This window comes from Grampus griseus (genome assembly GCF_964374135.1).
Source record: "Grampus griseus genome assembly, chromosome: 11".
In the NCBI taxonomy this organism is placed as follows: Eukaryota; Metazoa; Chordata; class Mammalia; order Artiodactyla; family Delphinidae; genus Grampus; species Grampus griseus.
This window is the reverse complement of record NC_139005.1, coordinates 31365874-31654231: the sequence shown is the minus strand read 5'-3', so window position 1 is coordinate 31654231 and position 288358 is coordinate 31365874. Positions and strand designations below refer to the sequence as shown.

General features: G+C 35.8%; 1 protein-coding gene across 3 annotated transcripts; it reads right to left on the bottom strand.

Moving 5' to 3' along the window:
• Positions 1 to 114924: 114924 nt before the first annotated feature.
• On the bottom strand, positions 114925 to 270799 carry LRRK2 (leucine rich repeat kinase 2). 3 transcript variants are annotated; one of them, XM_082665511.1, is made up of 51 exons: positions 270579 to 270799; positions 270213 to 270298; positions 265693 to 265802; positions 263114 to 263202; positions 259682 to 259816; positions 256980 to 257114; positions 254432 to 254563; positions 248691 to 248810; positions 248083 to 248219; positions 247910 to 247989; positions 246461 to 246567; positions 232772 to 232901; positions 231237 to 231361; positions 226856 to 226968; positions 214348 to 214492; positions 214082 to 214221; positions 211962 to 212090; positions 211717 to 211887; positions 207060 to 207318; positions 202876 to 203064; positions 196379 to 196497; positions 195886 to 195955; positions 195164 to 195381; positions 187545 to 187795; positions 187117 to 187265; positions 182951 to 183044; positions 180468 to 180654; positions 179186 to 179367; positions 176429 to 176658; positions 175897 to 176024; positions 174330 to 174548; positions 170787 to 170988; positions 169689 to 169777; positions 163058 to 163245; positions 161992 to 162146; positions 160762 to 160908; positions 160412 to 160603; positions 159607 to 159753; positions 156344 to 156444; positions 153113 to 153303; positions 147741 to 147901; positions 138562 to 138732; positions 137235 to 137335; positions 133690 to 133884; positions 132135 to 132328; positions 130812 to 130884; positions 128609 to 128793; positions 125186 to 125338; positions 123711 to 123923; positions 121835 to 121902; positions 114925 to 117348 (listed from the first exon to the last, which is right to left on the bottom strand). In XM_082665511.1, the coding sequence occupies exons 1-51, from the start codon at positions 270730 to 270732 to the stop codon at positions 117227 to 117229; spliced, it is 7581 nt and encodes a 2526-aa protein (XP_082521637.1). In that variant the 5' UTR covers positions 270733 to 270799; the 3' UTR covers positions 114925 to 117226. The 3 variants fall into 3 exon arrangements, with proteins under 3 accessions (XP_082521637.1, XP_082521638.1, XP_082521639.1); XM_082665512.1 differs by having other exon boundaries at positions 121853 to 121902; XM_082665513.1 differs by lacking the exon at positions 265693 to 265802 and having other exon boundaries at positions 270579 to 270617.
• Between the last annotated feature and the right edge of the window lie 17559 nt (positions 270800 to 288358).

The window sequence follows — 288358 nt, the reverse complement described above, 5'->3', positions numbered from 1 at the left end:
GTTCCTGTTTCTCTGAAGCAGTAGAAAACTGTTTAAAATTTTTTCTTGCACAAAATGTTAAGCCTAGCATATTTTCCTATGCACTTTCTCATAACTGCTTGGTCAAATAAAATATAGGAGGAAAAGTCATGCTCCATAGATCTTATTTCTCTAGATCTAGAATCATCTAGAATCTGATATTAAATGAGAGAATATCTGTCCTCTATTTACATGATTTACTTCTAGTGACTTAACTCCCTGGTTTTCCAGCATCAAAAAAAAAAAAAAAAAAAAAAAAAAACCAGAAAAAAATTGTCTAAACTTGTGATCAAGGGTTAGGCATCTCAACCGAAGCCTTAATTAACAAATTTAGTTGTGTCTATTATAGTGATCTCCATTCACCTTCTTGGCTACTGGTGACTCCTACTGATTCCAGGCTATTGCCTGGCAAAACAAAAGCAGTGAAATTTCAAATAAAGAATGTGCTTAGAGAATTAAATTACATCTATAGTATGTTCTCTAGAAAAAACCAGGGAGCTAATCTAGGCTGGTCTTATGATATGCTATTAAATTAAAAGAAACCATTTTTAAGTCATGCTAATTTTCATTCACAACCTGTATGTAGTAAATTCAAATGAAAAAATCATTGAGAATCCAAAATCTGGCAAAACTCACCTGATGAAATTCCTGCTTCAGTGTTTCCAACATATTCTTTAAAAGTTGTGGCTTCTGTAAGAGCAAAGGAGGAAAAATTGAGAAGCTTGAGGGGTTGAAAATATGAAAATTATATAGCAGTGTATGATCTTCTCCCTATGACCACTTAAAGGGAATTCCTTTTACTATTTGACTTACCTGTTTTGAAACTTCCAGGTGAGGATGTCCTAGAGCCTGTCCCAGTGGTACCTGGGATGGGAGAGAATATAAAGAGGAGGAAATGTGCAGGGATGTCTTTCTTATTAGATGGAGATCATGGTTTAGGACAAATCACGTGTTTCTGTAAAAGAATGCATTCCTTCTCTAGGATTCCTTGTTCCAAAAGGTGAAATAAACATTTTTTTATTGATCTGTTTCATTTCTTGTGGTAAACTCCAGTCTTCTGGGATCCTTCTTTTCTAGAACTAGTATCATGGAGTTGGGTGCCTCTCCCATCTTCACATTTTTAACTTCCCCAACTTCACCCATTTTACTTCTAGTAGATTGGCTCCCTGAAATTATGCTAGTGACTCCTGAAGGTTAAAAAATGGAAAGGATCAAGAATCTTGAAATTTTAATTAATTATTTCAAGACAGTTCTCCCTTTTAATTTCAAAGTTTTATAATTGTAAGGCTAGGCTCTCTGAAAAACAAAATATTAAAAACACATATGTCCCCTGCAAATTCTGGTTGATCCTGTTTGATTTGACATTCTGAATCCCAAAATTAGAAGCAATCTAGTCTCCAGCACTCCAAAACTTTGCCTTATGGATTTGACTTAACCATACTGGCAATTGTTGAGCCCCAACTCCTCCCTTTTTCAGGTCCCTTTGCCTTTGCCCACCTTTGTAGCTCAAGGAATCATGTTTCTGTTTATTTGTCTTCTCTTCTCACTCTATATGCCCATCATAAGGAAACCCACCAGCATCCACAGTTTCAAATATCATTTGTAAGTGAATGACTTGACAAATCTCTATCTCCAATGCAAGCTTCTCTTCTGTGTTCTGGTCGCATTTATCACTCCTGCTGAGCATACTAACTGGACACCTCAGAGCATCTTAAACCCAAACTGTCAACATTTGACCTCACTATATCTTCTATCAGTTATAAATTTTTTCCTTCCTCCTGTATATTCCCAGGTGCGATAGTTGTGCCAGTAGTCACCCTCATGGTAACTGAAATCACAAGAGGAGAGAATCAATTTATGATTCCCTTTTACTAGGGTTTCAAAGTAGTATTTGGTTTAGCACAAATTATATCAGAAACTTTCTTGCCTTAAGTGTGGCTTCTATTATGCCATTTTATTACAAATGTACAAAAAAGGCAATTCACATGGGGTAAAATATAGGGCAGTTAACATCCTAACAATTTGTACCCAAAGAGAGATTCAGGTAGAATAGAATTCCCCCTAATTTTATTATAGCCAATGTGATATACTTTAAGATGAAGAGAAAAATAATTTTTGACTGTTATTACTCACCTATTTTAATTCTACCCTGGGTGGTTTCACCACTTCCCAAAGAAGTTGTGGCCCCTAAGTGAAACAAAGAAATACTAAATACTGAAGACTCATGTACTCAGAAAAGTTGGGTGGTATCCACTGGGTATGGTAGGGAATGTGTGTTTTTGGGTGCAAGAGTTGAAGGGAGGAGGCTATCTCATTACTGAAGTTCTTTATACTCCCCATTAGGTTATTGCTTTACCTGTGTTAGAGTTTCCAGATGCAACTGTTGTGTCAGAGACTACACTAGTGGTACCTGAAGTAGAAGAGAGAAACAGAGAATCCCAATAGTGATGCATTTAACATCCCGAGAAGAGCATGGCCAACAAGATCTCTGGGACTTGAAAGTAGAAGACTCTTCTTGGGGCTATCCTGTCAAAATGAGGTGCATTCTCCATTTTTAAATTCAGGGCAACAATAAAAACATTGGCTCATGTCCAGGCCTTGATGATTTGCTTCTTAAGGTTAAATATCAGAGGTCACTGGGCCTCTCCCATATTTACCTATTTCACTTCCAGGACTTGGCCTCTCAGATGTGCCAGTGGTGGCTCCTAATGACAAGAAATAAAAACAATATTTGTCTAAATGCATTTAATTGTATAAAGTGAATAAATTCATAACATCCAAAATCAAAAATTTAATAGAACTAAACTTCCAGAATTACTTCCATCATCTCTGCTTCCCTACTTATAATTATATGGACATATAATGCCTCCATCTCACACCCAGGTAATAGCTTGAATGTCAAAAAGGGAATCCTTTCTGGACTTCTCTCTTAAGAATTACAGTATAAGGTTTATCCCAGAAGAAATGATATAATTTTCATAAATACAAGCTTCCTCCTTTTCTTTGGTTATGCTTCCTTCTCTGAAAGTTGTAGCTTCTAAGAATGAAAAGGTAGAGAGTAGTGAAATCTAATAGAAAGTCATAAAAAGGCATCATGTGCTATTGCTCCAGAACTTGCCCCAAGAAAGAAATTACAGCACCTGTTTCCCCATTGATTCACCTGTGTTGGAACTCCAAGGTGAGATGGTACTACCACGATACACTCCAGTAGTACCTGAAAACAAAATTGAATGGTATTTGAGAGATTACTACAAGCAACTATATGCCAATAAAATGGACAACCTGGAAGAAATGGACAAATTCTTAGAAATGAACAACCTTCCAAGACTGAACCAGGAAGAAATAGAAAATATAAACAGAACAATCACAAGCACTAAAATTGAAACTGTGATTAAAAATCTTCCAACAAACAAAAGGCTATAACCAGATGGCTTCACAGGGGAATTCTATCAAACATTGAGAGAAGAGCTAAAACCTATGCTTCTCAAAGTCTTCAAAAATATAGCAGATGGAGGAACACTCCCAAATTCATTCTACGAGGCCACCATCACCCGGATACCAAAACCAGACAAAGATGTCACAAAAAAAGAAAACTACAGGCCAATATCACTGATGAACATAGACACAAAATTCCCCAACAAAATACTAGCAAGCAGAATCCAACAGCACATTAAAATGATCATACACCATGATCAAATGGGGTTTATCCCAGGAATGCAAGGATTCTCCAATATATGCAAATCAATCAATGTGATACACCATATTAACAAATTGAAGGAGAAAAACCATATGGTCATCTCAACACATGCAGAGAAAATTTTGACAAAATTCATCACCCACATATGATAAAAACCCTCCAGAAAGTAGGCATAGAGGGAACTTACCTCAACATAATAAAGCCATATATGACAAACCCACAGCCAACATCATCCTCAATGGCGAACAACTGAAACTATTTCCACTAAGATAAGGAACAAGACAAGTTTGCCCACTCTCACCACTACTATTCAACATAGTTTTGGAGGTTTTAGCCACAGCAATCAGAGAAGAAAAGGTAGTAAAAGGAATCCAAATCAGAAAAGAAGAAGTAAAACTGTCACTGTTTGCAGGTGATGTGATACTATACATACAGAATCCTAAACATGCTACCAGAAAACTACTAGAGCTAATCAATGAATTTGGTAAAGTAGCAGGATACAAAATTAATGCACAGAAATCTCTGGCATTCCTATACATTAATGATGAAAAATCTGAAAGAGAAATTAAGAAAACACTGCCATTTACCATTGCAACATAAAGAATAAAATACCTAGGAATAAGCCTACCTAAGGAGAAAAAACACCTGTATGCAGAGAACTATAAGACACTGATGAAAGAAATTAAAGATGATACAAACAGATGGAGAGATATACCATGTTCTTGGACTGGAAGAATCAACATTGTGAAAAAGACCATACTGCCCAAAACAATCTACAGATACAGTGTAATCCCTATCAAACTACCAATGCGATTTTTCACAGAACTAGAACAAAAAATTGCACAGTTTGTATGAAAACACAAAAGACCGTGAAGAACAAAAGCAATCTTGAGAAAGAAAAATGGAGGTGGAGGTATTAGGCTCCCTGACTTCAGAATATACTACAGTAATCAAAACAGTATGGTACTGGCACAAAAATAGACATATAGATCAATGGAACAGGACAGAAAGCCCAGAGATAAAGGAGTCAAGAATACAGAATTCAGAAACGACAGCCTCTTCAATAAGTGGTGCTGGGAAAACTGGACAACTACATGTAAAAGAATAAAATTGGAACACTGCCTAATACCATGCACAAAAATAAACTCAAAATGGATTAAAGACCTAAATGTAAGGCCAGAAACTATCAAACTCATAGAGGAAAACATAGGCAGAACACTCTATGACATAAATCACAGCAAGATCCTTTTTGACCCACCTCCTAGAGAAATGGAAATAAAAACAAAAATAAACAAATGAGACCTAATAAAACTTCAAAGTTTTTGCACAACAAAGGAAAGCATAAACAAGACCAAAATACAACCCTCAGAATGGGAGAAAATATTTGCAAATGAAGCAACTGACAAAGGATTAATCTCCAAAATATACAAGCAGCTCATGAAGCTCAATATCAAAAAAAAAAAAAAAAAACCCAGTCCAAAATTGGGCAAAATAACTAAATAGACGTTTCTCCAAAGAAGATATACAGATTGCCAACAAACACATGAAATGATGCTCAAAATCACTAATCATTAGAGAAATGCAAATCAAAACTGCAATGAGGTATCACCTCACACCAGTCAAAATGGCCATCATCAAAAAATCTACAAATCATAAATGCTGGAGAGGGTATGGAGAAAAGGGAACCCTCTTGCACTGTTGGTGGGAATGTTAATTTATACAGCCACTATGGAGAACAGTATGGAGGTTCCTGAAAAAACTAAAAATAGAACTACCATACAACCCAGCAATCCCACTACTGGGCATATACCCTGAGAAAACCATAATTCAAAAAGAGTCATGTACCACAATGTTCATTGCAGCTCTTTTTACAAGAGCCAGGACATGGAAGCAACCTAAGTGTCCACTGACAGATGATGGATAAAGAAGATGTGGCACATATATACAATGGAATATTACTCAGCCATAAAAAAGAAGTGAAATTGAGTTATTTGTAGTGAAGTGGATGGACCTAGAGTCTTTCATACAGAGTGAAGTAAGTCAGAAAGAAGAAAACATTTGCCATATGCTAACACATATATATGGAATATATAAACGTTCTGAAGAACCTTGGGGCAGGACAGGAATAAAGATGCAGATGTAGAGAACGGACTTGAGGACATGGGGAGGGGGAAGGGTAATCTGGGGTGAAGTGAGAGAGTGGCATGGACATATATACATTACCAAATGTAAAATACATAGCTAGTGGGAAGCAGCCGCATAGCACAGGGAGATCAGCTCAGTGCTTTGTGACCACCTAGAGGGGTGGGATAGGGAGGTTGGGAGGGAGACACAAGAGGGAGGGGATATAGGGATATATGTATACATATAGCTGATTCACTTTGTTGTACAGCAGAAACTAACACAACATTGTAAAGCAATTATACTCCAATAAAGATGTTTTTTAAAAAAATTGAATGGTATCATTATGTCAATTTTATTCCTACAATAAGAAGAGCGTATTCTAGAATAGAATGGGGAAACTACAGAATTCTTTATTACGTTAAAATGTTGTTTTCAGGGATAGCTTTTTCCAGAGTTTTTAATATTTTTTTCTAATGTAATATTTCATCCCAATAAAAATTTGGTGGGGGGAAGGTGCAATGTTGGGTGGTTGTGGGAGTCTCAATGATAACTATTCCTTTCTCTGGGATCAATGTCAGTGAAACAAATGTAGTTTCCTTTACTTATCTGTTTGAATGCCAGTGACTTCACTACTAGATCCCCCTAGAAGAATGAACAGTGAAGGGTTGATTGCCCATTGAATTTTCATCTGGGTAAAGTATTGATGTTACTGAAATTTTAATGTGCAAGAAAAGTTTAGACATGTGACAAAGAAATCTAGTGAAATAGTGTGGTAGTAGTAACAGAGAAGCATAGCTAAGTGGATGGACCTTGAAGCCAGATGGCCTGAGTTGAAATCTGCTGTTTATTTGCTGTGTGACCTTGCACACTTTAGTTAATATCTCTGAGCCATAGATTTTCTTATCTGTGAAAACAGTAGTACTTACCTCACAGTTTGGTGTGAGGGAAAAGAAATAATAATAAGTTGTAGAATAGTTCCTGGCACATAGTTAGTGTTCAAAAGAGTTAGCTATTATTGCTATTGTAAGTGAAAAGTGGAGAGGTTATGAAGCTTGTGTGCTGACATGTATATATTCCAGTTTCTGTGGTCCCACTGTCTCCAGAGGGTGTACTAGCTTCTAAGAGAGAAGAAAAGTAAAAAAAAAAAAGTAAGATGAAGAGGATTTAGCATTCTGAGAAAAGTTAAGCATTCAGGAAAGTTAAGCATTCTAAGAAAAAACTTTCTTGATAACAGCACCATGAAAGATACTTTACTAGTAGAGATTTTCCTGTGGAGAATTCTCTCCAGTTGGTTGGCTCACCTGTGTTTGAACTCCTAGGTTCAAGTGTAGTGCCAGAAGCTACCCTTGTGGTACCTGCAACAAAAAGAGAAGTGGTGACTTTTCATCCCATGGGGGACTCTGATCATCTTTTGGGCTTTTTCAAATGCTTGTGAATTATTTGTGTTCTCTTATGCATAGTTTTAATTCCCAAATCAAACAAAGATGCAAATTCCTCAGCATAGGAGACCCCTCTTCTGGAATTTAATGGTAGTAAGATAGGGGTTATTCATGCTCTGCTTTCTTGTTCTTCTGGCCCCCTTCCCACCATAGTCACCTAATGTGTTTCCAGTTTCTTCATTTATTGATACTCCAGTGGTAGCTCCTAAGAGGATGAAAATAGGAAAACTTTTGAATGTAACATAGACAGTTATTGGGATAAGCACTGCACATTTCAGCCACTTTTGTACTCAAGGAAGAATCTAATGAACAGAGGTCAATTTTCTGTGTTCATTGTAGCCTTCTGTTTACCTGAAATAGAACCCTCTGGGACTGTCTTTCCATCATTTAATTTCGTGGTGATACCTAAAATGGCAAATAGAAAAAACTTTCTAGATATTTATCGCTTCTACTTTCATTTGCAGGGATCTACATGTATGAGGCTGGACAACGGAAAGAGAGGGACTTCAAAAATCTGCCCAAATTGATTCAAAATCAAGTAAAAAAAGAAAACATTGTTGATCTGAGATGAGAGTTCCTAAAAATTTCCTCCACAAGAAACTGTCCTGCAAGAAACAAAAAGCACGGTTGACCATTGAACAAGGTGGGGGTTAGGAGTGCCGACTCTCTTCATAGTCAAAAAATCCATGCATAATTTACAGTTGGCCCTCTGTATCCACAGATACTCCATATCCATGATTCCACATCCGTGGATTCAACCAACCACAGACTATGTGGTAACAATAATATTTACTATTGAAAATAACCCACATATAAATGGACCTGTGCAGTTCAAACCCACGTTGTTCAGGGTCAACTGTAATTTATCAACCAAAATTCTCACACACACATACACAATAATTCTCATCTATTTTCCATTCCACTACAGAAGTTCTAATGACTCCAGTGGAAGTTGTGGCTTCTGTAAATAAAAAAAGAAGAAATGGATAAAAGAGGATTTAGGAAGAAGGGAAAATAGGCTATGATGTTCTTATGTGAGAAGATCAGTGTGAAAGACATTTTTGCCACCTTATTTCTAGAAAGGATGCTTTCTTTACAGCTTGTTAGCCTACCGATATTGGAACTTCCAGGTTCAACAGTGGTACCTGAGGCCATACCCTTGGTACCTGAAATGAGAAGGACATGGGATTATCATACAGAATCTTCCACATCGAGGCAATCTGAGTATCAAATCAATGTATAAAAATAAATGTATATTTCCAGGGCCATATCATTCAGTGTTACATTGTGCATGGCAGCTTCCAGAAACACTGTTCACAGAGACCGTTTTGTCCAGATGGCAGACCTGTAAGCATGCCCTTTCACTGGCCTTTCTACTCCTGGATTGAATCACGTGTGTTTTTCTCATATATCAATTACTTCATTCATTCAACAAATATTTACTGAGCTCTGTTGAATACTAGAGATTCATCACTGAATAAATGAAGACTTTTTACTCAAGAAGCCTATTTTCTAGTCGGCCTACTTAGCAAATATAACACAAAATCTTCAGCTAAAAACAGAGGAAGTTTTTCCACATCTACCTGCTTTACTTTCAGTGACTTGATTGTCTGATGTTCCAGAGAGAGTTACTAATGGTTGAAAGCAGGAAAAAGATTCTGTGTATGTTATAACCTTTAATCATTCATGGAGGCAACCAACCATTAGGCAATTTAGAATTTAAAGCTCAAGATACAAGTCAAATGGGAGGCAAAGTTTTCTAAGTTCATTTTAGTCATCCTTTTACCTGAGACAGAACCTTCTTGGACAGTGTTGACTCCTACAGTAATGCCTGTAATATCCAGTGGGTTAGTCTTCCAGGGAATTACTACTCCTACTGCCCTCTTCAGAAATCCACACCACAGTGCCAGGCGTGGGAAAAGGCTGGTCCAGAAACCAGCTGGGGGTTGTGAATCAACAGTATTTTGGGCCCTGCATATTGGCTGGAGGGCCTGCCCTTCCTGTACAATCTCTCTGATCCAGAGGCAAACTCATGATGGTTCTCAACAGCAATGCTAACATCTGGGAATCCTAGTTCTCACTAATTTCATCACAATGACTCTGAGGCTTTCTAAGGAAGTTTTAGACTCTGGAAAAAAGAAATAAGGAAAGTGGAAAGTATGTTTGGGGATACATATTTCTCCCTGAGGTTAGACAAGGGATGATTGCCTTTGTATCTATTCCATTACCAGTGCTAGAACTTCCAGATGTAATAGCTGGGCTGGAGACTACACCACTGGTACCTGAAATCACAAAGGAAAAGGGATTATATGTCATTTCCTTTACGTTCAAAGAAGAGCTAAGAAGAAAATCATTATGTTTCTTTTCAGTCATTGAGGTCCTATTCTAGGATTCCTCACATATCTTTCCACAAGTACATTTCTTTCGGAAAAAAATTAAGTAAAACTATATTTTCACAATAGAAGTCCTCCTATTCTGAGTATTGGTAAATACCAGGGAGATATTCATATTTTCTCATGTTCACCTGTTTGACTCTCAGAGACCTGGCTCCCTGGTAGAGCAGTCTGAAGAGAAGACAAGACAAAGAGATTGAGTGAGAGACAGAGAGAGATTTAGAGAGAGAGAGAGAGAGAGAGTATTCTGCTGTATATGAATTCAGGGATTTGGGACAATATTAACACTCTGGAATTTGGAAGCTCAGACAAAGATTTCCATAGGGCAGAAATCACTCTGCACTCTGTATTATTTCAGCTAGAAGGAATTGACAAAAAAAAGAGAATTCTTTTTGGATTCTGGCTAATATGCTGGTGATATTTGTAATACCAATGGAGAAATCCCATCCCTTCTTTAGACTTGAAGCAGTGAAGCTCAATTCTGTATTTAATGGATTTTCAAAAAGATTTTACCTCTAATAGCAAACCTATTTTGACTCACTTGCAGTGTCCCTAAATTACACACAAACTTTCTCAAGGAAAGCCTAGAGAGTCCTAAAACTGATGGCCTCAAATCACAGGCTCTTTGTTTTCACCTGTTTGAGCTCCAGTTCTAGTCTCTTCTGTGGAAATTGTGGCCCCTGAGGGAAGAAATAGGATAATGATGAAGTCTGGGAATTTGGAATACTGGGAAGAGATATTGGAGTATTTTTATTATAGAAGCCCTAAAAGTGAGATCATGACATCTGAGATTAAATATGGGGAATTTCCTTCTTGCTAACCTACTTGTGTTAGAAATTTCAGATGCAATGGTTGTTCCAGACAATTCTCCAGTGATACCTAAAATGCAAAAAGTAAATGTTGCAGTACAGCATTTCCTCCTCAGTTCATCTTGGAATCATCAGTGTGGCCCTAAAGCACTAGTATCCTTTTCTGAAGACTGTCTATGAAAAAAATGGAAAATAAACAATTTTACAGCATTTCATTTCTCAAGTCAGCTTTGGATGGATGTGTTGCACCTGGGGTTCCCTTTTACTATGTAGTAAGAGGAAGCAGCAGTAAAAATCACCCTTACCTGTTTTACTTCCAGGGACATATCCACCTGGTGTGCCAGAGGTGCCTAAGTGAGGGAATAAAGTATGGTTTAATCTTTGTAAGAAAGAATCTTTGATATAACTTGGAACATTTTGATAATCAGTTGCCTTCATGAACTTTTCCATTGAAGGGAGATAGAAAATAAATAATAAACATCATGCATAAGTATGGGAGAGATGATAGACAGCAGGCTATGGCAGGAAGGCAAGCTGGGTAAGGAGGATTGGAAGTACTGGGGGAAGGGGTTGGGATATATGCAATATGTATGCATACCTTTTTACAGGAAAAAAAAAATCTTTGTAAACCAGAACACTGAGGATAGCTTGATTGAGACATCTGTGGTCTTGGAATTCCCAGGAAGAATAATTACCCGGGTTCATATGGTACAGTATTGTTGAAGAAGAGGACTGTCATGGAGAGGATGTACAACTAGTTGACCCTAAAGCTAGACCCAGGCAATCAGTGACATCTCGCCCCATTCCCTGGCCTTGGAACTTACGTTCTGACCACAGTTCCCATAGTGGGAGTCATTTTCAAGGATGCAGCCTGGAGAGAGCAATGTGTCATTGAAACCTTCAGGATGGTATACGTGACTGAACCCAGTTAAGGCCTCTACATAAACTTTTAAGATTCTGACAGGCAGATGCAGAGATCTACTTGTCTTATGGCTGCCCAACACAAGCTTTGCATGTAAGTTCCCTTGTTTGTTAAACCTGCTACCCACCAACATGGAGTGGTTTGCCTCTTTCTTCAGTCTCACCTTGCCCTTTGTGGATGGAGTCAAGTTTCAGATTTCTCCCAGGAAGCTCCTGAGTTTTTGAACCAACAAATATGGCAAGTCCTTCCATCATACTCCTTACCATTCATTTGCTCATTGAAGTGATCCAAATAAAGAAATAATGAGAACCTAGGCCTTGGACTGAAAAACTCACCTCCTGGTAGTCCTCCTTGGGAGGTCTCACTGCCTCTTGTGGAACTTGTGGCTTCTGAGAGAAGAAAAGAAGAAAGGAGTAAAGATTTGGGGTGTGGACAGGATATTCTGGGCTTCCACAGTCTATATCTCCTGAAGGTCCACGTTTAGGACTCCTGACCTGTGTTGGCACTTCCAGGTCCCAGAGTTTTGCCAGAGATGCTCTCAATTGTGCCTGAAATAAAAAAAAGGAAAAAAAAAAAGGTCTGTGGTCAACTTGTTGCACATCATGAAATGGGCATAGGCTTTTAAAAAAAACTGTTTCTCCCATATACCGGTGAATCTATATTTCTCTGGACTTCTTAGTTTCAAGAGATCCTCCAGGTATTTCCTTCAAAACATATCATTCCCTTCTCAAATTTATGGAGAAAGTCCTCCAACACTGAGACCCCCTTTTAAGGTCTAGTTAAAGGAAGATAGATTTGAGGGCAAATCACCTGTATAACTATCAGGAATGGGCCCCGTGATGCCCTGATGAAGGCTCGTTAGAACACAAGCAAGAAAAGTTGAAGTGTCTGAACTGAATTTATTGACGTCAAATATTGAACATCTGCTAAAATTTTGCCCAATATGCTGAATATGGAAATTCAAAGAGTTTTGATATATTTCAGACAAGACTTTTTATTAGGAAGACATTAGAAAGTACAAGTAGTGACTCAGCAGTGCTCACCCATGATTATTCCAACTCTTGATGTTCTACTTTCTTCTACAGAAGTTGTGGCCTCTGAGAGAGGGGAAAATGAAAGAGAGATGATTAGAAACCATGCAAGGACCATGGAAAATATGTGGTAGTTCTCCTACACAGGATAGCACTGGAGTAAACTCATCATAGCTGGATCCATGGAAGATTTCCTGCCATTTTGTCGACTCACCTGTGTTGGAACTGCCAAGGGCAACAGTTGTGCCAGGAATTACCTCAGTGGTGCCTGAAACACAAAGGGTCTAAAGTCATCACAGTGACTTGTGTTTGTCTCCTAAAGACCTGCCTCTAGAAGAAATGTGCTATATCAAAGGGTCCTTTCACTGCTTCCTGATGAGGTGAGAGTCATAAACCTTTTCTATGACAAATGCCATTAAAAAAGCAATCAAAATGTTCCCAAGTTGAGGCAACTTTCTCAGACAACCCATTTATTCCAAGACAGGAAAACAAGGTGGTTTTTTCCCAGGTTCACCTGTCACACTCCCAGTTGCTTGACCTCCTGGTACTGCAGTGCTATCTACTGTGGGCCAAAAACCAGAAGAATATTTGAATGCGCCAAGGAAAATACTGAATATCATTATTGATTATTTGAGCAAGAAAACCTTTATATAGATAGGCCTGTTCACATTGCTTTCTCTTCTTCCTAGGTGTGTAATATTCCTTGGTCCCCCTGATGTGTATGCCATCCCAAGGAGAAACCCCTCACACGGATTACACACCAGCCCATCTTTAGAAAGTTACATCTGTGAGGCTAGATGTTAGTATTGAAAGTTCTTCCATAACATGTTAAATCTAAGAAAATCCTAAAAGCCAATGAAAACTACTCTGCAGGAGATCACAACTCCCAACAGGCAAACCTATGGAGAATCATAATTCATGCTAAACCCCAAACTATGAGCAACCCATTTATACTAGGTCTGAGTCCAGTTCCAGGTGTGCCACTGCCTCCTATTAATCTTGTGGCCTCTGAGGAAATAAAGTGATGAATGATGAGTTCTGAGGATTTGGAATATTAAGAAAAGAATGATGCTGATATTTTATCAGAACAGGTCTACTAACTATATTATGAGGTTAATTAGCAAGATTTCCTTCTTGTTAACCTACCTGTGTGGGAACTTCCAGATATGGTTGTCTTAGAGAATTCTCCTGAAGTACCTAAAGTGAGAAAAATAAAGGGATCAACACAGCATTAACTCCCCAGTGAATACTGAAGTAGCTATGCAGCCTTGAATCACTGGAGACCTGTCCTGCAGATCTTTGATTCTGTAGGAAATGAACCATCAATTACTCCCACAGTTTCCTTTCCTGACCCACCTATTGATCATTATTGTTATTAGAGTTCCCTTTCCATAGAGTCACTGAAAGTGAAAGGAGACCTTATGTCACCCTCACCTGTTTCACTTCCAGACCCTGGGCTCCCTAGAGTGGTGACAGAGCTGCCTGAAGGAGGAAAAAGGCAGATGAAGGGTTCGTCTTTCTAAGTTTTACTCATCAATTACTTGAGCTAATTTGATATTCAGATATTTAAAATAGATCTCCTTGACTCTAATACTCTGATAAGGTTAACTTATTTAGTCCATCTTACCTGACATGGAACTCTGTGAACTGCTGCTGGCTCCAGGTAAAACCATGGTGATACCTATTAAAGCAAATAGAGTGAAGCCTCAAAATAAGTATACATTTCATCATTCCACTAGTATGTATTAATCATCTCTTCTGTGCAATATTGTTTTAGACCCTTGCATATATCAGCAAGCAGAATATTCAAAGATCCCTACCCTAATGCAAGTTACATTCTAGCAACTGGAGACCAACAGTGAACAATAAACATAATAAATAGGTGGATGTGATAGATGTTAGTAAGTGTTATGAGAACATGGCAAACCATATAAAAGGATAGGGGACTTGGTAGGCAGGGGCTGGCTAGCAGTCACCCTCATTCATGCCATTCAACAACTAGCTCTGCAAGCCCATGCCTCTGGAAATCCAGATGGAGATATCTGAGGTCATGGAATTCTTAGGCAGACCCAGGTTTGTGACTCTGGCATATTGTGTTCCCAGAGGAAATTCAGGCCCCTTTCCTTTGCCCACTTTCACACTAATGTGTTCACTGTATTCACACAAACAGAGATTTGATGAAAGTCCCAAAGCCTCAGATTAAAAGAGCTCACCTCCTGGAAGTTCTGGTTGGGTGGTCCCACTTCTTCTCGTGGAAATGGTGACCTCTGACAGAGAAAAGAAAGAAAGGAGTAAAGACTAGGGTGTGGGAAAGTACACACTGTGCTTTTGTCAGAATATATCACCCAAGGTGCCACTGTCCAGATACCTGTGTTGTAACTTCCAGGTTCCAGAGTTTTTCCAGAGACTCTACCTGTAGTACCTAAAACAAGAAAGGGTCAGTGGTCACTAGCTCAATTGCTGTTCACCACGTGATTCAAATAGGAATCTAAAGTCTCCGTGCAATAGCAAACTATAACCCTGAGACTTTTAGTACAAGTAAGTGATCCATATATGTCCCTTGTAACATGTCTTTCTACAATTTTACTGAGAAAGTGCTCAACTATCAGGTCCCTTTTTTTGGAGGGGAGATAGGAAATTTCCCTCTACATTACCAGTTTATCTATCCTAGTTTGACTTCACAATAGTCTAGTGAAGGCACTTATAAGCTCAGGAAATAAGGAAACTGTCTTGTCTTGTTTTTCTGAATTTGCTCAATATAACATATATAAACAGTGCAGATATATTTTCATAAGATTGTTTTTGTGAAGGTATCATAAAGTTCAGGTATTAGCTTAGCAGGGCTCACCTTTGGCTATTCCAACTCTGGTTGTTTCACTTTCTCCTTCTGTGGGAGAGAAGGAGGAAAGAGTTAACTGGAGAATATTTAAGGATCATGGAAAGGATATGGCAGGAGGTCTGCAAAAGATAGTAACAGAGGAGACATCTAATTTGTGGGAGGACTGTGGAAGATTATATGTCACCTTGTTGACTCACCTGTGTTGAAATTGCCAGGGGCAACAGTTGTGCCAGGGGCTACCTCAGTGGTGCCTGAAACACATAATGAAATGTAGTCACCATGGTGCTCATGTTTCTTCCCTAAAAGCATGCTTCTAGAAAGAACCTAGGTATATCTTCATAGTATCCAACTGGACTGCTCACTGACTCTTCTCTGTTGATGAGCTCTGTGTAGTTTTTCATTAACCATTTTATTACCAAAGCAATAATAGTGACAATGTTCTCAACCAGAAATACACTTCCTGGCATTCTACATCGAGGAAACAGGGTGGGTTTCTCCCACCCTCTCCTGTCTTACTCCCTATGACTTGGCTTTCTGATGCTACATTGGTTTCAAAACAGAAGCTATGAGTGTGCTGAGAACTTGAGACACTGGGAAAATACTGTGCTCTTCATCACTTCCTTGTGAAAAGCATACATCTACGTGGGACAGACATGTTTCCTAGGTTCCTGTAACTCTTCTCAGTTTCTCAGGAATACAAAGTTTTCTCACTCTTCCCTTGTCAAAGCTTATGATATATGTAAATCCACAGGAGAAGTGTTTCATAACAATTACTACAATCCCAACTTCAGTATTACAGCTACGACTCTAGACTGTTATTAGCAACTTTTCAGAAAAAAAATTCAAAACTGAAAAATAATTAATTTGCCTAAAATGCAGTATTGGTAGAGTAAATATGAACTGTTCTCCAGAAATTCTCTCTAGGATATCCTGTGTCATAATTAGTGATAATAACAAGACAGGAGCTGCTCCTTCTCACCTGTCTGGAATCCAATTCCAGCAGTACCAGTATCTTCTCTGGATGTTGTAGCCTCTGAGGTAGAAAATAGGAGAACAGTAAATTCTGGGCATTTGGGATATGGGGAAGAGGCATTTAGTATTATTTTTTCACAGCAGCCCTACAAAAAGCTTCATGTCCTGAGTGCCTATAGTGGTGTTCTTATTATTATTTCAGCCTTACCTGTGTTGGAAATGCCTGTCTTAAAGGATCTCTCAGGTTTCTGGTAGTAGGTAATGAGTGACAACAGAGTGATGCATATTGAATGGTCCCTATTCCACAAAGGTAGAATCTAGTGGATCAGGTGGGCAAGTATCAAAATCAAACACCTTATCAGATAAGGACCAGAAAGGGATTTTATACCAGTGAACAAAATAAGAAAAAAATGTCTGTCCTCATGGAGGTTATACTCAAATGTAAATGCTAAAAGAATGCAGAGGGGGAACAATTAAGAAAAAGTGGAACATTCTAAAAAATAAATTTCTTTTGCATATCTTTTAAAACTGTTAAATTTAAAAGAGACACCAGGATGCAATAAAAGCTAAAAAATTTAATGGAAATGATAGGTGACAAATAATATGCTGAGAAATATGGAACTGCCTTTTTATTTAATAAAAAGTGTATTTCTAGAGTCATTTTTGTTTATTTGATTGATTCTGTAAGTTTGTACACAACCAGTGCAGAATTTAACAATTATATATAAGATTCAATGTCTTTGGTATGATTCAAGAAGGTATAAAAATAGAAAAAGCAAGAGCCCTATGCTACCAAAATCTAATTTGAAGTTTATGTTTTATTAATCTGATAAATTAAGACTTCTACTATCATATTTTTGATTCTAGTTACTGTAACACCATTTTTTTTCAAATCCACATTTATAATGTGACATTTTTTCATCTGTTACTTCAGGTTGCTTAAATGGCACTAAATTTAAAAATACAAATATATTTATAAATGTACATTTTTATTTAACTCAATTCATACAGATTAATTTGTATTAGGTTAAAATTTGAGAAGAATATAACAGTCCCTTAGATATTTTTCAGTGTTCAAGTAGAAAAATTAGAAATATTATTTCAAGGCACATTGTGAAAAAGCATAATTTTGTCATTTTAATATCAACTTACCTACAACAGGTTCTGGTGGAATTGCATTATTGGAGCCTAATAAAGAAAAATTAAATTCATGTTTCAATTAAATAATATATTTGAATTTTATTTTTAAAATTCACCACAATGGGGCTTCTCTGGTGGTGCAGTGGTTGACAGTCCGCCTGCCAATGCAGGGGACACGGGTTCGTGTCCCGGTCCGGGAAGATCCCACATGCCGCGGAGCGGCTGGGCTCACGAGCCATGTGCTCCACAACAGGAGAGGCCACAACAGTGAGAGGCCCGTGTACCAAAAAAAAAAAAAAATTCACCACGATGTTTCAAATGCCATGATATATAAATTTTTTTATTAAAAAACAGAAATATATTATTTCCACAAAGGCTCATCTTAGAAATTCTATTCAGGGTGAGAGATCTCTTGGGAGATAAATTGTAAAGTGCTCTTTTAAGAAATCATCTATGAGTTACAAATTATCAAACTAAAAACAAAGGCATTGCCCTTTTCCCAAATAAAATGTTTACACATATGTAATTCTTCTTTGGTTCCATTTAAAGACTAAAGTCTTGAACTTGGAAAATGCAAAAAAAAAAAAAAAAAGATAAAATACATACAGTGCCCAGGAGTCACATATTAGTAACTATGGAATTAATTTATAATTATTATGTTCAATATATAATATGAAGCATGGCAATTCATTTAGGTTAGCATAACCATAGATTAAACAGATAATATTATACATTTAGTCTGAATCAAATTATCAAATTAATTATTTTCTAGTGATTAGTTTGTAAAATAATTTTACATAAGGGGAGTTTGTAAGAGTAGTTAGAATAAACATAGGATAAATCTTTACCAGAAAAAGAAACAATAAGCAAGCTATTCTTTAAATATTGGACAATTTATTCACTAAAACCTAGGTTCTATTAGATAACCTGCAAATTGAGAAATGAAGTTTTTCCCACTATATTCGATATGAGTATATTGGGTTGGCCAAAAAGTTCATTCGGGTTTTTCCATATACGATGCTACAGAAAAACCCGAATGAACTTTTTGGCCGACCCAGTGTTACTAGTCTAGAAACTTGATAATATATTATAGGCTTGAATAAATAGTCCATTTATTGTTAAGAAAAAATTGTCTTATAAGTATTTGTGAATTTTATGTCATGTTGTAATAACTGTAAAAAGAAATAAAGAGATAAAATTTTGATTTGCAAAACAATAGTATTATAGTTTTCATAAATGCCTCAAATCTTGTGATTTCAGAATGGCAAAATGCCAAAGTTTCTCAACATATTAAAAATGTTATACTTCTTTTTATTATCTGCTGCTGTAGTTTTTATAGTTAGAAATGGGGAAAATTTAATCTATGTAAATATTAAATGCAAGCTTTTATTAATAGGTCACTAAGGATCATTGTATATTTCCTTAGTGAAGGATGCCCTTGTGGTAAAGAGCACACTGTGGAGTCAGTAAACAATGGATAAAAATATTGTCTCCACATGTAAATTGATACAGCCACTATGGGGAACAGTATGGAGGTTCCTTAAAAAACTAAAAATTGGTCTTCCCTCGTGGTGCAGTGGTTGGGAGTCCGCCTGCCGATGCAGGGGACACGGGTTCGTACCCCGGTCTGGGAGGGTCCTGCATGCTGCAGAGCAGCTGCGCCTGTGGGCCATGGCTGCTGAGCCTGCGTGTCTGGAGCCTGGGCTCCACGACGGGAGAGGCCACAGCAGTGAGAGGTCCACGTACAGCAAAAAAAAAAAAAAAAAAAAAAAAAACTAAAAATAGAACTACCATATGACCCAGCAATCCCACTACTGGGCATATACCCTGAGAGAACTATAATTCAAAAAGAGTCATGTACCACAATGTTCATTGCAGCTCTATTTACAAGAGCCAGGACATGGAAGCAACCTAAGTGTCCATCGACAGATGAATGGATAAAGAAGATGCGGCATATATATACAATGGAATATTACTCAGCCATAAAAAGAAACAAAATTGAGTTATTTGTAGTGAGGTGGATGGACATAGAGTCTGTCATACAGAATGAAGTAAGTCAGAAAGAGAAAAACAAATACCATATGCTAACACATGTATATGGAATCTAAAAAAAAAAGGTTCTGAAGAACCTAGGGGCAAGACAGAATAAAGACACAGAAGTAGAGAATGGACTTGAGGACACAGGGAGGGGGAAGGGTAAGCTGGGACGAAGTGAGAGAGTAACATTGACATATATACACTACCAAATGTAAAATAGCTAGCTAGTGGGAAGCAGCCACATAGCACAGGGAGATCAGCTCGGTGCTTTGTGACCACCTAGAGGAGTGGGATAAGGAGGGTGGGAGGGAGATGCAAGAGGAAGGAGATATGAGGATATATGTATATGTATAGCTGGTTCACTTTGTTATAAAGCAGAAGCTAACACACCATTGTAAAGCAATTATACTCCAATAAAGATGTTAAAAAATATATATTGTCTCCACTATTTGTTTTGCTGTAGAACCTGGACCAAGTTATGTAATATCTTTTCTAAGTTCTTCATGAGTAAAATGAGATAACAATATTTATTTAAATAGTTAAATAACATAATAGATTTTAGGGCATTGTATTATTTAACTGGAATTATTATTAATTATTTTGCCATGTTTAATTAGCCAGTGAGCATGAAAACAAGTCAAAAAATACATCTCACATCTCCTGCTTACTTACCAGTAGTAGTGGATCTTTCTGGTGCAATTGTTGAGCCAGGGGTGGCTCCTAAGGAATGTGAGATTAAAAGAAGAAAGTCATGAGCAATGTTCTTATTTTATTGGGACACTAACTGGACATTTAACAATTTAACTACTTTGAGTCCAGATGTTGCAGTTGCAGTACTGGTCTGAAAACACCTAACAAAATATCCAAGGTCCTCAATACCAGATAATTTGGATCAGATTTTCTGATTTCTAAACTTATAATACACTAATATCCAATAATGGATATTTATGAGATTTATCAAAAAAACTTATGTTGGGTTGTAACTGGGGCCAATAGCTTCCCTTCCCACTCGCCTGATTTTCTGGGTGTAGTTGATCTGGTCATGCTTTCACCCACTTCAGTAGTTTCTCCATATGGTTCTTTAGTTGTGTCTGGTTAAAAGGATAACTGACTATTATCTTCACATGGTTCATTTTGTAAAAATTATAAACTTACTGCCATTTAAGTAAATTTCAAATTTAGATGTTAATAAAAACCTAGAACACCTCTTAATCATTTCTCAAAAAATATGGTCCTTGCTTAAATTAACTTAAATCATTATTGTAATTTGGGCCTAAGGCATGCTCATATTGGACCACCAAAAGAGCACCCTGGTGAGTCTTGTCTGCTTTGTTCCCAGCAGAAGTGGTTCCAAAGCTTGATGCTCCAACTGGGCCTCCACTACCAGCACCTCTAGTAGCTCCTACTGATCTACTGATTCCACCTGGTCACAAAAGAAGTAATAGGGATGAAAACATAACCTTCTTAAGGGGCCTGAGGAATCAATTTAAAACAATAATATTCTACAAAGTTCCCATCTTTGAGTTCTAAATAGTATAATTCTGATAAAGTAATATAGTTCAAAATTAGATCTCTATTAAATTAAAATTATTTATATTATTGTCTAAATATAGCTAACTTGTCTTACCTTCATATGTGGTAACCTCACTTCCTGGCCCCCAAGTTGTCCTCCTGGCCCCTGTGGTTGTAAAAGTTGATGATCCAGTTGTTCCAGATCCTTCAACTGGTGTCCCAGTTGTCCATGATCTTCCAGTTGATGGTCTAGTTGTCTTCGATCCTTCAGCTGATGTATCAATTGTCTCTAATACTCCAGTTGATGATCCGGTTGTCCCTGAACCTACAATAGATGTTCGTGTTTTCCACAGCAATCCAGTTGATGGTCCAGTAGTCCCTAAACTTACAACAGAGATTTTAGTTGTTCTTGTCAATCCATCTGGTGATGCAGTTGTCCCTGATCCTTCACCTGAGGGTCCACTTGTTCCTGATTCAACAACAGTGGTCCCTGTTTCTCCAGATGATGATCCAGTTGTCCCTAAACCTACACTGGATGTTATTGTTGTCCTTGTCACTCCAGATGATAGTGCACTTGCCCCTGAACCTATACCAGATGTTCTAGTGGTTATTGTTAGTCCACCTGCTGATCCAGTTGTCCGTGATGCTTCAGCTGATGATCCCCTTGCTCTTGATTCAATAACAGTGGTCCCTCTTTCTCCAGATGGTGGCCCAGTTGTCCCTGAACCTACACCAGATATTATTTTTGTCCCTGTCACTCCAGATGACGGTCCAGTTGTCCCTGAACCTACAACAGATGTCCTAGTGGTTATAGTCAGTCCAGCTGTTGATCCAGTTGTCTCTGATCCTTCAGCTGATGATCCACTTGACCCTGATCCTATAATAGTTACCCCTGTTTCTCCAGATGACGGACTAGCTGTCTCTGAACCTACAACAGATGGTCTACTTGTCCTTGTTACTCCAGGTCTAGTTGTTCCTGAAGCACCAGCTGACAATACAATGGTTGATGAAGTTACATCTCCTGGGCTTGTTGTCCATGATTCTCTAGTTGATGCTTCCATTGTCCCTGAGCCTACGACAGAGAAGCTAGTTGTGGCAGTCAGGCCAAGTGATGATCCAGTTGTCCCTGATGCTCCAGATAATGGTGCAGTTGTCTCTGAACCTACAATGAATGTTCCAGTGGTTCTTGTCATTCCAGGTGTTGATCCACTTGTCTGTGATCCTTCAGCTGATGATCCACTTGCTCCTGATCCTATAACAGTGGTCTCTGTTTCTCCAGATGGTGGTCCTATTGTCCCTGAAACTACACCAGATGTTATTGTTGTCCTTGTCACTTCAGATGATGGTCCAGTTGTCCCTGAAACTACAACAGATGTCCTAGTGGTTATAGTCAGTCCAGCTGTTGATCCAGTTGTCCCTGATCCTTCAACTGCAGGTCTGGTTGTCTCAGATCCTATAACAGATGATCGAGTGGTCTCTGAAACTCCTGCTGTCCTTGTGACTCCGGGTGATGGTACAGTTGTCCCTGAACCTACAGCAGAAATACCACCTGACACTGATTCTCCAGGTGATGATCCAGTGGTTCCTGTTTTCCCAGTTGATGGTCCAGTTCTCCATAAATCTCCACCTGATGATCCCGTTGTCCTTGACCCTACAACACTTGTTCCAGTTGATGCTGATCCTCCTGGTGATAATACAGGAGTCCTAGTCACCCCAGATAATGGTTCAGCTGTCCCTGAAATTTCAGCATAGATTATAGTTGTTCCTGTAACTCCAGCTAATGAACCAGTTGTTCCAAATCCTTTAATTGATGTTCTAGTTGTCCTTGATCCTCCAGATGATGGTCCAGCTGTCCCTGATACTTCAACTGCTGGTCCTGTTGTTCCTGAACCTGCAATAGATGTTCGTGTTTTCCACAGCACTCCAGTTGATGGTCCAGTAGTCCCTAAACTTACAACAGAGATTTTAGTTGTTCTTGTCAATCCATCTGGTGATGCAGTTGTCCCTGATCCTTCACCTGAGGGTCCACTTGTTCCTGATTCAACAACAGTGGTCCCTGTTTCTCCAGATGATGATCCAGTTGTCCCTAAACCTACACTGGATGTTATTGTTGTCCTTGTCACTCCAGATGATAGTGTACTTGCCCCTGAACCTATACCAGATGTTCTAGTGGTTATTGTTAGTCCACCTGCTGATCCAGTTGTCCGTGACGCTTCAGCTGATGATTCCCTTGCTCTTGATTCAATAATAGTGGTCCCTCTTTCTCCAGATGGTGGCCCAGTTGTCCCTGAACTTCCAGCTGATAATCCAGTTGTCCTGGTACCTGCAAAAAAAGTTCCAGTTTTGCCTGATTCTTCAGCTGATGTTTCAGTTGTCGATGATGCTTCAGCTAATGATCCAGTTGTCCCTAAACCTACATCAGGTGATTCAGTTGATACAGATCCTCCAGGCGATGATTCAGGGGTCAGTGTTGCTCTAGATGATAGTGTAGTTATACCTGAATTTACAACAGAGATTCTATTGGTTCCTGTCACTCCAGATACTGAACTAGTTGTTCCTGATCTTTCAATTGATGTTCCAGTTGTCTCTGAGGGTCCAGATAATGATTCAATTGTCCCTGAACTTACAATAGAGGTTCTAGTTGTTCCTAACAGTACAACTGTGGATCCAGTTATCCCTGATCCTACAACTGATTGTAAACTTGTCCCTGATCCCATAACAGTCGTCCCTATTTCTCCAGATAATGGTGTAGCTGTCTCTGAACCTACAAAAGATGATCCAGCTGTTTCTGATCCTCCAGGTATTGATCTAGTGGTGACTGATCCTTCAACTGATGGTAAACTAGTTCCTCTTCCTATAACCGTGGTCCTTTTTGCTCCAGATAATGGTGCAGTTGTCTCTGAACTTACACCAGGTGGCCCAGTTGGTGCTGATCCTACAGGCAATGATCCAGGAGTCCCTGATGCTCCAGATGAGGGTACACTGGTTCCTGATCCTATAACAGTGGTACCTGTTGTTGCAGATAATGGTGCACTTGTCTCTGAACCTACAACATATGGTTGACTTGTCCCTGACTCTCCAGGTGTTGAACTAGTGGTGGCTGATGCTTCAACTGATGACAAACTGGTTCTTGACACAATAACAGTTGTCCCTATAGCTCCAGATAATGGTGCAGTTGTCTCTGAACCTACAACAGATGGTCCACTTGTCTCTGATCCTCCAAATATTGATCTAGTGGTTGCTGATCCTTCAACTAATGGTAAACTTGTTACTAATCCTATAACAGTGGTTGCTCTTGCTCCAGATGATGGTGCAGTTGTCTCTGAACTTGAACCAGGTGATCCAGAGGTTGGTGATCCACCAGGTAATGATCCAGCGTTCGCTGATGTTACTGACGAGGGTAAAATGGTCCCTAATCCATAAATAGTAGTCTTTTTTCCTACAGATAATGGTGCAGTTGTCTCTGAACCTACGCCAGGTGGTTCAGGTGCTGCTGATTCTCCAGGCAATGATCTAGGGGTCCCTGATGCTCCAGATGAGGGTAAACTAGTTCCTGATTCTATAACATTAGTCTCTGTTGCTCCAGATAAAGATGCAATTGTCTTTGAACTTACACCACGTGGTCCACTTGTCCTTGATCCTCCAGGTACTGATCTAGTGGTCCCTGACCCTTCAACTGATGGTAAACCAGTTCCTGATCCTATAGCAGTGGTCCCTGTTGCTCTAGATAATGGTGCACTTGTGTCTGAATCTACAATATATGGTCCGCTTGTCCCTGACCCTGCATGTATTGAACTACTGGTGGCAGATCTTTCAGCTGATGGCAAGCTGGCTCTTGATGCAATAACAGTGGTCCCTGTTGCTTCAAATAGAGACACAGTTGTCTCTGAACCTACAACTGATAGTCCAGTTCTCCCTGATCCTCCAGGAATTGATCTAGTAGAGGCTGTTCTTTCAAATGATATTAAACTGTCTCCAGATCCTGTAAGAGTGGTGCCTATTGCTCCAGATACTGGTCCAAATGTCTCTGAACCTACAACAGGTGGTCCAGTTGCTGCTGATCTTCCAGGTGATATTGCAGGGTTCCCTGATGCTCCAGATGAGGGTAAACTAGTTCCTGATCTTATAACATTACTCCCTGTTGTTCCAGATAATTGCTGAGTTATCTGTGAACTTAAATCAGTCAGTCCACTTGTCCCTGATCCTCCAGGTAGTGATCTAGTGGTCCCTGATCCCTCAACTGATGGTAAACTTGTTCCTGAACCTATAACTGCAGTTCCTTTTGCTCCAGATAATACCGCATCTGTCTCCCAAAAAATAACATGTGATCCAGTTACTGCTGATCTTCCAGGTGATGGTCCAGTGGTCCCTGATGCTCCAGATGAGGGTAAACTTGTTCCTGATCCTAAAGCAGCGGTCTCTGATGCTCCAGAAAATGGTGCCATTGTCTCTGAAACAACACCAGGTGATCCAGTTGCTGATGATCCTCCAGGTGATGATCCAGGGTTCACTGATGCTCCAGATGAGGGTAAACTGCTTGCTGATTCTATAACACTAGACCCTGTTGTTCCAGACAATGACACAGTTATGTCTGAACTTACGCCAGGTTGTCCATTTGTCTGTGATCCTCTAAGTAGTGATCTAGTGGTCCCTGATCCCTCAACTGATGATAAACTGGTTCCTGATCCTATAGTTGCAGCTCCTGTTGCTCCAGATAATGATTCAGTGGTCTCTGAACCAATACCAGGTGGTCCACTTGTTGCTGATCCTCCAGGAGATGATAAAGGGGTCCCTGACGTTCCAGATGAGTGTAAACCGGTTCCTGGTCTTATAGTGGCAATTCTTGTTTCTCCAGATAATGGTGCAGTTGTCTCTGAACCAAGGCCAGGTGGTCCAGCAGCTGATGACCCTCCAGGTGATGATCCAGGGGTTTCTGATACTCCAGATGAAGGTAAACTGGTTCCTAATTCTATAGCAGTAGCCCCTGCTGCTCCAGATAATAGGGCAGTTGTGTCTGAAACAATACCAGGTGATCCAGTTGCCGATCCTCCAATAGATGATCCAGGTGTCTCTGATGTTCCAGATGAGGAAAAATTGGTTCCTGATCCTATAGGAGCGGTCTCTGTTGCTCCAGAAAATGGTGCTGTTGTCTGCAAACCAATACCAGGTGGTTCACTTGCTGCTGATCCTCCAGTTGACAATCCACATGTCCCTGATGTTCTGGATGAGGTTAAAGTGGTTTCTGATCCTATAACATTAGTCCCTATTGTTCCAGATAATGGCACAGTTATCTCTGAACCTACTCCAGTTGGTCCACTTCTCTCTGATCCTCCAGGTAGTGATCTAGTGATCCCTGATACCTCAACTGATGGTAAACTGGTTGCTGATCCTATAGCTGCAGTTATTGTTTTTCCAGATAATGCTGCAGTTGTCTGTGAACTTACACGAGGTAGTGCAGTTGTCCCTGATCCTTGAGGAATTGATCTAGTGGTCCCTGTTTCTTCAGCTGAGAGTAAACTTGTTCCTGCTCCTATAGCAGCAGTCCCTGTTGCTCCAGATAGTGTTGCTGTTGTCTCCAAACCAACACCAGGTGATGAAGTTGCTGCTGATCCTCCAGTTGATGATCGAAGGGTCCCTGATGCTCTAGATACTGGTAAACTGGTTCCTGATCCTGTAACACTAGTCCCTGTTGCTCCAGATAATGGTGCAGTTATCTCTGAACTTACACTAGGTGGTCCACTTGTCCCTGATCCTCCAGGTAGTGATCTAGTGCTCCCTGATCCTTCAACTGATGGTAAACTGGGACCTGATCCTATAGTTGCAGTTCCTCTTGTTCCAGATATTGGTGCAGTTGTCTCTGAACTTACAGCAGGTGGTCCAGTTGTCCCTGATCTTCCTGGTATTGATCTAGTGGTCGCTGATTTTAAAACCGATGTTAAACCTGTTCCTGATCTTATAGCAGCGGTCCCTGTTGCTCCAGATAATGGTGCCGTTGTCTCTGAACCAACACCATGTGGTCCAGTTGCTGCTGATCCTGCAGGTGATGATCCCGGGGTCCCTGATGCTCCGGATGAGGGTAAACCTGTTCCTGATCCTATAACATTAGTTCCTGTTGTTGCAGATAATGGCACAGATATCTCTGAACTTAGACTAGTTGGTCCACTTGTCCCTGATATTCCAGGTAGTGATCTAGTGGTCCCTGATCTCTCAACTGATGATAAGCTTGTTCCTGATGATATAGCTGCAGTTCCTGTTGTTCCAGATAATGCTGCAGTTGTCTCTGGACCAATACCAGGTGGTCCAGTTGCTGCTGATCCTCCAGGTGATGATCCAGGTTTCCTTGATGCTCCAGGTAAGGGTAAACCCATTCCTGATTCTGTAACTATGTTTCCTGTTGCTCTAGATAACGGTACATTTGTCTCTGAACCTACACCAGATTGTCCTGTTGTTGCTGATCCTCCAGTTGATGGTCCTGGGGTCCAAGATGCTCCAGATGAGGGTGATCTGGTTCCCGATCTTATAACAGTGGTCTTTGTTGCTCCAGATAATGGTGCACTTGTCTCTGAACCTACAACATTTGGTCCAGTTTCTATTGAATTTCTACGTGTTGATCCAGTGATCCCTGATCCTCCAGATGACCATAAACTGGTTCCTTTTCCAATAATAGTAGTTCCTTTTGCTCCAAATAGTAGAGTGGTTGTCTCTGACCCTAAAACAGATGGTCCAATTGACCTAGATTTTCCAGTTGTCCCTGATGTTCTCATTGATGGTTCATATGTTCCTGCCACTGCATTTGATATCTCAGTGGTTCTTGATCCTCTAACCGATCGTTCACTTGTCTTTGAACCTAAAGCTGATGATGCAGTCGCCCCAGAATCACCAGTTGATGGTCCAGTAGCCCCTGATACTCCAATTGATGATCCAGTTGTTCCTGATCCTCCAGTTGATGTTTCAGTAGTCCCTGTCACTCCAGTTGATGGTATTGTTGTCTCTGATTCTTCAGCTGATGATCCAGTAGTCCCTGTAACTCCAATTGATTGCACAGTTGTCCTTGATCCTTCAGTTAATGGTACTGTTTTTCCTGAGACTTCATTTGATCGTTTAGTGGTTGCTGATTCTTCTGATGATGGTCTAGTTGTCTCTGTCACTCCAGCTGTATAAGAGAGACATGAAGACACGTAAATGAAATTACTTTCCAACCAATCAAATTCACAAACAAGAAATGCATCGAAGCACTAAGATGAAGTGAGGTGATATCCAGCATCTGGGGTTCTAATTTTAGACTCCCTGGTTAGCAAATGCCTCTCTGAAAAGATGTCATTAATTTTGAGCTCTGACAAGAAGCAGACAACTATGTGAAAATCTAGGGGAAATATCCTTACAGGCAGTGGGATCAGACAGTGCAAAAGACTGAAATGAGCTGTTTATGCTAGAGAAGCAGAACTAGATGAATGTATATGGATCATGGGAGGTTAGGAGGAGAACACTAGAAGGTGAGGACATGTACATAGGATTGGGCAAGTTATTGTGAATCAGGGGAGGGAAATTGGACATTTTTCTAAATGCAATGGAATATAATGTTATGCCTTGGAGTGATAGATTTACATATATTTAAAAATTTCTCTTTCCACTCTGTAGAGAATGTATGGTAAAGGGTGTATAATAGAAGTTGGAAGACCAGTATGAGGTTATTTCAGGAATCCAAATGATATATAAGTGCCTAGGGCTAGAGTGGTGACAAAGGAGATTGAGAACAGTGGATGGATTCAGGATATGTTCTAGAACTAGCATTAACAGGCCTTGTTTGTATTGGGAAGTGCAAAATTAAAAGAGAGGCATCAAGGAAAACTTTAAGATTTTTTCCTGAGTAAAACGAGTCAGTTATGGTACCATTTAGTGATATGGGAAAGACTGATAGAACAGGTGAGAGTATGAAAGAAAATCAAGAATTCTGTTTAGCTCATGCTAAATCTGCGATTTCTATTAGACATAAATGTGGAAATATCGAGTTATCGATTACTCAATCTAGAGATTACTCAATCTAGAGATCCAGAGAAGCCAAGACTGGGGATATATATTTGGATATCTAAATCTAAAATGTCTTCGAAAGTTTCTTATAGCTGACTTCTTATGGATTATGCAACCATGCCCACTAGGCCTGTCTTGTCTCTGATTACCAGAAGCTTCTTTCTGAGCTCAATTTAAGGGAACTTCCCACCCGCCAAGTCATGCTCTTGCATTTTTCTACAGACTAGTTTGCTATCTACCAGCTAAAACTGTGATTGCCTCTGAAAACTTAACTTTATTCTCATTCATGCAACTTTGAATTAGTATTCTGTTTGAGTTCTTGAAGCAATTAATTCCACCATACCTCATACCCTGTCATTCTTTGACACTGAGTAAAGCCTACATTTCAGTTTCCTCTATCATCTGTGGCATTCTAAAGTCATGCTGGGCTTTGTCTCTTTTATTCTAAACTCTTACTCCTTCCACAGCCTGTTCTCTATCACAATTACTTTTACCCTGTCCTCTGGAATCCACATTCAATGATTTTAAAAATTCTTCTATATGCTTAACTGTTTTACAAAATGCTTCTACTTCCTCCTGGGCTTAACCTAATGGACTTAATTCTGCAACAACCTGTCATAACTCAGAATGCTCCAAATCTTTATCTGAAGAATTCTAAAGGACCAAATGAGTATGGAGGCCTTGGATTTGTAGAGATATGGATCTACACAGTGGTGTACGTGTGTGGATGCAAAGCTCCACTACTTGAGTATAGCAACAAGTAGCCTACTCCCTCCCACATCTCCAGTTCTTCTGGAAGGTGCTCTTTCACATAACCTGTTATTTTTACTTCATTTATAAGAATAAAGCTCTTAATCCTTTACCAGACTGTGAGTTCCTATTCATCTATTTACTTATTCACCAGATATCCACCAGACACTTGTCAAGTCAGTCATTCAGGTAAGTACTGGGAATACAGCTGAAAATAAGAAAAGGCAAGTTGACAAAATCTTTCTATACTTTTGACAGAAATTCACCATGTTGGTGGCCTATGTAGTAATGGTGAATAACTGGATGAAGAATCAACAGTGTAGGCCCTGTTTTGGCCTCACAACATACTCATCCTGTGACTGAAGTAAACACATTAATTTTTTCATAAATAAAATGTAAATAATTCTGAATATACTGTCAATTGCTCAGGGCAGTTGTATAATTCAAGTAAGTAAATGTATGTGACAACACTTTGTCCATTTTACACTTAGTGCATTTTTTTCTGCTCATCATTTTTTATTTTTGCTAAAACAGATTAAGGTGACTCACAAATGATATTATACAATGGTTAATGATTGCCTCATATCTTTATTTTTATCCATTAAGTTGTATCAATATATTGGGTAAAAATCAAGGTATAAAAACAGTATTATTTTATTCTACCAATTATATTTCTCAAACACTTTTTTTTGCCTATTTCATGAGAAATATTCATCAATCCTATTTATTTGTTTGTTTTTAGTCTCTATCTTTAGTCCTTCGAAACATGTTAAGTATTATGAAGCACAAACGTTGTTTAGTATGGGTTGAGCTTTGAGCAAGTGAGGTATTGTCATGTCCCATTTGCAAATTCTAGAAAATAAGGCATTTTTAAACCAATGTGTAGAGATTTGAGGGAGCAAATTGTTTTCTGAATTTTTAGACAATTCAGAAGCCAATGTTATTTATTAAATTACTCTCAGAAATTGGGAAAGCTGTTCATCATGGTTCTAGATCACTTTTCTGTTCAATAAAGAACTTATGGAAAAATATATTAATATTTTAAACTACACTTTCTAATATTAATGAACCGTGAAATTTTTCTAATACTAAAGATAGTGGATTTTTGCAAAAGACTGCAAAATGAAAGACTCTAACTTTAAATTTGAATATCCTTGTTAATGCCTGATAACTTTTAATATCCAACAGTCTATTATTCAAGAAAGAAATGAATTTATTGAACTCAAATATTTCTGTAATGGGAAAATTATATTAACAATCAATAAAATGCAAAAATAACTAATATTGTTTTATAATTATTTAGTACTTTCAATCCATATTTATTTTTGCTTGTTGTTGAAGTGATTTTGTGTAGTGTAATGCAGATCTTAGATAAAGAAATGGAAATAACTGCATGGGAAATACATCCTAAGAAGTCCCTAACTCAAAGACAACATTTAAGGACCAAACAGAAGATGGTCACTATTACTTTTTTACTTAAATCCACTATGATTGTATCAAGTAACATTCCAGTGATTTCTAAATTGGCCATATAAGAATATCAGATTTTAAATGCCACATTAGTCTTGTTTAGTAATGGAGAACACCTGAACTGTCAGATCACTGTCACACTCTGTGACACTAGTTGTACCACCTGACGTTCCAGGTGTACCTGTTATAAAGGGAAAAAAATGGAAAAGTCTCATTCACAGAATTTCTTAAAATATGAGATAACCGATTCTGATTTAAATTAACTTCCAGCTAAAGATTACAGAAGCGTCTACTTTTCCATATCAATAATAATTATTACCCTTTATACATTTCAAAAAAAATGTGCTTTGACATACATTTATTCATTATTTCATTTGATCCTCATCACAATGCTACTCAATAGATTGCATTACTCAGTTTTTACAGATAAGAAAACTAAGGTAATAGAGGTTAAATGATTCACTCACTTAATTACATGATATTGATTCTAGGAGTAGTGTTTGCATATGGACACTGCTTGGGCAAGTTGTTTATTTATTTTTCTTTTTTCACATCAGAAATGATTATTGAATGTTTATCAAATGGCTTTTTTAGCCTCTTTGTAGAAAACTACTTGTTTTTATTTCTCTTAGAGCTATTAGTACAATGAACTATTTTAATGATTTTGTAATTTTGAAAAGCTTTCATTGAAAGTTAATAAGAATTATTATTAAACATTATTTTAATACACTTTTGGATTCTAATTTTAGCCACTTGTCTTTTGCTATGCAAACTCTTTAGATGCTCTTTTTTTTTTTTTTTTTTTTTTTTGCTTTTTGCTTTCTCTTTTGATAGTTAGAAAGGTGTTTTCTGGTTTTCTGCGGTACGCGGGCCTCTCACCGTTGTGGCCTCTCCCGTTGCACAGCACAGGCTCCGGACGCGCAGGCTCAGCGGCCATGGCTCACGGGCCCAGCCACTCCGCGGCATGTGGGATCCTCCCAGACCGGGGCACGAACCCGTGTCCCCTGCATCAGCAGGTGGACTCTCAACCACTGCGCCACCAGGGAAGCCCAGAAAGGTTATATTTTATAGTGTTTTTTTAATATAATCCCATTAGCATCCTCCCAATTTTCTTTCAGATAGTGTCTATTGGTTGTCCCCTGTGGGCAGCAATAAAATTAACTCATAATCTCTTCTTTCCTTGTTCTCTTTCTCTTCTGTAGTTTCCAATTTAAGTAAATACCATTTTCTTTCTTAATGCTCATGTTTTTACTTGGTCATTTATACTTGGACGTTTTTACTTGGTCAAATATGTAACACTTATCTTCCACCTTTCTTTCAAACTTTGTTATAGTTTTAGAGCTACAGTTAAAAATAGCGTTACAATCTTTTTGCTTGTTTTCAAGGCATCTTTTTGCTGCTTAACATTCCTCCAGTGATTTCATTATGAAGGGCTCATGGCTATCTAATTCCCTGAATTCTTTCATATTCCTATAGCTTTAATACTTGAATTACATTTAGTTAGCTATGAAAACCTTGGCCCACATTCTCTTTCCTTAAGTATCTAAATACTACTCTACTCTTGTCTAATGTTAACCTGATTTTCTTTCTCTTTTAATAGCTGCCTTTTCCCTCAACATCCAGAACATTTCTTTATCTTTCAAGCTTAACATTTTTCTAAAATAAGCCACAGAATTGACTGTTCATGAATGATTCTTCCAGGTAGGTCCTTTCAACGTGTAGATTTGAAATTTTTTTTTATTACAGGAAACTTAATCTGATTTACAATTTTAAATATTAGTTCTATTTCATTGCCTTTTCTTCTCCAGAAACTGCAATTATATATATATATATATATATATATATATATATATATATATACACACACACACATATATATATACATATATATAATATTTTTGTCTGTTTCCTATAACTATGTCCTACTCTGATCCACTTTACCTTTTTTAAAAGTGTCTGCAATTTTTTTGGGGGGGTGATATTTCCAATTCTACCCTCTAATCCCTTTCCCATACTTTCAGTCATTTATTCTCTGTTGGGTACCTTGTTATTTGGTCTTTACTTTCAAGAAAAATTTTCTTTTTTTTCAATATCTCTCCTTAGTTTTCATCAATTCCAATTTAACATCTTCCTATTATTTATCCGTTTTTACCCTGAGTTTTTTAGTTTATAATTTTGATGTCTCTTTATATTTTCAGTTGTTTCTTTATTTTAAGTTTGTGTTAATGTTATGTTTTTCAAACTGAGCAGAACCCAGATGGCTCCCCCAAGTACAAAGGCCCTTCCATGTCCCCTGCCTCTTGTTTGTAGAAAAGCTGAACTCTCCCAGGCCTCCCTGAGTCACAAAAGAACAAGTTCAAGCAGTTAATGATTAGGGAATAGAGTCACAGAATCTTTCAGTGTCCGGTGCACATTCCTGAGTTGTTTTACAGATAACTATGACTGCCACCAGAGGGAAAAAGCTAACTTCATGATGACCAGAATGTACCCATGACATAGGCTGGCCTATGTCAGCCATCTATGGCTAGCACAATTCCAAGAACTGGCCTCAGGAGAATGGGATTAACATTGTTGCTCATAATAATCTATACCTTTGAGGGTATCAAAATAATTATAACTTGCTCTGCCTGCATATGTAAGCAGGCAATTAAAACTTTCAGCAAAGAGATGCTACAGACCCATGTCAACATCTTCCACTCTAAGAATATGGTGCCATATGTCAACATGAAGAAGTTACAGAACATGGACCTTCACCCCTAATCCCAGAGAAATAGAATGATGTCTGACAGTGGGGATTTGTAAGAAGCTCCTTTGCCCCTTTCCTGTTGCCTGTTTCTGTTCCTCTCAAACCTTATAGAAATGAGATCACTCGGCAACATTTAACTTAACTCCTGACTTATGCCCTAATGAATGCACATAATACCTTGCCTAACCTGTTGATTCTTTCCCTAGATTAAAAGCAGTAGGAATGAGGGCTTCCCTGGTGGCGCAGTGGTTGAGAGTCCGCCTGCCAATGCAGGGGACATGGGTTCGTGCCCTGGTCAGGGAAGATCCTACATGCTGCAGAGCGGCTGGGCCCATGAGCCTGTGCATCCGGAGCCTGTGCTCCGCAACAGGAGAGGCCACAAGAGTGAGAGGACCACGTACCACAAAAAAAAAAAAAAAAGCAGTAGGAATGAAGAATTCTGTAGTTAAAGAGTGACTAGCTTTCTACCCCCAGACTCCCCCTTAGCAATTCTGCAGGCAGACAATGCAAGCAAGAAAACATCTGAAGAAAGATCATGAGGAGTCAGGCATTCTGCATGCAATGGAGAATGATACAGAACCTAACATTTTGCCTCAACGATTCACTGAGATTCCCTGTTTTCCCTTTAAAAACTGTCATGGCCAAGTAGAATCTTTGGAATTGGTTCTGGGACATGAGTCCACCTTCTCCTCAGATTGCTGGACTTCTGATTAAAACAACTTTTCCTTTCTACCAACACTTGCCTCTCAATATTGGCTTTCAAGCAGTGAACAGCCAAACCTGAATTTGGTAACATTTTAGTGTTCCTCTGCTTTATGACTAGATTTTTAGAATTTGCTTGCTATTGCTGAAAATTTCTGAAAATGTATACAAAAGAATAGTTTAAAATAGATATTGGAATTTAATTTTTTTCATGCCTTTTTATTTTTGCATTGTGTTTTCCTAAAACAGCAATAGCAGGAGATCCTATGCAGTGAGGGCACAGAGGCTTCTGTGAGGTTCATCAGATTTCTAAGATCAAGGGCTTCCTCTTGTTACATTGAAGGGAAGATTCTTTTATAAGTGGAGCTTTTCCTTTTTCTGTCTTCTAATTTTTAATTATTATACTGTTTTCTTGAGACCCTGAGCATTTTTTTTTCTTTTTCCATTGACATTCATTCTCCAAGGATTCCTTCACCTTCCAATATGCCTCCTTCCCCTTTACAAGCAGTTGCATGCCTTCCCAAGACTGCCAGTTCTCATTCCATGAACTCTCCAATCCTTTCTTTCAAACTCGCATTCACAAATGCTCTGACTTGCCAGATCCCAGATCTCTCAGTGTTCTCTAATCAAGGTGAGGACCTTTCCTTTTGGAGGTGAACCCAGTTGATGCTACCTACATTCTACCACTATTAAAGACCTCTCTATACTTCCCTCTGTTCTGATGCTCTGACCTGAATCTTGATTCCTCTATGAGCCCCAGAGCGCTCTTTTCCAGTCTCGAGATTTTAGTCTTCTCTAAATATTCTAGATATGGGCTCTGTGTTGATATTTCTGGTTGGTGAAAGGAGGTATGTGTAGCTTCTAATGTATGCAGCCACCATTTTCCTCTTTTTTAAAAAAATTTTTTTCACAGGTTCCTTGAGTTTAAATGCTACTCAATCCTAAGAGCATCAGTGCACATTAAGGATCAGATCCTTAGTCCAGATCAGACACTGATGAGGGAGGTGTGGTTGGGAACTGTTAAAAAATCAGGTCCAAACTTGCCTGATTTCCCGGGACTTGTGGCTCCAGTGCCTGGTTCCCCATGGGTGTTGCCACCTCCAGCTCTGGGGATTGCTCCAGGCAATACCCTAGGCAAGGCTTAATTTTATAATGGGAGAAAAAAGTTAGCTAATTAAAATATAAAATTGATCATTTTATGAAGATGGCCTGTGTAAGAACAAATAAAAATTTTGAATAAGAGGCTTAATTCTCTCTATTGAAAATAAGGGAAGAGACTTCCCCTTTCCTTTTCTTAGAGTATTTACTTTAGAATATCTGTAAATGCAAGTTCTTTTCAGTGTCTTTGAAATGTATGTAAATCTTTCAAAAAAACTAAATAAGCCTTTTGTCAGCTTAATGACCCAGAAATGTCTTTCTCAAGGGCTTGAGCACTATCTCTTTGAAATGTAAACATCTAAGAAGACAGTGGTTCTTCCCCCTCCAGATACAAAACTTCCTCCTATCATCAAGATAGAAGTTTATTTTTCTGTTGTATAAAACCAGTTATTAAATAACCAGATGGTCACCCAATTGCCAGGTGAATTTAGAATGAACTATGTGTAATAAATGGTGCTGTCAAGTTCTCTTACTTACGGACTATTTTTCTGGAGAACATGCATGTAGCAGATTGTATTGGCTTGGTGAGATTTCTTTCTGTCTTTATAGATCTTTAGTGAATTGGCTATAATTTGCATCACATTCTGGTTTAATGCTTATTCAATAATAAAACTGTTTTCTTTGTCTTCTACCTTTGTGGACAGGGTCTCTGGGTTGGGAGATTTTGTTTTCAATTCTATTTCCCCAACACCTGAAATATGATTGCTGTTTATTCCCCTGAAATTGAATACATCCCTAAAATTTCACTCAGTTTACTTATGTTTTGAGTGTATTTGCTCAAGTTAAAGTGTATAGTTATAGACAAAGAATGTCTCCTGCCATTCCAGTAAACAAAGAATGTTGCCTGCCATCACGCCATCAGCTACTGCGGCCTCCCCCACCAACAGTGCGCCCTCAGGGGAATTCAAGATGGAGAAAAAGAGGATACTGGCCCTACATAGTTAAGATGAACACCTAAGGAATAATTTCAATGAGCCTAGACTCTTGTATCTTCCCATACACAGAAGAGCACTAAAATCATTAACTTGAGATGTCTGATTTTTTTATGATTAGCTGTAATCTTTTGATGTAAGACTACATGTATTGTATTCAGCAAAAATCCTATATATCTTGGCTCCTCCCTTACCTCTTCAGAACAGCTCCTCAGAGCTATCTGAGAGGCTGTATCATGGGCTATAGTCCTCAATAAGGTCCCTAAATAAAACATAACTCACAACTTTTAGGTTGTGTGCTTTTCTTCAGTCAACACAGTCATAGTGTACTGATCATAATGTCATATTCTTTTCAAAATAGAATAATTCTTTTGCCTTTAACCCCAACAAATCAGTTCTCTTACTAGAAGGTCCTCTTGAGTTCCCACTTCAACAATTGTCACTGAACATTTCCTCGATTTAGATTATCTTCTATTGGACATGGTTTTTGCCTTTGTGTGTATATAAATATTCATTTCTCCTGATCAAAAATCAAGTTCTAAGAGAATAAGTATCTTACTCTTCTCCTCTCCTACTTTCTCTAGGGCACCCAGTGTGATGTGGGCACACATCAATAAATAACTCTTGATTTATTTCTGATCTTCATCAGTTTTGACATCACACAAATAATAATAATTAAATTTTCCAGAAAACCTTGCCTCTGACAAAATTTTAAGTAAAGAACTCACATTTCCATTGTCTGGTTTTATTCTGATTATGTTCATTCAGTACCTGCTGCTCCAGAAGTGTTTTCACCAGCAGCTCCAGTGATGGCAGCATTTTCCCCTCCAGTTGTTCCTAATTGAAAAGAACAATGGTTCTCAGTGGACTTTGGGGTTGCCAGATATAGCGTATCAAAATAGATGACACCCAGTTACACTTGAATTCTAGATAAACAACAATCACATCCCAATTATTGCATGGGGCATACTTATACCAAAAAAATTTCTTATTTATGTGAAATTCAAATTTAAATGGCATCCTGTGTTTTATCTGGCAACTCTACTCTATGTAGATGGTTGTAATGAAAATGCTCAAACTACCCATATTCATTTGTCCTAAAATTATAACTGTTAAATCCATAGCCATTGCTCAATTCACCTAAATTCCTCATGAGAACTTGGAGTCTCAGCTCCTGATGGAGCACCACCAAAGTGTCCTGGTGACCTGCACCTTGACTCTGAGCTACCAGTTGGGCTGGAACCATGGAAAGGTGGTCTAGCTGTGATGCCACTGCCAGTTCCAGTGGTAGTTCTAACAAATTCTCCTGTTACACCTCATAAACAGTATTGGGAGAGTATATATATTATTATGACAATCCAGTACTGTAGTACTTTTGAAGGGAAGATTTGGAGAAACCAGAAAAAAGACTTCTTGAAAATGTTAATCATGTTTATACTATTCTACATCCTACATCTTTTGTTGGATGGTATGTTATCAACTAATACTAAGTGCAATCAATGGTATTCTGATGAAAGACTGCCCTTTTTGACAAAAGTCGTGGCCTCAGTGAGATCCTGTACTCACCTAACTTACCTTCAGATTGTGTCACTTCACTTCTTGGTGCTCTAGTTGTTTCACCAGCTGATGATCTGGTAGTCTCTTTCAAAATAAACAATATATATCAAATTACATATATATATATATAAAGATCTTTAGTTAAGCGAACAGAATATGCTGTTCTCTGTTTTCAAAAGACTTGTCACACTTATACATTCCCAGTTCACTCTTTCCAAAAATTGATCATAAGAACCATCTGGGTTGCTTATTAAATATACAGATACACTAGCCCAGTGATTCTCAGCTCCAGCCTATACATTGGAACCAACTGTAAGGCTTTTAAAAATTACTTATGCCTGGGTCTTTCTTCCAGGAGTTCTGATTCAATTACTCTGTAAAAGCCTCTTCAGTATGTATTTTCAAAAATCTTTCTAGTCAATTCTTATTTGTAGCCAAGATTGCAAACCATGACTTTAGCCCCACTTCACATTCACAGCCTCAGAAGTCCAAAGGCAGGAGTCTTAGAATCTGAAACATAACACGCTTTGCTATAAATCACCTCTGAGTTAATGTTAGAGAAACACTGCCATTAATCCCATAAATGCAGGGATAGTGAGGTCATGAATATGTGCATTTACTAGTAACTAATAACTCAGAAGTGCTGGCTACTTCCCTAAGGTCAGTAAGAAGATGCCTCAGACTTCCCATTTCAATACCTGCTTGGCCTCCCGGGGTTGTGCCTGGGGTAAGTGAGTCTCCACTTGTGCTCTTGCTTCCATGCGTGGTTGTGAAACCCTCTGATACTCCTGGGGTCCCTGACACAACAGCAGGGAATGAGTATTACTTCCACTGTTGCCGGATTCTACATACCACTCTTCTCTAATGTGACAGAATTGAGGTTTCTCACATAAAAGACAACTTTAAATGATCCCTATGATTTCTGTGACTAGATGGTCTTATACCACATAGAGCTTAATCTTTAGTTCAACCTGCAATATGTTCAGTGCCATTTAACAGGGGTTAAGGAGCACATCCTGAACTGCCTAATTTCCCTGGGCTTATTGCTCCTGTGCTTGGTTTGCTGGGTGTGCCGTCTTCCTCATCTCCTGTTGTTGGTGCAGTAGGACCCCTGTTCCTGCTCATAAAGAATAGCAGTTTGAAAAATAACCTAGACATAAATCAACTCATGTAATCCTATAAAAATCCTCTGAGGCAGATAATATTACTATTCTCACTTAACAGATATGGTTAAGTGACTTGCTCCAGGTCACCCAGGCAATCTAGACCTAAGTTCATACTCTAACACGTGCTTCTCAGAAGATCTGTGGTAAAAGATCAATTCTGTAAAATTTTCAGTCTTCCATATTGATGCTTTGGAAAAATGCCATGAAAGGAGAGAAATAAAATTAAAAAAAAATAAATCCATACGCAACATAAGCTTTTATTCAACAAATATAAAAATTGCTGTGTCAAATTGCCATGTTTCTAAATACTTGTTTTCTGTTTCTGTTCTTATCACTTCATGGACCAGTAACAAACAGTTCTGAATTGCACTCATTGGCAGAGCAAACTTTGAGAAGCTCTGGACTGACTTGTCATTATCACCCAAATAATTCCCATTCAAATTCTAGAAAATATATACTAAATAGTCATCACCCTCAAATTTCAGTCAATTCACTGATCTAGTTGGAATTAAATAGTTTCTTAATTTGTGCTACTGTAGCTTACATCTTTCAACACATTATTTTTTATGCAAACAATATCTTATTCCAAAAAGTTTTTGACAAAGATTTTAAATTGAGAAATGTACTAAGGGAAAATAAATGTAAGAAAAATAAAGTCAGGCCATCGATTAGTTAATAAATGCATAAAGAGAAATTCCATGGAAACACTATAGAAATGGCTTTTAATGGTATATAAAGGAGTTTTGATTTATCCTAAAAGCAATCTGAAAAGTTGAAAGATTTTAAGTAGTGGAGTGGTATGATGACAGTTGAGGTTTTGTAAGTTCATTCTGGTGTGGTATCAACTAAAGTGTAAATTGGGAGGGAAGTGGGGAAGGATGGGAAAGTTCTCAACATTGACAAGCATCCATTGCCTAAAGGGCTTGTTAATACACTGTTTGCCTGGCTCCACACTAAGAGCTTCTGATTCTAGGCAGGTAGGCCCCAAAATTCTGTGCTTCTAAAAAGTTTGCAGGAGCTGTGGATGCTGTTGGTCTGGGAACTGCACTTTGAGCATCACTGTATCAGAGGAAAGTGAGCAAGGTGGGTGCATGTAAAGACTAGGTGGAAAATGTTTAACATCTGATCAAAAGCAGAGGCAAATGTGATGCACAGAGGAAATTTAAGAGTTATTCAATATTTAAAGTCACTAACTTGCAGCATAAGGGACAGGGTGAACTCAGGCTTGTTTGTTTTTAATCAAAATCATCTACACTTAAAGAAGTCAATAATATTTTATTCATGAAACCAACAGTAGTTGAAATTTAGTCAGTGATGCACAAGGGCAAGCATACTCTCACTGACTTCTCTTGGATGTTTGCTCTTAGGCACAGCTCGCAGAATTGTGGAGCTATGACAGAGGAGGCTAAGGGTCTGGGTTCTAATCCTGCCTCTGCCAGCTTTGAGAACTTTTATTATTTTCTTCCACCTGGGAAAAAAGACACATATTTCAGCATAATTCAGAAATTTCAGTGTGCCATAGAAATGTCACTAATATTTTGTTAACATATAAATATTAATTTTTGAATTTTTCCCAAAGTCATCCAGATAATATAGTGCTGACACCAGACCCCTGTTATCTAATGAACTCAGAGTACAGTTGTTCTTGACTTGAAAAGGAGGACTGCTTGTGGAAAGAAGCTATGGACTCATTTCTTTGTCTCACCTGCTCTGAAGCCTATGTCACTTGTGCTTCCATCTTCAGCGCCTGTGGTTGCACTTACTGATCCTCCAGTTGACCCTGATGAAGGTAAAGAAAAAACAAAGTTTTTTTCTGTTAAAAAAGTGCGTGCTGTCAACTCTCAAGGTAATGGGTGTATATGATTATAACATGATATTCAATAATAAAGTAACTTGTGCAAAAACTACGGAGTCTACATTTTAATTACATATAAAGAACATCCAAATCTGATTATATATAAGTCAGATACATTGATTTTGTAAAATATTGCAGTGAGCAGTATTGCCTGAAACCAGCTGCTTAGGAGTGGCTGGTATATTTGTTCTGAACTTAATTTACCTGATATGAGCCCAGGACTGGTGAAGGTGGGGCCCACTGCTCCTGTGGTGCCCACACTTCCAGCTGTGGAGGTGATAGGCACTGGAGTTCTAGTAATACCTGAGAAAAATATAAAGTGAACTTCTCATCTCAAGTTTACTTGGCCTTTAATACCAATGGGTGATTTAACTGTTCAGTCAATTCTTACTATAAAAAAGAGAATCATGAATCCAGTGACTTTCTTCAAAGAGTCCTTAAGATTTTTGTTCCGTTATTACTTTCCTACTAAGATTTTGGTTTAGTTCTTGCCATATTTTTTTTTAACAAAGTCATGTTATCTTTTCCCACAAAAGAACTTGGGAAGAGGTAGGTCTGAAATTGTTGATATAGCAATAAAAAGTATGGATAAGCCTCTACTAACAGGAATATATGAGAATCCACATCTACTTGTCTTCATGGTTTAATTACCAAAACTGATAGATAAAGCATTTCTGTTCTTATTAATTTTGACATCCATAATCATTACAATTTCAGTTGATTTTTCCATTACTTGCAGATGAACATACACACTAAAGTACTTGATGTTATGTATCAAATTCTTTGTTGCCAAGACATAAATGATAATAGAAAGAGTTGTCTTTACCAAAATATTGATAGCTCTGTGTATTACAAAGTAGTAATCCACCCTAACAATTTTCAAAGTGACTGTGTCCATTTATTTTTACCTCATGATAAAATTAATAATTTATTTTATTATTTTAACCTCATTTATTTTTCACCTCTCAATAAACTTAATAATTAAAATAAAATCTTGCAATTAATTTCCCAGCTACTGCTAAGTTTTTTGTTTACTTCTAAGAACCATTTAAATTTTTATAAAATCTTTTATAAATGATTAATTTGCCTTTTTTCTTCAATGGATTCTATTTTACTTAATATAAATTTGAAAGATAATCTTAAGGAGTATCTATAACATTTACCATAATAAACAACACATTCAGTATTGCAAGGTTTATTTTTTGCAAAATATCTTATTCCTGAAAAAAGTTAAAAATACATAAAATTGGTTTTAATTAAGGAAGCAGTATACTTGTGATTAATTATTAAAAATACTAAACTCCTCTGCTAAAATTTAAGTTTATTTACATAATGAATTATTCTTTAAAAAATTGTAAGTAGTAATAAATTTGACTTTATTGAGTATTTATTATGTATTACACAAAGCTGCACTATCACATTTACTCAAGTCCTGTAATGTAGATATTATATTTTTCATACTTAAAGAATGAGAAAACTAATCTTCAGAGTGTTTGACAGATTAAAACTAGGGTCATACAGCTAGTAAGTAGAAGAGAAGAGATTCTAGTTCTTATTTATCTGCTTCTGCTTCCCACTACACTCAACTGGCTCTCTGTAATATCCTGGTACAATTATCTTCTTTCTATGATTGATGCAATTTTAGAATAAGCACATTATACAAACAAATAAAATTTATATACAACTTATATAAATTCTGATAAAATTTAACTTTTTGAGAAAAGAAAGATGCATTTTAAGATATCAAATTGTTATGTAACAGAAACCTACATTTTAATTATATGAATTAGTATCCCATTTAGTCAATGAGCTATTTTTAGTTTTAATAGAAATGTATTAAATAAGTTATAAATTTATTAAACTTATTAAATAAGTTATAAATTTATTAGAAACTTATTAAATAAGTTATTATAAATTTTAACACAAGTCCCAATTTGAAATTGGAATCTGCAATTACATGCTACTACTTCAATAACTGATTTAAATTAAATTTAACTTTTTTTTAAATATCAAAACACAAAAGCCTTAAGACTAGAATCTAGAAAACTATGCCCTGGATTTAATCCTCTCTCTGCTACTTATTACCAAGTGACCTTCAACACATGGCTTAACCTTTTGTGCTTCCATTTCCTCATTTGTAAATTGAGGAAAATAATGGTGCCCACTTCATAGAATTCTATACCAAATGAGATAATATGTGTCAAATAATTATAATAGTGCTCAGTAAATATTAGCTCTGTGTCAAGATTTGTCAAGCTAAACAGGAAAAAAGCATAATTGAATAATTTTTCTTCTAAAAATAACATACTTATTGCAATGGTTGGCTAAGCATCTCTCAGGGCATTTTAACCCTTTGAAAGCCTTTACTGTATAGAAAATAAAATAGATATATAAGGCATGGAAAAAAACTTAAGCTTTGCATATTGCTTCCTTTAATTTCCTTTAAAGTTTTAAAGTCAAATACATCATAAATCCTCTTCTGAGCACCCAGGCCTTTCTCCTTCTATCTGGCAGGAATGCCTTTGATCCATCCGAGAAGGTCATTTAAATTTATGGAAGAAACTTTAAAATAACTTGTACAAGTTATTGTACAAGTCATTTTCAAGTTATAGGTGAGAAACAAAAACAAAAAAATAACTAATGGCCAGTGAAAAGTACTTGATACAGGGAAGTATTTGATCTATTACTTGATCAAAAGTACTTCACCCAGGGAACAAGATAAGGGAAAAAAGGTGCCCTTCTGCACAGTCTTTTTTTGAAATAAATCTTACCTATTCAAGAATCATAGGTTTTTTTTTTAAAATATCACATTGATATCTTAAGACAATGCAGAAAATAAAAATAGAAGAGTTTTGGCTAAATTAAATTAACCCATTAATCATATTGGTTCAATTCAAAAGGACAAATATATTATCCAAAATGAAAGTACATTTAGAACATTGAGACTATAAACCAAATTTCTGGGTAAAATAGGTTCTCATGTCTAAGAAAAAAATCCTTCCATCCATCGTAGACAATTCATGGAGAGGCAACACATGTTCAAAATGATGTGTCTTCCTAGCTATATTATATCTGGAAATATTACATTTCATTTTTCAGTGTCTATTTAAATATTCTTAGTTGAGGCATACTATATTTAGAAAGAAACAAGAAACTTGCTAGTAATGATGACTAAACTCTTATCTTGGGATCCATTTTTCTCATCACTGATCAAGAGAGCTTCACCACTAGAAAGCTAAAAACCAAAAATCATTATGTAGTTATGAATTCATCACAACTTGTCAAATGCTGTTCAACTTTTAAATCACTGATGTCAGTAAAAGAGATGGGATATGATTTTCAAGCCTTCACTTTGTGCAAGGCAATTTCTCCACAAAAAGGATCCTTACTTCCTTTAAAAAATGTTATAGATAATCTGATTTGCAAAGCAGAAATAGAGACAGAGAACAAACTTATGGATACCAAGGGGGAAAGGGTAGGGTGGGAGGAATTGGGAGATTGGGATTGACACATATACACAATTGATGCTATGTATAAAATAGACAACTAATGAGAACATACTGTATAGCACAGGGAACTCTACTCAATGCACTGTGGTGACCTAAATGGGAAGGAAATCCAAAAACTAGGGGATATATATATATATATATATATATATATATATATATATATATATATAGCTGATTCATTTTGCTATACAGTAGAAACTAACACAGTGTGGTAAAGTAACTATACTCCAATAAAAATTAAAAAGAAAAAAGGAAAAAAGTGTTCTAAAAGCAAACACTTTAAACTGTTTTATTTTTACTATGGCGTGATGCTTATTGGATGAATTTATAAAACAAGTTTTTTTTTAATTATGTTGATGTGCCTTAAAATGAATTGCTTTATTCTTACATGAAAAATGAAGATCAATAGAACATTAAACTTGGCTTTTTTAAGAGCTTCAAAATAAGACTATCAATAAACATACTCATCCTTCTGAGAGTCTACTGATTGCCATCCTCACTTTAAGTAGATTCTTATGATACTTCAGTCACCAGCAAATGGACATGTTATCTCTTATGACTGTTAAAATTCAAAAATGTCACATTTAATTCTCAACATTTTATACCCAGTCCAGGAAACTATAGCACATGTTGAAGTATAAAATTTATGGTTGGTGTGGTTCCAGAGGGGGGACCTTCAAGATGGCAGAGGAGTAAGACGTGGATATCACCTTCCTCCCCACAAATACGTCAGAAATACATCTACATGTGGAACAACTCCTACAGAACACCTACTGAATGCTGGCAGAAGACCTCAGACTTCCCAAAAGGCAAGAAAATCCCCACATACCGGGGTAGGGCAAAAGAAAAAAAGAAAAAAGCAGAGACAAAAGAATAGGGATGGGACCTGTACCTCAGGGAAGGAGCTGTGAAGAAGGAAAAGTTTCCACACACTAGGAAGTCCCTTCACTGGTGGAAATGGGGGCTGGGCAGGGAGAAAGCTTTGGAGCCGTGGAGGAGAGTGCAGCAACAGGGGTGCAGAGGGCAAAGAGGAGAGATTCCCTCACAGAGGATCGGTGCTGACTAGCACTCACCAGACTGAAAGGCTTGCCTGCTCACCCGCCAGGGTGGGTGGGCACTGGGAGCTGAGGCTTGGACTTCAGAGGTCAGATCCCAGGGAGAGCACTGGGGTTGGCTGCGTGAAGACCGCCTGAGGGGGCTAGTGCACCACAGCTAGCTGGGAGGGAGTCCAGAAAAAAATCTGGACCTGTCTAAGAGCCAAGAGACCATTGTTTTGGGGTGCACAGGAGAGGGGACTCCTTCCCCATCTGCCCACAGATGGTAGAGCACCGCCTAAATGAACTCCAGAGAAGGGTATGAGCTGTGTCTATCAGCTCGGACCCCAGAGACAGTCAGGAAACACTAAGGCTGCTGCTGTAGCCACCAAGAATCCTGTGTGCAAGCACAGGTCACTATCCACACCACCCACCGCCCCCCTAGGAGCCCATGCAACCTGCTACTGCCAGGGTCCCATGACCCAGGGACAACTTCCTCAGGAGAACACATGGCATCCCTCAGGCTGTTACAACATCACATCAGTCTCTGCCACTGCAGGCTCACCCCACATTCTAGTTATGACTACTCTACCCCTCACTCCCCCTGGCCTGAGTGAGCAAGAGCCCCCTACTCAGCCACTGTTTAACCCCCTCTTGTCTGGGCAGGGAACAGATGCCTGAGGGTGAACTACTTGCAGAGGTGGGGCCAAAACCAAAGCTGAACCCCAGGAGCTGTGTGAAAAAAGAAGAGAAAGGGAAATTTCTCTGTGCAGCCTCAGGAGCAGCGGATTAAATCTCCACAATCAAATTGATTTACCCGGCATCTGTGGAATACCTAAATAGACAATGAATCATCCCAAAATTGAGGCAGTGGACTTTGAGAGCAATTGTAGACTTGGGGTTTGCTGTCTGTGACTGATTTGTTTCTGATTTTTATGTTTATCTTAGCTTTTAGCACTTGTTATCATTAGTGGATTTGTTTATTGGTTTGGTTGCTCTATTCTTTTTTTTTTCATTTATTATTTTTTATTTTAATAATTAAAAATTTTTTTTCTTTCTTTTTTCTCCCTTTTCTCTTAGGCCTGGTGGCTTACAGGGTCTTGGTGCTCTGGCCTGGTGTCAGGCCTGAGCCTCTGAGGTGGGAGACATGAGTTCAGGACATTGGACCACCAGAGACCTCCCGGACCCATGTAATATCAGTTGGCGAGAGTTCTCCCAGAGATCTCCCTCTCAACACTAAGACCCAGCTCCACCCAATGGCAAGCAACGTCCAGTGCTGGATGCCCCATGCAAAACAATTAGCAAGACAGGAGCACAACCCCACCCATTAGCAGAGAGGTTGCCTAAATTCATACTAAGTTCACAGACACCAAAAAACACACCACCGGATGTGGCCTTGCTCTCCAGAAAGACAAGATCCAGCCCCACCCACCAGAACACAGGCACCAATCCCCTCCACAAGGAAGCCTACACAAGACACTGAACAAACCTCACTCACTGGGGCAGACAGCAAAAATAATGGGAACTATGAGCCTGCAGCCTGCAAAAAGACCCCAAACACAGTCAGTTAAGTAAAATGAGAAGACAGAGAAACACACAGCCAATGAAGGAACAAGGGAAAAACACACCAGACCAAACAAATGAAGAGGAAATAGGCAGTCTACCTGAAAAAGAATTCAGAATAGTGATAGTAAAGATGATCCAAATCTTGGAAATAGAATGCAGAAAAAACAAGAAATGTTTAACAAGGACCTAGAAAAACTAAAGAGTAAACAAACAATGATGAACAACAAAATAAAGGAAAATAAAAATTCTCTAGAAGGAATCAATAGCAGAATAACGGAAGCAGAAGAACGGATAAATGACCTGGAAGATAAAATAGTGGAAATAACTATCACAAAGCAAAATAAAGAAAAAAGAATGAAAAGAATGGAGGACAGTCTCAGAGACCTCTGGGATAACATTAAACGCACCAACATTCGAATTATAGGGGTCTCAGGAGAAGAAGAGAAAAAGAAAGGGATGAGAAAATATTTGAAAAAATTATAGTTGAAAACTTCCTTAACATGGGAAAGGAAATAGTCAATCAATTCCAGGAAGCACAGAGAGTCCCATACAGGATAAATCCAAGGAGAAACACATCAAGACACATATTAAACAAACTATCAAAAATTAAATACAAAGAAAAAATATTAAAAGCAGCAAGGGAAAAGCAACAAATAACATACAAGGGAATCCCCATTAGGTTAACAGCTGATCTTTCAGCAGAATCTCTGCAAGCCAGAAGGGAGCAGCAGGACATATTTAAAGGGATGAAAGGGAAAAACCTACAACAAAGATTACTCTACTGAGCAAGGATCTCATTCAGATTCGACAGAGAAATTAAAAAGTTTACAGACAAGAAAATTTAAGAGAATTCAGCCCCACCAAACCAACTTTACAAATGCTAAAGGAACTTCTCTAGGTAGGAAATACAAGAGAAAGAAAAAAACCTACAAAAACAAACCCAAAACAATTAAGAAAATGGTAACAGGAACATAAATATCGATAATTACCTTAAATGTAAATAGATTAAATGCTCCAACCAAAAAACATAGACTGGCTGAATGGATAAAAAAACAACACCCACATATATGCCGTCTACAAGAGACCCACTCAGACCTAGGGACACATATAGACTGAAACTGAGGGGATGGAAAAACATATTCCATGAAAAAGGAAATCAAAAGAAATCTGCAGTAGCAATTCTCATATCAGACAAAATAGACTTTAAAATAAAGTCTATTACAAGAGACAAAGAAGGACATATCTATTGATCAGGGATCAGTCCAAGAAGAAGATATAACAATTGTAAATATTTATGCACCCAACATAGGAGCACCTCAATACATAAGGCAAATGCTAACTACCATGAAAGGGGAAATCAACAGTAAAACAATCACAGTAGGGAACTTTAACACCCCACTTTCATCAATGGACAGCTCATCCAAATTGAAAATAAATAAGAAAACGTAAGCTTTAAATGACACATTAGACAAGATGGACTTAATTGATATTTATAGGACAGTCCATCCCAAAACAACAGTATACACTTTCTTCTCAACTGCTCATGGAACATTCTCCAGGATAGATCATAACTTGGGTCACAAATCAAGCCTTGGTAAATTTAAGAAAATTGAAATCGTATCAAGTATCTTTTCTGACCACAATGCTATGAGACTAGATATCAATTACAGGAAAATAACTGTAAAAAATACAAATGTATGGAGGCTAAACAATATACTACTAAATAACCAAGAGATCACTGAAGAAATCAAAGAGGAAATCAAAAAATACCTAGAAATAAATGACAATGAAAACATGGCGACCCAAAACCTATGGGATGCAGCAAAAGCAGTTCTAACAGGGAAGTTTATAGCAATACAATCCTACCTCAAGAAACAAGAAAAATCTCAAATAAACAACCTAACCTTACACCTAAAGCAATTAAAAAAGAGCAACAACAACAACAACAAAAAAAACCAAATTTAGCAGAAAGAAAGAAATCATAAAGATCATATGAGAAATAAATGAAAAAGAAATGAATGATATGATAGCAAAGATCAATAAAACTAAAAGCTGATTCTTTGAAAAGATAAACAAAATTGATAAACCATTAGCCAGACCCATCAAGAAAAAAATGGAGAAGTTTCAAATCAACAGAATTAGAAATGAAAAAGGAGAAGTAATAACTGACACTGCAGAAATAAAAAAGATCATGAGAAATTACTACAATCAACTATACGCCAATAAAATGGACAACCTGGAAGAAATGGACAAATTCTTAGAAAAGCACAACCTTCCAAGACTGAACCAGGAAGAAGTAGAAAATATAAACAGACCAGTCACAAGAACTGAAATTTAAACTGTGATTAAAAATCTTCCAACAAACAAAAGCCCAACACCAGATGGCTTCACAGGCGAATTCTACCAAACACTTAGAGAAGAGCTAACATCTATCCTCCTCAAAGTCTTCCAAAATATAGCAGAGGGAGGAACACTCCCAAACTCATTCTACAAGGCCACAATCACCCTGATACCAAAACCAGACAAAGGTTTCACAAAAAAAAAAGAAAACTACAAGTCAATATCACTGATGAACATAGATGAAAAAATCCTCAACAAAATACTAGCAAACAGAATCCAACAGTATATTAAAAGGGTCATACACCATGATCAAGTGGGGTTTATACCAGGAATGCAAGGATTCTTCAATATATGCAAATCAATCAATGTGATACATCATATTAACAAATTGGAGGATAAAAACCATATGATCATCTCAATGGATGCAGAAATCTTTTGACAAAATTCAACACCCATTTAGGATAAAAAAAAAATCCTACAGAAAGTAGGCAAAGAGTGAACTTACCTCAACATAATAAAGGTCATATATGACAAACCCACAGCCAACATCATTCTCAATGGTGAAAAACTGAAAACTTTTCCTCTAAGATCAGGAACAAGACAGGTTGTCCACTCTCACCATTATTGTTCAACGTATTTTGGGAAGTTTTAGGCACAGCAATCAGAGAAGAAAAAGAAATAAAAGAAATCCAAATCAGAAAAGAAGAAGTAACACTGTCACTGTTTGCAGATGATGTGATATTATACATAGAGAATCCTAAAGATGCTACCAGAAAACAACTAGAGCTAATCAATGAATTTGGTAAGGTAGCAGGATACAAAATTAATGCACAGAAATCTCTTGCATTCCTATACACTAACAAAGAAAAATCTGAAAGTGAAATTAAGGAAACACTCCCATTTACCATTGCAACAAAAAGAATAAAATACCTAGGAAAAAACGTACCTAAGGAGAGAAAACATCTATGTGCAGAAAACTATATGACAGAGATGAAAGAAATTAAAGACAATACAAACAGATAGAGAGATATACCATGTTCTTGGATTGAAAGAATCAATATTGTGAAAAAGACTATACAACCCAAAGCAATGTACAGATTCAATGCAATGCCTATCAAACTACCAGTGACATTTTTCACAGAACTAGAACAAAAAATTTCACTATTTGTATGGAAACATAAAAGACCTTGAATAGCCAAAGCAATCTTGAATAAGAAAAACAAAGCTGGATGAATCAGGTTCCCTGACTTTAGACTATACTACAAAGCTACAGTAATCAAGACAGTATGGTACTGGCACAAAAACAGAAATAAAGATAAATGGAACAGAATAGAAAGCCCAGAGCTAAACCAATGCCCATATGGTCACCTTATCTTTGATAAAGGAGGCAAGAATATACAATGGAGAAAAGACAGCCTCTTCAATGAATGGTGCTGGGAGAACTGGACAGCTACATGTAAAAGAGTGAAATTAGAACATTTCTTAACACCATACACAAAATTAAACTCAAAATGGATTAAAGACATAAATGTAAGGCAAGATACTATAAAATTCTTAGAGGAAACCCCAGGCAATACACTTTCTGACATCAATTGCAGCAAGATCGTTTTTGACCCACCTCCTAGAGAAATGGAAATAAAAACAATAATAAACAAATGGGACCTAATGAAACTTAAAAGCTTTTGCACAGCAAAGGAAACCATAAACAAGACAAAAAGACAACCTTCAGAATGGGAGAAATATTTGCAAATGAAGCAACTGACAAAGGATTAATCTTCAAAATATACAAACAGCTCATTCAGCTCAATATCAAAAAAAAACAACAACAAAAAAAACGAACAACCCAATCCAAAAATGGACAGAAGACTTAATAGACATTTCTCCAAAGAAGATACACAGATTGGCAACAAACACATGAAAGGATGTTCAACATCACTAGTCATTAGAGAAATGCAAATCAAAACTATGATGAGATATCACCTCACACTGGTCAGAATGGCCACCATCAAAAACTCTACAAACAATAAATGCTGGAGAGGGTGTGGAGAAAAGGGAACCCTTCTGCACTGTTGGTGGGAATGTAAATTGATACAGCCACTATGGAGAACAGTATGGAGGTTGCTTAGAAAGCTAAAAATAGAACTACATATGACCCAGCATTCCCACTACTGGGCAATATATCCTGAGAAAACCATAATTCAAAAAGAGTCATGTACCACAATGTTCATTGCAACACTAGTTACAATAGCCAGGACATGGAAGCAACCTAAGTGTCTATCGACAGATGAATGGATAAAGATGATGAGGCACATATATACAATGGAATATTACTCAGCCATAAAAAGAAATGAAATTGGGTTATTTGTATTGAGGTGGATGTACCTAGGGTCTGTCATACAGAGTGAAGTAAGTCAGAAAGAAAAAAACAAATACCATATGCTAACACAATATATGGAATAAAAAAGAAAAAGGTTCTGATGAACCTAGGGGCAGGGCAGGAATAAAGATGCAGACATAGAGAATAAACTTGAGGACATAGGGAGAGGGAAGGTTAAGCTGGAAAGAAGTGAGAGAGTAGCACTAACATATATATACTACCAGATGCAAAATATATAGCTAGTGGGAAGCAGCCACATAGAACAGGGAGATCAGCTCGGTTCTTTGTGACCACTTAGTGGGGTGGGATAGGGAGGGTGGGAGGAAGATGCAAGAGGGAGGGGCTATGGGGATACATGTATACATATAGCTGATTCACTTTGTTATGCAGCAGAAAGTAACACGACATTGTAAAGCAATTATACTCCAATAAAGATGTTTAAATAATAAATTAAATAAAATAGAATTTATGGTTATGCAGTTAATTGAACAAAGATAACCAAGTGGTACTATCTGAGCCCCCAAGTTACAGATTTTTGATGAAACTAAATCAATGATTATTTGAATAATTTCTAAGTTCCTACCTGTTATGTATGATATGGGAATATTCTCAGAAAAGATGTTGTGGAATAGTCGATCAGGAGCTAAACATTAAATCACTAATAATTATTTTAGAATTGAAATTTAAGTAATATACAAAATTTTATGTGCCTCAGTTCATCTGGGAAATAAGCAATTACTAATTTATTCCAGTATCAATATAAAGCTACATCTACATTATCCAAAAATTCTGGAAAGTTACTAATGACTCTATAACTTGATAATCAATGTTTTCTCTATATTAGGATTATTTGACTAAATCTACTTAAAATTTATTTGATTTGTGGCACATTTACAGAATTTTAACATGAAAAAAATAAACTTCTAAAAACTACTTTTTTCTCCTGATTTCAGATTAACGTTGGGGCAAGCCTTAATGATTCACATCTGTGAAATTATAATTTCTGATTTTATAATTTCTTGCTTTCACAAATAAAAAGGAAAAGACAACTCTTTTTTGTCTCTACATCATACCAGAAAATCCCTCTTTCTTCTGATATTTGTAATGCTGGAAAAAATATTTAAGCTCTTTGTATCTCCTCCCCTGTAAAATATGAGGGCACCTGTGTTGTGGAGGATTGTGGAATCAGGGGATTGTTGAGATTTAATGAGAAATTGAATAAAAAGTTCATGATATAATGACTAAAATATAGTAATCACTCATTAATAGTTATTATTTGCTATATATTATAATACAGTACTAAGATGATGTTTTAGTAAAATAATATTATACTAATAGCATGAAATGTCTGCTGGAATTTCAGTGAAATTAAATAAAACATTAGGATTTGGTAAGGTTAAGCATTAAAAGTCATAAATAATACCAAATGAATTCAGGAAAACATCACCTAGCTAATCTTCCCTATAATTAAACTCTACATTAGATTTATAATTTTTTTAAATGCTATGGTGGAAGCAATTGATGAGATTTTTGTAGTGTTTTAAGATTAATTTTACATCTAAAACCTTATCAGTGGCTAATGATGAAGTAACGAAAGCTCTAGGTAATCTACTCATGGCCTTCTGTTTTATGTGAAAAGTTTGCTTGCTACAATACAGAATGTTGACAAAATTAATTGCCAGAATATTATGTTCAAAACTGAATGCTTGGGGAAGAAAAGGCAATAAAAGAAAATATATGTATAAACTGGAAAAAATCAAACCAGTCTTCTTAGTTCTGATTGCCTACTTTTAATGCAAGATGCAGATATCAGCATCATATTGAAATAGTTATCCAAATTGCTTATGACTCATGCATGACTACACAATTCATCAAATCAACAGTCAAGAATACATTAAATGGCCTCAAGATTCAAAAGTTTTAGTAGCTGAGTGAATGATTTTATTTTAACTGAAAGAGACCTATATAACTGAACCAAATTACTTATCTTAGACACAGAACAAGGCTGAGAATTAGGAATTCAGTCCATTGTTTATGGCTGAGATAATACATAGATAGAATATCATTATGCAGTGTATATTAAACAACTACCGGGATGAAATTTTTACTAAGCCTTCAGAAATAAATTTACAATTATAGAATAAAGAAAAATACTTCTGAAACGTGTCAGTTCTTCTAAAATTACATTGAAAGAGCCAGACCTGCTAATGATATTCAACATAAGAGAAAGTTTGATAGAAATTAAACATGTCAGTTGGGCATTTTAATGATATTCCACACTATGATGGTGATAAAGTTACATGTTTGCCCTTTGAATATAAGCAACATGTATTAAGTACCAAATAAATCAGACAACACTAAAAATTACAAAAGTACCGCAAATTAGTCATAATTCTATATCATGATATAAAATCATAATCAAAAAGTAGTCTTGATTTTACACTATCTCTTTGTATTCTAGAGAAGAAATATTCGCTCCAATGAATGAAATGTATGAACTATAAGATTCATCAGTATAAATAATATCTAATCAATAGTATAATCTTCACTAGAAATTCTGTGCCAAAAGAAAAAAACCCGAATTAAAATTTGGGACAGGGAAAAGAAGAATCATCCATTCATTCTACAAATATTTATTGAATACTAACTATTATATAGCTTGGGACTAAGTGCAATTGGGAATACAAGGATGGCAAACCATTAACTGTGACTTCAAGGATGTTACCTAGACTTCTTGTGCTGATCATTTTGCAATATATATAAATATCAAATCATTATGTTGAACAACTGAAACTAATAAAATGTTAACATGCCAATTATACCTCAATAAAATATTATGTTTTAAAATATATATGTATATACAGAGACAGACAGATTGGAGAAAGTAATAAATAAGAGGAGAAAGAAAAATAATGTTAATTGAGGGGAATAAAAAGGTATTAAGTATAGGAGAGTGGGTCTGTTGATTCTAATATGTAAAAAACAATTTTAATATATGTAAAAGCCTATATTTGTCAGTTTATAGGCTTGTTGATTCACCTACGGATTATTTCACTGCTTGATGTAGTAATCTCTGGAATGGAAGCTGCTGAATTGGAGAACAATGGAAAAAAATGTTTCATGTGGAAGGAAAATTATGTTACTGATAACATTTATGGCAATATATAAGATGGATTAACTTGAAATTAATGTTTCAGAGAAATTTGATTAAATAGTACATAGATGTCAAAATGTAAAATTAAAGTTTAAAATCTATAGACCACAAGTAAAAGTCAAAGACTCTTATCAGTTTGTATAACATTTTTTTCCAAAGTTTTCTTCTAAAATGTTAAAAATAAACAAAACAAAAACAGAAAACAAAATCTTCCCTGAGTTTATTTTTGTGTATGGTGTTAGGGAGTGTTTTAATGTCATTCTTTTACTTGTAGCAGTTCAGTTTTCCCAGCACCACTTATTGAAGAGACTGTCTTTTCTCCATTGTATATTCTTGCCTCCTTTATCAAAGATAAGGTAACCATATGTGCATGGGTTTATCTCTGGGCTTTCTATCCTGTTCCATTGATCTATATTTCTGTTTTTGTGCCAGTACCATACTGTCTTGATTACTGTAGCTTTGTAGTATAGTCTAAAGTCCAGGCGCCTGATTCATCCAGCTTTGTTTTTCTTATTCAAGATTGCTTTGACTATTCAGGGTCTTTTGTGTTTCCATACAAATTGTGAAATTTTTTGTTCCAGTTCTGTGAAAAATGCTCAAAATGGATTAAAGACCTAAATGTAAGGCCAGACACTATCAAACTCTTAGAGGAAAACACAGGCAAAACACTCTATGACATAAATCACAGCAAGATCCTTTTTGACCCACATCTTAGAGAAATGGAAATAAAAACAAAAATAAACAAATGGGACCTAATGAAACTTAAAAGTTTTGCACAGCAAAGGAAACCATAAACAAGACCAAAAGACAACTCTCAGAATGGGAGAAAATATTTGCAAATGAAGCAACTGACAAAGGATTAATCTCCAAAATATACAAGCAGCTCATGAAGCTCAATATCAAAAAACAAACAACCCAATTCAAAAATGGGCAGAAGACCTAAATAAACATTTCTCCAAAGAAGATATAGAGACTGCCAACAAACACATGAAAGGATGCTCAAAATCACTAATCATTAGAAAAATGCAAATCAAAACTACAATGAGGTATCACCTCACACCGGTCAGAATGGCCGTCATCAAAAAATCTACAAACAATAAATGCTGGAGAGGATGTGAAGAAAAGGGAACCCTCTTGCACTGTTGGTGGGAATGTAAATTGATACAGCCACTATGGAGAACAGTATGGAGGTTCCTCAAAACACTAAAAATAGAACTACCTTATGACACAGCAATCCCACTACTGGGCATATATCCTGGGAAAACCATAATTCAAAAAGGGTCATGTACCACAATGTTCACTGCAGCTCTATTTACAATAGCCAAGACATGGAAGCAACCGAAGTGTCCATCAACAGATGAAGGGATAAAGAAGATGTGGCACATATATACAATGGAATATTACTCAGCCATAAAAAGAAATGAAATTGAGTTATTTGTAGTGAGGTGGATGGACCTTGTGTCTGTCATACAGAGTGAAGTAATTCAGAAAGGAAAAACAAATACCGTATGCTAACACATATATATGGAATAAAAAAAAAAAAAAAAGGTCATGAAGAACCTAGGGGTAAGACGGGAATAAAGACGCAGACCTACTAGAGGATGGAATTGAGGATACGGGGAGGGGGAAGGGTAAGCTGGGACAAAGTGAGAGAGTGGCATGGACATATATACACTACCAAATGTAAAACTTATAGCTAGTGGGAAGCAGCCGCATAACATAGGGAGATCAGCTCTGTGCTTTGTGACCACCTAGAGGGGTGGGATAGGGAGGGTGGGAGGGAGGGAGACACAAGAGGGAATAGATATGGGGATATATGTATGTATATAACTGATTCACTTTGTTATGAAGCAGAAACTAACACACCATTGTAAGGCAATAATACTCCAATAAAGACGTTAAAAAAAAAACCAAAAATCTTCCCTGAAAAGTGTAACTGCAAAGGTATAATACTGAAAAAGGAAGTTTTGGAATTTTTTTTTAATGCCCTCTTGATTAAGTTGTGGTTGATGATTATGGCTTGCCTGTGCCTGAGCTACTGGTCACCAGTGTAATTGCTGTACAAAGGAGGAGACAAATATTCGGAAATGTATGTTAAAATGGTATTGAAAGGCAAGATTACAAAGTATTTATTTAGACATGGGTTAGATATCTCTATAATTCAAATAAATAATGAAATGTCAGTTAAATTCATTTACCAGAAGTACTCCTGTACTTCTCTGATCACTGCTTTAATTACAAATGATTCAATTAAAGTTAAAATTCCTTGGTGTCAGTTGAAAAGAAAATATAAATTATTTTCAAAGAATTTAGCATAGAATTTTCTTCTGTAGCCACTTTCTTCCAAATTAGTAATATGTAGAATGTTATTTTTAGGACACATGATCTCTGAATAGGGAAGAGGTTCTTCACCAATATCACAGTTGGGATGTAGACCCTGCTATTTGGCATTTAGAAAATAAATATATAGAGAATGACAAAATTGAGAAAAGGGCCAAATGCCTGAGTTGCAAATTCACTTTGATGCTTATTTAGAAGCTAAAAAGCAAATAAGCCTTTTTTTTTTTTTACCTGCTTCAGCGCTTAGTATGGAGGTAGCTGTTGTAGTAGAAACTGTTTAGGGAAGAAAATATTTATGAAAATAATTACTTAAATAATTTTGCTGGAAAATTTAGTTCAAGAAACCAGTTGCCATAAACTTAATAAAAGTTTCTGAAGTTGTATGCAGAGGTTAATTAACAAAACAATCTTTCATTAAATCAATATGAATACCACTGTATACTTACTGTATGCCCGACAAAAATAACTATTTTCTGTTATTACCACTTAACCAAAATCTCACAGGAACTTTATAAGACAGGGCCAAGACAAACCCTGACATGTGATACCTTAGCTTTAGGAAAGTAACCAATGATAACTAAAATAAATAACACTTCACTGATGACCACATACTAAATACGTTACCAAAACCTAAGGTTTCCAATTTACTATACTATCTCTTAATTGACACCACCTCCAAATAATGATCAACAGGAAATAAATTCTATCCCTGAATCATACAAGACAGGAATGTGTAAGTGTACTGTAGCAACTCTAAGTACACTTATATCACCAATGTACAAGTTCCAAACCCAAAGTTAAACTTCATTTTGCCCAATACGCTCTTGAATGGACATAACTGAAATACTTGCAACAAATTATAGCTTGTAACAAATACATGAGTTAAGAAAAATAAATTAACTTTTATTTCTATGTTTTCAAGTCATCTCCCAGTATAATCATGATTTCAAAATATTTACTTCACAGGAGATCACATTTACTTCTTTTTCATTCCACTTGTTCCAATTATCATCTAAAAATATCAAGCTTTGGATGATTATATTTAACTAATAAGCATACAATACCTATTGTATGTTCTAATCATATTTCTAACTTAAATCACAGGAGTATAACGAAATAATATTTTGACATATTTTCTAGCAACTGTTAATTTTATTTGTTTGTTTGTTTTCTTTGAGGTACGCGGGCCTCTCACTGTTGTGGCCTCTCCCGTTGCGGAGCACAGGCTCCGAACGCGCAGGCTCAGCAGCCACGGCTCACGGGCCCAGCCTCTCTGCAGCATGTGGGATCTTCCCGGACTGGGGCACGAACCCGTGTCCCCTGCATCAGCAGGCGAACTCTCAACCACTACACCACCAGGGAAGCCCAGTAACTGTTAATTTTAATTTGAAATTTTATATCAGCATATTTACCAGCATATCTTTTGCTGGCACAGATTCATGTGAAACTATAAATGATTATCCATAAAAAGACATCAGAAATACACATTTAAACCATAATGATGATTTTACCTGTAAATGTTGAATTTGTAGGAGCAGTTTCTGAAATAATCATAAATTACTATTATTGACAGGAATGAAAAATTGTGAAAAAAAAATCTAAAACTCAAGTTGCCTATGAGTTATCTGGCCTTTTTTATTTCACTTCTTACAATTTCGAATGCAAAACAGGAGTCATTTATATATTCTTTGGAAGCTTATTGAAATTTCTTTTTAAGATATATGTTGCACATGAGTAATCCTTCAAGTATTGAATTCTATCTATATAATCCTCACCTTCCACTCCATCCCTTTATTAAATTATTTTAGTTGATGTCTCACTCCCTTAATTCCCAGAACCTACAGACAGGCAGGAGTGGGGCAGGAGAATTGCCCCATCTACCAGTGGTTCGAAGTACCTTGACAGCATTGGTTTTGAACTGACTCAATATGAACAAATACCCTGAAACAGAATAGTCTCAATCCACTGAGGAGCAGTCTAAAGCATTAAGTACTTACTCCTCTGCTGTTGATGATATGAAAAGATTCCAAACCCTTTACCTCATCTTTCCTAAATTGATTAGAGTAAAACATAGTGACTCACCACTGCACTCCAACTCTCCTGCGATGCAATAGCTGAAAGTTAAATTATAAACAAAAAATAAACAATCAAAATAAAAAACAAGAATTAGGTTGAAATTTTTAGCTCCTAATTACATACATCTCCCAAATTTAAAATAACAAATTGTCTAACCGTGAAAATCAAAACAGAACCAAATAAGAGAACAGTAAATAACTGTTTCCCCAAGAGCATGCTGTGGATTCAAACTGTTTTTTTGTATTTTTCATGTACTGTTTCCTAATCTTTTCACTGAGGAGTTCTTGGGACCTAAAGGAATGTTTGGAGTCAAGCTGTAAAGTTAGTTCTTAGATTTTAAGTTTCAAACATGACTTGTTTTTGATGGCCATGCCGCTCTAGTACAGACCTCCCTTCTTTACTTCCATGTCACTCTCTGAAAGCTTATAAACATGATCTTACATTTATGGAATGAAAACTTTCTTTTTACCCAAAAGTACATAGTGACATTTTCTGTTCTGTCTTATGCACTAAGTATAAGATTTAACAAACCATTTGTTGATATGTGAATTTACTGAAAACACAAAATAACCAACATAAGTGATATAAAACTGAACCTAAAGCTGACCTTCCCATTTAGAAATAACAGTTAAAAAATATATTCACTGATTTTTTTCTTAATTGTTTTCTAAATAAAAATGGAAGAAACAGAAATACTGGACAGTTAGAGAATTTACCATATTCTCCCACAGTTATCTTGGATCACTCCACCAGCAGGTATGATGTCATTATAGAAGCAGCTGCACTCAGACAAACTGACGCATTTCATGGTGTTCTCATCCAGGAAGGGAGCACTGTCTGGGCACTTAGCATAACAGCCTGTGTGTAAAAATGACCCGCAGTTCATCTCTATTTGCTGAAACTACATTGTACCTTTGTAAACTTACTTCAATTGTTCCATGAACTGAAGTAGATAATAGCAAAACAACAGCATACTCTTAGTGAAAAATATATAAAATTGAAACAGCCACTATGGAGAACAGTATGGAAGTTCCTTAAAAAACTAAGAATAGAACTACTATATGACCCAGCAATCCCACTATTGGGCATATACCCTGAGAAAACAATAATTCAAAAAGAGTCATGTACCACAAAGTTCATTGCAGCTCTATTTACAATAGCCAGGACATGGAAGCAACCTAAGTATCCATTGACTGATGAATGGATAAAGAAGAGTGGCACATATATATATAATGGAATATTACTCAGCCATATAAAGAAATGAAATTGAGTTATTTTTAGTGAGGTGGATGGACATAGAGTCTGTCATACAGTGAAGTAAGTCAGAAAGAGAAAAACAAACACCATAAGCTAACACATATATATGGAATCTAAAAAAAAAAAAAAATGGTTCTGAAGAACCTAGGGGCAGGACAGGAACAAAGACGCAGATGGAGAGAATGGACTTGAGGACACGTGGAGGGTGAAGGGTAAGCTGGGACAAAGTGAGAGAGTGGCATGGACATATATACAGTACCAGTTGTAACATAGATAGCTAGCGGGAAGCAGCTGCATAGCACAGGGAGATAAGTGAGGTGCTATGTGACCACCTAGAGGGGTGGGATAGGAAGGATGGGAGGGAGACACAAGAGGGAGGAGATATGGGGGTATATGTATATGTAGAGCTGATTCACTTTGTTATACAGCAGAAACTAACACACCATTGTAAAGCAATTATACTCCAATAAAGATGTTAAATAAATAAATAGAGATGTTTTGTTAAGAAAAAAAATTGAACAGGATTCAGACCCTCTTGCAATGAATATAAACCTGAGAACTTAGAAATTTTGGCTGATTTAATTTTTTTCTAATATGTTTCCTAAAATATTTTAAATGATTTACTACTTTAATGACAGCACGCTGTTGAACATAATGCAAGACTTGGATAAATATGGGTCTTGAAATGTGAATGCCAATTCTAAATATCTACTTTCACAAGGGTAGACGAAGATAACAGAAATCATAATAAAATGGGCTGAAAATATCCCAAAGCCTGGGATTTAACACAGATGTGACTTTTGGAAAGTTTCTGTATCATCTTGTTTTCTTGTCACTTCATTCTTTTTCTCTAAGATATGTAATGCTAGCAATAAGGTAATTTTTAACTGTGAGATATAGTTAATTGGCCTCCATTCAAGTGAGACTATATTATATGTTGCATTCTGAAACTACATTCTCAACAAACTACCTTGTCTAATGAAATGTATAAAGATTGCCAATGCGATCAGATCACTATGTTCTCTCTCTCTCTCTCTCTCTCTCTCTCTCCTGTTAAATAGATAATTTATGTCTAGACAAAATATTTCTAATGTAGAAATATTAATATCATAATAAAGATAAACAACTATTCATTAAATTACAAAATGTAAGATACTGAATTGTCAGTATCCTAAAATATTTTCGTTTTAAGGTATCAGTATAATTTGCGCTTCTTCATGGAAATTATTAAAATATGTCTTACCTTCTAAAACTGCAGAAAACTTCTGGCCAATTACTCTATCTTTGCATGTTTTTGCAGTCAGTGTACCACAAGGTTTATAATGCCAGCTGCATTCCCCAGGTGCATTATAATAATCACAGTAGACAGCTATGATTGAATTATATCAAATTACTTGCATTAATTACATGACAATTTTCACCTTTCATTTTCCAAAGCATTTTTATAAGAGTTTTTGAATGAAACTAACAATAAACAGAACTAAAGTATATCATTCTGTCTTATCAAGTCCCTTTGGCTTTATCTAAATTGCCATATAAGCAAAAACAGCTTACAAAAAAAGGAGGGAAACCATATAGAATCAAAATAGCACTTTTCTTTGACATCTCACAATAAGATTGGTTTGAGGTGGAAGAGTAAATATTAATTTTCCCATTTTTTAGCTATTTTAGGTTATAGTCTATATTCATGGTTTTAATGTCTAAGCTTAAATGAGAAAAATAAATCTCCAGGGAAATTAAGCTTCTTTAATATGTAAATAACAGTTCCCAAATGAGGCAACTAAAGATTTCAATATAATATATAAAGCTGTACATAATAAACTAAATAAAATGAGGATTCAATTTCAACATTTCTCATTTGACACATTATCTCTTATCATACCTTCCTTTGGAAGGAAATGTGTTGACTAATTTCTACTAAAGTTACCACATTCCACACATAACAAAATTCAGTTTATATTCATTTAACAGTTTATCTTGACTAGAACTCTGGAGAACTTTTCAAGATGATGTGTGAGGACTTCACCCAAAAGTGATATATGAGGTAAATATTTAAGAATATATAACTATACCAAGATAGGTAAACAGTTCATTGTTCATTTAAGTATGAATAAGAAATATTTTCCATCAATATTCAATTTTCCCCTGTGAACAGAAGAACTTTTGAAACTAAAAAAGTTGAATTTGATGTACTGTGCCAGGTGCTATACTTTTTTAAATAGGTATTTTTTTTCAATCATAAACAAACATTAACATGTGTTTAAACCTGTCTATGCCCAAGAATATGTATTTTATAGAAAATATGAGGAGAAGAATGGTTGTCTAACAAAACAATTCTGTCTGATTACGTTTTAAAGAACAACAACATATGGACTTACGACAGAGATCTGGTTTCCTCCATGTAACACATACTCCAACCGCACTGCATGCTTCTGCATACATCGCCACAGCTGTGCAGAATCCCAGGTACTTCCCCTCCATGTCACATGCACAAGCTTCTTCAACACATGCATCATAGTACGTACTGGGGTCCACCTAGGAAGACCATGTTAAAGCAAAAATAGAAATGAGATTTTCTTTTCTGATAAACAAGGAAAATAAGAAAACAATGAACAGACTGGGGAAACAATATAACCACACCTGAAAGAGTTAAGCAATCTTGGTTATTCTTTAGCTGTTACTACTAACAAACACTTGTAGCCTTGTCCTTCACAAGGCTAGTTACTCTCTGACTCCATATGAACTACCCTTTGCACCTGGCATTTCTTCTCCCCTGCACTCCCTTGTAGCACTATTCATTTCAGAAAGAAGGTCACAGGCAATAACTTCAGGGACACCAGACCGGGTTGCTGAGCCACCTGACACCAGCTTTGGCCATGAATTTGCAGAAAAAAAGACATGCAAGACCTTAATTACTTTGAGCCTTATCACCTACCCCAGACCATGAGCCCCAGGCTATATAATCTTTCCCTGTTCCCCAGGGAAGGGGAGCACAGTTCTTGAGGCACTAGCCTGCTGTGTTTTCCCCTTTGCCAGGCAAAGATTAAAGCCATTTTTCTCATTGCTCCAAAACTCTTGTCTCTGTATTTCTTTTCACCATCGGTGCACAGAAAGCCAAGATTTTTGGCATCAAGCACAGCACCTGAGTACCTGAGAGCAAAACCCGTGCCTGTCATTGCTCTCAGAGCCCCACTACCTTATTGTGGCAGTCTCTGAAGGTGCTGTCCCGGATGATCTCACATTTCCGCACAGCCCAAGCTTTACAGTATGGGTTTGAGTCACATGGGAAGGTTTGAGCTACTGTGTCTGAACATTCTTGACTTGTTTTCCAACTATTTCCAAATTCCAGTGCTCCAGCAGCTACTGATGAGTATCTCGTTGTGAAATCATCCTTAAGATCGCCATTGTTATTTCCGCAAAGACCACACACTTTGCCCTATATAGATCAGAAAGGGAACTTTAAAAGTGAGTTATGCTAGAGATATATAGAGAGATAGATAGGTATGGATAGATAGACATATGATAGAGATATTAAGATTGTGTATATTATAAATCTATTTTAAATTCCAAATTTTGAATGGAAACCAGAATCTGTGGATAAGATTCTGCTCCCATTTAATCCAAGATATCCTATATTTCAGTATTGACCAAGATAAATGCCTTAAGAATTTAAAAATAATTATATTCAGTAGCTTCAAATCATACAGGAGTATACTCTTAGGTTCTTAGAATATTTGTTCCAAGGATTACATTAATTCTATCTATACACCAAGCAACCACATATGGCTAAGCTAGAATGCTTCAGGTTTATTGCATTTATTTTTCACCAAATTCTATCATCTTTGATTACATTTAATACTTCACGTAAGGTTGAATAGATGTGGAACCTTGTTCTATAACAAAGACTACCATTCTCCCACTTTCCACATTTGAATATGTCTCTAATCTTCAGCAGCAAAAATGATTTTGCTTCTATTGTTATTTGCTTCTGTTATATTATTATATATATGAATGTGATATACATACATTCCAGCGTGGATCCAATAACACAGAAATTCTTGTATTTTTGTCCCAAATTATGGTTATTCCACTTAAAATTTTCAAAATCAAGTACAGGCCAACAGTATGAACAGAGTATGATTTTCCACTGAGTTCACATTCCTTACTTTCCGTAGTTTTGACTGCTGTGATTTTACCATCTTGCAAGACAATATTCTGATCCTATAAATGAAAAGATAGACTTACAAAAACATTAGTTTTATTTGGCGGTGCATAATCTGAGAGAAAAAGAAAGTAAAGAGAAACAGTACTGTACCTGAAGAGCAACTATAATTTTTCTTGAGCATGTAAGCCCATCTTCACAACACGGGACGCTTTCAGTTAAAATACGGAATGTGCCATTTTCACGACCACAATAATCCTTTAAAAATTAAATGTTAATAATAGTTTATTTATATCAGGGACATGGAACTCAATTACAATGTTTGTATCAGACAAACATTTCTTAGACAGTGACCCCTTATAATCAATAAATTACCATATGTTTTGTTATGGAATTTCCAAAAGACAGTGGTGTAACTGTGTTATGGGTCTGTAGCCTTTGCTGAGTCCAAACTAGTTAACTTGTTTTGACTGAGTCCTTTTCCCATTACCTCTATACAAGTTTAGAATTATACCATAGATGTATATATATTTAAATTGTGTAAGTCTTAGATTTATTTCTAGGCTCTGCAAATAGCTAGATAAGATGTGGGGGCTTTTTCCTCAGTGATTTATATGAAATTCGATATTCAATCAAAACTAATGCAAAACAATCCAAACTTCACCCATTACATGTTACTTAGGAAGCAGTTTAGGTGTATGGAACAAGCATGAACTCCAGAATCAGACAGATCTAGGTTGAATATAGCATTTTCTGCTTAGTAATTCATGTTGCTTAACCTCTCTAACCCTCAATTTCTTCATCTCCATCATAGGAATAATAATATAAGCCTTTTATATTTTAAATGATTGAATGTAATAAAATATATAAATTCGCTTTGCAAAAAGCACTCAAGAAAATGTAACTGTTATTGCTAATAGTGCTGTTGTTAAAATAATGACACCTAACATTTATTGAGCATTTAGTATGTGCGCCAATATTTTCTCTACTTTGGTTTCAAGTAGGGGCTATTTCCATCCCCATTTTATAGCTGAGGAAACTGAGACACAGAGAGATTAAGGAATGTGCCCAAAGTAAGTCATACATCTGAGAAATGGCAGAGCCAGGAGTGAAATCTAGGTCTACTGCCTCCAGACTCATTTTTACATTATGTTACATTTTACTGCCTTTGAGAAACATATAAGGGGCCATTTTTTTTTAATTTCACATTTTGAGAATAAAATACTCCAGAGTTCATCTACAAATAAATAATAAGTAAAGAAAAATTGTGATAAAATACACTTGCAATTACCTCAATAAATGAATACTGGCAGAGACCATCAAAGCTGTAACTTTTTCCATCAAAAGATCTAACATGACCTTCCCCATAGATATGGCAGGTGGTTTGACATTCATTTTGTGTACAGTTCCAAGATCCTTTTATGCAAGTACTAAAAGAGAGCAATGATACAGTGTGGTAATTATATTACATCAAGATTCATATACTCATATTGTTTTTGTAAAGAAGCACAAAACAATGTTTCATATTGGTTTAAATTTTGCAGTTTCTTCATTATCTGATGTTCATCATACATAATGCTATGTAAAATTTCTATTTTAAAGATAGCTTTTTTTCTAACTACATTTGACCATTATTTTTCAAAATATCCCAGAGTATGACTTCTTTCTCATAAAAATCAGAGCAGATTGTCCACTTTCAAATATCCAAAACAAATAAAGTAGTAATCTTTTATTATGCACCATTTGTTGCAGCCAACCGAGGTGACACTTCCTTGGTCATACTCTTGTCCACCAAAAGAACATGGGCAGTCATCAGGGAAGACACAGTTCCCTTTAGAATTTCGAACCATTCCTACAGGACAGTAGCATCCACGCTTGCAAGGCAAGTTCTCCTACAGAAATAAATATAAAATATACACCATGGGGCACTAGTCTAAATACATCACATTATCAGTTTTAATTAACAATGCAGAAATATACCAAATATACATTTAGAGTCAACATTTGACAAATCAAAATGACACACAGAAAATAATATGACCTTCTAATTACTTTTCATTGATGTTTTAATTTCTCTCTTCACTGAAACAAAAGTTTTAAAAAACTAAACTCTAATGCCATGTTACTTACTTCGAAATTAGGTATGTTCCGAGTGCTACAGGTACTGTCAACTCTTCTCTGTGCCTTAGGATTCCTACAGTCAACATATTCAGCCCCTCTAGAACAATTCTCTGTGGAACAAGGGAAGCTGTTAATCAAGGGCCCCTTGATCTGCTTATTTTAACCAAAGTAGATATCTTAAGCATCATGATTTCAAAACTTACGTAGTGTTAAATCAATGGGAGTCTGGCAAAGAAGAATTCCATCTCGACATATGCTGGAAATAAAAGAAAATGATACTTTTTTTTTTTTTAGGCTGTGCCGTGCAGCATGAGGAATCTTATTTCCCCAACCAGGGATCGAACCTGTGCCCCCTGCATTGAGAGAACAGAGTCTTAACCACTGGACCGCCAAGGAAGTCCTGGAAATGATGCGTTTAAATAAAATTCCAATGACAGCTTCTTAATACACTGTTACAGCAACTTTAACCTCTCATTCATAAACCACCTGTTTTATCACAAATAATAAGACCAAGGAGACACAGTCCCCCAGAAGATGCATAAAATGTACCAAAGTATAAGATATAATCCTGTATGTATTATAGAAATGTACAAGCAAGGTTCTTATGGACATACAGAAAACTTCATGGAAAAGATGGCTTGATCTTGATGGATGAGTAAGATTCAACAGATATTGCTGATAAGATGTAAAATGTGACAAAGGAAAGAACAAGGTACGTTCCAATGACTTGTTTGATAGAAGGCAGGATACATTACAGGGAGAAGTACTGGAAGTAAGTTACGGCCAGATTTCAGTTAGTCTCACATGCAAGTTTGTTTCTATTCTTTTTTTTTTTTTTTTCGCAGTACGCGGGCCTCTCACTGTTGTGGCCTCTCCCGTTGCGGAGCACAGGCTCCGGACACGCAGGCTCAGCGGCCATGGCTCACGGGCCCAGCCACTCCACGGCATGTGGGATCTTCCCGGACCGGGGCATGAACCCGTGTCCCCTGCATCGGCAAGTGGACCACTGCACCACCAGGGAAGCCCTGTTTCTATTCTTTAAGCAACTGTCACCATAACAAAAGTGTTTGAGCAGCTAAGTGACACAGTCAGAATAGTGCTATAGATTTGATATTCTATTGGTAGTACAAGAAACTTGAGACAGAGACAGAGAGAGACAGGGCAAAGAACAGCCAAGTTAGCTCTCACAGTAGTGCCAATAAGAGGTCTTAGAGGTCTGAAACAGGATAATGATGAAGGCAACCATAATTTGGAGGCGCTGGCCTAAGTTTTATTAAAAAGGTAATGTACGGATTCCCCAGCATCTACAGGGAATGTATCATTACCAAACCCCAACCAAATGTTTTACATATTTGATGGAAAAGAGTTGATACACATCCTTTCCTTTAAAATGACCAAGAAAAATTATTCATTGCTAAGTGATATCTTTATGGAACTAAAGAAAAGAGAGAAGGTGCATCCAAAGTTTTTTTGGAACAACTGCTTCAATTTTGCAGTTATGTTTTTAAGAATTGCTATTTATGTGTATCGAATTAGAAATGTGGATAGACTACTTTGCCCAGACTGCAGAAATCACAACCTTCTTATCCATTACAAAAAGTTACAATTCTTCAGCACCTCCTACTTCCCAGGAACAAAGTTCAAACTCTTGCGTATGCCCTGGTCACTGCCTTCTTTTCCAGCGTAATCCTGTGCAGCGACAACCTGCATGTGCCATACTTTTTCAAACATTTCCTACATCAGTTCATTCTGTTTACTCCACTAGAAGTCACTCTTCACAACCCAATTTTGTCTGGAAGATTCATCCCTTAGGAAAACTGAAATGCTGGTCTCCTCTGAGAAGTTTTTTATCTCCTGCAGTAGCAACTGGCCCTTTTTGGTACCATATGATAGTATACAAACCTCCTTGCAATATCTGAGTCCAAGACAATGCTCACTCATCTTTGTAACTCCAGGGCTCAGCACAAAGCATGGCACACAGTAGATATTTATTGAGTAACTCTTTGTTGAATGACAAATGCTGAGAGACAACTAGGAAACATTGAATATAAAATCATTTTGCATTGTCTGTATGTAGTAGCTTCTAGAATATTTTTTCTACTGTCATATACTGTCTACTGTCAATACTACTGTCAATTGACAATCTACTGTCAATACTACTGTCATTTAAAACCAAACAAGAGTGGGATAAATCAGCGATGGCCATTACAGTGTAGTGAACACTCCAGGTAAAAGAGGTAATATCAAACTTTAATAAGAAATACAAAATTTTAAATATGATAGGTCTAAAGAAGACTTCATACTAGCAAAAGACTATTTCTCTGAAAAGCACAGTCCCTTGATTTCAAAGTCATAACAAGTATATTTGTAATTTCCATACCATTTATCGTCATCAATATGGATGAGTTTGCCTGGTTGTATGACCTCGTCATTTATGTAGCAGTCACACTGAGATTTTGGAACACAATTTCCTTCATTAGTCTGGTACATTCCATCAGGGCAAGTGCATCCATCAACTAGAACATCTTCCATATCGCAGCTCCTATCTCTCTCTGACAATGATCGGCAGGAACTATTGCAGGTTTTAACATTGTACCTGAAAACTAGGCCGCTTGGACAAGATTGATCTGTTGGTATAGGGAAAAATAATCAACATGTAAATAACCAGGAAAATTAATAATCTTACCTCAAGTTGATATTTATAGGTATTATAGTGAATTAATCATAATTGAGATTATGAATAATAGAGGAAAAGGTAACTGTCCTTTTTTCATTCTTTTTTTCTGTCATTATTGAGACACTACTATAATGTTTACACATTCTGCTGAGAATAAAGCCCATAAACAAGATAGGCAGTACACTGCTCTCCTGTAGCTTATATTCCTGGGGAAAGGACAATTGTGCTGCATGCTAAAAAAGCAAGATAGGAAGCTCTAAGTGTGTACAGCTGGGAACCTGCACTTAGTGAAAAGGAGAGGGTAGACGGACAGCATGAAGACAGCCTGGAGAAAGGTAATTAATTCTATGTCTGGTAATTCTATGTCTAAATTACAAGAGAGGGAAATTCTTTCAAAAAGCAAGTAGAAGAATAGAAACTATAAGCCCAGAGACAAGTAGCCTTTAGAACTTGCACGACCCTTGTAAGCAGCTTGGTCTTTAGCCTAAAAGAAATGAATTGCCATTGACTTGTTTTAGACTGGAATGTCACATGATCAGGTTAGTTTTATTTGGTTTTACTTTAAAGATTATACTGATTTCTCTGCAGAAATTGGATTAGAGGGAACCAAGACTGGATATTAAAGGAGGTTATTGCAATCATCCAGAAGTAAAAGTGACAGCTTTTGAACTAGGTTGGTGGCAAAAGAGATGGAAAGATATGAATATATTTGAAAGAAATTTTGGAGGTGAACTTGGCGGACCTTACTGATTAACTGGATATTGGCTATGCAGTATTAAGATTTATCTATAGAGATGTGTTTCTACAGAAGTTTTTCTTTTTTGTAAACAAAGTACTTCTCTGAAGTCGTATTTGAATAGTGCAATAAACATTTTTTTCCATTAAATGAAGGATTTATCAGCTTTCTAATAAGAATTTTTTTCACTTTTTCTTTACTGAGTACAGTTGATTTACAATATTGTATTAGTTTCAGTGTACAACACAGTGCTTCAAAATTTTTATAGATTATACTCTACTTTATATTTATCACAAAATATTTGATGCATTTCCTGTGCTATACAATATATACCTGTAGCTTATTTATTTTATACATAGTAAATTTGTACCTCTTAATCCTCTACCCCTATATTTTCCCTCCCCTTTCTCCACTGGTAACCACTAGTTTGTTCTCTATATCTGTGAGTCTATTTCTTTTTTGTTATATTCACTAGTTTGTTTTATTTTTCAGATTCCACATAAAAGTGATAACATACATGGCTTCCCTGGTGGTGCAGTGGTTGAGAGTCCGCCTGCCGATGCAGGGGACACGGGTTCGTGCCCTGGTCCGGGAAGATCCCACATGCCACGGAGCGGCTGGGCCCGTGGGCCATGGCCGCTGAGCCTGCGCGTCCAGAGCCTGTGCTCCGCAACGGGATAGGCCACAACAGTGAGAGGCCCACGTACAGCCAAAAAAAAAAAAAAAAAAAAAAGTGATAACATACAGTATTTTTCCTTCTTTTTCTGACTTTAGTGTAATAAATATTTTAAAACAAAATAAGATTTTTTTCTGGCCACGTGGCAAGAGGGATCTTTGTTCCCTGACCAAGGATCCAGCCTGTGCTTCCTGCAATGGAAGTGCAGAGTCTTAACCACTGGACTGCCAGGGAAGTCCCCAAAGTAAGATTTTTGTAAACATAGTAGTTGAGCCCTTAGCTTACTAATTTATTTTTTCAAAATAAGTTATTAATATTTGACTATGAGTTAAAAATGCATGTCAGAACATTATTTATATTTCAGCATACAAAAGTTGAACAGAAACATATATTTATATATAAATGCATATATATTCTGTTCTTGTTAAAATATGAATGTATTTAATCAAGATAGAAGAAATAAACCAAGAAGTAAATATGCAAGGATTGCAAAAAACATACTTTTTGAACAAACCTAAAATCATCTTTGAAAGAACAAAGTACAGAGTTGTAAATACACATGCTTAAAGTACACCTAGACACACACACTCACACACAACTTTTGTAAAATTGAGAAGAAAGTAGAGTTATCTAAAGCCTCTGCTTACCACAAAGCCCAGCCCTCCATCCTATCATGTAAGTTTCCTTCTCAGCACATGCTTTCACATAGTTGCCTAAAATCGTGCACAGGCAGTCTTGACTATTTTCACAAGTACAAGTATATTTTTTGCATTCCTTTAAAATAAGAAACAAATTTATATTACATTATGAAAATATTCAGAACAGGAAAACTGTGTATAACAAATCAGTTCATAACCACTCCTCTTCCCTGAAAAACGTATGTCCTTGAAACTTTTGGAATTACGTCTTTTCAAAAATATACAAAATAGCAAATCAATTATTAAATGAGTTTTCCAAGAACTTAGAAAAGACAGAAAAAGAAACTTATTCAAGACTTTTCTCATTTTGGGTTATTTTCCAGTACCTCTTTTTGTTTTGAGTTGGTATATCTAACAATTGAATAAATTAGTATAATCCAATGTTAAATTTAAACATATATCTTAATCTACTGACAATGGCTGCTATTTGAACATTTTTAATATCTCATGCTTCTTTTAATATTATCAAAATATTTCTCAAAAAAAGCTGTTAATATCAGACCCTCACATACCTCTTGATATGGTTTAGGGTCCACAACTGAATGGCAGGAAGCAAAAGGCCCACTCAAATCAAGAAGAATTCCACAGTGCCTTTCAGCAAACCTTTCTGGAAGAAAATTAATGAACCACATATTAGATCAAAACTGTCATAATTTTTTGATTAAAAGAGAAAGTGTAAATTTTTAACTTTTGTCTTTATTAAAACAATTGTGTTTTTAAAGTGTTTTGCTATAATTTGTTATCACTATATACAAAAATAGCATGATATAATCAGAAATTATTTAAACTTAGAGGCAAATCTTTATTAGCTTTGGACTTTTATATTAAATCAGTTAACATTTTCTGAAGGGCAGTTTCTATATAAAAATATGAATAAGGGAACCAGAGTATTTATTTACGTATCTTTTAATTTAAAATACATATTTATGTCAAATTATGAAATGTTAGTACTGTCACCCAAGTAGGTCAGATCAGTGTTTCTGAAGGTCATACATTAGGACAACCAATATAAATAATTCAGATATGCTAATTTTATTTTTAACTGCTTAATTGATATTTGGTTGGTTTATAAATAACTAGTCTCAGATTAAATTAACAGAAGAGAAAATTCACAAAAATATCATCTGAGTAGGAAATGTTTTGCTCAGTGATCTGCAGATTCTTAAGGATGATGACCATGACTAGGACAAACATTACTAAAATTTTTTTTAACTATTTGTTGATTGGCCTTTAAAAGTTACTGTCACCAGGAAGCAATAAAGGAAGATGACTGAACCTATTTAAAGGACATTGAGGCCAATTATGAGGCCAAACTTGCAACCAGGTTTCATTGTTTTTTTGTAAACATTATTAACATCTTATTAAAGTATAGTTTAATTTTCTGTATTTTATTTTATTAAGTTATATATAAAACACTGAAAATTGAGTCATTTACATATCTCTCAAAATTGTTAACATATAGTCTGCTTAACCTAAATTGGCTTGGTTTCTATGAGATATATATGTTTTTTACCTATGCTCATTTTTTTCATTGCAACACCACAAAACAAAATAACAACAATTAAAACCGTGAAATATGTATTACCATGTTGATGTTAATGCATTTACCAGCTCATCTTTTAAATCAAAACAAATAGATGAAACTTTCAAAAGGAATCGCTTTAGTAATTTTTAAATATTATTAAAAACTGATCAAACATTTGTTTCAAATATGCAGATTAATTTAGAAATAACTAATTAACATATCATCATAATACATCTTAACTTACCTTCCGTTGCATTCCATTACTTATGAAAGAAGCAACATAAAGTGAAGTATGTATTAAAATCAGCAATACTAGGGGAACAATCAGAGAAAGACTTGGACTCAAAACACTTGGATTACACCTTATTAAGAACACTCTATCTAAACTCCATTATCACCATCTACATTAATGGAGATAATAACCTCATCTATGTCCTTCATGAATATTTGTGGAAATAAATTGAACTAATAGGTATGAAAGTATTTGGTAAGCTAAAACATGAGCTGAATCATACAAGTGTACAGTTTTCCCATTAAGATCTATATTTGGGGTTTGGTATACATGATGGCAATGGTTAGGAGACCTGGATCTAACTATAGCTGCATCATTAAGTGTCTCAGTAGTTACGACGAGTCTCGCTATTCAAAGAAATGATGACTTCTACAACTAAATAAAATAGGAATACTAATAAACTAAGTGATAGGTAAAGTCTCCTCTAACCCTATTATTCTATAACCGTGGAGAAAACTGTATAAGGAAGAAAAGAGTTAGTACAGAAAAAGGCAGCTGTGTCTTTTCCTCCCTCCATTTCCCAATGAGACATGTTTTCTAAGAGTGTCATCAACCAGCCCGATTGTTTCTCCACTGTTCCCTCTAAAACTGGGACAGTACAACAAATGCTAGCTGAAACCAGGATTATCTGGTAGTCTCATATTATTACCAGAATAAGTTTATAATTCCAGTACCAAATATCTAATTACGGAGTTTGATGTTCAATTAACATTACCTTTTTCTATACTGACGCATGAAGCAGTGTTTCCTTTAGGACAAGGCATCATTTCCCAAGAATTAGCAAATGCCTGAGATGTCTTCTCTAATATATTCTGACTTGACATGAAATCATCCTCTGCTCTGTTGTTGTAGGAACCACAGAGTCCTGTACAGAGCACAAAACAAATTTTAGCATTTTCTCATCTTCTTTTTGGATTCATATTCAGTTCTTTGCTCAAATCAAAACATGTATAAGCCACCTGAGAGTATTGTCTTTCTTATCTGGACCCTTCTGACCCATGAGTTACATTTTTTTTCTGTGTATAAATGTCACCTTCTTAAGCAAAAGTATATTGCAAAAATTTAGACGGTTTTAAATGAGTAACTGTAGGATTTGCCATCGTTTCTTTGTTTTGTTTGATATTTGAACAGTATGTAAGAGCTGATTTCTATAACAGAAAAACTCAGTAAAAGAAATGTAATCTACGAGCAGAAAGACAAGTTGTAATAGCTTGTATTTGAAACTTGATTTTCAAAAGATTTATATGTATAATATTTTCATTTATTCTTCTACAAGTCAAAGCTTTAGTAACATATATTAGCAAAATGAAATAACAAAAATTATCAAATCTCACTTAATAAATCCTTAATTTAAAAACCTTAAAAATTTTAAATTGTTGAAAACCATTAGGAAATAGATTTTGTAATAAATAAAGCTGTCCTCACTGTATGTTAGAATTATTTTACTGCAATATGGAAGGAAAGATTAAGTAAAAATGCCTTATGGTCTAATGTCATTAATTGAGACAACTGAAAATTACACTAGATGGTTACAAGAGCGCCTTGGAAATAAAAACATATCTAGACGACTTACCTACAGTGTCTGTGAATTGGTTGGGTGGCATGGAAACATATAATTGCATCACAGGAACAATTTGTATTTGCAGTTTTCCATGAAAGTATGTTTCTGCTTGAAGGTATGAGGAAGATGCATTGGAGATCTGTATTTTTTCTGTTAAAGTAATAATTTATATTAATAGCAACAATTGACATATTAAACAGTTTTTGATTTCTTAAAATGCTTTTATACTTTAATAGATTTTAAAAAGCAGAAACATTTAATATCCTTAAAGATTGAATAAATTAATGCATTTTATATTTATTTTAAAATGTTATTATTAAACTTACCTGAATAATAATAACCTTGATTTCTAATCTTGTCATTTGTGACTGTTCCATCTCTATTGAATATGTATTTTTCAACTGGAACAAACTAATATTTAAAACACATTGTTAGTTCATATTAATTTACAATATTAATTCATTTTAGTGTAATATATGAACCTGAAATTTTTTTCCATAAAAGTTTAATTGTAATGGATTAATTTATAAATATCTAAAATATAGATCATTTTTAAAGCATTTCTTTTTTTTTTTTTTTTTTTTTTTGCGGTATGCGGGCCTCTCACTGCTGTGGCCTCTCCCATTGCAGAGCACAGGCTCCGGACGCACAGGCTCAGCGAGCCCGCTCCGCGGCACGTGGGATCCTCCCGGACCGGGGCACGAACCTATGTCCCCTGCATCAGCAAGCGGACTCTCAACCACTGCGCCACCAGGGAAGCCCTAAAGCATTTCTTATATCAATTCTTTGAGGAGGATTATAAAGGACTTTTCATCCCTGATTTGTAGATGAGGAAACCAAGACCCAAGAAGGTAACTTGGATTTCCAAAGGTCGAACCACTTGTAAGTACCAAAGATCAAGCTAGGTGACCTCCCCCCATATAGGTCATCTCCACTTAAAATGATAATTCCAAATACATGAAATTCTAAACAAATATAAATGTCTTCTTAAATGGGCCATAGATTTTAATAATCGAATAAGCACATAAGGCTGACCTGTAATTAGCACATTAGTTATGTGTCTACGTTAATTTTGATATACTTAAGGATCCTTGGAACTATCCAGCTCTTCCAGAGACTTTACCAATCTTACTTATGCTTTTAATTTACACAGTAAAACCTCTCTTTTACAACCTGAAAATTCTGAATTTGTGGAGTAACTGATTCGATTTTGCTTTAGGAATCTGATTACTTACCGAATTCAAGAGGAGTGTAACACTATTTAAGCACGTTCCTGACTGACCACTTGGACATGGACGAAGCTCAACACTAATAGACCAATCTTTATCCTGTTAAAAAATGCATTTCATGTAAATGTTTATTAAAATGTCATTGAATATATGCTATTACTATGTGATTCATTCACAATGCATGTTTGCATTTCAAATATGCAAAAGGCTTACATCTTATCATTCTGCTCTGAAACTAGAAACCTAGTTCAGTCAATGGCACAGTCTAGGATTGGCCAAAAGCTTTACAGATGGTTCAAGTTTCTTGCATCTAAGACTATTTAAGTAGTCTATAACTGGTGGATTTTCATAACATTATTTTTTTTTTCTTTTAGCTTTACTTTTCGTCTTCTCCAAAGGAATTGTGCTGCATTATTGAGACTAATAGGACTTAGAGGGAACATACCTTGTTTATTCTCTGGAAAAATCCATGATGTCAACTTAAATCCAATGAGAGAGGTATTTAATTTGTCAACCCATAATAAAAGTCATGCCAAACATTGACTTCCAGTTTTCATTTCAAGATCTAGGAATCTCTAATCTATAAGAAGCAAATATTCTATATATTTTGACATATTTCCCTCTCACTTTGCCCATCCCCTATTCTCATGGATTATGTGAGGAGTATTACAAAAAAGGAAAGAAGATTTGGAAAACTGGCTTTTGATAACAGCAACTACATTTTTCAGATTACTGGTCACTGACCCACATCTCTCACTTCAGGAGTCACAAATTCTGCTCATCTTTGTTTCTGACCAGGAAGATTCAGTAAAATTTCCTGTTCTCATGCTAGCTAAAGGTACAAGCTACGAAATAGAATCCCCCTTTTATTGAACTTCGGATTACTTAAAATTTTAATATTGAAAAGAGTTTAAATGTAAGGATAACCTCTATCATACTGTTATATTATAAAAACTAAAAATAAATGTAAAAGAATAATGATGAAAGAGGAAGATCCTTTATGGAATGTAAAAGATAGTTTCATTTGAGGCACTAATGAACACATGCAAAGAAAAGTAGAAAAAGGAAAACTTTTCCCGGTGTATTTAGAAAATTATTAGTAATGAAGGAGATTTTGATTGTTTTTGTTTATCAAGAATTTCTAAGGAGCACAGGTAATAATCATTGTCAATGTCAATATGTGACCGAAAGCAGATACTGAAATACATAACCAATGATTGAAGGGATGTTTGTTATTTTTAATAGTAAATAAAGATGAAGATTGTGTTTTAAAATGGCTGAGAAATAGTTTGATGTATCAGTTTTCTCAAGTGTTGTACACTGTTACGTACATGGATGGCCAAAAAGTGACAGTTTCCATGATGATTGTATTTAACACCATCAAAGGTGGTAATCAAACTTCCTTCCACCTTACATCTTCCAGGACATAGCATTTTAGTGCAAGACCACTTTGCTTCTTGGCATGTGCTGTTAAAATGCAATGGTTATGTTAAAGGTCATCAATTATGTTTTCTCTATTGTGAAAATAAATAACACAACATTAAAAAATCATAACTTAAACTACGATATCTAGTTAAGTTTTCTTACACCATTTTCATTCCCCACCCAACATCTCAGCTTTGATAAAATGTCTCATTGACCATGGTATCCTGGTATTTTAAAAGACTCTAATTCCATTGACAAAAATAATAACTTCTGCCTGCATTAAACATATAAAAACTTGTAAACTGGATTTCAGGAGTTTGTTTAAATGGAACACATTTCACTATTAGTATTAAAACACCTGTTACATGCCACATTATAGACCTGCACTGTTCAATATAGTATAGAGACATAGCTACTGATTATGTGAAATGCGGCTTGTCAGTCCAGATTGAAATCTGCTGTAAATGTAAAATACACACAGACTTCTAAGACTTAATATGAAAAAAGATTGTAAAATCTCTCAACATTTTATACTAATTTCATGTCGAAATGATAATATTTTGGATATGTAAAGTACATGATTATAATTAGTTCCACTTGTTTCTTTTTGCCTTTTAAAATGGATCAACTAAAAGTGTTAAATTATATATGTAGGTCATATTTGTGGCTCACATTATATTTCTCTTGGACAGCACAGTTCTACACATTCAATAAATCATAGCTCTTGTTATTCATAATTATTATTAATATATTATTACCAGACTAATAGAACATTGCCTATTTATTGAGAAAATATTACAGTATTAATAATATATTAGTTTTCATTTAGTCAGTTTATTTCCTCACAAGGACACAGTACATTCTAGAAAGTCCTCTGAAGTCCAGCAGATATGTGGAGTTTCAGAGAAAAGGCATAATGAGGAACAGGGAAATCTGTCTGGTCAGAATATTGTTCCTGAACGCAAAAGGAAGAATCAAGCTATTCAACTAAAAGAGAAATAATCTACACTAACATTTGGCACATTAAAATCCTATCTGGAGGTTTGGAGAGCACTGGTTTAATGGAATACAATTAGCAAAGTTTATATTTTTGTTATTGCTGTTGCCTCTTCTTCCCTTTCTCCCCCTCACCCCATTCCTTTCCAGCCTTACCCAAAATTTGCAAAGCAACTTTATTTTCCTTATGTAATGTAGTAATGTGGATAAGCTTTACACCAACACTTCCTGTGGCCAAGGTGACAGAAAGTACCAATAAAATGTCAAAAGTATAGAATCTAAAAAAAAAATCCTATCTGGATTAAATGTATCTTCACCAATGTAGCCTCATATAAAAATTATTTGAAAAGTGTTGGGTTGTTTCTAATTGTATATTTTTAAATATTCTTGGAAATTAGCATATTGTTTCATTATTGTAACCATACTTTTGTATTATGCTTTGCTCTGTTTTGCAACCACCAATCGGTTTACTATTCAAAACACTATTTTAGTTAGTAAAAAAACATTGTCTTTTAAAGATACAAAGAAAGCTCATATATTTTACATAAAACACAAAGCTTTCCTCAAAAATTGAAAGACAGAATATAAACACAGAAAATGCCAGAAGGTTGCTTTTTTTTTCTGAAAAGTTTATTTTACATGTGGATTTAGGGAATTACTTCAAATTACATTAAAATATTAGTATTATGTCACTATCAATAAAATGTAGACCAAAAGCATACACACATACCACTGAGAACCACAAGAACCTTCACGGATTTCTCCTGACTGATACACTTTTCCATTAGATTCACAGGGACAGTCAGCCTTCAACACGCATCTCCCTTTCTCTCCAATATCATCCAATAGATAACCTAGAGTACATTATATAAAGTTAATCTTGAAACTATATAAACATCAGTAAATTCTCAAGCAGTGTGTTGCAAAATCACTTTTGAGGTTGTTCTTTCAAGTGTAAACATGCACTTAAAATGATAATTTCTATTTAAGAAATTTGAGAACTGGCAAGAGTATAGACAATTTTCGGAGCCACAGAGCAGTCCTTTTGAGCCTAATACAGAGCTAGCGAATCACCTGTGTAGTACCATGGCCCTCAGGTATTGTAGAGACAGAAATGCACATTAACTTTAAAAGTCTCTCTACCCCTCCCCTGCAGTATGCTAGAAGGATGGATTATAAATAGGTAATAATTTGTTCATTAAATATCTTGTTAGAAACAAGATCACACTATAACTGAGTCACTTCATTTTCAATTGTTTTAGTGTAAATAGTATTACCTTCTGGGCAGGTGCAGCCACTCACACATTCAATGCCTTGAAAAGGAGCCACATTAGAACAAGTTGCAGGATTTGAGGGACCACATTCTTTGTAGATATGTTTTTCTGGGCATCTAGGTTTTTCTGGAGAAATATAGAAATATGTATACATGGAAAATAAATGCGATAAATACATAATATTCTAATGTGGATCTTTTCAAATGGGATTCTTTGAGTCTACTTTTCAAGATATGTCAGTTTTTAAAGATATTCAGTACTAAATTATGCCAATTTCCTATGCATTATTTTACGATACAATATTTAATTTGGAGGAAATGTATATTATATAGTATCATTTTACCTTACTTTGAAATTGATATTCTATTTGTATTTTAACTTATAAAGACTGAACTAAGTATAAATGAAAAGTATATTCATATTTGTATGAAACTCATTTAGGTTTTCTAATTTTCTGAAAAAAATAATTACTCATCAACATACTTTCGATAACTTTTTCAGTTATTTTTTGCAGAGTTTTTACAGAATTTCACAGAATTATTCATTTTTCCCAGTGACTTTTACTGATTATAAAGTTCCAAATTAAGATCTTAACACAAAGCACTTGTAGCAAGTAACCCCACAAAATGGACCTCAGTTTCCTCACAGGTACGTGTCAGAGACAAGATTATGGTCTCTGAGGTTTCTTCCAGGGCTTAAGCATTTGAGAAGACTACTTTGAAACACATCCCAACTTTAAGTGCTATAGAAGCTTCCTGATTTGGAATCTACAATATATTTGAAACCTACCACAAACCACATCGGGATCGTCTCTCCAGGATACATAGGTGCCGGGACCATCTGATGAACAGAGGCGGGACAATTCTGCATAAGTGTCACAGGTGGATTTTTTGTCTCTACTTTGGCAGTACTCATCAATGCAGATCATTTTGTAGTTGTTGGATAAAGTGCCAACCTTTCCACATTTCTCAAAGTAGGTTCCAATAATTTTGTTACAGTGCTAGGAAATAAAGCATGAAGTTTTAAGAAAACAAAGGAAAAATGAAGAATCAAATGAGTATTTTGGGAAAGATAAATTCAGAAATTTATTCTGCATAATACCCTGTAGCTTTGACAGGAAAATTCTTGAACACTGGTTGAAATGGGGAGTTTTGAATCATTACATTTGGTACAGTGACTCCTAAAAGAAAACTTCACCTCTGATACTTTTGATTGCTATATAAGGACTTCAAAATTTGTTGTACCAAAACTCATCCAAAATTTCTCTAAAAGTGACATGAAGTTTAGAACTTGAGAAAATGAAAGGGGTGAGAAAAGGAAAGTTTGTCAATGTCAGAGATTGGGATGGTGAATGATTGATACCACAATACACAGAGAGATATTGACCCTTTAACTGTCAGTCTGCTTATATCTGATGAGCAAAAAAATAAAATGGACTGATTCTGTGCTTTCTTGGTGGGGGCCATGTGAGTCTGCTCTGGAAACAACATATCTGTTCTCATGTTGTTTAAGGAAGTAAAGACATATTGTCAAGCACAAAAAGTTCAAATTTCAAAATATTTTAATTACCACATAGCTTTTTGCTATCTTAACTATGTTTGTTTTCAGAGAAATATAAAAGCTACTAGCAAGCAAATAACACAGTTTGCACCAATTAAGCCCCAGGACAACTGATAACATTCTCCAAGTGAGGTATAAAATTAAGTGAAATGAAATCTTCAAAGATTGTTTGTTTTTAATGTACTATTCTTTGTGTATATTTCTCACTAGATTACAGGTTTCTTTGGAGCAAGAAATAGAACTTTATAATCTCTAGGCTTAACACAATGTCTTGTACATAGTAAGTTCTTACTAAATACACATTGGCTTTAATATAAATTTGTATACTCATTCAACTAACATTTTTGAGCAACCAGGCTCACACACTGTGCAACTACCACAACAGTAAAACCTAATCTCTGTTATCACAGAGCTCATAATCTCTTAGGAAACGTGAGAAAAACATGAGGAATTTTTATAGATCATAAGTACCAATGAGTGACATAGGGTAACAGAGGAAAGAGAAAGCAATTCTAACTGCAAAACTCAAGGAGCATTTCACAAGGAAGATAGCAGATGACCTTAGTTTGCTTTGCTAAAAGATGACAAGGTGGTTATAAATACAATACCCATTGTCAATTAAAACACAAGTCTCTTCCACCTATACTATTCATACATATCTTGGTCTTGAGAATTTTGTTCTAGATTGAAATAAGAATATGTGAAAATTCCTTCAGTCATCAAATGAGTGCAATCTACCAAATTCAACATTAAGAGTTTCTGCAAGTGCAGAAAATTCAGAATAAATGATGACTATTTTCAAGCGGTGTAGTCAAAAATATTATCTGTAACTTTTTCAGAAAGAAGGTAAAGTACACTGGAGATGACAATTCAGACTGGCTATCTGGGGTGAAAGTAAGGGAGTGAGAGCAGAAAGTAGTTCTTAGGAATGCACTACAGGGATTTCTAAACTGTAAGAGTCAAGTCAGTCCTTATTAAGAAATAATCATGGAGAGGTGAAGCATGTCAGTTTACAGACCAACTAAAACACTGTTCAAAGGAAATTAGAATTGTTACACTCATATATAGTAAATATCATTTTAAAAAAAACACTTATTTTAGCATCTACAGCTAAACTAAAGCAGAGAAACAGACCACAGGGACATTGGAGAGGAAGCAATGGCAAAATTCTAATAAGGTCTGAGTGTTAGAAAAGGATGTTGGCTATCCAAATTGAAACCAAAGGGAATATTGTTGAAATCTGCTATTAAATGAAATATATATTTCTTACATGCACTCCATCTTCACAAACTTGATAGCTTTTGGTAACAGCTTTGGGACAATTACCAGGAATTTTACTATTGTCAATGTGCTCATTAATATCTTCTCCTTGAAAAGAAAGCAATGTTAACTTCAAGATATTCATTTTATCTATATATATATATATATATATACACACATTATTTTCAAGATAAATATGGACTTGACAATATAAATATATTTTTTTATTTTAACAATTTCTCATTCTATAGACAAATGCAAATTGTTAATTGTTAGATTTATCCAAATATGAAAAATTACTTTATAATTTCCTTTTGGGAGGCAATTTTCTTAGACAAAATGCATTGAAATCTTACCTGGAATGCTGTTGAAGTCACCACAAAGACCACAAGTTGGATACTGCTTGTGAAGAGTGAGCTTTAAAAAAAGGTTACGTGTATGTTTATAAAATATTGAAAATATCTCAAGACAAAGTTTAACCAAACCAAAAGACAGGCCCTCTTCATGTTCAATTTTACCTAAGCTGGTTACTTAGGAATGTATTACAGGGCCTTTTCTAAAGGATTTAGATTTAGAATTTGGCAAGATCCTGACTTCACTTTTACTAACTGTGTCTTTGGGTGGATTATTTAACTTTTATTAGCCTGAATTTCCTGAGTTCCATCATCTGTAAAATAAGATTAATAACCATATTTTAAATATTAGATAATCCTTAGTACAGTGCCTGATACATAGAGATTTCTCAATAAATCTTAGCTCTTATTTTCCTTATATTGTATTATTTTATAACTGAAAGTAAAGAACAAAAAGCACAAACTATAAGAAGATCATAGATGGACTTACCGAGAGTTTATTATTTTCATCCCACATTAAAGACAGGATTCCTCTACGGCTATTCAGAACATTATGTTCTCCATATTTCTTAATGTGAATCATCTTATTGTCATATGGTATCTGTACACTGAAAAGTATAAAATACAAGTACATATAAAAGGTGTAAGAACAGTATTATTACATCATGTTTTTTTCTGGTAATTCATGTTTCTATATTTAGTATCATAAATATAATACTGCTAATAAATAGTAAAGTTTTTTTTCTGATCATTTCAGAAGAAGAGACACAATGGCTTTCATCTGATTTTGGAAAGACTTGTAAGGAACAATGAATAAATCTTTGAGGCTTTGGAGAAATGAACAAGAAGAAACTGGTCCATTATAAGAATAAAATGATTAAATAATTTGAAATGTTCACAAGCAGAATATCATGCCTCACTTTCTTATCCTGAAAAATATTCAAATATGTCATCCCTTCCAAATATAAATTGCTACTTCTAAAAACAATGGCCTAAGTTTTAATGTATTGTAAAAGCTCAAATTTTTATTTAGCATTAAGCATGCAAATGAAAATTGAAATATTCTATTAACAGTTTTGTTGAATATGCATGTTGCCCCAAATCTAGATATTCAAAATAGTCAAACAACAGAACTACTCTTTTTTTCCCAGCTTGTGATAGGAATAAATATAATATCTTATAATCCCACATATAGCAAAGTCTTATACATTTTACAAGAACTTATTATAAATATCAATATGAGCACCAAAATAGGAAAAGAGTACTATCTCTCCCCTAATAAACCTTTTATTTTCTTTTTGCTCAGGTTACTTCAAGTGATTCTATAGCCTTTATTCAAAACACTGTGACATTTACCTTTCTCCATTAACTAAAATGATATTGCCAACAATAGAGATGACATTACTGTCTACTATAACTGTTATTTTTTCAATCTCACTATCATTGTTTCGTTTGATCTCAATATTGAATTCTCCTCCAGATTCAACACAGTGACGGCAGAAACTATATGTGCATGAAGACTCAAAGGAAAAGACACGGCCGTTGAAAGCTTTATATGCTCCTTTGCCCCAAGTAGAAACTTCACCTACAAAATATTTAGGGTAGAATATTCATTACTATTTAGAACAATTAATGTAGCTTCTAGTTTCGGTTTTTTAAGTGTTTATGTACCAAGAAAAAAAATCACTGAAAGGTACTATTCTCACATCCACCTTAAGTCTGTATTTTTCTTTCTTATATACTGCAAAATGTGCTAAAAGTAATATCTGAGTACTTGCAAATACCCAAAGTTGGCTAAAACAAAAAAAGTAAAACATCTTGTTTCCCAGTGGAAAAGGGAAATTGTCTCTACTATGGGAAGGGATATATGGAGGGAAGCTGTGGTCTGTTTGCTCGTTTGTTTTGCTTTTTGTAGAGCTAGCTTTTCTAATGTTGTCTGAGTGGGTTATCATTAATATTAAATAAGTATAAAGAATTATATTATTTCTCTCTATACATATATGTGTATGTACATATGTTATGTGTGTGTATATACGTTATGTGTATGTGTGGTGGGTGTCTGTGTCTGTGTGTGTGTATAAAACAGATAGATGATGGAAAAATTTTTTAAACCAGTTTCAAATTTTCGATACTTTGAAACCTCATTAGGTACTGGTTGTCTTGGTCATATAAATATGGATATAAGTCAGAGTCATTTTTACTTACCAATAGTTGTGTTTGTTTCTGAGTATTTGGGGGTTGCTTCTGGAATATGGGTTCCTTTTCCTATTCAACACAATACATAGATTACTTAAATTACAAATATATATTGACTTTAAATATACAGGATATTTGGTCTTCTACATGGGAATTTAAAAGTTGGTATTGAAGGCCATCAGTGGGTTTTTTTTAATCCTAAATATATAATTTGATTTTGTGACAGCTATGATTTGTCAAAGTCATATGTATGATTATCTTTGAAGCCCATATTTTTTCTTGTAGCAATCAGCCACAATATGTTCAGAAATCATTGACAGTTTATTCATTTTGGGTCATGTACAATTAATAACATATGCTGTATTCCTTACAGAACTATATTTTCAACTTCAAAAATAGAATATCTGTAGTCTATTTTTATTGGAAAATGCTACCCAAACAGGCCCAAGATAGATTTTATTAAATCAGCCTACTGTATAATACTAATAACTCAATCATCTATATACAAAAATAATCAGTTCTCCTGATCAAAGGGAAAAATTCATAACCTTGAAGATTTGTTTCCCATTATCATTTATTTCCAATGCATGGACCCTTTTATGCAACCAAGTAAACACATGAAGTCTTAGAGCAAGGTTTAAAAGCAAGCAGAATAGAATAGTAACAACAATTTTAAAAAGTGAACATTTTGATAGAATTTTAAAATATTTTTCACAATGCCATTTATGTATATCTTGAGGCCATTTCTCTTTGCCCAGGTTGAGTGATAATAGATTAAATTCTTAATTTATTTATAAAATCATTCTTTAAATACTATATCTAAAATGATAAAGGGGAAGTTGTATTGTTTTATTTAGGTTCTATTAAGATATAATTTAATCTTTCTTATTCAAAAAATTGTTTCAAGTATCCAATTGGTCATCTAAATTTTAGTACTGGAAGAGGAGAAGCACTTAGATGTTCAATGCTACATGAGAAACACATAATAATATCAAGGCCTAGCAAATCAATAATCAACAGAACATCTTACATATACATTATAAACACTGAACATTAAAAATCAAACTACCTGGAGTGCTGAGTAGTCCAGAAGTACTGTAGTCAGATGAGCTTGTGACACCTATTTAATACAAAATGATTAGGCTGTTTATGTGTATAATTTTATCTGGTAAAATATGAAAAAAATATTTTTAGATCTGATGTATAAACCATAGATCCAAGTTCAGCAATGGTATGCTAGCAGACTTAAAACCACGTGAAGCTATATAAGAAAAAAATATTATCAACTCAACAACCTGCTGGAGTAACAAAATTATAAGTCTCACTACTAAATGAACTGACACCAAATTACTTTATTCCAGATAAATTGCCTTAAAACTTGTTCAGGGAAAGAGAAAAGGGTTGTGTAGACAGGACTCCAAGTCTGATATTTCAGTTTCAACCAAACTTACTCCCACTTTGAATTGTTTTACACTTGGGAAACCTAGGTACCATTTCAAGATGTCAACTGAATAAAGGATTCTGCATTCACAGAAACTGGAAGTATTAAAACTATTAATCTAGATGAACTGAGATGTTCAATCTCAAGATGTCTGATATCAAGAGACATTAATGTCTCTGTCCCTTAGGAACAGAGACTGAGAGGATATCTGAACTACTGGCATCAGAGCCAAAGTCTTTATGTCTACCCCTAACAGATGTACTGCCACTCATTCTATCCCCTCCAAGTTCATTGATTCCAAATCCCTGTTGACCAAAAGCCCCTAATTTGGATTCTAAGTTTCCAGAGCTATCACCAAAAAAGGTATTACCATTTCTCAAATTGGTGTCACCTGCAGAATATAAAATGACTGTCACAGAGTATATTGAAAATATTTTATGATTCAGAAATTTGTATGCACAAATATGAGATATCAATACCTAGATCATTGGAAATGGATCCTTCAGATCTAATCACTCAATTTCCTTCAACTGTTTTGCTACTAAAGTCACCATCACCAAATGAACTCAAACCAGAAGCTCCAAAACCAAATACAGCATTGCCCTTCCCTGCTCCAAGTTCCTAACTAAAGACCCCGTTCCAACGGATGAAAAAAAATCAAGATGTTATCTAAATTCAATCTTTAATAATTAGTTAGTTTGTTGTGAAATGTTATTTAGAGAAAAGTGTTTCCACTACTTAGTTAATTTAATTAACTTAAAATTTGCCAGAATGAGTCTTTATTGGAATACCTGAGCTACTGACATCAGATCCAAGGCCTTTAAATCCAGCCCCAACAGATGCACTGCCACTCATTCTATCCCCTCCAAGTTCATTGATTCCAAATCCCTGTTGACCTAAAGCCCCTAAACTGGATTCCAAATTTCCAGAGCTATCACCAACAAAGGTATTCCCAATTCTCAGACTGGTGTCACCTGAAGAATATAAAATGATCATCACAGAGCCTACTGAAAACATTCTATGATTCAGAAGTTTGTATACACAAAAATGAGATATCAATACCTAGACCATTGGAAACGGATCGTTCAGATCTAATCATTCAATTTCCTTCAACTGTTCTGGTACTAAAGCTGCTGTCACCAAATGAACTCAAACCAGAAGCTCTAAAACCAAATGCAGCATTGCCCCTTCTAGCTCCAAGTTCCCAGCCAAAACACCCTGTTCCAACTGATGAAAAAATCAAGATGTTATTAAAAATTAATCTTTTCTAATTAATTTGTTGTTAAATGTAAAGAGAAGTATTTTAACTAATTAGTTAATTTAATTAATTTAAATTTTTTCTGGAATGAGTCTTAGTTGGAATACCTAAGCTACAGGCATCTAAAACCTATGGATTCACCCCCAGCAGATCCTCTACTGCTAATTTCACTCCAATCAACTCTACTGACTTCCAATCCCTTTTGACCAGATGTCCCCAAACCAAATGCTAAATTTCCAGAGGCACTGCTACTAAATCCAGCCCCTCTGCCTATGTTGGTGCCTATGTTCAGCTGTCTGCTGAAATTAAAAAAGATTGTCACCAGGGAATATTTAGGTACAACTTATGAGTCAATACTTTTTATGCACAAAACCTAAAGAGTAGTACTTAGATCACTGGAACTTGATTTTCCAAAGCTCCCTGTTTTATTTTTACCAAAGCTTTTTATTTTCAAGATCACTGACACCAACTCTGCGTGAGCCAGAATTACCAAGACCAAATCCAAATTAACCTGCCTTTTTACCATCAAGTCCAAAATCAAAAGACAAATGGAAACTTAAACTGTAATCAGGAGCAATAAACAAAGGATGTAAATCATTTGTGTTTTTTCTTAATAGAGTCTAGATCAGAATTCCTGAGCCTCTGAACTGAGAGCCAAAGCCAAAGCCCAGCGAGAACAAACTCCTTGCTCTTCTTCCTGTTTCCACCAATTTCCACGTCTTTTAAGATAAGTTGCTCTGACACAAAAAATACCTATACTTACTGTACTTTATTGACCCTCACTTCTGTCATTGACTTTAATTTCCAAATATAAAAAGCTATTTATCCACACCATTTTGTTTATTGAAAATATAATATAAAACAATATTGAAAACGATTTTGAAATAAAAATCACTATAACAAATTTTAACACTTTTGTTTTACTTATCACCTCCTAATTCTTGACCGTAGATATACACATTTGACAGTTTCAAACATTCTTGCATTCCTTTTCAAGACAATTAGTTCAAATATGAGTAATAGAACTTAAAAAGTCAAATTCATACAGAAACATGAGACCAAAAAGTTTCTGTTTCTTATGACAAAACTTGGGAACAAGAGAGTTTAAGTGGCTTTACCAAAGTCCACAGAAGGTTAGTAGAAAAGACTGGATAGAAACCGGATCTCTTCATTCCAGGTCCAAGTCCCTTCATAAAAGCATTCAATCTATTGTCCCTTCTAAAAGCATTCAATCTACTTGCCTCTTCACTAAAATGTTTAAATTGGTTTCTGTTGAAGATAACACAGATCCTTTAAGAATCAAACATAGTTTAAAAATCTTTCCCATGAGTCCCTCCAACACTAAATCTGTATTGGTCAAAAAATAACCATCAGTTCCTCCTTTGCTAATTGATTGCTTTTTCTGTCAAAAGCAGAAACTAAGAAACAACTTAGAATACTTGTTTCACTGGCAGCAGAATTAGAGCTGGCTAATCCATTTACTGAATTCACACCAAATCCATTTGGCCAGACGGACCCCAACCAATTTTATTTTTATTTGAAGCAGTGCTGCAAATTCTGTACCACCAGAGACACTGTTGGCAAGACCACTTGCTAAATTGGTTTTCTCTACCATACAAAAAATAAGCATTATCAGAGAACAGTTGCATTCATTCATATTATACAAGAAATTAACACGTTGCTTGAACTAGGCCATCATTATAGTTTTGAATGTATCATCCCCTCCCTTCCACATATCTTTCCATATATGATTCCACACAGTGTAACTAGGGGTGTGCATGGCAACCAATTTACCATGAAGTTTGAGAGAATTCCATAAGAAAAGTGAAGCACTAGTTTCATTTAAGATAAAGTTTCAATTTATCCTATAGAATATGAGCAAACCATTCACACCTCAGTGTTGTAAACAAGAGCAAATATCTGTGTTAAACTTATTAGTCATACTGAGCTTGTCAATCCCAAAACAGATGACTGAACAGATAGGAAACCTTTGTGTCTTTCCTGAAGAGATTTCAACCGTATCCCTACGCCTAAAACTGCTTCTCCCTTTTCAGTTATCACCACCTAGACTCAAATATTAAATTTTAATAAAGAATATTGAAGTTATCTTCTTCACTGTATCTCCTTCTTTCCGACTTTTGCAGAGGTACAAAATACAGAAACTTCAGGGACCAGGCAAATAAAGGAAAACTTTGAATCAGCCAATAGGTAGAAGCATATTGAATCAGAGAGGACACGCCTCACCAAATGAAAATTAAAATTATTTTCCAAACAAAACAAAATTAAAGGCCACAAACAAACTGTCTAAAAACCCTACTTTATAATATTGCTTGGCAAACTGAGTGTGCAATTTCAAGAGAGAATCTTGGTATAGAAAATGGATTGTGGTTGCCGACAGAAACATGAGAGATTCTGCACTAAAACTGGGTCCAGGAAGCATTTTAAATTATTAGTTTATAATCATAAAAATGATTGATCTTCACAATAATAGTAAGAAAGATAGCATAAGAAAATAAAAATTATCAGGAAGAATTTAATTTAATGTAAACTGCTTTGCCAGAATTCTCTTAAAACAGAATTCATCGCTCTCGTTGGCACTGGAATTAGTGTCTTTAGCTTTTCACTGTTACTATTAAGGCCATGTGCTGCTAATAAAACAAAGATGATCAGATTATCCCAAATGAAAAAAGCACTTCTAGGTCAGTATTTTTCTCCAACAGTACTTGCTGGGGTGTCTTTTAACTCTAAACTGTTGGCATCCTGAGGTTCTCTCGACCTGTCTTCAGCTTCTCCTTGAGCACTAAATCCACTGTTAAGGAGTGAACCAACAAGAGATTTCTTTCTCCTGTTTGAGTCACAAAAGGATAAGCTACTGAGCAAAAAAGGACCTAATGCGAATAACAGAAGATTGTATTTGAAAACAGTATTGCTAGCACTATAAAGGGTTATTGGATTGTGACACTATAAAAAGCCGTATTTTATTTTGTGTAAGTGCCTTTACTCTGGTGGCACTTGGAACATACACCCCTTATTGACTTAATCACTATGCCCATATCTTTTTGTCATAGTTCTAAGACTTCAAGAAAGAGATGAATAGAGTTGTGAAGATTTAATTGATGTGTAGTAGAAATTCTTCCTCTCATGGACAGGGCAGAAACCTCCCCATCTGCTTCATTGTCTACCGCTAAGCTCCAAGTTCCATTGTTCAACCTCCTCTCATCAAAATATTCTACCATGTTGGATCCACACTGTCCTTGGCTTAGTAACAGCTGATAAATTTAAAATAACATAACTGATTCTCTTTTCCATATTTCTACAAAGAAAAAAAGATGAAAACATTTACTCATAAATTAACATTTACTCACCTCCAAGTCTTAGCTTAAATGTCATCTCAGTGAGGCATACTCTGACAGTGTAAATTTGCAACCCCCATTTTAATCCTCCCAATTATCATTATATTACTCTAATTTATTCCATAGAAATTGTCACCCTGTAGTATATCATGTTTACTACTTATAATGTTTATTGTTTATGAACTGTCTCCTCCTTCCAGATTTTAAACTCTATAAACTCAAGATTTTTGCCTGTTTTATTCACTGGGGTATTCCAGATGTCTTGAAATGTGCCTGAACCATAAAGGACACTCAATTAATATTTATTTAATAAATGCATTCATCAACAAAGACCTTTTGTTAAGGTAATATACACTGAATTACATGAGTTGTTTTGTGCTTTCTGTCATACCATTTATGTTTTTTTAAATCTCTATGATAAAATTAAAATACTTTAGAATTAGGCCTTAATAACTATGATATTCTTGTAAATTTGTGGAAGACATGCATTTTGGTCACTAACTAGACAATAAAATAAAATGTGTGATTTGTAAGCAAAACTTGAAGACTATGTAAGAGCAAATACAAATAAAAATAAGAGACAATTCTCTCTGTTGACAATAAGGGAAGAGAGACTCTCCTCGTTTTTAGATCATTTACTTTAGAAAATTGTGAGTTCTTTGTCTACGTCTTTAAAATGTTTGTAAATCTTTTTAAAGGTTATATAAGCAACCCAAGAATGTTTCTTCGAGGGATTGGTGACCATCTTTTTGAAATGCTGTCATCAAGGGAGAGAGCTCCCCTATGTCCTAGGTGATAAGAACATAACTTCAGCTGGTGTCTGGCTCCAAGCACAAACCTACCTCTTTTATGATTTTTAAAGATACAAGAAAGTACTTTTTTTCTTATAAAGGCAATTAGCAAACACAGGTGGCTACCCCAACTACCAAGCAAATTTAGGACAAACCATGTGTGACAATTGGTGATGTCAAGTGCTCTTACTTGAGGACTAGTTATTGTTCATCTTGAGAACAGGTATGTAGTGAGTTGTATCTGCCTGGCTGTATAAAAGGGTGAGATTTCTTTCTGTCCTTGCAATCTCTCCATCAGATTGCCTGTGACGTGTATCACATTCTGGTTTAATGCTTATTCAGCAATAAAACTGTTTTCCTTCTCTTCTACTTTTGTGGAGAGGTTTTCTGGGGTGACAGGAGATTTTGTTTTAAATTATCTTTCCTCAACAACTCTTGCACTTCTTAGCCATTTTCCATGTTTACAGCAAAATTATTTTTCTATAGCAAACAATATACAGGAATAAAATATTAATGATTTTGAGAATAGTAATGAGTTAGTCTACTACGTAGTTGGATGAAGAGGCCCCCAACATTTAAAACATCATGAAATTATAATATTTACTTATTAGTGTTTGGTTTAGGAGGAATTCAAGTGCTGCTTAAATTACAGCCAATTTGTATTATTATGTTATCAAGTAATCCTCAAACCACTATTACATTTACAACTCTTCTCCATATAGAGCTTTTTTCTTTTTCTGAGCTTGCCCTCTACCTGCCTCACTGTCACTACACACTCTTCTCCTTTCCTCTTTTATCCTCTCTCTCTCACTGTCTTTCTTCACTGCCATGTACTTTTATAACTGCATCTTGAAATCTAAATATCTCAGTCTGATGGAAAAGCAGAAAGAAATAAGGCCATATTCAGTAGTGGGAAATATATGAGCTTTTGAGTCAAACTCATCTGGACTTCCAAACTTGCAATCAGAATGGCCTTTGATAGGACCTCCCTTAAACTCAGACAAGAGGGGTTCCTACTTTAAGCCACACAAGTTTCACTCTGGCCTTCCTTGAGTCATGGTCCTCCTTAGAGGGTAAAGAATACAGACATAGGGTCAGGTGGATATGCTAACCCAGAGCCAGGACCATCTTCCCTCCTCCACTGTAGATCATACTAAGGCCCTAGCGCCCTGTAGTCTCAAGCATGTTACCGTCTTTCTCAAGACTGTCTTTCCAAGGTTAGACCACATCACAGGAATGAGAACCCCTAGGCCTGGGGGGATGGCCAGGAGGTGGCTGTTTATAGGAAAAGTAGATGGAACTGAGACATGCAGGTTAGGGTATCCCTCTATGTGTGTGACAAAGCAAGGAATGGAAAGGGCAATGGGACAGGAACATTGGCAAGGGTACTGCCCATCCCATTCTTGGGTTGAATTCCAGTGATCTGAAAATTCTGCATTGGTATCAGGCCTTCCAGGTTGTCACAAATATATTTTTGCCAAGGTGGAAGAAAAAACACATTTTAATTAGATGTTTTTCTTTTTATTTATGCATATGCTATGTAGACATTCATTTTTATTCTTGCCCCTGGCTGTGCCCTTGACCTGTCCTTGGATAAATTATTTAATACTTCTGAAACAAAGTTTCCTTATCTATTAAACTGAGAGTACATAATAAATGAGGATAAAACAATATCTACTTCATAATATATTTATTAATTAAGTAAAAGAATTAAATGAGATGAAAGCACCTCTCACAGTGTCTGGCACATAAATAGTCAACAGTCAAAAGCCACATATCTTTTAATATATTTCATTTTCTTCACCAAATTTGTCACATCAAACTCATGCAGATTCATTTTATTTCACTTATTTAATTCATGACAAGTCTTCACTATATCCATCATACCTCTTCTGAGTTTAACCTCACAGATATATTAGATCCTTCATTTTGTTAGACCAACATTTCTTCTGAATTTATTTCCTCATTCTGTTGTTGAAATGAATAGCCTGGTATCTTAGCCACTGTGCCATATTCGTTTCTACTAACTATTTTATCCTTCTCATATTTTACTATATAAAACGTATTCAATATATAAATATTGCCATTGGGGTTACCAGTAGTAATTGCCAGTTGTATGTACCACATCTTAGATGTGTAAAAGTATCTTACTTGCCTTATCTCTTTTAACTCTCTTACTCTTACTCTTTAACTCTTGCCTTATCCCTTTAACGGTTCTCCTATTGGGTAGGTACTATTATTAATCCTCACTTGTAAATGAGAAAACTGATACTTTAAAAAGGTTGAATAACTTGCCCAAGATCAGGTGGTAAAATCTGCTAAGAAACCCTTTTCTCTTAAGCAAGAGGTACACTGCTTTCACCTTGCTTAAAGACAGATTGCTTATACAATTCTTAGAGATAAATAAAATATGTTCATATACTTCATAGCTCAAAGGTAGGTAAAATACATTTACTTATTTCAGAGTAAAGTCATACTATATTTTGCATACATTTTGCATAAATTTTTGGAAGAGTTATCTTATACTTTGGATCTTAGAATGGAATAGAATAAAGAAATAGACATAATTCTGCTCCTCCAACCCCACCCTATGGAAAAAAATTGCCAGATCAGAGAGGAGAATATGAGTGAGCTCTGTGGAAGAGGGGATTTTAAAATTAATGGTGCTAGGGCTTCCCTGGTGGCGCAGTGATTGAGAGTCTGCCTGCCGATGCAGGGAACACGGGTTCGCGCCCCGGTCCGGGAAGGTCCCACATGCCACGGAGCGGATGGGCCTGTGAGCCATGGCCGCTGAGCCTGCGCGTCCAGAGCCTGTGCTCCACAACGGGAGAGGCCACAACAGTGAGAGGCCAGCGTACCGGAAAAAAAAAAAAAAGTAATGGTGATAAACGAGTTATGTTGTCCAAAATTAATGAATATCAAAAGTATAAAGTACTACAGCCGCCTATGGATCCTTTTCTCAGATATGTGAGACTTTGTCCCTTTTAGGAATGAAGATTGTGGGATTAACATAGCTCTGGAGCTTGTCCAATTTTTTTTTTTTTTTTTTTTTTTTGTGGTACGCGGGCCTCTCACTGCTGTGGCCTCTCCCGTTGTGGAGCACAGGCTCCGGACGCGCAGGCTCAGCGGCCATGGCTCACGGGTCCAGCCGCTCCGTGGCATGCGGGACTCTCCCAGACCGGGGCACGAACCCGTGTCCCCTGCATCAGCAGGCGGACTCTCAACCACTGCGCCACCAGGGAAGCCCGAGTTTGTCCAATTTTACGCTGGCTGGTTGGGTAGTTGGTTGGGGCTTCCTTGCTTGGCATTTTTATTCATCCAATGCAGCTCTAGTTTTAGAGACCCTCAGGTCCCTCCTCAATGAGACCTGGAAGGTTCCCTGAGCGACAAAGGAATAAATCCAATTGCTCATAATTTCAGAGGATTTTCAGAGAGCTATGGAATTCCAAGTGTTCCCTTGCCTCATTCTAACTCCCTGAATGAGGAAGTAGAGAAGCTCTTGCTATGCCATTGTGACAGAACCTAATGAGTCCTGTTTGTAGTTATGATGAGGTGACTTCTTCATGAGACAGTAGACCTGCTGCTTATTTTCAGTATGTGTTTTACCTCAAAGGAAATATGTGCCAATTACATTTTATTGTATTAAGGTTGTAGAAAGAGAGATCGAAAAAATATATAAAAGTAATCTTGGGCTATTTGATTGCTGTGTACATTACACCAGAATCAAATTGAATCTATATTGATATTGACAAAAATCCTACCATTAGGTTTAGGAAAAATTCCATAAAAGTAGTGTTCATTTTCTGTGGCTTATTTTTCATTTGGTGGAGGGGGAAAACAAATAATGGATAATAGCGGCCTAGTTTCCAACTGTACCAAAATGATGAGTAATAATCATAACTATTCAGTTGCTCAAAGAAATCTGTAGTAAAACTATTGGAACTAAGATCGATTTTAATTAAAATAAATCAGTAAGGAATTAATCACAGAATACAAAATAAAAGCATGTTCTGTCAATAAAAATATAGGAAAGTAAAACTTTAAATCTACATTCACATTTTTCTCATAGGTTTAAGAAATTTTTAAAAAGCACATAACCAGAGTAGTTTCCTATTTCAAAGGTCACCACCTTCATAAATACTGATTAAATATTAAATGGCTGGCCCAGATTATGTTAAAACACACTATGGTATGTTCCTTTGTATTAATAAGGAATATTTCATTTTAGGTGTTTTAATGATTTTCCATGGAAGAAATGTCCTGTCTCCAAAGAAAAGCACTGCCACTCTATCGTTATTTAGCATAAATAGCATAAGAAAAGAAAACAAGGTAATTTACCTGATTTGCTTTGAGCTATTTTATCATCTGAATAAAAAAGGGAGAACTGCTGTCAGTGATAGATTTTTAAATAGATTTGCCAATAGAAAGTGAATCTTGATTGCAGACAGTTCTTGTCCTGAGAGGTGTTCCCATATACATCTGCTAACTGAGTCAATACTCAGGCATGAATATAGTAATTATCCATTGACCATGGTATCTTAATACCCCTCCAGACCAGACCCATAAAGGAGAATGGCTGCACTAATGCTCCAGCCAATTTATAGAGTCAGTTTAGATGCATGAATTAGAACACAGCAAAATATAATTCTTAGATGACTTGAAAAGGTGCCTCAAAGCATAAATTATTATTCTGTTGGTGAAATCTGTTGGTGAAATGTAGAAGAGTTAGTTAAAAGAGTTTTTCATGTGACAAAAGTACTATATAAACTAAAATTAATTAATGTGAATTAAATGGCTACAATTTCTATTTCACAGGTGGATACCAAAATTCATGTACACACAACTTACAGATGATTCCAGGATTGTTATTATTATGAATCAAGGTGAATTTTCTTCATATTTAAATAAATAGCATGTAAATTTGCAAGATTGTCAAGCTATAGTAAGTATAGCAGAGTCAAAAACACACAATAAGAATGAGTACTTTACAACAAATGGCATGATTTACATGCAAGCACACATATTAAGAAAGACTTAGAGACATCAAAATATTTTTATCAAATACATCAAAGCATTGGTCTCCAAAAGAATTTTCTCAATAACTATGTGAAATAAAATACTTAACAATGGCAATAGAATTTTGCATAAGGTTACCAGTCAATTATATATTCAAGAAACCTCAAAAAAACCATTTGGGGTAACATTTTTATTTTGGGACTTAGTGGATTGCAGGTTTCTTTTCTTTTTTAGTGCTTCTCTATGCTTTAAAATTCACAAATTTCCTAAATACAAACTGACTATATCATTCAAATAAAAAGTTATAGCATATGGTCTGATACTAAGATAAAATTTTAGAAATTGGAGCTCTTCTGGGAAATCCAAGACTTATGGTCAGCAAATCTATCTGAGAGATATAGGTGCAAATTAAAACAAACAGTAAATAGAGCTGGTTAAAAGACAAAGGTCTTCCTATGTGTTCTGATAAATCATTGCCAAAACTAAATTGTGCATAGTTATACACACACACACACACACACACACACACACATACATACACATTTAGCCAAAAGATAAGAGGAAATGGTTTACAGACGGGGTTTGGGGACACTTAATATTGTCTCTAAAGAAAAATTATACAATAACATTCCCCATATAGGTTAAATACCTGGAAAATTCTAGCTATCTGAAATGTAGGTTGCAATCAGGAGTCATCCCCAAACCCCTTTGCAATAAATAGAGGTGTCACAAAACCCATGCATGAACTTTTCCCTCCAGGAAAAATTCCTTGGTGTCTCACAGAGAGTGCCTACCCTTACAACATATATGAGGTTAATGAGCTGGGATCAAAGGTGTTCTCATCACACTAGACTGAAGACAGTAAGAATTGGAACTGAGTGCTAAAAGCAGACATAATGACCCTATAAAGATATAAAGCTAGATATTCAACATAAGTGAGGAGAAAGAAAGGCAAATTAAGAAGAAACATAGAAACTCAGAAACTATCTCTAGAGTAGGGTCCAACTGTCACATGCATATCAGCAAATGCCAAGAGCATCATTGAATGGTATATAATATAATTGGCATTTATTTTTATGCCCTCAAAATAAGGTTAAACTGTGTTCAGAAGTCCCATGTCTCCCTGGGTCTGAAGATAGGCCTTCTGTGGTTCATTTTAGAAAGTTTACCTTGCAGAGGGTTTGGTTACCTTCATATAGAAAATTTTTGTATGTAGAACAAATCATTTATCAATGATCCTGAATTATTTTATTAATTCAAAACAAACATATACTGAGTGTCATTGCGGCCATAGATCAAGAATCCTACCCTTGAGTAGTTTACAATCATGTGAGATAAATGAGTGAGGAGTCCTGGTAGTTCATTCACAAAATCAAGTATGTATAAAAACAGAATACATCAATTTTCTCTATTCCATGTTGGTGGGAATGTAAATCGGTACAGCTATTTTGAAAAACAGTATGGAGGTTCCTCAAAAGATTAAAAATAGAACTACCATATGACCTACCAATTCCACTCGAGTATAGACCCAAAGGAAATAAAATCACTATCTCAAAGAGATATCTTCACTCCCATATTCAATGCAGCACTATTCACAATAGCCAAGACATGGAAACCGCCTAAGTGGCCATCAACAGATGAATGGCTAAAGAAAGTGTGAGATATAGATATATGTATATATCTATATCTCATGCACAGTGGAATACTATTCAGCCATAAAAAGAAAATCCTACTATTTGTGGCAACATGGATGGATCTTAAGGGTGTTATGTAATAGGGAAGAACATTTTGTATTCTATTACAAATTAATCACTAAAGGGATGTTGCCTATAAATTTAAATTATACATAATGGCTTGTCTCTGGGGACCCTGCCTCCCAGGTAATGAGCACTAAGTTAAAATACCCTTGTTTCCCTTGTTTAGCTCGCCAGAAACTTCCTGAACAGGCCCACCTGTGAATGACTTCAGGGAGGAAGAAATTAACACATCCCCTCCGGAGGCTGATGGGAACCAGGAAATGTTTGACTTTACTCCTTCCCCTTTTAGTATAAAAGAAGCCTGAATTCTAACTCAGGCAAGATGGTATTCTGGGGCATGAGTCCACCATCTTGATCTTCTGGCTTTCTGAATAAAGTCTCTATTCCTTACCCCAACAACTCATCTCTCAATTTCTGGCCTGTTGTGCAGCGAGCAGTACGAGCTTGGACTTGGTAACAATTATGCTAAGTGAAGTAAGTCAGAAAAAGACAAATACTATACAATTTCCCTTTTATGTGGAATCTAAAAACATCTAACTCATAGAAACAGAGAGTAGAATGGTGGTGTCCAGGAGATTGAAGATGGGAGAAATGGGAAGAGCTTGATCAAAAGTACAAACTTCCAATTATAAGATGAATAAGTTCGGGGGATCTAATGTACAGCATGGTGACTACAGTTAACCATTTTGTATCAGGTATGTAAACGTTGCTATGAGAGTAGATCTTACATTGTTCTCACCACACACACACAGACACACACACAAAATAATTGTGTGAGGTGATTGAGGTGTCAACTAACTTTACTGTGGTAGTCATTTTAAATATATACACATACTGAATCATCCATCACATTGTATATTTTAAACTTATGTCAATTATATCTCAATATAGGTGGAAAAAATTTCTGTGTTCTAAAAGTGGGCTCAGAATACACCTTGCTATATCAAAGTGAAGATTAATTTCTGAAAGATACTGACCTGAGTTTAACCTATAAAATAGGGCTTCCCCATCTACAAAAATGAAAAAAAAGTGAAAACAATTAGATCATTTTATACTTCTCTATAGCATATTTTTTAAGAGAATGAGATTAATTCTGTTGTTTCCATTCTTCTTTTAAATTCATTATAAGCAATCTACTTTTTGTATCTAATCATTATGTTATTTCAATGTTAATTTATTATTTTGGAGCTTTCTTATTTAATAAATCTCATTTATATATATATAAGTAATACATTTACCTATCAACATGCTTAAAGTTTTTAACATCAATATACTCTTGGGAATATATGTAGCCAAATAAATTAGACTCACAAATTAATATCAACCAATACTTCATACCTTTTTCATACTATTTATACTTATACCTTTTTCAAACCTTTTACAGCTGCCAATGTGAAGTTTATTTTCTGATCTATATTTTACTTTATTTTCCCTAAACATTTTCTGGCTAATGTGTTCATAAGCAAGGAATTAGGCAAAAAAGGGAAAAAAGACAATTGTATAGATTTTACTCTACTGAGAGGATAAAATAGCCTGGGAATAAAATAAGAACTGATTTTGCATATCCATTTTGTGCCAAATCTACCTCTTGTATCACTGAAGATTTTTTCCACTTAGCCAGGGAACTATTTATTAGGCTTCTTTCTTTCTATACATTTACGGTTGATGAAACAATACAAATATTTCTTCTGACTGATTCTATGTATGCCCTTTAAATATCTGTCTTCTGTAACTTCCAGTCATCAATTCTTTATCATCCTGTAACCTACGGAAAATGAAGGGAATCTGTTTGGATCATAAATCTTATTGACTAAGAGCAATAAAAATTCATTTCAACTAAGGCACTTGGAATTTCTGCAAAGAGCAGTTTTTCAGGTATATTCTTTACTTCTGACTATGAACTTATAAATAAATACATAAAATACCTGAATTTTGTTAGTAAATAACCAGCCTATGGAAATCCTATTGAAATATTTATAATAATTTACCAGAATTATCAGGGATATCTAGGAATTTACTTTAGAAATATTCTCCAGTTCTCTGGTGAATTTAGCATACTTTAGCAAATACAAACACATTTTGTTGTGATATATCATTTAATAAATGCTTTGAAATGAGTTTTGTGAACTGTTACTTAAGACATAAGAAATACATTTATGCAAAGTATAGGCAAAGAATATTTATATTTATATAAAATAGAAGCAAAGATTACAGCAAAGTGCTGTATAAGATTACAAAAGTCACCATTACTTGAAATAATCATTTTCTAAGGGCCTATCAATTTCTCAGGTAGCTGGATTTAGGATAGGAATGTTTTCTCTTAATCAAAACAAACAATTGTAGTCCTCTTTATTCTGGTTTCTCACAGAGAAGCAAAATGTTTCCTACTCCCAAATTTAGAAAATAGATTTTAAGTTTAGATATAGTATGAATTTCCTCTTTTGCACACCTTTCTCCTTATGTTTGTATATTATTGTTTTCCTATCCTTTTCAGAAACAAACCTAAAGGGCAAGAAATACATTTGTTTCTAAAGATTTTTTTTCATTTTGCTCAATTTTTAATTAAAATTCATTAATGATCTTATCTTTCAATTAATTCTAGAAATTAATTAATTGACTTTCTAAAATGTCCATGAAAGTTGTTTAAGAAATATTCTTCTTACAAAATTTTCTTTTGATGATGAACCAGTCTTTTAATTGATGAAACTTTATGATTTGTGAAAACTGAAATTACCAGTGTGAGTCTTTAGTCTTAAGGTAGATGCAAGATCAAGACAGAGTCATCAAAAACCTGTTCACTAATATTTCTAAGCATATAGATACAGATATACATATTGCCTTAAGACAGGCTTGTAAAACCTGAAATAATACCTAATAAAATGCAAATCCAATTTTCTTACTTATTATCCTACTCTTGGTGTAGGAAAGATTTCCCAGGAGGAAAAATATTTGAAATACAGAACACTAAACATTTAAACAAATATATGCATGGATCTATCAAGATATGGAAGGATTCTTTAAATTAGTCCCTTACCTTTGCAGAAGATGCAAAGTACCACAACCAAATACAAAAATATCAACTTCATGGTGGTGATTTGGGACCTAGAAATGAAGAACAGTCATGGTGGAGAATCAGATCTGCAAGGGCTCCTGTAACTGGAGTTTTTATACCCACACATAGCACCGTCTTTCATCATGGACTAGGTATGGTAAAGTTAGTGACGACAGGGCAAAAGTAAATATCATAGCATGCCGCAGATGAAATCCATCTCAAGTTAGTTTAGTGTCTTATTTCTGTGATATCTTCTATCTTGAATCAAGTCCAGCTCACACCAAACACAGACAATGCCTTCTTGCCACCCTAAGCAAACAGCAGAGGCAGGAACTAAAAGCCCCAGGATTAAAAACCAATATGCCAGTGATATATATTTATCTGTACTCTATTGATCATTGCAAAAGTCTTAACACCTCAAGAAACTCAAATACTGTGATTAAATATTGTAATTGTCTCTCCCTTAACAAGAAAATGAATTTTAAACATTAACCTACCTTGAAACAAAGAACTCTTTACCTATCGATATATTATTAGGTATTTCCTTAGAGAAATATGTAGCTATCACATAGGGTATATGCATAGGTATAGACATACTAAGACATATTTAAGTGCAATATGTTTACAGTAATTGCTTTATTACTCACAAGGATACATAATTCTCCAGTAATATACATTTTACCATGAACTTTATAATCAGATATGTAAGTAGAAGATGTATGAAAATGAGAACATCTGAAAAAATGTTTTAGGACAAAAATTAAATTGAATAGAAAATGCCATCCATAAATTATATATGTAGATGTTCTGGGATAGAGGGAGCAAGTTCAAATTAGGATTTAAGAAGAGAAGATCTAGTCTGTGCTGAGAAAGGTAGAGGGGATTGACAATTAGAGGAATCCCTGATACTGATCAGCTGGACCTGAAAACTAGAAGGACCGACTCCATGGTTTTGATGATGCCATCTGCTTCTCATCTGCTCCCAGTCACTACCGAGCAAAGACTTCAGTAGCCAGAGGGAAAACAATCTTTATTCCCTCCAGAAAAGCAGAATAATCCCAAGAAAAGGGAAAAGTAGCCAAACATCCCTTTCTTTCTTCTTTATTCACTCACGCCTCTGCTAATCTAAAGGAAAAAGCGATGCCTGCCTTCTTCGAGGGCCTCCTCAGTAAATACTGAATGCTTGTACTCCATGCTCCCTGCTCCAGAGAATCTCCTTAGTCTACTTACTGAATTCTTAAATCATTTTGAAAGTGGGAAGAATTCCACAGATTTAAATATTTAAAATTCATTTTCCTATTTAAGGTAACACATTTACTGAAGGCCAGGCATTTTTTAATCTGACATCAGTGAAAGTATCAGATTTTTCCCTGTGGGGCAGAGACCTGGAGAGTGGACAAACAGGAGACACAGGAGCACTGAGGAGAGGGCTGTTCATGCCACGAACAGAGAGGGAGGTAACAAAGGACTGACTTCACAGACCATAATTTTTCCAAAACCCAGCTCTGATTGTCTCAATAATTCACAAATAAAGACTGTACATTGAGGACTTTTCTCCAACACAGAAATTAAAAGTATAGCTAAGAGGGAACATTGCCACCGTTACTGCTGCCATTTAAGACATACTTTTCTTTATCATACATGACTTCATTGTGAAGGAGATTTGGTCCCGGAGCACCCATTTATCAGGTGATCGTTATGACATAATTATTCTTTTATGTGCTTGACTGTGAGCTTAGGTATGAAGGAGACCAGAATGAAACATTAAGTTACCTAGAGACTTTTGGGGGAACTAAGAATACACAGAAGATAGAAATTTTCTATAAGTCGGGTTTAGTAGGCAATCCTATAGACGTACCAAGAAAGGCAGGATTTCTTTTAGCTTGGGAGAATCAGGGAAAATTTCATGGTTTCATAGTCTAAGGGCTAGACCAAGGCTTGGACTTGCAGAATCAGGGAAGGATTCCAAGTGGAAAATGCATTATGAATAAGGTCAAATGCAATTTCAAATATTTCAATGTCCTCTCTCTTTCCAGATCACTTCTAGTAGTGTGATTATAACAAACTACTGGTTCCCACTCAGAACGATAATGCATTGAGCCTATTTACCTTTCATTCACCCTCACTTCCCTCAACAATTCAAGTACCTTCTTCCTTGGTTTAAAGTCTGTGGTCAATCATTATCATTCCCTTGCATGAACCCTCAGTTCCCTTGACCCTCTCTATACTTGCTTGGCAAAACCACAACCATGGCTTAAATTAGACTCTTTCCTTTTCTCTACCTATACCAGGCAGATGAACATGATAGGGTAAAAACACATCGTCATGCTATCTTGTCTCACTTAAATTCATTACCCCAACTGGATCTTTAAGACAGTCAGTTATACTTTGTAGTCCCTTTGCTTCTATGCTCTTCTGCTTCATATTTTTTCTCTTCCCCAATAGCCAATATCTCCTTCCCATCCTCCCTCTTGTCAATGACCTTACTTCTAAATTTCCTAAGAAAATAAAAGGCAACAAAAGAGAAACTCTACATCCCCATGCAAGCACACCTACTGGTATTTGTACCCTGAACTCTGCCTACCTTCTTATTAATACAGATGAACACTATGTGCTGCCACCTAAGCTTGACCTCCCATTTCTGTCCTGGATTCCATCCAGGAGAATCATGCCAGGAATTTGTTCATTTCTATCCGTATCATCAAGGTTTCCCTCCTCTTTTGGCTTACTCCCAACCATATAAATATATGCTGTTATTTGTCTTTACTTAAAAAAATGAATAAATATAATAAAACAAACAATTTTATGGTATCTGAATTATATCTCAATAAACCTGCATTTTTAGCTATTGAACTCACTTCCCTCCAGTTCTATTCCCACTCCTCCACCGCCCTTAATGGTTAAACTTCACAAAGGAGCTACCTGTGCCAATTGACTCTGGCTTCTGACATTCTCTTGGAATGGACTAACTCCCATTGTTTTTGCTTCAGCACTGCACACAATGTGCTCTTGTCAAGAACACTGGATTCTTTTGTGAATCCAATGGTCAGTTTTCAGTCCTTATTTTATTGACCTCTCAACCTCATTTAACACAGTTGATCAATTCTTCCTTCCCAGTACACCTGACTTCTGTGATTCCCAGTTTTTTCCTGCTTCCTTTGTTACTCCCTCTTCTGCCGATTCCTTCTCATCTACAAGACCTCTTAACACGAGGATCTGGAGGCTCAAATTTGAATCTCTTCTTTTTTTCTAACCACTTTACTTCCTTGGTGACTGTACCCAAGTTCTATGGATTTACAAGGCCCACTCCATCAGCCCAAACTCTGATCTCACCTCCAAACAACTCGCTCTTACCCTCTTTCCTCCAGCCTCAGAGGCCTCTCTGCTGTCTTTGGTGAAGCTCACCAGACAGAATCCCATGTCAGAGCCATTGCATTTGCTGTTTCTCTCCCTGGAATACTCTCTCTTCGGCTATCCACAGACTGGGCTCGCTCACCTTATTAAAACTGGAGTTTTAATGACATACTTTGCAAATAGCTAGCGTCCACTTCTATATGTTATAATTATTTTCCTCCAGAATAACTCTTTTCAGGGTTATAATTAAACTTTAGCCTTAAGAATTAAAGCCTCTCTATATGTAAAACATTTAAGTTATGGATAATTTGCATATATTTTAAACAGATGTCCAGAAAGATGGTTAGATAACATAATTATTTGTCACTATTACTATTTTTACACTATTAAATTTAATATTAATTAAAATTAATATTCTAATTTCAAAGTAAATTAAAAGCACTTTTAAATTTCTTCTAAGTTATTTTTACTTTTAAGCAATTGCTAATTCTTCCCCTAAATACCACCCCCTCACCTCATAAATCTTTGCTCAAATACTATCTTCTCATGGACACCTTCCCTGAATACTTTAAATTACAAACCTCATCCCATGGCACTTCTTCCCTCTCCCCTCTTTCCGCTTGATTTTTTCTCCATAGTTTTCACCACCATCTAATGTATCCATTTTGATTTAATCTGTTTAATACATTTAACTATTGTCTGTTGTTAGTTCTAGAATGTAAATTCAATTAGGACAGGTATCTTCATGTCGTTTGTTCACTGCTGAGTCCCAGTGCCTAGAAAAGAACCTGGCACATACTTGGTGCTCAATAAATACTGAATGAATGATTTAATGAATAATTTTGGGGGGGGGGCTCAAAAATAAACATTACATTAAATAATAATGTCAATAATAATAATCATAATTAGGTGTTGGTACTGAAGCTATTTATATTGAGATTCACTTCAACATAATATAACAGGCATTCAGTTAGACACATTGTACTGAAACAAAGAAAATCTTGATGGTTAAGAAAAAGTTCCCACCATTTGAACCTTCTAGTCCAGATTTATTCTCAGTTAATGACACAGGGAAAATGCTATACTAACAGTATTATAGTTTTGTTTGATTTCACCAACTCAGATTTGCCTAGTACTGAAAAATTGTTACAAAGTTTTAAGATGTGTCCTAGAATTTTTTCACTATAAGGTTAATAACTATAGATAAAATTTGGTTTACAGTGACACTAAAAGTCAAGAAGACAATAAAATGCCAGTAAACTATATTTATATATGTGGTCTTGGTATGAGTTTTTTTTTCAATTTTCATTGAGAACCAGATAATTCAATGCTTATGCATGAAAGCATGTAAGCTACAAACCACATTTGTTTGACCCTAGTGCCTCTCTCCTCCTCAGACCACTCCTTTTAGGATTTCACTTCAGGTTATTCTTTTTTACCTTCTAAAGTTTCAAAGTATCCGTTATTGATATTATAAGAGGAAAAGTATTTTTAAAGGAATTGAAACTATCCACTTAGCAAATGTTAAATAGTGTTCTTAAAATAATTTTTCTAGGAGGTAGACCCATTTTTGTTCTGGAGCATCTCATTATGTAGCTCCTTTTTACAAGGAAATTAAGCAATTTAACTCTTTTGTAATAGTATATTGTTTGGATAAAACCATGTAATAATGCTAAAACATACACTGCATAACTACGGTACATAGCTTGAAAGCACATCCAACAAAAAGAACAATAGTCAAATGTTTCCTTCTTGATTTTAAAGGATGTGGCTTAAATGTCTGTACACATAATGATATACTGCCAGAGGAAAAGTCAACAGTTGAAAGAACAATAGCATCAGGGTGAGCAAGATAGTTTGTTTTATCAATAACGTTTATTCCAGAAGCAAACACAGAAAATGTTAAACAGTGTCTCTTTGGATTGTGGAACAAGTTCCCTACTTTCATATAGTATTACCTGAAATTATATTCAAAAGTTGAGTGTCTGAAAATTAGAAAATTTTTACTATATGGGAAGACTCATACCAAAAAAAAATACAATTGAATTTTTAAATGAATATTATTCAAAGTTATATAAATAATTAAACTAATATTTAACATTAGATATAGACAATAAATAATTTTCTACAGTAAATTGCCACCTCCAATTTAACTTCCCCAAATTTTCTTAGAGTAATACTTAGTAAGCAGAAGAAACTGGTAATGTTGGAACAGACTTTCAGATAGTGATTTAGAGTAAATGAGAAATTTTGCAGGGTTCTGAGCAGGCTATTATAGTGACCTTGATACTTACAGCTATTATGTCAACTTCTTTGAATAAAATTTTAAAAGGAATTTGAACACCGACCTTCTCTTGATAAAGAGGTTTATAGTAAACCATAACCCTGACTATAGCTTTATGTCTTCTCTCTGCATTTGTATCATTGAAATGGTTTCTTGTGCTCAATCTAAAGCATATTTTCAAAGATCCCTCTACCATTTGTCCTTTAAAATTACCCCCTCACCCCACTTATTGTATCAATTCCCTCTTTCTAGCTTTCTTCTACTTCTTAACATGCACTGCTGTCTTTTCATTCTTGTTGCACTTCTTAGTTAGGCATACTTCTCAACCCACTTCCATCAGCTTTCCATCCTATAAACCCTGTCCTCTAAATGGTCACCATGGACGGCTTCAACACCACATTTATTTGCTGTATTCAGTCCTGATAGATCCTTATTGAATGTTCTGTCTCTTTTGATTCCACTGATCATCTCCTCCTTTAAACTGTCTCCTCCTTGGGCTGTCCTCTTCTGTCTGTTCTGAATACAGATGTGTTCCAGAGCCTTCTTTCTCCAATGTGACCCTCTTCATTGGCCATCTCACACTTTCACATTTTTAAATCATGGTGCTATAGAATGAATTGTGATCCCTCAAAAATTCATATGTTGAAGTCCTAACCCTTAGTACCTCAGAACATAACCATATTTGGAGATAGGCTCTTTAAAAAGGTAATTAAATTAAAATGTCATTAATGTGGGCCTCAATCCAATACAACTCATGTTCTTATAAGAAGAGAAAATTTGAACAGACATGTGTAAGACAATCTGAAGACACAGGGAGAAGATAGCCATCTATAAGCCAAGGAGAGAGGACTAGAGCAGTCCCTTTCCCCACAGCCCTCAGAAGGAAACAACCCTGTCAACACCTTGATCTTAGACTTCTAGCCTCCAGAACTGTGGGAAAATAGATCTCTGTTGTTTAACCACCCACTCTTTGGTACTTTGTTATAGCAGCCCTAGCAAACCAATACAGATGACCTCTCAACAGATCACTTCCAGATCTGCCTTTGACCCATAATTTCTTCTGAGTCTTGGATCAGCATTCACAACTGCCTACTGAACATTCCCATCTGTATGTTTTACAAGAAGCTGAAATAAATGTCAAAAATGAAATAATCATCTGCCCCATAGCTGCTACGCTTTTCTACTTTCCAGTATGTCTTAATACTCAACACTCTAAGCTTAAAAGTTCAGAATTATTTTACATGTATAGTCTTAATTGTAATGTTAAAACTGAGTAAGGCAGTATGTGGTGATGTTAACTAGAAATGAGTGATACATTTCATTACCTATGAATCATTTATTCCTTATCAAACCATATGCCCTACTGACACTTGACAGACTGGGGAAAAAAAAATTAAACCCAAAGAGATAAGAACTCCAGAAATTTATGAAAATTTTTAGCATATGTTTTCAGGACAATGTTACCTCATTAAGTGCAAGTAATTAGTGTGACCTCTTTTTAAATTGAGAGATAACATGCATGAGTAAGTAAATAAAATATAAATGTGTAATCTAAGAAATTGTTATACAACAAAACCCCATCTAATCAACAACTAAGTCTAGAGATAGAACATTTTCCAGCATCCTAGAATCCCCCACCTGCCTGCTTCTCAATCATAATTCCTTTCCTCCTTTATAGAGATGATCACTCTCTTGACATTTGTAATCACCATTTCTTTACTTGCTTATAGTTTTGCCATCTATCTATGCATCCTTAAACAAGAGTTCAGTTTTTCTTTTCATTTTTGTATGAATGGAAGCTTACTGTGTATATTCTTTGTGTTTTGCTTCTCTCACTCAGTGTAATGTTTGTGAGAATCACCCAGGTCTTTTTATTTGACATTCTGTCTATGTGGAGATATCTTTTAATTTATCTAAATTTAGATTCTCAAGGTTTCTTGTATAAAAGATTGGTATCTTTCATCAGTTCTAGCCAGTTCTTTGCCATTATCTCCTCAAACACACCTCTCCCCTATTCCTCTTCTGATAGTCCAATCAGACAAATGTGAGAAATTCTTACTCCATCCTACAAGATTCTTGACTACTCAGTATATATGTTTGATCTATTTTGCTATCCCTGTTGCATTACAGAAAATCTCTTTGGATTTATCTTCAAGTTTATTAACTTTTTGTTCACCTGTCTAAAATGCTGTTAAACTCATCTATGACACTTTTAACTATAATTATTATATTTTTCCTTTTTAGAAGTTCCACTTGATTCTTTTACAAATCTCCTTAGTCATAATTATGGTTTCCTGACCCCTGAAGAAATTGTCAAGTTTATCTTTGTTTCAGATTCTGTTTCACAATTCTACAATAATATTTGGACTCTTAGACAGCCTCTGAGTTGATCCTGAAGCTTCTCGCTCATGTTGTCTTCTTTTCTTGTAGGCTTTGTTTATTAAACTGTACACTGCTTATTATCTTGAAAAACTTATTTATGTTATTTAAGAGAAAGGATAAATGTCTATTCCTCCAGAGAATATGTAAGTTTTCTTTTTCCAGGCACCTAATCAATACCAGTGGAACAGCTTTCAATAGTCTCTTGATGTTTTTTGGAAACACATGTCATGTAAATTTGGTCTGTAAATCTATTACGAATTCAGAGTTACAATATCTCAGATTTTTTTATAACCACCTTGCTATGCTCAGCACCAACACAATTTTACCTGGAGGGAGAGGCTGCAAATTGTGGGATGAGTGAAGTCTGGTTTACCTTTATTCGAAGAGTATATTTCTTTGGGGTTACAGCTTTATTTGAGGAGTGAATCTACAACTAGACTCCCCATGTTGGGTAGGACTTCATTTATGTCTTCTGTCCCTATAAATCCTTCAAAACCTCACCCCAATTTCACCAGAATTAACAAATTCACTCAAGCAATTGGTTGTTTACACATGTATTTATTACTTTCAAAATATATCAGAATTTTAGTTATCAACCATAGATGTTGTTCATTGCCACCCAGGATCCACTCCCCCAGTTGCTGGGAAGGTTGTAAACTTATCTGACAGCCTGCTCCTAGAGATGCCTCTGCTGAAAGTGTTGAAATGCCCAAGGTTACTCTGCCTTCTTCAGGTATCCCACATCTAATAACTGGCCTGGGGCCCTCACCCCAACCTAGGACAACCCTAATGTAGAAGCTTCACAGGTCTCCATGAAGTTAACTGAGGCCCTGTTATGTTTGTGACAACACTCAATTTCTCCTTTTACCCGTTGTGCTTGCTTCCCCCCTGCTCCCCCTGACCACGTGTGGATTCAGGGAGCACAAACTGATGAACTTCCTGCACAATAATTTCTATCTCAGAGTCTGCTTGCCAGGGAATCTCGCTTGTGACATCTTTTTGCAACTGATTTTATGTTAATTCAATTCTTGTGAGAGAATAAACTTGTATGATTTCAGCCCTTTAAAATTAAATGATGACCTTAATGATGTATGGGCCCTTTTATGGTCAGTTTTGTAAATGTTCTTTGCATTTGAAAAAAAAGGGGGAAGGGATAAATTAGGGGTTTGGGATTAACATATACACACTACTATATATGAAATAGGTAACCAACAAAGACCTACTTTATAGCACAGGGGACTATACTCAATATCTTTTAATAACTTATAATGGAAAAGAATCTAAAAAAGAATATATATGTGTGTGTGTGTGTATATACACATATATATATAGCTGAATCACTTTGCTATACACCTGAAACTAAGACATTTTAAATCAAAGTTTATTACAAAATAAACTTGTAACTTTGAGAGCTTATGTATAAGTTTGTTAATTCAAGATATTAAATAAAATATCTAGAGTGAAAAAAACACATACGGTAAAGATATTGGTTGCCATGTTCTTCATATGTCCATCATGTCAGTTATTCACTGTGCTGTTCAAACCTCTGCCCTCACTCATTTGTTCTTCTTCTGTCTAGTTGCTCCATTATTGAGAGAGGTATGTTAAAATCTTTCACTCTGTTGTCTAACTATTCCTTGTAGTTTTGCTAATTTATGCATACCATCTTACGGAAAAACCCAAATGAACTTTTTGCCAACCCAATATTTGAGAATATGTGATTATATAAATTTTAATGCATATTGTGCATATAAATTTAAAATTTATGTCTTTACGGTGGATTAAACATTTTGCCATTATGAAATAATCCTCTTTATTTCTGGTATGATGTTTGCCTTTAAGTTTTTTTGTCTGACATTAATATTGCTGCCTTGGCTTCATTTTGGTTATTAATTGTATATATGTATTTCAACACTTAAATATACTTAAATTTTAGATGTATCATTTAATGCACACATGGATTTTTATTAAGTCTCAAAATCTTATCAAGTGGATCATTTAATTCATTTACATTTTATTTAAGCACTGATACATTAGGTTTTATACCTATGAACTATTTTTTATCAGTCCCCTTTTTTTGTTTCTATTTAGTCATTTCTTACTTTTATTTGGATTGAAAAATATTTTGTAATTTATTTTTTCCCCCTCAACTAATTTGGGAATTATATACTCTGTACTTATTCTTTTAGTGGGTACTCAAGAATTGACACTATATACATTGTCAATATATACATATATATCTAACAAAATCTAAAGACTTTGCTTTCTCCCTAGCTAATTCCAGGACTTTAAAACACTTTTCATTTAATTAATAGCTTGGGTGATTTTTTAAAAATAATATAGATGATGCGAATTTGGGTTGTAACTCCAGGAAGGATGACTTATGGGCCTTCCCAGAAGCTTGCTGTCCCCAGTAGGGAGAGGATGGGACAGTTCCTCTTCTCGCTTACGGAGACGTATTCCTTCATGTTCCAGCCCAGTGGGAATACCTGTCTATATTTGATTCCTGACCTTGGAGTGTGTTGGGATTTGTCCTTTGTCCTTCAATCCTTTTGAAGCTGAGAAAACTGTCGCTATGTTCACTAGGATCAGCAAATGCTCACAGGAAAAACAGCTTTGGTGTTCTGCTTAAGTCTTTGTCTTCACCTTCACTTTAATTTCAGCTTGATACTTCTATGCCATCTTACCAGATCTTTTCCTTCTGTTTACCTAGGCTTTTTAGTTTTCAGCAGATGGACTTCTCCAAATCATTGCCAACTGGAAACAAAACCAAAGCCAATTTGTTTTCATACTACTTTTATTAACACAAAGTCAGTTTCTCCCAGCTTCCACTAAATAAATGCTAAGCAAATATTCAAAGTATTAGTTTGACAGGATGCCAAGTTACTAGCTTTCTCGATCTCTGATACCCATGATATATAATCCAGAGGCCTTAGTCTGTCACTCAAGTAACACAGCAGAATGAATAATCAGCAGAATATTGGCTCCGTCTACCAGCTTCAGACGTCAAAATTCACCTTTCTCTCATCAACAAATATAAAGCAGCTAACAGTTCTTTTAGGTTTGGGGATAAAAGTGATAAGAATATGCTTCTCACAACAACTGTATGTGATAGTATTTTTGTCCCTTTTGACATCTGAGGACATTAACATGAAGACAGATTAAGCAACATGGCTGGCACAAGGAGATGGGGTCAGGCCCAGGAGCCCAGAGCACATCTCCTAACTTCTACAAATTTTTTGAATCTGACACATAGAACAAAAAAAGAAATTTTAAAAGATTAATTCTGCTGTGTGTGTAAACTTTCAAGGGAGATTTTTCTACATGTTTTTGACAGGTAGGCCTTCAACTAGGGATTGAAGACAGGTTGACTATTTCTTTACTTTTTCCATTATGTGCAATTCTGCTATAAAAATCTCCTTCAGTCACTGTTTCAAGTTATGTCAGTTTTCTCTCTTCCTATTTACATTACCTTGAAAATGTAAAAATTACTTGAAGGAACAATTAAATAATTTATAGACCAATTTATATCATGACATTTAGAAAGTAAGTCAACACCTGGAGAACCATATTCTTTAATATAAAGTCAATAAACCAAAAAGTGGAGGTAAAGAGTAAAATGTCAATAGTTATGGATGAAGGACAACTTATTTATCTGTAATTGACACATACTAATTATCTTTATGGAACACCAAAATGTACAAAATAATTGAGGGCATTTTATGAAAATGGGATTGAGTTGACTTAAAAGACTAACATTTCACTAAGGGTATTGCTACATATTGTTACTACTTGTGTTTACTTTTGAAATAAATATATATCAGTGAAGACATTCTATTGTATGTGGCTGAATTTATGTTCATCTTTGAAATAAAATCTCTCTCGCTAAACAAAGATACTCCCACCTTTATTCAAGAATTCTAGTCACATAAAACTGAAATGATCTCATTTATTTTATAATCTCCTACTGCAAGAAGAAAGAACTGTCCAGAAATTATCAGAAATTCATAGAAGGTTTTGAATGCCAAATTAAATTTCCCATATATAATTATGTGCCAGGAGCATTGTGCTAGCCAGTAATGTAGCTCAAACATAGTGGATATGAAACAGATAAATTTTTTAAAAACCCATATTGTAGGAGGGGAAGGGAGCAAAGAGATGTTGAGTGTAGTACATGGAAGTTACATAGAAAAAATAATTCTGTGCTAAGGCAGAAGAGTTTTCATTGGATGATCTTCCACTACACCGCTCTCTCTACTCCCACTCCTACCCCACCCCCCAACAACAAAAAATCAGAGTAATCTCACTCCACTCTGTACACAAAACATTACCCAGCTCAGAATAGGGATGTACCATCTGGAAATCAGCAGCCACAGGCAATTCATTGGAGGAGAGAAAATCATAAACCCTATCAAGTACACTGATCTTCATATTAAAAAATTAAGTATGTCCATAGTTAATACCATTGACAGAGTTGCACTTAATATGCTTATTTCAGTAAATACAGAAAAAAATCCTGTTAACTCTTTGCAAGTACCACTTTCATTTTGACACGAGGAAATCCCCTTGCTGTAATAGGCCGACATGGAATTTAGACCAATGTAGGATAGAAAAGTAAATCAGTAAGCAGCAATAGAACTGACAAGAAGGCAATCTTTTTTGCTACTTCTGTTCTGTTTCATCAATATATCTTACCATCCAGATGAAAAATAAATAGTTCACACATAATCAATAATGCCTGCCAGAATTAGATTCAGAGAAGCTCCCTTTTCTTTATATCTAAACTTCCCTCAAAGTATATTTTCTGTTAAGATAAATGCTTACGTTTTGATAATGATTAGCAGTTTACACTAGGGTTCAAATCAGAAAAAAAAATTAAATGACTATTTTTTTAATAAATCGGTTGTTCTAAAGTCTTATTTTTTTAACAGTACTCAAGAGTGAACCATTCTTCTTAAGAAAATTTTTATGAGAATTTGAAAATAGAATACATTATGCCCATTGGGTTTTATCCCGAGATCCTGACAACTAGTTGTACTATAGAAAATTGAATAAAGCTCCAGGAGAATACTTCAGTTAGCAACTCCTATAGCGGAATGTCACATACACAGATGAATACAAAGTTTAGATGGATTACAGACTTATATGTGAAAAATAAAACATTATCACAAAGTTTTAAAATTCACAAACATGCTTTAAAAAATGTTTATTGCTTCATTTAAATACAATGTTCATTTACCTATTTCTCCATAATTGTCTTTGGCATATGAATACAAAGTAACAATGAGAAATATCACAGGAACAAATAGCTCCATCATTTCTGACTTTTTTTTGAACTACACAACAAATTAAAATATAGGTCCTCTGAAAAATGGAGAACCTTTCAGGGTTAAGAATTTAGTAATTACCCTTAATATAAAGAAATTTAGTCTTCATATAATAAAATTCTCAGTTTTGAGATTATTAAATGGGCTAGTTATCCTATCATAGGGAATTGTTTGAAATTATAAATATTGGCCAGGGTCAACAGATTTACCAAAAATGTATTTTCTTAAAGCAGAAATGACATTTAAATGGTTACCTAGGTACTCAGCCCCGATACTCCTACCATGGGAATTTTTTTAAACAATTTAAGTATAATTTAGAAGACTAGGTTAACAGGTACAATTATAGCTAAAGCTCCTCTCTTCTTCAGCAAACTGGTATGTTACATTCTTGTCCCAATGGTCTTAGTGGGAGTTGTAGAATTCTATAATTCTGAAAATAGTTTCTACCTGAATGATGTAGAATTTGCAGGGTCACAAATTTAGGAAGAAGAGTAGAAACATTTGGAGTGAAGAAAATTAGGAACAAGTAGCCAGTGGTCTGGCTTAGCACTTAGAATCAAAATTAAAACATAAAAATATCACTTGAAGGACTGAACATTTTATTTACACCAATTATAAAACTTCAGGGTTCCATATTCAAAGGCAGAGTTGTAATATAGGAAAAGAGAGTGGCTATGTCTTTCTTGGAGAGGAGGATTTTGACAATATGTTGGTTTCTTATCAGCACGTTTCATGGCATTTTCTTTTAGATAAAGTGAAGTTGTATGAGATGCACTGCTTACATCAGGAACAAAAAGAACTCACATCCCAACAAAGGGCTTTATTAGTGCAAATTCACTGACTATTTACAAGCATATATGATAACTTCATTTAAAAGCAATCTAAGAAGGAATGTATTACATGTAAAACTGTTCTAACATTTTTATTCTATTTTATAGAATATCTAGAAAGTAGTCCAGCAATAGACCTGTCAATCACAGAATGTAAAATAAAGTTTACCTTCATTATGAGTAACAAAACAAAAAATTATCCACTTTGTAAATTTCACTACGAGTACTGCAATTAAGTACTTTTTCGATTTCCTTTCATTACTTAATCCACAAGATTAATTAGGATATATAAGAAACATTAATTTTATACATTTTTACAAAATAAAACCTATAAACAGTCCTTCATATACACAGTAGCAAACAGCAAGTAGTGGAAATACCCTTTTTTTTTTTTTTTTTTTTTTTTGCGGTACGCGGGCCTCTCACTGTTGTGGCCTCTCCCGTTGGGAAGCACAGGCTCAGGACGCGCAGGCTCAGCGGCCATGGCTCGCGGGTCCAGCCGCTCCGCGGCATGTGGGATCCTCCCAGACCGGGTCATGAACCCGCGTCCCCTGCATCGGCAGGCGGAGTCTCAACCACTGCGCCACCAGGGAAGCCCTGAAATACCCTTTTTATATATAAACATTTTTAAAAGAATATTTACAAGATAATAATTTTCCCATCCAAAGACAAAGATTTCCAAGATCTCTCTTATTCAACAGATATTCTTCTCATTTTTTCAGCTAATTCTTTTCTCACTCCAATATGTTTTTCTAAATTTTTCACTTCATGTGGAAGATTGATGTCCCAAACAGACAAGCAGGACTGTATCTCTAGAAAATTAAAAAACAAATCATGTTTCAAAGATCTGCCATGAGACATTTTTATTTTACTTTTTGTTAATTTATATTTAGTTGCCTTGGACAAATGTGTGTGTGTGTGTGTGTGTGTGTGTGTGTGTGTGTATGTAAATAATGTACTAAATTATTGCCGTTTATAAGAAATTACATTTGGAAAATGTTTAAAATACATTCTATAATGTATTTTGTTCTATAACTATTAAACTTTAATAAGTGTGGACCTTTAATAACCTATAACACTTCATTTTCTGAAAGAAATAAAGATTTTCAAACACTGTTCAAAATCAGACATAATATGCATATAGGTAATATGTAAGGAAAAATATCCATATTTAGTTTAGGTTTGAGCTAGTTCTCATTTTATAGTGGTTGAAATCTCTATTTCACCTGAAAAATAAATACTTAACACTGCTAAATAACTAAAACTTAATTTTAAAGATTTATATCTAAATTATTTGCACTATAACATAAGGCAAATACTAACAGCCATAAAAGGGGAAATCGACAGTAACACATTCATAGTAGGGGACTTAAACACCCCACTTTCACCCATGGACAGATCATCCAAAATGAAAATAAATAAGGAAACACAAGCTTTAAATGATACATTAAACAAGATGGACTTAATTGATATTTATAGGACACTCCATCCAAAAACAACAGAATACACATTTTTCTCAAGTGCTCATGGAACATTCTCCAGGATAGATCATATCTTGGGTCACAAATCAAGCCTTGGTAAATTTAAGAAAATTGAAATTGTATCAAGTATCTTTTCTGACCACAACGCCATGAGACTAGATATCAATTATAGGAAAAGATCTGTAAAAAATACAAACACATGGAGGCTAAACAATACACTACTTAATAATGAAGTGATCACTGAAGAAATCAAAGAGGAAATCAAAAAATACCTAGAAACAAATGACAATGGAGACACAACGACCCAAAACCTGTGGGATGCAGCAAAAGCAGTTCTAAGGGGGAAGTTTATAGCGATACAAGCCCACCTCAAGAAGCAGGAAACATCTAGAATAAACAACCTAACCTTGCACCTCAAGCAATTAGAGAAAGAAGAACAAAAAAACCCCCAAGCTAGCAGAAGGAAAGAAATCATAAAAATCAGATCAGAAATAAATGAAAAAGAAATGAAGGAAACAATAGCAAAGATCAATAAAACTAAAAGCTGGTTCTTTGAGAAGATAAACAAAACAGATAAACCACTAGCCAGACTCATCAAGAAAAAAAGGGAGAAGACTCAAATCAATAGATTTAGAAATGAAAAAGGAGAGGTAACAACTGACACTGCAGAAATAAAAGAGATCATGAGAGATTACTACAAGCAACTCTATGCCAATAAATGGACAATCTGGAAGAAATGGACAAATTCTTAGAAATGCACAACCTGCCAAGACTGAATCAGGAAGAAATAGAAAATATGAACAGACCAATCACAAGCACTGAAATTGAAACTGAGATTAAAAATCTTCCAACAAAGAAAAGCCCAGGACCAGACGGCTTCACAGACGAATTCTATCAAACATTTAAAGAGCTAACACCTATCCTTCTCAAACTCTTCCAAAATATAGCAGAGGGAGGAACACTCCCAAACTCCTTCTACAAGGCCACCATCACCTTGATACCAAAACCAGACAAGGATGTCACAAAGAAAGAAAACTACAGGCCAATATCACTGATGAACATAGATGCAAAAATCCTCAACAAAATACTAGCAAACAGAATCCAACAGCACATTAAAAGGATCATACACCATGATCAAGTGGGGTTTATTCCAGGAACGCAAGGATTCTTCAATATACGCAAATCTATCAATGTGATAAACCATATTAACAAATTGAAGGAGAAAAACCATATGATCATCTCAATAGATGCAGAGAAAGCTTTTGACAAAATTCAACACCCATTTATGATAAAAACCCTGCAGAAAGTAGGCATAGAGGGAACTTTCCTCAACATAATAAAGGCCATATATGACAAGCCCACAGCCAACATCATCCTCAATGGTGAAAAACTGAAAGCATTTCCACTAAGATCAGGAACAAGACAAGGTTGCCCACTCTCACCACTGTTATTCAACATAGTTTTGGAAGTTTTAGCCACAGCAATCAGAGAAGAAAAGGAAATAAAAGGAATTCAAATTGGAAAAGAAGAAGTAAAGCTGTCACTGTTTGCAGATGACATGATCCTATACATAGAGAATCCTAAAGATGCTACCAGAAAACTACTAGAGCTAATCAATGAATTTGGTAAAGTGGCAGGATACAAAATTAATGCACAGAAATCTCTGGCATTCCTATATACTAATGATGAAAAATCTGAAAGTGAAATCAAGAAAACACTCCCATTTACCACTGCAACAAAAAGAATAAAATATCTAGGAATATACCTACCTAATGAGACAAAAGACCTGTATGCAGAAAATTATAAGACACTGATGAAAGAAATTAAAGATGATACAAATAGATGGAGAGATATACCATGTTCTTGGATTGGAAGAATCAACATTGTGAAAATGACTCTACTACCCAAAGCAATCTATAGATTCAATGCAATCCCTATCAAACTACCACTGGCATTTTTCACACAACTAGAACAAAAAATTTTGCAATTTGTATGGAAACACAAAAGACCCCGAATAGCCACAGCAATCTTGAGAACGAAAAAAGGAACTGGAGGAATCAGGCTCCCTGACTTCAGACTATACTACAAAGCTACAGTTATCAAGACGGTATGGTACTGGCACAAAAACAGAAAGATAGATCAATGGAACAGGATAGAAAGCCCAGAGATAAACCCATGCACATATGGACACCTTATCTTTGATAAAGGTGGCAGGAATGTACAGTGGAGAAAGGACAGCCTCTTCAATAAGTGGTGCTGGGAAAACTGGACAGGTACATGTAAAAGTATGAGATTAGATCACTCCCTAACACCATACACAAAAATAAGCTCAAAATGGATTAAAGACCTAAATGTAAGGCCAGAAACTATCAAACTCTTAGAGGAAAACATAGGCAGAACACTCTATGACATAAATCACAGCAAGATCCTTTCTGACCCACCTCCTAGAGTAATGGAAATAAAAACAAAAATAAACAAATGGGACCTAATGAAACTTCAAAGCTTTTGCACAGCAAAGGAAACCATAAACAAGACCAAAAGACAACCGTCAGAATGGGAGAAAATATTTGCAAATGAAGCAACCGACAGAGGATTAATCTCCAAAATTTACAAGCAGCTCATGCAGCTCAATAACAAAAAAACAAACAACCCAATCCAAAAATGGGCAGAACACCTAAATAGACATTTCTCCAAAGAAGATATACAGACTGCCAACAAACACATGAAAGAATGCTCAACATCATTAATCATTAGAGAAATGCAAATCAAAACTACAATGAGATATCATCTCACACCAGTCAGAATGGCCATCATCAAAAAATCCAGAAACAATAAAGGCTGGAGAGAGTGTGGAGAAAAGGGAACACTCTTGCACTGCTGGTGGGAATGTGAATTGGTTCAGCCACTATGGAGAACAGTATGGAGGTTCCTTAAAAAACTACAAATAGAACTACCATATGACCCAGCAATCCCACTACTGGGCATATACCCTGAGAAAACCAAAATTCAAAAAGAGTCATGTACCACAATGTTCATTGCAGCTCTATTTACAATAGCCCGGAGATGGAAGCAACCTAAGTGCCCATCATCAGATGAATGGATAAAGAAGATGTGGCACATATATACAATGGAATATTACTCAGCCATAAAAAGAAACGAAATTGAGCTATTTGTAATGAGGTGGATAGACCTAGAGTCTGTCATCCAGAGTGAAGTAAATCAGAAAGAAAAAGACAAATACCGTATGCTAACATATATATATGGAATTTAAGAAAAAAAAATGTCATGAAGAACCTAGGGGTAAGGCAGGAATAAAGACGCAGACCTCCTAGAGAACGGACTTGAGGTTATGGGGAGGGGGAAGGGTGAGCTGTGACAGGGCGAGAGAGAGTCACGGACATATACACACTAACAAACGTAGTAAGGTAGATAGCTAGTGGGAAGCAGCCACATGGCACAGGGATATTGGCTCGGTGCCCTGTGACAGCCTGGAGGGGTGGGATAGGGAGGGTGGGAGGGAGGGAGACGCAGGAGGGAAGACATATGGGAATATATGTTTATGTATGACTGATTCACTTTGTTATAAAGCAGAAACTAACACACCATTGTAAAGCAATTATACCCCAATAAAGATGTTAAAAAAATAAAATAAAATAAAAAATAAATTATTTGCACTATAAAGAAGCTACCAATTAAAAATGCCTAAAGTTTTATAGCATATGTAATATTTACTGTAAATGTATAAACACATAATATGTTATAATCATTCACATCATTGCACTCTGCTTGGAATCCAGTATATCCTATTAAACATTACCTTTTTGATGTTGCATACCTTCAATACTCTTCCGGTTATACCCCAAAACCAGCATGACATTTTTAAGGCTTCCTTTATAAAAAAATAAAAGTTTTCTGTTAAAACAATATAATAAGTTGGACTTCAAAGAGTACAACTGTTCATATTTAAGACACAAAAACCTTGGAACTTAACTTACAATTCCATTATTTATGAGATCCCTCAAGTATACTGAATAAAAAAACTCTCCAAGATGACCAGAAATTTTTTAAAGTTAGAAAATTTGTGATCTACTCCTTATTATCATTCTTATTAATTGTGTGAATCTGAGAAAATAGCTTAACCTTTCTGCAAAATGGGTTCAATATTTATACAGTACCCCTCCAGCCAAAGTTATATGTCGAAGAGATAGTGTGTGCGAAAGTGCTTTGGATACTATAAGGCACTGGTCAAATGTGAAGCATCTGGATAGAGAGCTGCATGGACAGATAATATACTGATACCCTGTCACATAACCATACTTTATTCTCAAGTCATTCAATAATTTATTCAACAAATATTTATAAAAAGCCTCTATGTACTAGGCCCTAGGCTAGGCCATGGGAATAAAAGGGAACAAACACAAGCAGAGCCAACCCACATGGAGTTTACGGTCTAGTGAGGAGATTAGTTACTACTCAGTAACTAAGTTAACTAGGCAGAAGATGAAACCACACACATAAAACCTTGAGGTAGGGTGAAGCATAGTATTTAAGAGGGACTGAATGTTCTTCTAGACCAGAAAGAGCAGAGAGGAATATGGCAAATGATAAGGGCTAGAGAACTACAGTGAAGCCAGATCATGCCATACATTGTACATTAAGTTTAAATTATTTAAAAAATCAATAAAACCCATTGAAATCTCACTATAATGTCAGTAATGAACAACCATTTGGATGCCAAAGTATTGGGCTGGCCAAAAAGTTCGTACGGAAAAACCCGAATGAACTTTTTGGCCAACTCAATACATACAAATTAAATTAAAGGATAAAACAACCTTGGTGAGTAAGACTAGAGGGACGACCCCCTGCACACCTACTACTTTGCTGGTGTGGACGTGTGTCCTGGTAGTCACCAGTCACTAGGAGCACCTCATTCTAACTCCTGTGCAACTCTGACACCCATTCATGGACAATGGGTGAGGTTGAGGAGAAACATTTATCTCAGCCCTTAATATATTCCTGTAAAAGGAATTTACTATTCTCTTTACCCTGTTAAACATTTTATTTCTCATTTGCTAAAGCTACATTAACTCTAGTTTTGCAGAACTTAACCCCATTTTTGTGATCAACTCTATATATACTAAGTCTATTCCCTAAAGCAAATAGTCAAAAGAAGATAGTTAAGTGTGAGTATCATGTGCTATCATGATTTTTTCATACTTAAGTAGAAAAGGAGTAACAAGATAAAACATAAAAGCTTGAGTAAAACATTATGATTTGTCAATATTTGTAAATTGTGAAGTTCGGCATATATTGCTACAAGAATATAAATTTATTTATAGAATGAAAAACTAGTAGGAAGCTTAAACTATGATCAAAATAAACATCTGTTTTAATTTCTTTGGTCAAAAACTTAAAAATACTCAACATTATATGTTTTTCTCTTAATTATAAAGAACAAAGAGAAAGTAAGACCCAAATTTAGTGTCAGTTAGAATAATCTGCTTCTCTTATGGGACTAAAAACATCAATTCCCTCCGTGTTTTTAAGGGCCCTATTCAAAATACATCCTGCAAAATTTCACTGTGAACTTCTGAGACACTTCACATGACGCTGGAAAGTGAAGAGAAAACTTAAATTTAAAATAAAAACATATTTTTATAGAATATGAAAAAAAAGATCTAAAGGAAAGAAACTTGCCTAACTGTGCAGTCATCATGGCCCTAACAGAATCACAAAAGCTGTGAATTATACAGATGATTCGACGAGCTGAAAGATCAAGGAGTAAGATATGCCCCCCCCCAGTCCCTATCCAGAGGGCAGTGTTCTTCTGGAGGCAGAGAGTTTTCACTCTCCCAGAATAAGACATTTGGTGTTTCGCTTCCTTGTTTGCTTTGACCAGCTCCTCCCTAAAAACCGTAAGGAAAGTATGCATTAATACTTTTTTCAGAAATAAAGAGATAAAAAAAATGTGTGTCTCTCTCTGTATATACAGACACACACACACATATATAACATTTTAAATTATGAATACATGACAGCATACATTACATACTATTAAAATTGTACAGAACTAATTTTGCTAAATATAGTATGTCAAAGAGTCACGTTTTACTACATAAAGCATAAATGACAAAAGATAACACAATTGTCTCCTAACTTCAAGAAATTCTGAAATAAATAAGATAGATACAATTTTTATTAATAAGCCTATGTAATCCAGCAAAAAAAAAAGAACCAATTTGTCCAATATAAAGGAAAAAAAAGTTAGTTTCAAAAGGTTTTTATGAAGTCTAAAAGTTATAGAGGAAAATAAAATTATAATCATCTACATGTAAAAGATATGAATACAAACGACTGAATTTTTCACTGAGCTAATGAGTAATTCATGACAAAAATGAGGTATCCAGAAGTAAAAGAATTTCATGAAGTAAGGGACCCTTTACCAGGCAGAACTGTCAGCTCTTCTGAACATAAATTTCCTCACCATCCAGAGAAAAACTAAGAAGATGTTAGGAAAGTAAACTCTGAAATCTAATTTTATGGATACAGTATATAATCTAAATGTTCTCCAGCAGATAAAAAAATCTATACTGTAAAACCAGAACAAAACTATGAAGTAGCTAGCAAATAAGGCTGGCAATGGTCCTGTGTGCCAGCAGCAGCAAACAAGGGATGTGCTTGATGGGAAGTCTCCGACACACTGTATCAGACTGAGCACTGCGGCCTCAGTCTGGCATCTTGATCTTCCCTCCTTAGTGCACTGGTCAATCCAGTACATTTTTTCACCCATATTTTATATTGTTTTGTGACTTTTTCTTTGTAATACCTTGAGGAAACCATATCTATTATGTGCCTAATTTTTTTCAAAAATGAAATTTGTTGGATACCAACAGATGGTGCTGAAAAGCATTAACAATTTTGTTTCTGAGGGTTGTTTGTTTTTTTTTTTTAACATTTTTCCATTTAGAAGTAGAAAGGAAGAAAAATAAGCCATACTTCCTCTCTCTGTGAAATATGAAGTGTAAGGACAGCTCTTACAGGCATAAAATAAAGAACCAATGACACTGTACCTACAGTCAACAACATATTGTACACTTAAAATTTTGTTAATTGGGTAGGTCTCATGTAGTATTCTTTTCACAATAAAATTAAAAAAATAATAATTTACTTTAAAAAGTGCACACAGTCTATCAGTTCACAGAGTTTTTCAGTCTTCTTGTCCCATACTTCCACAAATGGGCTATTTTTCTTAGCAACATAAAGAGCCGTGTCTACCACCACTGCTATGATGTTGGAATCACTGAACGATGCATAAGAAAACCTAGGGGGAAAGAAAAGAATGTCATTTCATTTTTCTAGTATTTCAAAATATAATGCAACCTTATTATGTTAGCTCTTAATGCATATAAAGGATTAACACTATTTTGAAAAAGAAACAGGCTAGAGTATTTGGCAATTATTTCATATTATCCCCTGAATAGAATACTTTGCGAACAAAAGTCCAGGACCAGAGAGCTCCACAAATGAATTCTACCAATCATTTAGAGAAGAGTTTTAACATCTATCCTTCTCAAAATATTTCAGAATATTAGAGGAAGGAATGCTCCTGAATTCATTCTATGAGGCCAGCATCACCTCAATACTAAAAACCACACAAAGAAAACACATAAAAAAGAAAATTACAGGCCAGTATCACTGATAAACATAGATGCAAAAATCCTCAACAAAATATTAGCAAACCAAATCCAACAATACATTAAAATGATCATATACCATTATCAAGTAGGATTTAACCCAGCAATGCAAGGATTTTTCAATATCCACAAATATCCACAATATCCACAAATCAATCACACCACATTAACAAACTGAAGAATAAAAATCATACGATCATCTCAATAGAGGCAGAAAAGGCTTTTGACAAAATTCAACATCCATTTATGATAAAAACTCGACAGAAAGTAGTCATAGAGGGAACATATCTCAACATAATACAGGCCATATATGACAAGCACATAGCTAACATCATTCTCAATGGCGAAAACCTGAAAGCGTTCCCTCTAAGATCAGGACCAAGACAAGGATGCCCACTCTCGCTACTTTTATTCAACATAATACTGGAAGTAGACACAGCTATCAGACAAGAAAAAGAAATAAAAGGAATCCAAACTGGAAAGGAAGAAGTGAAACTGTCACTGTTTGCAGATGACATGATACTATACATAGAAAATCCTAAAGTTGCTACCAGAAAACTACTAGAGCTCATCAATGAATTCACTAAATTTGCAGGATACAGAAATCTGTTGCATTTCTATACACTAACAACGAACAATCAGAAAGAGAAATTAAGGAAACAATCCCATTAACAACTGCATCAAAAAGAATAAAATAACAAGGAATAAACCTACTACAGCAGATAAAAGAGCTGTACTCAGAAAACTGTAAGACTCTGATGAAAGAAACTGAAGATGACGCAAACTGATGGAAAGCTACACCGTGTTCATGGATTGGAAGAATTAATATTGTTAAAACGACCATACTACCCAAGGCAATCTACATATTCAATGCAATCCCTATTAAAATACCAATGGCATTTTTCACAGAACAAGAACAAATAATTTTAAAAATTTGTATGGAAATACAAAAGACCTGAATAGCCAAAACAATCTTGAGAAAGAACATAACTTAAGGAATCACACTCCCTGACTCCGGACTATATTACAAGCTACAGTAATCAAAACAGTATGGTACTGGCACAAAAACAAACACATACATCAATGGAATATAAGAGACCAGAAATAAACCCACCCACTTATGTTCAATTAATCTACAACAAAGAAGGCAAGAATGCACAATGGAGAAAAGACAGTGTCTTCAATAAGTGGTGCTAGAAAAACAGGAAAAACAGCTACATGGAAAAGAATGAAATATAGAAGATTCTCTAACAGCATATACAAAAATAAACTCAAAGTGGATTAAAGACTTAAATGTAAGATTAAGTACCATAAAACTCTTAGAAGAAAACATAGGCTGAGCACTCTTTGGTTTAAATTGTAACAAAATTTTTTGGGGGGATCTGTCTCCTAAAGCAAAGAAAATAACAGCAAAAATAAACAATGGGACCTAAGTAAACTTAAAAGCTTTTGCACAGCAAAGGAAACCATCAACAAAATGAAAAGACAACCTACTGAATGGAAGAAGATATTTGCAAATGATACGATTGATAAGGGGTTAATATCCATAATATATAGACAGCTCCTATAACTCAACATCAGAAAAAACAAAAAACCCAATTAAAAAATGGGCAGAAGACCTGAACAGACGTTTTTCCAAAGAAGACATACAGATGGTCTGCAGGCACATGAAAAGATGCTCAACATCATTAATCATCAGAGAAATACAAATTAAAACCACAGTGAGATATCACCTCACACCTGTCAGAATGGCTCTCATCAAAAAAACCACAAATAATAAATATTGGCAAGAATGTGGAGAAAAGGGAAACCTCATACACTGTTGGTGAGAATGTAAATTGGTGCAGCCACTGTGGGAAACAGTATGGAGGTTTCTCAAAAAACTAAAAATAGAACTACCATATGCCCCAGCAATTCCACTCCTGGGTATTTATCCAAAAAAATGAAAACACTAATTTGAAAAGATACACACACCTTAATATTCATAGTAGCATTATTTACAATAGCCAAGATATGGAAGCAACCTAAGTGTCCATCAACAGATGAATGGATAAAGAAGATGTGGTATATATACATATAAAATAGAATAATACCCAGCTATAAAAAAGAATGAAATTTTGCCATTTGCAACAACATGGATGGACTTAGAGGTTATTATGATAAGTGAAATAAGTAAAAGAAAAACAAATACTGTTTGATATCACTTTTACATAGAATCTAAAAAATAAAACAAACTAGTGAATATAACAAAATAGAAACAGACTCACAGATACAGAGAACAGACTAGTGTTTACCAGTTGGGATAGGGAAGGGGGGGAGGGCCAAGATAATGTTAGAGGATTAAGAGGTACAAACTACTATGTATAAAATAAATAAGCTATAACAATATATAGTACAACACAGGGAATATAGCCAATAGTTTATAACTATAAATGGAATATAAACTTTAAAAATTGTGAATCACTATGTTGTACCCCTGGAACTTATATAATATTGTAAATCAACTATACCTCAATAAAAAAAGAAAGAACAAAGAAAATTATACAAAATACATGTGTTAAATCCATATCTTTAGTAAAATAATGAGTTGCTGCCTCTCAAATTCCATGTTTAATTTGATACAGAGATAATGAAAATAATAAAAAATTAGATTGATAGATACTACTAAAATTACTATGAGTTTTCATATTTTATCCCAAATGTGATTAGACTGGGTGATTTTTTAATGTTCCTCTGCTTTCTAAGTTCTATAATGAATATTTAAATTTACAATAGAAAAATAAAGTACGCATTTTGAAAGATCTTTGTTTGGGATTATCAATAGCATTACTGACTTGATTGTAAAGAATAAAAATGAAAAATATGGTAAATGAGTTGCATAGATAAGAATAACTTACAGCTGATTTGTCCTGGTCTCAATCCGTTTCTGAATGGTGAAATCATCAGAAAATGAGAAAACTTTTGTACCACATCCTCCCCACATAATGTTTTTCTCGGTTGAATTCACGGATTCACTCAAACACATCAGTGGAGTGCTGACATTTCCTATATTGAGTGTCTTCAAAGGAGCAGCTCCTTTACACTTTGCCAAAAAGAGAAAACACATTCAGTAAATTGAGTAGCCACAGAATGAAACAGTGTAAAATTTCAGCTTTCTAAAAACTACTTTCCCATCTTAAATGGTTAGAGGTATTAAAATAAAAATTCAGGATACATTTTTCAAAGGACTTATAAAAACAGGATTTAATTCAAATGGTATTCAATGTGTTATCCTTATAACCAATCTCTTCACTTCTCCATGCAAAACTTGTACCGGAAGTAACTTAGGGATTATACTATAATTACGTCTTTGTCTCTCATTAGATAATAAGCTTTTTTGATAACAAAGAGTATGAATGGGTAGGATGTTGAATGACTAGATAGAACCACAGATGAATGATGGATGGAGAAATTAATTCTTTAATGATAAATGTGAATCTTAATAACAGAAAGTCACATGATTTCTTCAAGGTTAAAGAACAGGTTAACCACCTAGAGAAATGGAAATAAAAACAAAAGTAAACAAATGGGACCTAATGAAACTTAAAGGCTTTTGCACAGCAAAGGAAACCATAAACAAGAATGAAAAGACAACCCTCAGAATGGGAGAAAATATCTGCAAATGAAGCAACTGACAAAGGATTAATCTTCAAAATATACAAGCAGCTCATGCAGCTCAATATCAAAAAAACAAACAACCCAATCCAAAAATGGGCAGAAGACCTAAATGGACATTTCTCCAAAGAAGATACACAGATTGCCAACAAACACATGAAAGGACGCTCAACATCACTGATCATTAGAGAAATGCAAATCAAAACTACAATAAGGTATCACCTCACACTGGTCAGAATAGCCATTGTCAAAAAAATCTACAAACAATAAATTCCGGAGAGGGTGTGGAGAAAAGGGAACCCTTCTGCACTGTTGGTGGGAATGTAAATTGATACAGCCACTATGGAGAACAGTATGGAGGTTCCTTAAAAAACTAAAAATAGAACTACCATACGACCCAGCAATCCCACTACTGGGCATATACCCTGAGAAAACCATAATTCAAAAAGAGTCATGTACCACAATGTTCACTGCAGCACTATTTACAATAGCCAGGACATGGAAGCAACCTAGGTGTCCATCAACAGATGAATGGATAAAGAAGATGTGGCACATATATATAATGGAATATTACTCAGCCATAAAAAGAAATGAAACTGAGTTATTTTTAGCGAGGTAGATGGACCTAGAGACAGTCATACAGAGTGAATTAAGTCAGAAAGAAAAAAATAAATACCGTATGCTAACACATATATATGGAGTCTAAAAAGAAAAAATGGTTCTGAAGAACCTAGGGGCAGGACAGGAATAAAGACACAGACATAGAGAATGGACTTGAGGACACAGGGAGGGAGAAGGGTAAGCTGGGACGAAGTGAGAGAGTGGCACTGACATATATACACTAACAAATGTAAAATAGATAGCTAGTGGGAAGCAGCTGCATAGCACAGGGAGATCAGCTCAGTGCTTTGTGTCCACCTAGAGGGGTGGGATAGGGAGGGTGGGAGGGAGGGAGATGCAAGAGGGAGGAGATATGGGGATGTATGTATACATATAGCTGATTCACTTTGTTATACAGCAGAAACTAACACACCATTGTAAAGCAATTATACTCCAATAAATATGTTAAAGAAAAGAAAAAAAAGAAAGAACAGGTTGGTAGCAAGCCAGACTTAAAACTTGTTTCCCCTGTTTTTTCCACAATGTATTTATAAGAAATTATCTACTTCACTTATATAAAAATGGAATTATTTCCATCCCTAACCTTATAAAGCAGATCTCATTTATCAATTCATCCTTGGTTCATTCCTATAAAATATACAGTTAATCAGTAAGTACTTATAGAGAATGTACTGTGTTCAACACTTCCTGAAGCAATAGAAAGGTAAAAAGCAGAATATATGATCCAGAATCTCAGGGAGTTTATATCAGTTAGAAGGAAGGTGGTGATGAGTAAACATAAAACAAAGAACTTAAATTCTCATGCAGAATGCATTCAACATTTACCTTAACCGTTTTATCTTCAAAAATTGCTAAGTTGCCATCAGCAGTTCCCACTAAAAGGAAATTTTTCTGCTTGCTAAAAGAAAAAATGTCAGAATTGTTACAAAAATAATGCTTATATTGACCAAGATGGTCTTAACATCCCACCTACCTTAACTAAACTTTAGATAGGTTTCTTCCTGATTATTGGCCTCTACCTCCTTTTCCTTAGAGCATTTACTTGAGAAAACTTACATTGCAACTTCTTTCTCTGCCCATTTAAGATGTAGAGCTTCTTCAAGTTTTACAACTCAAGAATGTCTTTTCTCAAGGATCTGGGTGCCCTCTCTGAAATGTCATCAGGAAGGATGGCACCCCTTCTCCCATTCTTTGTGGGAGGGTAGAAGCCTACTTCAATAAGCAACAATCAGCAAACACAGATAACCTAATCACATTGACCCTCCCCCTCCCCCAATGTCCTCCAGTACTTTTCCACTAGCTCATTACAGGGTTTAAAAAATCTCCCACCTTTTATTTCAGCAGAGCTGAGTCCAATCCCTCTCCCCTATTGCAATAATCTTAAATATAAAGTCTTCCTTGCCTATTTGACTTCATCTGATGAAATTTTTATTTGACAGTATCCAAATAATTTCAACTCCAAAATTGCCAGTGGAGTTTATATTTTAGCCACCAAAAACTTGGACTTCACATTTTTCTAATACTTTTTATTTTCCAGTACTGACTTAAACCAGAGAAGTATATGGTGCATAATCTAAATGGCTCCTGGAAATCATACTGCCCCAAATATTACAGCAACCAACCTGTTACACCTGAAATTCTGCCATTTCGATAAATTCCTGAGATAAAATCTTTTCGACTGATAATGGTTAAGCCATTTCACTATTGACAACTTCTGAACTCATCTACTGAAGTTTTTTTTCCAATTTGGTAGTTAGTTAAGTGATACGCTTTAGACTGGCATTAACAGTTTATTGATATACATGTATTCAAAGTAAGAATGAATGAGAACTCATTTTTGAAGAGGCTCTACAAAAATCAACTGATGTGCTGAGTGGTGAAGAGTTAGAGCCATAGTTGAGATAAAACCAGGAGCAAGGCTGGAAGCCTGAAGAAATGACTGACCTATTTTTTAACTGTCTCAGCTTGATCTGTATACAGAAAAATGCAAATATCTTCGTGGCCTCCTATAGTTCCCTTTAATATATGCAACCAATGGAAAAATGTTAAAAATGAGCAACCTTTCTTGATACTGTAACAATTTTGCACACAATTAAGTCATCTAAAAGATATGTAATTTTCCCCCAATGGTCAAAATCACTACCTTACCTTTGCTTGGAAAAGGAATTGCAATACAAGCAAGTAACAGAATCAGTCATCTTTTCAAGAGTGTGCCTCTTTCTCTCATCTTCAGTATTGACGACGAGGAGCATGCCAGACTGTGTTCCAGATACAATCCAGCTTTCCTTTTCAACAGGAAGATGCACCAAGGCTAGGCACAATATTCTACTATCAGTAACTTCCTGTTAAGAAAAGAAAACACGCTCTAAAGGACTTGGTTCTAGCTTAAGTGACTAGAACTTACATAGAATGAAAATATTATGTAATCCACATACTTAACTCTTTTTACTTTCTTGGTTTTCATTTTTAAAACAATGCCAATTTTATTTAACATTCAACAATAAATGAGTTAACTGGCAAAAAAAAAAAAAAAAAAAATGCCTGCCTAGAATGCACCTGAAACTAAAAATTGAAAATTACTTCTCAGTATCATTTCCCACTCCATCAAAATAATATAAGAGGATTGTTCAACCTTAAGAATAATGTTTAGGTACAACATTTCTTTCAAGGCAACAGTCAAAATATAAGGTTTTTTTAAGTCTAGAAATTTACCTTATATTTCCCAATATAATTTATTGGGAAATATAAGGTAAGTCTAGAAATTTACCTTATATTTCCCAATATAATTTATTGATCCATCTTGCAGAAGCCATGCCCAGATCTCCTCTATCACCCACCCCCGGCTGCTCTGAGTGTTGGCTACTAAGAGCTCAGAGCTGCACCCTTCACTACCTTCAGCTCATGGGAGCTGGCTTGTTAAGAAATGGTTGGGAGGTTATGCCACCCCTACCCTTGGGCAAATTGCAGCTGATGACTGACTGATAAGTGGGAATGAAATACTGGACCCCTTGCCTGGTGAAAGGATAAATCTGTGCCGTTATTCACATTCCAGAGTTTCTTGTGGGTAAAGACTGAGGCTAGACTTCCTCAGACACTACATTTTTGCTAAGCTTCTTCCCCTGATCTATGTGGCTTCCCATACCTCCTTAAAAGTTTCTCTCTCCTTGAATCACTCATATAAGATTCTCTGTTTCAGGCTGTGTTTCTAGCATTCCTGACCTAAGACACACATATACTGTGATTTTAAAATAAAACACACACTACTTCATTTCATGTGAATACACTTGTTTTAACAGGAAGCTAATTTAATAACACTCCTATATTATATTATATATATATATTATATATATATTATATATTATATATATATATATATATACACATATATATATATATATATATTATCGCAAGTAACTTTTTTTTTTTTTTTAAAGAACCAGTCACTGCAGTCCACTTGAAAGTCATGGACACCCTTGGGAATCTCACGGGCCTGGTTCTTGGCTGGGCCCCTGACAAAAGGTTCTGCCCAGCGGTTGAACCCAAATAGCTGTGTCCAAAACCAAATGCCGGTTCTTCAAGTCCTGGACACTTCGCACCTGCACACTGAGTACCCCTAAGTAATTTTCAATTGGTTCATGCTTTAAAATAATTTGCAAAGTGAGTTTTCTGGAGTTTCACTAATTTAAATGGTATTTGGACTTACCGCAGAAGTGTATCTTTCTGTATTTAAGTCAAGAAAGGAGAGCTGTCCTTTGTCAGTGTGCCCACAGCCCAGCCAAATGCTTGCATTCTTGCTGTTATGATTCATAGCAACCATGCATTCAACAGTAAAGTTTTTAGGTATTGATATATGCCTCATCAGACAGATTAACTCAGCTGAATTCAAAATGTCAAAGACCTGAGAAAGTTTAAAAATTAACAAAATAACACACATCAGGTTAACACATGCCCTCTTGAAAGATCATATCATTATGCATAATGTAGTATTAAATGTTACAGCATTAAACCTAAATCTTATTTAAACTGTGACCCATTCGGAGCAACAAGATTAACAATCAAACTATAGATATTAAGATAATACTTATTTTTAAGCTATGCATGATATACGCACTTTTGTACATATGGTATGTTTTGTAACTTGAAAAGAAAATCTCAAAAGTGCCAAATGAACAGAATTTAGCAGAGTCGGGAACTATTCTTCATTCAGTTTCATACCGCAGAGACGCATCATGTTGAAGGGCCCACGATAGAATACACCTTCTACCAGTTGAAGGGAAAAGACATTTTGATTTTGGTAACAAAACTCACAAATCACCTCTAGATTCTGTTTTTATATTTTTCCTTCAAGCACTAACGAACTAAAGAGATGGCAGAGAGCCAGTGTAAGGAAACAGAACCAGGGGTCAGGAAAATGGAATTAGAGCCCTGCGTCACAGCCACTTACCTGCCACTCATGAGGCTCCAAGACAGCTCCATTTCTCCCAGTGACTCATCTGACAAAGGTGATGAGTTTACGCACCTTGCCTAGTACACACTGTATTCTAAAGACTAAACGGGTATGTGAAAGTTTCTGAAAACTGTCATGTGCTAAAAAAAACCCTCAAGATTGTTATGTAATCTGTAAAATACAGGTGAAATATAAGTGAAAATTAAAAGAAGAAAAAGTAAAATAATAATTAAGCTCTGGAAAATTTTGCTTTGATAATTTTTTTTTAAAGTCTGTGTAATTAACACTGGTAGCAACCAAAATTAAAAAGTCAGTAAGGCAACTAGTCAAGATGATTATATGATGTTTGATAAAGGCAGTGTATACATGTCCTCAGCTATTTCTGAGTAGGAAATTTAAAATTGAACAAAAATTTTTCAATGAATTATTATACAAAATTGAGAGTCCACAACATAAAAACAGCTCTTATTTTGATCTATTAAAATCTATTTCATTTAAAACATAGTAAGAGTTCTGTTTCCAATAATATGGTGGAAGAGGTTATTTGGACAAAACTTCCAGCTGAATACAACTTAAAATGCTGAAGAAATTATTTTTTAATCTCTTAAAAACATTAAAGATCTGACAACACCATATAGAATTTTCAGGCCAAAATATTAATGAAAGACAGAATCCAGAGAGGTCAGATGAACCCTGAAGCCCAATTTTCCCTTTAGGCATTTATCTATTGAAGCAAAATTGATGTGCGGTTTTTAGTGCCTTGTGAGGCCAGTGGGAAAGAGTTAAACCTATGACCTGCCCAAAGTGGAGAATGTAGTCTTGTTCCCATAAAACTGGGATCCCAAAAGGACTGCATATTTAGAATAAATGAGAACCAGATATAAAGCCACTCCACACTCCCACTCTCACTGGTTTATAAGAAAAGTTGCCTTGGGACTTTACAGACACAGGGGGAGAGAGCAAAAGAACCCTGAGAAACTGTTTATTAATTAATAAGCTTGTTCTCAAGATTTGTAGACCAGATTCTCATCACCTGGGTGATTCAAAAACATCTCAAGCCAGGAATTGAGTGTAAAGCAATTTATAGCAAGATAATCCAGAAAAAGATGTGCAAGACCTAGATGCAAAATTATAAAACTTTATTGAAAGACACTTAAGAAGACCTAAATACAGAGATAACCCATATTCAAGAATAGAGAGACAATATATCATAAGGATATTGTCTACAGATTCAATGCAAGTCTAATCCAAAGCACAATAGAATTTTTCATAAAAGTTGACAAAGTGATTTAAAATTTTATATGGAAAAACTAGACTGAAGAACAGCTAAAGCATTCCTAAAGGATAAAAATAAGGGGGGAAAGAGACTATTATAAAGCTTCAGGAATTAAGACAGGATTGTACCGGAGGAAGAACAGGTAAATTGACCAATGGAAGAGAATGTGTGTGTGTTTATCTTTGAGTGTATATTACAGAGTGGAAATGGAAAATAAAAAGATCAGTAGAAGACAAAGGAAGAAACAATTTCATAGATGAAGCTGGAAAAATTGGTTACCCATATGGAAAAAAGGAAATTGGATCTAGATTAAAATGTCATTTCCTGATAGATTCAGAACTTAATTATTAAGAACAAAACTTTTAAACATTTTGAAGAAACAATAGGTAAATATTTTTGTGACTCTGAGAGAGATAAGGACCTTTTAAAACAGGACCCTAAAATTAATAACCATAAAAAGAAGTATTGTTAATTATCTCTATTAAAATGAAGAAAATCTGTTAATCAAAAGGCACTCTTTAGGAAATAAAAATGCAAACCATGAATTGGGAAAAGAAATTTGCAACATATATAACCAACAAAGTTTTAGTATACAATGTATAAAGAAGCGCTTTTTAAATTTTATTTTTACAAAAACAACTCAATAGAAAAATGGCTAAATAATGAACAGGCATTTTCCAGAAGAGGAAACATATATGTGACCAATGAATAAATAAAGAGATGCTCATCTTTATTAGTAATTAGGAAAATGTAAATCAATACACAAGACTGAATCTATTTGGAAAAAATTAAGAAGTCAGATAGTACAACGTTTAGGGAGAATATATTAAAAAAACAGCTACCTTAATATACAGGTGATGGAACTGTTAAGCTAGTACAACTTCTTCAAGAAATGATTTAGATATTCCCATATCCCATGATTCTGCAATTCAACTCCTGGTTAGATACCACAAAGCAATTCTGATACAATTTGCACTAGGTGACATGTACGACCGCACTCATTAACAGCACTATTTATAATAGCAAAAAACTAGAAACAATACCAATACCCACTGATATGATCATGGGTAAATACATTGTTGTGCATTCAAACAATGGAATGGAATAGTAGGGAAAGTAATCAACAGCTATGTTCAACAACATGAATGAAGCTTACAAAATAATGTTGGGAGAACAACTGAAAAAACTCAGAACAGCACGTGACTATGATTCCATTTTAAATAAATTATAAACTGGGTAGTAAAATCATAAAAAGAAAAATAAACAACGATTATCATGAAAGTCAGGAGACTGGCTACATATAGAGAAAAGAGGGTGATGCAATCAGAAAGAGGCATATGTGCGTTTCTGGGGTGTTGGCCCTTTATTTTGTGCCTGAGGTAGTGACGGGATAGAGGAGTTTTGCTTTATAACTGTTTTAAACTGTGTGTGTTTGTTTATATGTTTGAGTATATATATTTGAATATTACATATATATTTTTGATGTTCTGAACAAAATACTGATAAATTTTGACTACACAAATACCTGGGCAGAAGTAGGTCTTTCCTGAGGATTTTCTTTCAAACATTTTTTAATTAACTTCTCAACCATAGGCCATGGGGCACAACCATATTCTTTAACTGGATCTAAAACATTAAAAAACATATCACGCTTAAACACTGGACAAATCAGAACAATTATTTTATTTCTTCTCAATGTGTATGAGAGGTCCAGACATTGCAAAGGAACCACTGATCTCTATAATCCCATATATATCATGAATCTACTTATCACTCTTAAAGCTAATTTTGTTAACTGTCTCCACTAGAGACATCAAGAATGAGTTCTTAATTTTTACAGTATAAAAAGAGACACAAATACCAACTGAATAAAAATAGATTTTCCTTTCATACCTTCATTTCAAATAGACTTTGAAAACACTTTTGTTCATATAATAGACTGCTTTGCAAATACTTTTTATTTTAATATTCAATGTAGACAAGCATATAATCCATTTAATCCAAAGTTACCCCCACAGTCACTTTGTGCACATTTGTTTTTTTTATAAGAGGTATGCCATTTTTCTGATTGGTATAGAATACAGACCTGAAAACTTTCACTGGAAAGCTAACTGATAAAATGAGGGAGATGACCTAGATTGTGCACAAAGTTTAGTCGAATAATAATAGATTTCCTTCTGTTGGGAATCTTTAAAGGTTCCCCAGAAGGAGATAGTTAAAGCTGTATTCCCTGCAGATGGAACATAGTATACACTCAAAACTTTTCTTAAATGAAAAGAAAAGCAGAAAATATGAGAAACTAAATATATTTAAAAGAATACTTTAGAATGAGAACTGAAGAGTTAAGGAATGAATGACAAAGCCCTAGAATTTCTTTAAAGCATGAGGCAACCATTCAAAATGAGATTTGATTTCATTAAATACTCATTTACTAATTCTTACTAATATTTACTACTAAAAATTATTATTGTAAATAATTCAAGCTTCCATTCCTGCATAGAAATTACTTCACTCCAAGAAAATGAAAATAGCCCAAGCTAATGGACACTTAGTAACTCCTTACAAGAAGAAAAGTCACTAAACCTGGAGTTCTAATAGTATTTCCTTCTCTGAGTATTCTTCTAAATATAATACCAAATATATCAATATTTGGAATATTAAAAAGAAGCCCTATAAATTCTATCTTTCTCATATGATTTTATTAATATGTCACAGAATTTAAGAATATTCATGCACTAAAAAAATTTTCAGCTGTGAAATGAATTACTATACAACTACAATTAAATAACTTGGAAATGAAGCTGCTATTAAAAAATAATAATAATCTTTATTGTAGATAAAATAAAACTTACCAGGTAATTTTCCTTGTATTGCCAATTCATCAAACTCATTTGGGAACTTCAAACCCTCTGCTATTCTACCTCCAGTTGTCAAAATATCATAGAGTAGCAAACCAAATGAATAAACATCAGCCTGTTGGTTATAAATAACATTTCCTCTGGCAACTTCAGGTGCACGAAACCCTGAAAGTAAACAGACATATTAATAAATATGCCCAACCCCAGAACTTATACACCCAGGGAGGTATATACTTAGGCATATGTGCTGAGGAAGAGACAGGAAGATGAGTTCTAAACAGGCCACATCACCTCTATAAGAAGACATCTTAATCAAGTCAATTAACAGCCCTGTCCCAGGACATTTCACCCCAAGGTCCATCTTGAAGAATAATAAGGATAAACATTCAATAATAAATTATTAAGTGATATTTCATAATTAAATAAATAAAGCCTAAGAGGGGGGAAAAGTCTACATCATTCTTAATAATAACTATTCCCAGAGCAGTGTTTCAAACAGAGGAGGAGACAGGAGGGAGATTTCTAGACTTCACTCCAAGTCACTTTAACCTGGCTGCAATGCTAATGGCCTTATCATTCCAAGAATTGTGACTCTGCTCCTTGAACCCAACTGAACACTAAAAAGAAAACCTCGAATAAAACGAATAAAAGCCCTCTCTCTCAGGTGTAAGTTCATGCCTGAAATTCTCTGAAAGAAAAATAAAACCTTTCATTTTGCAATAGAGATAAATCATTTTTAAGCACTTCAGGGAAAAAAAAGTAATTTCAACATTACCTGTAATAGTCAACAATCTAAGGAAAACCAACTATGTTCTATATATAAATATTTGAAAAATAAAAACATTAAATTATCACTTTTTGACTATTAACTTCATGAAGATTAAAAACAATAACAAACCCAGAATGGGAAATAGGTGCTCTAATTCAAGTTTTGAGGGAATTTTAATTGATAAACCTTTCTAGAAGGTAATTAGTATTTCAAAATTCAAAATATGCCTACCCAGCAATATGATTTTTAGAAATTTAATGTTTAAAAATTAGTTTCATAAATGGGAAATTTTTAATTTACAAGTCTATTAATTAAAGCCTTTCAATATATCAAAAAGTTCGAAAAAATTAAATATACATCAAGATGTGGTTAAGTAAATTACTGAAATATTATGTAACTGTTAAAACTGATATTTGACACAGAAAGATGTCCCTGAAATATTAAGTAGAAAAAGAAAACAAAGACGCAGAATTTACAATACAGTATGTATATAAAACACTCAAGCACATTAAATCTAGATATATCTCTTTGTTGCCGGGGTGTTATTTCCACTAATTTATTAGAAACACATCTTTTGACCTGCTCAATAGCATTTGCTGCTTTCAACTCACAACCTTATGTTTTGCAAATCAAATCGTTTTTTTTTTTTCTTTTTTAAACATCTTTATTGGAGTATAATTGCTTTACAATGGTATATTAGTTTCAGCTTCACAACAAAATGAATCAGTTATATATATACATATGTTCCCATATCTCTTCCCGCTTGCGTCTCCCTCCCTCCCACCCTCCCTATCCCACCCCTCCAGGCGGTCACAAAGCACCGAGCTGATCTCCCTGTGCTATGCGGCTGCTTCCCACTAGCTATCTACCTTACGTTTGGTAGTGTATCAAATCTTAATTTAAAACATCATGGAGTATTTCAACCAAAATGGGGAGGGGAGGGGGACTGAGGGCATCAAGACCTAAGCTACCAACATAACATTTAACTATCAATCTAAACCATAAGATCCTCCAAGCTACTCTACATGTATCCTTATCACTGAGGACTTCCCTGGAAAAGCAACTGCAATTTCTTCAAAAACTTTTGCCTTATTTTTCAGTATACTGGTCACCATAGTAGTAACAGGGAGAATAACATTTCAAGCTACTCAATGTATTCACCACTGAATTTAATTTGGGATGAAAATGAACACTTTTAATGTTACTTGTCACTGGAAGGCTAGAAATAGAAACATTTCCTGCCTGTTTACAAAAGAACAGTGTTGTCACCTGATCTAATACTGTGAATGATCTATGGCAGTTATGGACCATGCTACTGTACTACACGGATACCCTCTTTAGCACTGATGCCCCTCAAAGACTACAAATGTTAAGTACTAACTAAAATCCTAAATGTACGTTGTATTAGGCTGTTCAAATAAGTCGTTTATTTAAACATGTATCACTTCTACTTCTAGGTAAGATAGAATAACAGGGACTAGACTTACCATTCTGCATAAAACAATGAAATAACTAGACAACATGTATGAAACTCTGGACACCAGGAACACAAGACAGTGATCTCTGAGAGAGAGCAAACAAACAAGATGAGTTTTCTGAATGCCCTTCAGAGGACAGGGAAAGGGAAGGCAAACAGAGCCTTCTGTGTTCAGAAGGGGGCCCCCTGTGTTAAGAAGACAGAGCAGAGGGCTTCCCTGGTGGCGCAGTGGTTGAGAGTCCGCCTGCCGATGCAGGGGACACGGGTTCGTGCCCCGGTCCGGGAAGATCCCACATGCCGCGGGGCGGCTGGGCCCGTGAGCCATGGCCGCTGGGCCTGCGCGTCCAGAGCCTGTGCTCCGCAACGGGAGAGGCCACAACAGTGAGAGGCCCGCATACCGCAAAAAAAAAAAGAAGACAGAGCAGAGAGTCCAGGAAAGAAAAGACACCTAAGGAATGTGCCAGGCATTGTGCTAAACACTTTACATGAATTTCTCATCTGATTTTCACAACAATCCCCTACAACAGATACTATTATTAGGTACTACTGTTGAACCAAGGAAAGGAATTAGGTAATTTCTCCAGCCCTGGCTAGTAAGTGGTAGAGCAAGGATTCAAACTAAGAAACTGACTTCATAGCCCAAGTTTAACAGAATCTAGACAGTCAATAATCATTAGGTCATATATATCTATCTCCAGAATCCACTGCGGTGCCTAGAATGTGCACCATTGAGAAAGATTAATTTAAAACAGACATTTGCTCTTTTTATTTGAACATAAGTCTAAATGCTATTCATATTTACTCTCATAACTTTTTGCTTATATCACAGGCTAATACTCTCAAAATCTAGAGTAAATGCTAATCATCTTGTTAAAAGTTTTTCTGCAAATAACATTTTCCCCAATGTGAGACAATACCACAATTTGAGCTGCCCATGTTATAACTGATTTATAGAGGCAATGACACTATTTATATGATGAAGAGATGGGAATCAGCTGGGGATCATTTAAATAACCTCAATGTCTGGGCTCCACCCAAACTATTTAAATCAGAATCCTGGGCATGGGGTCCTGCTACCCGTACATTTGAAAGTCCTCCAGTAGCTTCAAACATGTGGCCACATTGAGAGCCCCTGCTCCACACCTACTAAAATACAACTGTAAAGGACACAACCCTAGGGGATATATCCCTTAAGCCCTACATGTTATCTAATATACAGCCAGAATTGAAAAACATAACCAAAGAATCCTCCATCCTCCATCTGTCACTTAGACCGCATGGAACTTCTTGCAGTTATCGGAATGAGACAAGTCATTTTCTACCTTAGCACGTTTTGCCTGAAATGTCTCCTCCCACTTACTTATTTATTTACTCAAACCTCAAACTTCTCCTTTAAGATGTCATTCCAGAGTCACCTCCTCTATGAAGGAAGTCCTGACGACCCATAGCTCAGTTAACCACTTGCGTCTTGCACTATCACTGTACCTTGAACTAGATCTCCTGCTGAAACTAATACAATGCTTTATGATTATTGTTTACAGCCCTGTTTCTCCTGGCAAAACGTGTGCTTCTGGAGATGAAAATTTACATTTATTAATGCCCATTCTCCAAGTTCACCACTAAAACAGCTAACACACTTGGCGCAACTGCAACATGCCAGCTCTTCTCTATGTTACTTACATGGGTTACCTCATTTTACCCTTAAACAACGCTGAGGTAGGCATTATTTTTCTCGTCACAATTTACACAAATGAAAAGTGAACCCCAGAAAGTGAATCTTGAGCACCACACAGCTATTAAGTAGTGACACCAGTTTGATATTTGGTAAACATTCAATAAATTATTGCCAGATACATGAATAAATGAATAAAAAATAAGAATACCTTTCCCTTAGAGAATTATTACAAGTCACAATGTTAAAATAATTGGGAAAATATGATGCATTTGTCTAAAAACTATATTTAGAGATACTTTTCCAGAGAAGTCTGCATTTAAAATATCCATAGATCAAAAACATGAGAAATTTATAAATTAGGTCTGACTATATATCACAAAGTACACAGAAACATATACTTTCTTTTTTACTTTCCAAAAAGTCTGAGTAGAGCATGTTTCATAATTTCTATCAGATGATAGGTATAACCAGAGAATAACATTTTTGTTTACCCAAAGACTGTTGTATTTCTGTGGATGTTGGCGGGGTGAAAGCCATCAGTCAGCATCCATCTCAGTCAACAGTGTAACTGTCATAAGACCCAGAATTAACCGTTGCTACTAACAGGATATAATACATACATACCCATTTGACTGAGTTAAAGTTGAATCTCTCCAAATTATTTGAAGTTGAAAGTTTCCATCCCATATTTACCTTTGAAAATGTAGACAGACACACTGCTGTGGTACTTGCCAATAACCGAATTGTTTCTACCTTTGCGCTCCAGCTATGATGGTACCTGGCCAGGGGCTGTGTTCTCAGGAAGGTTGGGTTTGTGTCTTATGTGACCCTATAGACATTTTTAATGGTCCCTAAGCTTTATTTAGTTTCCTTATCTGTAAACCAGGAATAATAATAGGACTCATGTCAGAGGGTCATGAGGGTTAACTGAGATAATCAACCTATGCAAAGGGCTAAGCATGAGACAAGCACTCTGTTCGTGCCACGAAAGGTTTGCTCCCATTACCATATTCCCTGAGACAACAGCAATGAACCCACACTCACATGCACACACAGTGTTAATGCACCACAGTAAGAGTTAGTATAAAACTTCACAAAAGTTTAACAATAACAAACACATGGTGTTTTGTTTCTCTAAAATTTCCAAGTTAAACCTTATATTTTGTTTCTCATAAAGTTTCTAAGTATAACATTAACAGGAAGATCCATTAAAAAGGAAAAGACAAGGAGAGAACTAAAATCATATGAGAGGGAATGATTTTCTTCTCAAACATAATTGCTCTGGGGAAGGAAAAGTTTGGTGATGGTGGCAGCAGTGGTGACAATTACTGTTATTTAAAATTTTTAATTTGAGTTTAGGGCTGAGGTGATTAGAAGTGCTCTAACAATAATAAATACAGTAGAGATAAAGAGAAGGTCCAAGATATAGCAAGGAAAAATGCTTACCATGTATTAAGCAGCCTGGGGGAAAAGCGGGCAGAACAGAAAGAATCGGGCTCTGGGTTTCCCTGTCATGATCTTGCTCCATACTTGTGTTACTGCACATTGATACAGCAGATTAAAAGGGGTCAGGAACAAGTATCTGGCTTGGTATGAAAAATCAGTTGGATGTTGAACTATAGACAGGTGTTGACCCAAACCAGGAAGACACATAAAATGAAGGGCCATGAGTTTGAACAGAGTTGAAATGAGCTGGCTGCTGGCTTGCCCAGCCCCCTGAGGGAGCACAATCTACAAGGATCAGAGAGGTCCACTGCCAAGTAGGGGGTTGAGGCTTCAACAGCAGGATTTCCTCTCCACGAACACAGTGACGTGGCTGGGGGGAGGGGGAACGAATTGCAGGCCCCAGATGAGTGGCCTGGCCCACCTTCATGAGACATGACAGTAATGAGCAGATCTTCCAAGAGAAGAATGCCGTCATGTGCCCATTTCTAGGTGGGTTTACGAGGCCTGTGGAATCCCATCTTCTAAGACTATTCTTCCAAACCTGTACGTGACAATATTTGTGGTTTCTGGCCCTGTAATTTTGCTTTGTTTATTTGGATTTTTAATAACTAAGGTTAAGTAAACCTCTTTAAGTGTATGTCATAGTTGTATGTGATCCAGGAGAGCGACTACAGGCATACCTTGGAGATATGGCAGGTTTGGTGCCAGATCACCTCAATAAAGCAAGTATCGCAATAAAGTGAGTCATACAAATTTTTTGGTTTCCCAGTGCATATAAAAGTTATGTTTACAATACTGAAGTCTATTAATGTGCAACAGCACTATGTCTAAAAATAATGTACAATCCTTTATTTAAAAATACTTTATTGTTAAAAACTGCTAACGATCATCTGAGCTGTTAGCAAGTCACAATCTTTTTGCAATAGTAATGTCACTGATCACAGATCACCATAACAAACATAATAATAATGAAGAAGTTTGAAATATTGTGAGAATAATCAAAATGTGACACAGAGACCCAAAGTTAGCAAAGGCTGTTGAAGAAAACAGCTCTGACAGACTGGCTTGATGCACGGTTGCCACAAACCTGCAATTTGTAAGAAACACAACATCTGCGAAGCATAATAAAGCAAAGTACAATAAAATAAGGTATGCCTGTATAGGACTTAAAGCCAAATAGCTCTGGATTCAAATGTCATTTAGACTGAGCTTTATCTTGGCCACTTACTGCATGACTTTGTGCAAGTTACACAATCTCACTGAGCCTCAGCTTCCTCATTTTATAGATGAGAAGATAAAAGCTAACTTTCAGCCCTGGCATGAGGATAGGATACCATGTGTCTAATGTATCTGGCCCTGAGCCTGGGACACAGCAGGTGCTGAAGAGATAATTATTTTATTATTATTGAACAACCCAGAGACACTTGAGCCAGAAAATATACTTTGAAATGTTTATGAGAATGCACACTCTACTTCCAACAGATAGCCATGTAAAATGAAAGAGATGATATGTATTTGGAGCAAAAATAAAACCAGGCATTGGAAGCTGGGGCCATTTGCTTATCTAAGGACAAAAATGGGGAAAGGGGAAGAGGGTAGGGGACAATTTTGCCTAGTCAGATATCCTCTAAAGTACTTTCTTCTGTCTTAAGAATGTGTTTTAACTGATCTTCAATCATCAAGATGATGTAAAGCCACCTGTAATTTTATTTACAAATAACTAACCATGTAAGATTTCTCCAGAGCTAGAGCTGCCCCCCACTAAACAGATGTCAACCCTTCAATTTTCTATTCCCACGCAAACTGAAATCTGAAAGACAAGATGTCTGTACAGATTACTTGCCCTATGACTGTTTCTTACTAATCGGAAGCTGAGATTCTGATGAATCTATTATTAGAAGAGGAAAGAGAGCTGAGAAAGGGAGGGAGAACTCCACGTGGAAAGAACATGTCTGAGTATAAGATCATGAAAACCCAAGAACAAAGGAAATAGAATTTTCACTGGTAGAAAGTCAGTTTACAGTTAAAGTAATAGGAGTATTACAGCAGGCATGACAAGAAAAGAGTTGGGTATGACACTTAAAAGCAATATTAAAATCTAAGGTAAGAAAATGATGCCTGTGATTTCTGGAGACCATAAATATAACAGTACGCAAAATGGGTATGTCTCATTTTACATAGTAACATGACTCTACAGTACTTTTAAGTATTGAAGCATTAACAACCTATAAATTATGAAGAAAGAAAAACAAAGTTCAATGTTTGAAGGTTTAAATTACTGTACCAGTCAGAACCCTCCTACACTATTGGTGGGGATGTAAATTGGTACAGCCACTATGGAGAACAGTATGGAGGTTCCTTAAAAAACTAAAAATAGAACTACCATATGACCCAGAAGTCTCACTACTGGGCATATATCCTGAGAAAACCATAATCTGAAAAGATACATGCACCCCAATGTTCACTGCAGCACTGTTTACAATAGCCAAGACATGGAATCAACCTAAATGTCCATCGACAGAGGAATGGATAAAGAAGATGTGGTACGTATATACAATGGACTATTACTCAGCCATAAAAAAATGAAATAATGCCATTTGCAGCAACACGGTGGACCTAGAGATTATCATACTAAGTGAAGTAAGTCAGACAGAGAAAGACAAATCTCAGATGATATCACTCATATGTGGAATCTAATTTTTTAAAAAATGATACAAATGAACTTATTTACAAAACAGAAACAAACTTAGAGATATCAAAAACAAACTTATGGTTACCAAAGGCGAAAGTGGCGGGGAGGGATAAATCAGGAACTTGGAATGAACATACACACACTACTATATATAAGAAAGGTAACCAACAAGGACCTACTACATAGCAGAGGGAACTCTACTCAATATTCTGTGATAAACTCTATGAGAAAACAATCTAAAAAAGAAAGAATATATGTATATGTAAAACTGAATCACTTGGTTGTACACCTGAAACACAACACTGTAAATCAACTATACTCCAATAAAATTAAATTAAAAAAATTTTTTAATTAAAAAAAGTTTTTAAAAAGAATAAGAAAGTATGCTTGTATCAAGAACAGTGCAACTAAGAACTCCAGTCCCAAAGTCCCTACCTGAAACTCTTGGAGTTAGAAGTATTTAGGAATTTATACTTTTTCATATTTAAGAAAGTAATAATGCATATAACAAATTACATAAAATTCAGTGGGATCAGAGCCAACACCCTGTACTCAAACATGTTTATATTTCTGCTGTGAAACATACACACATTCACAGTGAATATGAGAAATAAAGATCCTAACAAGGATCAATTCAATCGGGTCAGATTTTGCCACCGAATCAGTTATAAAAAAAAAAACTTTGGATTTTCAAAGTTATTTGGGTTTCAGAGTTACAAAAAAGGGTTTGCAAACCTGAATTTGGTTTGCCTCATTTTTAGGTAAGTGTTATCAGTAGCTAGACTAAAACTTTGAGGTTCCTTTTCACCACCTCTGGAATATTTAAACATTTTTAAGTCCAACTTTTAAAAATATAACTTGACATAAAACATACTCTATTTATTTAATTTGTTTTTTACCCTGGAAAATTACATCAGTTGATTTTTTTGCCCTACAGGATATAATATTCAAAATCACAAACGTACTGGTCACAATTATTCACATTCTGGTCACAACAAATATCTGTTCACAGTGTGATAGGCTACAGTGTTCTCTTGATTCTCCTGAACTCACAACTGAAGTCAGTGGTTATCCATTCTGAAGAGGGAATTATCACACAAACCTTGTCACCCACCTGGTGTGCCCTCTGACGTTTTTATCCCCATTCTACAGCAGTACTGAGCAATCCCATAGTCCGCAATCTTGGCAATGATGGCGGCATTGGGATACAGGGTGAAAAGCAACACGTTGTGGGGCTTCAAGTCACGGTATATAATCATGGCTGAGTGGAGGTATCTGCCGTGAAATGCACAGGAAACCTTATTAAAATGTGATTATACCATAATAAATTTTGTCATTATTTTTAAAAATATATGTTTATTACACAAAGCATCAAAAATTCTGTGCTAAGTTTCACCTTCAAAGTTAAGAGATATTGCAGAAGGAAATCAAAACCTACAAGTCCAATATTACAGAGCAAGCTTATGCTTTTAAAACAAACAAAAAGACACGTCAATCCTGATAAGTGATTTAAACTTTAAGGCACAACCACTTTAAGCAAAGTACCAATTTTTGAAGACTTACCTTTTGTATACTTTAAAAACTACTTAAAAGGAATTCTGAATTCCCTCAATACCATGTGACTATTTTAATTAGTTTAAAATGTAAATATGTTAAATAAGAATTGATAGTATTTTGTTATAACTCCCATTTATTTAAGTTTTAATTTTTTTAAAACCACAGAGACGTTTTTCTTAGCTTTTAAAATTCTCTCTATTCCATCTCTCCTTTGATATTTATTTTTTTCTGACTAAACTATTTCCTAATTTTTTGGAAAATATTTTCTACTTTTTCAATAGTAATAAATCAAAATAAAAGACTTTTCTAGCTATCAATACTGTACTGTTTGAAGATGTAATTTACTTTAAAACCCAATTCCGTTATAAATTATCAAAGAACATTTTAGACCAAGAGTTGGAATGAGTAAAACATTGTCTTGGGAAAGGTGATATGGGGGATTTTAAAGTCTTTCCTTTTAGAAACAGATCCATTCAACCATCAGCAACTAGAGCTGGACACTCACTGTAGGTGAAGAATAAAAACTAGTTAATATAAAAAATAAAAAGTTTTCATCTCAACCAGGTCTTGTCCATTCTGGAAACATGGCCGAAGAGCCATTACTTTGCCCCAACTACTAAAGTAACTCTATTACCTTTCCTTACACACTCGTAAAATTCAGATTTCCCCCACTCTGTTTACCCTGCCCTGTGACATTAAATTTGCCATAGCTCTGCACATGATCTCACAACTACATTATGTCTTACCTTGAGAAAAGAATTTTTCATAGAACTTAATAGAGGTAAATTTAAATCCATCGTTTGTGGCTTTTGGTTTAGGTTCACATTATATCAATAAATATTTACTCCATTACCTAATACCAATCACTGCTAGGGGCATTAGGAGCAGAGTGGCAGCAATACCCTGAACTTTCCACTGATTGATGGGAGTGTATGTATCATTTAACGGCATCAACTAATGCAGGAGAAGATTCTTTCTCTTCCAGGATGTAGTTAAGACATTTGACATTAGGCCTATTCCTTTCAGTAAACATATTTTTGGTTGAAAAGTAAGATAGATGTACTAATGAAGTTGACCTTAATAATAAGTTATGGGCTTAAAAGAAAAATTTACTAAGGGCTTACTGAAAAGCCATTAGCTACTTTGCCCTGCTGAAGAGAAAAGCTGGGAGATTAAGAACAAAAAAGTTAAAGCCAAGTCATACATAATTGAATGGCATCCAAATCCTTCATAATGCGTGCCTCTTTCAGAATATTTATAGAATACAGACTCTCTCGGAATACTTTCCAAAGGTTAAAAAAAATTAGTTAAACTTAATTTGAAATTATGTCAGTGGGAGAGAAAGATTATCTGGATTAGCTAAAATGTTCAGTTATAGAATTTAATCTTAAAACTGCAGTTTTAATAGCTTTTAATAGAATAGCAGAATAGCTTTCAAAATATTAACAAGTACAGATCTTGTCCTACTAAGAATAATTCAGCCATAATTTATGTATTACATGACAGCGAGCATTGTCAAATATTTTATTAAAACAAACTGGTCTAAACTCAACTAGTCATTTTTAAATTGTGATTATCATCAATGTTGCTAAGAAACTCGTATAACTTAAAGTAAACTTTATCTCATCCTAAAGAGAATTACTCTAAAAATAGAATGTCTTCATTCATTTAACAAATATATATTGGGCATCTATGAGGGACAGTCACTGGGGATAGAATGTCATCTTTGTCTCCCTGCTCTTGAGGGGCCACAATCTAGGAGAGACAGGTGCTCAAATAAGGTTGCAGAAATGTGATGAGTACCAAATGCTAGGGAAGCCAGAGGAAGAAAAGCACAAATGTACAGATAGCAAAGCAGACTCTCCCACTAGACTATAAGTTTTAAACCTTGATAAGAGCAATATAATCCCTATCTTTCCTTCTTCAGCAGCCAGCACAAAGTCCTGCATGGAGACTCAAGAAACATGTGTTAGCTAAACCAACTCTTCATGATGCAGTCAGACATCATTGTGGAGATGGTATGTGAGCAAATTCTAGAGGAAAATGAGTTCTCTAGGCAGACAATTTTTTGAAAAGACAGGAATGACAAATGCAAAGACAGACATGGATGTCAGTGAGAAGTCAAGCCCTTCAGCATGGTTAGAACGAGGGCAGTGGAATGGGAGGAGGCTGGAGAGGCAGGCTAGAGGATACATAAAGAGTTTTGACGCTATGGCCAAGGAGTTTAGATGTATTCTGCAGATAACTTGGAATGCCAGGGAATTTCAAGGATAATTAGATTTTTATTTTAGAAGAATATAATATCAGAAATGTTCTGATAGTTCCCCAGAGGTACCGGACCAAGTCAGCAGTAGTGGCATAAAAATAAATTAATCAATTAAAAAGATGATGTAAAATAGTCAAGGACCTGGCGGACAAATGAGTACTTACTTTTGTGGGAGAGGGGGTTGCTCTGGATGTGACTACGAAGACCTTTGTTGGCAAATGGGAGATACAAGATAAAGAACAGATTCATGGTGGAAGGAAAAAGAGAAAGCAAATTCAATTTTGAACATACTGAAACACAGAAGCTTATGGGAAATATAGGTGACCATATCTTCAAAGTTAGTTGAAAATTATAATAAAGAACTCAAAGCAGCAGACAGTTAGAGGTGTAAACTAATAGCTGAAGGCAGACTGCAAAAGAGAAAATATGGAACGTGAAGAAAGTTCCTGTATGTCACTCTAAACAGCACCATCATTTAAGGGACTGCAGAGGCGTGCGACTTTATTGTCTCTTTCTACCTCCATAGTTATAGCTCTGTGCTAAAATATATTTGGGAAGACAAACCCTAATGCTGAGATTTTTAAATACTTAGTGCTGGGAGAAGATTGATTGCTACTGAAATCTACTAGCCTCTTGTAGCACAAGACCCAGAAAGCTCCCTTGGCATTATGCTGAGAACAAATCAGGCAAATGATAAGAAAATATGATGAGATTTCACTTACTTTAACAGAAACTGCTGGATTTGTTATTTTAAGTAAGGTCTTCAAGTTATGTAAGAGATGAGGTCTTTCAAACAGTGATGAATTTTTTAAAAAATCAATTATTCATTTTATAAATAAGCATTTTGGGAATTATGTGGAAGATTTAGGGAAAAACCAGGACCTGGAGTCAGTTTAATCAAGGAAAATGACCAATACAGCTTTTGAAATACATAAGACATAGTTGCCCTTTATCTAGATTAATTTAGTACAAAGTTCCCCCTGGTGTTCAAAAGTGGATGTAGCAACCCAGATCCAAATCTTTGCATTCCTGTTTCATATAATAATCTGTGTTTTTCAATAGCTTCCGGACTCTTTCAGGAAAGGAAATCTACTCATTTTATTCTCCTATTATATCCCCTATACAGTATTAATAGTTATATCGTATATATCAATAGTTTAGTTTTATTTGTTTGTGATCAGTGTTTGTTCTCCTTACCATCCATTCCATTTACATTTCTGGATACTGCTCAAAAGGAATAGACACTATTTAAGAAGGAAAGGAAGAGAAGGAAATTTGCATCCACTTTGTGGCTACCATGCACCAGGCACTGTCTTCCTTCCTTCCTCCCTCTCTCCCCAGTGGCAACATGTGTAATGAGAACGCACCGTTCTAGGTGCTGAGGTACAACGGTGAACAAGAGGAAAAATCCTTGCTATCGTGGCACTTAGATTCTGGTGGCAAAGACAGACAATAAACAAACTTTTAAAATAAAAACATAAAGAATACCCGGCAGTGATAAGTGCTACAGGTGCCAAAGAGACACAAGGTAGTCAGGGACACCCTCCCTGAGGAGAAACCTGAATGAAATGAGAAGTGAGCCAAGAGGATATCTGGAGGTTCGACATTCTGGCCAAGAGAATAGCTGGCATAAAGTCTCTGGCATATTCCAGAAGCCTCGGGGAGGCGAGTGTCTGAGCACAGTGACCAGAGTGAGGTGGGAGAGGGTTGGTAACAGGAGAAAGATGTGATCCAACTTCCATGCTAGAATGATCACTCTGGCTACTGTGTGAAAAGCAGGTTATCTGGGGGGCAAAGGTGAAAGTAGGGAGATCCGCTGGGCGAGAAGAGATGACAGCAGCTTAGACACTGCTGGGAGGGAGAGAAGTTAGGAGAAGGAGCTGCATTGAGATATGTTTGCTAAAGACATTTGCTGAAGGATGAGCTGTGGGATGTGAGAGAAAGGAAGGACTAAAGGATGATTCCAAGGTGACACAACTGGGTGACCGGAGATGGAGAGCAGTGGAAAAGGGGGAAATCAAGAGTTTGACTTGGGATGTCTTCAATTATTACAGAAGAACTTGAAACACTATTCACTAAGTATTAGGCACAGTTTAGAGACTACAAGAAAGAGAGAATCAGAGATATAAAATCAAAGCAAGTGTGTGGACAGTCCCTCTGTCTCCAAAGGCCATGGCCTTTCCACCCTCCAAGGCTCTGTCCGGATGCCATCTGGCTGCGGGGCTGGGTGCACCTCTGAGACACACTATGGTCTTACAGGACAACCCAACTCAAATCACTCCAGTCCCCTTCAGAAATATGGCCTCATCTTTCCTCATTAGAATTACCCATGATAACTGACACTTTCCTTGATACTTTGAAGCCTTACCTATATTTTTTTAGGGAAGGTAGGTCAATACAGGGTTAAGATCATGGGCTCTGGAGAAGGCCTCCTGGGTTCCAACTGTAATTCTGCTAGCTATGAGATCTGCACGCTCTTCCTACTCTTATTTTATGAAATTATAAAATCTGATCAGGGAAATGGTAGTTTTACACCCAAATAGTTTGTGAAATATTACCAGGACACATTGTTACAGGGCAGCGCTCTTCTCAAAGTCTGAGAGTAATTTTGGGCTTACACTCATTATGCCCTGAATAGAAAACAGCATGACCTAATCTATTACCTCAGACCATCAGCCACATGTAGTGCAATCCTGTGCTGCAGCGTTCTGGTGAGACTGGCTTTGTCTTGTTGAAGCAGGCGATCCAGGGAACCCTTGGAGGCTAACTCCATCACCAACATTCGAGGACGAACCCCAGCTGCCAGCAAAGATATTAAGCTGGGATGGTGGAGGTGGCAAAGCACCACCAGCTCCTGCAAAGTCAAGAATCATTTCAGAGTCATAGACAATCAGCTTTTACCCAAGTGTCTCCTTCCTTAAGCCCATCAACACTTGGAGCACTTTTCCCTGAGTGACTGGATTATAGCAAACTTTCCATTTCTTCTTTGAGCTTTTTTACATTTTCCACATTTTCAGAATTAAACCACTGGTTTTGCAACCATATTCTGAATTAAAATTTTAAGTTCTCTTTTTCCGTTTGCTCTGCTTTACTGGAACATTTAATGCTAGGACAGGACACTGTCCTATTGTGGCACACTAATAGGTCATGTCAGTCTTGCCTACTGAATCCTCCTTAGCCACAGAATCCTTCTCAGCCCAACATCCTGAGCAGCCACTACTAATCAACTGCACTTTGAGGCATGTGAGGTACAACCTGCCTATTATCTCTGGTTTAATGACTAGAGAGTTTTCTGGAGAGAAATGTCTAAGTCTAGAGAAATGTATGGCATTGCCCCTGCCTGAAACTCTCTAATGACTTCCTGTTACTTTTATTGGGTTGGCCAAAAAGTTCGTCTGGGTTTTTCCACAAGGTGTTACAGAAAAACCCAAACAAACTTTTTGGCCAACCCAATAGATTAAGATCCCATGAACTTAAACAGCCATTGCGGCCTGACCCGATCTGCCTTAGCCCATCTTTCAAACCTCATCTCCTTTCTCTCTCTTCCTTATTCACCACCCTTCTGCCACATTGGTGTTCATTAAATCCCCAGCACCGCACACACCCAGCTCCTGCCTTCCAGCCACAGAGTCTTTGCCCTTGCTGATCCCTCTGCCTAGAAATCCCTTCACCCTTCACACAGCTAAAGGCTTCTTGCCATTCAGATCTTAGCTCAAAACTCTTACTTCCTCAGAGTGACCTGCCTTGGACCACCCTTACTAAAGAAAGCAATCACCAGGTGCAACAACCTCTCTCTAATCCAAGAAGTTAGCTGGAACAGAGAGGTCTCCAGTCTGATTCCTAGGCCACATCTTGTGAGACTTTACAACCTGTTTCATGATACTGTTGTTTTGAATTTCATACATGTTATTCTGTATATTTCACTCTACTCTGAAACTGTATTTAGTTGAAATTTATAGCTTATGTGGTATTAAACTGATTCATGTTTTTTTGTTTTTGTTTTTTATGATTTTGCGGCACGCGGGCCTCTCACTGCTGTGGCCCCTCCCGCCGCGGAGCACAGGCTCCGGACCCGCAGGCCCAGAGGCCATGGCTCACGGGCCCAGCCGCTCCGCGGCACATGGGATCCTCCTGGGCCGGGGCACGAACCCGCGTCCCCCGAATCGGCAGGCGGACTCCCAACCACTGAGCCACCAGGGAAGCCCTGATTCATGTTTTAAATTATGATTTCTGCAGAAGCTCTGCTTCTTAACAACCAGCTTCAAAGATGAGTATCAGTGCCAACTGCATTTATCAGGAAACTGATGTGTGAAGAATTCTGCAAGCTGAAGAATAAAGGCTCAACGCCCTGAGAGGGGCTTTTTCAAGAACACGGACTTCAGACTGCAATCATACTTCCTTAGTAGATAAAAATCTTTTTTTCTTCTATGTCTGATTAGCTCAGTTGGCTAAAACTGATGAGAACAAGTCAAGTTGGCTTTGTTTTCTTTCATAAGCACAGACTGGAGCCTAATCCAAATTTCCTATCCTAGAAAAACAGCTCACTGATTGCAAAGAGAAAGGAACAAAAAGAGTGTAACAGATCAGCCCCGATTCATGACCACAGGTAGAATGACCCTTAAAATGCAGCACTGAATACAAGTGTTTTCCTTTCCTTTTCTTTTTTTCTAAAGAGGCATATTACACACACTCCATTGTTTCTATTTCTTCTACTATTTCCTTGGTTCACCTAGCTGCCCATACACTAATCAGTCCCATAAACCTTTCTAGTGTTCTGATTTCCAACAAGGTTCCCTGAGCACATTACATAAAATTTGAAACATATTGAAGACTAATGATCAAGACTGAAAAATTACAATTAATACAACAAACTGCCTACAGATAGAAAGAGATTGTGCTCACATTTGGTTCACTGACTTACAAAATATTATATACAAAATATTTATTAGCTTATTCCTAGAGCTACAGTGTAATTTTTGGTACTAATAATCAAAATTACTCCAGGATATTTTACACAGACATGAAATTATTTTCATTATTCAGAGTAACTAATATATTGCAACTGTATTTTTTTTTGTTATTTATATAAGTTATTTAGATTCAGATTCAGGCACAATTTTTTTTTAATAAATCAAGAAAAAAATAAGAAAGAATAGATTCAAAAATATGGTTGAGTTCTGGTGTAAGACTGCAGAATTCACATGGATTTTCTCTCTCCTCTCACCCTGTCTCTCTCACTCATCCCTACTGTTAGGACTCAGAAAAAATAAATAAATCCCCACCAGTATTCAAAACAAGAGAGGGTACTGGAGTGACCACTCTTGGTTATGCATTCAATCAACTTTCACTCTTCCTAACAGTACCCTGACTTTTGCTGAGGTATCCAACCCTCAGCCAAGCAGTCCATGAACTTTAAGGGGAACTGACCCCAATCTCAGCTTCAGGGAAAGGTGGGGATATTTTAAATAATACCCTGCTCATTATCACAGTGATTGGTTCAATAACACAGGCCTAAGCCAATCAGCAACAGTACTGCCCTGAACATTGGAGCTTGCAGAGAAAAGAACGTGTGACTTAACTGAGGCCAAGAGAAGTTTTTAAATGGACTACTGTTGTATGGATTTTGGTTCCTTTGAATTACAAAAATGCAAAAAAGGTACCCTCTTTTCTTCTGTGCTTGTAAAGCCTGGAACAAAAATTCTCAGAATACTGTCTTTGTTTTTCAACAGGAGTAAGCTATTTCACTCCATAAAGAAAGGACAAAAGTAGGATTTCATAACTAAACTCAAGTAAACTTTGAGGGAAAATACGGTAATTACAAATGCATGCAAAACAAGAGTTCCAGGAGATTAACAATGTATGATTTAATGTAATAATACTGTTGCATTTCTTACTTGTCTTAACAGTCTAAGTGATGTATGTTTATTAAAAATCTTCACAGCCACTTCTTCTCCTTCATAGGACGCTCGATAAACAGATCCAAAACTGCCGTCACCTTTTGAAAAGAAAGTACAAAGCACTTAGATTAATCTGTGCAAGCAGAAAAACTCAATAAATTGTATCTTTTGTAATTACATCTGTTTCAAAGATAAATATGACCCACTAGTTTCACTGAATCAAGTCTCCTTTAATGCTTTCTCTTCCTTCTTCTACTCCATGAACTAAGATGGAATTTCAGGGGGAAACGAAGGCTATAGTAACAGTTAAGTATTGGATTCAAAACAGGATTGGGCAAATAGAAGAAGGAAAAGAGAAGGAAAGCAAGTGGAGGGGGAAGGGAGACAAGAAGAGATGGAGACTTAAATAATAGACATATCCTGCTCTGATTCCCTTCAATCTGAACAAATACTGACAACAAAGAAAAAATTTAATGAGCAGAGAAAAGAAATACACTCTAGGGAAACATAAAATTTTCAGGTGGGAGTAGTAGAGATTTCTAATTTTTTAAAGCCCTTCCCTATTTCGTAATCACTGCCATATTAAATTGGAGTATGGGCTGTCGTACCCTTCAGGTAACTAAGAGGAAAAATAAGGTTAAGGACTGCTATTGTGTACTTGTGACACAAAGGTGTGAAAAAATTGACACATAATACCACTGAAGTATCTTCTATTGTGGCTCTCTGGAAAAATAGTCCATTACAGAGGAAATGTACCCCCTCCCATAACTCTTCAGATAGACAAACAAAACCCCATATATGTGTATTTTAAAATATTCAGTTGACCCTTGCACAACACACAACATGGGGTTAGGAATGCAGAAGCCCCGAGTGCAGTGGAAAATCTGCACACTGCTGTCTCTGCCTCAAAAACAAAGGAACTGAAAAATGTCTCACCCAAGGAAAGGAAGCTGAAAACAGTTTAGATACAATCAGGACTCAAACCCTAGTTCTTTTGATTTCACACACTATAATCCCTAATTGAACACAAACTTTTCCCTACATTTAGTTAAAGATCTGTAAAATAAAAATACAGGTACTGTATTTATTGAAAAAAAAAATTGCAGATAAGTGGACCCATACTGTTCTAATCTGTGTTGTTCAAGGGTCAACTGTATTTACAAAAACAAGTCTACTAATATTCACAAATCTATTAATATGTGTCATATTAGTCACTGCCTAATAGTAACTGCTATCTGGGAAGGAAAGGGTTAACTGAAGCCCTAAAATTCACTCCTGTCCCACAAAGAAAATGCCGAAGGGAGGGAGATGAATGACCTCCCCCAGATCATCCCAGCATAAAGATACCAGGGTGTTTCTGATTGTAAAATGTTTTTAGAAGGATTTATCTGATTTGTTCAGATCAGTGGCTCTCAGCTAGGGTGACGTTGCTCCCTATCCCCAGCCCCCACCTTTGACAGTGTTTGGAGACAGTTTTGATTGTCAAATCTGAGACGGGGTGAGGAGATACTACTGACATCTAGTGGGTAGCGGCCAAGGACGCTGCTAAACACCCTGCAATGCACAGGACACCCCTCATAACAAAGAATTATCAAGTCCCAAACAGCATCAGTGCAGAGGTTGAGAAACCTTGACCTAGATTGCTTTTTGTATAATAAACATGGAATTTATGAGTTTACGAGAAATGGGGCTAGAGAATGGGGAGTACTCTTATAAACATTTTCCTATCTGCATAATTAAAGAATATAAAACACAGGTGCTTTTGAAGGTGGTCAAAAGGTACAAACTTCCAGTTATAAGGTAAATAAATACTAGGGATATACTGTACAACATGATAACTACAGTTAACACTGCTGTAGGTTATGTATGAAAGTGGTTAAGAGAGTAAATCCTGAGAGTTCTCATCACAAGAATAAAAATACTTCTTTCTTTTTCCTTTATTTTTTATATATATGCAATTATGGATGTCAACTAAAGCTACTGTGGTAATCGCTGCACCGTACATGTAAGTCAAGTCATTATGCTGTACACCTTGAACTTATACAGTGCTATATGTCAATTACACCTCAGTAAAACTGGTGGAAAAACACAGGTGCTTCAAAAGTGAACTTTTTGAACATTTCTACATAACATTGCTCAAAACATGTCCATTAATCTGAAACACAACTTAGTGCACTAAAAGGGTATATTTGGGGGAGCTGTATCTGATGGCTTGAGACCCTTTCAGAGAAAGAAAATAGTATGTCTGGTACTTGTCTGTATCTTTCAAATCACAAGTCAAGTTTGGTGTTGGTTAAGATCTAAGATTCAGTGTTAGCAATTCAGCATTTTTCATTAGCCTACTATTACTAATATATTCACTCTCAGAGTGCAAAGGCATTTAAAATCATTCAAAATTTCCCAATCAATGTAAAGAATAAAGGTACAAAGGAGTTTATTTACCCCTACATGTCATATCCCAAATTTTGGACATTGTTTGTTAATAATATTAATATCCTGACACATCGTCTCATCATTCTCTCTGTGGAAATTTAATTAAAATAAAATGTATACACACATAACAACAACAAATACTCCACAAAGTAAAGTCAGAATTGTCTTCAAATACTTTACATTAAATCAACTCAATACGCTCCATAGCTCCCAAGTATTCTCAGGAATGTTTAGAACTTGAGTACATCACCAATTTAATGCTTCTGAATTTTTAATCTCAAATTGGCTTTTTATGAATATTTTAATGAAAATTTATGATTGTCATACTTAGCAACAAAATTGTTACAATGACTACTTAGAGGTGTTCTTCCTTTACTTATTCTTTTTGTGACTGAAAAATGGCTGCATTATTCAACTGAAAACTTCCTAAATGCCTTCCCTATCACTGAAAATTAAAGCAAATGCAAGGACATATTTCATAAATATGTGTGCTTCCATGGTGGTCCCATCCTCAACTCAAACCCAGCCTACAAAAGTGTTGGGGTCTTTTTTTTGGCCGTGTCGTGCCACATGCAGGATCTTAGCTCCCTGGCCAGGGAATCAAATCCGCGCCCCCTGCAGTGGAAGTGCAGAAACTTAACCACTGGACCACCAGGGAAGTCCCAACATGATATTACTTTAAAATATATTATCTCAAAGGAAAAACATTACAAAAAATATATGAAGACACTAAAAACTATGACAATATAATTATATGTAAATATTTTCTAGATTATAAATAAAAGCTGCACTCTAATTTTTATTCTCAAATCAACAAAAATAGTTACCTAAAAGAAACTCTGGAGCTTGTTCAAATTCCAATTCATCATTATTCAACATAATATTTCTAGGCAGGTCAGCCAAAATCAAGTCAGGAGCAATCTGAGATATTGGAACGGTGAGCCTTGGTTGGTCTGGATTCACTAGGAGGTCTCCTGAGAAGTACATAAAACATTTTTTTTAAAAGGTAAACTATTAAGGTTGTACATAAGTTTGTCCTTTTGATTTACAGAAATAATCACATATTTTCTATGATTTCTAATCACTCTTTAAGGTTTTCTTACCAATCTTATTTTTCTCTAGAAACTCTGAGAAAGTTTTAAAAGTTGAATTAATACCTATCTACTAGGAATTTTAAATACTCATTCCTAGGTTCACTCACTAGAAAGTAGAATTCAGAACTGCCTTAGACTATTGATACATGACTAGGAAATTATATATTCTTTACTTTTACAACATTCTTGGAGCACTTAGCCTATGGTTATCATTGCTAAGTTACTTCCATGTATCATCTATTTTAATCCTCATAACAATTCTATGAGGTAGTTTTGGTCAGTACTCTTATTTCACAGATGAGGTTATGTTGCTCAATAGCCAGTATTCAAACTCTCAAACCAACATTTTTTCTGAATCTAGAGTATAAGATCTTACTGGGTAATAAATATATTTTTCTGAACTGTCACTACAATTGAATGTAGTATCCTCTAACTCATCCCTTATGGATAAGAATAATTTTTACATTTATTTCAAACCTCACTTCACAAATATTGAAAGGATCACTTAAAAACATTTGTAAGTTGTATCAACACATACCTTCTTCTACTTTCTTCATCAAGTTGTCAAGTAAGATTTTCTGATGTTCTTCACCATCATTAAAACTATATAATGCCCACTTCTTCAACAGAGTTTCTCCTTCACCACAAATATCAATCTCCAATAACCCTGGAAACCACTCTTCCATGAGAGAGTCAATGTGGTCCACAACTTGGCCCAAAAGAATACAGCCTACATAATCCAAAGAAGACTTCATCAACACCCTAGCTGAACCTTATTCTGTCACAAAACTGGAAAGAACCTTATTCTGTCAAAAAACTATAAAGTTTTTTTAAAAAGTTGAGATTTCTTTAGTGGTACAATTCAAAGTTTTTAATTAATTTCCTTACCTTTTCTACAAGAAGGAACTGTAATTTTTAAGAAACTCTCTGGGTGATTATCTAAGACTTCAGATCCTACCAAGCAATAAGCTTCAGGAGACCAATTCAAGTAGATGCCTTGTCGCCAATACATTCTGTTTGGGCGAAGTGCTCGTTCTGAAAGAAGTTTAAATGAACCCACATATAGCCATTAATTATTAGCGGCTCCATAAATTAAAGGGGAAAAATTCACTGCACACACCACAAATGACAGTAAGAGAGATATATTTGTTTTGAAGGAAAGTACTGGAATCGTTAATGACATGAGTCCCCATCCATATCTATTAAATATAATATTAAATATTTTATCCTCAATTTTGGAATGAAGTAAATAAAATGCCCAGTATACAACCTAAGATAGATTTCAGGTTCATGGTGTTAAGTAGTTTTGTATGTGTAATAGATGAAGAAAGAGAATCATAAATAAGTTCCCATAACTTTTAAAAAGAGGTTGGTGGTCATGCTAAAACCAACACTTTGACGTGATGTAACTTTCTATATGTCGATTAACTGCAAGCAACATAAGGTTTACTTCAGAATACAGTACCATCTCCATAAAGCTGATTTTTAAGCACATAAAAAATTATATTTTCCCTTTGGAGCACTAAGATCTCTCTTTCTTCCAGGAGGAAGAGCTAGCATTATAAACACCCATTTTTATTCTTTTTTGTAAACCCCCCAGGGATTGTGCAGCAGAATAGAGCTATTATAGACCCTACACAGAATGGTCTGAATGGTCAGGAACTGTTACACTGTTAAACAAAACTCCCTGACTGCAGTGGTGGCCATTCCTAGTTTTTCTTTGCGCGCACGTGCGTGTGTGTGTGTGTGTGTGTGTGTGTGTGTGTGTGTGTGTGTGTATGTGTAGGTTGGGTGGGTGTGTTTAAACAAATGATGCTTACTAATTTCACCTTTTAAAATTGCTACTTCTAGTCTGCTTTGGCTTGCAAAGTGAGATAGTCATAGGCATTGTAAATGTGTCTAAACTAAGCACACATGGGCTTTGAGGAATTTTCTTCTTAACAAATTGCATGAATTTATTTGAGTGTATGTCTTTATATTGGCCACTCTGAGGTCTTTTGAGCTTATTTTCTGATTTTCAGCTGCCTTTCAAACAAGTAAACTCTGGGAAAATGACATTAATTTTAATATGCTTTCCTCCTAACTTCTCTAAATATTAATTCTTCATTAAATACATACCTCTTCCTGAAAGCATGTAAGGTGAAATTTCAAGTAATCGATTGATTAATCTCGACCAAAAGCCCATTGGAAAATAAGGCATTTCATACAGTCGAATGATAATTTCAGAGTTCTCACAATGGGGAAGCTCTATTACAGGTCTGTGGTCCGACAAACTAAAGATAAAAGGACACTGTCATTATACAGCTTCATAAAATACCCAATCATGTTGACCAAAGTGCTTTACTACTTGAAATCAATGAATTGAAGATAAATATTCTAAGCAATTGCACTTTTTATAATGTTCTTTCGCTACATGCTCTTCCTACTCAAAATTTAATGGTTATTTAATTAATTCAAATGCATGATCAGATGTAGATGCATGAAATTTTTTCAATAATCTTATTTATACTATAAATAAATTATTACAGTTCGTTATGCATAGACGAGTAAAGGGATTATGTAAAACTTGAAAAAAATTCATGTCCTAGAAAAGAGTTATATCTATTTTTAGAATTAGTTACCATCCATCAACCAATGCAATTTGCACTTTTCAATGTCATATTACTTTGTAACATTTCCCAGGTGCTTATAAAGCAGTAAGAATTTCTACAGTACAGGGCTATAACTTAGGCCTCCATTGTGTTGCCCATACCTCTGAAAATTCACAGCCATAAATTATTTTAAGACTATGTTGAAAACTCATTATATCCCCAGAATCTGCGTAATAACTCTTCCAGTACCATGTAAGGACACACACACACACACACACACACATGAACACGCACACACACACGCACACGCACACACACACACACAGACTTATCTCCACTATTAATCTTTATTAAATAAATTAGGCAGTGCTAAATCAAATAGTAATTATATACATAAAATCGGTCATTTACTGTATCTTTAAATGTCAAATTCAGTGTTTTCATTAAAAGAAAATGTTATACTTCAGTACAAAGTTTACACAAGAAGAAAAAAGTTAGTACATTTATCACAGACCAAAGTTACTTTGACTACTAAAACAATATAATATATGGTGAATTTCCATAGGGTAATAAAATTTTAAGTTTTGGCTTACCTGCTTGGAACCAGCAAATATTCTTCTCCTGTTGGCAAGGCAATCTGGAATTTTTCTAAGAGTTTAAAGTACTGTGACATGTAGTTCTTTGGAAATCTCTTTTTCTTTGAAAGAAATTTTTCCACATCTCTACGTGAAATAATTCCCTTAGGATGTTTTGGACAGTGCTCCACTTTCACTGTCAAAATCTGAAAGATTTAAACTTATACATAATCACTAAAATTTATTTTCTGGAAAGTTTTGAATTTAAAACATTTCCTGTGCTCAGTAAAAATGATTAAAACAATTTTAATGTTGTCAAGTACAACACAGGACCTAATTTCTCTAGCTAGCAGCCAGGTAGCCTAGAAGCCCAGTGGGGCATGTACTCCCTATACACAAAAAAAAAATTTTATTAAATTAAGGGAGTTAATTCAGATCAGAAATTCTGGAGATCCTCTGAAACCAATGAACCACAAGCCTTCCCCAACTCCAATTAACACATCAATCCAGTACCCCACATCCTTGTTACAGTCTCATCAATAGTATATTCCTTGGGAAATTATCTTCCAGACTGTGTTACCACTACAGGTTTGCAATAGAAATGTTACTTTACATTTATATAATAGGAGATGGTTTCCATCAGCGAGAAGAGAGGTAGCTTAGCACATTTCAGTGATTCTCAAACAAAGTAAGTAACCCCTGAATTTCACTGGACTCCACTCAGTCTGGATCAGTAGGTCTGAGATGAGGCTTGAGAATCTGCTTTTTTATCAAGAAACTCTGATGATTCTAATGTGGAGACCATACTTTGAGTTTCGATCATCATCATAACAATTAAAAATATAAGTTCAGAAGAACTCAGGTTCAAATCCAGGCTCTACTGCCAATTGTGTGACCTTGGGAAAGATATTTAATTTCTTTACCCACAGTTTCCTTCTCTGTAACATAAGATAATAAAAGTGACTGTCTCTTAGATTGCCATGAGAACAAAATAAGATACACATAAAACATGAAAAATACATACAACAATTTTTAGCAAATAGCAAGCCCTCAAATGTTAGCCATTATCTACATATTCCTATTCATTTTACTTGGCCAAATTAATTTTCAAAAGAGATTTGTGCTTAATTTTCTTTAGTAGATCTATAATGTTTAAGGGATACTTAAATAGGAACAAACATTATTTACATTATCATGTAGCTGGGTAAAATACTGGACTGTAAAATCCGTAGGCCCGAGGACTTGTCTCACTCAACATTATGTTTCTATTTTGTACGTATACCGTCATTGAATCAATGAATACATGACTGATTGAATATAATGATATCTAATGCAATGTATAATGGGTCATTAAATAATAAAAACTATAATTTGGGACTTCCTCCATATTGTATAGTTTATAGCCCAAACTGCTCTTACACTTTAGGTAGTGAAGAAAACTGCTGTTTTAGTGTTTTTAAAGTTGCTAAGACCTGTCTGACAAACTCACTCTCTAGCCCCAGCCATACTTTATATTTTCTTTGTAGCATTCTGTACCACCTAACATGTTAAGGATCCATGTTTTGGTTATTTCCTCCCATTTGAACGTCAACTCCATGAATGCAGGAAACTTGTTTTGTCTACTGCTATCGCCCCAGCACCAGAACAATATCTGGAACATCATTAGGTGCTGAATAAATACTGCTGAATTCGTGAACTGGGGGAAAATAAAGTTTGGAGCATTTTATCCTAGGGTTAGGTTCATAGGCACTGGAGTCAAACCACTTGGTTTGAAATCATAACTCTAATTCTCCCTGAATATGGAGTCAAACCACTTGGTTTGAAATCGTAACTCTAATTCTCCCTGAATATGTAACTTTGGATAAATTATTTAACCTCTCTGTCCATCAATTTCTTCATCTTCAAGAATGGGCACTAATAAAGTACCATTTAAAAGAGCTGTTCTGAGAATTAAATGAGATAATCTTTGAAAAGCATATAAGTAACCTCTCATATGTCAGCCATTTTTGTATACGTATTCTAATTTATTTTACTTAGCCAAACTGATTTTATTTTATTTTATTTACTTTTTTTTTTGCAGACAGGAAAACCTTTTATTTTAAACCACAGATAGTCAGCAGGTGGCCACAACTATCCATGTTTCATTAAAATCACATAAAACCTAGGTAGAAAAGCACCACTGATTATTACTCTAGAAAAACTGCATGAAAAAATTCAAATACACAGTAAAAACACCACAGTATGCACAGGACTAAATTTTTAAAGCAAGTGCATGGAATGGTGAATCAATTTTACAGACAGCTTCCTATACTAAATTGGTATTTATTTTACTCAAGGATGATGGGAATTTCAAAAAATCATGACTATGAGAAGGTAAAATGTCCTTCCTTATATATTTTTGTATGCCAACTAGTAGAGTCCTAAAAAATTAGCATTTACAAAATACTCGGTAAAAATAGCTTTTAAAAGTTGTCCAAAGAGGTACATAAAATCAACCCCAATTTTCATGACAAATCATTCTCTTTCGTTTACAGATTCAGTTTTCTGTGCCTTCCTTTCCAGCTTCTTGCTTTTCCTCCTTCTTCCCTTTAGCACCTTTTTTAACCTTTGTTGCCAGTTCTTTCTCAGTAGGGCTCATGTGAGGATCTATGCACAGGATAAGGGCCTTAGCAGATGTTTTTCTTGGTTTAGGTTCAGGTTCTGGGGCAGCAGCTTTCGCTGACAACCTGGCAGACCATCTGGTGGGCTCCTGTTTAGTTACTTTGGATCCATCCTTGCCCTCTGGATTCTCTGGAGACTTTCTCTTCGGCATAATGACTACGTTGGTGCAGCTAAAAAGTAAAGCAACGGGCTGGAACTGCTGGCACCGCCGCTGGATGCTGCCCCTGCCGCAGCTGTTCACGCGCAGGGCTCGGCGTAGCACGGCCTCCGACAAACTGATTTTAAAATATAAGTTTGTGCTTGATTTTTTTAGTAGATCTATGCTGCACTACCACTATCTGTAGCAGATAGTTTCCAAAGATGGACACATTAATTTTTTCTCTCTCTACATGTGGGCTGCTTAATCCTTCAAGATATAGAATCCATCCATTTCCCTGAACAAGACTTGTGGTTGCTCTGCTCACTAGAATGTGGTAGACCTGACATTTTACCAGTTCTGGGCCTGGCCTTTAAGAGGTCTAGGCATATATGAGAGACCACATGGAGGAGCACCAACACACCAAAAATGTGAGTGTAGCCTTCTTGGACTCTCCAGCCCAACTCAATGAGGAAGCCAAGCGAACGACCCCTGTCAATGCCATGTGGAGCAGAACCACTTGGCTGAACCCAGTCAACCCACAGAACAGTGAGAAACAATAAGCTGTTGATGTTTTACTCCAAGTTTACTTGTGTACGCTAGGTTTTGGGGTATTTTGTTATAATAGCAATAAAAAACTGAAACCTTATCTTAATTTTATCACCTTTGAAAGACCTCTTATTATTCCTTCAGCCTGGTAACTTCTAAGGCTAACTTATGCCCTTGTGCAAGGAAAGAAAATTTTCCAAATTTCTCACACAACTTTTTATCAAGATTAAATTGCCATGCAAGTTTTATAATACTCTACCAGTAAGTCCCTTTCATATCTCTTTTATCATATAGTTAAATGAGTTTTGCAAATTTCTCTGTGTGTTGATGGAAACTTTAATAAGTTTAGTGACCTAACAGCTCTGGGCACAAAGAGGGTGGCTGGGCTCATTAGAGCTTCCACACCATGAAATTATTTCTTCCCTTGTCTTGATGACTCACTTGGAGGTGAATAACCCTATTTATTTTTGCTGGTTTGGTGTCAGGCAGATCATTCTGTCTTCACGTGATTACTTATGGCTTTCATTCTCTTTAAACCTTAATAAAAATGACATATTTCAGTATATCGCATAAATAAAAATGATGGCATTTATCTTTCACATTAAGAAATTTTACTGACCCTTTAGATCTACCTTTCAAAATAACTTGAGCTGTTCAAATTCTTGACTTAATTTTCAATTAAATTAACATGTTTATAGTATAACTAATAGTATAACTATGCTAATGAGAACTTTCATGGAGTTTCAACTTAATTACTCCATAGTATCTTCAGGGATTTTATTGCATCATGATGGAAATTTGCTTCTGTTAAAAGATAGTGATTCTGGGCCTCCCTGGTGGCACAGTGGTTGAGAGTCCGCCTGCCGATGCAGGGGACACGGGTTCGTGCCCCGGTCCAGGAGGATCCCACATGCCGCAGAGCGGCTGGGCCCGTGAGCCATGGCCGCTGGGCCTGCGCGTCCGGAGCCTGTGCTCCGCAACGGGAGAGGCCGCAATGGTGAGAGGCCCGCGTACCGTAAAAAAAAAAAAAAGATAATGATTTGATGGAAACCACTTTGTTATTCTATTGAATAAGATGTACCCACTCTAATATTATCCACATGTGTGCAACTTTAAATAGTCCCAATTTACATGGAAACACATCACTTTTTGGTGCAACTTTAGCCTTTTCTTGACTATACAGAGTTCAGTTATTTTCTGATACATGTGCCACCTAACAACAAATCTTCAGGGTATAATTAAAACTCCCTTTTCTACACAGAGTGCATATAACTACACATATTGTTTTATTTAGCTCCATACCTGGCACACTTTCCAAAACTACATGAATACATCTTTACAGTTTTGAAGATTTTTTTCATTTCCTGAGATCATAAGTCTTTAATTACCAAATAGGTCAAATATAAACTTTTGCTAAAACTTACTATTCACTTATACTGAACTAGGGAGGCAATGTAGAAGATAATATTGTTATTATCCTTATTTTACAAGTGAAGAAACAAAAGCTTAAAACATTAAGAAATGTCAAAGTGAGTAAGGATTTAGGAGAGATCTGAACGCAGGTCATGCTGACTCTAGAGCTTGTGCTCTTGACCACTATACCTTCCTGGCTCCATTCTCATTAGGTAGATGAGTAAAATCACACTTTCCATGGCATATGTGCAGAAGGATGAAAATCTACTTTAAAAATATCTGCCAGACGGGCTTCCCTGGTGGTGCAGTGGTTGAGAGTCCACCTGCCGATGCAGGGGATGTGGGTTCGTGCCCCAGTCCGGGAGGATCCCACATGCCGCGGAGCGGCTGCGCCCGTGAGCCATAGCCGCTGAGCCTGCGCGTCCGGAGCCTGTGCTCCGCAATGGGATAGGCCACAACAGTGAGAGGCCCGCGTACCGCAAAAAAAAATAATAATAATAAAAACTGCCAGAATAGTAATAACTGTCCCATTACAATTAATTGCCAATTGCAACGTTTCAATACATTCTCAAGTTCTGTGGTATAGGATTTAGCCACAAATGAATTCCCTCTTTAAAATATCTTTCTTATTCTTCCTTAGATGAAATTTAGGAACTACTATTCAAGATTACCTGAGGGAATTTAATTAACATTATAGTTGATTAGAAGTGAGCTTTCTGGGGCTTCCCTGGTGGCGCAGTGGTTGAGAGTCCGCCTACCGAAGCAGGGGACACGGGTTCGTGCCCCGGTCCGGGAAGATCCCACATGCCGCAGAGCGGCTGGGCCCGTGAGCCATGGCCGCTGAGCCTGCGTGTCCAGAGCCTGTGCTCCACAACGGGAGAGGCCACAACAGTGGGAGGCCCGCGTACCTCAAAAAAAAAAAAAAAAAAAAAAAAAAAGAAGAGAGATTTCTAACATAAAAAAATACAATCATTTTAGTGACTCAAAAAATTATACTCATAAACAAAATAGCCACCAGTGAGTGCACATGCTGGAGACGCCCTCTCCAGGCTCACTTCAATTCATGATTCATCCAGATGCAGTTGTTCTCACCCAGGGTGATTTTGTGCATCCTAAAATATTTGGCAATGTCTGGGCACATTTTTGCTTGTCATACTGGGAAGGTACTACTGGCATCTAGAGGGTAGAGGCCAAAGATGCTGCTATCATCCTACAATGTACAAAGAATTATCTGGCCCAAAATGTCAATAGTGCTGACACTGAGGAATCCTGAGCTAGTGTGTTCTGTTTGAATGGTTTTCTGTGGCAAATCTATAGAGGTGGATTATGATAGCTAATTAATATAAACTCATTGGTAACTGTTATTGGGAGAAGAAATAATTTTCCATATGAAATATAAATAGAGAAAAGACAGCCATAACCACCACTATTCAAAATTTTTAAAATTGTAAGCATTTAGACCTTACATTCCACTAAAGAGTCAAAATTTTCCTCCATGTTGTCTAGACTGAGGTTTCAGAGGCTCATCAACCCAATTTTCGTATATGTACTTATCCCAAAGATTTTCACAAAGCTTTCGTTCAATTGAGTATATCAATAACCAAACCAAAGCTATCATCAGGATCTAGAAAAGTACTACGGAACAGAGCAGTACAAACACCTGTCTGTGACTTGAAAACAAAGACATTAAAGTAAATTCTAAGATGCCTTCTCTTCTTTCATGAAGTTCTTCTTTATGCAGTCTTCTACACAAATTGTTCTACAGTTTTCTATATTCACAGTAGTTTCTACCTTAACTGAACACAAACTCTATAAAACTCAATGCTCTAGGTGTCACTTGTAGTTTTCTTCAATCATTAATCCCATGCCACAAAAATATAATATACCAACCTGGGCCATGACTTTACAAAGCCACTTGGGTTCCACAAAATATAAGTCACTTAACTGCAAGGCTGGGTCTTGAAAATGAAGGAGAACCCCTGGAGTAAAAATCAAGAGTGAAACATGGAATTTAGAATATGCAAATATCAAGGGGCTTTAGAGAGAATCTAGTCCAACCTCCTCATTTTACAGATAAGTAAACTTCAGTGGCAGAGCTGAGACCCGAACCCAGGCAACCCAGCTCCCAAGCCCTGAAATCCAAATGTTATTTTAGAAAGTTATCTTTTGAACTATATAAAATGATCATATTTAAGCATATTTAAGACAAAGCCATACATTGAAGAGCATGTATTTAGAAATAAATAGAAATTCATAAATATTTTTGGCTTTCTAATTACATACTACAAAGACACATCTTATTTTCGAATACAGGTAAGAAACACAAAATATCAAAGGAAGCTACTGGTTTAAGAACAATGAGGAAATGAATGGATCAGATTCAATCCACATGAAGATTATTTTTCATACAGCAGAATCTGGGGATCAAAAGCAACTTCCCAACCACTTATCCGAGCACTACAAATCAACTCACACATTTCTAGCAAGGTTATATTGATCAAGTACACAATTAGCACCAAAGTCTGTTCAAGAGTTTTCATCTGTGAGGTCATGCTGACAACATGTTATGCAACAGAGCAAGATCTGCCACTCAGTAGCTGCATCATCTCAGGCAACCATTGATCCTCCAAGTGCCAAGTTAAACCATCCCAATAATAATTCTTCTTTTCAGTGTACAAATAGCCTCCACATAGGGTCTCACAGGTTCTGAATAGTACAGTCAAGTTCTACAACCCATGTTTTAACTCCTGCTCAGAGACCTGTTCCACTACTGCCCTTAGATAATTTCTAAATTTTTCTCTTATGACATAAAACATGAATCAACATCAATGCTCATGATGATCTTTCAAAAAGAAAAACAAATCAGTTACCTATTAAAGAATTTTGTCAATATTTTGTTAAATTTTAAATGTAAGTTCTATACAAGGTTCAGGTGCATTTTCACAAATTACTACAGCAGAGCTTTCAAAGAATATGCAATAAACAAACCTGATTCATTTAGGAAGTGAACTGCATGAGGAAGCTCATTTTCATCTAACTGCAGCTGATGTTCTTTCACAAGCTGTAATAATCGTTTCTGGTCAATTACAGGAAATTCAACTGGCACATTTTTACGCTCTGATAAAATGATTTTCTCAAGTTCTACATAGCAGTCTGGAATCAGCTGCCCAACAACAGGCTGATCTCGGATCTATGAAATTACAAATGACAAGCTGTAAAAATCCATTTTATTCATCGATTTGTCATGTGGGTGGTAAATTCTATGCTAATCATTCAGAACTGTATTTTTTAATAAAATAAAAATGTAATGTAAAACCAATTAAATTGTGAAGAATAAATAAGATGATCTTAAAATAAGAAAAAATATGAACACAGAAGCCAATTTGGAAAGAACTATCAAATAATATTACATGGAAATATTTATCTAGCTATTCAGAAAATCCATGGCAAAATCCAAGATAAATCATTGACTGTAAATAAAGGACTTTCTGTTTTCTAAGACATTAAACTTACATGCAATAGATATGCTAGCATAAGAAGTCAGCAAGTATTGTAAGAGGGTTTGAACCTTATTTATTAGATGAAAATGTGATCCACAACCCAAGGTAAAACTAAATTTTGTTCTTGTTATTTGCAAAATGTTGTATTAGTGGAATGTACATATCAACAGTGAAATCTGGAGACAGACATAAAATTTCCTCACCCAAGCTATGCTTTTTCGTGGAAACTTGAACTTGGAAAAATAAGAAATCATCTAAACCCCAATGATTCTTATATGAGAGGATGATCTGGGGTCTGTTACACTTAGAATCTAACAACTGTCTACTAATCAAGAGATACATAAAATAAAATTTTAAAAGAATGACCTTAAAGTGATAGTTTCTATAATTATCTTTTCCAAACTTTTTTCTTAAAAATCTAATTTTAAATAGAAATGCAACCCTAACAATAGTAACTAAAATACCTTTGAGAACCACCAGGTGGCACACTCTCCCCATTTCTCAACCCATGAATATATTCTTGTATATTCTTTTTACCTGACAATAACTAACATAATTTCTACTTGAATTCTTCAACTTATTACAAATAGAAATTGGGTTTTATTACACACATGCACACACACACTTTAACTTGCTCTTTCTACTTTTAACTAGAATCTTAAGGAACTTGATTTACAGCAACTGTAACCATTACTTTCATATTTACCTCCAAACATTCAAGATTGTTTCAATGTACGCTTTGAACCAGAAAATTAAATATAATTTCACTAACCTGCACTTTTCATATTCTCTCTCTTCATCATTTATAAATTAAGATAAAAAAGAAATTCAGACTGAAATTTATGTTTTAACCCAAGAAGGGAAACCTACATATAAAAGTAAACAAGAGTTCTCACAGAAAGCAATCAAGGAACAAAAGGATGAACTTTACAGGGCTGGATTACAGGGCCAGCAAAGGATCCCACTCTGCTAAGGGGCTGGACAAGATTGAGAGGGATATGGTTGGCACTGAATTCTGTTTTGTCCTCCTTGTTTTAAGCTTTATTATCAGGTCACCAACAGCCAAAAACAAAAAACCTTTTATTCTGAAGTCTGCACAGACACATGTTAATAAGGGTGAGACAGGGAAAGATTAGAAAAGAGCCAAGATAAAAGGAAAAGATGAAAAACAAATGAAAGGGCAAACAAAAAAAGATTTCTAGTAGATTAAAAGCTGTTGTTTGAATACAGGTTGAAGCACCTCAGGGAGGAAAGAATATTCAAGTTCTGGCAGGTTTATTGTTTTGGGGTCATCTGAGTCACTATTCTGCAAAGCAGTCAAACAGATTTTCAAACCAATATGCCAGAATGACGTATCCATTAGCAATAGATACCTTTCCTCAAATAATACTGCCATTTCTCAAAGCATTTGTTTTACTTCCTTATCTGGTATTGCCTTCAGAGTTCATGTACAAGTGCAGAAAGAAAATTGGTCTCATTGATTGATAGTGATAAATTGTTATTAGCCTAAAGCAATACCAGTCCAGCTTGATGAACCACCTTATCCAGACTTTGCTTCAACTAAATTCAGGCTTTCTCAAAACAAACTCATCCTCCAAGAAGTCTTTTTTAAAATATGATAAATGCTCTGATACCAGTGATAAAAAGAGAAGATATTAAAATATTATAAATAACAACAAAGTTCTGTAAGCACAGGTATAGTCTCAAAAGAAAACTCCCTGGGTAAAGAGAATATTTAATTGAATATATTAATTTTGCATATTTGTTTCTTAAAAGTCATATTACTCTTTAGTCATATGTCCCACAAAAAAAAGTAAGAAAATCTACAAATAAATGATATTTCATTCTTCTTATATAAAATGTCACTGATCCACCATTTGTAAAAGCTTTTAGTGACTGGGATAAATGTGCTGAAAGATACAAATGTGCAAATTCTCTCCCTGGGCACCACAAAGACCAGTTTATAAATGGCTCATTACGTTTTGGATAGGAACATAATCTGTGGAAATGGAAAAGAACTAAGCTAACTAGCCAACACATTATAACCAAGGTGACCATATAATTTATCATCCAAACTGGAATGCTTCTGAGAATACAGTGGGACACAATTAATAATTATGCTGGGACTGTCCAGGCAAAACAGGACCCTTGTTATAAGCCATGGCCTTGATCATTAGTGCTAATGAGCTAAACGAACAGAGACTAACAGTGAAATCCACCATTGTGTTGTTATATTGAACTATTCAGGGTGTTTTTCAGTACAGTTCATACCATGCTGTCTGTAGAACCCAGGTAAAATTTCTTTCTCTTGCAAGTATTAATAACAAGTGTTCTCACTGTTAACCAATTTATTTGTGTTTTATGAACTCTATGAATTACATTTGTCTTACCAGAAGAAAACTTTGAAATCAAAAACATAATTCCCAAAATGAAAAAACCCAGTTTGTATGAACTAAAAATTGCTTAGACATTGATGAAAACCAAATTAGTCACCCTGATTATCAGATGAAAGAAACTTTTCCCAATATTGAGAAAAAAATATTTGGAAGGGAGATCACAGTGACAAGAGACATGAAGGAACAACAAAGAAAATCAAGGAGAGCATAAAATAAGAACTCGAAAAGAAAGGAGCAGATGGAAAATATAAGAAAGATAACCCCAAGACCCCAACATTCGTCTTTATCCTTTGGATTGAATCACCACTACAGGAAGTTGGGAGAGAAAGGGCATCAGAAACATGTCCCCAGATTCTCTCAGGAATATTCTCTCAGCCTCTCAGATATCCTCTTAGTTTCTCTCAGTATCCTCAAATTATTTTTATTCCCACTTCTATGAGTTTGAAATAAAGTATAGCATAAATAGTTTTAAAATTGAAAGTACTTTAATAATGTTAACAGCTCTGAAAAACACCCACAATTTTAAGATAGCTGCTCTCTTCTCAAGACTTTTGACATTTCTTAGCAGTTGCACAACATGAGAATTAATAAATCATATTTATCTACTACCTAAAGTCGGCAATGAACCATGTTACCTTGAAATTGAGGCTCTCATTTATGATGGTTTTCCGAAGTTTTGCCAAAGCATCGGATTCCTCAGTGGCATTTACAAAGTGGTAATCCCGTATTGCAGGAAACCCTCGTTTGTTCAAGAGCTCCTTGGTGATTTTACTGATACAGGCTTTGCGCTGCTTCTCATCAGAAACATCCAAATGTGTCCCAACAAGAATCACAGGGGACGAAGAAGCACGAGCCTATGGGGAAAGATACAAAATACTTTTGTGTTTTTTTTTTTAAATCAAGACTGCTTACATTTCCACTGACATTCACTTTCTATGAAATTCACTTGAGTGGAAATGAGAAATCAAGACTTCTAAGAAGAAAATAACAACTTCCTTTCCTTCCTTAAACCTAAGAAAAAACTTACCCTTACGAAATTTTAACAGTCAATTTTATGCCCCTTCTTATCCAATTATTATCACTTTTCTTTCAGGTGGCCTATGTAACAGTAATAGTATATTTTTCTTTTGCTTTTTCCGTGCCTTAAAATGGGTTATTCTCTAAGTGTGCTTTGGTCTTCTAAATAAAATAGTATTTAATAACCCCCAAATTATTTCAGAGTGATACAATTTGTTTTATATTTTCTCTTCCTTACCTGTAAATTCAATCTCCTTAATTCATATTAAAGTCATTCAGTGTGGAGTCTACAATGAAAAAAGTCACTAAAGCAAATATTACTGTGACTATAGTATTTTCTCACTTTGGCTAGCTATAATAAAATCAAAAAAAGGAAGTTTAAAAAATTACCAAAATGACAAAACAAGCTTGATGGAGCCGAAATTTCCTGACAAATCTTTCAAGGGCTTGCCTCACAGAAGAGCCCACTGGAGCATCATTCAAAGACCATTCACTCTTACTTTGGTCTCAATTCTAAAAAGTCATATATATTTAAAACCATATATACATAAATTAATAGCTGACAATATGACAGCAAGGGACAAATTGGAAAAATTGCAAAATTCCAAATATACTATTAATCTGGGACCATTTAAAACTGTAAGATCTGAAGGACTTCACACTAAATTGCCTCTGAAGACAGAGTTGGTGATGCACAGATTGCTTTTTTTCACTATGGTTTATTTTAAATTAGGGAAGTTCATATTACCCTTAAGAAATAATATCAGGGAATTCCCTGGTCACCTAATGGTTAGGATTCAGGCTTTCACTGATGTGGCCCAGGTTCAATCCCTGGTCGGGGAACTGAGATCCTGCCAGCTACGTGGCACAGTCAAAAAAAAAAAAAAAAAACAGAAATAATATCAAATAATATCAAAATAATATCAAAAATAGTTTAATTTATAAACTCTCAATTTTTATAGCTTAAAAGGGTTTCCAGTTTCTATAACTCTCACTAATATAGAAAACACTATTTTCATGTCACAACTTAATTACTTTCCCAACTCAAAATTTTAGTGCTTCTTTCTTTTAAAAAATTATTTGAAGAGACTATTTGAAGCACCTGTTTGCCCCAAATAAATTACCTTACATACCAAAAAAAACCCAAGAATTATTTTCTATTTTCAAATGATTAGAACAGATCACCTTTATATTGAAGAGCCAAGGCTTCATGGCATCAACTTCAGCTTGCCCTTTGCTGAGGTCATAGACAGCAAGATACAGGGCTCGTTGGGTCATAAAGTGGGGGTGAGTGCTGTAGAATTCCTCACAACCTAAATAAAGATTAAGAATTTTTTAGTCTTCCAGAAAATAGGCAAGAATTCTTCATCTTCTTCAAAAATAAAATTAAGTGATACTATCCACTATTTATCACACAAGGAAAGAGAAAAACTATAAAAAGATGATGGTTACATGGCTACACTGGCTTTTTACTAGGGACTGACAACTTTTCACATGTGTCAGCTACTTAGCTTCAGCTGGCATGTACTGGTTCCTAACATTTCCTTCCATGGCTTCTCCATTCTGGTGGCAAGGGTAGAATTAGGAGAAATAAGTGGCTTTGGAATAATTCCATAGGATCCACCAGGTCTCTTTGCAGTATTGGAAGAGAAAATTCAGTTTTTAAGTCCCTGTTTTAAAAAGATGTGTGAATAAAAAATTCTAGCAAAATAAATACCTGCAAAATCCCACACATTTAGAATGAGGTCTTTCTTCCCTTTGCCTCTTATTTGGATGGGCCAGTCTTTCACGTCTATGCCAACTGTGGCACCTTGCATCCCAAGATCTGATTTCTTGATTTTCATTAATTGCTGCAACAAGGTGGTCTTACCACTCCCGGTATTTCCCACAATCATAAGTTTCATTCGGTTATAGGGCACAGCTTTTTTTAACCGCTGTTGAAGAAACCTGGTATTTGAAAAACAAAAATAAAATAAACTGCTTAGCAGTGTACTTATGATATAGGTGAATTCTTATGCACTGAATTCTTTCAAATATCAAACTGTTCTAAAATACAGTATGCAAAAGAGTGCATAGCTCATGTAACTAATAATGCATGTGTCTTTCAAGGCACTATTAATGCATATATTTTGTTAGTATGTTGGTGTAGTTGATAATGATCGGCAGCATTATCAAATATAATGATATTCTATCACCAGAAATAATCAAAATTTCAAAATATGTTTGTAATACTCATTAGAATTTTATACACACACATAATTTCTTTAAATAACACAAATAAAACCCTAAAAATTATAAAGTATAATTTTTTTTTTTTTTCAGTATGCAGGCCTCACTGTTGTGGCCTCTCCTGTTGCGGAGCACAGGCTCCAGACACGCAGGCTCAGCGGCCATGGCTCACGGGCCCAGCCGCTCCGCGGCACGTGGGACCCTTCCGGACCGGGGCACGAACCCGTGTCCCCTGCATCGGCAGGCGGACTCTCAACCACTGCGCCACCAGGGAAGCCCAAAGTATAAAATTTTACAAAGCACATAGGATAAACAATCAAGGTAGAGTATATAAGCATACTGCTATACTAAACTTTGATAGTGAGGTCGTATTTGGTACATTATACATGTGTATGCGTACATATATTCACGTATGGTATACATAATGTATATATTCATATATATCATACATGCATATACATAATGTAAATGGAAAGGGAGAACATATTGGTTAAATTATAAATTGATACATATAAATGATTATACTATCAGCAGATAATATGTTGCTGTTCCTAAGTCTTAATGCGAAAATAATTGAAACTAACTAGAAGTGCTGCAGGTGGCTAGCAATACCACCTTTAAATTAATAGTACATTTAAATGTTCTCAAAAATAAAATAGATATAGAAAGATATATTTTAACTATGTTAAAATGTTGCCACAGTTTAAAATTAGAAAAATAAACTAAATCATAAGTGAATCTTAGGGAATATTGACTGATTAGTTCTCATAGCTAATAGGAATCTGTCCAACATTCCTGATGATCTGAGCAAAAAGCATCATTATTTTCTTGAATTATTTGATGCTCTAGAAAACAAGATCTGGCAGATCAGATCTTGTACCTGCTGTTATTGAAATCAGTCATTTTCTCACATACAGCTTATGTTCTGTTTTCATCACCAATAAACAAGAAAATCAATGGTCCAAATGTCTATTTATTAAGAATTCATTTTTTGTCATTCTTTAAAAAAGCAAATGAGGACTACAATTTCTAAATTACTCCAGGTCTATGTTCTCTCTAAAAATGTTAAATATGTTTAAAAATATTTAGTTATATAGTAGCTTGATAATATAGCATAACACATCGAAAACCAGTTCTACTAAATGTTTAGTAAGAATTGAATAAATTTTTATATGAACATCTTTTCCAGTTTCAGGAAGGAAAATCATGGGAAATAATTGTTTAGGGTGCGGGCTAGTCACGTTTATTTAGCATAGTTGGTGAAAAGATCTTTTTTGTTTTTTCAAATTAAATCACACTCAGGAGAACGAAAAAAACCAAATCTTTGTTCATAAAAAGAGACAAAAAGCTAAATATAAGTTAAGAAACTTTAAAGAAGAGATTTAGGTAACTGTAGTTCACTCGTAATGCAACAATTATTAATTGTATGCCAGACTCCGTGTTTGGTGCCAAGAATGAAATAGTAAGTAAATGTAGCCATGGTCCTTGACTTAGTGGACATTATAGGCAAGTCAAGGATACATTAAGAGGTGATAACTGAGCTGAAACCTGTAAGATAAATATGGATAGCAGTAGTTTTGTGGAAATAAAAATAAATGATTTTACAGGTAGGTAACAATAAGAGTAATGTGCTCAAACAGTAACAATAAGACTAATGTGCTCAAAGAGTAATTAATGTGCTCAAACAGTAACAAAGAGTAGAATAAAGTTCATTATTAAAGATATTTGAAGTTCATAAAATATAAAACCAGAAACAGTGATACGTGGAAGTTTTGGTGGTTTCAAAGATGATCAAGTTGAGTAGGTTATCAGCTTCCTAAGCAAAATTGATGTAATTTTATATCATTTAAGTAACTATAATGCTTTAAGATATAATAGACATACAATAACTATTTGCTATATGAAATGCAGCTTGAGAAGTTATAATACTATGCTTTATTTCTTTAGATTGTATAACTGGTAACAAGAGACCAAATAGTAATAATTTCCTTTTAGAGTCCCTTTCTACTGAAAAGCATGATAAGGAGAAGCCATTCTGTCAACCTTAACTTGGCTAGGAGGAAATGAAAAACTCTGCAGTGGCACCAAACAACCCCGTTTATTAAATAAAGGGCAAATGACAAATAAACGTTGGATGGTACTATATATTTTTTTCTTAAATTGTAACTATATATCCATCAAAGTCACAAAGAAAGGATATCTGAAACAAATTTAATAAAAACAAATGAAAATAAAATTATCTAACCTTATGATGTCTTTGGCTTTACATCCTATGTGTTTAAAATCAAAATTAAGATGCAGTTCATCCAAAGGAAGATCCCATATTTTGCTTAATTTCCCCATTTCATTGGGAAAGGATCTCAGCTCCAAGTTGTAACTAACATCAAGAGATGTCAGATTTTCAAGACAGCCAATCTCAGGAGGAATCTTAATGAAATAAAAAAGGGCAAATCCTGTTGGTGGGAAGAAAGAAATGTGTGCTGCCAAAACACAAGATGCTAATATGAAACAAGAGAGGCTCAGAGATCCCATCAGCACCTTGCACAGCCTCTCAACGGAGTTCTAAAACTTTCCAAAGGTTTGTCATAGTTTTCATTATAAATGTTTGAAAACATACATATAAAGGACTTACTCCAATCTATGTCATTTATTTATAATCTTTAAAAACCCATTCTGCCTCCTTAACATATTTCATCACTTCACAACACTGAAAGTAAAGAAGTTCTTTTTATGTATCCAAAAGCAATCATCTGTGGCTTCAGTCTATTCCCTCACACTGTGTTTTTCAGTAAAACTAAACATCTAATCATCACAGACGTATGTACAACTTACTGTTCTTAAAATACAACTAAATGTTTATACCTTAAGTGGCATAAATATTGGAATTTCTTTCTGTTCCAAATTTTTAAGCAATATTCATTACTTCTATAATAGCAAACATTAAGTTGCTGCAAAAAAAGTCAGGTATTCCAAAATATTCAGAGTTATTCTGAACCTCATGGTTTCAGACACTTTACTGTTTTTTTGGCTTTTATAGGCAACAGACTTGAACCTAGCAAAAAAAAAAAAAAATTTTCTGGGACGAATGGATAATAAATTTCAGATTTATAACAGAGACCTGTCCATTTGGGTGAATGCAGAAATTTAAGAATGTGGAAAAGAATGTCAGCTGAAAAACACAGGCTATATATGGCCCGGAGGCAACTTGAGAAATACAGCATGTCTGAGAGTCTGTTAACAGATTAGCGATTTTGTGATAAATTGTCACACTTAAAGCATTACACACATTCATAATTAAATATATATATATATAAATATTCAAAATAAAATAGAGCACAAAAAGTGATTTTTTAAGGAAATTAAGCATTGTTAATATACCCATTTACCTCAGGGTAGGATTAGATCTTATTCAAAAAGTAAGCAATATCAAATAACAGATTTTGAAATGATCATTTGTGATAATGCAAATTATAAAAGCATATTTTCAAACTGGAAATAATTCTAAACAAATAAAGATGACCTCTTACCTCTTTCAGTTTATTATGAGAAAGATGTAGTTTCTCTACTCTAGACCATGCACATGCTTTTTCACTCAAGTCCAAGATACTGATCTGATTATGACTAAACAAGAGTTCCCTTAAGTTCAAAGATCTCCAGTGCACAGGACCTGGTAGATATTGAATATCATTGTTGCTCATATCTAAGGACCGCAGGCTGAAACAATACAATGTCCAGATAAAAATCAAATGAGTGTTTCCAAAATACATGAAATAACATCACAAGTAATTTTCACCAGAGTGAGAATAAGGTATAACTTTAAAACTAACATTATTTATATATGAGTACATACGTGTTTTTTTGTGTACATAAAGGTATATACAGGCTAGAAAAAAAAGGCATGTCTCAACAGGAACATTTTAAAAAGGACCAATAAAAACAAAATTGAGGCCTAATTTCCCTACTTCAGAAACATAAAAATGTCAACCATAAGGAAAGACCAAGTGTTTTACAAACACTTATGATGCATGAGAAATCATAATTAACAAAGGCAAAACCAGTCATTAAGATTCCTGCCTTCTATACAAGATTTACAAATATGTAGCCTCCATTTCTCTGTTCAATTTCACTCATACCTGGAGGGATTCTTCAGAGGTTGGGTCCTTAAGTTTACTATCATTTTTAGCAGCCAGCCTCAGTGTGAAAAATATCATAACATTGAGCATGATGTCTTGTATACAGCAGGCCCTCAATGTAAATTTGTTGCTTTCAGGCAGGAATAGCTACCCAAAATTTGCAGGAAATAGCAGAAAAACACATGTCACATGTAAATGTACATGTGTAGGAAGAATAAAGATAGTCAACAATTGTGGTATATTTGACTATGTAAAAGGTTGCCTGGACTTTTACTACTGTATACTGATCCCTTTCATCCAGCATATTTGAAGTATTATGAATTAATTCTAAGCTCAAATAGCTGTACTGCCTGCTAGACCAAGATTCAGATCTGCAGAGCAACATTATTGCTCTAATTTTTAAATGATCTAGATTTTGCCCTAGTTACCTTATAAAAATGTTGAAAACAATAAAATTAATTTGACTATATTAAAGATAAGACATGTATGTCTAACAAACAATGCAACTGAGACAAAGTTGAGAATCGTCAGGTTGTTCAAAGGCAGTGTCTCTTAGCTTTTAGACTAAGCTTGGAGACTGAAGCTGGCCAACCACACGCTCATTTGTGAAACAAAAGAATAAATTTAAAAAATACATATAAAACACTAAAATGTATGCCTGAAGATGGTGTCTAAAGGTATAGTGTAATTAGGGACTGCATAATATTTTTAGTTCTCTGGGAAGAAAGCTTTCTTATGACATGCATCTTCTAATAAGCTTTTTTTTTTTTTTTTTTGCGGTACGCAGGCCTCTCACTGTTGTGGCCTCTCCCGTTGCGGAGCACAGGCTCCGGACACGCAGGCTCCGCGGCATGTGGGATCTTCCCGGACCGGGGCACGAACCCTGAATCGGCAGGCGGACTCTCAACCACTGCGCCACCAGGGAAGCCCTCTAATAAGCTTTTATAAATAGGTGGCTTCCAAACACATTTTCAAGAATAAATTATGTTTAAAATATAGGACCGCCCACCTGTATTCTATAGATGCCTGTATGTCAGAATTAAGAGTCTGAAATCAAACCACCAGTGTTTAAGAACTGTGACTTCGGGCAAGTTACTTTCTCTCTCATGAAATAGAGTTCTCATTATAAAGTGGAGATGATAACAGTAAGTATTTCATAGGATTATTAGGAAGATTAAAAAGATGATCCACTGTTAAGCAGTAAACTACAGTGTCTGACACATTCTAAACCTAGACTTAAATTAACTATTATTCATCTGTCTCACACCTTCCATGGCTAAATTATAACTAAGTATTATTTGCCTGTATATGTATATGTTTGCACATGTACCTTGATGGATTTTATTTATAATAAATAACACTACTAGAATAGTTATTTAAGATTACAACACATTTGAAATCTAATTAATGCCTGGATTTTAATAGGAAGCTTTTATTTTTAATGAAATTAACCAAAAATATCCCCAAATACTTGGAACGACATAAATTATCCTATTCTTCACCAAAAATGTCACTCGAACATAACAAGTATAATTTCAAAGTTAATAGTGTTTTAGCAACATAATCCCCAAAGCAAGTGAAATTTTAAAAGTTAAAGTGATAGCCAGTACAATCTCATTTGATTATAATAATGCAACAATTAATTACTCTTAAATTGTTTCTACACAACAGCACATTAAATTAATATAAAAGTTGAAAAGTCCAAATAACAATTCACATCTTTTGTCTAATATTAAAAGTCAAACATTCATAGATTTAAAAACATTAAGTTTAGTAGGTTTAGAAATCAATTACATTTATATGTCTAAGTTAAAACCATATTTCTGAAGGTTCTGTTCCACCTCGTGTGGTTTTTAAAGTTAAAATAGTAAACTTACTGTGGAAGATTTAAAATTGCTTCTGGAACACATGTAAATCTGTTTTGAGATAATTTTAGGCTTGTCATGGAAGAAGGCAAAAAAGGCATAGCAGCTAAGAGAAAATGAAAGTGAGATAATGGACATTTTAATAACTTTAACTAGATTTCCATTAGATTCTACAATAAGAGCAGCTACCAATGATCTGTCACATAATTTAATTTCCATTCTCACACTGACAATAAAATAATTCTACCTTTAAAATAAATTAATACTACCACAAAACATTAAAACAATACACCATAATTATAAGACTCTTTTAACCTGAAAGCCACAAAAGTGTCTAAGTATAAATTCATCTGTCCAACATCTGTACAAAGTAGAAATCATTAGAATATTCATTTCAAATTATGTGTGATATTATGGGACATACATTATAGATTAATTCAAATTACTCTGAAGTAAGTCTAACAAAACATTTTGGAATATTTTACTAATCCACAATATAATATAAAAATAAAAATTTTCTATAACACCATCTTGTAAAGAGTATTCTATGGAATAATTATGGATGTTACTTAATAAAAGTATTCTTTGATCATATGATCTTAAGAGATTAGGGACCTCTCCACAGAGATTTCTACCTTGAATTTGGTATTATTTCGATACATGCTTTTGTACTTTTATGATGTATGCATCCACAGGTAATACATATTACTGTTTTGCATTACATAAATATTATCATATCGTACATGTCTATATTCAATTTGCTTTTTCATGTAACAATTTTTTTAGATTTATTCTTCACGTTAATAAATACATCTTATTCATTTATTTTAACTGCTACATAGCATTTCCATTGTATGAATATAGCCAATTTATTCACTCTCCTGTTGATAGACATTTACATTCTTTCCAATGTTTGGCTACTATGAAAAATGCCATAATAAATATTCCTATGCTTATGCTTACTTGCTGAATACTCAGTGCCTATGACAATGTTTAGCAAATTGTCAAAAAAAACCAAAAAGCAAAAGGGTCTTCTGTGAACAGTGAGAGGATGCCTCTATTGTATATAACCACTAGTAGAATTCCTGAACAGTAGGGCATCTACAATTTCATTAGAAATGCCAAATTTCCCTTTAAGACAGATATGCCAATTTTGTCAGTTATTCCTAAGGTATTTTATACCTTTTGAGACTAAAAATATATACTTTACAAAAAAAAAAAGGGATTAGGGAAACATTATGCAAAATAAAATTAAATATCTCAGAGCTGTCAATATTCTGGTATATTTTATGAATTTCCAAAAGGGAAATACAGTACGAGGTACCTCCAAGGAATAAAATTCTATGGAACATAATTTTGGAAACTGAGCAAATCATACAGACTGTTTTCTCATCTGTAAAATAGTGAAGCTAAATCAGATGAACTCTGAGATTCTTCAGAGATCTGAAAATCTGTGGTTCTATGAAAGTGGCTTGAGAAATTATTTCTTAGCATTTTCAAGGTTAAAAATATGGGTTATGTTTTATCCAGAAAATCTTCGAGGGTCAAAATGTTCCAGGACATTACTAGAAGCTATTTTCCTGAGAAGCAGAAAGGTACATGCTATACTTCACCTATTTCCAAAAAGTATTTGTAGCAAAATAAATTAGTAGAAATGATTCTCCAATTAGGAATTAAAAGTCTTAAGGTTCAGATTCTATATGGAAGACTGATAAAATCAAAGAACTAAAACTTCATTTCACATGGGAATTTTTTTTTTTTTTTTTTTTGTGGTACGCGGGCCTCTCACTGTTGTGGGCTCTCCCGCTGCGGAGCACAGGCTCCGGACGCGCAGGCTCAGCGGCCATGGTTCACGGGCCCAGCGGCTCCGCGGCATGTGGGATCTTCCGGGATTGGGGCACGAACCCGTGTCCCCTGCATCGGCAGGCGGGCTCTCAACCACTGCGCAACCAGGGAAGCCCCCACATGGGAATTTTTAATGGTTGTGGTCTCACTCAGGTATGACCTCCATAATGCGTCTTTCCAAATATAAAACCACTTCTAAAATTATTACAAAGTCGTGCAGGGCAAACATTTTTTGAACATAGGTATGTTCAAGCTTTCACAACTAATTAATTAATTCTATGCCCCTGAACATGTCACACAAAAATCTCAGAGCTTCAATTTCCTCAGTCAAGCAGAGATCATACCTGTCCTACCCTATAGGATTTTTGTGAGATTCAGCTGAGATAACATATTGACCATAAGCTAGCCTTAGGGTCCCTCAGATGCTCTTCTTTCCAGACTTAATTAAACGTCACAGACACAGACACACTTCCCTGCCTCCACAGTCTGGATCAGATCCCCTTGAGGTACCCTCATAGCATCTTGAAACTTCTCCTCACAGCACTTAGTACGATATACAATTACATTTATTTATTCCATCATTATTCAATGTCAGTCTTCTGCACTTAACTACACGTTCCTTAAGGACAGAGACTGGGTTGCTTTACTCACTAGTGAGTGAATCACTCTATTCCCCAGTTTCACTCTCATGGTAAGAACATTGTCAATATCCAAAGAGGGTGGAAGGAAGGGAAAAAGAAGGAAAATAATTCTATGCAAATTAATATGGATTTTATTGTTAGTAGTTTCTCAAAGTTCTGGGAAAATAAAATATTTTAAGGTAAGTTGTCAAACTATATTCTGCAATTAAACAATATTAAAAATTATTTTACCAAGTCAGGTATAGGTATGTGGGTGGCAAGGTATGCATGGCCTCCATTAAGGAAGATAAAATAGGGAAAGTTCCCACTTATTTCCATAGAAGTATTCTGTTCCTCAATATTAGAACTTTCAGACAGGCTACAAATGAACATAATTCCCTGTTGTCTCACACGCTACGAGAACATAGAGTATTCCAGGATTTTTAACAAAAGTGATGATCATATTGTGTATTATTATAATATTTTGCACAGAGCAAGAGCTCAATGAATACACATTAACCTAACTAATTTAAAAACTTTTAAATAATTAATTTTATTTCTAAAAAATAATAATAGTGGGCTTCCCTGGTGGCACAGTGGTTGAGAGTCCGCCTGCCGATGTAGGGGACACGGGTTCATTCCCCGGTCCGGGAAGATCCCACATGCCGCGGAGCGGCTGGGCCCGTGAGCCATGGCCGCTGAGCCTGCGCGTCCGGAGCCTGTGCTCCGCAATGGGAGAGGCCACAACAGTGAGAGGCCCGCGTACCGCAAAAAATAATAATAATAGTACTTATACTCCAAAAATCTGCTGAAGAAACTTCAGTAGGAAACTCAGTATTTCTGCTTCAAGCAGTTCAGGCAACTTATAAGCATTTTTAGTATAATCGTGTAAAAGGAACCACAGTTTAATGACTATCTGCAGTCCAAGATATTGACATTTTAGCCTATGACAATAACAACATGTTAAATACTGTAATACAATTTTTAATATTAAAATTTTAAAATATTAAAAACGCCTTTTTTTAGAGCAGCTTTAGGTTTATAGAAAAATTGAGCAGAAAATATAGAGAGCTCCCACATCTATCTATTCCCCTCACCATCACCACCCCAGACACATGCATCTTTTCCCCATTATGAACAACTAGAATAGTTTGGTATACTTGTACGTATAATTGACGAGCCTATATTAATAAATTATTATTAACTAAAGTCCACAGTTTACAACAGAGTTCACTCTTTGTGTACTATATTCTGTGGGTCTTGACAAATGTATAATGACATGTATCCACATTACAGTATCACACAAACTAATTCCACTGCCCTAAAAATCCCTTCTTCTCCACCTAGTCATCACTCCCTCCCTCCAAAATCTTGGAAATCACTGATTATTTTACTAACCCCTTAGTTTTGCCTTTCCCAAAATGTCATATAGTTGAAATTATACAGTGTGTAGCCTTGTCAGATTGGCTTCTTTCACTTAGCAATATGCATTTAAGTTCCCTCCACATTTCACGGCTTGACAGCTCAATTCTTTTTATCACCAACCTGCTAACTTGATATTTAAAACTCCAGCATAATATTTAACTGAAATGCCACCTTTAAATCCCCACCTAAAATGTCCATATATGGCTCATGCAATTACATTTATTTGTTGCATTCGACCCATACAACACTCAAAAGGACGGAAGGAGAAGACTCATATAAAACACTTACCAAGAAAATTCATTCTGGCACTTAAACTCTCCACTTTAGGACAAGTCTCAAGAAAGTCCTCTGATAGAGATGAAATGTGGTTTTTACTAAGGTTTAAAATCTTCAGTTCCTTCAGGCTCAAAGGGGAATATATTCCTGATATTTTATTTCTAGTCGTAAGAGACAAAATGAGGATTAAATTGCATAAATTCACATGCTTTGAAAATAGTCAAAATATCTTCAAAAATAGCATTAAAGCACATTTATTAATTTTAAAATTAGTTTTAAAAATTTAAGTCAATTGAAAGAAGCTGTATTATGAATTTCCTCAGTCTTTTATCACATTACCATGTAAAAGTCATTACTATGGAAACAATGTCATTGTATGTCAACCTTATGAAACTTCAATGTGAGGTGACCCTTTTTTCTTCAATGAACCCCTTTCTTACCCTTCTAAAATGAGCTGTTCAAGTTTCTCTACCACATCACCGAGATTCTCAGGAAGAAAAGATAGCTGATTGTAGGACAGGTTAAACTGTTTCAAGGTTGAGCACCTCACAGCCCGATCCAAAACTACTGAGGGTCCAATGTCGTTTCGAGAGACGTCAAGGTTGGCAATACAATTCATTTTCAACAAGTAAGGGGGAAATGATGTAAATTTATTACTTTGCAAGTCCAAATGTGTCAAACACTTCAGAGTCTGGAAAGACAATATTTTAAAATTTTTTAATGAACCACCTGAACAACTTAAGTTTAGCTAATATTTCTGCCTTCCATACTTCTGGTAACTAGAACCATTAAGAATTTTCCAAAAAACTGAAAACACAATCTACAAGAGAACTTCAGTATACTGACTGGTACTACCTGCTCTGCTAATAAAATGGGTAAAGCCAGGAAAAATATAACAGGTAGAAGGTCAAAAGCACGCTCATAGAAATAAGGTTTAGAGTCTAATTCAGCTTTTCTCGTAAACTATTCCTGCAATGAGTAAAATGGAAGAATACTTTTGAACTAATGACTTAATGAATAAGCAGTATAACATAATCCTGGGAATATAGTTTTTAACACTAGCTTTTAGAAATTGTTACACATTTTAATATAAATAAGATTTACCATAAAGTAGTCATGTATATAATACACATTTTATTTTATAACCTCCTTTTTATTTTCTATTTTTTTATTTTTTAATTTATTTAATTTATTTATTTTTGGCTTCATTGGGTCTTTGTTGCTGTGCACAGACTTTCTCTAGTTGCAGTAAGCAGGAGCTACTCTTTGTTGCAGCTTGCGGGCTTCTCATTGCGGTGGCTTCTCTTGTTGCAGAGCACAGGCTCTAGGCACAAAGGCTTCAGTAGTTGTAGCACGCAGGCTCAGTAGTTGTGGCTCGTGGGCTCTAGAGCACAGGCTCAGTAGTTGTGGTGCACAGGCTTAGTTGCTCCGCGGCATGTGAGATCTTCCCAGACCAGGGCTCAAACCTGTGTCCCCTGCATTCGCAGGCAGATTCTTAACCACTGCGCCACCAGGGAAGCCCTAACCTCTTTTTTCAAATGAAACGTTTTGTTTCAAATCTCTATTTTCTATTTTTAATCAATTTCTAATTTTACTATGATAATAGCAAAACTTCCATTTATGTATCATATCAATTTTTAAAATGTTTCGTATGAATTATTGTCAAAGGGCTAAACTACCAAAAAACAATCACTTCCTTATTCTCCTCCTTATATATCAATATATGTACTTATTCTCATATGGAATTCTAAACAGTTTAACATGATTATAAAGGCTTATTAATGGATCACTGACCAAAAAATCGGTTTCAAAATTTCTATCATTGTTTCAGATACTACAAGATTATTCAGAAGGAAAGATTTTTACATTATTTATTCCCAAGGTTTAATCACCAAATTTTCTTGTAAAGAAACAGCTAAAAGCAGTAACAAAAAGTCCCATCTAGTGGTGCTGACTTGAAATTTCCTTAGAGAAAGTTATGAGCTGGCCCAGTTTTTGAATGCCCTAATGTATCTCACCTTGCCATGCTCTCTTCATTCTCTTTGTTTCCACTAGGCTAAATTCTAGTTTTCTTTTACTTAATATTTAGCAAATATTGACAGTCTACCAAGGGTCAGTCATTAATTCCTTCACAAATTAGTTCAGTAATCATCTATCAAACGTCTACTATATGTCATACCTTAGTAGGCACTGGGGATACATGTGAACAAGTCTAAAACAGTTCCTGTTCTAAAGGAGTTTACAATTTTGTGAGGACAATATACTTTAGATCAAAATTTATAGTAATGAGCACTGGAAGAAAAAGAGTGGGTGCCAGGGAAAGGTAAACCAGATGGTAGCCAACCTAGCCTGGAGGGAAGACAAGAGAAGAAAGGAAGAAGATGGTAAGGAAGTGGCATTTAAAATGAGGTCCTTTGAAAACTTCCCTAACATGGGAAAGGAAATAGTCAATCAAGTGCAGGAAGCACAGAGAGTCCCATACAGGATAAATCCAAGTAAAACACACCAAGACACATATTAATCAAACTATCAAAAATTAAATACAAAGAAAACATATTAAAAGCAGCAAGGGAAAAATACCAATAACATACAAGGAAATCCTTATAAGGTTAACAGCTGATCTTTCAGCAGAAACTCTGCAAGCCAGAAGGGAATGGCAGGACATATTTAAAGTGATGAAAGGGAAAAATCTACAACCAAGATTACTCTACCCAGCAAGGATCTCATTCAGATTTGATGGAGAAATTAAAACCTTTACAGACAAGCAAAAGCTAAGAGAATTCAGCACTACCAAACCAGCTTTACAACAAATGCTAAAGGAACTTCCCTAGGCAGGAAACACAAGAGAAGGAAAAGACCTACAATAAAAAACACAAAACAATTAAGAAAATGGGAATAGGAACATATATATCGATATTCATACTTAAATGTACATGGACTGAATGCTCCAACCAAAAGACACAGACTGGCTGAATGGATACAAAAACAAGACCCATATATATGCTGTCTACAAGAGACCCACTTCAGACCTAGGAACACATACAGACTGGAAGTGAGGGGATGGAAAAAGATATTCCATGCAAATGAAAAATCAAAAGAAAGCTGGAGTAGCAATTCTCATATCAGACAAAATAGACTTTAAAATAAAGACTATTACAAGAGACAAAGAAGGATACTACATAATGATCAAGGGGTCAATCCAAGAAGAAGATATAACAATTGTAAATATTTATGTACCCAACATAGGAGCACCTCAATACATAAGGCAAAGGCTAACAGCCATAAAAGGGGAAATCAACAGTAACACAACCATAGTAAGGGACTTTAACACCCCACTTTCACCAATAGACAGACCATCTAAAATGAAAATAAATAAGGAAACACAAGACTTAAATGATACATTAAACAAGATGGACTTAATTGATATTTATAGGACATTCCATCCAAAAACAACAGAATACACTTTCTTCTCAACTGCTCATGGAACATTCTCCAGGAGAGATCATATCTTGGGTGACAAATCAAGCCATGGTAAATTTAAGAACTCTGAAATCGTATCAAGTATCTTCTCCGACCACAACACTATGAGACTAGATTTCACATACAGGAAAATATCTGTAAAAAATGCAAACACATGGAGGCTAAACAATACACCACTTAATAACCAAGAGATCACTGAAGAACTCAAAGAGGAAATCAAAAAATACCTAGAAACAAATGACAGTGAAAACATGACTACCCAAAACCTATGTGATGCAGCAAAAGCAGTTCTAAGAGGGAAGTTTACAGCAACACAATCCTACCTCAAGAAACAAGAAAAATCTCAAATAAACAACCTAACCTTACACTTAAAGCAATTAGAGAAAGAAGAACAAAAAAAAAAAACCCAAAATTAGCAGAAGGAAAGAAATCATAAAGATCAGATCACAAAGAAATGAAAAAGAAATGAAGGAAATGATAGCCAAAAAAGATCAATAAAACTAAAAGCTGGTTCTTTGAGAAGATAAACAAAATTGAAAAACCATTAGCCAGACTCATCGAGAAAAAAAGGGAGAAGACTCAAATCAATAGAAAGAGAAAGGAAAAAGGAGAAGTAACAACTGACAGTGCAGAGATACAAAGGATCAGGAGAGATTACTACAAGCAACTCTATGCCAATAAAATGAACAACCTGGAAGAAATGGACAAATTCTTAGAAAAGCAACACCTACCAAGACTGAACCAGGAGGAAACAGAAAATATAAACAGACCAACCACAAGCTCTGAAATTGAGACTGTGATTAAAAATCTTCCAACAAACAAAAATCCAGGACCAGTTGGCTTCACAGGCGAATTCTATCAAACATTTAGAGAAGAGCTAACACCTAGCCTTCTCAAACTCTTCCAAAATATAGCAGAGGGAGGAACACTCCCAAACTCATTCTACAAGGTCACCATCACCCTGATACCAAAACCAGGCAAGGATGTCACAAAGAAAGAAAACTACAGGCCAATATCACTGTTGAACATAGATGCAAAAATCCTCAACAAAATATTAGCAAACAGAACCTAACAGCACATTTAAAGGATAATACACCACGATCAAGTGGGGTTTACCCCAGGAATGCAAGGAATCTTCAATATCTGCAAATCAATCAATGTGATACACAATATTAACAAATTGAAGAATAAAAACCATATGATCATGTCAAAAGATGCAGAAAAAGCTTTTGACAAAATTCAACACCCATTTATGATAAAAACCCTCCAGAAAGTAGGCAAAAAGGAAACTTTCCTCAACATAATAAAGGCCATATGTGACAAACCCACAGCCAACATTGTTCTCAATGGTGAAAAACTGAAACCATTTCCTCTCAGATCAGAACAACACAAGGTTATTCACTCTCACCACTATTATTCAACATAGTTTTGGAAGTTTTAGCCACAGCAATCAGAAAAGAAAAAGAAATAAAGGGAATCCAAATCGGAAAAGAAGAAGTAACACTGTCACTCTTTGCAGATGACATGATACTATACATAGAGAATCCTAAAGATGCTACCAGAAAACTACTAGAGCTAATCAGTGGATTTGGTAAAGTAGCAGGATATAATATTAATGCACAGAAATCTCTTGCATTCCTATACAGTAATGATGAAAAATCTGAAACAGAAATTAAGGAAACACTCCCATTTACCACTGAAACAAAAAGAATAAAATACCTAGGAATAAACCTACCTAAGGAGACAAAAGACCTGTATGCAGAAACTATAAGACACGGATGAAAGAAAGTAAAGATGATACAAACAGATGGAGAGATATACCATGTCCTTGGATTGGAAGAATCAACATTGTGAAAATGACTATACTACCCAAAAAAACGTACAGATTCAATGCAATCCCTATCAAACTAGCAATGGCATTTTTCACAGAACTAAAACAAAAAATTTCACAATTTGTATGCAAACACAAAAGACCCCAAATAGCCAAAGCAATCTTGAGAAAGAAAAACGAGCTGGAGGAATCAGGCTCCCTTACTTCAGACTATACTACAAAGCTACAGTAATCAAGACAGTATGGTAATGGCATAAAGACAGAAATACAGATTAATGGAACAGGACAGAAATACCAGAGATAAACCCACGCAATATGGTCACCTTATTTTTTATAAAGAAGGCAAGAATATACAATGGAGAAAAGACAGCCTCTTCAATAAGTGGTGCTGGGAAAACTGGACTGCTACATGTAAAAGAATGAAATTAGAACACTCCTTAATACCATATACAAAAATAAGCTCAAAATGGATTAAAGACCAAAATGTAAGGCCAGACACTATCAAACTCTTAGAGGAAAACATAGGCAGAACACTCTATGACATAAATCACAGCAGGATCCATTTTGACCCATCTCCTAAAGCAATGGAAATAAAAACAAAATAAACAAATGGGACATAATGAAATTTAAAAGCTTTTGCACAGCAAAGGAAACCATAAACCAAAAGAAAAGACAACCCTCAGAATGGGAGAAAATATTTGCAAATGAAGCAATTGACAAGGCATTAATCTCCAAAATATACAAGCAGCTCATGTAGCTCAATATCAAAAAAAGAAACAGCCCAATCCAAAAATGGACTGAATAAGTACAGACATTTCTCCAAAGAAGATATACATATTGCCAACAAATACATGAAAGGATGGTCAACATCACTAATCATTAAAGAAATGCAAATCAAAACTACAATGAGGTATCACCTCACACCAGTCAGAATGGCCATCATCTAAAAATCTACAAACAATAAATGCTGGAGAGGGTGTGGAGAGAAGGGAACACTCTTGCACTGCTGGTGGGAATGTAAATTGGTTCAGCCACTATGGAGGTTCCTTAAAAAAATGAAAATAGAACTACCATACGACCCAGCAATCCCACTACTGGGCATATACCCTGAGAAAACCATAATTCAAAAAGAGTCATGTATCACAATGTTCACTGCAGCTCTATTTACATAGCCAGGACATGGAACCAACCTAAGTGTCCACTGATAAAGAAGATAAATGTATAAAGTAGATGTGTCACATATATACAATGGAATATTACTCAGCCATAAAAAGAAACAAAATTGAGTTATTTGTAGTGAGGTGGATGGACTTAGAGTCTGTCATGCAGAGTGAAGTAAGTCAGAAAGAGAAAAACAAATACCGTATTCTAACACATATATACGGAATCTAAAAAGAAAAGAACATGTTTCTGAAGAACATAGGGGCAGGACAGGAATAAAGACACAGACATAGAGAATGGACTTGAGGACACGGGGAGGGGGAAGGGTAAGCTGGGACGAAGTGAGATAGTGGCATGGACATATATACACTATGAAATGTAAAACAGATAGCAAGTGGGAAGCAGCCGCATAGCAGAGGGAGATCAGCTCGGAGCTTTGTGAACACCTAGAGGGGTGGGGTAGGGAGCTTGGGAGGGAGACACAAGATGGAGGAGATATGGGGATATATGTATATGTATAGCTGATTCACTTTGTTATAAAGCAGAAACTAACACACCATTTTAAAGCCATTATACTCCAATAAAGATGTTTAAAAAAAAAATGAGGCCCTTGTAACTTGGGGGATTTATGCAGGTAAAGAGGAGAATAGAGTGGGGATATACTTTAGACATTGGGGTAGCGTTAGGGATCACCTTTTTTTCTTCTCTCTCCCCAGATATACAAACTTTAGGGGAAAGATACCACTTAAATATATTTAAAAATCATGCAATGTTGCTCTTAAAATATGTCAAAATTATGGTAAATTTTAAAAATTAGAAAAAGGGAAATGTACTGGCAACAACACTAGTTTATAAAAACAGGTATAATTCTTTTTCAAACTTTGCAGTTCAGTTCAAGAATTTGTTTAAAAATTTAAACATTTGTATTAAGATCGTTTTGTCCATATATTTTCTTTGACTTCTGATCTATAGTACATAAAAAAAGGATGAACAAAGTCAATAGTCAGAGGACTACCCTATCAGCAGACTATTTTATATTTTAATTTTTATGAAATAGGAACTTTGAGCATAAAAATCAATTTTTAAGCTGCATATAATTTCAAAACTCAATTAATGCCTTATGGATAGTTTAGTTGAGCCTCTGTATTTTGCAGATAAGAAAATTAGGGTCTACAGCAGTCAGAGTAATATGTTCTTATTGTCACACAGTTGGTAGCTGAGCAGAGCCAGGATCACCAAACTAGGTCTAACCTAATTTAAACAGTTTAAGTTGTCCTACTAGAATTAAATAATTGAAGGCATAATCAACACATAGCCTTGCTAGACTTTAATACTTACCATGTAGCATCAGGACAGAACCTCGAATTCCTTTTTAATCACATTTCCATTTCCATTACCTGTCCCCAAAGATGCTTCTGGAATACCACACAGACTAAGATACTTGTATGACAACCAGAAGAATGGGGGAATTATTGTCCAATGACACAAAAACAGAACGTTCCTTTTAAATATTTAAGCATGCAAGTTAGATATAAATGTAAAAGCTCTTCAAATATCCTGAGAATTATAAGGATAAATTAAACTTACTTCACATAGTTGTTGTGGAAAGCTCGTGAGTGCATTCTGGTGAAGTTCCAGCTTTTCAAGATGCTCCAAATGACCACTTATACAGGATTTCTGGCTCAGGGCATCAATATCTCTTAGTTCATTTGCTGAAAGGTCTAAAGATGTAATATATTCTCTCTCAGAAGACAGGGAAGAAATGCTCTCTGAATGCCTCATATGTGATTGGAATTTTGATGCTCCTTTTGTCAAAAACAAACAAACAATGGAAATATAAGCAAGAAATTTAAGTTCATATGGTAAACGTTTATGGATCACCTACTACTGTCAGGCTCTCTTCAAGGCACTGGAAATTCAACAGAAAACCAAACTATGGAACTTACATTACAGTGGCAGAGATAAACAGTAAATAATAAATATTTAATCAGGTGGTATAAGTAGTGTAAAAAAACAACAGACCTGAAGAAGAAGAACATCAAAAGTGGCATTGGTGAGGGTATTATTTACATTTCAGGAACACAGTAGAAAGGATAAAAAGTGTATGATGTATAACATCATAAAGGCTAAATTTTTAAATCTATAATTGTATTTCATTTTTCTACAGTCTATGGAATCATTAGGTAAATATAATTTGAAGGTTATGTGAAATTGGCATCAAGAAAATTTGCGTAATCAGAGGAAATTTATCAAAGTGCTGTATTCTGCTCAAAATATCTATTTACTTGTGATTACTTTCAAATACTTACTGAGTGAATCATCTGAAGTCAATATTTTTCTTTTTCTCTTCAGTAAATCTTCATGATCAAACATGGGTCCCTATTAAATATTTATAATAAAATTACCATCATTTTTTGGAGCAAAGAGAACATTTTCCTATCTGTTTTCTTTAGGAGTCACTATAAGATTACTAGCTAAAATATTCATGGGACCAAGCCATACCATAAGACACAGACCTAGTCTGGGCTCCATAGACATGAAGCTCTAAAAAGAAAAAAGAGTAAAACCATTTTAAAGTGTACAGAGCACCTATATGCCCCAAACATGCTCAAAAGTCTACAAATGTAAATTTAAAATCGCATACGTGCACGCACACACACACGTGTGTATAAAGAGAGAGAGTTTTCTCACATTAGGGAATTTCTGCACCAATAGCTCCTAGCTTTGGCACACAATTTCAGTTATTGAAAGAATGTCAAAAAATATACAATATTTAACTGCAGTTTTTACAGTATAACTTACCAATGAATTGGAATGTCTTTGCAAATTTGGTGAGCAACGCTGCAAGGCAGGATCTCGGTAAAATTCTCCTACGCTAATTGAATTTGATTTCTTTTTCACAAGAAATGAGCCTTCACTTCCTATTTTTAAACAATAACATAAAGGCAAGTAAGAAAAGCTGACCTAATCATAAGATGCTAGCATAGTAGTTCAATCACAAAACATTAAACACATTTTCATGAATGGAAATTGCCCAATTCCTTTTGTAACATCTTTAAAATAGAAATGATAAACTGTGTCAGCTTGTCATTTTCAAATTCAACTACATTATTCTTCATCCACAAATATTTATTGAATGGCCGTCACAGACTAGACACTGAGTAAGTGCAGGATAAAGATAAGCAGGAAAAATAATCCAGGCCTCATATGAGCTCATAGTACAGCAGGAAAGAGCCAAGTAAAAAAATAGTACAAGTGCTACAATAAATACATGCATGTTCAGGAAGCAGAGAAAGTTTATACATAAATCTGATCAATGTTATTCCTTTCTGTTTCTCTGAATTTTGCTTAGAAAATTTTCGAATCTTGTTTTAAATATTGGAATCACACTAAATTATTTAACATTCAGTAATTTTGAGTACATCTCTGTTTGAATTACATATTTTATAGTTTCATTTATGAAATGACATTAAAATAAACACAATGAGTTTAGTTGGCAATATTGTTTTGAGAGAGAAAAGAATTACTTTTAAAATTATGGATTTTCAAGAAAATAAGGATCAATATTAGTCATATTTTAAGGATAAATAATGTAGAGCCATTTTTAAGAACTCATGAGATTTTAAATTCTATCACTTTTTATCTTAGAAGCATAAAGAATTAATTGTGTCAAAACATTATAAAATTTACAAATCCAAAAATCAATTATTTTTACGTTAGCATTTCTGATGTTTTCCTTTATTTAAAAATATTTAAAGAGAATTCTTCTTTCATCTATGATGGTGTAACAAACACTGAACTTAACCTCCCCACAACGAACAACTAGAAAATTGGACAAATTTTTTTAAACAACTGGTTTCAGACATTGGGCTGCAGAGAGTACAGGACTGTGTAATCCCTGAAAGAAGGGAAACAAACTATGTGAACCTTATGATCACCCTGGCTTTCTGCCTGGAGGCAATTTAAGGGCCATAGGCACAATGAGAAGGAATTTAAACAAAGCACAATGGCTTTCTTGAGATGAGGAAATGGAGATCAGTGTTCATGGAGACTAACTTAGCTGGGAGTTCCAGGAGAGAGTCATGGAAAAATAGCTCCAGTAATCTGCATAGGGATTTCCTATAGCTGTGCTCTAGAAGAAATGTAAAAGGGACCTCTTCAGGAGGAAGGAAATGATACTAGATGCAAACTTGGATCAATATAAGGAGGTTAAGTCATCAAAAAAATTATAGTATTTAATGTATGTTCACCCAGTAACAGAGCTTCAAAATACACAAAGCATAAACTGATAAAATGAAAAGGAAAATTAACAAATTGACAATTACAATCTCAACATTTTGTTCTTAAATATAACAAGTAGAGAAAAAATCAGTAAAGATATAGAGGACCTGAAAAACACTATCAAACAAGTTGACCCAATTTCACCCAACAACAACCAAATACACATTTTTTTAATTGCACATGAAACATTCACCAAGATAGACCACACAGTAGTCCACAAAGCATGTCTCAATAAATGTAAAAGGACAGAAATCATCAGAGTAGGTTCTTTAACCACAACAAAATGAAATTTGAAACCAATAAGAGAAAGCTATGTGGAAAAATGTCCAAGTATTTGGAAAATAAACAACACTCTTCTAAATAACTCATGAGTCAAAAAATCACAAAGGAAATTAGAAAATTTCAAAAGTGAATGTAAACAGAATATATAAAAGTTGTGGGATGCAGCTAAAATGGTGCTCAGAAGGATCTGCATGGTCTTAAATGTTTATATTATAAACTTAGAAAGCTCTAAAAATCAGTATTCTAAGCTTCCATGTTAAGAATCTATAAAATAAGAGTCAAATAAAATCTAAATAAGTAAAAAAAAAAGAAAAAGAAAGAAAAGAAAAAGCAAAAATCAATGAAAAATAAAGTGGACAATCAATACAGAAAGTCAATGAAACAAAAACCTGATTCTTTGAAAAGATCAAAAAAATTGATAAATCTTGAGCTAGACTGAAGAAGGAAAAAAAGGAAAGACAAAAAATATCAATGTCAAAAAATATATAAAAAAAAATATATATATATATCAGTGTCAAGAATTAAAGATCAGATATCACTAATGATCTTATAAACATTAACAGGACAATAAGAGATTATAAATAACAATAAATAAATTTGGCAACTTATGTAAAGTGGACAAATTCCTTGAAATTTCAAATTACAAAAACTGACAAAAGAAGTAACAGAAAAATCAAAAGAATCATAAATTTATTAAAGTTATTATATTTATAATTTAAAAGCCTCCCCCCCTACCACCAAAAAGTATTCCTAACCTACAAGGCTTTATTCATGAATCCTATTAAACATTTAAGACCTCTCCTACACAAATTCTTTCAGAAAACAGTGGAGTCAGGAGCACTTTCCAATTCATTTCAAGAGGCTAGCATACTCTCATAGTTACAACAAAACAAAACTACAGACCAATATCCCTCATAGATGCAATATCCTTAACAAAATTTTAGAAAATCAAATCAAATAATATATTAAAAGGATAATACACCATAACCCAGTAAGATTTACCCCAGAAAAGCAAGTTTGGTTTAACATTAGGAAATCAATCAATGTAATTAACTAAATAACAGAATAAAAGGAGAAAATATGCCCATTTCAACAGATGCAGAAAAGCATTTTCCAACACCCATTATGATAAAAAGTCGCAGCAAATAATTACTAGAAACAAGTTTCCTAAACCTGATGAAGGATAGCTATTAAAAAAAAAAAAAAAAACTACATATAACATCATACTTAATGATGAGAGACTGAATGCTTTCCCCCTAAGTTTGGAAGCCAGGGAACAATGCCTACTCTTACCACTTCTATTCAGCATAGTACTGGAGGTCCTAGGCAGTGTAATAAGACATGAAAAAGAAGAAGAAGAAAAAAAGATATACAGGTTAAAAGGAAGAAGTAAATCTGTCTGTATTAGCAAATGGCATTATTGTGAACATAGAAAAATCTGTGGAGTCAACAAAAAGCTGTCAGAACTCATGAGTTTTGCAAGCCCACAGGATACATTAACATACAAAGAAATCAACTGCATTTCTATAAACCAGCAGTGAATGAACTACTGGAAATTGGAATTCAAAAACAATACTATTTACAATAGCATCAAAAAACATGCAATACAAAACAGTGGTGGGAGAAATTTAAATGACAAATAAACGGAAATAAATACTACATTTATATGTCAGAAGACTCATTATTAAGACACCAGTTCCCTCAAATTTATTTCTAGATTTAATCTAAAGAAATTTTTATTTATATGTTAATTCTATATTATATAACAATAATATATTATTTATACATTAATTCTATATTAAATGTATATATAGATTTAATTCTAATAAAAAATACCAGCATAAAATTAATTAGTTGATTCAAAATGCATATGGAAATGCGAACAATCTAGTATAATAAGAAAAATTTTGAAAAAGAACACCACCAGAGAACTTATACTACCAGATTTCATTAAGCTAAAGTAATCAAGACAGTATGGCATTGGCATAAGGATAAAGATTTAAATCAACGGCACAGAATAAAATCCCACTCCTAGGCATATACCTGGAGAAAACCATAATTTGAAAAGATACATGCACCCCAATGTTCACTGCAGCACTATTTACAATAGCCAGGACATGGAAGCAACCTAAATGTCCATCAACAGAGGAATGGATAAAGAAGATGTGGTACACGTATACAATAGAATATTACTCAGCCTTAAAAAAAAGAACAAAATAATGCCATTTGCAGCAACATGGATGAACCTAGAGATTGTTGTACTGAGTAAAATAAGTCAGACACAGAAAGACAAATATCATATGATGATATCACTTATATGTGGAATCTAAAATAAGGGTACAAATGAACTTATTTACAAAACAGAAGTAGAGTCACAGATGTAGAAAACAAACTTATGGTTACCAGGGGATAAGGAGGGGAGGGATAAATTGGGAGACTGGGATTGACATATACACAATACTATATATAAAATAGACAGCTAATAAGAACCTACTGTATAGCACAGGTATGTCTACTTCATACTCTGTAATGGCCTATATGGGAAAAGAACCTATAAAAAGAGTGGATATATGTATAACTGATTCACCTTGCTGTACATGTGAAACTAACACAACATTGTAAGTCAACTATACTCCAATAAAAAAATTTTTTTATTTTTTTTAAAAAAGAATGCAGAAACAGAACCACACCTATATGGTCAGTTAAACTGGACAAACATGCCATTAATTCAATGAGGAAATATAGTATATTCAACAAGTGATGTTAAAACAACTGGATATCTATGTGGAAAAAAATAAATGTCAATTCTTCACTGACACTATATACCAAAATTAACATGGATTATAGACCTAAATGTAAAAGCTAAGAATTTAACACTTCTATGAGAAAACATAAGAGAAAATATTCACAAATTTGAGATAGGAAAAGATTTCTTAAATGGGATAGAAAAAGCACAAACTAGAAAAGAAAAAACTGAAACACTGCACTTTTCAAAATTTAAGACCTCTGCTCTTTGAAAAATAATATTAATAAATGAAAAAACAAGCTATAAACGAAAGAAAATATTTGTAATTCATATATCTGTCAAATGACTTCTACTTAGAATATAAAAAGAACTCTTAAAATAACATAAGACAACAAGACAATTAAAAGTTAGGAAAAATTTGAACAGACACTTTGCAAAGAAAATATCAATATATGAATGGCCAATAAGAACATGAAAATATTCTCAATATCAATAGTTTTCAGGGAAATGAAAATTAAACCCAAATAAGCTAGGACTGCAGCCTCACTAGAATGGCTAAAATTAAACTGACTTACGATACTAAGTGTTATAGTGTAATGAGGATTCAGAGCAACTAGAATTTTCATACATTGCTGGTGGGAGTATAATATGGTATAACCACTTCAGAAAACAGCCAGACATAAAAAAGGACATACTGTATCCTATTTATATGAAACTTGAGAAAATACTAATTTAATCTATTGTGACAGAAAGCAAATCAGCGGTTGCCAAGGGACAAGGTAGGGGGGAACGTTTTTTGTAAAGAGACATATAAAGGAACTTTTTTGGATGATAGAAACGTTGCATAACTTAATAGTGGTGATGATTACATGGATGTATAAATGAAAACATATACTTAAAATGGGTAAATTAGTATATCTCAGTAAAGTTGCGGGGGTTTTTGTTTATTTATTTATTTTTGGCTGCATTGGGTCTTCGTTGCTGGGTGTGGGCTTTCTCTAGTTGCGGCGAACGGGGGCTACTCTTGGTTGTGGTGCGCAGGCTTCTCATTGCGGTGGCTTCTATTATTGCAGAGCACAGGCTCTAGGTGCGTGGGCTTCAGTAGTTGTAGCACATGGGACCAGTAGTTATGGCTTGCGGGCTCTAGAGCGCAGGCTCAGTAGTTGTGGCGCGCAGGCTTGGCTGCTCTGCGGCATGTGGGATCTTCCTGGACCAGGGCTCGAACCCATGTCCCCTGCACTGGCAGGCAGATTCTCAACCACTGCACCACCAGGGAAGTCCCAATAAAGTTGGTTTTAAAGAATGTTTGGACTTGAGACATGAGATTTTGGAATAACTCTTATTTCTGCCCTCTCAAATGTCTTTATTCTATCACCCAAAGGTTTCAATCATACTATTTTAATAAAAAAGCACCTCACCCTATTTTTACCAAACTGTATTATGTTAAATGTCAGCCTTAATCACTGCCATTAATATCTTGCCATGTTAAATTTTTGTTATTTCAGGAGTTATTAAAATATTATTTTTAACTCTAATAAAGATAAAAATATTTTTTATTAAGCACTTTCTATTTGCAAACACTCTCCCAGACACTTTACATACATTTTTCCAAATTCCTATAAATAATCCTGGAAGTTTAGCAACACTGCCTTTAATAAGGGTAAGGGGCTTAAACAAACCACAGAAGTATCTAGTCGATGATGGAATATGGAATCCAATTCCAGTCTGAGTCAGTGTTTTCACTGCAATAGCCACCACTCACTGATTATGGGCAGTATGATAACACTTAAAAGTGTAGACATACATTTTCTTCATTGCCTTAAGTAGTAGTAAAGTAATAGTAAGCATTAACTATTTCCACTAATGAATACAGTTTTCCTCAAGATTTTCCAAATGAAGTAAATCAGATTTTTGTCTCAATTTCTACTGTTCAATGCCAGAGGGTAAGTGTTTTAAAACATAACTGACTCTATTGTTTAGTAATAATTACCTTCACTATCCAGGTCATCACTTTGAGCAAATACACTGTCAACATAAGACTCAGGAATGAAGGTCCATTCATCAAATTTATCAAGTATTTCTTCAGAAAAAGTCCCACTGCTGCCTGAGGCTGTTCCTTCTTCCACAGCACTTTTCATCTGATATCTGAGCACCATTCTCGCTAGGGTGGATCCTATATCTAAAAATAAAACGATATACCAGCAACAACTTTTTATTTTTCAACATCTTTATTGGAGTATAATTGCTCTACAATGTTGTGTTAGTCTCTGCTTTATAACAAAGTGAATCTGCTATACATATACGTACATCCCCATATCTCCTCCCTCTTGCGTTTCCCTCCCACCCTCCCTATCCCACCCTTCTAAGTGGTCACAAAGCACTGAGCTGATCTCCCTGTGCTATGCGGCTGCTTCCCACAAGCCATGCCATTCTCTCACTTCGTCCCAGCTTACCCTCCCCGTGTCCTCAAGTCCATTCTCTACGTCTCCATCTTTATTCCTGTCCTGCCCCTAGGTTCTTCAGAACCTTTTTTTTTTTTAGATTCCATATATATGTGTTAGCATATGGTATTTGTTTTTCTCTTTCTGACTTATTTCACTCTGTATGACAGACTCTAGGTCCATCCACCTCACTACAAATAACTCAATTTCGTTTCTTTTTATGGCTGAGTAATATTCCATTGTATATATGTGCCACATCTTCTTTATCCATTCACCTGTCAATGGACACTTAGGTTGCTTCCATATCCTGGCTATTGTAAATAGAGCTGCAATGAACATTGTGGTACATGACTCTTTTTGAATTATGGTGCTCTCTGGGTATATGCCCAGTAGTGGGATTGCTGGGTCGTACGGTAGTTCTATTTTTAGAAATCAATAATTATACAAGCATAAACATATATCATACCAAAGTTCCTTATATAGTCTCCTACTTCTAAGATTTTTTATTCTTACTTCAAAGTCACTTTACAATCATGATACTGTATAAAGTAGCAGGCAATGAACTTAAATTTTTTTTTAAATTTACACAAAGCTTTGGTGTTGGTGACAAAACTGAACCTTTATGAAACTAACTTGATCCAGGAAAAGGTCTGGGCCTTGAAGCCAGACAGGCCTGTGCTCAAGTCACCTGCAAGTTATACAAGCTCCCTAAGTGTCAGTGTCCTCACTCGGGAAGTGAAGACAACAATATACACAGCACAGGATTATGGAAAAAATTAAAGAATATGAGGCATGTGAAGTTTTTAGCAGAACACTTAGAACACAGAAGATAATCAATGATATTCTTATTTTTATAAACTATTTGCTGAGTGATTCATTCTATTAGGAAATTTGATGAAATTTCAAAATTCTTCTTAACATTCTTCTTGCTATTTTACTGCATTTTATATTACGCTCTATTTTGACGAAATAAGTTGGCAGAGTTCTCATTGTCCTACATATATCCTGGAAAATTTCTTCAAATATTACTCTCATAACTCACATTACAACATGTGTGCGTAACTCAAATAGTACCTGGAAAATGTTTTAAAGCTTTGAATTCAAAATGTTCTTTACTCAGACCAGTTGTCAAAAAATTATGACTATGCCCTCCAATCTCTCAAATGACATTATATTTTTTAAATTAGGTAAGACTTGTCAATACTTGTAAAAAACTTCATACAGAAACAAAAGAATACCCTGAATGTATATCTCCCTTCGTACCTCTCCAAAGGCCCACAATTCCTCTCTATCAGAGATCAAAGATTAAAGTAAGCAGGTTGTTGGCATGAGACCAATTGAAGTGATAAAACATAGACTCTAATCATATTTCATTAGTTTCCAAGGTCCCCAAAGGCAACCAGGGCACCCATTTCTGGATTATTTTCTCAACATGGTCTTTTCACATTCGAACACTTATGACTTCCATATCCCAATTGTCTTTTCACCAATATTAGTATACTAAAAACACTGTTCTCTAACTGTTTTTTCCCTTAAGAATGCATTCTAAGGGCTTCCCTGGTGGCGCAGTGGTTGAGAGTCCACCTGCCGATGCAGGGGACACGGGTTCGTGCCCCAGTCTGGGAAGATCCCAGATGCCGCGGAGCGGCTAGGCCCATGTGCCATGGCCGCTGAGCCTGTGCATCCGGAGCCTGTGCTCCACAACGGGAGAGGCCACAGCAGTGAGAGGCCCGTGTACCGCAAAAAAAAAAAAAGAATGCATTCTAGGGACTTCCCTGGTGGCGCAGTGGTTAAGAATCCGCCTGCCAATGCAGGGGACACGGGTTCGAGCCCTGTTCCGGGAAGATCCCACATGTCGCGGAACAACTAAGCCCGTGTGCCGCAACTACTGAGCCTGTGCTCTAGAGCCCAGGAGCCACAACTGCTGAGCCCACGTGCCACAACTACTGAAGCCTGCACACCTAGAGCCTGTGCTCCACAACAAGAGAAGCCATCGCAGTGCGAAGCCCGCGCACCTCAATGAAGAGTAGCCTCCACTCGCTACAACTAGAGAAAGCCCGTGCACAGCAATGAAGACCCAACACAGCCAAAAATAAATAAATTTATTTTAAAAAAAAAGAATGCATTCTATATCTGGACATTTGGATTTGCTAGATGTTTTTCTCCCAATGAATGCAAAGCATTCCACTGCATGAACATACCATAATTAATTTGAATAGTTCCTTTCGGGGAATACTTAGGTATTTCCCTAATTTTTTGTTATTATGAATAATATTTTTTTTCTAATTTATTTATTTATTTATTTATGGCTGTGTTGGGTCTTCGTTTCTGTGCGAGGGCTTTCTCTAGTTGTGGCAAGCGGGGGCCACTCTTCATCGTGGTGTGCGGGCCTCTCACTATCGCGGCCTCTGTTGTTGCCGAGCACAGGCTCCAGATGCGCAGGCTCAGTAGCTGTGGCTCACGGGCCTAGTTGCTCTGTGGCATGTGGGATCCTCCCAGACCAGGGCTCGAACCTGTGTCCCCTGCATTAGCAGGCAGATCCTCAACCACTGCGCCACCCGGGAAGCCCTATGAATAATATTTTAATGTGCATCCTTGAACATAATTTTTGTGCACATTAAGAATGCCTGGGGCTGCCCTGGTGGCGCAGTGGTTGAGAATCCGCCTGCCAATGCAGGGGACACGGGTTCGAGCCCTGGTCTGGGAAGATCCCACATGCCGCGGAGCAACTAGGCCCGTGAGCCACAACTACTGAGCCTGCGCGTCTGGAGCTTGTGCTCCACAACAAGAGAGGCCGCGACAGTGAGAGGCCCGCGCACCACGATGAAGAATGACTCCCACTCACCGCAACTAGAGAAAGCCTGCACACAGAAATGAAGACCCAACACAGCCAAAAAAATAAATAAATGAATGAATAAATAAAATTTAAAAAAAAAAAAGAATGCCTGTATCATGGACCCCTATCAGCATATTCCTGGGTCAAAAAAGTATGGGTGTACATTTAAAGTATTAATGGATATTGCCAAATTTTCCTCAAAAGAGGAAGATTTTAATTCATATCTATAATGTGTGAAGTGCCTGTTTCCACATATGCTTATCAACATAATTTCTTACCGAATTTTATATTTGCCTATACTATATTTAATGAGCACTTACTATGTGAAAAGCACTAGTATAGATGCTAGTGGTAACTGTCATCAATGTACTTAATGTATACAAGATCTATATTAACTTGAAATTACATCCTTAAGTGAAATGCGAAGTATACTAACTTGAAAATGCAAAGTATATATGTGTTTATGTTTCCATGAACGTATTTTAATTCATATGTAAGCATACAAAAAGTCTAGGGAAAAAATCTACATTGATTACCTATAAGTGAAAAAATAAGTTGTTATTTTCTTCCTTAGGATTCTTATGTTTTCTATTTGTAAATGCACATTGATTATTTTTATAATAAAAAATAAAATATGTAACAAAGAAAAGAAACCTGACAGAAAGATCCCACTGTTTTGCTCTATCTTTATAAAATATGTATTTGCTGGCTCATAAAGAACTTAAATATAATGTCAGTTTCAAGCATTTCTTGACAAAAAAAAAAGATATCCAAGCCTTTACAATATTTTTGGCTTAAGTTGAACCAAACTGGAATGAAAAATAACTAAAAGATTAGTGATTTTTAAAAATACTACTAAAATTAAAACTTGTACAGACTTTTCCTGTTAATACTTACTTGTCTCTTTTCTTAAATTAGATGTCTTATCTGGAAATAGAGGACCAAGCCAAGAAGGTTCAATTTTTCCCATACAAAATCCTCCAAGGCAGATGCTATTATTGGCCAGATCCAGGGCAAGCCTCTTTAAGAGTAAGCTGATGATTTGGCTGTCGCCTTTCCCAATGCTGATTGTTAGAGCTTTCCGTACATCCTGCTCACGGGATCCACTATTCAGTAACAGTTCTACCACTTTGGGACTGCTCGCTTTCTCACATACCTATTAAAGAAAAAGAGAAGGTAAGCACATTAACAACCTGTCATTTTTCCTTTTAAGAGACTGATAATCAAACTTGGTGTGATTTTTCGCTACATCCGTAAATTCAGAATGAAACAAAATAAGGCAAAACTCATCCTTGAAATAGATTAGGAAAATAAAATAAGATTAGCACCACAAATATCAGAGCAGCATAAATCAAATAAATCTGCCACATGAGAGTCAGTTACCATGAAAAAGGCAACATGGTATGAAATAAAACTCATAGGCTTGAAGTCAAAATACCTGAGGCTCCAACAATTTACACGTTTCTCATACTTTCTGGACTTCTGTTTGCTCATTGGAAGACATCTGGGAAACTAGTACCTTAACACAGTAAATGCTACTGCCCTGCCTTCATTCGTGACACAGAATAACTAAGTGTGAGTATAAATATCATAAAATTTGCTAATGCCACATGCAAAGGACAGTCATCATTTACTTCTGGTTTTCCAGGACAAGAATTTTAATTTCCACAAAAACATATCTTGTCTCTCAGTTTTCTACCTTTCCCTGAATGTTACGTTTTCAGAGCAGGTCCTCAAGGTGGGTTAGCATGCTAGCTGCTACAAAAACTACAGTGACCATAGTAAGCAGAGAGAAGCCTTAGCAACCTGCAGCATAGCACACTGGCCCAACCCAGCAACAGCTTCTGAAAGGCTATGGAATGTGATGTTATCAACTAGAAGAACAAAGTCATAGATAATATAAATATTATATGCCAGGTACTGTGCTAACTTCTGTAAACACATGACCTCCAATCCTTATTTTTAAAAAACCTATACTGTAAAAATTATTACCCCCATTTTATAGATGAATATTTAGGAAAAATATGTGATTTGTCCAAACCCTTAGAGCTAGTCAATAAAAGACTTGGATTTGAAATCAAATCTGCTGGCTCCAAAGCCTGTGCTCCTTTCATGACCCAATATTAAGGATTAAAAAATAAAAGGAAAGAAGACCCTAAGATTCAGGGTACCAGGTCAGTGGAACAAGATGCTTGGGGAAAATTCCTGAATTCTTCAGAATTAAAGTGTGTCCAAGAGGTTTGAGGGGACAGTCCTGTGGTGTGATGGCACCAACTTAGTGCCCATAGGTCTCCAGGATCACCCACCTTCAACCCATTCTCCCCAGAGCCACTATAGTACTTTTCTAGTCTGGATATGATCAGGTCATTAACCTATTTTAAAATCTTCTAACACCTTTCTGCTCCAGGACATTCCCCTAAATACGACATGCAATTTTTCAAACCTTATTACCTTCATTTATGCTATTTCTCTTGCCTCAAATATCTAATTCTGTTCTTCAGCCAGTAAAAAGATGTTCATTCTTGAAGGAACAGTTTTAAACTCTCTTGCACATTAAGTCCTTGCTATCAGCTTTCCAGGCTACACACACCCTTCTTCCTCCGATGCCCATCCCATTTTGTTTAACATAGCACTTAGCACACTGAACTAGACATGCTTATCTGTTTTATAACTAGAATGAAAGGCATGGATGCTACTGCAATTCAATTTGTACCTCTGTACCCTAGCACAATGCCTAAGGAATATATTTAATTTAGCAAATTATTAAAATCCTTTAAGGGCCCACAGGAAATTTTAAAGGAAGGAAGGAAGGAAGGAAGGAAGGATGGAAGGAAGGGGAAGGGAGGGAGGGAGGGAGGGAGGGAGGAAGGGAGGAAGGGAGGAAGGGAGGAAGGAAGGGAGGAAGGGAGGGGCAAAAAAACTCATTTCTTCTCTTGGAGCCCAGAAATCTTTTATCTTTAAATTATGGCATTTACTGCCTATCTTGTATTAAGGTGATTTATGTTTTATCCTCCCCCATCTCCCAATAGACACTTTGAAACCATCTTGAAACAGGAAACACCTTTTCTATTCTTTACTGAATATCTAGCACTGTGCTTTCCACAGAGAAGATGCTCAATACATTTTATAGCAGAATTTTCCTCAGGGGACCCAAGCTATCCAAGCTGATTTCAGGGATATGGTGCCATGAAGAGATAAATATATAAGAAACAGTATCAGACAAAAGAAATAAAATTATGAAAGTAATTTCAACTTCATGAGAAGGAAAAAAAATACTGCTCAGATACACAGTTTTGCATTTTAATAATGAGGATAATTCAAATATAATCAAACTGTAATTTACTATCCTTTGCCATCTTGTCTCTCATATTCTAATTTATAAATAATTCAGCCCACAATCAAATCCTAATATTTCAAACCAGCATTCAGTAATGAATGTACAACCCCCTCCCCCCACCACCACTATCATGAATCTGTTATGTAAACAAAAGATTAAAGCAGGCAGATTTTCCACTACTTACCTGTAGAGTGTCCTCAGGCAAGTTACTTAACCTTTCTGTGCCTCAATTCCTCTCCTGCATAATAGGATAGTACTAGGACTTATTCCTAAGGTTGTTGTGAGGAGTTTTATTAAGTAAAGGGCTCAGAGCAGGGCCCAGGTGATAATGAACACCACAGAAGTGTCTGCTATTATATTTATTCACAATTCATTATCCTTGCTCTTCCCACCATGACTTGATGAGTCATCTTCAGGTCTCCATTCATGCATTTTCACACCCGATATTAATCCTCCATATTCTTCTCTACCAGTCATGTACATTACATTATTATTATATTCACCTCAGAAAACCTAACAAGATTAAATCTGTCCTTGCTCTGAATAGTTCTTAATTATGCAGCATTGGTGCATGAATAGTCTTGATTATGTTACTTTACAGTGGTACAAAATAAGGTATGTTCAATCAATCTACCCACAATATTTAATCAACATTTATCATGTTAGATACAAATAATCTCTGACAACTAGGATAAATTCTTTACATTTAATACACCCATGGATGTAAAGATCTGATTTTAAGAAGAAAAGATATAAATAAGTACATTAAGTCCAAAAGAACTTGGGAAGAAGAATAAGGTAAAAAGCCTTTTGTATAGAAATATTTGGATAAATTGAGAGAAAAGTAGAAAGCACTCCCTGTGGTGAATGTAGAGTAATTGCACTCAAGTGATTTTAGCTATGTTGTGTCCCTAGGAAAAATCTGAAGGGGAAGTTTCTTCTCAATCCAAGTAACATTAACTCAATGATCTCAAGATCACACAAAAGGTACACAATAAAAACATATTAAATTATTGAGGAAAATAATTTAATTATCTTTAATAACAGAGAAGCAACTATTTTTAATGTTGCTTGCTTAAATGAAAATATGACTAATTTAAATAATTTGATTATGTATTTGGCATAAATTAATTCTGCATGAAAATGAGTTACAGGTTCAGTTTCTTTTTAGGTAGATTGCTAATAGGTGCTAACTTAATCTTACAGTTGACAAATTGATTTGAATCCATAGGTGACTGGGAAATTAAATAAAGTAAGGCTTTAAAAGTAAATTATTGGAAAACACAGCACTCTGCTGGTTATTTAATAATGTATATTAAATCACTACATAATTGCTTTGTTGGAAATATTAAGTAACCAGAAAATATATGTAGTGCTTCCCGAATGCTATTATAAATGCTAAAATTTATAGAATGAAGACAAACTTGAAATAACATGTAATACACTCTGATAAATACGTACCGAATTCATACTGTATGTAAAGCAGTGAGTTAGATATTCTGAATGATACATAGATGAACCTTGTACATCTCTACTTTCACATAACTCACAAAATATAAAGAGTGTACATAAACTGTCACGGACTTACACAAGAAGTAAATATTTTGTATGGAGGTCTGGGAGTGTGGGGAGGGCTTTATTGAGGAGAAGGAATTTAGGTTAGATTTTGAAGGCAAAGCAGAATTTGATGTATGTGTTTGCACAGTGCATGAGGGAAGGGAGAGAAGGGAAGCAGGCCCAGTGCCACACAACTGCAGGGTGGCCCACAGCAGGGTTGTCAATGGGTACAGCACCCCAAAGTGTGCAGTACACAGCCTACAGGGCCACATGTGGTAGCCCTGAGGGGAGAATTTTCTAGAGAGAGAAACTGAAAACAGAGAAAATAGCTGAAAGATGATCAAAACAAGATAAAACCATGTGTTGTATGGTGTGTGGCTGGAGAACGATTTGCACAGAGATGCATAGTAGGAGACACATTTGAAAAGTTATTTATCAACTTAACAAGCTAGGTAGAAAAATAAAATGAATGATTAGGTAATAACACCTAAGGGACCTATTACCTCTGAAATTCTGTGAATCTAAACTCCTACAAATCACAAGCATTTGTTCAATAAACTGATAAATTCTGTAGTGTAGAATAATAGGATGTAGATAAGAGCTATACAATGGCAGAGTCAAATAACAGAAAAAAACAAAAGTGAGTCCTTGAATATTTACCTGACAAATTAAAGAAGCTGCTTCTTTTGCTCGATTGGCATCCGCTCCCAACAGAAGCAAGCATTCGACCATGATGCTGTTATTCTGATCACATGCTCTCTCTAGCATCACACTTTTTAACTCATCATCCATGGCCAATTTTGCAAAGCACTTGCAACAAAGATTTAGAAACTAAAGAGAACGGAAGTGAGGATTAGAGTCAGCTAAATGTGTAACAGTTAGAATACAGGTGAAAAACATTGTACCTGTTGATCCTTTTGCTCCATGATGTTGGAGGACAACTGATGGAATATTACTGAATCAAAGGAATGATGCACCAGCAGCTTGGAAAAAGACACTGACAATTCCAGTACCGTCAAGATTGTCCGAAATCCCTGAAAGTGTGATCAAAAATAATAATAACAAAGCAATTGTGGACAATAAATAAATAAATAATGTAAAAGAGAGACTGTATATGGTACTTAAAACCTTGGATGTTCATTTAGCTAAGTAGATGTATTTATTAGGTTTGTACTTTAAAGCTATAAATCTTGAGACAATGAAACAAATACACCTTGCTCTCTCATTACTAAGAAATAAGCAGGTGCACAGAGAATAAGATGCTAGTTAACAAACTAGCATCTAGCAAAGCAGGAAAAATACCTAATACACCAAAATTTGCCTTTTAAAGATTCCCTGCCTGAAGCCATACCTACAGGTTGAAAGCCAGATACTAATCAGGATTAGAACAGCAGAGTCAGCAGTGCCACAAATCCAAATAGACCAGTGATATGAATTGTTTATTACAAGATTGCAGATCAGGTTCTCTAGATAGCTTAGCATTTCCCCCAAAATTTTTGTGCTATCTTCTTAAATTTTAACCTCAGACAAATGCGAGTTCCTAGATTTTATTCACATTGAGTGCATCTGAGAGAAGCTCTAAAGACACTCTGAGATTTACATCCTTATAGCAAATCATTTATAAAGAACTGATCAGTACATCATTACTTTTTAGAACCACCCCAAGAGTTGTGAACTTCTGACTTGACTATTATATAGCTTGGGTAAACTCACCAAAGATCCACTTAACTTTAAAAATTTTTATCTTTCTAGTATATATTAATGAAATCATCTAAATGTTAAAATTATTATTTTGAGCTCATAAGAGGCTGAGTTTCTACAAATGCTTCCTAACATTTGACAGGAGAAATAGTATTAATCTATACAGGTCTGAGCGGCATGTGGTCCACTAACCTCTAGAGCAGAGGTCCTTGCAAACTCAAATGAATGCAATAGCAAAGCAGGTAATGCAAATGCATAGAAGGCATATAATTCAAGTTAAAAACTTATAAACACTGAACTGGCCAAATAAAATATGTTGACAAGCCAAATTTAGCCCACTGGTCAACAGTTTACAACCTCTACTATAAAAATCCTAAAATTATGCTTAGATGAATAAATACTGACTGACACCTTCATACCTGCACAAAATAATTTCCTTTCCCTAGGATTACTTATAATCAATTCTGCCTTGGCTTTAATCAGCCTAGGTTGAGGCACATTAAAAAAGCAGATTTAAAAAAAAAAAAAGCAGATTTATAAAAGACATTTTGGTTCTAAAACACATTTTTGCTTGTGTGTTCAGCACTTTAAAATTTAAAATCTTACATGCATTATCACATTTACTAATAATGTCTGTGCAAAGATTAGAGCTTAGACATTTTCACTCCTGGTGAAGGCTGCCATTTATGAAAATATTTGGTTTATGAAAATTGTTAACTCCATTACTAAAAAACCACAACCAAGGCAGAAACTCTTAAGGAAACTATTTGTTTTGCTAACATTAAAAGAAAAACACTCTGAAACAATTTACTTCTTAATCTCCCCTAAATTAATCTTAAACCAGTATCTTGGATTCCTTATAGACAGTTAATATAGATCCCATTTTAAATTTTGCTTGATGAAAAATGTTTAAAATATTGTTTCACTGCAAGAAAAGAAATCAAGGGGCAAAATTACTAGGTAAGCAGCTAACAATAAAACACAGAGAATGACAAACTTCAGAATAATTATAACTTTTACTTATCTAAAATCTAAGCAAATAAAGCTCAGCTAGCTGAAATTTCTTTAGCACATTCTGTGCTCTTTCATGGAAAAGATAAATGACAAATAAATATACTAATTTTAGAGATTTAGTAATGAAACAGGATATTTTGAGATTCAATCCAATTATCTTCATCTACTATAATTAAAATACTACAAAATGATAAAAAAAGGTTTTCAGTTAACTAGAATATACCCATTAACGCAAAGTGGGAGTTACACCAGCTGCTCTGAAAGAGAAATCTGTGCAAGATCGCAATTCCCTTCAAGATAATGCACATACTTTCATCTGTATTTCACCAATATCCTTAAATCGTTGTAGGCTGGAAATCAGAACTTTTGCCAGCAGATGCCCAGTGCCTATGCATAAATTCTTCTTTGTAATCAAACATCCTATAAGACTTAAACCCAGACACTGAATTTCTAAAAAAGAAAAAAAGAAACAAAATTTATTGTTTTAAATCTCAAAACTGAAGAAAAAATTCAAACATGTCCAACCAACAGCTAAAGGCCTATAAAAATCTAAATCCTGAGTTCAATTGTACCAACCTTGGTCATCTGGATACATCTGCAGTGTGTGAAGCACCGAATCAATAGCATCTTCCAGGGATAACACCTCTAATGCATCAGGAAAATGTGCTATAGAAGAAATTACTTTTAATCCACATTTCTGAATCCCAGGATTTCCAATGAACTAAAGTCAATAAGAAAATTAAGAATATTTGCTGTTAAAAAATGAATTCTAATACTTACCTTAGTTAAAGCCAGCTATACACTGATAAAATATAAACTAAGTAGTCTAAATAAAATTACTATCCTTGATTCTGCCTTATATCATGAATTACTTTTATTTATTATTAAGAATAAGAGCTAAGGGCTTCCCTGGTGGCGCAGTGGTTGAGAGTCTGCCTGCAGATGCAGGGGTCACGGGTTCGTGCCCCGGTCTGGGAAGATCCCATATGCCATGGAGCAGCTGGGCCCGTGAGCCATGGCCACTGAGCCTGCGCGTCCGGAGCCTGTGCTCCGCAACGGGAGAGGCCACAACAGTGAGAGGCCTGCGCACCACAAAAAAAAAAAAAAAAAAGAATAAGAGCTAACATTTTATTGCTTATTAAGTATCTGTTCTGTGCCAGGCACTATACTAAATACTTTTACATGCTCTTCTTTGCAGGGCATTCTTATTAAACACATACTAATATGATTCCCATTAAAAGATGAGTTTACAGAGGGTTAGCGGGGTGGAGTAGCTATTCCTAAATTCTCACAGACTGTACACTACTGGGAAGATACCAAATCAAGGACATTTGCTCCCACAGCCTAAATTCTTAACCAGAAAAATCAGTGCTGTCTCTCACCATAGAAAATACTAATTGAAAATTTACTCTTTACGTGCTTTACATGCCATATCTCATCTGTTCCCCCTCAACAGCCTCATCCAATAGGTTCACCAGACTTTAAAGATGCAGGGACAAGGTGGCCATATGTGCGTGGGTTTATCTCTGGGCTTTCTATCCTGTTCCATTGATCTATTTTTCTGTTTTTGTGCCAGTACCATACTGTCTTGATTACTGTAGCTTTGTAGTACAGTCTGAAGTCAGGGAGCCTGATTCCTCCAGCTCCGTTTTTCGTTCTCAAGATTGCTTTGGCTATTCGGGGTCTTTTGTGTTTCTATACAAATTGTGAAATTTTTTGTTCTAGTTCTGTGAAAAATGCCAGTGGTAGTTTCAAAAAATCTAGAAACAATAAATGCTGGAGAGGGTGTGGAGAAAAGGGAACAATCTTGCACTGCTGGTGGGAATGTGAATTGGTAGAGCCACTATGGAGAACAGTATGGAGGTTCCTTAAAAAACTACAAATAGAACTACCATATGACCCCGCAATCCCACTACTGGGCATATACCCTGAGAAAACCATAATTCAAAAAGAGTCATGTACCAAAATGTTCATTGCAGCTCTATTTACAATAGCCCGGAGATAGAAACAACCTAAGTGTCCATCATCGGATGAATGGATAAAGATATGGCAAATATATACAATGGAATATTACTCAGTCATAAAAAGAAATGAAATTGAGCTGTTTGTAATGAGGTGGATAGACCTAGAGTCTGTCATACAGAGTGAAGTAAGTCAGAAAGAGAAAGACAAATACCATATGCTAACACATATATATGGAATTTAAGAAAAGAAAAAAAAATGTCATGAAGAACCTAGGGGTAAGACAGGAACAAAGACACAGACCTACTAGAGAATGGACTTGAGGATATGGGGAGGGGGAAGGGTAAGCTGTGACAAAGCGAGAGAGAGGCATGGACATATATACACTACCAAACGTAAGGTAGATAGCTAGTGGGAAGCAGCCGCAGAGCACAGGGAGATCAGCTCGGTGCTTTGTGACCGCCTGGAGGGGTGCGATAGGGAGGGTGGGAGGCAGGGAGACGCAAGAGGGAAGAGATATGGGAACATAAGTATACGTATAACTGATTCACTTTGTTATAAAGCAGAAACTAGCACACCATTGTAAAGCAATTATACTCCAATAAAGATGTAAAAAAAAAAGAAAAAAAAAAGATGCTGGGACAAGAGCTTAAGTCACACAGCTAACACGTGTCAGGCCTAGTACTTGAATATAAGTGTGTCTGCTTTAAAAGTACAGAATCTTAATCACTATCTCTTCCAAACTTTTCATCTCAATTCCTCCAGAATTTGACATTATTTGACAGGTATTCCAATAGAGTCCACTTCTTTTCCCAGGCCATCCTTCTCATTGACTGAGAAGAAAACAGGCAACAACACACTTTCCAACCATGTGACAATCACAATCACACTTCCCCTCTTTTGATGTCTGTGACATATACCTAACTCTTACAGTCTGCTTTTCCATGGTGCTCTTTAAACTTCAACTATGATATGAATGCCTACCTAACAGTTTTCCTTTCAAAAATTACAATGCTATCTTTCTGAGGACTTCTGCTTTCATAGACACTAGTTTCATGGTTATCTTCACTCCAAATCTCTGACTGACCCCACCACATGTTCAACTATAAGGCTGAAATAGCTTCCAGCCAGACCTCAAATTCCGATGTAGTCTCTTCAACCAAAACCTCCTACCTTCCAGCCTGTCTCACTTCCATACTGTCAATGAACAGATTTTCATTCATTTCCCAATCTAGTCCCTCAATACCTCTAAAGTGTCCTTACTCAGCATCTTTCCTTGTATTGGTTATGGGGAGAAGCATCATTTTCTCATCCTGTGTCCTTCTCCTCCACCCCGTAACTGCTCACCTTGGACATCACTTCATCTATCATTTCAACAAGACACTCATATCCTTGCCTCCCTTGGCATTTTTTCCCATCATTATTTCCGTCTTACCAACTCCTTGAGCAGTAATAATATATCAGCTTTGGAGCCAATTAAATTTGAGTTTAAATTGTCTCATCACTCAATAGTTCCATGAATCTGAGGACCATTAAAAATGAATGAAATAACATTTCCTGAGAAGTAGTATTTACTCAGAAGGTATTATTCAAGAAATATAAAGAAATTCAAAGTGGTGCAAAGTGAAGCTGGAGGGATGGTTCAGTGTCTGTCTCGACTTCTTCACCTCTGAAATGATCCTAATAATGCAGTGTTGTTAGGAGTGTGAAATGAGATAACTCATCATCCATGCAATAAACATTGAGTGATGGCACAGTTCAGGCCTTGGGCTGAACACTCTTCTCAAAAGTGAAAGCCTTCTCACTGGGAGAGAGTATCCCTAACTTGGGCTTCCATTCCATCGAGCTACCACTTTTCCTTCATTTCTAAACTTATTAATAGAAAAGTCTACACCCACGACCCCCACATTCTTCCCACCTCTTAATTTCACATAATCAGACTTCTGTCCTAACCACTCCAAATTAAAACCATTCAAAGAAACAAGTCCTTTAACAACTGAATTGCTGCTTTTTCCTCCCTTGATTTCCATGACACAGTAATCCACCCCCCCACCCGACCCCCCCCTCCCCGGCAATTATTCTCAAACTTTAAAACCATTCATTTACCCATCTCCTTCACAATCACTTCTTTCAACTCCAAAATTTATCCAAAGAACTTTTCTTAAAACTCTTCTATTCATGGATGGAATTTCATACACTATCATGGCTTCAAGTCACCATAACAACAATAGCAACAACCATAAGGATAATGCCAAAACCTAAGCAGCGTTTGCTATGTGCCAGACTTTCTTTTAAGCACTTCATATATATTAACTCATTTAATCCTCACAACAACCCTATGATGTAGACACACAATTATTCTCCCTATGTTACTGATGAAAAAAAACCTGAGACACAGAAACATTTGAGCAGATAACTCAAAGCACAAGTTTGAACTCTCTTAAGCTCTAAGCCCATGTTTCTCTTTGCTTGACACCAGTATCTTAAACTCAGATGTTCAAAGTTAAAAGTTTATCACCTTCTCAAAGAAAAAGAAAAAAGAAAACTCAGACTGTCATTCTGAACTTTCTGTTTTAATTAATAGTACCATCATTTCTGCCTCCTAAGCAGGGCCAGCTTCCGGGGTGCACACATGTGCAGTAGCACAGTCTCTGTGCTCAGAAGGGCCCCACACCTGGTTTAATGCTCTGCAGCTACCACCTTGAAATACTTAATAATTTTTTTTTTTTTTTTTTTTTGCGGTACGCTGGCCTCTCCCGTTGCGGAGCACAGGCTCCAGACGCGCAGGCCAGCGGCCATGGCTCACGGGCCCAGCCGCTCCGCGGCATGTGGGATCTTCCCGGACCGAGGCACGAACCCGCAACCCCTGCATCGGCAGGCGGACTCTCAACCACTGCGCCACCAGGGAAGCCCGAAATACTTAATAATTTTTAAACAAGAGGTCCTGCATTTTCATCTGTTACTGGGCCCCACAAGTTATGTAGCTGGTCCTGATCTTAAGCTCAAAATGCATCCATAGGCTTATTTTTATGCTAAAGTTAAGTCAAATTGATATTTATAAAGTACCTGTTCTTGTCTTAATACCATCACCTCTAACAAGTTTCTACTCAACTATTGGTTCTGCTACCCTGAGCTCCCCTAATCTCTATTTCAGGTGCAGTTAGATGATGACAAATGACTAGCAACAGGAAATCTGTGATTTGTCTATGCAGAAAGAGAATGCAGAGTATCACATTATTACATGTGATGGAGCTCAAATAAACTATTTGATGATTTTAAATAGTGGTGTCTGATTTTTGACAGTTTCATAAATTAGAAAAAAAAATATATATATACACATATATATGTTATTTACAAGCTTACAATGGACTTTCTTTCACTTATCAAATGGTCTATCTTGAAAATAATGATTTATTGCATTGTTGTTCAAATGGGGATTGAAATTAATTTACTAGCAAGTGTTGTCCACATGAAATTTTTGAAAGTACCAATGGCGGACAGCTACAAACATTGATTAGAAACATCCTATTACCTATGCTTCACAATTTTCCAGATTTTTTCAAAGAATACAAATGGTTTCGCTAATGAGTGAGCTAGCCAGCTCAAGGGGGAAATGCCCACACCATTCTCTTTCCTGTCAGCTAAGTCAATTGCAACTCAGAAAAACTTTCCAGAAAAAAAATTAATTGAATGTACAGCTAGAAAGAAGACAACATAGTACATGACTAACACTAAGATAGACACTAAAGTAGATTTCAAGAAAAAGAATCCTTTGGGGTCCCAGATAAAAATATCAAATCCTTTAAAAATGGGAAAAGAATCAAGTTGGTCTCAGACTTCTCCACTAAAACATTCAGTACTAGAAGACAGTGAAATGCCTACAGAGTTTTCAAAGAAAGAAAATAAAACACCAATACTTTGCAACCAACCAAACTGTTTTTTCAAGAGTCCAAATATAGAAACAACAACAAAATGTTCAGGAAATGGAACTTAAAAAAAAAAAACAGACCATTAAACGATAAATGGAAAAACTATAACAAAAGAACTTGCAGTGAACACTGAATCCACATGACTGTAGGCACAAGATGAAAACAAAGTTATTAAGTATGGTTATAGAGCTGAATGTAAATATTTTAAACCTCATCAAATGTAGAATTAATTTATTTAACAAAAGCTGGTGATAAGATAGGTAGAAATAGTGGAAGATAGTGTGAATACTTCAATTTTCTCATCTTTTATAGCCAATGGTCAAAAGATACTTTTAAATCTAATAGTAATAACATTAACTAACATTTATTGACCGAATACTATGTGCCAGGCATTGTACAGTACATGGCATGAATTATCTCATAAAATTCTTCATAATAACCCCAAGTGAAAAGCCATTTATTGTCTCCATTTTATAGATAATGAGACTGTAAATAACTTGTCCAGAATACATTTGTCTGTAGGTGGTAAAGCCAGATTCAAACCCAGATAACCTGATTCCAGGACCCACACACTTAACTATTAGAATATGTTGTAGAGTTAAAGCTATAAGAGTAAACACCATATAATCTGCTTTAATTGAGTGATAGAGGGGAGGAAGACATAAAGATGTGAAAATATGCTAATTTCATCAAAAGTGTGCATAATGTGCTAACATATATGAAGGAAAAAAAAATGAGTACCTGGGTGATACATTCATATTCATGGAAAACTGTAGATAATTCCATGGCAACACATTGGGAATCTCATCTAGTTGTTTTTAATCTCTATGTAGAACTACATAACTTGGAAATAATATAATTTATTTAATTAGGACCTATTGATAAGAATTGTATTGTCAGGACAGACTAAATTAAGCTGTAGTAACAACCTCAAAATTTCATAGGCTGGAAAAAGAAAAGGTTCAATTCTTATTCATGCTTCATTTGTGTTACCGGTCAGGAGGGGTCTCTGTCCAGCACAATCCCTCTGGGAGCCCTGCTAATGGAGCAATCACCATCTCAGACATTACAGGTCACAGTGCCTGAGACAGTGTTCTGTAGCCGCAGTCCCCAGCCTTTTTGGCACCAGGGACCGGTTTCGTGGAAGACGATTTTTCCATGGACCAGGGCGGGAGGGGATGGTTTCGGGATGATTCAAGCACATTACATTTATTGTGCACTTTATTTCTATTATTATTACATGGTAATATATAATGAAATAATTATACAACTCACCATCATGCAGAATCACGGGGAGCCCTGAACCTGTTTTCCTGCAACTAGATGGTCCCATCTGGGGGTGACGGGAGACAGTGATACCCAAGTGTGTTTCTTATGTCCAATCTACTCCATAATCTCGCTTTGGTTGCTGTCACTGCAGAAAACCCTGCTTCACAAAGACAGGACGTTGGAACTGGAAGCAGGCTTTTCAGTGCTTTTGTGGCAATCTCAGGATATTCCACCTTGACTTTAATCCAGAACGTATGGAGATTTGAAGTTGTCTCAAACATATGTTTAAGGCCATTTGCAATCTCAAGCAACTGATCCTCTTCTACCACGGACAAAGTCAATTCACCTGGCTTATTCACAAATGCGTCGCGCATCCATTCCTTCCCAGTTTGCGGGTCTTTTGTGCTTGGGAAGTAATGCTCAAACTCTTTTGAAAGCTGAGATAGGTGATCATGCACCAGCTGGGAGAAAGAAGACCCTGGCTCAGTCTCTTTCAAAACCTCTGCTAATGTTTGAAACATGTCAAAAATCCCAGTGTTCACTCGTCACCCCTATAATTCCAGTTTGGCTTTGAATGCAGCCACTTTATCTGCTGACTTGAACACAGTTGTCATTCTCACCTGAAGTGACAGAGTGATTGAGTGATTGAGTTCATTGAGCAGGTTGAATATGTCACACAAGTAAGCAAGTTTTTCGACATATTCTGTGTCACTGAAATGTGCTGCCAGTGGTGACCTTTTCTAAAAGAAATCTCTGGAGCGGCTCTCGTAACTCAGAAATGCTGGCCAGTGACCTACCTTTAGAAAGCCATATCACTTCTGTGTATGAGGGAAGACGTGTGTGCTCTGCGTCCATCTCCTCACAAAGCTGTGAGAACAGACATGAGTTAAGGGCATGTACTTTAATGTGGTTGATAATTTTAATCACATCCTGCAAAATGCTGTTAAGTTCAGGTGACATTTTTCAGCTAGCCAGTATTTCTCTATGGATGACACAGTGCGTAGACTCACATTCAAAAGTGACCTCTTTGACCTGAGTAGTAAAACCAGAAAGCCGTCCAGTCACGGCAGCCGTTCTGTCCGTGCATATACCGTCACAAAATGACCAATTCAGTTTTCCTGATATGTAATCATTCAAAGACTTGAATAGTTCTGCAGCTGTGGTGTTGGCTGGCAACAAAAGTGCACATAACATATCCTCATGCACATCCTCCTGAAAATATATATCGCACAGAAACAAGTTTTGCTGCCTTGTTGTCAAGATCGGTAGACTCATCAACCTGCATTGCATACCACGGTGACTCATTAATCCTCTCTAACAATTGTCCCTCAGTATCCTCTGCTATTTCATCAATTCGTCTAGTTATGGTGCTAGCTGAAAGAGGAACACATGCCACTTTTTGAACTGTAGCCTCTCCTAAAAGTTCACGACAAATGCCCTTAGCAGCAGGCAGGATCAACTCTCCACCAATAGTAAAGGGCTTCTCAGCTTTAGCAATGCGGTTAGCCACTAAGAATGATGCTCTTAGTGCAGACACATTTGATGAAGTGGTGGCCTTCAATAATTGCTTCTGTTCTTCATGTTCACATTTTTTTCTTTTGAAAAACTCCAAAGGCTTGTCTTTTAATGCAGGGTGCTTGGTCTCCATGTGGCAAAACAGTTTTGAAGGTTTCATGGCTTCGCTGGATAGCCGGTCACCACATATACAAAGTGGGCTTGGAAAACGTGAATCACCTGTTGCAATGAACGCTTAATTTAAGGACTCGGTATTTTCTTTTATATGCAGCTTTCTTTTTGTTAGCAGTCTTAGAGTCTTCTACTGTCTCATCATTGGGTCTTTCTCCCTTTTCAAAGAAGCTCTCCAGCAATGTTTGTTTTTTACTCATTTTGGCTAGGGTTAGCTTGTGGAGGGCTTACCAAAACTGACTGAGACAAGTGTGCAGTGAAGGAAAGAGGCACGGATGGAAGTGGTAAATAAAATAATGGGAGGGCCATGTGTGGACTAAAATAAGTGTCAGATTCTGACTTAAAGCCTGCACCAGATGCAGCTTGTCACTTGCCACTCACTGATGGGGTTTTATTTATTTATTTTTTTAACATCTTTCTTGGAGTATAATTGGTTTACAATGGTGTGTTAGTTTCTGCTTTATAACAAAGTGAATCAGCTAGTCAGAAAGAGAAAAACTGATAGGGTTTTGATATGAGTCTGCAAGCAATTGATTTATTATGGTCTCTGGGCAGTCAAACCTCTCTGCTAATGATAATCTGTATTTGCAGCCACTCCCCAGCGCTAGCATCACTGCCTCAGCTCCACCTCAGATCATCAGGCATTAGATTCTCATAAGGAGCGTGCAACCTAGATCCCTCGCATGCACAGTTCATAGTAGGGTTCGCGCTCCTATGAGAATCTAATGCCGCCACTTTTCTGAGAGGAGACGGAGTTCAGGCAGTAATGTGAGCGATGGGGAGGGCTGTAAATACAGATGAAGCTTCGCTCGCTCGCCTGCCACTCACCTGCTGCTGTGTGGCCCGGTTCCTAACAGGCCACGAACCAGTACTGCTCCATTGCCTGTGGATTGGGAACCCCTGTTCTGTAAGATGCCTCACCAGCAATTAAATGTTTGGTCCAGAAATGACAGATGTAACCTCTACTTACAACTGCTTGGTCAAAACCAGACACATGATCCAATCTAACAACAAAAGGGCCAATAAATACTATCCCAGAATCACCAGAAGGTGGAGAACTGAAAACATTTGGCAAACAACACTAATGATTACCACATAAACATTTAGCTTGTTACCACATTTCTCTTACTACAGATAATGCCACAATAAACATTCTTGTTTAAAAAAACTTTGCGTACATATACAGGTATATCTATATTATAACTTCTTAGAGTGGAACCGCTGGTCAGAAAACATGTCCATTTTAATTTAGATAGATATTACTAAATTTCCCCCAAAAGGTTTTTCTTTTTTAAAATTTACATTTCTTTAATAATGACTGTACGTACTTGAGAACCTTTTCATATGTTTATATGCCAAATTCATTTTTACCTTTAAATCTCATCTACATGAGATTTAATCTTTAAATGAGTAAGGTAAATATGCAGCTTCCTTTGCTTTCTCCAAATGGCCAGAGAATTAGTTCTTCCAACACAAGCAATCTATTTCCCTCTCCAGTGGTTGGGAAATATCATATATGAATTGAACATTTGCATTTGAGTCTATTTCCTAAATCACCATTATGTGACATTGATCCATCTCCAGTGCCAATGTCACACCATTTTAATTACTAAAATTTTATAATACATTTTATAATCTACTAGAGTTAGGCCATATTAATTATCCTCTTTTTCAAAATTTGACTGGTTATTCACATATATTATTTAATTAATTTTCTCAAAATTTTATACTAGCTTATCTAGTTCCATAAAATACTATTGTTATTTTTATTAAGGGTTCATAAATCCAGATCAATTTTCATTTTTAAAAAATTAGTAATTTTATCAAAACAGAGAGTATATACATTTTCCTACGTTCAACTCTTTTTTTGTATTTACTCTCAGTTGTTTCAGTTTTCTTTAGAGTAGTTTTATACACTTTTATTACTTTACTCCTATGTAATTTCTTTTTGCTGTTGTTATTATTGTTACTTTTGCAAATAAGCTCTTTCTTTCACTACATATTATTTACAGTTGAAATAAATATCTTCAGTATTTAAACTGGGTACATTTTGCTTTAAGGTTTTTGAGAAGCACACAAGCTCTTTGACTTGTGTCCATTTAATCAGAAGATTGGTTTGACTTTGTAAGTTCCCTGGCTGAAGACAGCAGCATTGTCACTGCAGACAAAGCACAGATGTGACCAAAATGCTGAGAGTCCTATTTTCTACTGTGTTCTCCACAGACAATACTGGGCAAATCGATCTCTCTAGAATAGGTGACTGAATGTTTCATGTGCAGAAAAAGCTAAAAGGATCAAGCATAAATGGAATGTCAATATTTCAGACATTTAACTTCAGCCTGAATGTTACTGGATTTATACATACATATTATATGTGTATATATTTACATACACACATATATATCTCCAAACACTGATTCACTTTAATAAATACTTTTAATAGTCTTCACATTGTAAATCTTAGTTGAATCTCAAATTCTACCTTATTTGGAAGTCTGCTCTCCAAGAATAGACCTATTTTTAATGGTAATTCATCTTATTACATCAGTAGTATTTGGACCTAAAATTTCTGATTCCTTGTAACATTTATTCAGAGTGAGACATGCAATCACAGAATTTTAGAACTAAAAAAAAGATACACTCATCTTTTAGAGCATTTTTTCTCAACCATGGTGAAGAATTAGGGGAATTACACAGGGGAGATTTTTTTAAATAAATAGTGTCACTTCTGTTTCCCCATGACCTTAATTCCCTGCCCACAAATGACAGCCACTGTTTAGTAAGATGCTGTGTGTCATTACTCAAGTGTGGCATGGAAAATAAAGGAAGGGGTAGGGAGGTTCTCAACCACTTCTCCTGGGATTATATAGCAAAAGAAAGTAAGACCTGGGAGCAGAGTGATCTCCTTGGCATCACAGTACTGATGGCAGTAAGCACAGTACTTCTCCCTTGACCGCCCACTCCTTCCACTCTATCACATCCGTATTCGGTAATGTTAGGAAAGATGGGATAACCAGAATCAGAGTTACCAAAAGGCTTTTCTGGTACCTCTTGCTCTCACCAACACCATGAACAAAATTAACTACTCTCTCCTCTATGTTCCTAAAGTACTGTTCATAAAGCTAGTGCAGCTCATAAGTGCTAATACAGAACAATCTAATATGTGTTTTATGTTTTATGCATGGCGCAGCCAGATTATGAGATCCATTACAGAAGGATACAAAGCATATTCATTTCTGTCTCCCCAGTGTCTAACACAGTTCCTTCCATATACTTATTTTCACCAAATATTTCTGGAATTAAATTCAACCCATGGCTATACTCAAGAATCATATTAAGGTCTGAGTACAAATGACTCAAATATATCATAAACAATTACATTATAAAGTTCAGTTTAAATCGCATTTTTGAAGATCTCTCTGCAGGCTCTTCTAATTAATTCATGACATTTTTCAAAGTATACTAAATCACAAGGAATTATTTCCATTAATTGCTTTGACTACTCTCTTCCTTTCATGAAAACATTAACCTAATCTTCACATCTTTACATCTTTACTCTGATATCTTTTCTAAAGAACCAATTCATCTTATGTTAAATTTCAAAACCATCTTAATTCCATCAATACCTTTTGCACTGCACAATATAAACATAATGCTCCTCTTCTCCTTTTTCAGATGTAGTATGATTATTAATTTATTAATTATATTATTGCAAATGTACATAGATCTGTAAATACCTAACACTGGGAGAAAACAATGCCCACTGAGCCATTTCAGAGGTTATCCCTAAGGAGTAAAATGAAAACAAGCACAGGGAATCAAAAAAGACTTTAATGTGTGCCCTGTGTGTCTTCATGGACTGAACCTTTCAGCCTGGGACCAGAAAATAAAGACAAGCAGCCAGGAGGACAGAAAGAGAAAATAGCAGTCATGGCTCCTGACAGAGCTCGTGAGGCTTAGCTGCACATCTAGAGTTCTCTTTCTGATTGAACAGACTCGAGTGGATTTATCAAAAGAGCCTGTCAAAGTCTGTAGTTGACGGTGCACTTCTCTTAGCTGGAATGGCACATCTCTTCACCCCCTACATCCCTACTGTCATCTTATGTCTCTAAACATATAACTTCCTACTATCATAGTAAACGGAACATGGAAAACTTAGGCTAATAAAAGCCCCCCTACTTCCCCAATTTCATATTGTAGTTAAGAGTATAAAGGCAGAAAACCTATATTATACGTACCCTGTTCAAAGCCGCTAGGACCAATTTGTGAATATCATTCCTGAAACACTGTTTTTTAACCATACTTAGCTTATGCTGATATTCAGTATCTTCCCTGGATTCTTCTGGGATGCCTAAATGCAAAAATAAACAAATAAACAAATGTTTTTCTCATAAAGATTTGGGCTGAATAGATTGTCACTTATTAGGAATGATTATAATTAACCCAACAATACATATATATGCTATACCTTTTTCTAATCCATGGTTCCTTACCAAAGAAATAACTCTTAGCTTTAAGAAATTTCTAAAAACAGTTCATCACTGAATGTAAAATAAATACAGTGTGTGCGGATGTTCACTGAATTTAAAGTAGCAAGAAGTTACTATGGTGGAGGAATTTTCTGGAACAAACAATCTCTTTTGTATGAATAGGCTGTACTCATTACAAGAAGCTAGAAGATTTTTATGCAACAATGGACAACTTGAGAAAAGATCAAAGTTACTTGAACTACAACATAAAAAGGTCAGATATGAAATGTAGACATAAAAGAGCAGCTGGAATAACACTGGGAAAAAAAAAGTTTTTAGTTTCAGCATTATAATGGTAAAGAGCATATAGTTTTATTAAAAGTCCTCTAAGACTGTATAAAAGTATTAAGTAACTTAAAGAAAACATATTCTTTATTCAGCTACATTGTAGCTGAACTAACCCAAAACTGTTGGAAAAACAGGAAGTCAAAAAATATTGGTTATACAATAGAACACATAAGTAAAATTATTATGAATAAATAACATTTCTAAAACCTATGACTATAGAAATAATTATTAATAAACAATTCCTTCTAATCTTTCACTTCAATAATTTGTATTAACACAAACTATAAGTTGACTGCATATAACTTTTCATTTACTTAACAAACATTTGAATGCCAACTACATGCAAGGGATTTTGCTACATGCTGAGAATACCACAGTGAATATGACAGGCATGATTTTCACCCTCCTAGAACTTTCAGTCTTCATTTTAAAATTTATTCAAACAGGTCCTGACATTCATTACAGCTGTATGACCTTCGATAAGTTACTTAAACTCTCAGTGTCTCATTTTCAGTGACCAAGATCACATTAATTGCTGAAGCTGCCCATTACATCACAAGCAGATGTGACCATTAAAAGCAGTCCTGTTGAGAAGTAAAATCTTCATGCCATATGTAAGGAGACTTATTAAATGTCTTTCTTATGTTAAGACCAAATGAATATTCCCAAAAGTTCATCTCTGGTCTTTGTTATATTACTTGAGGTTCTACTATCCAGAATGGATATAATTTCCTTTCCACATAATAGTCCTTTAAATTGTTTGAACTGCAAACTTTTTGAAGGCAGGATCCATAACCTAATCATCTCCAGGTTACCAAGAGTTCCAAGCAGAGTGCTTTAGGTATAACAGTTGTTCCACATACACTTATTGCACAAATGTGTCTTTAAAAAGCACCCACTCTGATTCAGGCTGCACAAGGTGAAAACCTGGCTCCGTTACATAAGCTGTGACCTTAAAATCTCTATATCTTATGCCTCAGTTTCAGCATCTGTGATATGGGGTGGAAAAGTAGAATCTGCCTTATGGGTTGCTACAAGAATTTTTAAAGTTTATATACATAAAGTACTTTGAATAATGCCTTACACATTTGTTACTAACTATAAATGAGTGAATTTTAATAGCTTTCATAACCTCCTGCATTATCTCCTCTCCAAATTAAACAAATTCAGCTTCTCTTATTGTTCTTAAGGATGTGGTTTTATATTCATAATCACTTTCCTCTATACACTTCCCAATATGCACATGTCCTTTCCTAAAGAATTTTTTCCTCTAGAACTGACACTAAATCAAGAAAGAACAAGTCAAATGATATTTTACTAAAATAAGTAGGTCTTTATTATTATTTTTTAAAGCAACAGGCTCAATCACTTCAATAAGTTATTGTTATAAAAAAGAGGAGGAAGTGAACAGTACCAGATTGAAAGAAACTTAAGAGACATAATACTAGCTGCAATATGTGGCCCTGAATTAAATTATACACATTTGCTATAATGCACATCTTTGTTACAATTAATAATCTGAATGTGGTCTAGTTAATAAAATTAATACATGTACATCTAAACATAAGTACCTACTTCAGCACGTCAAAACCAGAATCATATTAAACCTCAAAACTACTGGCGTACTGATATTATAGTTACTCACTGACATACAGAATGATATAATATAGAATGATAAAGTATAGTATGGTACAGTTACAGCATGGTAGAGTACGGTATCGTGTGGTATGGTATGGTAATATAGTAGGTTAGCATAGAGTGAAGTAAATGGTTAAACCTTTACCTAATAGAGAAATGTATTTATATGTTGATATGCTTATAAAATATGTCTATTAATATGGTGGTACCATAAAGTACCACCATAAAGTTATAAAATTATTTTCAAGGGCACCTGTTTAATACACCTAAACATTATTATAAAAAAAAAATTTAAATACATCATTTCATACATCTAAATTATTACTGACTATCAATGTTGCTTCAGGCTCAATCTCAGAACAATAAAAGAAAAGAAATTCTACATTCAAAACTTATTTTTGAACTAAAAGAATGTTATTAACTAACAGATGATTCATAATGTCTTTTGGTTATCTTTAAAACTCAAATCCACTCTCAAAAGAAGAAGGTTGACACCTTTAAGGGTAATCAAAAGGATTTTGTTTTGTTTTTTACAATCTACAAAGTTTAAAAAAATTCACAATAATATTTTCAAGCAACACTATGTCTGTTAAATTATATCTCTAAAGTTGTGTGACAACTATGAATGGGACATCATGATTCAATTCAAAATTTATTGAATAGCTATTTTTGTTCAAGTTACCAGGGGGTTAAAAAAAAAAAAAAAAGGCATGACTAAAGAAAGCCCTCTCCTTGAAAAAATCTATACTCTTATACAGAGAATACTCTTATACTCAGAAACATAAAATACCAATATGACTACAGATAATGGTAGATTTAGGAAGATTTCATTTAAAAAGGACCAAAAAAAATGGGCTTCAAAAGAATTGGGACTTTTACAGAGCGAAATAATAATAACATCCCTGATATTCAGTAGTCAGAAAGTCACGCCAAATGTACCTCCTAAACATCTCCCACATCCATCCTCTCCTCTGTTTTCTTTGCTGGGCCCCCACCATATCTCACCTATCACAGCCTCCAGCCTAATCTCCCTGCAGGAGTTTCCCCTCCCGTCAATCATTATCCACACCACAGTGCTACTGTTATAAATTGCAGATTTGGTTATGACACTGCAATTTTGAAACACCTTAAATAAATCTGAATTGACTTGTGCTAAAAAAAAGCACAAATTGCTCAGTGTTGTGTTCAAGGCCCTTCCCTCTCAGCCTCTGCCTGTCCTTCCACATTTATCCCCAGGACTGCTTTCCTCACATACCATGCTCCACTCACCCCACACCATGAGCACTTTCTCTTTCTGCTTCAAATGTCCTTCCTGGCTTTTTTACCAGGTCAGCCTTATTCACCCGTCAGGTTCAAATATCACAATCTCTGGCCTACTCTTTTGAATAAATTATCTGTGCCTCCATCAATACTCTCATAGCCTTTTATAATACATATATCTATAATAGCTCCTCGCAACTGTCTGGTAATTAACTATCTGTCTACCTCTAGGCTCCTATACATAGTACAGTCATGTCTTGTTTTACTTGTCTTTCAGACCTTTGCAGTCATCACAATATATAGAACATAAGAGGCACTTAATAACTACGTGCTGAATGAATGGGGGAGCAGTTGTTTTAAATGGGCTTTGGAGGACAAATAAGGTCATAACAGATGTAAGCAGGAAGTAAATGTGGGGAGGATTGACACTATTGTGGCTCATGAGTAAAAGCTACATGGTTATATTTGAGAAAGATTAATTCAACCACAGAGTAAAAGAAGGACTGGAAAGAGGCAAAAGAGGAAGTGTGAAAATTAGTTGGGTATTATTATAATTCAGACAGGAAAAAAACAAACAAAAAAACTTGGACTTGGTAAGGTCAACAGAAATAGAAAAGAAATAGCAGAAATGACACTCTCCTTGGAGGTAAAGCTCGACACTATGTTGCAGTTATTTTTTCTGGAAATAAATTATTGATATTTCTTATTAAATTTTAATCTAAATTTATCTGACTCTTCCACATCATCATTTTCCCTCTATTTTAATTTTTGGGCTAGTGAAAAGATTACATTTGGTTGGCAGAAACTGGTCCTTTAATTTTTGCCTAGAAAGTTGATATTTCATGAAAAGTCAAAAAATCCACTTAAAATGACATCTCTTCCCACAATCAATTATGTAACTTACCTGGAACTATAAAATGTAAAATAGCTCGAAGTGCCTCCAGCTGCACTGATACTGACATCTCATGACTTCTCATAACTGTTATTATTTTGCGGGCCACTGCTGCCATTGTATCCAGGGAAGTGTTACTAGAGATAAAATATTGAAATGCTTATTAAGAGTACAACCTGATTCCAATACAAACACCAATTTGAAACAAGTACGAGAAAACAGATCTATTTTATCAGAAAAGGCTGATGTGAATTCGGCAGTATGAGCATACACAATTTAAATTCTAATTTAGTTAAACTTTGACGTCAAGAAGTTAAATTTACAGTAAACTGGGAATTCTTTGATTTAGTTTCCCAGAACTAACAACTTCCTTCTGATCTATACATGGGTCACTGGCAGCAAGCCTGGAAAGTAGGTATTATTATTTGCATTTTCCAGGTACAGAATTTAGGCTGACAGAGGTTAAACATCAAGGTCCTATCACTGGAATGTGACAGAGCCAGAGCTGGAATGCAAACTCTGACTGCCAAGTCCAGAGAGCTGTTTATTGTATAACTACCTGCCTCTTCCAGATTAACACCACTAGACTTCTTATATGGTATTCTTAATTATTTTTTGCATTAAGTCTTGGTTTCTCTAAGGTATTTTAGCTGTACTTTCTTTTACATATAAATAAATGTAGATTTCAGTAGGTGCTACAAACTGTAATAGAGGCAGCCCTTGCTTTACACAGTGCCCTACTGACTAAAACTTCCGCATATCATAACTGTGTCCTCACTTCGCGTGGGTCTGTGGTTACTGACATATAGTCCCTTTTTTCCACTTTAAAGTCCCAGGTTAAACACATCCCCTCTTTGTAGCCTCTCTCCTTTGCTCGCCCTAGCTTGGTTCACCAAGACCCTATGATTTTACACATCCTGCCATTGAATTATCACACTGTATTGTAATTATCTGTTTATAAATTAGTCTCCCCAACTAGACAGGGAGATTTTTAAGGGCAGGCACATTGTCATAGTTAACTTTGAATCCCCACAACTAGAAATTTACACATTTAATATATGAGAAAACAGGCAGAAACATTAATTGCCCAGAATGTACAAAATCTTAAACTGTCAGTTATTCCACTGCATTTTTGCCTCATATATAAAGGTTCACACACTGCCAGGACCATAAAAATCACAATTTAAGGTAAACTTAAAAATAACAATTAGAAGCCATATCTTGATTTTATCTTTTATACCTTTCACATAACACAATAATCTGAAAAACTGTTTAAGGTTATGTTCTATATAACTGTCATTTTTCAAAACATAGTCAACACCAAGCATTAAGCACAAAAGCAAACCTTCAATGTATTTCTACTTTATCACCCCTTTCAATATGTAGATAAAATAAGTCTATGTATCACTGACATGAAATTATATTGCAAAATGTTTCACTCTTCAAATGCCTTGTTTTTCCTTTTATTCTTAAAATTATGCTCAAAATATTGATATTCTACCTGGTCCAATTAATATATTCTATATAAATTCAGAAATATGTATTACCTTCCTTCAAAAAGATGATTTAGCATTTTACAGCCACTTTCAGCCACTTCAGGAGAATGTATATGCTTCTGCATTAACTCCAATACATTCAGATATATTCCTTTTGATAACAGGATCTTTCTGAAATTAACTACAAGATTTTTTAAATGTTACTTGTATAAACGAAAGCACATTCTCATAATCTTGCAAAAAGACACATATTATTAAAATAATCCAAATTCATAGGAAGGTATTTAAACTACATATTTAATTTATATTTCATTGGCAACTTAAAGATCATTAATTTTTTTAATTTAAAATATATACCATTTCCAATTTTTACACATTTATTAACCATTTGTTGAGGTTTTAGTATTAAAGTCTCATTCACAGAGTAAACTAGTGGAATGTAACCATCATCCATGTGAAAAGAGTATTTTTTGCAGAAATGCATTTTAAAATAATGTCCTCCAAAATAAGAATGAAAGTTAAATTTCATTCTAATATTTAAAACAACTTCCTAAAATAACCATACTTATATAGAGCTAAGGCTCACTAGTGAGTTGGGAATAAGTTATAGATGTGTGAAGATACTGAGCATTCTATTGGCTCTTGGGAGATGCAGGAAGTGGGGCTGAAACCAGGCTGGGTTGCCCTCAGCCTTGAGCTACCTTCTCCATTTACCCCAGTGGACTGTACAAACATTATCATTTCTATGTGTGCCATGATATGCAAAGTGATGAAAAGCACTGATAGAGAACAAAAATAATTACATACTTTCACAGAATAATGTCAAAGCTTAAGAAACACATAGATTGCTTTAAAACTGATTGCATATTACATGTGGAAAAGTAATTATATCCCAGCAATAATTATTACAAATTAATTTTCCTCTTCATAATAAACTTTCTTCACCAAATGCAAATCCAGTGTCTTAAAGTTTCCACATTGTCTTAAAGTTTCTATATAAATATCACTTATCTTGAAACCTCTATATAAATATCAATTCCAACATTATACACTATATTTCAACACTTTGAAGGTGGCAGGAAATGAAACTTTTAAAGCTTTAAGTACTATTTTGAAAAAATAAGATATGCATCTCAAATTGGGAAAAAAAGAAAAGATCAGACAAAACTCAGAAATAAGTGGAAGTGATATATGCATTCTAAATTACTGGCAAAAATCTGAAAACTAACACCTTTTAAAGACATCCTGAATAGCACACATTAAAATATAATAAGAAGTTGGTTATTCAAGTGTTGGTGAGGATGTGGATAAAAGGGAATATAAAATGGTAGAGCCACTATGGAAAAAAGTATGGAGATTCCTCAAAAAAATTAAGAATAGAACTATCATATGATCCAGGTATCCCACTTCTGGATATTTATCCAAAAAAGTGAAACTCCACTGATTTGAAAAGATACATGCACCCCTATGTTCTTCACAGCATTATTTATAATATCCAAGATATGGAAACAACCTAAGTGCCCATCAACCAATGAATGCATAAAGAAGATATGACATACATATATGGTGGAATACTACTCAGTCATAAAAGAGATGAAATCTTGTCATTTGCACCAACATGGATGGACCTTGGAGGTATTATGCTAAGTGAAATAAGTCAGATGGAGAAAGACAAATACTGTATGATTTCACTCACACGTGGAATATTAAAAATAAATAAATGAACAAACGAAACAAAAACAGAGTACTAGTGGTTACCAGAGGGGAGAGGGGCCAGGGAGTGTGAAATGTATAAAGGGGATGAACTGTATGGTGATGGATGGAAACTACATTTTTGGTGGTGAGCACACTGTAGTATATACAGAAGTAGAAATATAATGTTGCATACATGAAACTTATAATGTTATAAACCAATCTTAGCCCAATAAAAAATTTTTAATGATTTTAATTAATTAATTTAAAAAAGAATTTGGTTGTTTTGCTCAGTCAGATCAGAAGTTTTAATAGCCCTTCCTAAAATGGCTAAATTCCAACCAAGGAAATACTTTAAATTATAGAACTTATTCTAGACCAGCAGTTCCCACACTTCACAGTACATGAGAATCCCCTGGGTGACTTGTTAAAACAGATTGCTGGGTTCCACCTACAGAGTTTATGATTCATTGGGTCTATATGGCACCCTAGAAATTACATTTTTAACAAGTTCCCAAATGATGTTTCTGGTCCAGAGACCACACTATAATGATCACTGTCTTGGACATTAACTCAATTTGAGACTTGAAAATTAAGAGTAGAAATTCCATCGTACAGTACACGTTGGAGAAAAAATTATAGCACGGAGTCACTTTAGAGTTTATAGAAGATTTTACACACCTTATCTCATCTACCAGCTATCTACACAATACTCATGACTTCTTTCACTCCATTTTAGCAATAAATTATCTGCTTTACAAGACCAATAACAATATGCAAAACTCCCTCCAGGCCTTCACTTCAATAGTCACCTTCTTTCCTCACTAGGCAGTGAGGAAAGTGAGGAAAGTCACAATTTCATCACCTCTGAACCCTAATATGTATACTCCTTCTTTGCTTTGTATTTTTTCTTAGTTACCTCACATATCGTATATGCCAATTAGCCTTTTTATTTATCTTCCCCACTAGAGTGTAAGCTTCATGAGCCTGGGATTTCTATTTATCTGCTGTGTCTCAAGTGCCTAAGGTTCAATAAATATTAATTTAATTAATTAATTAAATGAAGAAAATGTTACACAAGATACTTGAACCTTCACCTGGTTAGCACCATCACAAAACCCAGTTTTTCTGGCCAAGAATCCAGTCATTTTTTCTAGAAAACTATACCCAGCCCTACACATGCAATGTTCCCAAGTGTGTTTCAATGACAAGTTGCCCATGGAGATTGGTGAACAAGCTACCTAAGTTCTTAATACTCTCATAAGGCAGAACTCCAAGGACTATACAAAGGGATCTGAGGAAAGTTAACATGGCAAGTGACCAAGAACAAAGAAGTAAGAAAGCAGAAAGAGCAGAGAACTGATTCTGAACAAAGAAACCAAGGTTAACTCCAAATGTAACTAATCCTGAGACACCGTAATAAGAATCAGCCCAGGGACTGATCAAAATTGCAGAGATCAGGGCTTCCCTGGTGGCACGGTGGTTGGGCGTCCGCCTGCCGACGCAGAGGACATGGGTTCTTGCCCCGGTCTGGGAAGATCCCATATGCCACGGAGCGGCTGGGCCCGTGAGCCATGGCCGCTGGGCCTGCGTGTCCTGAGCCTGTGCTCCGCAACGGGAAAGGCCACGGCAGTGAGAGGCACATGTATCGCAAAAAAAAAAAAAAAAATTGCAGAGATCAAGATTCTTCCCAGGGAAGACCCTGAGCTCCCCTCCTCCCATGGGCATACCAAAATTACAACTATTTACAGAGCAACTATCTATGAGAATGATCTGAAGACTAGCAGAAAAGATATTCCACAACTAAAGACATAAAAGAAGAACCACAATGAGATGACAGGAGGGGTGTAGAATGTGATGTAGTCAAGACCCACACTCCCGGATAAGGGGCCAACAAACAGGAGGATAATCACAATTGCAGACGTTCTCCTCATGGAGTAAGGGGTCCAAGCCCCTCATTGGTCTCTCCAGCCTGGGGGTACTGCACTGGGAAGATGAGCCCCCAGAACATCAGGCTTTGAAAGCCACTGGGGCTTGTATAGTGGGAGAGCAAGAGGGCTGTAGGAAACAGAGATTCCACCCTTAAAGAGTGCATGCGAAGTTTCACACACTTGGAGACCCAGCACACAGTAAGTTGAAAAGAGCCTGGGTCAGACCCACTTGCTCATCTTGGAGAGTCTCCCAGAGAGGCAGAAGGTAACTGGGACTCCCCCTGGGCACAAAGATGCTGCTGACAGCCATTTTGGGTAGCATATTCTACCACGAGGACATTGGTGCTGACAAGTACCATTTTGGAGTTCTCCATCTAGCCAATTAGCACTAGGATTCAGCTGCACCTATCAGCAGGTTGGCACTAGTCCTGGGAACCCCTCAGGCCCATAGTCAGCTGTCACGGGATTCTCAGGCGCACAGCCAGCCACCCAGGGACCTGGCACTGCCAACCAGCAGGTCGGCACCAGCTCCAAAATCCTAAGCTCTGCACTCAACTGCCCCAAGACCTCCCAGGCCTGAAGTCAGCCTGCCAGGACCCAGCACCCCCCACCAGTGGGCTAGAACCAGTCCCAGAAATCCCCAGACTGTGCAATCAGCCATGCCATGACCCAGCCTTGGCCACCAGGGACCTGCAGCCTCTGCATAGGAGGTTCAGGCAGCCAACCAGCCAGAAACTGGCCCCGCCTACCTGAGCACCCATAGTAGTTGGACTCACCACAACAGAAGAGCCCACTCAGACCACACAGGGGGCACCCCTAGAAGATATACTCTGTTAACCAGAGGGGAGTGTACTCCTAGATCTAATAATATGTTCCTACGTAAGGACACTTCTCCAAGATCAGGAAACATAATCAACCCACCTAAACATACAAATAAAAACAAAAAATTAGGCAAAATGAGACAACAATGGAATATATTCCAAATGAAGGAACAAGATAAAATCTCAGAAGAATTAAGCCAAGTAGAGATATGCAATCTACCAGATAAAGCATTCAAGGTAATGATCAAAAAGATGCTCAACAGGGCTTCCCTGGTGGCACAGTGGTTGAGAGTCTGCCAGCCAATGCAAGGGACACGGGTTCGTGCCCCGGTCCGGGAAGATTCCACATGCCGCAGAGCGGCTGGGCCCGTGAGCCATGGCCACTGAGCCTGTGCATCTGGAGCCTGTGCTCCGCAACAGGAGAGGCTACAACAGTGAGAGGCCCGCGTACCGCAAAAAAAAAAAAAAAAAAAAAAAAAAGATGCTCAACAAACTCAGAAGGATGAGCGCAGCGAGTTTAACAAAGAGTTAGAAAATATAAAGAATTAAAGAGATGAAGAATACAAAAATTGAAATGAAAATTACACTACAAGGGTTCAACAGTAGATTAGATGATACAGAGGAATAGATCAGTGAACTGGAAAACAGTGTAGTGAAAAATAACATGAGCTGAACAAAAAAAAAAAAAAAGGAAAAGAAAACCTGTAAAATATGAGTTCAATTTAAGAGAACTCTGAGACAACATCAAGCATACTAACATTCTCATATAGAGACCCCAGAAGGAGAAGAGATAGAGAAAATGGCAGAGAAATTATCTGAAGTGACAATAGCTGAAAACTTCCCTAAACTGGGAAAGGAATAGATATCCAGGTCCAGAAAGCACAGAGAGTCCCAAACAAGATCAACAGATCGAGGTCCATAAAAAGACATATTGTAATTAAAATGGAAAAAACTGAAGATAAGGAGAGAATATTAAAGCAAAAGAGAAGCAACTAGTTATATACAAAGGAACTCCCATAAGACTGTCAGCTTAAATTCTGCAGAACAGAAGGGAGTAGCAGGATATATTCAAAATAATAAAAGGAAAAAATACTCTACCCAGCAAGGCTATCATTCATTTGAAGGAGAGATAAGAGTTTTACAGACTAGCAAAAGCTAAGAGTTCAGCACCACTATGCTGTACAAGAAATGTTAAAGAGATGTCTCTGGTGGAAAAAAGAAGACCACAACTAGAAAAATAAACTTTATGAAAGGACAAATCTCATTGGTAAAGGCAAATAAAGTAAAGGTAGTAGATCAACCACTTATAAAACTAGTAGGAAGGTTAAAAGAAAAAAGTAGTAAAATCATCTATGCCCACAGTAAGTAGGTAAGGGATTCCTACAAAACAAAAAGATGCAAAATATTATGTAAAAAACACTGAATGTGGAGAGAGTAGTAAAAATGCAGGAATATTAAAATGCTTTCAAAGTTAAGAGATCATTTTCTCAAGAAAGTAACATTGGAAAAAAGAAAAATACAACAGATTAATGTTTTATATGTGTGTATGTGTGTGTCTGTATATATATCTATAATATATATAGGAATATATACTCATAATAACAAAATAAATCCATATTTGATCAATAAATTAGAAATAAAAAGTTAAGAGATCAACTTAAAATAATTTTATACACACACACACACACATCCCTCACAGTAACCACAAACCAAAAATCTGTAATAGATACATACTGAAAAAAAGAAAATAATCCAAACATAAAACTAAAGGATAGTCATCAAATCATAAGAGAAAGGAACAAAAGAAAAAGGAACAAAAAAGAACTACAAAAAAAAGCACCCATAAATAAACAGCAATAAGCACACACCATAAATAATTACTTTAAATGTAAAGGGACTAAATGTTCCAACCAAAAGACGTAGAGTATCTGAACGGATAATAAAACGAAATTTACCTATATGCTACCTACAAGAGACTCACTTCAGATCTAAAGACACAAACAGACTGAGAGTGAGGGGATGAAAACAGGTATTCCATGCAAATGGAAAAGAAAAGAAAGCTGGGGTAGCAATACTTATATCAGACAAAATAGACTTTAAACAAAGACTGTAACAAATAACAAGAAAGAACATTACATAGTGATAAAGGGATCAATCCAGCAAGAAGATATAACAATTATAAATACATATGCCACAACACAGGAACACCTGAATACATAAAGCAAATATTAACAAACATACAGAAAGAAATTGACAGCAACACAATAATACTAGGGAACTTTAACACTCAATTTACATCAATGGACAGTTCATTCAGACAGAAAATCAATATGAAAACACTGGCCATAAAAGACACAATGGGGCTTCCCTGGTGGCGCAGTGGTTGAGAGTCGGCCTGCCGATGCAGGGGACACGGGTTCGTGCCCCGGTCCGGGAAGATCCCACATGCCGCGGAGCGGCTGGGCCCGTGAGCCATGGCCGCTGAGCCTGCGCGTCTGGAGCCTGTGCTCCGCAACGGGAGAGGCCATAACAGTGAGAGGCCCACGTACCGCAAAAAAAACACAAAAAAACAAAACAAAACAAAAAAAAGACACAATGAATCTGATGGACTTAATAGATATGTGTGTGTGTGTGTGTGTGTGTGTGTGTGTGTGTGAATATATATCACTCTCTATCCAAAAGCAGCAAAATACATATTTCTTTCAAGTGCACATGGAACATTTTCCAGGACAGATCACAGGCTAGGCCACAAAACAAGTCTCAATAAATTTAAAAAGACTGAAATCATATCAAGCATCTTTTCCTACCATAATGCTATGGGACTAGAAATAAACTTGAAGAAAAAAACTGCAAAAAAACACAAATATGTGCAGGCTAAACAATATGTACTAAACAACCAATGAGTCACTGAAGAAATCAAAGCAGAAATTTTAAAGATACCTGGAAATAAATGAAAACACAAAGAAAAGAACCCAAATTCTATGGGATGCAAGCAGAAGTAGTTCTAAAAGGGAATTATATAGCAATACAAGCATACCTCACAAAACAAGAAAAATCTCAAATAAACAACCTAACCTTATATCTAAAGGACCACAAAAAGAAGAACAAACAAAACCCAAAATTAGTAGAAGGAAAGAAATCATAAAGATCAGAGAAGAAATAAATGAAACAGAGACTAAAAAATCAATAGAGAAGATCAATAAAACTTAGAGCTGGTACTCTGAAAAGATAAACATAATTGATAAACCGTTAGCCAGACTCATCAAGAATAAAAAAAGAGACAGAGAGAGAGGACCTGGCCCAAATCAATAAAATCATAAATAAAAAAGAAGTTACAATCGAAACCAAAGAAATATAAAAAATCATAAGAGATTACTGCAATTATATGGCTATAAAAAGGACAACCTAGAAGAAAAGGACAAATTCCTAGAAATGTACAATCTCCCAAGACTGAATCAGGAAGAAATAGAAAATGCAAACAGACTGATTACCAGTAATGAAATTGAATCAGTAAAAAAAACAAATAAACAAACAAAAAAAAACTCCCAACAAACAAAAGTCCAGGACCAGACAGCTTCAGAGATGAATTCTACCAAACACTTACAGAAGAGTAAACGCCCCTACTTCTCAAACTATTCTAAAAAACTGAAGGGAAAAGAATGCTTCTGAACCTGTTCTACAAGGCCAGCACCACCCTGATACAAAAACCAAAGATACCACAAAAGAAAATTACAGGCCAATATAACTGATGAACATAAATGCAGAAATCCTCAACAAAATATTAGCAAACTGAATTCAACAGTACATTTAAGGAATCATACACCACGGTTTATCCCAGGGATGCAAAGATGGCTCAGTATTCACCAATCAGTCAATGTGATATAAGACATTAACAAACTGAAGAAAAAAAACAGCATATGATGACCTCAACAGATGCAGAAAAAGCTTTTGACAAAATTTAGTATCAATTTATGTTAAAAACTCTGAACAAAGTGAGTTTAGAGGGAACATATCTCAACATAATAATGGCCTTATATGAAAAACCTACAGCCAATATCATACTCAATGGGGAAAAGCTGAAGCATTTCCTCTAAGATCAGGAACAAGACAAGGATGCCCACTTTTGTCATTTTATTCAATGTAGTATTTGAAGTCCTAGCCACACAACACAAAGAAATATAGGGAATACAAACTGGAGAGGAAGACGTAAAACCGTCACTGTTTGCAGATGACATGATATATATAAAGAAAATCCTAAAGATGCCACCAAAAAAGTATTAGAACTAATAAATGAACCTAGTAAAGTTGCAGGTACAAAATTAAAATACAGAAATACATTGTGTTCCTATACACACAATGAGAACAAACTATCAGAAAGGGAAATTAAGCAAACAATCCCATATACAATTGCATCAGAAATAAATCTAACTACAGATGTAAAAGACCTATACTCAGAAAACTATAGACACTAATGAAAGAAAATGAAGATGACACAAACAAATGAAAAGCTATTCTGTGCTCATAGATTGGAAGAATTAATACTGTTAAAATGACCAAACTACCCCAGGCAATCTACAGGTTCAAAGCAATCCCTATCAAAATACCAATGGCATTTTTCACAGAACTAGAACAAACCATTCTAAGATTTTTATGGAAACACAAAATACACCAAATATCCAAAACAATCTTAAAAAGAAGAACAAAACTGGAGGCATCACGCTCCCTGATTTCAAACTAATAGTAAACAAAACAGTATGATACTGGCAAAACAAACAAACAAACAAACACATAGCTCAATGGAACAGACTAGAGAGTCCAGAAATGTACCCACACTTATATGTTCATTTACTCTCCAACAAAGGATGCAGGAATATACAATGGGGTAAACACAGCCTCTTCCATAAATGGTGTTAGGAAAACTGGACAGCTACATACAAAAGAATCAAGCTGGACTTCCTTTTCACAGGATATACAAAAATAAACTCAAAATAGATTAAAGAATTAAATGGAAGACCTGAAACCATAAAACTCCTAAAAGAAAACATAAGCAGTATGCTCTTTGACAATGATCTTAGCAATATGTTTTTCGATCTCTCTCCTCAGGCAAGGGAATCAAAAGTAAAAATGAACAAATGGGACTGCATCGAACTAAAAAGCTTTTGCCCAGTAAAGGAAACTATCAACAAAATGAAATGGCCACCTACTGAATGGGAGAAGATATTTGCAAATGATATATCTAATAAGGGGTTCATATTCAAAATATACAAAGAACTTATACAAGCCAACATCAGAAAAACAAATAACAAGACTAAAATATGGGCAGATGACCCTAATAAACATTTTTCAAAGAAGACTTAAGGATGGCCAACACACACATGAAAAGATGCTCAACATTACTAATCATCAGGGAAATGCAAATCAAAACCATAATGATTTATCACCTCACAACTATCAGAATGGCTATCATCAAAAAGACCACAAATAACAAATGTTGGCAAGGATGTGCAGAGAAGCGAACCCTCATGAACTGTTGGTAGAATGCAAACTGGTGCAGGCACTATGGAAAACAGTATGGAGATACCTCAAAAAATTAAAAGTAGAACTACCATATGATCCAGCAATTCCACTCCTGGCTATTTATCCAAAGAAAACAAAAACGCTAATTCGAAAAGATATATGCTCATACTAAGTGAAGTAAGCCAGACAGAGAAAGATAAATATCATATGATATCACTTCTATGAGGAATCTAAAAAAATGATCCAGATGAAGAAAGACAAATATCATATGATATCACTTATATATGAGGAATCTAAAAAAATTATACAAATGAACTTATTTACAAAAAAGAAATAGATTCACAGACACAGAAAACAAACTTATAGTTACCAAATGGGGGGAAGGGATAAATTGGGAGTTTGAGATTAAAATATACACACTACTATATATAGAATAGATAACCAACAAGGACCTACTATATAGCACAGGGAACTATACTCAGTATCTTGTAATAACCTATAACAGAAGAGAATGTAAAAAAAGAATACAAATATTTACAAATATTTACATATTACAAAGTGAATCACTTTGCTGTACACCTGAAGCTAACACAACATTGTAAATCAACTATATTCCAATAAATTTTTTTAAAAAGAAAATATATATATGCACCCCTATGTTCATTGTAGCATTATTCACAATAGCCAAAATATGGAAGCAACCTAAGTGCCCATAGATACATTAATGGAAGATGTGAATATTACTGAGCCATGAAAAAAAGTAAAATCTTGCCACTTGCAGCAACATGATGGACCTAGGGGGTTAGACTAAGTGAAATAAGTAGGAGAAAGACAAATATCCTATGATTTCACTTATATGTGGAATGTAAAAAGGAAAAGAAGTGAACGAACAATGAAACAAACAGACTCATAGATACAGCAAACAAAATGGTGGCTGCCAGAGCAGAGAACAGTGGGGGATAAGTGAAAGAGGGGGAGGGAACTTAAGCGGTACAAACTTCCTGTTACACAATAAAGGAGTCATAGGGATGGAATGTATAGCATGGGAAATATATTCTATAATAACGTAATATCTTTGTATAATGACAGATGATAACTAGGCTTACCATGCTGCTCATTTTGTAGTGTATAGAAATATAAAATCACTATGTTGTGCACCTGGAACTAACAGAGTGTTGCAGGTCAATTATATTTCAAAAACAGAATCATAGAAAAAGAGGAATTTGTGGTTACCAAAAGCTGGAGGAGGGGTGGAAGGGGGGATTGGATGAAAGTGGTGAAAAGGTACAAACTCCCATTTATAAGATAAATAAATACTAGGGCTATAATGTACAACATGATTAATATAAGTAACACTGCTGTGTGTTATATATGAAAGTTGTTAAGAGAGTTAATCCTAAGAGTTCTCATCCCAAGGAAAACATTTCTTTCTTCTTTTATTTTGTATCCATATGAGATGATGGATGTTCACTGAACTTATTGTACTAATAATTTCATAATGCTGTACACCTTAAACTTATACAATGCTTTATGTCAATTATATCTCAATAAAAATGAAGAAAAAAGCACAAGAAAAAGTATTTTAAAAAGTAAAAATGATACATCTTCCAACCTAAATACTACTGTCTTGCATGGAGCAGGATAAGCTTTCATCAGGGGAAACAACAATGGTTCCACCTAATCAGAGCATGTGACATCTACCTGGCCACTTTAAACTACTTATGAACTGAACCACCAGTTTAAAAAAGGAGCTACTCTCCTGGCTGATGTTACTGATCCAATTACCAAGGGGAGACAGGTTACTGCTACACAATGGTGGTGAGGAAGACTATCTGAGATCCAAGGTAATCTCTAGCAGCCTCTTGATACCTGCATCCCCAACAGTAAAAGTGAATTGAAAACTACAGCAACCAACACACTACTATAATATATAAAATAAGTAACCAACAAGTACCTACTGTATAGCACAGGGAACTATACTCAATATTTTGTAATCACCTATAAGGGAAAATAATCTGAAAAAGAATATATGTATGTATAACTGAATCACTGTGCTGTACACCTGAAACTAACACAACATTGTAAATCAACTATACTTCAATAAAAATAAAAAAAATTTTTAAAAATTTAAAAAAAAGAAAGAAAGAAAACTACAGCAACCAAAAAAAGCAGTATGACTGAGGACTTTGACCTTTCATGGATGAAGGTTTGGGTCACTCCAGAACCAGGAGCAACTGAAGTTCTGGCGGAGGACATGGGAAATATGGAATGAGGAGATGAAAACAGAAACTATCGATACTAACTAAATATATATACATATACACATACACACACACCAACTACGACCTAGTGACCAATTACAGAAATGAGTACTACTATAGTAGCTTTAGCTAATGTCTCCAGGATTCTTACATGTATGTGTCAATATGTATAAAGTAATCCTTTTCTTAAAAAAACAACAACAACAAAAAAGAATCAGTTTAAATCTCACAAAATCATGGTTGTTTTGTTGACATATCAAAGATATCCAGGGAGTTAAGAACTACAACACCAACACAATGTGGTTTGTACATGGTAAGGGTTTGTCTCCTCTCTAAGGGGCCTCACACAAAAAACAGCCAAGGCCAGTGCTCATTTTCAAGAGTGAGATCCCCATCCAGATCTCTGCACAGTAGAGGATGGGTGACTCAAGAAGAGCAGTTTCCTTTTCTGCCACTCCTGCTCTGACTCATTATCCCTTGAAGGCAACCCCTGGCTATCCCTCAGGGCTCTTGCCAGCCCAAACCTCTTATGATGGCCTTTTCAGTGCCGTCAGAGAGGTAGAGCGAGAAAGGAGGAAAACAAAGAAGTGATTTTTCTCTTGATTTGACTTAAATAATAGTGTAAGGAAACATGCATGAGGAGGTTTCTTTATTCTTTTCACTCTAACCAGGTTCTCTACTAAAAGCTGATGCTAACACTGGTCTTATTTTCAAGCTTTCAGTGTTTTTCTCTATTTTTCTCCCTCCAAAAATATCCTTCAAGAGCTGCCAAGTCCCAATGCCTTTATGATGAATTTTCTCCCAAGATTTTCTGGCAGTATTTCCTGTTTATAAGGGCAGGAATCAGAGCAGCCTGAGACTCAGTTTTAAACCTCAAGTGTTCTTCCAAAGGTATAACAGCCATTTTTCTCTCCTTAATAATGCAAAGCTATAAGATTTACATGTAAAGGACTATTTTTTTTAATTTTTATAATGGACAATTTTAGCAGATTTTATAATGGTGAATATCTCTCCACCCATTGCATTCCTAATAAAATAACAAGAAGAGTGTATAAAGGAAACTGGGGGAAAAAAGTGACCATTTGGCGATTATTATAGGTATCCAAAAAAAATACCACTGGACACAAGTTAAAAGTCCATCAACAAGAAACTGGACTATAAAATAGGAAATAGGCATACATTGGGAAACTACACAACCATTAAAAACAATAATGTGAGAATTTACATTTATCAACACAAAAAAAGAAATGTAAAATTTGTTTATAAAAAATTATATGATCCCATTTCTCCAAAAAATATAAAGCATATTGTATATGCCATGTGTAAGTACATACATAGAAGTCCAGAAGAACATCAAAATGTTATTTTCTTCTTTATCCTTTTACCTATATATCAATATATCTATATATTAGATGTATAATTTACATATTTGAAGTTTTTACAATATATTGCTTTTATAATTTAAAAAATACCACAAAATGTGTTTCTTTTTATTAAAAAATACGGTGTATCTCTTACCATTTTGTTCTAACAGAGTCGACAATGCATTTGCAGATGCCTGGAAGACTTCTTTTGATGAAGAATGCATCAGCATCGAGAGCATCACTTCCCTGTGAGCTGGGAACCTTTCACAAATTCAACCACAATATGAATAGTAATCTCTTTAATAATTAGCTCAAACATTCACTTACTGTTATCTAATCTCTCTAACAACAAATAAGGGCAGATAAACAATATTTTATGCCACCTCTACTCACAGGAGTGAATTACAGTTAAACAGTTTTGTATTTAAAAGTTATATTCAAATCCATGAACTACTAATAAAGTAGTATTTCTGTTTCTTCAAAGTAGATAAGCAGTAGACGGAGAAAATAAAAGACTCAGCAGATATATAAAGAGGTGCTAAGGGTAAAAAGATTAAGTGAGAAAAAGATGATGTAAGCAAGAAATGAAAAATTAAAAGTCATAATGAAGCAAAGTGAAATTTTTAATGTAGAGCATAAATATGTTTTAATGATGTATTTATTTTAATGATCTCCTATGGATTTTGAGGAATTAGTGTCTATGAACTGAAATTTATAAACTGCAACATGAACCAACCTTATCCTAATTTCTTTAAAAGATTGCTCAAAGCAGATTAGAAGGCTGGTTTAACATATATTTTTCAAAATTTACTGTTTCCATTCAAAATAGATGTTTAAATAAATAGCATCTGTGTCATTAATTCCCTTCTGATTGGCAGTAGATCACTCTGCTAACAGGCTGTCAGGATTTGAGATGCAGAATATTACTATTTAAATTTCCAAGGTAAGTAAGTCATTCAAAATTTAAAATCCAGAGGATATGCAGAGCCAACAGTAAAAATCTAAGCAGTTGCTCATGGACATGAAACAAATCTGATGTACTCAGAACTCGTGTATCTGTGGGAGAGATGACTGGTCTTACAAGGTTTAAATGGTGCTCCCACAGAAAGCATCCTCAAGAGCTGACAGCTACAAATAACCCTCTCAAGAGAAGAGAGTTCAACACTGCTACACCAAGTGGGGAATCACTATAGGAGGCTTCTAAGCACATCTAATTCCTGATATTGACAACCTGCTGGCTAGTAACCACAACAGAAAAGGTCACAGATTGCTCTCTGATTCCTATCACTTGAGATTAATTAATATGGCATTTTAAATGATTAGCCAGAAAATTGAAAGTTTCTTTCTTGATGATTCATAATTTACCGAATGACTCTTGATTCTAAATCTCTCAGTAATAACTCTCAAACAAATCACCTTTTACTAACTATCCAAGGCAATGGGATCAAAATATACATCCACAAGTATTTTGTGGCAACACTTAAAACATAAATGCCTACATCAAAAATATTTCAAACAATAAAAATTTCAGTTATGGTATTTCATGTGGATTGATTAAAAATATGACTGAAATTTTCTATCATATAGAATCAAAACTACTGACTGGCCATCTTCATCTCCAATCTTCTCATGTAAACTGTTTTGGTACATAAGGAGATTATTCAGGGCCCAACATGCAGCCTCCTGGATTAGGGAAGGAAAAAAAGAAAACTGTCAAAAAATAAATTATTGAACAAACAATTTTGAAAGACTATCAAATTTATGAAAGAGTCTAACCTGCACATGCTTGTTCTTTCTATGCCACGTTAATGCTTTGTAGCAGGCTTCCAGCCAAAACAATTTATCTTCTTCATCATCATTCTCCTGATTCTCATTCTTTTCCTCTAAGTCTTGATTTAAGAAAATGGTCTCAGCTTGGAAAAAATGTAAACATGTAACTTACTTACAGTTTGAATGACCAACTAAGTCCGTATATTGAAACATTATCAACAGAGTGAGGTATTCTTTAGTAGTGGCCCTGGTTATTTAAAAGACCTTTTTAATATATTACACACTTCATCATACTGCTATCCCATCTAGATAAATTACCAAATGAGCAAGAGGGTACCAAACAAAACTAATAGGCTAGAGGAAGATTAATTAAGGAAGTTAACTGCTAATAATAAAGCTAAATCAAGGATGTATTTACTGATATCTGAACTGGGAAGGATGTACTTACCACAACTGTTAGTTCCCTTGAAAGTATCATCTATTGGACAATGAGTTACATTAAGACAGAAAAGGCATTTAAGGGCTCCTTCTCCACATATGACTTTCTTGTTATAATGTTAATATTCAAGATAAAATGCACCTGTAAGAATTTCCTTGTTAGTTAAGTTACTTACTGAGGAGAGCTAAACAGCTGAGTGCTGCAATCTGTAATGCTGCATTCTCTGAATACTGCTGCACAGCTTTCACCACAAACACATGCACCTCGTTTAATACCAGAATATTAAAAAAATTACCTGAAATTTAAGTGAGATATTAGTGGAAATTCTCATCCATGGAACTTAAATTACCTTTAATCACATAACAGTATTTAAATCAACAAATTTGAGTAGTGATGACTATTCTTAATGACATTAAAACATATATTTACTTTAATTAAAATAGCTTAAGAGGATTGCATAAAGTATTGAAAATTTATTTTACGCACTCATTCAATTATCTTGCTTAGACAACGGAACTGACTGGGCAAAAAAAAAAATTAAATGTTTGAGTTATATTAACTTGTGTTCATTGACTCCCTCTCATGTCATCATCATATTAAAACAATGAGGTATCTGTTATTCATGACACTACAATATTGAGTGTACAAAACAGCTTAATTTTCCTGCCTTCTAAAAGACGGGGGGAAAAAAACCTTCCTTGTCATTAAATGCTTTTGCTGAAACAGCCTTCTTTCACTTAAAGAATAGTGCTCAGAAAACCCATTGGCACACTTATCATTACCTGATCTTGTCTATGATAATCTTAGAAGAAAAATATGAGAATATTTTACTACCTCTAACCCAACCCAGGAAGACATCCCTTACGTTTTTATACTCATTCTTCTCATAGTCATATAGAAATCTAAATCCTTATAAGGAAAACACTTGTAAATGACAGTCCAAAAATATGTGCCTCCTTCCACTTAGCTTATCTGTAACTCATTAACAGTCACCAAGTTTCCTTCTAGGAGTAAGAATGAAACTCCTAGTTAGCTATATGTGTAATTAGATGATCCCTGAGACACACAGCCAGAATTGGAAAAGATTCTATACCATGAAAAGCCTAAAGCCCACACTAAATATCAATCAAGCCTTCAAAATCAAAAGGCAGATTAACTAGGGGTAGCTCTTGTTTATCAACATCTTTTTATGTTCATGCCTCTTCCGTATTCACCCATTAAGCTGACATACTCCCCAGCCCTTAGTGGTCTCTCGTCTTGGAGGGTCATTTCAAAAAGCGTTCTTTTCCACTTTTACCAGCTTATCTAAACTTGGGCTGTCTCACCTCCTTTTCCCCAGTATTATTCCCATGCCACTGCCAACAGCTGCTCTACCACTGAAAACTGTGTGACTCTGAGAAAACATCAGTGAGACTGGCCTTACCTTATTTTCATTTATATTTAATTTATGTGAAAATATATAGTAAATTATATAAGGCCTTTAAATGCATTAACCCCATAATTGAATTTCATAATTTGACAAAATGCTTAGTATTTATTTACTGACTTTGGGTTTTTATTTTAATTATGAGGAAGAAGTAAGTTTTATTCAGCTTCTTTGAAACAGTAACAGGGACAATAAATTCTCTAGTCACTAAGAAAGTACCTTTAACTAAAGATCAATTTGAGGAAATTCGCTGGTGGTCCAGTGGTTAAGACTCTGCACTGTCACTGCCAAGGGCCTGGGTTTAATCCCTGGTCAAGGAACTAAGATCCCACAAGCCTTGAGGTGCGGCCAAAAAAAGATCAATTTGATGACTTTTTACTTTCAAAAAATGTCACAGAACAATATGAAACTTATAATAGTTTATATGGTTTATTTAATTTCAACAGTATAATGTCAACCACCCTTAATGTGCTATTGTAGACCTATTTGAAATTCAAGTACCATTTCCTGAACATGACAATAAAACCACTTCCTCGTCTGGCTCATTTAAAGGATTACGGTAAACTCACATTCTTAGTATGTCATGCAAGTTTTAACTTGAGTGGTAAATCGTAGAACATGAAATAGAGAATTCTATATTAGTGTGCTACTATATTACCTAGATTTAAGAAATCAACTTTTGAATTACTTTACAACTTTACCAGATATCAGCTAGCTTGTACAACTGTGTGCTTCTTCATGAAAATATGAGTAAAATTCTCACCTGATAAAAGAAATAAACTAGTAAATGGCTACAACATTTTAGAAGAAATGCTTTGTTTTGCTTATGAATGCAGAAATTCTGTATTTTACCACTTACTGACTACATGATCTTGAATAAAACACACAGACTTGCTAAAATAGGTCCTCATCTGTAAATATGGAGATAATAAAAATATCACATCTCCCAGGATTGTTTCAAGGATCAAAAAATTATATACTGTATATGAAACTACTTTAGAAAATATGAAAGAAATGTGCAAATAAGACATTATTTTCATATCTCCACAGTTTTGGTCAAATGATAAGCATTCAATAAATGCTTATCAAGGAAAGAAACAAACCGAAGTTGTGCATGCAAATTAGAATTCAATTTATAAAAATTCCATTTTAACTGAAACTACCTAGGAATATTCCTAAGGCTAAAATCAATTGCAGAATTATACAAATTCTGAATACAGGGGATATAGCCATATTTATGTAAGTAAAAATATAAGTTGCTACAATAAAAACATAAAAATGAGTTTTTTCAAATGAATGATGTTTTTTCCCAGAGTTATAGTGATGAAAAGTCAAATGTCTATTATAATAATCCTGATTTTGCACAAAACATTTCTGGTGATCCTTTTTAGAAAAGGTTGTCGGAACCAATTTCCAACAGTTAGGGATCCTGCCTTACTATTCACCAACCATTTACTTTTTAATGCGTTGTTCTCCTCACAAAAACATCAAGGAAATCTCCAAGGTGTGTATTGAGGGAGTTGGGGAAGGCTCAACAAGGAGCTGAAACAAGAACTGTGAGCTGAAAGCAAATGGTCAAGCCAGAGTAGCCATGTGGGAAAGTATGAGTCACTGTGATCAACTAGCCTTGATCAGACTAGCCTTGTACTCTCTCCAAAGGAGGGTAGCTCAATCAGAGTCTCCCACTTCAAGTTTGAATCTTAAAAAGATTCTAAAGTGGTCCCAGGTCAGTCCTGTGCCCTAGCTTCTGGCAAACATCTCTGGATGAGATGTTTAGGTCCTCAGGATTCTCAGAGATTAAACTCAATCAAAGAAAAACTCACAAACATACAGGAAAACAAGACTCCATGACAGACAGGCAGTCAGCACAGGAGCAGTAGGTTTAAACTCTCAAGAACTTCATATATTGGAATTATCAGATACAGAACACAAGATAGCTATGTATTAATGATTAAATAAATAAAATTAGAATAAAAGAAAAGAGAAAGGGGAAGAGAAGAGTGAATAAGAGTCAGTCAAAAGTTACCTGGCAGATCTGAAAATAAATATATAAATTTTTTATATTTTAGATTTTTTTATAAATATATAAAAAATCTAATAAAATGACCAAGTTGAATTTATCATAGGAGTACAAAGTGGCTTACTGTTAGAAAACCTGTACAGGCAATTCTAATTCTCCATATTATCAAGATAAGAGGAAAACAAATGATCTTAAATTTTTTTTAAATATTTGATAAAATTCAATATTCATAATTCTTTTTTAAAAGCCCACATATTAAAATAAAAGCAAACAAGAAACAGAAGGAAACTTCTTAACTTGATAAAAGCTACTTGTCACAAAACAAACAAGATTGGGGCTTCCCTGGTGGCACAGTGGTTGAGAGTCCGCCTGCCGATGCAGGGGACATGGGTTCGTGCCCCGGTCCGGGAAGATCTCATGTGCCGCAGAGCGGCTGGGCCCGTGAGCCATGGCCGCTGAGCCTGCACGTCCGGAGCCTGTGCTCCGCAACGGAAGAGGCCACAACAGTGAGAGGCCCATGTACCGCAAAAAAATAATAATAATAAAAAAAAAACCAAGATTAACAACAACAATAACAACAACAAAACCCCATAAAATAAGCATTATTCTGGATAGAAGAATATAAAGCATTCCCTTTAAAATCAAGAAAACGACAAGGATGCCTACTATCACGGCTTCTAGTCAACACTGTACTAGTAATTGTGGGCCATGCAAGAAGACAAGGAAATCAAATTAAATAACTGCTACACAGAAAACTTAAGAGCATTTATAAATAACTTTTTAGAATTAATAAGAGTTTAGGTAAGATTAATATGCAAAAAATCATTTGCATTTCTTTACACATACACAGTTCAAAAATACAATTTTAAAAAAGATACCATTTATAATAACAAAAATAGGGTACCTAGAAATAACTAATAAGATGTGCAAGATTTGTATGGAAAAAATTATAATGTAAAGTTGTCCGTTCTTAAATTGATCCATATATTCTGTATAATTTTAATCAAAATCCAAATAGAGTTTTCCAAGGAACTGGACAAGTTAATTCTAAAATGTATATGGCATTGTAAAGGCCCATGAAAAAAGCCAAGCTGTAACCAAAGAAGAAGAATATATAATGACTTTACCTATTAGCTTTTGAGATATCAGGACTTACAGAGCTATAATAATTTAAACAGTTTGATATGGAGGCAGGCAAATCAAATCAACAAACACAACAGAACAGCAAAAACAGAAATACATATATTACATGTTATAAACCTATAAATAATACATACATATTATATACATATATTCAATATATGATACTACTGGGAAATGGCTGAACCATATAATAAATTGTGCTCTCCATATTATAAATGGGGGGGTTAATTGAATTCCTACTGTATAAAATAATTCCAAACAGATTTTAACACTTTAATGCTTAAATTAGAAAAATTTTGGATAAAATGTGGAATACATTTATTATGTTAGGCAAAGGAAGGATTTCTTAAAATACATTAAAAAGGTTAAATCACAAAGCAACTAATCATGAAATTAAACTATACCACAAAAACCACATAAAGAAGATAAAAAGACAGCTCACCAATCAAGACAAAATATTTTCGATACATATAACTGACCACCAAAACATTATTAGCCAGAACTAAGAATCAATTTTTAAGAAGATAGACTATACCATGAAAAAAAAGAAAAAGGCAAACCAGGTACTCCACAAAAAGAGGAAGCACCAATAGCAAAGAAATATTTGAAAAGATATTCACCTTCCTTTACACTTTCATAGCAAGAAAGATGGTAGTAGCATAAAACAAGACATAAACCAATGTCCGTGGATAGGAAAATGGATAAATAAATTGTGGTATACTCACATCATAGAATACTACATACAACTATATGCAAAAATATTCATGAGTCTTATAAACAAAATAGTCTTTAAAAACTTGCAGAAGACAACATTCAGCATGATGCCATTTTTATCAAGCAAAAACAAGCAAACGTTAACAATTTTGTTTACAGAGATAAATGAATGTAGTAAAATTTAATTTAGAAAGCAAAAGGTTTATTAACACAAAACTCTGGAGAGTGTTAACCTCTGTAGAGAAAGTGGAAGAAGGGCAGAGCCCAGAGTAGCTTTACCAGCACTGGTAATGTACTAATACTTAAGTTGGGTGAGGAGTTCTTTTGCACTGTGCTTCACATTTTCTATATGTTATGCTTATTTTTTTGTATGTATCAACTATTTACACAATAATACTTTAAATATAGCATAACAGTGATAAGACTTCTCATATTGCACACTTTTATTTTTGCCACTCCTATTAAAATTCCACCTAAGAATGGCAGAACAGTTTGCTAATTTACAATATTTCCATCCAGTGTATGTCAATATTTACTTAAACATAAGCATATGTATGCTATATATACTTACATCATACAGACTGCGATAAATTAACCAAGAATTATAACTTACCTAATGTAAGCCTATGGAGCAAGCAGCAACTCACTTCTTGGATTTTTTCACTGATAGGGAATGCTATCATGGCTTCTACCACAATATTATAACACCTGACATTGCCACTCATGAGGACTTCAACATTACTGCCTAAATTTAAAGAAATCATAATTTTCAATAAGGTAATAATTTCCCCTTTTAAATATGCATACAAAGACACCTTACAGAGATTTTAAATATATGGCAGTATAATGGCTACATTTCCAAATTTAAATATACTGTTCTGTCAAATAGCTATAAAAATACTGTTGCTCGATGTTAATATAATACAATTTAGGACTCATCTCTAGCATTAAGGGAAAGTTGCTTTATTCCTGTATTTTTGGCTTAAAAACTTAAAATAAAGGGAAAACTGAGAGTGCTTTTTATATAAGTCAAAATATGTAAAGTTTTGGCTGTAAGTTTTCAAATAAATGGATTTGGGGCCTGTTTCCGAATGAGGCACTATACCATTGGATAACGGATTTTAATTGCTCCTTTCCTCAAACCAACAGAAAGAAAATCAAGATTATATCAAATAGAAGAGGCAGAATCAGCTATCATCTATTTCCTGTCCATTCCAGAAGGGCAGCAGAAGAGCAGCCATTGTAAAAGGCAGCAAAACCGAGCTTCCTGAAGGCTCTGAGATAGACAGGGAAAAGAATGGATGAATGGGAGAGGAGGGACATAATATTAAAATGTATAACTAAGGGATAAACATAGGTGAACCACAAAGGAAGGAAAGAATCCACTGGGAAAGGCAATTAATCAATAGAGTATGTGAACCTATGTGGAGAAAACTAATTTATATGTCTGAATGAAATGTTGACTATTCTTAAAACAGACAGAAAAAAGGTGTTTGCAAAACATTTTTCTTTCTTTTCTGGCACAATCAAACTAACCAACTGTTTTCCAAAAACTACATTTTTAATGTTTAATTTGTATTTAAAAAAACACTAAATATGGAAAAAGAAGGAAATGAAATGAAAGGAAATGGCCTCAACGCAATTACCTCCTTTTATTCAGAATCAAAGATACAACTTGCTCTAGATTCAAGGTAAAGTTTAAGACACTTGCTTTCTTTTAAGTTTTAGTTGCTGCTTTCTTTGACCTTTCTTTATGAATGAGCACATTTACACTGGAGTTATGGTGATGTGGGTGGAAAAGAATGAATTTCAAAACAACCAGCACAAAATAAATAAATAAATGTATAGCCAAGGAAAGGTAAAATGAAGAATATATTCAGTTTGTTGGCAGTAGATGACTCAGAGAAGTTTAAATTCCATTTCCTATTATTGTTCTGCCCCATCTACTTCTAAGAGTTTAACTTTCCATGGATAAGAAAATGATGGATTTTATAACCATTATTAAGAACGGGCATTCTTTCACAAGGCGATTAGTCTCACATCTGTGAGATTTCTATGTCTGAAACCATATACGCATATTATATATAATAAGCTACATATGTATGAAATACAAAGCATGTAGTAATACTGTCAGTGTTTTAACCACACTTACTACATTACATTACCAGGTACTATTCTACATTTTTCACATTATTTAACTGATTTAATCCTCACAACTTCACATGTGTGAAGATGAAATTATTACCAGATAAATGCATGTGTAAATCCTGTACAAGCCCAAACAGGTAATACATGAAATACAAAATGCTCATGTGCACTTACAAAAGTAATAGAAATCTGATGTATTATTTTTGTCCATTAGTATTCACTGGTAGCATACACAGCAAATTAATTTCTTCTTATTTGTACTTTTTTTGTTATAAAAGTGGCTAGATTTCATAGCATCACCCAAATGCTAAACAAGAATCACAATAAAGTTCCAACTCCTTCCTGTGGCTTTTCAGGCCCTGGGATCTGGTTATGTCTCCAGCCTCATCCACTGACTCTCATCGAGCCCTTCCCCTACCTCCATGAAATGGCACAGGAGCAGATGCTCAGGGCTCTACATGTGTACTACACACACGCATGCGTGCACACACTTATAAATACAGTTTACTGAGCTACTTTTATCCTCTTGATTCCTCTATGCTATCTTTTGCTCCAGGATCTTTACGCTTAGGATGCCCACTGCCTGGGATACTGCCTGCACTTCTACTTCACCTCACACCTCTCCGCACACAAAGCTCTCCTCATCATTCAAGACTCCGCTGAGAGATCTTGCCTCACTCCCTGTTTGTTCTCAAAACCCTAGGTACTTCTGCCAACACTTGCCCTATAATACTTCGTAATCACTTCCATGCTTATCTGTATCTTGTGGGGTACTATGGGGTCAGAAAAGGAAAGAAATATGTTTATATTTTCTGCTACTGTTTCTCCAGCACCAAGCCCAGAGCCGGTAGCAGTACAGCATCAATAAATAAAAATTTATTAAATGAATAAATGAATGAGTTTAGCATCTACAAGTTCCTAAATAATAAAAATATTTTTGAAACACACTCAGAAAGAAGATATATTGTAATTTTTCAGATTCAAAAATGAAACCATGTATGCAGGCTACTTACAAGGAATTGCTAGGGAATATAAACAGTGCAGTACATGAAACACAATTTCCTCTTCATCTTTAAAATGTTTTAATGTACTTAGCAATATCATATAATCTTTATTCTCAACAAATTCAGTCAGTTGCTCCTCTGAAACTAAAAAATGAAAGACAAAATACCGAAAGAGCTCAAACATGATATAAAAGTTTAATTACTCAAAAATATAATATTCATGATGATTAGATAAGACAGTAGATACAACAAACAAATTAAAAATTATATTTTAGCAAAGAGCACTTCCTAGGAATTTTATAACGGGGAAAATAGCTATTGAGGTTAAAATAATTGTTTTGACCCATATTAGTTATTCCATGTTTTGAAATGTAGTGACCATGTAGTGACCAAACTTCTCAGAAAAATAAAATTATTTACAATTTCATTTGAAAGATTCTAGAGAAAACTAATCAATGAATAATAAAGATGGCCTACTGAAATGAACATATCACAATACTTAAAATGGAGTGGTTGGGCTTCCCTGGTGGCGCAGTGGTTGAGAGTCCGCCTGCGGATGCAGGGGACACGGGTTCGTGCCCCGGTCCGGGAAGATCCCACATGTCGCGAAGTGGCCGGGCCCGTGAGCCATGGCCGCTGAGCCTGCGCGTCTGGAGCCTGTGCTCCGCAACGGGAGAGGCCACAGCAGTGAGAGGCCCACGTATCGCAAAAAAAAAAAAAAAAAAAAAGGAGTGGTTAATGGTACATTGTTGAAGGGCAGCTCAGCTAAGTGGATGAGTTCAAGAGGAATGAACTTTAGCAAATAACAAGTAATTAGACTTTGAAATACTTTATCTTAATGGTCTGACTTCATCAGAGATCAAAAATTGTCATCATTAATTTTCATAATTAAAGTCTTGGGATCAAGCCAATGAGTTTCATTTGGAGTCATTTTATTGGGTGGGAACCTCAAAAACATGTATAAAAATCTGGTTTATCTAGCCTGAGAAGGACACTGACATAAATGTTAGTGTCACTGTTCATAATCAACATTACTTTTTGCGTTCAACTTTACACCAATAGTCCATATAATATAATGTGAAATTGACTGGGTTCTTCTAATAAATGAGAAGTATCACCAAACCTTCTCATTTTATGAAACAGTTTCCAGGGCATAGTTTCAAATTTTGAAAATTAACTTTACACGTGCCACTAAGTAATGGGGAACTTCATATTCTTGAAAACTTCAGAAATGTTTCTACTTTACATATACAATCACAACACTGTCAGCGCTGATCTATCAAATAAGATCGTCTTTTTAACATTCCGTGGCGCTTCTCCATATGTCCTAGATGGATCCCACAATGCTGGTGAGTGATGCTAACCCTTCTTTCATGAATAAGAATGTGCCCCTTAAACTGCAGCACAGAAGATTATAAGCCCTCAAGACAGTAATTCCTCAAACTCTATTCTGCCCAATTCTTATGAAAAGCTTAGTTTCAAGATATGACATTTAGAGAAGACAGCCTGAAAGACATGCAGTTCCTCCATTCCTCTCTTCCACCATCAGAGAGCTGAGCCCCATGTCCATGCTGTTCTGACTCTTGATAGAATCTCTTTCACTGAAATACACTTTGTGTTCCTTGCAAACTGTATGTATTTTATCAACTTATCCAGGGAAACCCAAGGGAGTATTTTCTCAAGTCTCCCATGAGACTGATTGCTTCTTCTGATTAATGAGTTTACTTTTATCTCAAGTAACTTTGTAACCAATGATGTTTACCTCTTTGCCTGATAGGAAGCAAAGAACCAAATTTCTGGTCCATCCCTTTGCAAAGATACAGGATCTGAAGTAAGCAGTAAATTTAACCTAGCTTCATATCATTTTCCCTTCACCCATTTCCTCATTCATTTTTCTTTTCCTCTAATGTATTATAAATATCTATAAGCTATTTGAAGTCCTTCTGGAATAAGACAGGGAATTAAACAGTAGAATTTCCATTCCTGGAGCTTCCAGAAACTAGAGTAGGTAAACTGATATGAACACAGGGCCCACATACGTTATTCTTATCCTAAACTCCTAGCACTGTTGGCTTTCATAATGACACAAAAGGTGCTCTCAAAAACTGTGGTAAATTGAATTGTAATGGAGATAACTAGCTGTGTACTCTCAGGCAGGTTGCTCATTTCACTTCTCTGATCCATTTCCTCACCAAACCAGTGGAAGGACTAAAGGTTCCAACCAACTATAAAATTACATGGCTATCTCTGTCATCATTCTCAGTGCCATGTGATAAAATACATATTAGTCTTTTTCCTAAAGGACACTTTGTAAACCTCTTAGCTCTTTATCCAGAGCCTTTAGCAATTTCTAAAACCTCTGGTGATGACTTATAAACCCAAACTTAACCTATGCTTGGCTTCACAGTATTGCTTTTTCTTCCTTAACTCCTACACATACAGTTTGCAAAGTGAACCTATGCCTTGCTAAGCAATGGAAGAAAGTTTACTACAATTGCATAATTGATAATCCATGAATGAAATTCATTCTGCAAAAACAAGCAATATTTCTGAATTAACCCCATTACTTATCCTTGACTGACAATCCAACTTTTAATAAATAGTACAATTTCAGATATTTTCTTATTATCATAATTATATCCTACTTATCCCACTATAAACCGTTTCTTCTTACATAAATATCAAAATAAAGAATTTGACATTTTAAATACCTCTCTCAAACAGCACATGTAAAGCTTTGCATCCAAGTTTCTGGACTTCGTCATTGGCTGAAAATGTGCGCATGGCATCAAAAATTAACAAGAAAATATCATTTTCTTCATCCAGTATCAGCAAAGTGATTTTACCTATTTCAAAGAGAATATGCTCCAAGTAAATAGCTGCTTTAACATTTAATGTCTTCATTTTTACATGAGGGTTATGAATGGTTTGTGGACTTCTCTTTCTGATGAACCACGTAATTGTCCCAGATGTTAGACCTATCAAGCTTTACGGTCTTTCTAAATGAGATAAACTCCCAGTACACTTTCCTATAACTCTGTGATTCCCAATCAATACCCATAGCCAAGACCTTTTGCCCCGAATTCCTGAAACATTTCTACCTGCCTCTTAGACAACACCACCTGAATACTCCATGGCCACCCAAACCTAGCCTACTCCAGTTCCATCTCTTCATCAATAACCACCATCCAATAGTTACCAGAGAAACTACAGTCATCTTCCTTCTTTCATCCTCCCTCTCTCTTCTCATTCTCTGACTAGCCAAAGAATCAACTCATTACCAAGTCCTTCAAGTCTAACTTCTAAATATCTCAAAAACTCCTTTTGAACTAGGCCCCTCCATCTCTGTCTTGTTCAGGACCCCAACACGTCTCACCTAGAATGCAAACACAATTGCATAATTGCTCTGGTAGGTCCAAATCCCTACCTAACTAGTTTACCTGCTGCATTATATTTCTAAAATACAAACGTGATCTGTAAATCCCTTGCTGAAGTCTTCTAAGGCCTTCTCGCACTCCTCAGTCTGACAAACAAGACTTTTCACAGACTACATGTATCTCATCAGCCTCACGTCCCTCCCTGCACCACTGACTCCAAACATGCTAAACCCCTTGCTCATCATGAACACATTTCTTTTGATATCTTTTTGCACTTGCACTAGCTGCGTGGAATGCCCTTGCCATTTTCTGCACCAAATATGATCCCACCTTAAATCAAGAAATAACACAAACAGTACCTATTCTGTCAATAAAAACTGTAGGAGTGGTAGTCGTAGCAAACACTTCTATAGCACATAACATGTCAGACATAGGTTGAAGTATTGATAGTTCACTCTAACACATGTAAACCACCACAACCCCGTGAGGTAGGTGCAATCCTCATGTTAGATAGAGATAAGGAAACTGAGGCACAGAAGTGATGCAGTGACTTTGCCCAAAGTAGAACAAATAAGAGGCAGAGCTGGATTAAAATTAAAGCAGGTCATGACCATGCTCTTAACTCCTACAAATGAGCTTAGCTGCTGTCTTCTCTTTGTTCCTATCGTGGTTTTCTTCATATCTCTGTTAGAGTACTTTCCTCATTACATTGAAATCATTTCTTTAAATGCTTTTTATCTCTTTGTCAGTGCTATCCAATTCCGTAGCCACCAATCACATGAGGCTACTTAAACTCAAATTTAAATCAATTAAAATTAAATAAAATTAAAATTCAGTTTCTCACATTTCCAATGTTCAACCACCACACGTGGCTACTCGCCATGATTTTGAACATATACAACATTTCCTTCATTGCAAAAAGTTATATTGGACAGTGGTGCTGGACTATGAACTTCTACATTGTAGGAACTTTGCCTCACCTGTCTGAGAGTTCTCTAGCAGCCAGCACAGCAGTAAGTGCCAATAACTATTACCTCAGTTAACAAATAAGCCAAACAAAAAAATGATTCATAAATTAGCCTCTAATAAGTACCTGAAATGAACTCTAAAACACATTACAAATTTTCCTAAAAGCTCAAAATTCTTAATGTTACGTGGAAGAAATTAACTAGTCTTTTTAAAACACATGTCAAATTTACTATTTGTCTACATGCTGCTAACCTTGATATATTCATGTTGGGAGATTTCTCAAATTCATAAACCTCCTGTCCATTGCCAAATGGAGAATAAATCTTTACCTCCCCACCCCCACCAAAAAACAAGATCCCAAGGATGAGTTTAAATAAATTATGGTTAAGACTAGTTAGTACATCCCATTATATATTTTAATAAAAGGCTCTGGTGAAGTGGTGAGTACCTTCTGGCCTTTCCTATCCCTCTTCAGTTCATTCTCTGATCTTCACCCTCTTTCTTCCTTTCTCTTTCTCCTATTGGACCTTCATCACTTAGCATGGCCAATGAGGGCCTTTAAAAATCTTACCACCCACACATCCAGCCCCTCCCAGGCCTCTGCAACGCTGCACATGCTGTTTTCTTGACCTAAAGCACCCTTCACACTTTGAAGGAAATCCACCCTATCCTTCATGCTTAGCTTCCCTGAAAGGAGCCTTTCTTCTCAGAACCTTACATCATAGCAAGTGTCTGTCACAGCAATGCTCACAACTATTGCACCACAGCAACATTCTTTATTTTCAGGTCCATTATCCTCCAAGTATAAGTTTACTCAGGGAAAGAACCTGACATGTGAAATCAGACCCTGGTTCTACTACTTTTTGGCTGAGGCAATCTCTCTATGCTTCAGTGTTCTCTAGAAAACTGAGATAAAATAATAAACTCAAGGGATGTTTTGAGGATTATGCTTTTAAAAGCATATTAAGTATTTTACATGTTAAGCCTAGCATTTAGCAAGCGCTCAAGAAGAAATGCTATATATTTTTATTATGACGTATTACTATTATGTCATACTCTAGAGCATATATTATAGAAAACATATTAGAGATATAATGAAGTACAATACAGTCAAGACAAGGACATGTATGGCTAACAAACTAATGAGAATGTGAGATGTGGGACCAGATCTGAGGAGCAAAGCTGGGGACAGACATTAGATTTGGGAGTAATATATAAGGTGATGTTTAAGGCCAAGATGTTGGGTGGTATTTTTGAGAGAAAAAGTGTAGAGAAAAGAGATAGGGAAAGAAAATGGAGGGGCTTCCCTGGTGGCACAATGGTTAAGAATCTGCCTGCCAATGCAGGGGACACGGGTTTGGGCCGTGGTCCAGGAAGATCCCACATGTCACAGAGCAACAAAGCTCGTGCGCCGCAACTACTGAGCCTGTGCTCTAGAGCCCGCGAGCCACAACTACTGAGCCCACATGCCACAACTACTGAAGCCCACGTGCCTAGAGCCCATGCTCCACAATAAAGAGAAGCCACCCAGTGAGAAGCCCACACATACAATGAAAAGTAGCCCCTGCTCCCCGCAACTAGAGAAAGCCTGCACGCAGCAACCAAGACCCAATGCAGCCAAAAATAAATAAATAAATTTATTTTTAAAAAATGGAAAATGGAAACAGAATTTTGGAAATCATCAATATTGAGGTTATATTATGTGATTATACTTTAAAAAAATAACATCAAAACACATATAGCAAATGGTTTAAAATGTTTTTTTCAGTCAACATTAAAAATGTGTGTATATACTACCTGAAGTTAGGAGAAGATCTAAGGCCTTCAATCCAACTGTTGACAGGTTGACACTGGCATTATGAACTGTTAGCATTTTAAGAATCAGTCTGTAATTAAAAACAAAAATCAAGATCATACCTAGATGTTTGCTCTTTTAGATATTGTTTTTTACTCACCTACATTTTTATTCATCTCATTGTATTTCATTCCCCATATTGAAGCTAGTGTATTTTTTCTCCCTGTAAACCTGAGCCAGGTTTATGATGACTAACAGGGAATTATTATGAGTCTCCATAGAAAAGTTATAACTTTTTCCTCTAAATATTCAAATTCAACTATTAACTATTTCACCCAATTCTATATCCAAAATAATATTGAGTTATATGCACCAAGGGATCAATCATTTTATATGTGATACAAACTTGTAAATTATGTTATACACATTGATATTATTATAGAGAGATGTAATTAAAATGTTAGCTTGTATATAAAAATTAAGAACCATTTGAATATTTAAATTATTGATTTTTACTATTTTTGAAAGAGAAATTGATATTTTATAACAGAAAGTGAACCTAGTCTATCAATAGTATTCAATTAGTTCAAATGCATTAAATTTGAGCCCCTGAGTTATCAATTCTAAAATATGCAATCTTTAGTCTATTCCTACCCCAGTGCTGTTTGGCTTTCTATTGTTAGAAGAAGAGAGAGCCTCCATGGCTTCACCTAGATCCAAGAAACTTGGCACGTGGTCTCCAGGTGGTGAGGTGAGGAACTGAGAGACCCTGTCCTTCGACTCTGTCAATTCTCCTCCTACCTATGCTGCCCCTACCTCTCCCTGCACCACTCCCACTATTCCTGACTTCAACACCACACAAGAGATTTCTCCTTTAGTACTGTAAGCCTTTGGGGGGATAAAAGTCCTTGAATATAAGGAGATATGTTTTACAATAAATATTTGCTGGTAATGATCTAATATGCTCCACTGTAGAGAGAGTGTGTCTACACTGTTCACACTACTTCTGGCCTAAAGGAGTGTAATACCTGATGAACAGAAGTTGAATGAATGATGAGTGAGTGACCAAATAAATGAGTGAATGAAACTTCCTGTAGAAACGTTTATGTAAGTTAATTTGAACATTTGGTTTATACCAGAATATGACTAGATGAGTTTTCCATTGCTCCCTAAAGTTATAGATGGCTAATCTTTGGGGATCTTGGAAATTCTCATCCAAACCAAGGGACACATAACATTACAACTACTAATTGCAGGCATATTTTGTCTAATTCCTCATTAAATGCAGTATTCTTTACTACTGACTCATAGAATTTCAGAGATTTCAGAGAACACCTATTAACTGTAATTAGTCTCTTTTCAGAGCACAGTCTTTAGATGCTAGAAACCGAAGAACAGCAACACAAGTTTATCAAAGATGGAAAAATGTATAAGCACGGACATGCTCGCCTATGAACAAACAGCTCTGATTTGTCAAAATCTGCAGCCACAGTTAATACTAATAACTAATGCAAAGATGTAAAATTTAGTTTTGCATTAATTACGTTTTCCACAAGCAATATGCCTTTGGAAGCAATTAGTATTCACTTCTCTGTGGTAAAGAAGAGTCACATTAGGTATAAAGAACACCTAAAGTTGATGACAGAAGATATTTTGTTAAATGTCAAGAAACAAAGTTTTCCAAAAAGGATTTTCCTGGAAACACATTTTTTTTTCAGAAAAGTTTTTCTTAACTAATTATGGCTAAAGAAGTAGTCTCATTTAAGAAGTCATTATGTTGCAAACTGCAATAATATAGCTGGTAAATAGCTATCAGGATTTGGCTGCAGATGTGCTGAAAGATAATTTCCTCTTTTTTCTTCATTTTGAAAGCTGTAGTTTAAGCTCATTAAATATATATGTATGAATATACATAAATGTACTTTTTAAAGACAGTAAAGCATAAATTTCTAAATTACTATTTATAGAACTAACATTTTAGTTCCCATATTTTTGTTTTGAAGAAGTAGTGGTTTGTGTCAGTTCTACTATTAAAAAGTAAAAAAAGAGGGGCATCCCTGGTGGCGCAGTGGTTGAGAGTCCGCCTGCTGATGCAGGGGACACGGGTTCGTGCCCCGGTCCGGGAAGATCCCACATGCCGCGGAGCGGCTGTGCCCGTGAGCCATGGCTGCTGAGCCTGCGCATCCAGAGCCTGTGCTCCACAACGGGAGAGGCCACAACAGTGAGAGGCCCGCATACCGCAAAAAAAAAAAAAAAAGAAAAGAAAAAATCTTTCCTTGGTTTGAATTCATAAACAGTCATCAACAATCTACAACTTAATCAATTGTATAACTATTATTATATTACTAAAATAATAACAACACCTGACTTCTTACCTCAAATGTTAGTTTTCTAATTCAAATAGATTATAGACTTCTGAGTCAAAAGCTCTCTATAAATGTAAACCATTGATTCAGGGAAAACTATATGTATTTTAAAGGATTTTTACTAGATTGGCTTGGATTGCAAATATAATGTATCAAGGGAAGGGTTGTCATATGTACAGATAAATACTCAATGCAGTTTGTTTTTACATACTTACTGGTGAACCCCTAGGACTTCCCAATCATGTCCAATATCCTGGGGACCCATTAAGCTTTGCATTGTATTTGGACAGATTTCTATTAATTTGCATAAAAGTGACCAACCCACCTAAAAACAAGAAAGACAAATATTCACATTTTTTAAAAAACCACACAAATAGAATATATTCAGTCAAAGAATCTCTTCATTCTTAATAGAATAGGTGGCTACATTATTTTAAAATAATTATTTTAAAACAAAATGATACTCTAAAAATGCTTACTGAGAAAAGCAACTCATATACTTAGAATACATCTTTCTTCAAAAATCTACTGAAAAGGCATACAAAAATATGATAACATTTCTGAATGATGAAGGCAATAGACTGCCTATTGTCTACATAAAAGGAAATAAAACACACAAAAAAAATAGTTTTAGAGGACACACCAAAATTATGAAGTACAGGAAAGGCTATTCTCAGGCCTTCGTACCTTTTAAGGCATATCTACCTGACAGATTTTCTTCTAAATATTTAGTACTTTAATTATAAGAAGAAATGAAGTAGTTTGGAATGGAGGATTAGGGGAAGTTGGAGATTTTGATGGCAAAGTGTAAGTTATCTGGAAAGACTGCTCCCCAGATAATGGAGCTAGAAAAAAATAGCAAAAGAAGTAGTATCGTCTGATGACAATGTAATGTCTTTCATAGGTAAAAGAGACAGGCATTATGAGATAGAGAGGAGGTAGAATTTCTCAGTGGACCCCTCTAGATTTCTTCCGTACACCTAACTATGAGCTGATGAGATTTAGACATCACAAGTGTCCCTAAACTCTCTCACATTCCCAAATTAAGTATGATCTTACTGATGCATTTTAAATATACCTTCGTTCAGCTCATTTATACATGATGCCAACTTGAATAAGCTGCTCTTTACTTCTGAAAAAAATACATTTTTTTACATACGATATTTTAACTCCAAACTGGAGATTAAATTTAACTCACTTTTCCTGTTATAGTTTCCTCCCCAAATTTAAGGACTCTTCAATTCTTTCTACTATATTACAGAACTAAACTTGATATGGTCAGAAAAAGAAAATAGAAAATGCATATACATGCAGATCTAGAGATTAATGAAAAAGTGCCTAAGCACGATGTATGATAAATACCAATATAATATGAATCCTGAAAGCAGGATTCGCTAGAATTACTCAGGGAAGAATATAATACAGAAAAGGTAGAATTTGAGTCAGATTTCAAAAGAATTATAAATTTGGTCACTCAAAATAGGAAAATGGAAACTTCTAATACTGATGAGTTGTGAGGAAGGAAAGTAAGATGCTAAATGGTGAGGAGGCTGCCAAAGAGGGGCCCATTGCTAAATGAGACTGGATACGTGAGTTGGAGCTGAGTGGTACAGACGGTTGAGTGACAAGGGGAGAAATCTCTATGCAACCAAAAAGGAATAATGCCACGTTTCCTACTTGTTTACAGGAATAAACAAGGGGTGTTTAATAAGATAAAAGTGATTACATAAGATCTCGTTACAATATTATTTCCAGATCTTTTCTGGATTAAGCATGAATTGCAATACTCTGTCATCACTTCCTCTTACACGATTTCAAATTCCTTGAAAAGGAAGCAATTTCTGACAGCTATTTTTACCTATATTTAAGTAGACAACCTCCTCCACGTAAGCCGAACAGACATTGACAATCCGGATGTCATAGAAACTGGCTATTTTTGTGCTTTCATAAAATCATCAAGACTTTTTTCCCCAAGTATTTCAAAAATTAACATTTGGAACAGTTTCTGGTGGGAAATATAAAATCATAAATCACACAGGATACTATACTCATCTCTGCACCTGCATGGCTAACTCAAGGAGAAAACCTGTTTTGTTTTGCTTGATGAAACAGCAGCATCAGCAATTGCTTTGCAAAAAGACTGAGGCAACTGAGCTTCCAAGATTAAATAGAATTGCTAGCAGCAAAGCAGAGGTAACAATTGATCCATTAATGTATTCAATTAAAAGCTTATCTTTCAAAAAGAGAAGGCTCCCATCCTGCACAGTTATAATACAATTAAATTGGTAGTTTCACTTTATTATAATTATTCTGTAAACTCAAGCATCTAAGTAATGCACAATGGGAAAGAGTCTAGGGGTTAAAGAAAATTTTAGTCACTTTCATATATTTCACTCACTTACATCAAAGGTGGAAACTGTGGATAAAGAGACGTAATGTAAACTGAAGAACACAGAGAAATGATCAGATGACTGGCAGGAAAAGAAATTTATAAGACAGCAGCCTAACTACCAATTCTCTAAAGATTGTCATTTATTAAGGAGAACTAATAAAATATGAAAAGACATTGAAAATAAAAATTCAGAGTCTGGAATGTCATGTTAAATGAATTCTGAAAACAAACCTTACTATTTACTTTTGAAGGGTACTTTACCTTAACTCCTTAAATTCATCAAGTGATTTTAATTCAGCACCTCCAGCTGATTCAAGATATAAAGCTTTAAAGAATATCTAGACTAATTTCACCAGTAATATGAAGAAAGCTGAAGGAAAAAAATTTTTTTTCTTTTAAGTGGAGTATTAAAATATCAGTAGAGCTACCCCACTCCACATCCCTTTGATAAGATCAATGATAATTTAAATCGATAATGTCATTGTGCGTAGCAGGGCCACAGCATTTGTATCATACCATTGTACTTTTTACTTGCGTAAAAATCTTATGACATCAGCACCTACTATATGATGGAAAAAGATTCTGAAGGTGTGTGAAGCTTGAGTCCTGACCCTGTCACTAGCTCTGCGATCCTAAATGAGCTACTTATTCTGAGGAAAAAACATTCAGTGTGATTTCTGAGAGGATAGTGAGAGTCCAGCAAGAATCAAATGATATAATATACATAATGCCCTTTGTAGAGTAATATATTGTGCTGAAACTAATAATTCTATTCCATTAAATTACCAAATCAAAAGACAATTCCTTATTTTCATTTATCTCTGGTACCTACTGGGCAAGGATATTGAGTGACATTCATAACTACTCCAAACAAACATGTCCAGGCTCAGGCAGTTTCTAAAATGAAGAAGAATTAGGTGGTGGGAATGTTGCAGGCTTCCCTGGATTCTCAAGTCTAGCACTGCCTCCTCTGGACCCTGCAGACCAAAGGCCACCCAGGGCCCAATTGTTCTGAGTTGTACCTGGCAGAGGAGACTACCAAGAACAGAATCCAAGGAATGGAGGCTGTCAGACAAGGCACTTTGGAACACCAAAGCAGAGGCAAGTTAAGAAGGATGATGTGGGTGGAGAGTAGCAAGCACAATAGGCCAGTTTGCCATGAAACTCATGTTTCATGGGCAAAATTCAGACACTGGGTGTTAAAAAGAACAGTGTCTTTATCATGTCTCCATTTTTTCATGATCTTATTTGCTAACAACCTGAAAATCAATAGTCAGATGGGAAATATTTCAGTTGAAGAAAAATAAAAGTAACCATTTATCTGAGATATAAACATCTTCATATAAAAGAAGCTAGATATGTTTCACCCAAACTAGACATAGCTAGACACAGAGATTAGCATAAGATAGACAGATACAGACTTAAGAGATCCAGATAATTCTTACATCTGTCTAGCCTCTCAAGTAGGTATTAAGAAACATTGCACCTCGATAGAGTTCAAAGTTCAATTCTCTTTCCCTTCAGGATCTAACATGCAAATGAAAAAAGTAATTTCAGTTCCCCAAATCTCAATATCTACAAAGGAAGTTAACCTTAGGCAGTAATTTTGTTTTGACTGTAAATCATCCTTAATTATCATCTTAAGGCTCCTTTTTAAATATATCTAAGATATGTAACAAATTTCTGGGTTTCCTACAGTGCAGTTTCTAAGATTCACTTTTACATTCATTTTATATGAAAACGGTTGAGAAGTATAGATTTAAACTTACAGGGGAATCCTAAAACATCACTCTTTAGATAATACATTGTGTACTACAACTAAAGAAGGTTAGAAATCTGTCTTCAGGTTTAAAAAAAAAAGAAAACCTTAAACCTATGAGAGTTTGCCAGTAACTTCATTTTATTAAGTTAATTATTATTAGTTCTATTACTGTTCATTATTCCTCTTTCCCAAACTATTCACAATTGTGTCATCTGCAGGACATGCTGTACATTGGGAAGATTCTTAGAATAATTTTATTTAAGCACTGATGATCTAGCCATCTAGCCAATGTCAGAACGAAACCTCAATCCATTATTATTCCCCTCCCACCACCATCCATATTCTGTCAGCCGACTGTATAAAGTTACTTCTTAAATACAATTAGGGAGCACACAGTTGGCCCTCTTACACCGTTAACATTTGATAATGATTTGAAAACGCTTCCATCTTAAAACCACAGTCAGCGGTTTGTCAGGACAAATCTCAGAAATAACCCAGAACTCTGGGTATAGAATATTAATAGAAAAACACCTACTTCCAATGAGAAGGGGAAATGGGAGAAATGAAAACAACTCCTTTACCTGCTGCACACTAGCGACTCTCATATACGAGTCCAAGACGATCAACAGAGGCACGTGGACATTTTTGTCTTGAAATAACTTGGAGGCTGGAAAAGAAGGGGGTTAGGGAAAAGTAGCAAAGTCACGATTCATGGCACCCCTTTTAAGTCTGAAAAGGAGGGAGAAAACAAAAGAAGTGAGCTCAAGACCTTCCTAGAATTATCAGCTCTTTTCTGCCCTAAGGAGTAGAGGGTTTGCGGCTCCTCAAGAATCCAGGTTTGTGCGGCCACAAAGTTCGGGGGGAGAAAGTTTGTAAAAAAAAGGCCGGGGGGGAAGGAGGGCCGGGGCGGGGGGCGGTAAAGGGACAGTTCCCTGGCAAACGATTACCGTGGTCGGCGTAAGTGAACACGAGCATATCCTCCAGGATTTGGACCAGCGTCTCTATCTGTTTTCCTTCCTGGACATTGTTCAGCCTGACTATCAACTTCTTCAGAGTTTCCTCATCCTCCTCCTCGCAGTCCTGGCAGCTGCCACTGGCCATGACCGACCCTGCTTCAAACCGGCCGCCCCTCCCGCACCAAGGCCGGCCGCTCCGGTCGGAAGACGAGCCCAGCTCACCGCCCGCAGCCAGCGCTCCCGGCTGACCCCATCTGCACCCACGCCCGCCCATTTATGCGAAGGCGGCGGCTCCGCGTCCGGCGCCGCCCTCCCCCGCCCGCTCCCTTTCCTCCTCTGCTTCCCCTTCCCCCACCCAGGGCCAAAACACAGCTCTGGGGCCTGCGAGAGGTTCAGCTGAGGTGCTGTGCCCGCAGAACCGTGGCAGGCAGGCAGGACGCAGCAAGAGCCCGCCCGGCCCGGGTGACAGTGGCCGTGGCCCCCGCGCCGGCCGAGACGGGACCCCGGGCCGGCGCAGCCTCCCGAGACCGGATCCCACTCTCCGCAGCGGCGCGGCCGGGAGTCGCGCAGGAAGAAACCGACTCAGCGGACTCCGCCAAGTGCCCAGTCCCCGGGCGCTGCAGCGGCCGGCGAGGCGCGCGGTGGGCACCGCGGCCCACGCGACCCGACCCACCAGCCTTGACTCCTGCAGCCCCGCGGAAGGTCTGGGAACTAGGAAGAAGAAAAATAAAAGCTGCCGCGGATCTCCAGATCTAAGAATAGAAATCGGGGCGTTGGGAAAAGAGGGAGCCGCCCAGTTGGCCCCTTTTAGGAAAACATTCTCTTTATAGTTACCACTATAGGGAGATGAGTAATTTCCCCCCAAGGATGGACGAAGATTTAAGCAACCAAAATGTACCCAGTTAAATGCTTTTCTATGGTTGCTGTGGCATTTTTCCTGTTAGTTATCTTGAAGCTCTGCTGGCCAAAAGGCCACTAAAATTAGCTTTTGAAAATTTGAGTTTCAGTTCAGTGCAATTAAAACTAAAGAGAGGGCTTCCCTGGTGGTGCAGTGGTTAGGAATCCGCCTGCCAAGGCAAAGGACACGGGTTGGAGCCCTGGTCCAGGAAGATCCCACATGCTGCAGAGCAACTAAGCCCGAGCGGCCACAATTACTGAGCCTGAGCTCTAGAAACCATGAGCCACAACTACTGAAGCCCCCTGCCCTAGACAGCCCGTGCTCTGCAACGAGAAGCCACAGCAATGAGAAGCCCGCGCACCGCGGCGTACAGGGGCCCCCACTCACCGCAACTGGAGAAAGCCCTCGCAGCAAGGAGGACCCAATGTAGCCAAAAATAAATTAATTAATTTTTTTTAAAAAAAAAACTACAGAAAAACACAGGATAAATGAAATGAAGAGGTGAGAGATACAAACCTAAACATTGTTCTCTTGGTATTCAAAATTACCAAAGTGATTAAAAAAAAAGTACCGCAGTAATGTGTTTTTTCAGGAAGAGAAACCCGAGCAAGAAAAATTAAAGACAAGGCTGGACAAAGATAATCTATTGCCTTCAGAAGATCTCTTCTGGGATGGGGGCGGGAGGGGGGGATCATTCACAACGGAGATGATTGGACTGGAAGTTAGATCATTTTATTTCACTTCTATTACCCAATTCTGACGACACTTCTGAAATGGATAAGACAGCTACTTATCCTTCTTTTACTGATGAGGAAATGGAATTTAGAGTCGATAAGAGAAGAGCATTGTTGGTGTCACACAGATGAGAACTTGAGAGTCAGGACTTAAATGCAGGTAGATCTCCTAACCCTAAATTGAAGGTTGTTTACACTCTACCACTTTAATCAAAATGAGGTAGGCTTGGGCTTCCCTGGTGGCTCAGTGGTTGAGAGTCCGCCTGCCGATGCAGGGGACACGGGTTCGTGCCCCGGTCTGGGAAGATCCCACATGCTGCGGAGCGACTGGGCCTGTGAGCCATGGCCGCTGAGCCCGCGCATCCGGAGGCTGTGCTCCGCAACGGGAGAGGCCACAACAGTGAGAGGCCCGCGTACCGCAAAAAAAAAAAAAACAGACATTGCTAATTACAGTAAATTACCAAAACAAATTCCAGATGAGTTAAAAAGTTAAATGAAAATAACAAAAAGAAAATATAAATTAACAGTTATTTAATCTTGGTATGAGGAAACATAAAAACTACAGAAGATTGATGTATGTAACTCCATAAAAATTCTAATTTTCTGCAGTCAAGGAAAACAACATAAATAAAACTAAAAGGCAAATGGCATACTGTAAAAAGAAAAGTTGCAATACATATGACAAAAACAATTAGCCTTAATCTTTTAAAAGTTCTTACAAATCACTGGATGGGAAATGACAAGCCACAGGTACCCCAGAAGAAAAATGGATTAAAGTTTTGAACTGGAAATTCACTGTGAATGGACAATAACTATAAGGAAAGTATATTCATAACTATACAAAAATTGTGTTCCTAAATATCAATAACATAGTTTTAAAATTCAATTTTCTGTGTGTATCAGTGCATAATAACAATGAGAAAGAGAGAGAGAACTTGGGAGTAGATCTAACGAAGTATTTTTAAAACCTTTATGAAGAAATTATTAAACTGTATTAAAAGGCATTATTAACAACGTATAAATGAGTGAATAGGCCATATCAATTAATGAAAAGATTAAATATCAAAAAGATGCCAATGTCCCCACAAAGTAATAAAGAAACCGTGCAAGGCTAATGAAAATCTAAGCAAAAAAAAAATTTTTTTTTTCAGCAAGAGTGAAGGGCCTAGAAGAGCCAAGACACCTTCGAAGAAGGACAAAGCAGGAGAATTGCCCAATCAGACATTGATTCAGGGCTTCTGATAGCCTTTATCAATTTTCCAGAGGAGGAAAAAGTGCCTAACAATGTCTTCCTGTGAATTAGAAAAATGTGCACCTCCTTCCGGGCAGACACAGCCCTGTGCCAGGGTGCACAGAGCAAGATTTGGATTTCAGACTCCACCCATCCTTTCAGCCTGGTGTCCTAATGCAGGGCGTAACCTCTGCAACATATGAAGCAGTGTGTTCAGTCTTATTATGATGCTATAATAACAGGCATGTTTCTGGTACTGTGCAAAAAAAATCAATGAAAGAGTTAGAACCCAGAAACATACCCTTATATATATGGAAATTATATGAGAGATGTTGCATTGAGTACCAGTGGGAAAAGAATAGATTATTTGATAAATGAATCTGAAACAATTGGTTGTAGAAAAAACCACAAATCATACCCTTACCTCATGCCATACTAAAAAATAAATTCCATATTGGTCTGAACAATTTTATATGAAAAATGTAACTAAATGTTTTGAATGTTTTGAGGGGGAAATGACCTTTTGAAGACCTTAAGGTACAGAAAGAGAAGATATAATCATCACAGTCTATAAAGGAAAAGATTGTTAAATTAAAGTACATTAAAATTTAAAACTTCATACAAAGACTCCATCAACAAAGTTAAAAGATGACCACAGGCTGAAAAATTTTTGCAATGCATATAACCAAGAAAATATTAATAAGAAAAGGTAAAAAGAGCTATCATAAATCATAAAAGATAGGCTAGTTTTTATATAACAAATTATATAAAAGGCAATTACAGAAGAGAAAATGCCATTTAAACCTGATGCCCAACCCCACTAAAAATAAAAGTGCAAATTAAAGCCATAATGAGATATGATTTCACACCCCTCAAATTAACCAAGAATGTAAAGTTTGATAATGCCAGTGATTGGCTGGGATATGGAGGAACTAGAACACTTATACACTACTGGTGAGAGTATAAATCAGAAAAATCACTTTGGAAAGCAATATGGAAGTATCTAGTAGAGTTGAAGATGTAAGTATTCTGTGACCCAGCACTTTCTCTCCAAGGATATTCCTTAGAGACAGTCTCACATATACATAGAAAATTCATATTAAAATGTTCAGTTCGGCATTTTTTGCTTGTAATGAAAATGAAAACCACTTGAATATCCATCAACACTTACATTTCATATATTCATATAATAGACATATAAATCTGTGAAAATTATTGAACTAGAGCTTCATGTATCAACATGACTAAACAGCAAAAAAATATAATACCTTTTTAACAGTTCCAGTAGTATATATATCCTACTGGGATATCAATACTCTAATACTAAACATACAAAGTTCCATAGTAAAAGTATAAAAATTATGCATGGGACTAATAAATTCTAGTTAGTGGTTAACCTCTGGGGAGAGGAAAGTAGAAATGCATCCAGGAAGAATACACTGAAGGCTAGAATTGTATCTGTAATTTTTTTTCTTAAACTTATTATTGGATACATGGATGTTCGTTACATTATTATCTATGCTCTGTATTCCTAACTTATTTCATAATAAAAATAAATGTATTTTCTACTTCACTGGTGCTCAAAGTAATAAATAAAAAATAGATGAATTCCTTTTATTCATCAAATTGGCAAAGAACTCCTTGAAATTTGTTTGGAAGTTAGTATATGAGGAAATAATAAATTATTAATAATATATAAAAGTTGGACATAAAATTACAGAATTTTGATTCAAGTTTTGCAAAAATAACCAAAAAAGTACATGCCTAATAAACTACTGAAAGTAGATAAGATAAACACATGTGTAACAGGCGTTCTTGTGAGGTCATAGAATTATAAGTGATTTTTATGCTTCATGTATTTTTCAAATTTTTCACAGCAAATAATGTATTATAATAAGAAATAAGGCAAAGAAATTTATAAAATACAAAGTTTATAAGTAGAAAACCTATTTGGAGAATATAACTTACCACACTAATAAATATAAAATATTTTACATGGCACAAGCCAAACAGGAAAATTCAAACTGAATTGTAGCAGACTCCCTGGATATATGCTATAATTCAAAAGTCTACATAGCCCAAAAACAATAATCCAAGTAATGTAAGCCTGTTCTCAGAAATACTACATTGATGGCTACAAATTCCATGAGAGCATCTTGAGTATTGTTCTATACCCACACTACAAAACAGTTTCTGGCACAGCGTAGCCATTCCATGAATATCTGTCACTTGGATGAATAACTGAATGAATGTAAATGGAAGACCAGAGGAGTAAAATAATCTTCCCAAGTCATCACTAAAAGGCAGAACTGAACTATATGACAGTCTCAGACTCTCAGTCCAAACTTTTTCCATCATTTTGTTGTTCCATGTGAGTTTCATTAAACCAGAGCAAGGCTGCCTAATCACTGAAACTGCACTTACCTTTTATCATCTATGCCTTATATATACAGAAAGCAACTTTTTGTTTCTGGTTTCTGAACTAGAGATAAAAATGACAGCTGTGCTTGTGATGTGATATTCTTCCCCTATCAGCTGAAATAATCTCTCATTAAATCAAATCCAAGTTACTCTGAGATTAGAACAGCAGAGTATCCACAGTCTTCATGCTTGGTTTGCTCAGGAAATCAGTCTCCAAATTTATGCTAATATTATATTCTAGTTTAAAATTTTTAGAAGTATGTATATATATTAAGAGTATTATAGAAAAATAAAAGCAGTGCCATAGAAAACCAATTCAATGTCTATTTCACCAAAAATAGATCATTGCATTTATGTTGCTGGGCATATTATAGGTGGTCAAAAATATTTCTTGAATTGAAAAATATAAATTATTATTCATAGTACTCAATCTCTACTGATAAAATAATATTAAGAACAAGAAAATTAAATGATGCATCTTTTTTATCACATATCTTCATAGGAAAAAAATAACGAAATTTCTTTTTAGGAGAAACATTATTTTTATAACTCAATAATTAAATGGTATCTTTAGAACATAGTTTCATATCCCTGCCAAGGGTAGTTATAAAATAAAAGCACATGCAAGCTTAAGTTCCAAATGAAGAGATATATATCAATCATATCTTTCACCACTAGTACTAGAGTTTCCAAAAAATTTAGATGACTACTATAAGTGAATGATTTTACTTAAATCTATCATAAGAAGCATATCTCTTTCTAGACTATTTAAAAATTTGATTGTTTAATTAGTTTAGAGTGATTTTTTGAGATTAATAAGAAGGCAAATTTGGACTATAAAAATAAACATATTCTAGGATATTCAGTTATTAAGTCAATAACTATTGTGCACCTACTGTGTCTGAGCTCTGCTTGTGTGTTAGGGACCCAGAAGACACAATCTCTACCCTGAAGTAGTTCATAGTCTAGTGAGACAGATATTCAAAAAATTATGAAGCAAAACAACACAGTGAAAGTGAAAGAAGAGGCCCAGCAGTTACCAGGAGGGGTGAGAGGAGGAAAGGGAAGAATGGAGGCAAGTGTGTAAAAGGGGAAGTGTTTACCATTGAGGTAAGAGCAGGAAGGACTGAGAAGTGCACTCTGGTGTGGGTAACTGAGAGACCCTACTGACAAGTGTTCTGTGCAGGACAAGCCCTGAAGCCCGAGTGCCGCGCTCACTGAACAGGAATTCTAAGGGGAATGAGTGCTTTACATGTGCAGTTAGTCTACAGGTATTTTTCATATATTAATGAGGTGTTACTTTTCATATTTCAAGTATCTGAAAGAGCACTCTGAATCTACTTCTTGCCTATTATTATCTCTCCATTAGTGTCACCTTTTCCCCAAAATTAGTGTTTCTTCCCATGGACAAGCAAGAATCCTGCTAAAAAACATAAGTTGCTACCAACAGTTGGAAAACATATTTGTTTTATTGCAAACCAGAAAAAGCCAAGAGAGAAAAATGTTAATAAATGGCCTTGCTGTTACTGGCCGCCAGAACATGGGAACTATGGGGGAGAGTTAGCAACCTCCACAAGAACTTGGGGGAAAAATGAAGCCTAAAATCAACAAAAGCAGATGAGGCCAAAAATAATATATTAAAATCACTCCAAAGAGACACAACTGCACCCAGGCTGGCAACACTATACTTAACTGGTTAAATATGTTAACATATCTAAAGAACAAACAAATTTATGTGAAGGGGATTGGTGGTCCACCATGAAAACACAGATAAAGAACATAATAGGCAAACTTGAGTAATGCCCAACCAGGAGAGGTTCTTATTAAGACAACCTTTAGTAGTGAAGTGGAGCAAAAGCAGACTGCACAATGGGACTTCCCTGGTGGTCCAGTGGTCAAAACTTTGCTTTCCAACGCAGGGGGTGTGGGTACAATCCCTGGTGGGGGAGCTCAGATCCCACTTGCCTCGTGGCCAAAAAAACCAAGACATAAAACAGAAGTAAAGTTGCAACAAATTCAATAAAGACTTTAAAAAATGGTCCACATCAAAAAAAAAAAAAAAGTAGACTGCACTGTTGGAGAGTGCGTCTTGACCATTGGATTTTGGACCTTCTGATGAAGCTACCCTATTATGAATGAATGAATGAATTAACTTAATTGTTTATTGAGCCTCTGTTATGTGCCAGAGGGGATATGTTATGTGGGGATATGAAAGTAAACACAGAGTTTACAATCCAGGGGTGTTACTAGTGTTGAGTGATAAGTGCTATAATGAGGTACGTGTAGGTTACAACGAGAGTACATTGAAAAAGGAATTTTTGGAATAGGAAAATAAAATGAGAGAAGACTTTCTTCTAATCTGGAAAGCACAGGCCTGGAGGTGACAGAGAACATGACAAGCATTCTAGAAATTCAACAATATTCAGTATGAATAGAGCTGGGGTGCAAAACAGAGTTGATGCAGGTTGGATTTTTCAGGAAGCAGATTCTGAGACAGAGCTTAGGGTTGGGGGTGGGGGGGATTATTAGAGAGCACTCTTTACTATGGAGTATGGAAAGGAGGGAAGGAAATAAGGTTGAGCAGAGAGAGAAGTTGGGCTGTGATATAGTGTCAGCAGAGGGCTCAGCCAAACCTACCAGGGACTCTGGAGCTGAGATGGCCCTCAGAGTGATTCCAAGTTGAGATAATGGGACCAGGTCTTTATTCCTCCATGTGGACCAGTCAATGGATAGAGGTATTTCTGGGAATGGGGAGTGGCATGACCTTGTGTGAGAGAATTCTCTTTAGCTAAGGCAGTTCTGAAAAGGGATGGCAGCTGAGGGCTGTCTGCCAACAGTAGTCCCGGGAGCTAGCAGAATAAAGCTTCAGTCCTCAAGGCAGATCTGGTAGCTGCATTACAGCATGACTGCAAGACAGGTGAGAGATAAAGCAGGGATGGTAAGCCAAAATCACGTCATGAAGGGCATTGTAAGTCATGTTAGGGGCTTTGGCTTTTACATAAGGAAAACAGGGTGGCCACTGCAGAGTTTTGCTTAAAATAGTGACATGTGAAGATTTGTGCTTCCAAGTGATCACTATGGAAGGGGTATTCTTTAGGGTGGGAAAAGAAATTGAAAGGACAAAATTGGAGGAAAGTAAGATTGTGTTTGGATGCTCTTGAAGGAATCCAAGAGAGAGATGGTGGTGACCTGAATGGCGAGGCCATAGCAGTAAAGATGGAAAACAGAAATGGATTTGAAAGAAATTTCAGTCACAGAATGAACTGAACTTGGTTATTGGTTTGATGTGAAGATGCAAAGAAAGAAGTATGAAACTTAACTATTAAGTGATGGCGGTACCATTCATCAAGCCAAGAACCAACAGAGATGGAGCAGGGCCCAGTGGCAAGCTCAGTTTTGGAAACATAAATATTACGTCTGTGGTACATTCAATTGGTAAGGGGTCATATCTATAGGTCAAAAGGTAAGAGGAAAATGTGGGCCTCCACATTTTTTAGGTTTGCCTCCAACTTAAAAATAATAAATCATCCAGAAGGAAAAATGAAATCTCCTATAGGATAAAAAAAACACTTGGGACTGGAAAGGAGGAGTCCAAAAAAGGTGATTAAGAAAGAACAGCCAAAGATGTAGGAAGAAAACCCATTGAGAATGATCAGTAAGAAATCAAGGAGACAATGAGCTCAAGGGGCAAGGGTGCCACCATGTCTCAACATTCCCGGCAGAGAGACTGGGGGTTCCCTTGCCAAGAGCCATACCAGGAGAGTAGTGTGGGTGGAAGCCAGACCACAGGGGGCAGGAGTCTAGCAAAGAAACCATATATCCTGGAGGTGGTGTTGGGGTGGCATCAAGAGTGGAGCATTCTGTATTGTCTTATGATATAGAAACATATAAGGAAAGGCCAGGAGGAGATAATTTATAGAATGAACTCCAAGTGGAAGCCCTGTGCACATAAAACCTGGAGTATAAATAACAGGGTTGGAATTAACCTCAGGGAGGTTTTAGAGTAACCTAAAGGAAGGAGGAAGGGGCACTGTGGAGACAGGTAAGTTTGTAGGTGGAATAACAGGAAATAAGAAGAGTTCCCATTGTAATGGTGGGCTGTGTGTGAGGTCATCTGTGAGGGTGAAGGATGGGAACATGTTGGAGTTGGGGATTAGAAGAAAGAAAGTTTTCAATTTATATTGGATGGAAGAATACCTTAACTAGGTAGCCTGTTGCTTCTAAACATTTAAATCATCTAGCCACTTTTCTGATTTCATGCTCAGCAAACAACTAGTGTTTATAAGTTGACTTCCCTGTAGTTTTCTCAAAAATTTTGAGTCATTACTATGGTTGTTGTTATGATTACAGGGAAGAAATGTACTATGCAGGATGATATGTGTATTCTGATCCTCATGACAGTTATATTTCTTATTGTAATCAGTACATTGACATTTTTGCTTTATACTACTTGGAAGGGTAAGTTTGGTTTGTGTGAATGCCCTTGAACAAGTTCATTGTGAATGTATTGTCTATATAGGCCAGGTATCTGGGCCATCAAGTCCAGGGGCACAGGGGACCATGCCAGGTTTGCCATGCACTCTGGGAAAAGGCCTCTTGGAGGACAGCCAACCAGACTGTTCCTGTTTTCCTGTCTTGAATTTCATATATTCTTTTAAAACTTTCCAGTATTAATTATGGGACACATCCAAAGCCAGAGCTAAACTAGGAAAAATAGAGTTGGAAGTATCACAACAAGATACAGAAAACAGTTTAAGGCAATTCCAAAAGAATCAGAAAGGGAAAATTTTGACAAAAAGTAGAATAAAACTTCTGATGTATTGACAGTCATCTTCTTCTCTAAAGGCACATCAATTCATTCCTTCATTTACTCATTCAGTATATAAGTATTGATCACCCACTACCTACTAGGAAGATGGTTATGAACAAGTGAGATTAGCTCCTTTCCCTACAGTGTCTACTGCCAAATGCCGCCAAGATGAAGAGTTTGCAGAGGGAATAATAGAATAGAACAGAATAGAAAGTATACGTAGCTATGTTAGTCTCTTGTGACAAATTTCTTCTACAACTCAATCCAATTGTTGAACAATTGACAAAGCTTAACCAAAAACTCTTGTGCTATATTTACCATAGAAAATAGTATTAAGGTACTAAAAAAATCTTTTAAAATGTAAATACTGTTGCTTGAAAAGAAAATCAGAGAAGACATCAAGGAATTATCACCTTTATTTTTCTGATTTGAAGAATAAACAGAAGAGAATGATAGAGGACATTTCTATTCAACTAGTACAAATATTGCAACTGAAAGATGTCTCAATGATAAAAAATAATAAGTTAATATAAACATCCAGAGTAGGATTTTATCATCAAAAGGTATTATGTCCTTTAGGAATAGAGCAAGGTCTTTAGACACAAGGTTTTTAGAATAATAAAAAAGCAAATCACAGGGGATCCATACAATATAGAATACACATTTCATCATATTCTGTAATAGTGACCTGGCAAGGGTAAGAGACATAGAGAAGTTGGAATATTACCCAGCCATAAAAAAGAATGAAATAATGCCACTTGCAGCAACATGGATGGAGCTAGAGTTTATCACACTAAGTGAAGTAAGACAGAGAAAGACAAATATATGACATTGCCTATATGTGGAATCTTTAAAAAAAAATGATACAGATGAATGTATGTACAAAACAGAAATAGACCCACAGACATAGAAAACAAACTTAGAGTTACCAAAGGGGAAAGGTGGGGGGCAGGGATGGGAGGATAAATTAGGAGTTTGAGATTGACATATACACACTACTATATATAAAATAGATAACCAACAAGGACCTACTGTAAAGCACAGGGAACTACACTCAATATTTTGTAATAAGCTATAAGGGAAAAACTGAATCAATTTGCTGTACACCTGAAATTAACCAACATTGTAAATCAACTATACTTCAATTAAAAAAATTTAAAAAGAGAAATAGAGAAGATGAAAGTGGTAACAGAAGTTCTACTGGCTGCAAAAGCTAAATCAGGTTTGTTTTTTTTTTTGTTTTTTTTTTTGTTTTTTTTTTGCGGTACGGGGGCCTCTCATCGTTGTGGCCTCTCCCGTTGCGGAGCACAGGCTCCGGACGCGCAGGCTCAGCTGCCATGGCTCACGGACCCAGCGGCTCCGCGGCATGTGGGATCCTCCCAGACCGGGGCACGAACCGGCACCCCCCGCATCCGCAGGCGGACTCTCAACCACTGCGCCACCAGGGAAGCCCTAAATCAGGTTTTTTATTGTTATGCATTCACACATACACACGCATACACAGTCTGTCTGTAAACGATCCCAAAGAGGAGTAAAAAAATCTTTAGAAAGCTAAGATCTTAATGCCCAGAGCACTTGCAACAGCAGAGAGAAGAAAGAGAAAGAGAAACTACAGCTAGTAGATGTAGAACTAGCCATGAAAGAGTGACTGTTCTCCTCCCGTGTGGGGTATTTCTTCATACTTATGGCTCAAAAATATTATGAAAACATCCTGGGCAAAGTTTAAAGCCATTTTCCTTGGCGTTGAGTAATGCTTATGTAGGGCAGAAAAAATTTCTTGTCCCAGATGACTACATATGAAATAAAAGGGTGGATGGGTCACTGGAAATAAAGGGACACAAAATTTCCTGAGCACCTATAAATCCTACTTTATTCAGGACATTTTGCATATGTAATGTGTTTAAGCTCAGCAATCCTAAGACGCAGCTATTACTCCTATTTTTCAAGAAATAGTTTTAGAGAAGTTATAAATTGCCTAAGTAAGACATGGAGCTGGGATTCAAACACATAACTGTGTAACTGGAGATGATTCTCACCAGGAAGAAATGGGCTGTGAAAAGTCATCACTATGTAGAGACAGAAAGGGAGAAACCCTCCATGGCCCAGATCATCATTGCAATGGTTGGTACGGTTTGCTTTGGCTGAAAGCATATTAAAACCTCAGATAAGTCTCTTTGACTTTGACTCACGATTTAGAGTCCACAAAATGAGAAAGACTTTTTCAAAAATTGAGAACTAAATTTGGGTTCCTACACACTTAATTTACACATCATAAAATGTAACCTATACTTTATTGGCCAAACGAGACTAGGGATCCACAGAGAGTCACAGCAGACAAACAGCAGTTCTCTGGAGCTGTCATCCCCTGCTCTGTGCCAACATCAGGTCCTTCATGATCTTCCAAATATGCCTGGAGTCCCCAGGATGTATATCACATGTGCCCCCAAAGTATTCTTTTGACTACCAAGTAGGAACTAACTTAATTTTTTTCTTCTCTTCCTCGATTAGATTATAAACTCCATGAGTTTTTCTCACTCCTGTGCCCCCAGAGTTTAGCCATTTTTTTTTCCAATAAAGGAATTTTTTTTTCATGGAAAGGCATTTTATTTTGAATTTAGCAGTGTGTATATGTTAATCCCAAACTCCCAATCTAGCCCTTTTAATGGCTGAGCTATATTCCACTGTACATATGTACCACAGCTTCTTTATCCATTCATCTCTCAATGGATATTTAGGTTACTTCCATGTCTTGGCTACTGTAAACAGTGCTTCAATGAACATTGGGGTGCATGTATACTTTTGAATCAAGTTTTTCCCCAGATATATGCCCAAAAGTGGGATTGCTGGATCATATGGTAGCTCTATTTTTAGTTTTTTAAGGAACTTCCATACTGTTCTCCATAGTGGCTATACCAATTTACATTCTCACCAACATTGTAGGAGGGCTTCCTTTTCTCCACACCCTCTCCAACATTTATTGTTTGCAAATTTTTTGATGATGGCCATTCTGGCTGGTGTGAGGTGATATCTCACTGTAGTTTTGATTTGCATTTCTCTAATAATTAGTAATGTTGAGCATCTTTTCATGTGTCTCTTGGCCATCTGTATATCTTCTTTGGAGAAATGTCTCTTTACGTCTTCTGCCCATTTTTTAATTGGGTTGTTTGTTTTTTTGATATTGAGCTGCAGGAGCTGTTTGTAAATTTTGGAGACTAATCCCTTGTTGGTCTCATCATTTGCAAATATTTTCTCCCATTCTGTGGGTTGTCTTTTCATTTTGTTTATGATTTCCTTTGCTGTGCAAAACATTTTAAGTTTTTTTTTTTTTTTTTTTTTTTTTTGCGGTACGCGGGCTTCTCACTGTTGTGGCCTCTCCCATTGTGGAGCACAGGCTCCGGACGCGCAGGCTCAGCGGCCATGGCTCACGGGCCCAGCCGCTTCGCAGCATGTGGGATCTTCCCGGATCGGGGCACGAACCCGTGTCCCCTGCATCGGCAGGCAGACTCTCAACCACTGCGCCACCAGGGAAGCCCCATTTTAAGTTTAATTAGGTCCCATTTGTTTATTTTTGTTTTTATTTCCATTACTCTGGGAGATGGATTGAAAAAGATATTGCTGTGATTCGTGTCAGAGAGTGTTCTGCCTATGTTTTCCAAAGCAATCTTGAGAAAGAAGAATGGAGCTGGAGAAATCAGGCTCTCTGACTTCAGACTATATTACAAAGCTACAAGACATCAAACCAGTATGGTACTGGCACAAAAACAGAAATATAGATCCATGGAACAGGATAGAAAGCTCAGAAATAAACCCACACACCTATGGCCAATTAATCTACAACAAAGGAGAAAAGACTATAAAATGAAGGAAAGACAGTCTCTTCAATAAATGGTGCTGAGAAAACTGGACAGCTACATGTAAAACAATAAAATTAGAACATTCTTTAATACCATACACAAAAATAAACTCAAAATGGATTAAAGACCTAAATGTAAGACTAGATACTATAAAACCCTTAGCCATTTTTTTTTTAATTCAGGGATATAGTTGATAAATATTGAGTGAATGGGGGATTGCCCCTGTTTCTACCTCAGCAAAAGCAAGATGACTACTGCTAACCACATGCTGAGGGCACATGGACCTCTGCTGCCTGAGCCTGGGAGACTATCTCCAGTCCCCTGAAAATAGCAGCCATGTCCTTCTATTGTAGCCAGATTCTACTGAAACCAAAGCTGCTGATGCCCTCCATATGCAATGAATGCCCCACAAATGTTATTAATGATAGTGATTTTATTTACCTGATTTCTGTAGTCCTCTCATTCTATGCCTCAGACTAGAGGACAATCTACATAACAAGTACTGTGCTGTTCTCAGAAATACCTCACCCAATGGGGAATTTTATTCCATTGTTTTTGAAATAACCCTGTCTCCCTAGTTCCATTGTCCTCTTAGAATACTCATCCCTAAGCTTATTATATATTTGTCTATTATATATAAGCTTATCATATAAATAGATGCATATGTATGCATATATACACATATGTATATAGCATATAACATATATAGTACAAATTGCATGTTTATTATATAATATATATTATAATATATAATTGTGTACATATATCATATATAGTACATATTATATGCCATACAATGTACATATTATATTGATATATGTTTATATTATATAATTATTATATCATATAAATATATATTATTACAGTTATATAAAATTTATTATGTATGCATGTGTACACATAAACACATATATAAACTTATCATAATATATGAAAGGGAAAGAAAGGAAATAACTTTAAATAAAACACAGTGTGTTTGGGTTTTAATTTCCACATGTTGCTTTCTAGAAATTGTTGCCCACCTTAGCTTGCACCTGAAGGAAATGGTTCTGATCTTCTTTGTCCACCTGCATTATCTCTAATTCTGTATCTAACATTATTTATATCGTGGACCATATAGCGCAAACCATCACCTACGTGAGTCAAGAGGTAGCAGACTTTTGTTATTATCATCATTGTTTGAAATTATTTTGGATTTTTACTCTCAGTATCTTTCCTTCCACTTCCAATTTCTAACTGGTTAATCATGCCTTTTGTGTTTCTTGTCCGAGATTTGTGGGACTCAGAGAGAAGATTCCTTCCCTCCTTTTTATTATCCTAAGGCCTACTTTTTTTTAAGAGATTAAGTGCCAATGAAAAGTGAGAAGGTGTTATTTGGAGGATAAAAGGAAAAGGAGCAGGGGAGGTAAGATTTCCCTAAGATCCAAAATGAATGTCCAAATTGAGGGGTGGGAGAGCTGGGGAGACAGGACAATGATCAGGCTTTAAAGCAAATTCCTTCCAGGTACTCAGAAGGCTGGGCTCTGGTCAGGGGCTTCCCAGAAGCAGCTCAGATCCACGAACCCCTGTGTAGACCAAAAGCAGATATGGGTGAGACTTCTGCAGCCTTGCACTAGGAACAGGACCAAAAGAACCCTGGAGCCCATTCAGCCATTTCCTGGATCACATATAAAACTCTCTGATTCTGTGCAACTTCAAGGAAGGATCCAGACCCTAAATGACAGACATCAAATGTCCTACCATCCAGACGAACAGCAGCTTGGGGTTAGAATTCAGCTAATTTAAAGAAAATGAAAATAATGATAATATTTGCACAATTGTGTGTGCCATCTGAGATTTGATCCTACTATTAAAACTTTTTTAATTTTAAATGTAAAATTTCTTTGGTGCTTCTGCACCAAAGAAATGAACTCATTCATTCAACAAACACTTATTGAAGGACTTCTAAGTGCCAGGGATTTGGGATAAAATGGTGAACAGGACAGATAAGCCAATGTTTGCAGTCTAGCAGCAGGGTAAACTAGTAAGTGGAATTAAATACAGTATGCTAAGAATAATGATAAGGTAAGATAAATAGGAGAGATATAGGAGACCACTTAACTCAGACTTAGGGAGTCAGACAAGAGAATGTTCCTCCAGCAACAGACCTGGAGAGGAGAGAGTACACTGAGTACTGATGAAAGTGAAATAAACATGGAGTTTAAGGTGGGGAGTGGCGAGAATGAATGAGTCCATAGAGGCCACCAAGGTCCAAGTAACTGAAAACAGTGTTAAAGGACTTGGGTGTTTAATTGATTGCTCCAGCTTTTCATATCTACAAATCTTCATCAGGTCTCTAAAGTTTTCTTTCTCACATTGCCTTTGCATATACACTGGCTACAACTACTGGTTCAGCAGGAATAGCATCTCTGATGTGTAAATTTGTTGTTAGTATTTCCATTTGTGTTAAGAGCTGTGCCATGCAATAGGCAATAAGAGAAGTTCTGAGTTGCAAATGTTTGTAACCAGAAAAAGGCCATTTCCAATCTGGCTATTACCTGAAGATGGCCCCTCCTTGCACAGGACCCTTTTATCTCTGTTTCACTTCCTTTGTTGCAATATCAAACACCCCCACGATTGTGGCAGCTCAGGTCCACTTCTGTTTAAAATAAGGAAGGGGAAATTTGGTTCCATTTTCATTTTAGGTTTAATATTTCAGTTCTGAAAATGAGCCTACCTTCAAAAACTAACCAGATTAACTGATTTACCAGATTAGACAGAAGTCTTACAACTCACCCAGAACTACACAGGCCCAGGCAATGTGGAGCTAGACACTGATGGGTGGTTTGCTCAAGGGTAGGGTAATCTGAGCCCTCCTAAAGTGAAAATTTGATATGATTATATTTTTAAAAATCTTCTTTCAACTATGTCATCAGCATTTGGAAAATTTAAAACACCTTAAACATTAACTTTGTAGTTACTGGTTCAAATGCAAGGAGTGTTGCCTTAAAGATAGCTAAATTTTTTATTTTCCAAAGCCTGGAAAGATTCTAGTGGATGCTCTACCTGTTCAAGGCAGTTGGATGAACAAACCATTGTTATTCAGCTGAGTTTATGTGTAATGGAGTTGTAGCTTAAAATTTAATGAAAGTTACAAACATTTGAGAGCAGACAATGGATCCAAAAAAATATTTCAAACTGTTTATTGTACTCCTGAGTGGAAAGCAAATTGGAAAAAAGTCAACCTACACAATAATCTCATAGCCAACTAAAGAGTAAAATTAGTTTATAAGGTGATATGATTTTGAGCTCACTTAGCATGATAATTTGTCTACTACTTTGTTATAGTTGAACTTTATCAGTTTGGGTGAACTCTATTTGGGACCCATGATAAGGGCTGCTACAGAGTTTATGTAAAATGCCATATTTTCCCTGCTCTGTAATATCTGGTAGTGCTGTCCACCAGGTCCTCATGACATAGGCTGATATTACACAGTGGTGTCTAATACCTACTGCCACATAATCTGGTCTTCTGTGAGTAAACTAGGCAGACTGTGTGAAGGGCCAGCATGGCCGTAGATACCTTAAGAGTTTCAGTCCCTAGGCTATGAAAGCCAGTAAGTTTGCAGTTTGCTTGGAGTCACTGACATAACTTACCAACTCTTTGATTTCAATTGTACCAGTGAGGTGGGAGCCATCACACACTCTGGTCATCTTCCAGGATAAGAGACAAGATAAACCTTTAATGATGCAGCATTGCTGTGTGACATGGGAGAAGCAGAGCTTTAATCCACAATTACTCGGGACTTTACTGTGACTCTTTTTTTTTTTTTTTTTTTTTGCG

Excerpts from the sequence above, each read along its gene's own strand:
- LRRK2 (XM_082665511.1), bottom strand. The coding sequence starts at position 270,732 with ATGGCCAGTGGCAGCTGCCAGGACTGCGAGGAGGAGGATGAGGAAACT. Across the intron at positions 226,969-231,236 it reads TTTACATTTTATAGTTCCAG|GCATCCCAGAAGAATCCAGG; the intron begins GTAAGTTACATA and ends TTTTGCATTTAG. Across the intron at positions 180,655-182,950 it reads GCAATTTTAAATCTTCCACA|CCTGCGGTCCTTAGATATGA; the intron begins GTAAGTTTACTA and ends GTATTGTTTCAG.